Here is a 288,358-nt window from a genome sequence, read left to right as displayed (position 1 = left end):
TTTGGCTTATGAATAGTAAAACAAAGAAGTTAGGGATTTGATTCACAGACGCCTTCATTGCTTTAGTTTGCTCACAAGAATAGTTGCACCTATTCTTTCTCAGAGTAGAAAATCTTCAAAAGAACAGTTTCTTTTTGTTTTTGACTGATATGGATCATTCCCCGGAAGTTCCTTGCATGGTTACATAGATGATCTCACTGCTCTACCAGTCTTTCTTCTGATTGGCCCAGTTATTCTGTCAGCTCTGATTATTAATATGACAACATATTCACATTTTCTAATTTAGAGAATTAGTAACAATTTCTTATGATGCTCTTCTTCAGTAATTTACATTATTGGTGTCCATGGATGCTGAGGAAGGCTGGCTTGGAGTCACAGTTCCTGATATTTTAATATTTCCAAAATATGGGAAAACTCACACTCCTCTCCGGAGGAGGCAGAATGCACATAGAATTAAGAACGAGGCTTACCCTTTGCTCTGTTTAGCTGTGTAAAACCGAGGAGGCGATTTCATATATCTGTTCCTTTCTTTCTTTTACCCTCATTTCTCCTTTTCTTTATTTTCTGTGTTCTTTTCTTTTCTCCACTAAAATGCTCATTTCAGCCGTGCTTAGGTAAGGAAAACAGAAGCCACTTTAAATAGTCCAAGCGGGAAGGGTTTTAATGCAGGAAAATAGAAGCTTTCATAATTGTTGGGTAGGCTGGGGACACAAAAGTCAGGGAAACCACTACTTATGGTATCTACACTAAAGTAGAAGATTCTCAAGCAGGTTCTTCTTCAGCAGCTACCAGAATAATGGCTTCTTCTTTTTAGTTTGCCAGGATATGCAGATTCCTCTCCTGGAAGACACTAGCCTAGAATAATATGGGGACAGGAATTCTGGGAAGTGTAGTCTCTCCATAATGCCTCCTCCTTCCCTCCCCCCCACAAACAGGATAATATAGATGGGAATGACAATGACATCAGGTTTGCAACATTCTAACATATTTTCTGAGCCTCCGTCAGGCCAGATAGTGATGAATGTGATGATTTGTGACCTCAAGATGCTCACAGTCTGGTTAAGTTGACCACATATATGTTAGTTTTCTAAGGTGGTAAGTTTTGCTGAGCTATTACTCCAGGCCAAATCATTGCCATAGAGCCATGTTACAAAATAGATTATTAATGAGCAGGGTTGGTTCAATCGTAGCTCATATCAACTCTCCAGATCTTAACAGCTACTTACAGTGGAAGCTTGACACACAAACAATGACCAGAAATATAAACACTGTATTGCAATATAAGCAGTACAATGATACTAAATTTTCAAGGTGTTTTTAAAAATATTAATATGATTATTAAATCCCTTTCAGATACTGATTTGAAAATAAATTAATTTTGAATTACAATATCCCCTTTGATTGGGTCAAAACTCACATTGATAAATAGGGTGAAATATTCAATGAACATAACTTCATAAAACTTCAGAGCGGCTTTGTTCCTTTTAGCACCATATATCGTTGCATTACAAAAAAGCTTTCAAGTAGGATTTAGTGCCTAGAGATGACTTAGAATTCAGTGAAATTGCTAAGTGTCCGGTATTAGTCCTGTCAAGTATAGACCACCTTGCCATAGAAGCATAGGATAGGTTGAAAGATGGGCATCCCTTACAGTGGGACATTAGCTGTGTAAATTTAAATCACTCATTTCATAAAATTATATATTGTCTCTTTCAGACTTCCTTTTTTTTCAACAAGACCCTACTGAATCATACTGGGGAGAAAATTCAGTAGTGGGAAGTTATATTTAAATGTTGTGCTTGTGGCAGTAGTAAATGAGCACACTCATGCCCGGTAGCCCTCAATGGTCCCCACTGCTATGTGCAGAGTGACATCTTAGCCCCACATTATGGTCCCAAACCTGGCCTCTCTGACCTCAGGTCATATCAGCCTTCTTTTCCCAGTCCTTCTTTAAATTTGTCATCTTATAGCTAGGCGTTTTTGTAAATGTTTGCTCACATTGAAACTCTGTCATCCTCCCTTTTTCTTCTCCTTCATCTACCTCGGTACTCCAAATTTCTGTTCATTTTTAGTATTCTGAGCCCTGCCACATGTAGTTCCCATGACACTCAGTCCTCAGCTCTGTTTTGCCACTTAAATTTTTATTTTGCTGATTTAATTGCTTGGAAGTTTTCTGTACCAGACTAAAAGCTCCTCAAAGGCAGGGACTGTCCTTTTGCAACTTGGCACCCTTAAAGCTGGCCAGAACTCCCCCCACACAAGAAATGCTCATTGACTGATAAATGAATGAATGAACAAAGCTTGGGAGCAGGCAGCTTCTAACCACAATGATAAAATGAATAAAACAACTAGCCTTATCTTTATCCCTCATTTAATTACTCTATAATTTTAATAGTGTTATAACCTTTTAAAATCATAATTCTACAAAAAGGATAGGAGTTCTAGATCTTTCATAATGTTTTGCCCAGTGCCTCACATTCTACCGGGGTCCTCTGTACATATAAGCAATGCTTATAATCATGAACTAAGCTGGCCAACATATGTATTTTTTCCTTCCAATTAATTTACTCTCCTTAGTTTACCTTGCAAATCTAGCTGCTGGGAGAAGCTCTGATGGTTATGGGGTTAAAGAGGAAACAGTCATAATTTTTATTTAGTGTTTTTCATATAAATGCGCCTCATTATCTGCTGTACCTCATTATATATGATCTTTTTTATGATCATTTAGTTCTCCTTAGCAGTCCTGTTTTTATTCTGTTATGCTTGCTGTCTAAACTCTCAACTTTATGACTCCATTACCCCAGCTCACTGCTGCCTGCTGTCCCACTCCCACTGCTGAGGTAGATAATGTAGCTTTGCTGTTGCCAGGCCAGCATTTCTAATAAATTCGTCACATACAGATAGGCAGCGGCGTAGGGCACAGCGGCTCGGTGTAATGCTTTCATATCACATCACTAGGCTCTCATTAGATACTTGTGAGAGAAATTACCACTGAGGCTTCTTCAGGCACAATAGCATTAATAAAGTTAGGAAATGACTCCCACAGATGTTTGACACTCAATCAATCCTACTTAATTTAATTACACTCCTGAATGAAAGACAAAAGAGATGCTCTTGTAGTCCAACCCTTGCTTTTTATTTTCTCTTACACCTTTTTATTCCCCTTCTGACTTACTTAATCCTTGCTGAGAAATGTCAATGTAATTAACTTAAGTTATAATTATTTAAAAGTGGACTTTGTTATAATACTTTGTACATTTACCACTTCTCTCCCCCTACCAAACTGCAAGTACATGAGAGCTCTACTGTGTAAATAGAGTGGTGGAGTGGGAAGAAATTGGCTCTTATAACCTTGACAGTTCATCCACTTCTTATAACTCCATAATTAAGGATACTGATGACACTGGCGCTTACAACTTTGTCTCCAAATTTTGTTCAATAAGATATTTTCAAGGGCTTATTCTTCGGAGTTAAGTAGATTCTGAGAAAATTTCTTTTTAGCAGTCTTAAACTGGTTAAATAAACTTACAAATTTCCAAAGTTGACATAACTGCTACTATACTGTACTTTATTTGTTACAAAGTGCATTCACATATATGACCTTTAATCCTCACAGTGACTTGGTACAATGGGTATAATGTCACTTCAGAGATGAAGGCCTTCAGACAAAAGAGTGGTTAAGTGATTACCTTGTCCAAGCTTTTACAGGCAGTAAACAGTGTTCCTAAGACTTGGACTTTCATTCATTCATTTCTTCATTTAACTAATAAATAATGATTGTCACTAACTGTAGGTCAGGCACTGTTCCTGGCACTGAAGAAATTGCCAGAGAAGTAGCTGCTACAGAACCACGTGATACCACTTGGATAGAGCTGTGCAATGTAGACAAGAGGAACAATTGGAGGGAACTCACTAGAGCATGATGTTGGGGGGTAGTGGAAGGAGAGCCAAAGAATTCTAAGGAGTCTGGAATATATATTGAAGTAAGTGGGATCATTGGAGGATTTTTTGTTTCCTCATGAGTATGTGATCAATTTGAATTTTAGAAGGAATCAATCTCATTTAAATACAGGTCACATCAAGAATGCCTCACAGGGTGGCTGCTGCTGCCTTACACAAAGCAATAAACATAGGAAGAGAAACAAGAGTGGGAGGGGCAGTTAAAATTTTCACTTTGAATGTAGTTTTCTTGCCCATGGGACTTGCAGGTAGATATATCAATGTGTAGCTTAGTGGGACCACCTGAGCTGGAGGTCCTGGTTTGGTAGCTATCACTGTAGAAGCAGGGATTAATGAGCTCTCTCATTGACAATGTGTGGAGTGGGAAACAAAGAGGCCTAAAGTTAGGATCAAGCACTGGGGGCTACAACAGTGAATGGCCCTGATTCTTTGAGAGGAGATGTGTCACGCAGGTCACCTCTCCCCACACTGACCCTCTGCCCTTGGGGGAAGTAGCAGGATAAGGTGGAAAGGGCCCTGGTTTGGTTTCAGAACACTGAGATCTTGTTTTTGCTCAGCTAATAACTTTCCCATGGAACTTAGAGAAGGGACCCCATTCCTGTCTCTGGAGATGAAGGGCTATAGCAGGTTCCTTTCTGAATCTTCCCACCTCTGATATTCTGTGTGTCAAAGTCCCAGTGATTGAAGCATTAAGATGAAAGGTAAAGACTGAAATAGAGATGAGCATAGTGAGTCCTCTGCATTTAGATCAGAACCAACTCTTCTCTCGAGGAGGAAGGTTTATATGCACCAATTTACTCATAACCTAGAGCTTCAGGCATTTTCTAAGAATAATACATGTGAGAACTGCTCATTACCTTCCCCCTCTATCTCCTTTAATTCTCCTTCCTGGATTGATTCTCTTTTTCAGTTGGTCAGTGAAGTGGCAAAAAGAACCAACAATTAATGCTTATGAAATGATTAAGTATATGTAAGTCTTATACATATCTATCTATCATCTATCTATCTTTCTAATAATAATTAGACGTATATCCATATCTAGGTCTAGCTTTAGATAAATATAGAGCCATCACTTATTGAGCACTTACTATATATGCCAGTATACCTACAATATATCTACAGTAGCTAATTTTTTTCTCAGGATAACCACATGAGTTAGAAATTATTTCATCCAAGTTTAAAACCAAGTTTGAAGAAGTTCAGTAGCTTTGCAAATATGGCAATATGGAATAAGCAAGATAAAAATTGAGTCTGACTCCAAAATCTGTGCTCTTAACCATTATATTATATTGCCTTTAATATTGGTTATATTAATAGCAACTTGTGCTTTAGGGCAATAAATTCAAGGAAACCCTATTACTGAGTATCTGACTTTTATGGAAAATGGCAGTAATAGAAGCAACATACGTATAGCTTATCTGAAGATTTTTTGACTTTTTGCTAAAAAGTTTATATAGTCTTTTATTTGATGCCATATTTCTTCTTTTTATCTTTTACATTGCTAAGGAGGCTGTGATTTTGATCTGAAACTTTTCTCAGGGTTTGCCATATATTTATAATATTTGCTTGTAGTTTTTTAAAATAGTATAGCATGGCTGATCTAACCATTTCCCTCCCTAATCTGAAGCTACTGTCTGTTTCTTGTCCTATATTTTGTCTCCATGTTTGAAGGGAAAAAAGACTCAATGGGGGATTATTTTTGCTTCAAAGCTTCCATTCCAGAGCTGTGACTTGCTTTGTATAAGGCATAGATTCCCCTAAAAAAATTTACATGGAGACTAGGGTTGCCAGATAAGATATGGGATGCCTAGTTAAATTTGAATTTCACTTGCCCATGGGGCATGTAGAATTTAGGATTCCTTCTACACCATGTAGAAGGCAAGACAGGCTCAGGACATGAACTTAGGCTGCCCTTCAGCCTAACGAGAACTGTTGGCCATTTCTGTTCCGTCAGTGTCAGTCTCACTTCAGAGTTTTAGACAGGGAGGAGAGCAAGCCTCTGTTTTCAGCCTTCATATCAAATTCTCTGATTCTTTCCTTGATCCTCCCAACCTGGGTTTTGCTTTGGAGTGGGTAAGTGATTTCTCTTCCCACCTTTGTCTCTCTTTTCCCACTTATATTCATTTCCTCTTCTGCCCTGGAGAGAATTCACCTTTTTCCTTCCAGGATGTTCTTCTTCCTTTCCCCTTCCCTGTCATCTAATGGACAAATGGCTGCAGGAGGAGAGTAAAAGATACATGGACTCAATATTTTAAATCTAATTTCTATTATAAAGCTAAGCTGATTCAATTCATGTGACAAGTCCTATCCTGAAAGCTTTAGAGGCATCATCTAATTTCAGAGGTAAATTAAAAATGGAAAAATAGCTAAAGAATTCAGGCTTTGGAGCCAGACTACTTGGCCATTCCACCTACTAGTTATATGACTTTGGGCAAATCACTTAATTCACTGTACCTCAGTTTTCTCATCTGCAAAATGGGGCTAACAGTATTTCTCACACAGGGGTTTTACAAAATTTAAATAAGATAATATACCAAAAACTGTCTGGCACACTGCAAAACCTCTATGAAAGTTAATTATTATTGTAGTTTAAGTCTCAAAAATACTCTATGAGTTATTTATCATTATTTTTTCCAATTAGTAAGAGATGAGAAAGCTGAGGCTTAAAAAGTGCCCCTTATTCAAAGTTGTGTATCTAGTAAGTAGTAGAACAGAGCCTGTGTGCTGAATTACCAAGTTATCTTGTGAGGTTGTGGTGGAAGTCATGAGTTAATCACCTCTCTTCAAAACCTCACAACTTGGCCAAGATTGGTCTAGTTTGGGCAATCTCTTACCTAAGAGAGCTATAGAATTTCTCGTATTTTTAAGTCAGATTTTTAAAGTTCCCCTACCTCCCAGAGGATGAAAGTGTGGGTTATATGTTCATTATATTACTTTACTGCCTCATGGTATTTAATCATAGTCATTTGTTTGCATGCTTGTTTTCTCTACAACAGTGTGAGGTCTGGATAGTTCAGACTACTGTCTTCCTCAACTTGGTATTCCCAGCTTCTAGCAGATGCTTGTTCAATTATCTTCCAATTTGTTTCTCTGAAGTTACTTTTTAAATTCCCCAGTATTCCCTAACTTCAAATACTATTAGCTCCATGATATCTGGATACAGCCCTCTTGTTAATTCCTCCTTCCAGCTTCATCTGGGCAGTGTAAAGGAGACTAGAGCTGGAGGGTATTTGTATGGACTCACTGAACCTTGCAGATGCTGCCTGAGATCTGCAGATGGACAAAGTGCAAGATACAAACCTGGTTCAGTGATTTGCAAACTCTCTGGTCTTTGGCAAGTCTCTTAACTGACCTTAATTTCCTTTTCCATAACATAATGATGGCGGTATCTTTGTTACAGTGTTTTAAATTAATTAAACAAGTATTTATTAGATGCCAGTTATGTGTCAGGCACTGTAATGGCAGGTGGACTTGAGCATCTGTCTCTTACAATTTCCTGGGGAACTCCAAATGCCTTTTCTGCCAGTCGGTACCTATTGGGAAGATAGCATGAAAGGTAGCCTTTTCCTCTGAGGAGAGGTGGACATCTTGAGACAGTGAGCATTTGATTGATAGGGATCAGTGAAACCATTTATGTCACCATAAATTTCTTTAGTAAACTGCTTTCTTTCCCTATCACTACAGTTACATTGTGAAAAAAGCCAAAAGTTTAGATGGAAGATTTTGAATGGTATCCTATGAGTAATGGAAAGGCTTTGTAGAGTATTAAGCCTACATTTACCTTTGGCCCTACAGCCTGCAAAATGGTGAGTGGAAAAGATTTAGTGCAAGGTACTGTAGTTTCCTTGTGAAAGTTTATAGTGATTTGGACTAAGGTGATGGCAGTGGGATGGAGAGGAAAGGATGATCACGAAATATTTGGAAAATGTCATCAAATGTATTTGGGAGTAGCTTGGATATAGGTGGAAGTTAAGGAAAAAGGAGTCATTGAGAAATTTTACTCTTGAGCAATAGGAATGTAGGTAGACCTATTTATTGAAATAGACAACACGGAAGGAAGAGCAAGTTGACTGGAAGATCATGTTTTGTTTGAACACAATCAATTTTATGTGTCTGGGATGCATGGAAGTGGAGATACTAAAGAAGCAGGATTTAAGTGGATTAACTCTGTAATGTTCCAGGTTGCCATAGAGCTAGTAGTATTTTATGGACAGCTTTATGAACTGGATAAAGCTTAAGAAAAATCAGGTAAGTGCAGGAGGGCTGGAGTGCCGTAGGTTGCTGATCGCAGTCTTTCCATTGCTCTTGCTTGGGCAGATGGGCAGTGGTGTTACCAGGTGCATGCCTGATTGCTTACAGGGACCACTAGACTGGGAATGGGCTTAACTAGCTGGTTTTTTCCAACTTCGAAATTCAGGACAACAGATGACAATTTCAACTTGGATAATCCAGAATCCCAATAACAAAAGAACCTAAGTCTAGAAAGAAATAAGCCATTCTGTCTTAATTGTCTTAATAGAATTAATATTTAGGCACATTGAGTCACAGTCATGATTATATGGCATAACTGTGTCTTACAAATCATTCAAAAGGGATTTCATTTCCTGCCCTCTTTCATTGCTATGTGTTTTGTCAACCTCCTTTATTTAATAAAGGAACATTTTACATGAAACACTCTGCTCTTTCATTATGTGTTTGATTAGTATTATATATTCTGGCCATTCCTAATCTTCCCATTTGTAGGAAGTGACTGATTTGAGAAGGCAAAATGTGCAATCAAAGGTTTAAAAAAATGGTCGTAATTATATCTCTTGTGTAGGAGTAAAGCACTATCTATTCTGAAAATTGAGTGAAATTACACAGCAGTATCAGGAACCAATCTATCCTATTTATAAATTAAAAGTTGATCTTTAGCACCTGCATCAAATATTAATAAGTAAGGCCTAGTGTCTGAACACTGGGTCATTATTTTATTACCACATTTACTGGCACAAGCAGGCCTACTCTTAAAAGTACATATATTGAGACTCAGGGGATTGATAGAAAGATTGGAAATAATGACAATTAAAATGGGGCATGATGTAGATTACTGTGGACCCCCAGTTCTACCTCCCTCTTTGTAACCACACCCTTTGCTATGTGAATTTACAGTTTCTTCTCTTCCTTATGTGACTTTGCCCATACAATTTGCTTTGGTCAATGGCATGTTAGTAGGTGTGACGTAACTGAAGACTTGAAAAGTGTTTGTTCAATTGGGTTTGCTCTACTCCACATTCACCACGACAAGAACATGTCTTGATTAGTCTTGTACTCCTGGGAAGATGAGATATGGAGCAGAGCCAAATGACTCCTGACAGACACAGCTTAGAGCAGCCAACCTCTTTTGACCCTCAGTTCTATGAAAACAAATGATTGTTGCTTTCAGCCCCTGAGTTTTTGTATAGTTTATGATTCAGTGATTATGTGACATTAGTTAACTAATACAGGGAATTGCAGACTCAACAAAAGGACCCTAGCTAAAGTTAGTAACTAGCAACCAAGGGATAAAGGAGAGAGAGATTGAGAGAGAGATTGAGGGAGAAAGAGAGAGATTGAGAGAGAGATTGAGAGAGGGAGAGAGAAAGAGAGAGAGAGGAAGGTAGGAGCAGGGAGAGCTTGACATTGGATCAATACATAACTCAGTGCCTTGGTGCAAGAGAACACAACTGTTTTGAGGTTGAAGTGAAAACACTGAGGAAAGTCCAAGGTTTGGCAAATGAAGAATAGAAACATGAACACATCTAGAATAAAAGATTCAAGAGAATCTGAGGTCAAGGAAAATAACCAGTCACCAATTTGTGCATGGCTTGGGCAGCAGGAGCTGCTGAAGGAGGATTCTATCCCTCCTAAGTTGAATCTTCTTCGTTTTCTCTGTGCTCCCTTTCACTTCAGTCCCTGAGATATTTGTTCTCCTGGGGTAATTTGGCTCTCCATCTCTACCCATAGGAGACATCTGGCAACGACTGGAGACATTTTTGATTCTCATCACTTGGGAGATCAGTGCTACTAGCATCTAATGTGTAGAGGCCAGGGATGCTGCTGAACATCCTACAATGCACAAAAACAGCCTCCCACAATAAAGAATTATCCAGTTCAAAATGTCAGTAGTGCCAAGGTTGAGAAAACTGGCCATAAGATAAAACAGGCATGGCCTGGCCCTATGAAATCCCAAAAGTCTAACCAAGAAAGAACACTGAGCAGAAGTCAGATAGACCTTGTTTTTAAGGACTTTGCACGCACCAGACTCACCACTAGGCACTAGGGATACGAAGATGAGAAAATTACTATGGGAAAGGCAGTGGGAGAAAGAGAAATAAAAAGCTCTATAAAGAAACATACAATTACAAAATGCTATAAAGGAAAATATCTGGGGACTTATAAGAGGAATTTGACTTAGTCAGTGGGCTAGAGAAGATTTTAACAATAAGTAGTATTTCAACTGGTGCCTGAATGCTTCTCTATTCTCCGTCCTCCATTTCTTTAGGTAAAACATTTTCCCTATAGTTCTTAGGTCAGTTTATTTAAATGAACAGATACTAAGTACCTACTATGTACCCTAAAGGAACAATCTATGTCTAGGGTCTGTTTTACTAGCAGCAGGGCTTTGGTAAATTTATTTACTGATTCTCAGCTTCAGTTTCCTCATCTGTAATATGTATAATAATACTACTACCTCATAGGTTGTTGTGAGAATTAAATAAATTAATGCATGTAATAAAAACAGTGCCTGGTAAATATCCTTTTAATTGCTTGCTGAGCAGTAGAGATAGAAAGATGAATACAAATGATCCCCGCTGTCAGTGAATGTACAGCCTGGTAGAGGAAAGGAGAGTAAACATATAATTGGAATAATGGGGTCAATATCCGAGAAATAGATTCAGCTTGCTACAGAAATGTAGAAGAAATGCCTCTTCTATAGGGGTCCTTATCTCTAGCCCAGGTCATTCTGCTGAGCTCTCGACCTGTGTATCAGTCTGTTTAGTGGATATCACTCCTGAATGTTCCAGAGGAAACTCAGGCACCATTATTTATCCTGTTGCCTGAGGGAGAAACTTGCATGTCATTTTAATGCCTCAACCTCATTGTTGCCTGATCAATCACCAAGTCTGGCAGCTTTGACCTCCCTAACTCTCTCACAGCCAGCTGCTTCTCTCCATCCTCACTGTCATAAACTTTGTTGATAACAACTTCATCTTCCCTTAAGATTACTGCAGTTGCCTCCCAATTGGTTTTCCTTCCTCCAATATTGTTCCGTCTACCTTGCTGTCTACACAGCAGCCTGAGGGATCTTTCTAGAGCACAGAGCTGATAGTATTATTCCTGTAATGAAAACTCTTAAATGGCTCCCAATTGCTTTAGTATAAAGTCCAAGCTCCAGAGGCAGCGTCAGATGCTCTTTACACAGGCTTCTCAGTCTCACCTCATATCGTGGCAGCCCTATTGTCAACTGACACTTCCCACTCTGAACTGTTTGGCTGTCCATGAATATGGCTGTGCTCTACCTCTGTCACTTCTGGGCCTTTGCCAATGTGCCTTCGATCTTTTTCTTCCTGCTTTGATAGGGTCTTAGTAGTGACTTCCTTACTTAAGACCTGCAGACCTGGGGAAAAGGCAAAGTGCAGTAACTTACTGTAGTATTTTCATTTCCAAAGAACATCTATGAGAGACCATTTTCCTTCTCATGCTTTCCCCACCCTATACTCTTTTCCTTTTGGTGTGGCTGTGGGGATTCAGTTATCTTAGTAGTCACATTGAAGTTTGTAACTGATAATAAATTTTAAAGTAAATATGGAAGAGCTACAAAAATACAGAATTTTAGTTTATTAATTTTTAAAAAAGTATTTATTTGACAGCGAGAGAGAGAGAGAGAGAGAGAGAGAGAGGCAGGCAGACGGAGAGGGAGAAGCAGGACCTCTGCTGAGCTGGGAGCCCCATGTGGGGCTTGATCCCAGGACCCCAGGATCATGACCCAAGCTGAAGGCAGACGTTTAACCAACTGAGCCACCCAGGCACCCCTAGATTTTTTTAAGTTATAGGAAAAATATAAGACATGCTTTAGGTCTATATTTTTTATTTTGAAAATATTGTATTGATAAATCCTAAAGCCACTCTTAAGGGTTTCAGCAAAACTGCAATCACTACATTCGTTCTGCTGTATGGAAAGGCCAGTTATTCCTTATTAACCCACTCTTTGCTTATCTCATATACAGTACCCTTGGTTCCATTATCTAGGATAATTGATACATACTATATCATAGTTCTCCTTCACATTGGATTATTAACCATCTTTATGACATACATATATGACTTCAACTAATTTTTTTTTCTTATCTCTCAGAGATAGGATGATTATTGCTTATTTTGGTTTTCTAAATTTCAAAGTACCTACTTAGTATCTCAGCTTATATTCTTTATATCTGTAAATTTTTAGAGAACAGTAATGTCAAGGAGCTCGACCTTTATTTTTTGGACTTAAGTCAATGGTCTGATTAGATTTATTAAGTAAGAACTTTTGACAAAACAATATTAAATCACACTACTACTTAAAATTTTGATGCAGTGCTTAATTGAAAAAAAAATTAAAGGGCCTGAAAATAAATGTTGAAACTCCTCTATGGGTCAGAAATCTAGTTAATGAGTCCTTTCTTTAAAGGACAGTTATCCTTAAGTAGCTTAGCTAAGTAATGATCATGGGAATAATACCCTGGCCTATAAAAAAGGAGTTAATTGCATTTTCTCATCTTCACCTGAGCAGATACACATATAAAATCCACCACTGAGTTTTTTCCAGTGTTCAAGCTTCAAGTATCTCAGTTAAAACTTCGTGTGACTCATGTTTCAATGTCGTCATCAATGATTAGTGTGATCACTTTGCCATGCAGTTATTTGGAATAGCTTCCGCAAGTATTCTTTGTGCCGTAATTATACTTTGGGTGTGTTAAGAGAATAAAAGTATACACAATTTTAGTAGATCATAGAAGTTACGTTTTAAAAGTAATATAACCCAGGTGACTGAGGGAAGATATACTTACAGTGGCACGATCTAATGGCTCTGGGAGATGGAGTATCTGGGCCATAAGAGAAGGGAGCTGTCTGATCTGTAGATGGAAGTAGGTGTATGTGGAGGGAAGGAAAATGGTGGGCTTTGAAAATGGGTTTTATTTAGTTTCCTTCTGAAATAGGACACATATTATTAGAGGGGATATCCATTTTTTCCCCAAAGACTGTTCTCTCTCATCTGTATGAGTAATTTATCTGACCTAGACTGTTTTTTTATGAAACAATATTCCTGGCCTTAAGTTAATAGTGAATTTGTCCGTTCTTGCTATTACATTACCTAGTTCATAGACATTAGCTGACAACATGTGCTATAATGCCCAGATAACTTTTCTTTGCTTCAGATTTCTCTCAGCCTTTATAGAGGTATAGAGAAAATTTTTGTTTTCTCTGAAATGGTAAAAGAAATGAAGGAGAAAGGGGAGTTATTATTGGAAGTCTTCTTTCCTATGAAGCTTGTTTTCACCCTCTACTCTGCCCCTAGTCTTGTTAACCATTCTTTTGTTTGTGTTTACTATTATGGCTTCACTCTATTTCAGTTATAATTATGATCACACTATTTACTGTATTTTACCAATGTTTGGAAGTCCACTGCTCAACAAGAGCACTTGGGATATATTAGATACTCAATAAAATTTTTTATTGAACAAACAAGGGATATCTGACACTAGAAATATTGTTGGCACTCTATGAATAACAATGGTTAATATTTTTTCAGCACTTCCTATGTGACAGACACTGTACTAAACACTTTATATGGATTTTCTCACTTAAATCTCATTAATAGACCTCTGAGTTAAATACCAATGTTATTCCCCTATTGCAGGTAATGAAACTGCAGCATGGAGAGGTAAAGAAATTTCCCCTAGGTAGCATACAGGTTGTCATTGTTGAGAGTAGAGCTCTAGTGCCCATACTCCTAATTTCTATACCATATAAATGGAGATGGATATAAATAATTATAATACTATGATTAATTACAATGATAGATGTATGTACTTGGCCCAACTGTAGCACAGAGGATAAATGATCAGATTTACTTGAACAGTCAGGGAAGGTTTCCCAGAAAAGGTGAAAAATATTGGCTGGCTTGCACCATGGTGAGAACACTTGACCTAGTTCTCTTTTTGGTGTTGCCATGAAGTTTTAGTAAATTCACCTGACCTCCTGCAAAACATCACCAAACTCACTTGTTTCTGTTTTTTTTTTTTTAATCTATAAAAGAAAAGTTAGATTAGATGACATCTCATCTTAAATATTGTGATTTAACATGAATTCTGTCACTAGTGCGTGTGCTTTGCACACAATGTAGACTCAATAAGCATCTACTGAACTGAATTACTTAGAAATAGAGGGAATGCCCCCAGTGGATAATACTGCTGCAACTGAAACCATCATCTGTCTAGACAGTTGTTCTTACATTATCTTACATAGTTCTTGTACATTAGTGGAATTTACCTGTGTTGAAATAAATTTCTAGGGCCAAGATGTAGTCACTTCTGCCTGGGGTGCCCCATCAGCACACCAAAACTTAGATAACTTTTGTGTCCCTGTAAATGCTTTGCTTGACCAGAAATGTAGTATATCCAGTCCGCTAATCCCCAAATGGCTAGCCAGTGTTGGGCTTTATACTTCCTTCTTGTTCCTTCTCACCCCAGACAAAGTTGACTACATGGCTCCAGACAGTCCTGTTATTTTCTATTCTCCTCCTCCTTTTTCTTTATCGTTTATCTTACAAAAGTTGTCTTGCCTCCACACCATTTTGTAGTTCTCTGAGAGACTGTCTACTTTATGAATTATTAAATAAAGTTTGTTTTATCACCTAAATTGTTTTCTTTAATCAATTTTTAACAGTTTTTGGTGAAGAAGAATGGGATCCCAAGCTGACTGCTGATGGCGCATGGGACAAGCACGTGCACAGGCCAGCCGCCTGAATCTGCAGAAGCTGGTAAAGTGTGAGAATTCCAACCAGAGTCAGCTCTCCTGGATCTCTGCAGTGCCTGGTTGAGAAAGAAAGGTAAAATTCATGTTGTTGCTTCCTTCCCAAATCCAGACTCTCGTGAATTTGGTTTTGGGGTGCCCAGTGGTTTCTCTCTCAGGAACACCTAGATATTGCCTTCTTGTGTGTCTCAAATTTGTCCTGAGAACTTGGCTTGGCTTTCTGTCTACCTGGGGCACACAGGTTGTTGGTTCCTGTGTGTGTAGGCAGCTCCACCGCCAGGTTGGGGGCTCAAAGATATGGCTGGACAGAAATGTGCATTGTACTTCATTTGTGGAGAGTCTCACTGACTCTTGCCAGCTCTCAGGGAATCGTTCATGTCTTTTTCTTGGTTATCTTTGGGAGTGACTCTGGATATTGGGAGAATAGTATCTTTTGCACCCTGTTTGGGGATGCCTCCTCTGTCCGTGGGGTCATTCAGTATTGCTGGGAGTGTTTACTATTTATACGAATTGAAACCTGACAAGATATTGGAAAGGATTTTTTTAAAGTAACTCTGTGGTCAGAAGTTGGCCAGATTAGAAGCTGATATTCAGAGCCTGAGAGAAACTACTCTTCAGGCCTTCATCCGTAAGCTAAATGACACTGTGTACCCAGAGGGAAAGAAAACCTTTTTTGAGACAGATAGCTCTAAATCTAGAACATAGGAATCTTTTGATTTAATTGAAGATAATGTAGTAAGATGGATGGGTCACAACCTTGATATCATTCCGGTTACAACCCAATTCTTTGAGAAGTTAAAAACAACTGTTTTTTACACATTGAAGACAATTTCTACAGCTTGTCTTACAAACCGAGTTTTTACAAGAACAGAAAAAGCCCACCTGTTGTTTTTACCGATCACAAAACATCCCCTGTTCATCTCAAAAGGCTTGTAATATTGTAAAATTTATGGATTTAGGCAACAAAAGTCCTTCTTAGAAGAAATTGCATATTTTTTCTGTGCCTTTGGGATGTAAATATTCTACTCTGTTTTCTCCAGGAACTGAGGGCCATCTGTTTGAAACACAAACTTTAAGGAGGTAATTCTTATCAAAAGGAAAAAAGAGGGATGCCTGGGTGGCTCAGTCAGTTGAGCATCTGGCTCTTGATTTGGACTCAGGTCAGGATCTCAGGGTCATGGTCTCAAGCCCGGAGTCAGGCTCCACACTCAGTGGGGAGTCCACTTGAGGATTCTCTCTCTCCCTCTGCCCCTTCCTCTGCTCATGCACTCTCTCTAAAATAAACAAATAAATCTTAAAAAAAAAAAAACAAGGAAAGAAAAGGGAAAGGCTATTCGAGAACTAGGCAAATGAGAATTCTTGAAAGTCTTTTTTATAAATATTGGTAAAAACTTTAATCCACGTGAGCAAGTAACCTTGTTGCCTGGTGGACTAGGGAGACCTCTGGGCCCTGAGGCTTCTGCCTAACCCCTCCTGGGATGTTACCAGAGGGTGTTTGTCCCCTTGCAAGTAAAAAATTCAAGGATGGACCAGATAGTGGTTGAGTGGTACAAGTGAAGAGTTTATAGGAGAGAGTATACCCTCGAGATGTGAGAGCCTGCCAGCTCAAAGGAGAGCTATGCTCCAGTTTGGGTCTCTGTCTTTTACTGATAGTTGTTAACAAGGGCGTGGAATATTTATTATTTAGGGAGGGGATTTCTTTGGGAGCAAGTTTTGTGCCTTTTCTCCCTTAATTGGTCAGGATCTCTGGTGCTCTTTGTCTTGGTCATGTCTGGTTTAATCTGGCTTCTTGTGGCCTTGTTTGTGGAATGCTGTCACAATAGGTCACTAACTTTCCTGATAATGGGCCTTGACTCCCCCTTTGCTGGCCTCCAAGCATCCTGTTAAAACCTAACTAGCTGCTTACTCTTAACAACCTTAACTTACTAGATCTGTTAGAAATATGATTTGGACCCAGCTTTTTTTAAATGAGTGAGTTTTGCGTTATTGTACCTGTCTCACAGCTAAAATTTTAAAGCAAAAGCTGTAAGATCTCTATGTGCGTCTGTATGTTTATGTATGTCTATATACATGGTATAGTTGTGGGATTTTTTTTTCTATGTCTGATGGTCCTGACAATTAATTTGTAAAGAGCTCTATTTAATTGGCTTAAAGAAAATTGAACATCTATATAGATCAATATACTCTCAGAAATAGGGAAACTAACAGATGTTTTTCAAATTCACATTATCTATGATAACCTTTGGTAAATGAAAGCTAGTTTATTGGTTTAATTGAAGCAGACATGTTTTTATAGTTATCACTATTAAATATAATACTTTTATTATACTTTTATACTAAAAGTCAAATAAGGTTATGTTATTTCTGTTACAGAATTTAAGAGCAAGAAAAATAAAGATGATGGTTAGTTGCTAATGTCTTATGAAATTTTCATGAGTAATCTAAACGTAATTGTTAAGAACAAGTAAACTTAATAGATGTAAGTAAAGATAGAAGTTTATAAATGAACTTTTCAACAATAATTATATTTTATGGTATGTCTACTTAAAAATAGTTTCCAAAATCTTTTTGGTAACTTGGAACCTTACAGTGATACTGAGGTAAGTTAAATGCTAGATATTTATTGAATATCTAGGTCATTTCTGAATAAGATAAAATACTGAAACATTAATTACTGAACATAGGTTTACCATTTTGACTTCCTTTGACAGAGGAACTAAGGATACTTGGGTCTACCAGTAAGCATGTTAATGCCACATTGAAAATTTTACTGTGAAGAAGAATATACTTTTAGAAATTATGAAATGCATTTATAAGTTTGTCAATCTACAGACTGCTAGTGTGACAGTAAAAACTATTTCTTAGTTTTTACTAGAAATAAAGGATTCTAAGGGTTGAAAATCTAATTAATGTAACTAAAATTACTAGAGATAAAAAGGGAAACATCTCTGTACAAGGAAAGTAGGATGTGTTTTTAATAAGAAAAGGTATGAGGTGTGGAGAGGTGTTTTTGTGAAGAGAAAAAGAAAATAATTTTGTCTTAAAATAAAACAACTGATTGTTCCAGAAGGAGGAGGAAAAAAACATAGGACAAAATTTGAATGGATATAAAATAGTTGTAGCAGTTTGTGGAAAAGGAATCTTGGGAAAAGAATTTTTTGTGTTTTCAAGCTAAGATTAGAATGGATTTATTTAAGTTTTTTTTTTTTTTTAAGTTTTAATGTCAAAAGTACACTGGTACAAAATTAGAATTTGGTTTTCTCTGTGTTAAAAGGACAAAGCTTTTTTTGACTATTGGTTTGTTCTTGATAAGGGATTGTGAAAAGCTTTTTTACCTTTTGGGTAATCTACCTGGAAAGCAATGATTTTGTATCTTATCAAAATAGTTTACTGTGCTTCAGGTTGTCATTATCAGATGGTTGATTACTTAAGAAAACCCAGTCTTGTCAGTGTTAGAAGAGCTAAGTTTTGTTCACAACTATGAGACCTTCTGCATTTTCCTTTAAAACTTCTTTTGTCACATTAAATAGATAACTAAGTATTATTTCATAATGATCTGTGATCCTATTTAACATCTCTATATGTTTAGACATTTTGATGTTTTCCCCAAATCAAATTCTAAAGGGAGTTCGTTGTTGGTGTTGTTTTTAACCTCAAACTAACTTTAAGATTTCCCAGAGGGTCCCTTGTAAATCTCAAGGGATTTATCTTTCACTCAGGTGTTAAACTAATTATTTTTATTTAGTATGTTAAATTACATGGGAAGCATTATTAAATAAGAAGTGATGCTAAATCTTCTTAGGTTATATTTATATGGATGTGTGTAACTAATATCAGTGTTCTAGAAATTGTATGAAATTCCGGGACATCTGATATGTCTTGGTATAATGCTATCAGTCATATTTCCAGTTATTATCTTAAAATATTGAATGCCACAGAAATAGCCAAATTTCCTTCTCCATTCCATTATATTGAACTCTTATCAGTTCTTTAACCATGGGCGTTTTTAAATCTTTTGTCATTTATAGACAGTGTTTTTCTCTGATGCTTTTGAAAAAAATCTTTTGTCATTTATAGATGGTGTTTTCTTCTGATGCTTTTGCAAAAGTGAGATTAAATACTTTTGACCAGTGACCACTGTCAGATGACAAGGTGTCAAACCTTCGGTGGATATTTCACAACTGAAGAAGGCTCCACCAGACATCTGGTCTGTGGTCATGTGTTAATGCTGGAGACCTCAAAATCAAATTGACCAGGAAGAGTAGCCAACATCAGGGTAGACTGCTTCATCCCAAAACATTGGATCAAGAATGTTTCTTTCTATTTTTTCTTCCCTCTGCGACCATACTTTTCCTAATTCTTACACAGTGAAGGTCTTCATGATTCTTTTGCTTACCTTTATCCTTGCCCTGTCCTGAAAAGATAATGCCGTTGTTCACATTTCTCAGGCAATTGCAAAGGAGGGTAATCCAGCTTCCAACTGACTTTTGAATTGGCTATGATGCTGGTGATCCTGTAGTTCTTTCTGCCTGTTACACACTTCTCCCTGATTTCCAATGCCTTAGTTTTTCTGAAACAAACTCTTTGGATAAACACTTCTGCGGAAATGGAGACACAGTTACATGAGATAATAAATAGTCCAACTGGCTTAAAGAAGTATTCCAGTCTTCAGGATCATTTCTTGTCTTATTTGATTCTAGCTGGTTTGGGTCATGGGGTCCCTGGCTCTAGGGAGCTCTCCATGGGCATTGTTTTGCTGATAATAATTATTATTGTTTTCCCAGTATGCTGTGTTCTCTCAAAAGTTTTAAATGCATGTGAACAGCCATTGGTTGGCTGACAGATAGTCTCTCTTCAATTGGAACAACAAAAGGGAACAGAAGAATGTAATCAGGTCTAAGAACAGGAGCCTGACATTGTCTCTTGTAAATATTATGCTAAGACCTGGAGAGGCAATAGTGGCTGAGAGTCACACAAAGACTTATATTTGTGATCAAACCTCTTGAATGGTCAGGAGGGTGATCAAAATGTTGGGGGGACTATTGAAATAATTTACTAGTCCTAAGATGGAGCCACTCCTTTAGCCACATCAGCAAACCAAAACCTAGGTAATTTTTGTGTCCCTGTTAATGCTCTTCTTGACTAGAAATTCAGTCAACCAATCCCAAATACCAAGCCACCTCTGGACTCTATATTTACTTCCTTGTTCTTTCTCACTCAGCCTTGTTCCTTCTTACCCAACAAGGTTGACTATGTAGCCCTAGCCATCAAATATTTTTATTTTTCTCTTCCTTGTTCTTTATTCTTTATCCTGTAAAAGCTTCTTACCTTCTGCCACATTTTCCAGTTCTCTGAAAGAAGACTATGCAATCCATGAAGTGTTAAACTGTGTATCACCTAAATTGTCTTCTTTAATAATTTTTTTAACACCTCTAATATTTCCCTTTTGAAATGACCAAATACAGGGACATCATGGTTTATTGTTGCTGAATTCCATATTTGACTGTTTGAGATTTATTATTTTTCTGCCATTTCCAAGGTGTGCTTCTTATACAGGGAATTTGATTTGATCACAATCTATCACTTCATCACTAGAAGAGTTTCTGAGAAAGCTGACTAAAGTGCATATCATTGACATGTGTTAAATCATAGGAGAAAATAAACTATGAACCACTGATTCAATGTCAGGAACTGAATTTTCAAAGGGGCATAATCCATCCTTTTACCTATAGGAAATGAGGCCAGTCTTTCATCTATATTACCTTGGAGAGAGGAAACATTATCATTTTTTAAAAACTACTTTTAAGGAAAAGCCATGGCCTCCTTTGGATACCAGTAGTAATCATATCTGAGATATATTGTTGATGACACACATTTTTCAGAGGGAAGTAGGTTTTAGGGGAGGGGTGTAGAGATGTAGCAGATATTTGATGTTATTTGTTTTCTCTCTTTACTATTTTCAATTTTAGTGACTTTTGTTATTTTTTACTTTCTTCCTTTTCCATGCTTGGGTTTAATTTACTCTTATTTTTTCTATCTTCTTAAAGTAGAAGCCTAACTTATTGATTTAAAAACCTCACTTTCTAATGTAAGCATTTAATGTTATAAATTTCAGTCTAAGCCTCCTTGAGCTCTACATTTGGATATGTTATGTTTTAAGTTTTATTCACTTTCAGATATTTTCTGATTATTCTGTGATCCATGAGTTATTTAGAAGTATATTAATTTATAGATATTTAGATATTTTCCAAATATTTTTCTAATACTCATTACTAGCTTAATTATATTACAGAGAATATACTTTGTATTATTTCAATTTTTAAAATTGGTTGTGGATTGTTTTATGGCCCAGAATATGATCTGTGTAGTGAATGTTCCATTGTGAAATTGAATATAGATTTTGAGAACTGAGAAGGAATATTATGAACCAAAAGGACTCCTGTTATGTTTATAGCCTAAAACAGACTGAAATTAGGCCTCTATGTTTCCCTTTCTCTGCACTATTTGACATGGTAGCCACTAGCCAGAGGTGGCTATTTAATTTTTTAAAATTAGATAAAAAATATTTTTTAAAAATTAAATGCAATTTATGTTTTAATTAAATAATATTTAATAAGAGAGGGAACACAGGCAGGGGGAGTGGGAGAGGAAGAAGCAGGCTCCCAGCGGAGGAGCCTGATGTGGGGCTCGATCCCAGAACCCTGGGATCATGCCCTGAGCTGAAGGCAGATGCTTAACGACTGAGCCACCCAGGTGCCCCTAAAATTCAGTTCCTTAGCCACATTAGCCACATTTAAAATGCTTAATAGCCACATATGTCTGATGGCTACTGTACTGAGCATTTCCATCATACTATTCTAGATTCACATCTTGATCTTGGTCTTTAAGATCTCATCACTCTACTACCAAATGCAGCATAGAGAGACTCCAATCTGAGGAAAAGAGAGTCAGGGAGGTGAGCTTCCTCTACATGAAGCTGAAGACCAAAGATTTCTTTTGGAAAGGGTTTTTATCATAAAGGAAGAGGCAGCCATAGGCCTGTCTTGATGGGAAACATTCTAAAAAAATGCTCTATGGTCAAATAAATCATTACACTTGAAAGAAAAAAAATATTTTTATTTTCTTATCTTGTATCACCGACCATATAGTAGCTAAAATACTGTCTTAATTAGCTTCTGGAATTGTGGGTGGATGGTGTTTGAGTGGTATGGTCTTAGCTTCTTAGGACGCAACTTGGGAGAAGCTATAGCAGCTGAGAGTTTAGGTGGCAAAAGTTTAATAATTTTATTCTTGAGATATATTGCGTTCTTATTTAATGTCTGTCTCTCCCACTAGACTGAAAACTCCATTATGGTACAGAATGTGTCTGTTATTCTCACCATTTATCTTCAGGACCTAAGAAAAAGGCCTGGCATTCAGTAGGCACTTGAAATATTTGTGCATGAATGAATAAATCCTACTTTGGAAGAGGTTTATTACTATTATTTATCATTTTGATATAGTGTTAATCCATATGAAATTAAGAAAACTTGGTCCATTAAATAACATTAGCTCTTACAACTTTCATTACATTTTGCTCTCTAATTTTTTGCCTCCCAAATGTATGGATTCCAGAATTGTATGTTTTTACAGTGGCCTGGAGGTTCTTAACTAGGGCTACACTGAGTTCTAGTTAGTTCATGGTTGGGCTTCAGGGACCTATGTGTATGTGCATGAGTCTGTTTTTCTGGGGAATGGATTCTTAGATTTTATTAAATGTTCAAAGTCACTAAGCACCCCTCCTCCAAGTGTTAAGAACAATTAGTCAGTGCTGGCCATATTTGAAATGTTATTTTTCCGTATTGAAGCATGGTACAAAATAAAGAACTGCTTAATTAGGAACTAGGAAACGTAAGTTCTCCTGTCTTGTTAAAGTCTCTGGTCTGATTGGGTCCCAATAGTAATATAATTAAAATGAAAAAATTAAAGATGATAAAAGATGACCTCTATGGGCCCTTGTAACTTGAATGTTCTTATGTTCTACAGTCTGAGTCACTGGTCTCCCAGTAAGCTTTTAGAACCCTGTATTTGTTAATTAGAAGCAAGTCTCCACTGTTAAGTGAAGTTGGACTTTAGGTCCTTCATGAGCTGTAGATCATTACCTACCACACTTTAAGAAGTTATATCATTTGCCAACTTATATTCCTGCAGATAATTTTTAAATGTCTCCCATTTTCCTCCACCTGAAGAGATAGTTTGTTTCTAACTTCCTGGTTCTACCACAGGCAATTTGAATTCTCAATCTTATTTCCATAATGTTAGACTTTTTGTAGAGTAGTGGTTCTCATAATATGGTCCAGTGACCCTTGAGAGTCCCAAAGATTGCTATGGGAGTTTGTGAGGTCAAAACTATCTTCATAATAATACTAAGATCTTATTTGCCTTTTTTTATTCTCAATTTCTCATGAGTATCTGATAGAGTCTGATATTACAGCTGATGGAATGCAAATATAAGGATCCCGCTGTCTTTTAGCAAGCTAGAAGTTGAAGTTATTTGCAGAAATATAAACTAATGCTACTCATTTGACTAAATTTTTTAAGGCAAATACAGTTATTTTTCATAAAAATATGTAATTTATATTAATGAACAATGAATTTATTGTTTTAATACATTAATAAGTATTTAAATATAATCTCAGTTTTAATTATGAACACAGTAAATTGTCCAAAGATATAACCCACATAACCAAAAGTTCTTTGGGTTCTCAGTAGTTTGAGTGTAATGAGGTCCTGAACAAAAAGATGTTGTGGAGGAGCTACAGTCAAGTAAGAGCAACAGTTCCACTCTAAACCTTCATCTTACTCATGCTGTCATTTAGAGGGGAAATAACATGGCCCTTATTGCCCTATTTGAATCTTAAAGAGGTAGTGCACGTCACTGAGGTAACATGGAAGAGTTAGAAGAGGGGGGCAACAGGTAGAGAACTTGCTGGAAACTAACCTTGCAACTTTTGAGCGTGCAATTTCTTTCTCTGACCTCAGACTCTCTCTTGTCACAGACATAATGAATGGGTTTAGTTTCAAAACACTGTATGGAAGTGAGATAATCAAGTAACCAACCCATAGCATACAGAATGCTACCACAAATAAGTCTAAGGCACTAGACTAAAAAACTATTTTTAGGACAGTTACCTAACCCAAAAGGGTTTATACCATGAACGTCTATAGCAGACTACTTTATCTATCTATCTATCTATCTATCTATCTATCTATCTATCTATCTATCTATCTATCATCTATCTGTCTATCCTGAAATAGCAGCTTGTCTCCTGAGGTAGTTTCTTTGAGCAGGAAATATACCTGGTCTTTTCACAAATGTTTCATTGAGGAATATTTGAGCCATTTTTATGTAATCATCATTTAAGAATAAAAAAAAAAAAAGTCTTAGAGTTTTTCCTGCCAGGTAAGCCCCATCTATGAGCAATTACTTTCAGGTTCTAAGTACTAGCAATTCCCAAGGGCTTGTTGGAAACATTTCTATTATTGTTAATGATGAAAATGCTTGGCTAGGGAGTATATCCATTTTCCTCTTTGTCATTTATAATCGATTACTCACAGTATCTGTAAGTGGAGAGTATATTTTTATGACAGTTGTGCTTCACAAAGAGAGCAGAAATCCTGAGTTATTGGTTATTAAGTTTTGCCTATCTATAACTTGCCCATTTTCAAGGGAACCGTGAAAGTAGAAGGTATTTTTTAAAAAATCATTTAGTTTCTCTGTCAAATTATTTTTACTGTATTTTAAAATAAATGGAAGGAAAATCTGGCAAAAATGTGTTACAACTAGGTATTGGAAACTCAAAGCCGTAATATGCTAGATATATGTATATATACACATATATGTATACCTATGGAATATCAAGCTGTGACTTTGAAAATAAGCATCTTTTACTGACATTGTTTTCTTTTGGAGATCTGTTTAAGGAAAGTACAGGAACTTACAACTACCTTTTTTGGTATTTTCAAGAAAATAAAAAAGGGAGGATTTGAAAAATTAATGTCTCAGTTGCTTTATTGGCATGACATCTCAAGCTCTTGAACTCAAAGGATCAATTAGATAAAGAATGAGTAGGAACACGTGTGAATCTTCCAGAGCATAGGAAATAATTAAAATCTAAAAAGAACAAGAGAAAAAAAAAAAACAAATATAAGAGGTAACCTGGCAACAAAATACCTTGGGGTCAAAATGTTTTAAGTGACTTATTTGAATAAAAGATAAAGGAAATTTAGGCGTATAATGTAATTTTGGAGCATGTGATCATTAACATTGGTCACAGAATTTCCTGGAGTTTTTGGGCATGAAAGCTGATAACAAGAAAACCTTAAAGACTGAGTGTTGAATCAGTTTGGTGAAGGTTGACTTTAGTTGAAATGAGATTAAAATACGAGTGCAGACACCCCTGTTAATACCCCACTAGGGGTAGAACATCATTTCAAAATGGCTTATCTTAAAAAACAAAACAAAAACTTTGTTATGTAGAGAGAAAACCTGGGAGAAGAAATATTACAGCCATTTGAATGCTATCCTGATGAGTAACGTTGCTAGTTTTGGAAAATCAGTTTGATTTCCCTAAAGTCTTTGCTTTTAACCTTGTGTGTGTGTGGTGTGTCAATATAAGCAGCAAACTTGGAATCTGACAGTCGTTGACCAGTTATCAATAAAATCCAGTTATAGGCTTTTAGAACAAATGTAATCCTCTGTTAGAAACCATAACAAAATGGAATAGCAAGTAACAGAAATATTTGTATGCATAATGAAGTTGCTCTTGTTATCTTCTTACAGAAATAAGATTTGGAGAAAAGTTAACGATACGTTACCTAATTCAATGATGAATTGACAAGATTAAAAAATACCCCACAACTTTAAGAAAGCAGTTTCTGAAACCTTGGAGAAAATATTGAAGGTGTCTATGGGCAGATATAATAAATAGAAATGAAGCGTTCTAAGACAAGAGTTTTTGACTGTACAATCATAGTTGATCTCAGGAAGGAAGTTGAGGAAACATTGAAAGAGATCAATGTGTCTGTATAGAGAGCTCTTTGAGCTTAGACATAAAATGATCATGTACAAAAGAGGCACATGCCAAGGACAAACACAAAAGAGTGTCCCATATCTAAAGAACAGGGTCAGGAAGACTGAAGTCCAGCAAGACTTTGTGAGAAATGCTAATAACTACAAAAGTCCTGAAAGGGATGTTTGGACTAAGCTGAATAAAAAGAAAGAGACAGATTCAAACTCAGGGAGAATAGTATCATGTTGAGAGAGGGCAGAGAGAAAGCCAAACTTTCTAATTTCTTTTCTGGCTCTACGTTCTCTATTGAAGACTAAAATTTATTTATTTGTCATGAACTTAATGAGTATAGTCAGAATTATTTCAGGGACCAAGTGAAATAGTGCTCTAACCTGTAAAATTACTATGAAAATATTAATTGCTATGAATATTATTATATTCATGTAAAACTAAACTGGTTTGCCTAAGGATTTTCACATGTGCCAAAGCTTAGACTCATTTCACCCATTGAAGAGCAGTACGTGTTGTTCATTCCACATGAAATTCTTCCTTAAAGAGTGTCGTACACATCACACCATTCATCTGACAAATCAGCATGTCATTTAGCTTTCTCTTCAACGTATATCCATATTCTGACTACTTCACTACATTTTCATTATCACTTCTCACTGTGCCCATTGCTACCACCCTAGTCCCAACTACCATTATCTTTCCCCTGAACCATTCCCCTGGCTTCTTCACTTTTTTCACCTTTGCTCACCTCTGTAACTCCCCCCATCCCTTCTACTACCACTTCTCTCCACATAGCAGCCAGGATAACAGTTCTAAAACATTAATCACATCATGTCACTCCTCCATTTAAAACCTCCAGTGAGTCTTAGAGACTTATATGCAAGGAAAAAAAGGCTGCCGGTCATCATGTTCTTTCCTCTGCTAGTGCTCCCTTGGCTGGTCCCTCATTCTCTGCCTCTCAGAGGCCTCCTTTCACTTCTGTATCCTTTATTTCACCACTTCTTTACCAACATTAATATCAATGACTTGTCACAGGGTCAGGGGGCCCTGCTGAACTTTGATCTCCTGATTTCATCTTGCTACAAAGGTAGATGAATTTCAGTGTGGCCTTTTTTGTTCTCAAACTGCATGGACTAAACGAGAAGTACCATCATGATACATTAGAACCATGCCACAGTTCTGTAGTTTCAGGAAAGCTTATGGTTCATATTATCCTAGTAATGATGTATGTAACCAAGTTGATGAATAAGTCTTACTGCAATATGACCAAAGCATGACTATTTTTATTTCTCACTTCTGCTATAAATTTTATTTCTGAATGAAAACTTGGTGATGTTCCCTGGCTTTTCTTGTTTTTCTAGGCTAATCGACAGTTTTACCATTTCTCTAAGCTGCACTCACTTCAGAAATTAGAATGTCCTGCTCTTGATAATAATCAAAACCCTGAACTTATTTAAAATCAAATCTTTTATCCTCCTCCAGCCAGACCTGTCCTCCTGCTGGGGACAGGTCCTCTGCAATTGGAGAGGAGGGCAGCCCTTTTCTCTTTCTCTTTCCCCACCCCTACCCCAGCTGAGTAAATAAAGTTTCAGGCCCCTCTGGGATGGGTGCATGGAGAGAGAGGGAAGGAAGGGGTGTGGTAGTTTCAAAACATGGCCAGAAATTCTTTGCTGCTCTTCCCATTCAGAGGTAAGGTATAGAGGCAATACCTTCAAATCTTGGAAGGTTTGTGACTGTCTTGTTCAAGTGTAGTAGAAGTGATGTTTGAAGTACTCCCCAGTCATTTGAGTCTTCCCAGCTGAAGGTCCAGATAATATGGAGCAGAAATAATCTATCTCCACTCTGCCCTTTCTGACTTCATGACCTGTAGAATCCATGAGCTTAATAAAGTTGCTGTTGTGTTAGGTCAGAGTGACTTATTACATATAGAATAGAGGGCAAGAATTTTCTTGTGCTGAACTTGAACTCGTTACCTAAAATTTTTGTGGTCTCTGGGTATGGTCACTGTTTAGATTTGACTCTTTCCCTCAAGTCATTTTTAGAGTCTCCTTTTAGGTCCCTGGTAGTGGCAACTCGCGTGATGTAAGAAGAGGGTGGGACAACATGGTCATGTCTGAAGACTTCTCCCTCACAAAAGCCTCCTCCCCCACTTCCCTCTCTTGTACCATATCTTGGAATGGGTGAACGGTTCATGAGTGAAGGGTGTAAAAAGTCAGGAAATAGGCTCTGAACATTTCCTTCTAAATTCCACTTGGCAGAATTTACTCACACTCACTTTTCTAAGTACAGGCATTTCTGATCTGTTGAAATTGAGAGTCCCATGGTAATATCCTATTAAACAGAATATAATTTGTTAATTTTATTTTACTTACAGAATTCATTAGTAACCTTGTATTTATAGAACTGTTATTGATCTGCAGAAACCATTTATACGTGTTCAATTATATATGATGCAATTTAATTTTCACTATAGTTATATTTGACAATTGAGGATCTGTGAAGGACTCGGGTGGTATTTCTTACAAATCTCAAGGGCTTACTGTATGTGTTGGGCCAAGTACAGAAGCAATAGTGAAACCACTGCTCTCTCTTTTCTTTATGGCCTGGTCTGCCTAGCAGTGCCATTTAAGATGAAGAGTGTCAAGATGGGCAATTTATTAACATGCCAAGTATTTAGAGTCAGGAGCATTCCTGTTGTTGTCACGTCTATAATTTGCTTGAGTGGCTATAAGGAACAATGCCTGGCCCAGTGCCTGGAACATAATAGGCGCTCAACATATACTTGTTTAATCGTTATGAGTGAGGGTGTTAGAGCAGAGGTGGGCAAACTTTTTCTGTCAAGGGTCAGATGGTAAATATTTTAGGCTTTGTGGGCCTTTTGGTTTTTGTTGCAACTATTCAACTCTGCTGAGATAGTGTGAAGCAGACATAGACAACATGTAAATGAATGGGCATGGCTGTGCTCCTATAAAACTTTATTTACAAAAATAGGTGGTAGGCCAGATTTGGTCCATGGACAACCCCTGTGTTAGAGTCAGACAGATCTAGGTTTTCAAGTCCAGCTGTGCTGTATGCTAGCCATGGGATTTTAGCAGGTCATTTATTTATCTGTGCATAGGTTTCCTTATCAGTAGAATGGGGGGAATCATTCCTTTAATAAGAATTATATGAGATATGTACATGAGGCAGTTAACGTAGTATCCAGGATATTGTGAGCGTTCAGGAGAGTAGTTGTTACTATTATAATTTTCCTTGTGCTTTCTCAAAACCATGAAGTACTGGCCATTTCTGTAGAGGTAGATTCCCATCGTTCCTGCTTTGAGTGCAATATTAATCTTGCTCCACAGGGAATGAGGTGCTCAGCTACAGAGACTTCTGGTCTACCTGAATTACCTCTCAACCTGATTTTGAAGGATGCATCAACCTCTCTGAACACCACCAGATGCCATCACTCCTTTAGGAATGTCTCTCAAATTCTCTACTCTTCTGTCTTTACTGTATTGATCTAGTTTAGTTCCTCATCACAAGAGTTTCCTTGTTGTGCTTTCATACACTGAACTCTTAATTCCTCCATTTACCCTATACTTATCCACTTAAATTATCTTTTTAAAGCATACCATGACATCACTCCAGTAATTAAAAATATTTGATTATTCCTAGATGACTATGGAATAAAGTGAAAATCTCTTATCCTGGCATTCAAGATCCTATATCTGGTTCTGATCTGCTTTCCCAGGTTTATCTCACATTTTTACTCCTCATGTAATCTATATTCTTGCTTTACCAGATTACTCACATTTGTCTTTTCATCCTGAAAAAGTATCATGTTTCTCCCTTGTGTTTTTATATTTCTTTGCATCTATAAATATATTATGAATAGTTGTGCAGGAATCTCCAGCTAAACTGAGGATCTTGAAGGTAGGGGCATTTTCTTTATCTTCAAATTAATGGAAAAAACTATTTGGGACTGTCAAAAAGGTAAAATAGAAAGGTCAATTGCAATAACCTCCTTGGGAGTGTTCTTCATGAGTGCTACAACTCCTTATAATCTTCTCTTTTAGAATCTCATTTTCTGAAGTCAGAGTTGAATCTTAAGTGAGAGGATGAAAAACATATTTTTATATCCTAGGAAAAAACACTACACATACAGGTTCAGTTACTACATTCAAAAACCTCTTAACCATTCCTCCTAAAACTGGTAGAATTTTCATTCCTATTTCCTATGCTATGTACAAATCTAATATGACACTTAACAGACTTCATTGTAATTACTGTTCACGTATTTTTTTCTGTTATATTTGGAAATCCTTAAGGGTAGGAATCATGTTTTATTATCTTAGTATAATGCCATAGTAAGTGCTCAAAACAATTTGTTGGATGGATGAATGGATGAGTGAATGGTTAAGTCCCCAAGCAATATCCTTTTTAATTAAATTTATTAAAACCACACAGTTTAGTTAATATGTTCAAATTTCTTTCTACTTTTAAGTGTTAAACAAGTGAAAAAAGGAGCATTTAAGATGACAAACATCTTTAAATGTTGCTTTATACTGTGAATAACTTTAAAAAATCTGGGAAACTAAACAAAAAAGCTATTAAGGAAAGCAAATTGACATGAAAGGTTGAGTCTCTAAAGAAATAATGGGAGAATTATTTTATGTATGTAGATGTTTAATGCATAAATGTCAGTCATTGCCAATAGCTTTCCATTCTGCTCAACTTGAAGCACTTGTAATGTTAAGTATAAGATGTTGGGGATAGACAGATGAACTACTGATTTGTTATTTCAGAATGATGTTCTCAGATTAGCTAAATGTGTAACTTTAATTATGATTAGCCCTGCTCACTTCACATTTGACAGAAGTAACAAATGCTTCAGAAGTGTCAATTCAAAATCTGCTTGCCTTTTTTTTTCCTGTGAAATGCTGAATGTTAATATTCTTATGCAATTCAATCCATTAAGTATTATTTTTGGCCGTACATGTTATTAAAAGATAGAACTTATTTTGTTTTGAGTATATGCTGGCCTTTAGTTTATGTTTTTACTCTAAGAAGTCTGAAATTTTTTAAGTAATCATAGACACACTGTGAATAAAATGTCACCATCTATTAAAGAATTTTAAATGTTCATTGTATTTCTTTCTAGCATAGAAATATCAATAAATATGAATTTTTAAGATTTGTGTTAAAGATTTTAAACAACTTGAAAAAAAGTATTTTGCTACCCTTCCTTTGTTCATTGCTAGATATTGTTCTTCTTCAAGTTTAGAAAGTTAGACTTTCTAAATCAGATATTTTTAGCAGTTCTCGAATCTTTAGTTCTATACCATTTATTCTAGGCAGTATACATTTTTTTTCAAAAGAATTAAAAACGCATGTGGCATTTGGATATCAAATGATGCTCATTAGCAACAAAAACAAAAACAGAAAAACGACCCTCCCCTACAAAAAACCCCCACATCCAAGCCAAGATTGTTTGATGAGCATGCTGGAGAGGTTTCAGTAAAAAATTCTTTATAAGGACCAAGTGATATGATTATTAACATAGATAAACAAAGCAGAAACCCACAGACTGAATTTAAATGGAAGCTCATGCTGACTTAAGTGCTCCGCTGAATCTCTTGCCACTGCCGTGAGACCGAAGCTACCTCAGAAGCTTTGAAAACACTATCAATTCTCTTGAAAAACTGAGAGACCTCGTGCTGGTCTTTCAGGTAGATTCTTGGAGGTGGCTGTCATCATGAACAAGGAACTGAAATTCCTCGTCAGAGGTTGAGGTTGGCATAGTTAGAGTGAGGAGAGAAGAAAATGCTGTCGGAACTCTCGGCAGAGTTAATACACAGGGCTTTCTTTGTCAAAGCACCATAAAGCACTTCCTCTTTGATCCTTTCCCTCTCTTAACAAGTGATTATAATTTCTCTTTTTAAGAATTGTAAGGAACAAAAGTGTAGACACTAAGCTATTTTTTGAAACGTGAGGAGCCATTGTAAACAACAAAACTGTAGGCCAGCCTCCCCGAACTTTTGAGTATTAGCCTCAAGCACTTGTTCTTAAAAAAATCCCCATGAAAACAGCAAAAAAGACCTATTTTTTCAAATGACAGAAGTTTTTCTCACTTTGTCTCAAATTCATGTTTTTTTTAAAGATTTTATTATTTGAGAGAGAGAGAGCACAAGCGGGGTGGAGAGGCAGAGGGACTGGATCCCAGGACCCCAGGGTCAGGACCTGAGCCAAAGGCAGAGCTTAACTGACTGAGCCACCCAGGCGCTTCTCAAATTTTTTTAAAGAGAGGTTGTTGTAAAAATGTTTGGTATGAATGTATTGAAGAAATAATGATGTTTAGTTGTTCAGAAAGAACTCTATATGACTTATAGTTGAATTTGAAAAGCCATCATAAACTTGAAGGCTGTCTAAGGACAATGTTATGAGAAGTGTAATTTTCTCAGTGCCTTCCCATTGTCTCCCTCTATGTCCCTTCTATGCCCCCTTCTTTAGCAATCTTCTCCCTATGCTGGGTCCATATCTCTACTCTGGTGAATCCTGACCCTGTGTTACCCTCAAATAATTTCTGTGCTAAGCAGTGTTCAGCAGTGTTTAGGAGTTTGGATAATGGGGCAGACGGATCGAAGTCTTAAAACTGTCTGCCCCTTACACTGGGTGATCTTCAGTTTCCTTCTGGGAGCTCTCTAAGTCTCAGTTTCCTCATCTGTCAACTGGGGGTAATAATAATATTTACCTCAGATCATGCACGGAAAAGACTTAGTTCATATACTTGGAAAAATTTAGGTACAAAATAAGTTCCAGTTATTTTGTTGTGTCCTCTCTCTTTTCCTCTTTCTTTTTCTCTTTTTCTTTTTTCCTGGTGCTATTCTCAGATTCTCACAAGTTTCTCTGATAATTCTTCCCTAACTGTTAATGAAGATTTAATGGCAGGTGTCTAAAACTATCTTCAGTTAAAAAGAGAAGCTCCATAATTGTGGATGACTTAGCCCACTAGTTCTTGAGCCTCAAGTGTAGAGGTTTGATTTAATTATGATATTTAATTCATTACACATACGAGGACTTTTTCTGTTACTTATTTGTTTAGTCTTTTAACATTTCCATTTCCCATAGTCCAGTAGTACCCACTCTAGTGTACTAAATGTGTGTCCTTCCGTTTGCATTTTTGTAGATTATGTATTTTTTATTTGCATGTATTATACGTAAATGGCACACTATGTACTAATTTCATTTCACTTTCATTCCTTTTTCACTCACAGGATGTTTTTTAAGATCCAGCTAAGTTGTTATCTGTGTTCTAGCTCCTTATCTTTAACTGCTTATGTAGCACTCAGAGGTGGACATCAACCCAACCTTTTCACGGGTGTTTACCAAAAACTGCTAAAGGTTGAGGGAGTGAATTTACACTCTCACAGTGTCTCAAAGTGGAGTCCAAAGCTTTATGTTCAAGCCCCACATTTCTTTAAAAGAATTTGATTTATCATTTAAAAAGAAATCATATGACCTTTGCATTCTATTTCCTAATATATCCATGTTTGTTTACTATAAAAATAACATTTTGGATTGCAGTTAAATTGTTCTAGCTTTTACTTTCACTAAATCCATGCAATTGACATGCTGAGAAGAGGCACCATTGTATTTTTTTTCCGCACGTGACTTTCCATATTTTCTGTATACCGTTGTATATTCCAAATTTGAGAGTCATGGTCTTAATGTAAAATAAGCAGTTTCTTAACGGGGGATTTCAGGCAAAAATTTGCTTAAATGACAGAGGGTAATACTTAAATCCCTTCTTATTAGGAGAGACAGCCCTGATAAATACACTTAGCACTGAAAACTTGAAGTATGTCATTTCCCAGAGTAAACGGCTGAAGCTCTTGGCTTCTACTCTAACCCAACCATAACAACATAGGATAACTAATCGTGTTCCTAAAGGAATACTCTGAAAGAGCCAAACCTTGAGGAGATTTGCTGTGAGGTGGCTGTAGAGTTGCACCAAGAGATGTCTTACTGGGGGTTTGGCAAACCTCCTCTCCGTTTCCATTAACAGTTTCGCAAGCCTCCTGAAATAAGCATATAATCTAAGTAATGACTTCAGATACTACCCCTTCCAACCAGATGGCTTCCTGCAACAGTTTCCTTCCCAGACACTCAGAGCCACCACTGCATTTCTGCTTTTGTATCTTTGCTGATGTCTTAGACTTTCCCTTTCTCTTTTTACTGTTCACTCTTTGTGGTTCAGGACATTCTTTGTGGTTACCTGTTCTCTTGTGTTTTCCTGGGTTTTATTCATCATTCTGTTTCTCTGAGCTCCCTTGTCCCTTAACATCTCCTTAATTTAGCCCTTTTTATTTCTTACTGTTTCATGTGTATTTATCTTAATTGTAAGCTGTCTTACATTTTTCTGCATCTCCTTTGGCATCTAGCACAGAAGTGGGAATTTAGTAGATCTTCAATAAGTCCTTGTTGTTTGATTGAATTGCCTTACCTTAGAGCGTTTGGTTGAATTTTAATTGTATATACTTTAAGTCTTGGCACTCAAAGTACGGATCAGGTACCAAAAGCAGGGGCATCACTGGGGAGCTTGTAAGGAATGTGCAATCCGGGTCCTACCCCAGACTCACTGAGTCAGAATCTGCATTATAAGGAGATCTCCTGGGTGAATCATATGCACATTAAAGTTGAGACAGACCTGGTGTTCTTCTAGGCCCTAAGTGTCAGTAGGTTAAAAAATTCTACAGATACTCAAATGTCAGTATCATTAAATGTTATCAAAAGCTTAGAGAATTTGAAAGAAGATGAAAGTTCAGAATTTTTTTTTACACTTGATATCTAGGCTATACTCTTGGACCAAATCTGGCCAACACCCTGTTTTTGTACTGAGTTAAGAATGGTTTTCATCATATCAAAAGATTGAAAAAAATAAAAGAATATTACATGATACATGAATATTTTTTTTTCAAAGATTTTATTTATTTAGTTGACAGAGATAGAGACAGCCAGCGAGAGAGGGAACACAAGCAGGGGGAGTGGGAGAGGAAGAAGCAGGCTCATAGCAGAGGAGCCCAATGTGGGGCTCGATCCCATAACGCCAGGATCACGCCCTGAGCCGAAGGCAGACGCCTAACCGCTGTGCCACCCAGGCACCCCATGATACATGAATATTACATAAAATCAAGTTTTAGTGTTCATAAATAAAGTTTTATTGGAAGAAAGCTAAACCTATTTGTTTATATAATGTGTATGGCTGCTTTCATGCTCCAAGAGCAGAGTTGAGTAGTTGGACAGAGACATTATGCCCTCCACAGCTCAAACTATCTACTCTCTTGTCCTTTACAGAAAAAGTTTGCTGGCTCCTGATCTGGATTCATGATGCCTGTTTATATAGAATGAGCTCCAGATAGATTCTAGTTGAACTTGTGGAAAAGCAGCCGTATACTTTACATGTATTTGCAATGTAGAGGAAGGGACACAACTGTATTATAAAATTATATGCTATGAAAAAATTATTTTGAAACATTGCAGGATTATTATTTTGTGGGATAATGGGCTTTCTTTTCTAGATAGTCATAGGAAGTAAGGAAATAAAACTGCTTGAAAATACCCAGTATGTCATTGTCATTTGGAACTCAATAAGCTATTACAGTTTTGTCAGGTCCAGTCTCCAAGGAGTGAATGAAAATATATATCCTGGGCAATCTGACCCCTATCAACATCATGCATTGTGGTTACTCTGACGTCTGAAGAAGAGCAATTCTGCTCTGTCAACTTGGTGACTCAGAATTGCTGGTAAAGGTCACTCACTCCTTTATCTTTAGCTGCTAGTTATCAGATTAAAATTAAAGTGAGGAGGTATGGAGAAAGTGTCCTACATCTTCTGTCAAATTAGCCTAATCCTCATTAAGTTGTGCTGCTAATTCAGCATCTTCTAAGGGCTTTTGACACTATGAGAAATGTCACCCTATGACTTTAAAGGACTTAAAGGATGTGATGCTTCTTGGCTTGAGTCAATTCCTCCTTGATACATCCTAGGGCTTAGAGGGTGTGTGCGCCCTTCTTAGCTGCCTGCAGGATCACTGTACATCTTTGTATTTTAGGAATACAGAATGGCAGCCAAGTTGATTGACTGAATAAAACATAAGGCAGGAGAAATCCGAAAGCTGCCTGAAGTACTTGTGTTCTTATATCCTTTACATGCAAGATTTGTTAGAGCAAATGAGTGATACTGTAAAAATAAATGTAATGTAAAAGGTAATATATTACCAAAGTTTGCACATTCAAAGGTAATAAACAAAACCCTACCAGAAAGAACTAATTGCTGAATTTTAAGCTTCTGCTTAAAAATACTCATTTTGAAAAGCTGTATTGTTTAGTTGACAGCTTGCTGGATGATGATCAGAAAAGCGTGGGTTATGCTCTTCTCACTAGTAAAATACTTTGCAAGCCACTCTATTTTTCTTGGCAATTCAGATTCTTTGCTGATAAAAGAGACTGAGTACCTGACTTAAAAAAAAAAAAAAAGGCAAAAAACAAACATGATTCTGTGATGAGAAATAACAACCACAACAGTGTTTGGGTTACTTTAGATGAAGTGTTTGAAGTTTAATTAGTCATATCAACAAAAAATTAAAAATGGAAACCCTCAATTATTTCACTTTTCTTTTGCTCCCTTTTTTTTGGTGGGGGGAAGAATTAGAGTGAGTAACGAAAGGGAGAACTGACAGGAGATATATCAAGCTTGAAGCACATTGGAAATTATCATCCCAGTTTGCCCAGACTTTACCAACCTGATGGGGCCACAGTAACAATGATCAGGCAGAATGTATCATTTCTTGCTTTAGCCTTTATTACTGAGGCTCCAGGCAAAGGCAAAGTCTTCAGCCTGACACCATGACCCCTTGTGCAGCTCTGCTGCTTTTCTGCCAGACCCCAAGGTCTCAGGGGGGTGCTGCCACTGCTTGGTCAGGCCCTGTGACTGACGTACTCCAGGCCTTGCAGTGCCCAAATTGTGCAGGATCCCTGGTGAGTTGGGAGGGAATGTCTCTCTTCTCTTTGTTAGATTGTTTCAGAGTTTTTGGCAGGTTGCTCTTGTTCCTCAGAATGTTGCAATATGAAAAACCCTTGCAGTATTTGCTTACATATTTTTCTCTCTCTAAACTAGAACCCAAACATGTTCCTGGGTCTGGAACACAGATAGGGGTCATTGATAGCTACAGTGAATCAACTTGCCCATCCGTGGGTATGTTACCAAGTCAGTTCATTGTGCCTTCCTCTATGTCCCCCTGGAATAAATGACCAACCATCCATGAGGTTTTTCAGACCCCATGCAAGTTGACTTGACAAACCTCCTTTGCTAAGTCATGAATGACTGTTCATCTCCAGACTCACCATAGCCTCAGCAATGAGGCTTCTAACTCCCATACAAACATATTTTGGTTGGTCCACCTTTCTGCTCCACCAGACATGGCCAGACATACCTGACTCTCAGCAGTGGACACAACCTAAGCTCAAGCCAGGTGGTTTGTATGGGCCAGAGAATTTCCTACTGCCATGCGTTTTTACACCGTCTTTCAATGAAGAGTAGGATTAGTGTTTTTTCCCTCTCCTTATGAAACCTGGGAAGCTTCAAATAATATATTAAGTTGAGGCAGACAGAAGATATCTACTTGAAGTGGTGGCAGGGAGGGCTGTCTCAAAAAGTACTAGCTATGCCAACTATGTGTCAGGCACTGTGCTCTGTGTTACCTAGTTTAATTCTTGCAGCGATCTGCTTTTGTTTTTGCAGTTTATGTTAGGAAACCAACCAAAACCAAACCAAACCAAAGTAAGCAAACAAATTTTCTGAGACTGAGAGTTTCAATAACTAGCCAAAGTTTATATAATTAGAAAAATGGAAGGGGTTTCAAACCCAAATCAATGAGACTGCAGAACCCACTAATTTTTTTCATGTGAATATATTGAAAATATTTATATATCCTTCCTATTTATTTTGAAAATGTATTAGATTTCTCTCTATATTTGAATGTCCTTTACCCATTTTTCTCATTGCATTATTTTAAGTGACATACTCATCTTTATTTTTTTTTTTACCAGAAACTTTTCACAATTATCTTTTTTGGAAGACTTGCTGCAGTATATTAGCACAATAGAGAAGGAGCCACTATTAAAACAAACAAGTCTAAACAATACTATCATGCTCAACACCTTGTAGCTGACAAAAATTAGCTACTCATATTACTGGAAGGGTAGGTCTGGACATCTGCCATTTCCATTAGCAGGAGATGCTTTTGCCCAGTGATAAATGGTTCCAGTTGTCTTACAGCATTCAGGCATCTACCGTGCTCAGCCAGGAGACCATCAACCCCTTTATCAAACCGAGAAGTAAGAGCTAAGTTAATGCCAAAAGAGAACAACAGGGTGTGCAGTTTGGTTCATTGTACTCTAAGTCTGTGGACAAGTAGGCTCGTGTCATAAGTATGTTCCTGACAGCACTCTGCCTGGAACTTCAATTATAGAGACAATGGGTACATCTCCAGCCCAACTGCTTTGTGTACTCCTGTATTGTTCTAGACGTTGAAACAAAGAAAATGAGTAATTAGTGGCTTTTCATGCTAAGTGCTTTAGCTGCAATTTGGTTGATGTTTTTGAAATTTAATTGTTTCAGGGTTAATGATATATATATATATATATAGGTAAAGAATACTGTATCAAGTAGGGAACTCTTACTGATAGAATGGATGAATCTATTCCATGTTTTCTTTGTAATTGTATTTGAGTCCATGTGTGATCTGTTTTAAGACACTAATTTTTTTCATATAATTTATCAGGGTCAAATGCATGAAATCAGTTAATGTGAATGATAAGAAAATTAAACTGTATATTAAATATAAACAGATTTTAAAACTTCGGTACTGTACATTTTTATCTCTGAAAATTTTTATCGATATGCATAAATGTGAAATATATACTTTTTATGGAAAAATTTTCACTTGCTCTGCTTAAATCTAAATAGTTAAGAAGTAAGTAAGCAAGCCTTGAAATATTAGTGGTGCTTATACATGAATATGTAGATAAAGATGATAGGAGATTTTTGTTGTTCCTTTAATATACAGTGTGAAATACTTTTCATAGTTCTTTGATGTCATATATGGAAAATATTGGTAATTATTTGATGATCTCTTTTTTTTTTTGTTATGGGAATGCAACTTACATTTTTTTATTGGTAGAAATTCACAATAAATTATAATTTCCTAACAGTTCATTTCACCTAGAAGAAGTTTGTCATGTGCCTCCAAAATGAAAAAATAGTTAGAAGTTACCCATGGACATACTCCCAAAGTATACTGCACATAGACTATCTTAAACTATGTATTTGAAATTCTGCAATGTATTGTTTATACACAAAAATTGTTAATGAAGCAATGTACAGTTTCATGAGTAATAGATAAAACTCCATTTTGTAACAAGGCGATTCTGGATATACTTTTTGTTGAAGAAAAAAAATACTTTGTCTGGTACTAATACTGTTCAATTCATAAAGTAATTCAGTTGTTAGTGTTGGGTTTTTTTTTTTTTTTGATGCACTGCCAAGAAATATTAAATATTCTTCCTTTCTCAATAAGGATGCAGTTCAATTTCACGTTACTTTTCAAAAAATAAGAGTATTAGGGAAACTTAGCAAATAATCAGGGGTTGCAAACCCAGATGAATTCTGGGACCAGGCAGGTAAACTAATGGGGAAACCATTGAGTTTTGCAATAGCAGGGAGTGGTGAATTCGATAGAGAACTGAAGAATGCATGTCTCTTATAAAGGTGTTAAAACCAAAAATATTGCTTCACCAAACAAAATCTGACCATGGGATATTTACCCAAGGAGTCTAGTTTGCACCCCTGAAGAGGTTCAGTGAATTGCAGTACAGCTGATTAGAGACAGGGCAAAAGGATGCCCTGCTCATTCATTGATTCAATTTTCTTTTTAACACTTATTTATTATGTACCTACTCTAAATAAAACTTTGGGCCAGCCAAGGAGTATTCAACATTGAATCTAAAGAAATGGCCCTATTCCAAGGGACTCTCATCTCTTGACTCAGATGGTTCAAGATTAATGCTACTAATCCATGTTCTGAGAATTTTTGGAATTAATTCCTAAAGGTTTTGTATAACTCTATTCATGTTCTATAGATTAATAAACTGGATATCCTAGTAATTTATACCTACTTAAAGAAATAACTCAAATATATATGTGTTAACTCTACCTAAAATCAAGCAAGTGCAGTAATGACTATGTCTACATCTTTGTCGATGGGTTGACAAAACATCTGCTGGCAATGGAGAGGCAACAAAGAAAAATGTATGTTTTCAATTCACACACACACACACACACACACACACACACACACACAAAATAAAATAAAATGCTCCTAATAAAGTAACTTAAAAGACAACTCAATCTTTTCCTGTAGTACTTCTCTTTCAGTACTCAGATAATCAGACTTATGAAATAAATTTTTGGAGATCAGATCATGTGGATTAAGTTGGTTCTAAAGTTGAAAATGGAGAAAACAACATCAGAAGCAGAAAACTAAAATGCCTTTAGTAATAGGCCGTAAATAAAAATACAGGAGACATGGCTGAGTATAACATAATGGGGAATGTTGGGGTCCGTAGGGGCTTGGCAAACAATGGAGTCAAAGAATTGCTTAAAGACATCCATATTCCTTTTTCAATATGTAAGTTTTCTGCTGGCTAGAACAAAACACTCTGAACTGAAATGCTGGTTACATTGTTGAAACCTAATTCTCTCCACTGCCTTCCTAAAGCAATAGTCTCTAAAGAGTAGTTGTGACTTTAAAAAAATTACTAGTATTTTCTGATTTTGAGATGGAAACCATTAATTAAAGGGGCAATTTTACTTCAGAAATACAACATTTGACACCAAATCCATAACAAGCTTCACCAGAACAAGGTTTGTCTTCCTCCTGGGAATCACTTACTCAATTAAAACATACCTCCCACTTTCAATTACCTGGAAAAAAGAGAAGGGGAGATAATCTGTTACACCTAAAAAATTAAAATTGACACAAAGAAGAACAATCACAAGGTCTGAGCTTGACTTTTATATTTCTGGGAAAGCAGTGTTTTCTTACTCTTAAGGAAGTGAGGATTTTATGTCTGCACTTCAAGTGCCCACAGCCTTTTTAAAATCAGAGAAAACCATGCCTCCTCAACCTGGCATTAAGGATTTTGCTTTGGGAAGTGTGATATTTTAAAACCTTGTTGCTTATAGGAATCAGGAAATATATGATGGAAGAATCACTCATGTTACCAACCCTTTTAAGAAGTAATATCAAAATCTCTTCCTGAATCATTAAATGAATGCATTTATCCTAAAAAAAATTAGACCATCTCTTTGCTGTAAATTTTCATTTTCTCAGAAAATAGATCAAAGCATTTCATTTTGTAAAGCATGCATTAATGAACACTATGGTTATCAAAAAAGATTTTTAAACCACTGTGTCCTTGCCCTGGACAACTTACAAAGGACCACTTTTTATGATGTGGTTCTCCCAGGAATCTGGGATACAATCAGTAATTGACTTTGCTGAGAGATCTAATTGTTTGATAAAAGCGTTATTTCATCCTTTAGAATGGTAACCTTGGGAGAAGAGGTCTTGACCCTTCTTCTTTTATGGACCTGAAGGGACATGTCTCTAGATTGAATGGTACTGCTTGGTTGACTGTTTTGAATTAATTGATTGGTCAATTCAGCCAAGTAGACAATTTCTTCTTCTTCTCCTCCTCCTCCTCCTCCTCCTCCTCCTCCTCCTCCTCCTCCTCCTCCTCCTCCTTCTTCTTCTTCTTCTTCTTCTTTCTTCTTCTTCTTCTTCTTCTTCTTCTTCATCTTCATCTTCTTCTTCTTTTTTTTTTTTTCAGTTGAGTTGATTTTTGCCTGAGCAGACTAAAGAAGGAGGCTTCAAGTAGATCAGAAGAAGAATTTATATTTTGCTCAGGTGGAAGCAAATTGCTAAAAGCTTTATAAGCTCTTGATCAGAACTTTTTTCATAAAGTCATATTTTTAAGGGTATGAAAAATTCCTTAAAAACCATCCTTAATTTAGCATATCCTAGAGTGAACTTCTGTTCACTCTCAAATCTCAAATCAACTTCTTCCACAATCTTTTACCATCTATGCCTTCCTTGGTGGAACTGAGCTATGATTTCATTTCTCTTCTGTTCGGAAGTACTCCTTGGCTCCCCACTGCTTATGAGTCAAAGTAATTTAAGGATCCTTGAAATCTGGTGGTGATTTGTGTATCATCCACTAAGAAGAAAGAAGACAACATGTCTTCGACAGCAACCCATTTAGACTTCTTGTTTTTCTCCAAAATTACTCTACCTCTATGTCTTTGCTTACCTGGTCCAGCTGATGCAAATGCTGGTCTTCTATGAACCATCCTGACAGTTACCTCAGTACACACTCCTGTTTTACGTATTTGTAGAGCCTCTTCAGGCCACTCTTGGAGAACCTCTTTTCCTTTTTTTTTCTCTCTCCTTCTCTCCATTTCACCCCCAACCATCAGGCCATACCATAGCCCAGTTTCTCATGCAGAGACTCAGGGCTTCTGCCTGTGTTTTCAACTCTTTGTGTTCGCAAGGAAAAACTCAACTAACCTTGCACTCATGTCACTATTTCTTCCCTACAGGGCTAACTGTACTTTTTCTGCATTGTTCAGAACCCTGTGGGTATGTGTCAAGTGTTAAGTACTCACATTATTAGTAATGCCAAAGGACTGCAGAGATGGAAATTCTCTGCTGCAAATTACACAAGTTCTCAGGGATACTAGCCTTAAAATTAATTGAGATGCAATTATCATCACTGTTAAGATAATAAATCTACAGTGGTCGTTATCTTGGACATGAATGAACTAATTTCTCTGAATTGTTTATGCCTCTGGGACACAGTCTGGAGAACAGAGGAATATTGGACATCTGTAGGACTGGAAGCACGTACACCATTCAGAAAAAAAAAAAAGATTCTGTTTATTTCAGTGCATCATGTGGCCTGGATTCAATGTTACATTAACTTCAAATCCACAAATGTGCAGCAGTCTTTGTGTTCAACCACCTTTTTGTTGTTGTTGTTTCTCGGAGGGCAAAAATATTTGACTCTGCACAATGCACAATAATGTGATTTAGGCTCAATGCCTAACGTTACCTGTTGAGTATATACTTAAACATCTTTACCTGACAACTGGAAATACCTCTCTGTTACCTCAGTGATGTGCTATTAATCCTGTCTACTTCAAGTGACTTGACGAGGTGAAGATGGAATTCCCTGTAAGATTTAATATCTCAGACAAAATTGATCTCAGGATAATTAATAATCTGAATTGAACTCAGTTATTAATTAATATGAGACTGTATATGAGACAATGATGTTTTTAATTTCAAATAAAAAGTATTTAGCCTATTGCATTGAGGTTAACTTGGTGATCCAGAAAAATTAGCTACTACTGAAATAACTTGATCTAGGAAGAAATTTCTATTACTGTGGCTGCCATCACCTTTGAAGAGGTAGAAAATTGAGCCTCTGAGCATTTGCTTATTAGGCTTGCATGAAAAGGGTAAATGAATTGTACTGAGTTGATAGGATTTTTGTGTGACTTTTGAGAGGGTTTTTTTTTTTTCCAGTTATTCCTCACTTCCAGTACCAGTCTTAGAAGGTTTTGAGGATCCCATTAGGGGATTTGGATATTCTGGGTTTGGGTAAATTGGACTTTGCCTGGTGTGCTGGGTAACATTTCTATTTTTTTAGCTTGGTTTCTATTTATCCCATATGTGTATTGTAGCCAAAAACTGTCCAAGAAACTTAATCCTGCAGTCACAAGAAAATGAAAGGGAATATGACATTTAAAATTATTAGGTCATAAACAATTTTGAGGAGTCAAACTCTGAATTTTATAAACCCCAAATCAGGGGCACCTGGGTGGTTCAGTTGGTTGGGCATCTGCTTTCTGCTAGGGTTGTGATCCCATAGTCCTGGGATCAAGCCCCATGTCAGGCTCCTTGCTTAGTGGGGAGCCTGCTTCTTTCTCTCCCTCTGCCCCTCTCCCGGCTTGTGCTCGCTCTCTCTCTCTCTTTCTCTCTCTCTCTCACTCTTTCTCTCAAATAAATAAATAAAATTAAAAAAAATAAAAACCCAAACCCCAAATCAGTATTTTGGTTTATTTTACTTGTTACATAGAGATGGAAGTTTGTTACATGAGAAAATGTGAGCCTTCTCTGAATAAACTGCTTCTGGCAAACTCTAGCTCTCAGTAGCTGTTGTGTATTGAGGGGTCCTATCTTGTCAGTGGGTTGATGTCAGAGGAACAGCTCATGGTATTTAGGGCTATTAAGTTGCTTAGAAGGAAGGAGTTCTTGCTCACTTAGAAACAGCTTATGAAATTAGATATAAAAGAAAAATGCACTGAGAATTAAAACACATTATAGTAATATGAAATATGATTTCTTTTAATGACATTTGATGATTTTCCTACACATAGTGCTTTTTCCATAGTTCATATTGCCTTGGTAGAAACAATCTATATTTATGATGAACATAAGCCTGGGAAGTTCTTATTTGCATAAAACATGGTATAGAACTAGAATTCATGATTCCAAGTGTCAAAAACTGTAAATAAAAACAATCAGAGCTGTGACAAATTTCACTAATCATATTTCTACATACACGAAAATAATCTTCTGTGCATTAGAAGAGCTTACAGTTTGCTCAGAGGTATGACAGTAACATGCTGGCACCATATTCTCACCTTCCACTCACGCCTCCACGCTGAACAGTCTTGCTCATGGCCCTGCAGTTCTATTGAAATTGCTCTTGTTTTAGCTCCCAAAGATCTCTTCTTGTTCATGCCAGAGGATGTTTGACTTGTCTGAAGCATTTTTGCAGAGCCTTATCTCGAACCCTTTTCTTCCCGTGGCTTTATGACAATATACCCTCTCTGTATGTTTTTGGTCTACTTCCTGTCCCTTTGGTTATTCTTTTTCATTCTCTGTCAAGGCAACTTCTACTCTGCCCATTGTCATTAATGTTAGAGCTTAAAGGTTTGGCCTTAAAGAAGTTTGGCCTTCTATTCCCTCTGTTTATGTTTTCCTTAGATGATCTCTGTCTCCTCTCATGACATCATTACTGTCCATATGTTGATGGATCCCAAAGCTGGTGTCTTTCCTGATATCAGACTTAGATGTCTATAATAAACATCTAAGGGGGTTATCTGATGAGCACCCATTTTTTAAGAAATGGTCCTCCCTTTCTATCCATATGTTGAAGTTGTGTTACTTTGGGAACCTTCCCTGTAACACGTTTTGTCCAGGGGTGGGTGCTTGATCCAACTTGGCTGATAAATTTGTGCCCTGAGATTTCTGGGTTTGAGACTTGGGATGAGGACGATCTCTCTTTGAGATCCTGTATAGGTCACATGCATCAATGTCATGATAGGTCCCTTGAGTTCTGAATAACCTTTCCTTGCAGGGTACAAAGCCCAGGAGTTGCAGGTAGCCATGTGTACTCCTCTGTAGACCAAATAAGCAGAGAGAGCCAGTCTTTAAATCAAAGATGGTGAACTTTATTTTATGTGAATTATATCTCAATAATAATTCTTTCAAAAAATTTTTTTTAATGAGAGAGAGGGGCAAGTTGAGAAATGACAACAGTGTCCTGAAGGCATTAGGTCTCTGCATCTTCTGGTCACTGAGGTACAGTTACATCCCTGTCCCAGCACATTTGTAATAAAGCGTGTTCTTTGTTAAAACTAGCTTGATTGAAATCTGTCAGTTTTAACAAAAAAGATCCTAGTTAATGAAACACCCTGCTGCCTACTGAACATTTCTTCTTCTATTCATGTACATCTGGTTCTCTCTCACCCCTTACAGTACCCTCAGCTCCAAGCCTGCTTCTCCCTCCATAGCTCAGGAAATGGCATGACTTATTCAAACCACTGAGCCTGGTGATTTTCTTTGACTCCTCCTATAATATCATACCCTCCCATCTACCCAGGTAAAATCTGTTATTTATCTGTCCATTTATTTCCATTGCCATTCTACTACATTAGACCCTCCCACAATTTCTTTATCAGCTTGTCTTGTTTTAGTCCTGTCATCTTCCAGTGTGTTCTTACTCCAGAACAATGTCTTTCTTTGGCTTTATAATAAGGCCCAATATCTTTAGCTTCATCTTCAGAACACTTCATGATCGAGTTTGTGGCTGCCTCTCCAGCTTTATCTCCTATTACTCCCTTTGTTCATATGGTTCATTATGCATGCATCATACTGGAATGCATATCATTTCTCACCTTCCTTCCTCTGTCCCTATCAGAGCACCCTGAACTGTAATTGCCTTTCACTATGAGTCTGTAAGCTCCTTGAAGGCAGGGATAATTTTCTGCATTGCTTACTGTTGTATCTTAACACGTGGTCTGTCTGTCTCATGATAGGCATTCTGTAAATATTTACTGAACGTTTGTTAGAAGAGTCCTCTGCTCCTGCATAGAAGTACAGAAGCAGATATTTGCACTTGTAAGTCAAGGACAGCATTCCTTTACATGAACTGAATGTTGGGAGGAAAGCAAGACTGTAACTCTGGGTTCAGCGTTTCATGAATTATTAGTTGGTAATCTTAATAATCTTGAACACGGAGCTCTTCACGCACTAACTCATGTTCATTTCTCAGGACAGGCATTGATTCTTTGACATGTAGCTAGTCAGGTAGAATAGATTTTACTGTCTACAGCTGGTGGCATTTTTCTCTGTGCCTTCAGTTTTTAGTTCACTGACATTTTTTTTTTTTTTTAGATACTGCTGCTTTGATTTTTCCCGGACACTGCAGTGTGAGGAGTATTCGAATATTAACAACTATAGCTGTGCACATCCGAGAAAAATTAACTACTTAATTGCATTAATATGAGCCTCTTGAGGCTCAGTGCTGGGTTCATATTGGAGTGATTGGATGGCCTGGATGATGATATAAATGTGGTAGATCATTAGAGATTTACTGTTGTGCTTGATTTCAAACCACTTGGCTTAAAAATAGGAAGGTGCACAGAGATGTTTGAAAGCAGATGGTTAGAACTGTAGAAAATCTCAACTCTTGATAAGGCTCATAAGTCTTTGGTTATACCAGTTGCACAGAATGAGTAATAAATTTGTAACTGAGATGTGAACTGGGGTCACGTTGCCCCTTAGGATTTAGGTAAGACCAGCTCAACTCTCATTCTTTGTCATGTGGAAAGTCTATTGCTTTTTCTAAGATTCCTGTCAGGTCTCAAAGACTTCTGGTTGGATGGTCACCTGACTCCGATGTCCTGCCTCTACTGACTTCTTGACATTGGCACTGTCTTACAGTTGTTCCTTTATCTCTGACCTGACCTCAATAGACACACCACCTCTTATCTATCCCTCAACAAGGCAACCATGGATACTAGTCAGTTGTACATAGCAGAACCAAGTTATTGAAAGTGTATTATTGAGAGTTGGAATCTCATATTAGTTGTTCTTGCTCTTAATTCACTGTGGGGCTTTTTCACTGGTCACACTGCCTGCTGAGGGTCTCCCTTCCATCATTTTGTGATGCTTCTCTCACCCCCTTCTTCTGGACCGCCTCTGGGAATTTGTCACTAAATTGGTCAGCACAGTTCAGCTCTCTCCAGTCTCTCTTCCCCAAATCTACCTCCTTTGCATATCTGAAACCTACCTAGATAGCCATAAGAAGCAGACATAGACTCATTTAGAAACATAAAGGGTATCCTGCCATGTCATTTTCCTTTATCAGGATTCATCTGCATTAGCACCCTTGTGGTTTGAAATTACCCTTTCTTCTATTTTATGTAGCACATTTTTTCCAAAGTGGGCATAGAGAAGGGAGTTTCTAGGTTGTCAGCAGAGAAGTGGAAACTCTTTAAATATTAGACTTCCTCATAAGCAAGTGGCCTATCTCTGGGTGTGTGGGGGGGTGGCTAACAGTGAGATGCCACAGAATCCATCCATACTGATTGTTAAAGAGCAGAGAAAGCAATATGACTTCATTATAAATCCTTTTCACTCTGCAAATTTAGTCACGTGAGTGAGGACGATATTTTTTTGTAGTATTCACCTTCCTGGGCAAGGACAGATGACACACAAAAGCTTGTTTTATTTTATATTTTTAAAATTTTATTTATTTGAGAGAGAAAGCAGAAGTAGGCAGAGAGGCAGGCAGAGGGAGAGGGAGAAGCAGGCTCCCCACTGAGCAGAGAGCCTGACGCCAGGCTGGATCCCAGGGCTCCGGGATCATGACCTGAGCCGAAGGCAGCTGTTTAACTGACTGAGCCACCCAGGCACCTCATTTGTTTTATCTTTATGCCAGTTTCTTGGTGAGGACTTTACTGACAGGAAGTATTTAGGAAACGGCCAAGGAGAGTGAAAGCGTGTAACCGTTAAACACTCAAATACATTTGTATCTATGGAAACATTAGTAGTGCCTGTCTGGGCATATTTTATGTTGGCTTACTCCTTCTCTTCCCTAGAGTGATTATTCTCTCATCAGCACCTCATTTTAAGGGAAATTTGCTCATTTAGCTAAGGTTGAACTAGTAGTTTTAAAGCCTTTCCTAGGGATTACCAACCAAATGACTTACCCAGGACAGGAAGACAAGCCAAATAAAGAAAGGAGTTGGGTCTAAGTGGAGAACTGAGGTAAACAAGAGAGCTCATGGCCTATCTCGAAAAGGCAAGAACAGTTGGTAAGCAAATGCCACATATGAGTGTAGGACATAGGCCTGGGCTTCCGTGCCTTCCTTAGCATATTGAAACCCACCCCATTGCTCAGGCAAAACCAAGAGTCAGCTTTCAAAATGTATTACCAACTAATAAAGACAAACAAAATATGCTGAGATAAGCACTGTGAGCTTCAAGCAATGCAGAGCTAACATGGAATCTAACCTGAAGGTCAGGACTGTTTGATCTCCACTTTCTATTTGAACTTTGGAAACTGCTGTATGCACTCTGTTCTTTCCCTCCTTTTTATTTATGACTCCCTTCTCCAACGGCAAGAAACCTGGCTTCCGTTTCCTTTAATATATTTACTCATTTGTTCAAGTCTAGAAGGCGTAGAATATGGTTTTGGAATTACTAACCCAGAGCACCAGAGAAGCAAAACTGCATGCACACATGAACTCACTGTCAAGATACAGAACACTTTCATCACTCCAGAAAGTTCCACTGTGCTTATCCTCCATAAACATATTATTTCTTAGTGTATTTCAGCACATGTCCCTTCTCAATGTTCTCTGAATCTAGGTGATATATAAAAGTGCACTGACATACTTCACATTGAGTTAATGCGGATTTTAGATCAAAAGAACCTTCAAAATTGAGGGATATTCTACCAAATACCTGACCAGTACTCTTTAAAACTATCAGGACAGTGAACAGTAAGAAAAGTCTGAGAGACTGCCATAGCCCAGAGGAGACTAAGGAGACATGACAACTACATGCAATGTAGTGGGGCATTTGGCTGTCTCAGTTGGTTAGGTGTTTGCCTTCAGCTCAGGTCATGATCCCGGAGTCCCAGGATTGAGCCCTGCCTGGGGCTCCCTGCTCAGCGGGGAGTCTGTTTCTCCCTCTGACCCTCCCCCTGCTCTCTCTCTCACTCTCTCTCTCAAATAAATAAATAAAAAATCTAAACTCCATTCTTAAAATAAATAAATAAATAAATAAATAAATAAATAAATAAATAAATAAATAAATAAATGCAATATAATATCCTGGGTGGGATCCTCAAAGAGAAAAAAGACATTAATAGAAAAATTGGTGAAATCTGAATAAAGTCTAGAGTTTAGTTATTATTAACTAATAGTAATGTACCAATGTTGGTTCCTGAGATGTATCAAATATAAAATGAGAACATTTGGAAAAAACGGAACTGGGTAAGGAGTATATTGGAATTCTTTCTGCTACCTTTGCAACTGTTCTGTAAATCTAAAATTATTTTAAGTAAACGTTTTATTAAAATTATCCAAAACATTGGGCATGTAAAAAGCTCATTATGGTTTTGGAGGCTAAGAGCCCAGGATCTAAGTCAGCCACATCTGAGGTCAAATATCAGCTCTAAGACTTGCAAATGTAACTGGGGCTAATTTTGACTAAAGCCATAATCATGTTTTCAAATACCTCTCTGCACCCTTTTAAGTAGCAATAGCAATTTTAAATTAAACATAGCAGAACATGTACAAGCTGGGATTATCTTGAACATATTAACCATTGCTTTCACATCTGTGAAATACGATAATAATCCTTATTTCATAGGATCGATTGAGGGTTAAATGGAGAAAATCTACGTAGAGTGCTTGGTAGAGACTGGATACATAACAACTGTTCAGTAAATAGTAGCTAATATTATTAATATTGATAGGAAGGTGCTGCACGTGCCACATACACATTTCTATCCCAGAATTTATCACAGTTTATTATTTAATTGCCCATCTCCCTTAGTAACCTATGAGCTTCTTGGGGCCAGGCATGTTTTCTTGTTCACCATTGTATCTCTCTAAGTAGCATGACTGCATGTAGCAAATATATAACGAAAGTTTGTTGGTAAATAAACATTTTTCCTATGAAATGAAAACATCTTACTTTTCTGGAATCTGTTGTTGTTATGACAGTTCTTTTGATTGTGATATCTCTCTAGTATCATGGTATATGTGGGCCATTAAACTCTGCAGTATTTTGACCTCCTCTAGATATAAATCAGCTGTGCTGTGTTTTGGGTGATCTTTTCATAGACTCTGGAGGCAGCTTCCGGGACCCCACGTACAACATCACTTTGATACTTAGTTTCTTAAAGAAGGGTGATTCTTCTCTGCCTTCTTAATGACAAAGGTCATTCGGACCCTGCCACTGGGGACATTTTCAAGTTACTGTGTCTGTCTTTAAAGTTTAGGCTAGAAAACATTAAAACAGATGGTGGTACTTGGAGGGTAATTAATTTTCCTTTGGAGAAGTATTCACTTTACTTAAAAATAAATTAATGCCTCCATCTTTTTCTAAGAGGTAATGGTTTAGTAAATTGAGCAGTGAACTCAGCTGCCTTTGACCAGGATTTAGGGAGAAAGGAGAAATCTTTTGTGATCGTGCCTCTGTCTGGTTGTATGAATTTGGAAGCTTCGCTTCTTTGGGTTAATGGGAAGATTAAATAAAACAGAGCATTTTAGGCACTTAGCAGGTGCCTGATGTAGACTGAGGCTGTAGAACTGTTAGCTAATATAATTATTAGAGTTAGAAAAGGGACATTATTAATTGGTCTTGTTGACTTTGTAGGGACACTGAGAGTCTTATCAGGGTATAACATATAAAGTGCCCTAAGATTCTGGTATATAAGCTCTATTCACATAGGTAGTATTTTTTAAATTAATTATTGATTAATGACCAAATGATTCTCCTCATTTCATGTTATAGTAAATCAATTAGGAAATAGTTGAATTTCCCTCTTCTTTCTGGATGGCAGTATACAGCATGTCACTGGCTAACAGATGGCATTGAATGCAATCTTTCCAAAAGCCCATGTTTTAATATTCAGAGAATGCTCTTAATATATTTTTAAGAGTTTATTGAAATTAAACTTCCCAGGTGTTGATATTCCAAAATTTCCATATTCCTCAGTTTCAAACTTCCAGCAATTTTTTGATACCAGATACTCTGTGAAATAAGATCTTATCTGTTGTTTTGTTTGTATCCATGAGCATATATGTAGTTGTTTGCCATTTGAATTTTCACAGTTATTTAAAAAATGTAATCTAATGATACTGGGCAGAAAGTTATTATGTGAACATTCTCTTGAGCTTCTTCTGGGTTGAGCTTCTGCCAGGGGCATATTTGTAGGATAGAACTTATCATGGTCACCATATTTTAGCATAATGGAAGATATATTTTAATAGTTCATTCAAAACAAGAAGTGTTTTAAGCTCACTTTCTCTTAGTGTAGAAGAATACTACCCCCCCATAGAGAGAATTGCACTGCTAACGTGGCTACAGAGAAATGCACATACAGCCCAGCATGGATTGCTCAGGGCTACAGAAGTAGCAGCCCTAATTTGTATTTTTACAGAATATCAGAGGGAAAAAATGAATTCTTTTGAAATTATTTGACAAAGACTATTTAAAGATATGCGCAATCAAGTGTATAAGGGAAAGCAGGAAAGTAGAAGCAAGAAGCAGAGCTTCCATATAGGTCATCACTGGTCCTTCTACTACTGGATAGTGTCAGTCTGTGACACAGGGGAGGGGACACAGGATGAAGCCAAACTAGATCTCTCCATATAGCTTCCCCATGAGAATGAATTGGGGGTATATTGGTCTGTAGAGTAAACTGAATCTAATTCTCATTTTCCTTTTCCAAACTATGGGGAGTGATTCTCTGCGAAAACCAATAGCAAATCAATACCATTTATTATCTTAATAAAGTTCTGAATCAAGGAACTCTTTCAAATATTGTTCTATGAGTGTAACTAGTACCTTGACCAATGAAGACTTGTAGAAGGTAGTCGAAACTCAATTGCTTGTTTGTTTTGTTTTAATTTCTCCTGCTTCTTTAAAAATGTATTCAGTGGATAAAATCTAAGACACCGATCGGTTTGCGAATGTTGAACCACCCTTGCATCCCAGGGATGAATTCCACTTGGTCATGATGGATAATCCTTTTAACGTACTGTTGGATTCTATTAGCCAGGATCTTGTTGAGAATTTTGGCATCCATATTCAATAGGGAAATTGGTCTGTAATTCTCCTTTTTGATGGGGTCTTTGCCTGGTTTGGGGATCAAGGTAATATTGGCCTCATAGAATGAGTTTGGTAGCTTTCCTTCTGTATCTATTTTTTGAAATAGCTTTAGGAGAATAGGTATTATTTCTTCTTTGAATGTTTGGTAGAATTCCCCAGGAAAACCATCCGGGCCTGGAGTTTTGTTTTTTGGAAGGTTGTTTATCACTGTTTCAATCTCTTCATAATTAATTGGCCTGTTTAAAAAATCAATTTCTTCCTGTTTCAGTCTTGGTAGTTTATAGGTTTCCAGGAAGTCCTCCATCTCTTCCAGATTGCTTAATTTATTGGCATAAAGCTGTTGATAAAAGTTTCTAATAATTCTTCCAATTTCATTGGTGTTGGTTGTGACCTCTCCTTTTTCATTCATAATTTTATTAATTTGGGTCCTTTCTCTATTCTTTTGGATAAGTCTTGCCAGTGGTCTGTCAATTTTATTGATTCTCTCAAAGACCAGCTTCTAGTTCTGTTGATCTGCTCTACTGTACTCCTGGTTTCTAAATCATTGATTTCTGCTCTAATCTTAGTCAACTGCTTCCTTGTGCATGGATTAGGCCTGTCCCTCTGTTGCTGTTCCAGCTTCTTGAGGTGAGAATATAAAAACTGCATTTCAGATTTTTCTATTCTTTTGAGTGAGGCTTGGATGGCTATGTATTTCCCCCTTAGGACTGCCTTTGCATATCACATAGGTTTTGGACCATTGTGTTTTCATTCTCGTTGGTCTCCATAAATTGTTTATTTTTTATTATTATTTTTTTAAATTTTATTTATTTATTTGACAGAGATAGAGATAGCCAGTGAGAGAGGGAACACAAGCAGGGGGAGTAGGAGAGGAAGAAGCAGGCTCATAGCAGAGGAGCCTGATGTGGGGCTCGATCCCATAACACCGGGATCACGCCCTGAGCCGAAGGCAGACGTTTAACGACTGCGCCACCCAGGCACCCCTCCATAAATTGTTTAAATTGATTTTTGATTTCCTGGTTTATCAAATCATTCCTGAGCAGGATGGTTCTTAGTCTCCAAGTGTTTGAGTTTCTTCCAAATTTTTCCTTGTGGTTGAGTTCCAATTTCAAAGGGTTGTGGTCTGAGAATATGCAGGGAATAATTTCAGTCTTTTGGTATTGGTTGAGACCTGTTTTGTGACCCAGAACATGGTCTATTCTTGAGAATGTTCCATGGGCATTAGAATAGAATGAGTATTCTTTGGTTCTGGGGTGTAGTGTTCTATATATATCTATGAGGTCCAACTCATCGAGTATGGCATTCAAAGCTCTGGTTTCTTTGTTGATTTCTTGCTTAGGTGATCTGTGTATTGCTGATAGTGGAGTGTTGAGGTCCCCTACTATTAACGTATTTTTATCTATATGTCTCTTTATTGTGGTTAAGAGTTGGCTTGTGTATCTAGCTTCTCCCCTGTTGGGGGCATATATATTTACAATTGTCATATCCACTTGTTGGATACATCCTTTAAGAATAATATAGTGCCCTTCTGTGTCTCTAACTATAGTCTTTAGTTTAAAATCCAATCTGTCTGATGTGAGAATTGCTACCCCAGCTTTCTGTTGAGGTCCATTGGCATGAAAGAGGGTATTCCATCCCTTTGCTTTCAGTTTGAATGTATCTTTAGGTTCAAAATGAGTCTTTTGTAGACAGCAAATGGATGGGTCATGTCTTTTTATCCAATCTGCAACCCTGTGGCTTATGGGAGCATTTAGGCCATTTACATTGAGACTGATTATTGAGAGATATGATTTTAATGATACCATGTTGCCAGTAAAGTCTTTGTTTCTATAGATTGTGAATTTCTGTTCTGTATCATTCCTGGGGCCTTTTTACCTTTATAGAACCCCCCTTAATGTCTCCTGTAGGGCTGGTTTCGTGGTTACAAAATTGGTCAATGGCGATTCTGGAAGGTCTTTATTTCTCCATCAATTCTAAATGACAGCCTTGCTGGATAAAGGATCCTTGGCTGCATGTTTTTCTCTGAAAGAGCTTTAAGAATGCCTCCCCCCCCCCCAACCCTTTCTCTTATTCCAGGTCTGTGTAGACAGGTCTGACGTAATTCTGATACCTTTGCCTTGGTATGTGAGAAATTTCTTTGCCCTGGCCGCTTTCAATACTGTATCCTTGGATCTAACATTTGCGAATTGCATTATGACATGACGTGGCGTAGGTTTGTCGTGGTTGAGCTTGGGAGGGGTCCTCTCTGCCTCTTGGACACGAATGCTTGTTTCCTTTGCTAGATTAGGGAAGTTTTCAGCTACAATTTTTTCAAATATCTCTTTTAGACCTCTGTTTTTCTCCACCCCCTCGGGGATGCCAATGATTCTGACATTGGAACCTTTCATTGAGTCAGTAATCTCCCGTAACCTACATTCTTGAGAATGGATTTTTTTGAGCCCAGATTCTATTTTAGCTTTGTCTTCTACTAACCCATCCTCCAATTCGCTGATACGTTCTTCTGCCTCATTCACCCTGGCCGTCAGAGCCTCTAGTTTTGACTGCATTTGGCTCATAGAATTTTTAATTTCTTCCAGATTCACTCTCATTTCCGCCCTTAGAGATTCTATAGTGTCATTAACATTTTCGTTAATACTTTTTTCAAGTCTACACATCATCTTGACCATTGTTACTCTGAATTCCATTTCCGATAATTTGGTTATATCCATATCCATTAGTTCTGTGGCAGAGGCCACAGACTCATTGTCTTTTCTTTGCTGGGGGGGGATTTCTCCTTCTCGTCATTCTGATGAGGAGAGGTTGCGGTGTTGTCCAGAGCCCAAATTATTTACCGGGACCCAGGCAGTGCGCACTTGTTTTATAGGGATCTTAGGGATGTTGGCTTCTTGATTTTTCAGCCTGCCTTCTGGGGGAGGGATTCAGGCTACCCTGTTTGGGTAGAGTCTCCGTGTCCCCTGTGAGGGGGGATGGGGATGGGCACACTGTGATCCGGTATTTCCAGGCTTTTGTTCTCTGGTGGCTTTCCCTGGCGATTTGCTGTGCCTCTTCTGAGACTCAGAGCAGCAGTAGCCGAATCTCAGCCACTGTCTCAGAACAGAGGGATCACGGACTGTTCTCCACTGATGTTCTGGCCACTTTAACTCTGTTTCTGTTGGTGCTGCTCAACCCTGCAGCATCCTGGGATGTGCGCCCCACAGCCGGTGTCCCAGCCCTCACTTCCAGGGCCGGTGCGTCTCTGTCCTTTGTGTTTCTAACACCGCCAGCCGCCAGCCGCCCCCACGCGCTCAGGAGCTCCCGGTCTCAGTCTGGTTCCAGTGAGCACACCGGAGCTCCGTTTCAGTCTGGTCGCTCGCGTTCCGCAGCTCACTGTCTCAGTCGGCTCTCTCGAGGGTGCCGGTCTGCAAGTCCGCCCGCTCCCCGTTTAGGTGGCTACCGCTTCCCGGCGCCCAAACCAGGCAGCTCCCTTCCCCTTCCATTTATCTTCTGATATCTGTGCACGGTTTCACAGCTCCCTGCTTCGTACCTCAATACTCAGCGCTGGAGATGTTCATTTGTAGAGATCCAGATGTATCTTCCTGCATCTCATGGTGATTCCGTGGATGTTCAGGATGGTCTGGTACCTACCCAACTCGACTCAGGGGGCCGGCTGAAAATGGGGTCCCCTACTCCTCTGCCATCTTAACCCCGGGCATCCAAGATCTACAAAGAACTTCTCAAACTCAGTACACGAGAAACAAATAAATAAATCATAAAATGGGCAGAAGATATGAACAGATACTTTTCCAATGATGACATACAAATGGCTAACAGACACATGAAAAAATGTTCAAAATCATTAGCCATCAGGGAAATTCAAATCAAAACCACACTAAGATACCACCTATGCCAGTTAGAATGGCAAAAATTGACAAGGCAAGAAACAACAATTGCTGGAGAGGATGTGGAGAAAGGGGATCCCTCCTACATTGTTGGTGGGAATGCAAGTTGGTACAGCCACTCTGGAAAACAGTGTGGAGGTCCCTTAAAAAGTTAAAAATTGAGCTACCCTATGACCCAGCCATTGCACTACTGGGTATTTACCCCAAAGATACAGATGTAGTGAAGAGAAGGGCCATATGCACCTCAATGTTCATAGCAGCCTTGTCCACAATAGCTAAATCATGGAAGGAACCGAGATGCCCTTCAACAAATGACTGGATTAAGAAATTGTGGTTCATATATACAATGGAATATTACTCAACTATCAGAAAGAGCGAGTTCTCAACATTTTATGCAACATGGACGGCACTGGAGGAGATAATGCTAAGTGAAATAAGTCAAGCAGAGAAAGACAATTATCATATGATTTCTCTCATCTATGGAACATAAGAACTAGGAAGATCGGTAGGGGAAGAAAGGGATAAAGAAAGGGGGGGTAATCAGAAGGGGGAATGAAACATGAGAGACTATGGACTCTGAGAAACAAACTGAGGGCTTCAGAGGGGTGGGGGGTGGGAGAATGGGATAGGCTGGTGATGGGTAGTAAGGAGGGGACATATTGCATGGTGCACTGGGTGTTATACGCAACTAATGAATCATGGAACTTTACATCAGAAACCAGGGACGTACTGTATGGTGACTAACATAATATAATAAAAAAACATAAAAAAATGTATTCAGTAGAGAAAGGTCTTTCAAGCCTCTGGATGAGATTTTAGGCAATCCTAACATTTTTCTGAATCTTCTCAGATAGTATAATATCCTGTGTTCAGTTTAGCCATGGCTTAGACATTAGGATTTCTAACTCTATTTATTGATTTAGTCTTCAATATTTATTCAAAGGTAAGATTCCTGAATCCCTTTCCCAGGGGGAGGGAGCTGAGGATTATGCCTTTGCCTTTGGAGAAGGTGGTGTATGTGATCCTTTGTCTCGCTCCCAATTCTCTTCTCCCAATTTGTTAACTGAGGAGTTTGGTCTCTTCAGCCAGGTTCAGAGTAGGGGAAGGAGAGGGAGAAAGAGGATGCAGAAAAGTCTCATTGACTAGGATGTTAGTAAGCTGGTTTTGTGCTTATTCTTGCTGGACTAGCGTTAGGTTGACACTTTCTCTCTGGGCGATTCTATGAGATTTTTTGGAAGTTCTACATCTAAGCCAGCCACTGACCATTCCTGCAACACAGTCAGCATCTCCTGTCATGTTTCCTGCTTTTGATATTCCATCCACTCTTCTTTTCTGCCTACCTTTCTATAAAGACCCTCCATTGTTTCTTCACACTCTCGCTGAAGCTCTCTTGCAAAGATCCCTTTTAAAATCAACCTAGATTTTGCTTCTGCAGAGTTGTTTGTGGGCCAGTGTTGAATGGTGACCCTGAAAAACATATATCCATATCCTGACCCCTGGAACTTGTAAATGTGACCTTATTTGGAAAAGTTGTCTTTGCAGATGTAATTAAGGATCTTGAGAAGTGATCATTCTGGGTTATTCAAGTATGTCCTAATTTCAATGACAAATGTCCTTATCAGGAAAGATAGAGGGAGAAGAGGCACAGAGGAGAGGGCCATGTGAGGACTGAGGCAGAGATTGGAGTTAGGCAGCCACAAGCCAAGGAAGGCCTGGAGTCACTGGAGACTGGAAGAGGACAGGAAGGACTTTTGGAGGGAGCACAGTCCTGCTGACCCCTTGAGTTTGGACTTCTGGCTTCCAGAAATGTGAGAAAAAAATTCCTGTTGCTTAAAGCTCCCAAGTATGTGGTAGCTTCTTATGACAGCCCTAGGAAACTAATAGACACATTTGGTTGGACATTGTCAGGTCTTGTGCAGTTTCTGCTTAGACACAGCCTTCTACACTGCTTTAGCCAGCCTCTCCTCTGATGATTCCCCAGGCTTGTATCTGACACCATAATGCACACCCCAAATTCCAGGGAGCACATCTCAAACTCTCCAAGTAGTTTCCTTTGAGCATCCTCTCCCTAGACTTGAGGTGAAAGGAGAGACAGCCCTCCTTACCAAATCCATTTCCTGGGGACCTTGGAGTGGAGCTTTTGACACAGTTTCGTCCAAAGAAATCCTCTCCAAATCTTTTCTCCATTTTTCTTTTCATAACTTTTTATTTATTGATTATTTATTAATTTTTTTCTTTGAGATGCCATCTAGAATCATCAAATCTGTTTTGGTCACTGACTTTGAAAACCACTAGTTTAACAGTGTGGGTTACATACATGTAGATATCTGGAACTGTATGAATCCTACCTACCTATCAGAACCATGGTGCCAAAGCAGATAAAACCAGTAACAAGAGTTCTTACAGAATTCTATTTTCAACAGGCCTTTTCTTTGTGTTTTATATATAAAAGACTTCAAAGGAGCCGCTCTTTGGTGGGGATCTGGACATTACAGGGCAGCACAGGAGCTCTGACTATCGATGACCCAGTGTTCATGGCACTCTGAACTCTTGCCCTAAACCTTTTCCTTCAGAGAGCCTTTCTCCCAATTAAACTACAACTCTTGGCTCTTGCAGCAGAAGCACTTAGGCCTCCCTTCCCAGGTTCCACACACATCTCAGTCTGCCTCAAGGCTGGGTAATTCTAGTTTGTGTTGTGCAGGAAACTCAGCAGGTCCTTGCTGGCTCTGGAGCAGCTGGAGGAAGATAGTAAAAGCTGCCACTACCTGCCAAGCTTTCTTTCTTCTCTATTGGCAGGGGAAGCAAACAGCAGTTTCCTTTGAGGAGAGGCACCACAGGAGAAAGAGCTCATGGGAAGTAGAAGAATTGTAGATAGGGGGTGTCTTAAATAGTGTGACTTATTCCTAATCTCAGCATCAGGCCTAAAATACAAATATCCATAATGAAACAGCTTAGACTTCCTCTCTACTATTGACCTTAGCTGGCTTTTTCACCCTGTATATAAGCTCATGCTGCCATTTTAAAATATGTTAACACAGCGTCAACATTCTGAGGAATTTGTAGGACCTTGGAAATCTTACCATCTTTCATCTCTCTTGGGGGTTTCCTACCCAAAATCTAAATGTGTGAGAGATAATACCCAAGTCCAGACAAAGTTCTATCTTGGGTTGACCAACATGGCTTACTTAGTTAGGCTCAAGCTTTTCATTACTTTTCCCCAAATTTAAATAGCAAGCCATTCTCAGATAAGTTGATGACACGAAAGCAGGAGTGAAGAAGGGAAAGATAATCGGGATTCATATAATATTGCAAAGCAGAGTTAACCAGGTCACTTCTAAAACCTAATCCCATGAAAATTCTGTGTTTTGATCAATAATATTACAAACTCTCTTCACTGGGGTAGAATAAGGGAGGATTTAAGGGTAAAGGTATGAGAAGGAAAAGACTTGTCTCCTTTCACGATTATTAATGCTGCTCCCAAAAATCTGAGTGCTGAAGTCTCCTAGAATCACAGAGTTATCACTTGCTAGAGATTTCACCTATGAAGCAGAAAGATTAATTCTTACTATCAGAGATGTTGTCATCGTGTAATGTAGAGAATCAGTTTTGCGTTTAGCCAGGCCCTGATATGAATCCCTGTCATCCACTTTACTTGTGGGGTTTGGTGAAGTTTCTTAGGCTTCAAAAGTCTCAGGTTCCTCTGTAAAGTGAAGCAGGGATAATGTCTGGTAGAATTGAGTTGATAATTACATATGTGATAATGCATGTAAAATGCTTGGCACAGGGTAGTAACTCAATCCATGATAACATTATCACTTTAACATTATGATAGATGTTGGAATGTACGACCTTCATATTCTGAGTTGTCTTCCATGCTACCTTCAGGAAGCTCATTTCTTTCCTTCTTAACACCATTTTGCATATTTCCTCTTATGAGCTTTGGTTCTTATTAGTTCTCCTGTAAACTCCCTCCCCTTTGTATACAGACTTATTACTTTTCTCCTTTCTCTAATGCAGGGAGAGTCTGTAGAATAGCTGTAGACTAAGAACCCTGGGGAACCATAATGTTTAAGAGTAGAAGAGGAAAAATATCTCATGAGGGATGCAGAGAAGGACCAAGAAGAAAGAAGAATTCCAGAAAAACAAAACAAAACAACCCTATAGTTTCAAGGAGGAGGCTTAATGAAGAGGAGAATATGTGATGGGGATTAAGGAGGGCACTTGTGATTAGCACTGGGTGATGTATGGAAATGTTGAATCACTAAATTCTACACCTGAAACTAATATTACACTGTATGTTAACTAACCAGAATTTAAATAAAAACATAAAGAACAGAGGAAGATGTAGCCTAAAGGTCTAGAATGAGGACTAAAAGAAGACTGTTTACTCAGATCCATAGACGCTTTCCTGCCCAAGCCTTTTGAGATCAGTTGCACACATTTATGTGCCAGTTGGCTGATGCCAGAGGAATTTTATTCACAGCAGAGAATGCATTTAAATGGTCCTGTGAGATGAGGCCCCCTGTGAGCACAGTGAAACAACGGCTCAGCACTTACACACTGGCCACGAAATATTGGTATCCAGCAGTATTTAAGATTCAGGTATTTGTAGCACTTGTCGGGTGACATGGGCAATACTGATCTAGAGCCTTCTCTCTACAAGGGAAAGCAATTCAGTGCAAAGCGTTCTCTGGGCCCAGGATTTTAAAGGTGCTGGAGCTTATGGAGAACTACTGTGTAAGATAATCCCATAAGAGGGAAGTAGGTTACTTCTGGGCTTGTTCTATAAAGATCCTAGGTTCAAACCCATTTATCCTCTCTGTAGAAAATCATGTACTTCAGTGATCCTAAACCAGTGCCTCAAGTGAGATATCTATCTTTTATACAGGTTTATAAAATTGAATTTAGGCACATGGTCTGTCTTTTAGGCCATAGTCTCCACCACTCCCTACACAGTTTACATTACTCATTTATGGCTCCTGCCTGGTCCCTGTAAGCATTTAATCAATTCGCAAAGCTTGGCCTCATCAAATCATATGATACACATTTGCTTCTGCAAGCTGCCAGGCAAAGGTCTATCTTTATACCCTTTTACTTTTTAAGGCTGCTGCATATACTCACTTTAATCTGATTTCACCCAGATAAAATGTTGTAGGTTAAGAATTTTGCCCCTATAGATTGTGATTGGCCTCAGGTAGCTACATTTCCTCCCTTAAGGGAGTATTCACATAGAAGAGTTCTAGCACTTCCTTCTCTGAGGCAAAAACATGCCTGAATACCAAATCTTTCCCTATGATAACATGTTGGCACAAGAATCTCTTCTGGTTTAGGGGTGCATGGGTGGCTCAGTCGGTTAAGTATTTGCTTTTGTCCCAGGTCATAGTCCCGGGGTCCTGGGATGGAGCCACATATCAGGCTCCTCGCTCAGTGGGGAGTCAGCTTCTCCCTCTGCCTCTGAACTTCCTCCCCGCTCCCAATGCTCAGTTTCTCTGAAAGGAATAAATGCAAAATCTTAAAAAAAAGAAAAAGAATCTCTTCTGGTTTAACAAGAATTTTGTCTTACACTTTTTTGCTGTTTTCTTTCTGTTCCCTTTTCTCATAAATGCTATGGTAACGTGGGTCTGACTGTTTCCTTGCATTAAGTTATGAAATGGTTTTCTTGACCTACTGCTTTTTATTGGAGGCAGTGCTTACGACCCAATTTTGATTTACACAGACTCACAGGAGATTGGAGTCGAACTTCAGAGCCTATATTTGTTAAGCAGTGAACCATACCACACACAGTTTGCTAGGAGAGGCAGGGGCTAAGAAAGCCTCAGTAGAAACATCTCTGGGCCTTCCTTTTATGAAGTGCGATGAAGGAGGAAATAGGTCTTATTTCCCAAGAGACTAGCCTTTAAGTGATAGAGCTCTTTGCTAGAGGTGGGGTAGTGGTGACTTACATTTTACTTAAAGACTGGAGTTCCTTGTACAGGAAGATTGAACAATTCAGGGTGGGAACATGAGGCTCTTTTGCTATTTCTCTGAAAGACATCAGTGGCTACAATTTCATAAATTTCAGTGTTAGCACAGTGCCTGCCATATAAAAATATTTGTGAATAAAGACTTATTTCTGAGGTTTCTGCTGAGTAGATTCAATATGAGGGAGGGGTGAGATGTGACATCAAAAAGGATCTTTCTTTTACCAAAAGAAAACCAACTCTAAGTTACTGAGTAGTGAATCAGCAACTCTGAAAAGTGACATAGGACTCTTTATCAAAACACATAAGTGTTTTTGTAAATATTTTCCTTTAAGAATGGATGACAAATTAGATGACCAGGCTGGATTTAGTAAATACCTCACAGAAATATATTTAAATTTACAGTCAGTATCCTTCCTGTTATATTTATGGTTTTTTTATGTTATGTTAATAGAAACATGAAAATACATAGCTTGCCAAACTATACCTAAAATGTCCATGTCCTTTATTTATTTAATGTCAGCTACTAAAATTTTCAGATAATTTTGTCAGCCTATTACAATAACACAAATTACTTTCCTGGCTATTGACGTCTTTGTGTGTAGATTTGATATTGCAGTTATGATCTCGGACAGGTGGGCTGTGTAAGATACTAACTTGGAACCTGAATTGCTTTGTTCATGCTGTTAAATCAATCTTGCTGCTAGAAACTGGTCTCTTTCTAAGTAGCTTACTTTTCTCGTTTTCCTTCTTCTTCCTCTCTCTTCCATTTTCTGCTTTTCCTCCTCTTTTTCTTCCTCATTCTCCTCTCCCACATCTGGTTCTTTTTTTCTAAATTGTTGATGCTTGTTTTAAATTCTCTGGATCAGTGGGACCCTCATACATCTTAGAAATTATGCACCCCTGGTAAAGCATTGCTACTATGACAAAACTACTATGCTCTTAGGTAAGTGCTTCTATGAGCATTCTGTTTTCCTTGTGTAGACATTAATCGGGGAAACAATAATGTTGCTAACAAAAGATCGTTCTATGGCATTATAGATAAGAGAGAGAGAACATAACTTATTATAGAATAAACATTAGCAGAGGGGTGCCTGGGTGGCTCAGTCGTTAAGCATCTGCCTTCGGCCCAGGGGGTGATCCCGGAATCCTGGGATTGAGCCCCACATTGGGCTCCCTGCTCTGGTGGGAGCCTGCTTCTTCCTCTCCCACTCCCCCTGCTTGTGTTCCCTCTATCCCTGGCTGTTTCTCTTTCTGATAAATAAATAAATAAAATCTTAAAAAAATGAAAAGAAGCATTAGCAGAGTCACATGCATGTAGCGTTAGACAAAAGTGACAAAGGTTGGACAAAACCACACAAATGTATACAATGAAGTACGAGAAAGAACAGTTAAAACTTCTCTTTTCTACTTGAGAGAGAAATAGATGCCTCTTGTGTTTCCTGTATACCTTTTGAAAGAGTTCATTTTAGAGGTACATGTTTAGAGTTTCAAGAGTCAGAAGGCCCAAAATCAAAAGAAGGGACTCTTATTGAGTCTCTTATATGTTCAAGGAACACCGTAAGGCAGCTGCCGCCCTCCTCAAAGAAAACTTCATGATTTATTCTTATATCATCTAAGTTAGGTTTGCAAGGCGCTTTTTTTTTTTTTTTTTGACAAGGTGCTTCTTTAAATGACTTTGATTAGTCTCCAAGGTAAACCTTAGTCCAATGGGCTGATTTAGAGAATGTCTGTGTAATAATACATGCTGTGCATTTCAGTTGAACCAATTAGTTGTGATGGTGTGTGTCTGTATGATGGTGTGGCTTTCAGAGATTCAGATGAGATTCATTCTGACAGTGTTTTAAGAAACATTAATATCATATTTAGCTCAAATCTGACCTTAGTTCTACTAGGTTGTGATATATATAAATTCATATAGTTGTTCACCTACTGGAGTCTTCCTGGCAGAACTTTACCTCTTGTCATTTTTGAGGTACTGTTTTTATATGGATCATTGACTACAGCAGTGATTACATTGCTATGAAGTCTCAGAGAACTTAGGGCCTTGTCAGAGTGTGAAGATTTATCTTGGAAGGTACAGGCCAAATAATCTACCGAGAAATTACTTCAAAAAATATTTTCTAGGGGAGCCTGGGTGGCTCAGTTGGTTGAATGTTGAGCATCCGACTCTTGGTTTCGGCTCAGGTCAAGATCTCAGGGTCATGAGATCAAGCCCCATGTTGGGGGGGGGGTCTGCACTCAGTGGGGGGTCTGCTTGAGATTCTCTTCCTCCTCCTCTGCCTTTCCCCCACTCGTGTGTGTGCACGCACTCTCTCTGTCTCAAATAAATAAATCCTTAAAAAATATTTTCTGGGAGTGTTCATACGTGATTATTTTATAGATTGAGCCTCTTTTTGGCTTACAGATACTGATCAGATAATCAAAAAAGTTACAAGTGAGAGATAGTAGCATTCATTCATTCATCAAACTGTTTGGTAAGGTATTGTAATGATGGGGAACAAAGATGAAATATAGTTAATCTGTATTTTAAAAACTTAGAGTTTAATGGTGAATATTTTCTATACACAGATTAGTGCGCTAGAAGAAAGTCTGTCAAAAGTCAGTACCTTAGTAATGTTACATGAATGGTCAGATGATGAAAAGATGACATTTGCCTGGATATTCACAATAAAAGCTTTGTTGTGAAGGAGGCATATGGGTACTGAATGACGACTCAGGTCTCCATAGGGAATGATGGTGGTTATGGGAGGAATCACAGGGACACAGTTAAGGAATGGTATAAAGTCATCTTGGTAGGAACTTGTTCAAGTTGCTCTGGACAATGAGATGTTTTAGAGCTGTGTTATGAGGTTCATAGGCTAGCCTAAGATGAAATATCATATATCTGTTTCATTTCTAAAAAACGTCAGTGGGAAGGGCATGGGCTCTGGAGTCATAAAGCCCTAGGTTTAATTTTTTGTTTTTCATTTTCTGTCTATGGAGTCTTGGGCAATTACTGAGTCACAGCTCTTCTTATCTTTGAAATTGGGGTAAAAATGCCTTCCTTGCATCTTGCTATAAGGTTTAGAGATGATAGCAATTTAGAAAACACGATAAAAAATATGTTATGACATTTAGACATTACCTATCTGAGACTTCTTCCACACACAGATTCATTACCGTTCTTTATCTGGGAGGACAGAGCTGGTCCGATTTATTGATTTGAAAATGAATCATATGAGAGATTAGCACTTACTAGAGATCGCCTAATGGTGTCCTTTAGGAAACAAAATTAGTTTTGAGTTATTTCCCAATTCCAGCTAACATCTCCATATTTGCCCAGGATGTTTCTTTCTGTTGCTTAATACTGTTCTTATTATGCCTCAACTAATTTTACTTCTCACTGTTAATCCCAATGTGGTATTACTTCTAGTTTTGTTTTTCCTGCAAGTAGCTGTTTGAATGAATTGACTTTGGAGTTTGCCCAATTCCTTTATTTACCTCTTAATCCTTTCATGTCACTCTGGAAGTACTGCTTCAAGATGAGTCCCCGCAGAGATGGCATTTCAAACAGCCTATGAGGATTAGATTTTTTTTTTTTCAGCATGCAAACCCAATTTGGGGAATTATCACCTTAGGCATAAGGATGATAGTTCTGGAAATGTCAGTCAGAAAGGCATGTGAAATAGTACAGCTCCCTTTTACAAATAGTTTGGTGGGGAGCAAAATACCAACTCCATCAACTAGTCAGTGGGCGGACAGACCTTTGGAAATGTCTGCAAAACCCTCTGCTAGCTGCTAATCTTCTCTCTGTAATTTCACTGACATAAGCAATAAACCTTGTAATTATATCGCACTAATCAGGAACACTGACAATAACGGAATATCAATCACAGTGCTCATATGTAAACCCAGTCAGTTTCAGAGCCTAGTTTTGGCATCATTTGTAGTTTCAGTTGTAACCTAACTGAAAGGAGCCAATGGATGCAAGCTGGCCGAGTCACATATAGCTCAACTGTTTCTCTGACCTATCTTGAATATGCTTTTCAAAATGCATCATTCATTAAGTTAAATTTCTTGTGCCAATGTTTGAGCCTGTGCAGTTTCCTTCATTTAGAGTTTATAACAGCAATAACATCCTCAGCACAGGGCATTTCCTGAGGATTAATGGCCAGCTGGGGTTAATGGCTGAAGGTAGAGCCAAAGACCATCAATTCCTTCCCCCCAGTCATTAATTCTTAGGAGATGACCTGTCCTTTCATCATTATCGCTAGAGCCTGACCTTTATATGAAGTGATATGGCACCATACGAATTAATTCTGACGTGGGGGTTACAAAAGATGCACCTGCCAAGGTGGAAGCTTTTTTTCCCACCTAAACTTGTTCATAGGACAACTGCCATTTACCTATGTGCCAGATAACAAGTCATATTCTAAATCTGTGTATATCCAATAAGCAGTTTGTCTAGAATCATTTACTTTTTTTTCTAGCTCTTAATGAGTGGCCAGAACTGATATTTATGCGATTCCCCTATTGTTTGATTACTCCTTTTAAAAATGTTCATCTCGGTCAGGCAGCCCCTTTTTTTGAAGTGTCTTATGATATTACGTTTCCATCATTGTGTGAGAACTATTACATGTTCTCCTCAGAACCCTTAATTTAAATGTGCACAAAAACTCTTCCTCTTGGGTCTCTCTGTGTGTTTGTCTGTGCTGAGGAGGCGGAGGAAGTCGGTCCAAGGGGAGTAAAGGGATATGAAGCACGAAACCATGCATCTACCCAGAGCTCTGGGCAAATTCTCTTATGTACAGGGACAAGGAGGCTTCTTTCTAATCAGCTCTTCATTATTGTCTCCCTAATTATCATGTTCCCTGAAGATTTCATTCTTGTATTTTCCCTTGAAAGAATAATCATGATTAAATTATTTAATAATGTTGCTTTGTCTTTTATCTGGCCTCTCACCCAAGAATTTCCAGGTGCTTTGCAAAGATTAATTATGATTCACAAGGCTCAGAAAATGGATCTTATTTTAAAGCATTTTGGAAGTCGGGAGGCCTCAATAAATGAAAGAAATAGAAGTAGAAACCTGAAGTTGGGGTTCATTTGCTTGATTGTAGAAGAGAGAGATTTCCTTCTTGATAATCCTGTGATTTTTTTTTTCCTCTAGAATTAGGATAAAGGATGTAAAGCTAGATTCATGAAAGTGAATTAACTTCTTCCAAGCAATATGAATTAACTTTTCCTAAGCACTCTACCTGTGCTATTTATTACCAGGTGAACAATACTGCCTGTATAGAGCAGTGCATTAATCAGGACTCTTTAGGTCATAAGTGACTGAAACCCAACTACAAATGGCCTCAGTGAAAAGAAAAAAAAAATGACCAATGTAATTGACAATGTAGCCATTGTCTGCCCTCAGCTAGACTCAGTGACTCAAAATACATTCATGAAGATTCTACCTCTTGGTTCTGCCTTCCTGGATGGATTTCATTTTTAGGCTGGCCTTTTCCATCTATGCCCCCAGCAGCTTCAGGTTTATATTCTACAAGTTGAACAGCCCTTATTAAAAGAGCTTCTCTTTCCCAAGAGTTCCAGCAAAAAAACTGAAGAGTCATCCTGACTTTAATCATGTGCCCACCCCTGGGCCAATTTCTATGTCTAGTAGGATAAAATATGTCGATTGGCCAGGTTGGTTCATGGGACTGCTCTTGAAGCTGAGAATAGGATCAACTACACCCAAACTGGCTGGATTGATTTGGTGGGTAGGGATGATTCCCAAAAGGAAAATCAAGGAATTTTTTCAAGAAGGAGGAGGAATGGGAATTGCAAAGGCAGAAATAACTGATATTTATAGTAGGTAGCATGATTTCAGGATTTATATTTGTTTTCAGCAAAGATAATTGAAGACCTCAGAGATAAAACTCAAAATCTCTCCTTTATTAGTATAATTTTTATTAACATTATTTTCAAAAGCATGTATACTAGAAACCAGTCCCATGAGATATTTCTTTAAAAAAGTGTTCAACGATTACATAAATTTAAGAAGCACAGAAAATCATAACCATCTTTGGATGTATATTAGTATTAAATAAGCCAGTATGGCTTTATAGCAAATACAGATTTTACTGTATTAGCACAATCAACCAACTCTATTCATATATAGGGTGTGTGTGTGTATGTTTGCTCCCAAAATTTGTAATGTCTGAGATCAGAAGTGTGATGTTAGGTATGGTGGTCTCTTGAAACAGAATGGTACAGGAAGAGAGAAGAGAGGACCACTTGACATAGATAAGTTAAGTTTCTTGGGGAACTGGCCCACCTGCAGAAAACTAACATTGGAGGTTCAGTTGACTATGCTAGGAAGTGTTGATGGAAAGTCACACTTCCTAAAATGGTTAGCACCAGATTTCCCACTGGGGAGAGCACACAGCAGCTGGGAATGTGTGGGTCAGTCTGTGATTGCCAGGGGAGAGTCTGCTCATTGTGAGCTATGAAAAAAAATCTGAGAATACCTCAGATATTATTCAGGGTTCTAACTGCTGGGAATTGGATTAGCATGAGTGCAGAGCAACAGGGTCTTCAGCCAATAGTTAGAAGTTCAGGGCAGCTTCCAGATCTGGGACTAGACTTGGAGAACAGCAATAGCATATAAGGAAGAGTGAGGGAGGCAGAAGTTGTGAATTAAGGCTGAGGAAGAAGCCAAGAATAAAACTATTGGTAGTATATGTTCAGGGTGTGTGTATATAAGATACTTATAAGAATAGCCTTTCTGGGAATCTAGCCTGATACAAGGATGGAACTGAGAACATGTCGAGAATATTACCATGATGTAGTACATGAACTTTGGAACAAGAAACAGTTGAGTATTAATATTAAATCACAGAAATTATAAGTTGGGCAAGTTATTTAATTATTTGGAAACTTGGTTTCTTCTATAGTGAAAATAATACTATTTTCCTTGGACGTGTGTTGTAAATATAGTAGGTAAAGCGTCTCACCTTACAATACAGGGAAAGGAAAAAAATCTCTTGTTCTTTATTTCTTTATGACTGAATGTAAGTTATGAGTATGTCTTTCCTACTCATAAGTGAGAAAATCAATGTTATCAATTCACAACAACTCAGCAACTTGTACTTTAAAGCTGTCCATTTTGAGTAAATAGTCACATTGGCTAAAGATTTTTCTCCCCTTTCCTTCCCTCTTTTTCCCATTTCCCTGGGGGATCCTGTGTTTGAGAGAAGCTAATGTTATATGAGAACATGCTGTTGATAGGAAGGGAAGAGTCTGTTTGGTGGCCTTGCTGACATCTATTGAGGTGTAACTTGTCCTAACAAGATGTAGATATTGCCTTCTGGTCTTACTGCATCTGCCTCTAATATCTTCGGATATTCTGTAGCCTCCAGTTTTGGAGTCCACTTACTTTTTATGTTAACTATGAAGATCTTTCTAGACTACCATCTCTTTTTTTCCACTCCTGTGTCCTTCTCAGGGGTTTAGGAGCCCTCAATTTTTTGTTTTTTGTTTTTTTTTTCCTCTCTCAGGTTCTCATTGGGGCTTCCCTCTCTCCTTCTGCCCTCCTTCATCCATCCATCCCTCCCTCCCACCCTTCCTTCTTTCCTTCCTTCTTTCCTTCCTTCCTTCCTTCCTTCCTTCCTTCCTTCCTTCCTTCCTTCCTTCCTTCCTTCCTTCTTTCCTTCCTCCCTCCCTCCCTCCCTCCCTCCCTCCCTCCCTCCCTTCCAGCTTTATTGAGTTATAAGTGATATATAACATGATGAAAGTTTAAGGTTTACAGAATTTCCTTCCTTTTAAAGGCTGAATAGTGTTTCATTGTATAGATAGATAAAGAAAATGTGGTGTATATAATTACATATCTAATTTAGGAATACCTCATAGAAGTGAAATAATACAGTGTTAGTCTTTTTGTGACAGGTTCTTTCACTAGGCACAATGTTCTCAAGGTTCATCTATGTTGGAGCATGTGTCAGAGTTTCCTTCCATTTTAAGGCTGAATAATATCCCATTGTATGTATATGCCATATTTTATAAGGTGATTATCTTTTATATTTTGTGATCTCTCAAAACATACCTGATGATCTGTTGCAGTTTCTATCATTTCATCTTTTTCTCCACCTGAAATTAATTTCTAAGTGGTGGTGAAAGGGTCAAGGAATTAGATCTCCCACTTCATCTTAATCCTAGGCATATGACCCTAGTGAAATAAGCCTTTTATGTCATCCTATATTTCATTTTCCTTCAAATCACTCTGTGATTAGTGAGTAAATTCTCATTTGTAAACTCTCTTGGATTTAGCTCTTGATAAATAAAGCCAAATGATTAGAATTTAAAAAGGAGAGGGAGAGAGAGAAGGAAGGAAGGAAGGAGGGGGGAGAGAGGAGAGAAGAACAGAAGGAGAGTGAGGAAGAAAGAAAAGTTTTTTTCTCAAATACTCTAGTTGGCTTCTGTAAGTCCAAACTGTGGCTTTCGACATTCTATTTATCTATCTATCTATCTATCTATCTATCTATCTATCTATCTATCTATCTATCAATCATCTCTGTAGACGTACTTGAAAGCCATGAATTTGCCTTGTTTTTCTCTCTGTATTAAATGATAAGCTAAGGGCAGTATAAATAGACAGCCATTGCTGCTGTTTGAGTGGTAGGGGACAGATTATGGGTAAAAAGAATGAAAACAAAACAAAAAATCAGAACAATCAATAACTTATCAATATCAAAGTATTACCCTGCTGTACAATGGGACCAATGCATGTAAAACATCTGACAGTGATTAATATTCAAGAAATGGTGGCTATAATATAGTATATTAACCCCTTTGGGTGAGATTTTGAATGAATTTTGGCAGTAAGTTTTGACTTGGTTTGAGATTATACCCTCAAGTGCAGACATGGTAATTTGGAATTTTGAGCTGATGACTTAAGGACACTTTATATGCTTTGAATAACAGATATGATAATAGAAAAGCTAATGCTTTATTTTGAGAGTTGAGAGAACAGATACTGTAGTCTTACAAAAAGAAAGGAGTACCCAATACTCTTCTATCTGAAAATGGTAATTTATACTTACATGTAACATAGTTTGATTAGAAAAATTATTTTATGTAAAATATCCATGTATCCATATATATGATTAGTTATGGTTAGTTGTATGCCAGTAACGTAAATTCCTCTCATGTAAAGAGAATACAATTATGCTCATCTTATCCTCATATAAATGGAACCCTAGGCTGCACTTAAGAGGCGGTAAGTATACCAGTTGAAGGTATGGGCCCTGGGATTAGAGAGCTGTAGATTCAAAATCAGACTGTTGTGCACTAGTGTATCACCTAGGGAGCATTCTTTAACCTCTTGCTCAGTTTTCTTACCTGTAAATAGGGATAAAGTAGTATCTACCTTTTAGAGTTAGTATGAGGATTAAATGCATTTACAGCAGTATACGATAAAAGGTAGGAATCAAAGTTACTAGTTCTATCTTGCAATTCTAAGATATTTGCAAATGACATTACAGATAAAGGGCTGGTATTCAAGACCTGTAAAGAACTTCTCAAATTCAACACCCGGAAAACAAATAATCAAGTCAAAAAATGAACAGACACTTCTTCACAGAAGACATACAAATGGCTAACAGACACATGAAAAAGTGTGCAACATCATTAGCCATCAGGGAAATTCAAATCAAAACCACGTTGAGATACCACCTTACACCAGTTAGAATGGCAAAAATTAACAATGCAGGAAACATCAAAGGTTGGCAAGGATGTGGAGAAAGGGGATCCCTCTTACATTGTTGGTGGGAATGTAGGCTGGTATAGCTACTTTGGAAAACATGGAGGTTCCTCAAAAAGTTAAAAATAGAGCTACCTTGTGACCCAGCAACTGCACTACTGGGTATTTACCCCAAAGATACAGATGTAGTGAAAAGAAGGGCACATGTTCATAGCAGTGTTCATAGCAGCAATGTCCACAATAGCCAAACTATAGAAGGAGCCAAGATGCCCTTCCACAGATGAATGGATAAAGAAGACGTGGTTCGTATATACAATGGACTATTACTCAGCCATCAGATAGGATGAATACCCACCATTTGCATTAACATGGAAGAAACTAGAGGGGATTATGCTAAGTGAAATAAGTAAAGCAGAGAAAAACAATTATCATATGGTTTCACTCATATGTGGAACATAAAGAGTAGCACAGAGGACCACAGGGGAAGGAAGGGAAAACCGAAGGGGGAAATCAGAGGGGGAGATGAACTATGAGAGACTATGGACTCCAGGAAACAATCTGAGGGTTTCAGAGGGGAGAGGGGTGTGGAGATGGGGTAGCTGGGTGATGGTATTAGAAGGCACGTGTTGTAATGAGTACTGGATGTTATATGCAAATAATGAATCATTGAACACTATATCAAAAACTAATGTACTGTATGGTGACTAACATAATAAAAAAAATTAAAATAAATGCATGATATTTTTTGGCAATTTGCTATTGTTTTCTCTTTTTTTTAAGTTTTTATTTAAATTCCAGTTAGTTAACATACGGTGTTATATTAGTCTCAGGTATACAATACGGTAATTCAACACTTCCATACAACACCCGGTACTCATCACAAGTGCACTCCTTAATCCCCATCACCTATTTCACCCATCTCCCTCCACCTCCCCTCTGGTAACCATCAGTTTGTTCTCTGTAGCTAAGAGTCTGTTTTTTTGGGTTTGATCCTCTCTCTTCTTTTCCCCTTTGCTAATTTCTTTTTCTTAAATTCCACATATGAGTGAATTCATATGGTACTTGTCTTTCTTTCTGACAAAGCAGGAAAGAATATCCAATGGGAAAAAGATAGTTTCTTCAACAAATGGTATTGGGAAAACTGATTAGCAATATGCAAAAGAATGAAACTGGACCACTTTATTACACCAGTCACAAAAATAAGCTCAAAATGGCTTAAAGATCTAAATATGAGACCTGAAAGCATAAAAATCCTAGAGGAGAACAGAGGTAGTAATGTCTTTGACATCAGCCATAGCAACTTCTTTCTAAATATGGCTTCTGAGGCAAGGGAAATGAAAGTGAAAATAAACTGTTGGGACTACATCAAAATAAAAAGCTTCTGCTCAATGAAGGAAATAATCAGCAAAACTGAAAGGCAACCTACAGAATAGGAGAAGATATTTGCAAATGACATATCTGATAAAGGGTTGGTATCCAAAATATATGATGAACTTATAAAACTTAACACTAGAGAAACAAATAATCCAATTAAAAAATGGACAGAAGACACAAATAGACATTTTTCCAAAGAAGACAAACAGATGGCCAACAGACATCTGAAAAGATTGTCAACATCACTGATCATCAGGAAAATACAAATCAAAGTCACAATGAAATATCACCTCCCATGTGTCAGAATGGCTAAAATCAACAACACAAGAAACAACAGGTGTTGGTGAAGATTTAGAGAAAGGGGAACCCTTTTGCACTCTTGGTAGGAGTGCAAAGCAGTGCAGCTACTCTGGAAAACAGCATGGAAGTTTCTCAAAAAGTTAAAAATAGAATTACCCTATGATCCACCAATTGTACTACTAGGTATTCACCCAAAGAAATAAAAAAAATACTAATTGTACACGTAGCCCAATGTTTGTAGTAGCATTATGTACAATAGCCAAATTATGGAAGGAGCCCAAGTATCCATCAACTGATAAATGGATAAAGAAGATGTGGTGTATATATATACAATGGAATATTACTCAGCCATCAAAAGAAAGAAATCTTGCGATTTGCAATGACATGGATGAAGCTAGCAAGTATTATGATCCATGAAATCAGTCAGTCAGAGAAAGACAAATTTGCTATTATTTTCTGAGTCTTGTGGGAGTTCTTATTTCCTGTCAAGAGAGTTGTCCTCAGTTCTTCCTGTGTAGGTCGCTTTTATCCTAGTGGTTGAAGTTTCCTGCCCTTGTAAGATACTGTGATTAGGCCAACCCTCGGGGCCTATTGATACCCCTGTGGTGAGGAGCGAGGCCAAGGTGATGTTGGAGCACATGTACTGCTTGAATCAATTTGTTTCTAAAGCCATTCCTCATCCTGGATGGCTTCCCTGCCTGGTGTAGTTGTTTTGGTTGTGACCACTTAAGGGTATGACTTCTAGAAAGTACCTTCTCTCTGAAAAACTTCCCTGCTGGTGTATTTTTCTCAACCTAGAGGAAAATTGTGTGCTGGTCCTTTGCAGGATGGTCACTTGTTACTTGGTTAGTTTTTTTGGAACATGCATTTTAGATCTGGCTTTTTTTTTTTTTTTTTTAAGGAATCTGTCCCTTCCACCAAACATTTATAGATAATCAGACAAAACAAATAGACTGACAAAAGCAGTTAATATATAGTATTTCTACCAGGTTCTTGCCAGAAAAGGAAAGACTATTAAGGATCATAAACAATTTATTAATTCTGGTTTCTATTTTTGGGGAAACTATTTTTCTGACCTTTAAGCTAAATTAGGTCTGGTAGCAATTAATCAGCTGAAGAGCAAAAATAGCTTGGGAATTCAGGCTTTTAATAAGTATACATTATAGTTAATGGAATTATTTTCATTGTTCAAAAAGCATCCTTGAACATCCACTATTTATGTAGCATTGTGGCAGTTGCTGAGAATCATCCTAGATGAAAATAGAATTTGTTTCCAAAAACTGACAGCAATGAAAGAAAACCCCATAGTTGGCGAGGTAGAATATCATGCATGGGCAACAGGCCAGTATGTGGAGCTTTAGTTTTGCATTATATCTTTATTTGTAATACAGAGCAAGTAGAATCTTACTTGTCTTTGTTCCCTCCTCAGGCTGTGAGGGTACTAGTGGGTCAGCAAAACTTGGCTCTTTATTTTAGTATTTTTAAAAAAATTGTTTGGTCTGCAGTTGTTTCTCTGGAAGCCCAATATACTTTGCTTAGGGAGACAGCTGCTATTCATAACTGTACCAAATGAGTGAGGCAATTGGACTCTTAAGAGAGTACAGGTCAGCTTGGAATAACACATTTTGAAGGAAAATATTTGAGAAGAGAAATATGGAAAGGTCTGGAAATTTCTGAATAAGATATGACAAAGGAAGGAGACAGATCAAAAATTGACTATAAGGCATTGAGTTAAGGCAGACAAGTGTTTTAATCTTAATATCTTCTTTACATGTATAGGAAGCATTATAAAATGAAGTCACAGTGATAACCAGAGTGGTATTTTATAACACCAGCTTTACAGACTCTACTATTGTTATAAAATGAAAATTCTTCTTGGTTTGAGTTCAGTTTTTTGGAATTTGACGTTATATATTTCTGTGTATAATGATTGTCAGATATAATGATTCAAAAGCAGTTGCTCAGTTTGATGCATGTGAAAAATAGCCTGGTATTAATCAAAAAAGCAGTTTAGCCTAAAGGAATCCTTCTGTAGATGGAAAGCTAGTTTATTTCAAAATGACCTCTAGGTGAGGATTAGGTTTCCGAAGTATGGAAAGATATAGAGTAATCTCAGTTTAATTGGAACCTGGCATTTCTTCTCCATTTACCTTGTTTGAAGGGAGAACAATGACAAGGAAGAGAGGATAAAGAGTATAAGATCAAAACTCCAGACTTGAGTTCACAGTTTGTCTCACTGATTACTAGTTGGGTGATCTTGAAAAAACGACTAGATATCTGTGATAGTTTGCAAAATGTTTCCAGTTCTTTACTTTCCACTCTATCCATGTGACTTTGCAGCTCCTCCTATTCATTAAAAGGTGGTATCTAGGGGCGCCTGGGTGGCTCAGTCATTAAGTGTCTGCCTTCAGCTCTGGGCGTGATCCCAGGGTCCTGGGATCGAGCCCCACATCAGGCTCCTCTGTTGGGAGCCTGCTTCTTCCTCTCCCACTCCCCCTGCTTGTGTTCCCTCTCTCGCTGGCTGTCTCTCTCTCTGTCAAATAAATAAATAAAATCTTTTTTTTTTTTTTTAAAGGTGGTATATATTTCCTCAGCCTTTGACTTTGGATTTGGCCTTGTGCTTGCTTTGGCCAATTACAAGGTAGCCAACATAGTAAATGGCTGTGTGGCTCTTTGGAGCCCAGACCTCTCACCACACAAAAAGAGACCATGTGAAGGAGTCCCTTGCTGAAAACTGGCCACCCTCACAGATCAGAGCCTCTTAGCTGACCCACAGTGACAGCACATGCTTGAGGGAACTCAGCAAAGACCGGAGAATCTCTCAGCTGAACTCCATATCCATCATTGACTTGTAGAATCATGAAATGAATAGATGATTATTGTTTTAATCTAAGTTGATTTAGTGAATCTCAGGTTCACTTATCCCATCTGTAAAATGGAGATAATTTTACCTGCCCCAGAAGGTTGTTATGAGGACTGTATGATATGAGAAATATTATGAGCCCATCATCATGGCTGGCACATAGCAAGTGTTCAGCGTCAGTTCCTTTATACCCCTTTTATCAGCTCGACCCCCCACTTTCACCCCTTTCCTCCCTACAACTTTTTCTCTTGGGCCAAAAAAGCAAATAGTCAACCTTTTGAATAATTTGATTGCCACATAGATGGCTAAGGTGTTGTGAATATGTAATTAAAATGATGAATGCTCAGCTCACATTAAAATAACAGGGATGGTGAGTGCACCAGAACACATCTTGATTAAGCGGTTTGACCCACGTGCTTTTTCACTGGCTGCAGACCAAATACTGAGTGGAACTGTGTGGGGCTGAATGATAGGCTCTGCATGACTCAGAGGGATGATACCAGAGGGGCTGGTTTCACTAAATGCCACTCATTCTGTGTGGTATTTCTAGATCAGTTAATTATTGAAATTTGCTTTATAGTACAGCTCTTATTAATTTTCAAGTATTATACGTTTGAGCTAACTTGGATATATTTTGAAAGTGAATCAACATAATTGATTCAGTCAATAAATATGTACTGAGAACCTAAAATATACCATGGCCAGGGATACAACATGGACACATAACTTGTCCTTAAGGAGCTTAATGCTCTGTTCCTAAATAACTGTGCAAATCTGGGTCTCCTCATCCCCAGGGACTCTGGGATCAATCTTTTCCTTGGAAGGAGAGACCGAGGTTCATTGATTCAACATTGACTCACACTGTTTGCTAGATCCGTTATAAACATATAACCAAACTTGAATGTAACTAGGTCTAATCTTTTTGGGACTAAATTACAGAGAGATTGAATAATGACTTCAGGGACTGAATAATATGTGTTGTCCAATGACTCCATTATACTGATCTCTGCCGTTAGACAATTCATCTGCCTGCACTGCTGATTGCCTGGTGTTTGGAATTTTCTCAGATGCCATGAATCTTTGATTTATTTTCATTCATTTATTTATGTAATCAGTCATTTACTTATTCATCCACTTGTGAAACACATGTGCCTTTGATGTGCCAGACATGTGGGTCTTTCCCGTACAGGAAATTCTGGTCCAGTGAATTGAGGCAGACACATAAACAAGTAGCTAGAATAAATTGTTACATTGGCTGGAAGTTTTACAGGGGACCCGGGAGCAGAGACAAGGGTTTGAGGTGACTTTAACCTAGAAGTTTGATAGAAGGCGGATTCTCTCCTACCTGAGAAAATTTGTCATAGCCCCAGGGAGCTAACACTACAGCCACTTCTTTTGCCATTTCTGTATACCAGTCCTGGGCTTTTCTCTCACGTGGCACTGTGCCTGGGCTTCCTGACCATACCAACTCTGTCTCCATGAGCCTGTCACAACTTAAAAGGTAAGGAACACTTGGCCAGACTTATGAAGGAGACACATGCACAACTACAGAATGTGTTATTTTTATTTTATAAGAAATTATGTCAGTTATATTTTCATTTTGTTACAGGTGATATTTATGGAAAAGTGCTCTTTGTGAGTAATACCAGTATTTGTATTCATGGAGTGCTTATTGCCACAAATGTAAGAAGTTAGCAGCTATATTAGTTTGCTCTGGCTGGACATTACAAAGTACCAGAGATCAGGTGGCTTAAAGGACAGAATTTTATTTCCTCACGATTCCAGAGGTTAGAAGTTAGAGATCAAGGTGTAGCAGGTTTGGTTTCTTCTGAGGCCTCTCTCCCTGGTTTGTAGACTTCTCCCTCTGTCTTCACCTGGCCTTCCCTCGTGTGTATGTCCTAATTTCCGTCTTCTTATAAGGACGCCAATCATATTGGGTTAGGGCTTACCCTAACTACTTCACTTTAATTCAGTTACCTCTTTAAAGATCTTATCTCCAAATGTAGTCCCATTCGGAGGTATGAGGGATTAGGACTTAAAGGTATGAATTTTGGGGAAGTACAACTCAGCCCATAACAGCAGTTTTCACCAGAAGTATTCATTAAAATGTGAACACTCATATGCAACAAATAAATTACCATTTTATTTTTTAACATAGCTCATAAGTGATACATCCAACTATATTAAAGAAAAGGGACCTGCTGTTTTGTGGCACTTGATGTTTATATACAAGTGTGATTGGCATGAGTGTGAGAGAGAGAGCAATTTGAAGTTTTAGAGAATGCCAGAAACAGTGTGAAAGCCTTCAGTTTGCTCCAAGCTTCTGCACATTCATTTTCTTAGTCCAGTAATAAAAATTATGGCATACAATTTGAAAATAATGACCTGAAGAATTATTTTCTGAGTTGGCATTTAGCCAGCTGCTTCTTTGTATACTGTCAGGACCATTTTATCTTCTCTTTTCTTTATGAGCTCTCACTATGATTTCTGTTCTAGCAATGCATCCATTAACGAATGGTATATCTCTTTGCCTGTATCATGTGTGGGTGTGCTGTTTTTGTGAGGGGGAGAAAGGGAGAGGGAGGGAGGAAGGGACTGAGAGAGAGATAGAGAGAAAGGGAGAGAGAAAGAGAGAAAAAGAGAATAGTGCTAGAACAGGAGAAAGCAAGAAAGCACATTTGCTTTGGATTAACATAAGTCAGCTCTTGGTATCCATCTGGAAATTCAGAGAGAACATTATCTAAGAGAAGAAAAAGAGAATTATTTACTGAATTTATACATAGGATAAAGAATATTTGTGTCATGCTCTTTTAACATTAGGAATTATACTAACATTACTAACATTGGGAAGAAACCAGCAGAGCTTCAGTCAAAGGCAATGCTGATAACGCAGAAAATGATCTTGTGTTGAGTTGACTGTCTTTTTTACAATATTGTGGCATATTGATGAAACTATTATTTAGGTTTGGACATACGTAAACAGCTTACAGATGTGCATGCCCACTCTTGAAACTCACCTGTGATTATTATTACAAACTTTTTTTTTTATACGAAAGAGCTAGCACAGTGAGTCTTATTATCAGCTCAAATTGGATATTGAAAGGCATTTACTTTGTTTTGATGACTGGATTTTCAGTCTGTTAAGCTTCCTTTCTATTGTTCAACCCTCTACAGAGCCTTGGAGGTTGAAATCTTTTTCTCTTCACGCTAATTGTATTGGGTCATCTGGTGCTATGGAATCACAAAGTGGTCCTGACCTCTCTCTGGATCTTAGATGTTTTAGACAAGGTACTCTAATCTTACTTGAATTTCATTTAGCCATGGTGGTCCACATTGGATTGAAGAAGTTTTTCTAAAAGGCATCTGCAATGCGCATGTTTTGTGCCATCATTGCTACTGGATACCTTCAAGGGGTTTCCCTAAGAGAAGAAACAAAACCTCATCACTTTAAGTAGCCTCCTTTTTCAGGGCTTAGCAAAGAAATTCCATTTCTTAATCACTTTCATTCTGTTTGTATATATAACCTGTAATCAATATTTTATACGTTAAAATACCTTTTTAACCATAACTTACATTGTTAAAAATTATACTTTTAATTTAAGATCCATTTTTTGAATTCATATCACTTCTTACACTACAACTGTGGAAGCCTGGCTATTCCTCAGAACTTCAGCGAATTTAGTAGAGCTGCTTTGGGTCAGATTTACTGCCTTGTCTGGCTTTTTCCTTTCTCTTTTTACCTTAAGAATGCCACCTGTTGAGTTGCAGCAGGGCAGTAGGCTCAACGGTGGGTGAAACCAAAGCTGCTGGTGCCACTTCCTTTCCATCTGGAAAGAAGGATGAAGTTTGTGAAAGATGTTTTGAGAAGACTGGATTACTGCCACATCACGTAGGGGTAGAAGAATGATAAGATTCCATGGGGTAGATTATATTATTTAGGTATCTTAGACAATTACAGTGTACAGGACAATATCTTTGATTTGGTCACCAATAATTGGATTTATTTGATAAACCTTAGTATAGTTCACAGACTTTCATTAATTCAGTACCTTCAGTTTTTGCTTAGGAACGTGAGCCCTTGTAGCATAGGGTTAGCTGATGCAGAAGCTGTCTCCATTGAAGTTTCAGGCAGAACTGAAGGACAGATAAAATGCTCAATAGGAGTCTACTGATATGAAGGACTGAGTAATGGAATGGACAATTGAGGTTCACTATTTCTTCAAGGAAGTGCGTAAGTTATAGAATACATGTCTCAGTATCTTCGGTTTTTCTCCTTCCACTCTCTCTAGGCAAGGGCAGTAACCCCTTGGACTAATAATTTATTTACTATTTACAAAATTATTTTTGTTTTACTTCAGGCTATTCTCCTTCATTCTCACCACTGTAGCCAGGTTGATATTTCCAAAAGTTGAATAGTATCGCATCATTCTCTTGTTAGCTGCCATTTGCTACTCATTGAACATCTAGAGCAATTTTGTTTTTCCTCTGGTCTATGAGTCCCTGCATGATCTGCTCCCTGTTTATTTGTCTCACTTCACTGAATTAATTCATCCCAGAACTCATGGCTCCAAGTTCTTTGGCTTCCTTTCAGCTTCCAGGACAGGATAAATTCTTTTTTTTTTTTTTTAAGGTTTTATGTACTTATTTGAGAGAGAGAGAGTGAGCCAGAGAGAGAGCACAACCTGGGGGAAGGGGTGGGGAGGGGCAGAGGGAGAAGCAGACTCCCTGCTGAGCAGGGAGCCTGATGCAGGGCTCTACCCCAGGACCCTGGGATCATGATCTGAGCCAAAGGCAGACAGTTAACTGACTGAGACACCCAGGTGCCCCAGGCCAAATTCTTTAAAACAAAAAAAAAAAAAATTTTATTGAGGTATAGTTGACGTGTAACATTACATTAGTTTCTGGTGTAGAGCATGATTTGGTATTTGTATACACTATGAAATAGTCACTACAATAAATCTTACTGTGCACCCCCTTACATATTCACAAATTTTTTTTTCTTGTGATCACACCTTTTAAGATTTACTTTCTCAGCAAATTTCAAATATGCAGTACAGTATTTTAATTATAGAGCATGCTGTACATTATATACCTATAACTTATTTATTTTATAGCTTTGAATTTATTTATACCTTTTGGCCCCTTTATCCATTTTGTTCCTTTACCAATCCCCACCTCTACCCACTCCCAGGCAACCAACAATCTGTTCTTCTATGAGCTTCAGACTAAGTTCTTCTTAACCTCAAGGGATTTTGGACATATTGTTTCCTTTGCCTAGAAATATTTTCTCCTAGATCTTTTATTTTTTTTTTTCTGTCTCAGCTTTTGAAGTCAGCTGAAGTATCATATCCACAAGAAGCCAGTCTGCCTTTAGAGGCCTCTAAAGTAGGGATGAAGGTAGACCTCCCTCATCTTGTTCTATCCCAGCATTCTGTTGTTTTATAGCTTATCACATTTGTAGTTATTTCCTTTATATCTTTGTTTTTGGTCTGCTTTCAAGTTTTATGAGAGCAAAATCCTTGTCCATGTTTTTTTCCATTGCACCCCAGTGCTGAGAATGTCATTCAGTCTAGAGTATGACTGTTTTGTTTAAATTTATGTGAAGTATTGAAGGTATGACTTATCAATATCTGTGGCAGGGGAGTTAACACCACACCCTATGTACTGGCATGAGAAAATGCCAAAGACTTTGAACTTGACTTAATCAACATAATTTGTTAAGCTCTTAGCAGCCTAAATTTTGAGACATGAACAGGTATCAGTAGCACCCCTGTGGTGTTCTTGGTGGCAAAGTTGCTGATCTCAGCATTGGTAATGAGATAGTACTTCAGCAACCTGAAGCATGAAAGGAGAAAACAAGTAAGTTCTGTAGAATTGCAAAAAAGACTGATTTGCTGCAAGTCACTCTCTGGGGATCCCCAGAACTACTTGAAAGGAATTGAGGAAAAATGTGGCTATAGGGCGCAGACCTAGAGCTATTATTTCACATAATTATTTTTGACACTTCATTCGATCTAGACTAATGTATTCTAGAAACTGTATCATATCTATAGAAATGAGTACTGTCCAAGATTTACATAAATATTTAGGATCCCAGTATTTTCTCCAGTTGTTGCATTTACCTATCACCATATATACTATTTTTGTATGCAGCACAGTGAGAAGTAGAGATAAGGAAGAGGTAATGAAGATGGAGCTAAGGGCTATGGTGGGGACCAACAACAGTGTATTACAGGAACACAAAGGATAGGCATCTAGCCTGAAGAATAAACACAAGGTGACCTTTGGAAGTTTAATTCAGTGACTTAAAATAGCAAACATTTAATCCGCTCAGTGTTTTCTGGGTCAGGAGTTTGAGCGGGCCCTTTTGAACAGTTGTGCTTTATGGGGCATTAGATGAGGTGATGGGACGGCTGGAGGTCTAAAATGACTCACTCCCATGCTGACAATTGGTGCTCACTGTTATCTGGCAGCTCGTGGGGGCTCTCAGCCAGAAAGCTGTGTTTTCCAAGTGGACATCTCCCCATGTTTGCTTGTGCTTCCTCACAGCATGGTGTTGGATTTCCAAAGGCAGTATTCTAAGCAGTAAAGCTGGAAGCTTTTCTAAGGCCTAGCCTCAGAAGATAGAGAATAACACATTCCATAGGCCAACACATTTTATAGTTCAAAAAGATCATAGGACCCACTTATATTCAAGGAGAGAGGAAGTGGCCATATTGTAAAGAACACGTTGAATGGTAGATATTGCTGTGGCTGTCTTTGGAATCACAATCAAGTACACACTGGTCTAAAATCTCTTGGTATTTTGCTTGTTTTTTGGCCTTACATTTGAAGGCAGCTGACATTTTCCCTTGATAATGACCTTTCAAATTCTTGAAGAAAGTCAAGAAGAAAATTATCTTTATCTTCTTTTATCTTCTCTTTCAACTCTGTCCTTCCAGTAATATTTGATTAAATCTTGTATTAGAACTTAAACTTGTTCTTTTTTATTTTTGGAAGATGGCCAATTTCTTCATATCTTTTCAATCAGCATATTATATGAGATACTTGACTCTCAATAGAAATTGATAAATACTAAGCAAATACAAAGGATAGAGTCCCTCTCTAGTTTGTACTAGTACATACATCCCACTGTTAATGTGATGTCTTGAAATGAGCAATGTTGTAGTTGGGGACCTGATTCTAGTACTTGTCTCTGATCACTATCCTGTGTTACCATGAGCAACTCTTATGTCTTTGGGGCTCAGTTTCCTCTTGTGTAAGTGAGTGCTTTGAACTTGCTAATAGCAAAGACCCATTCTAACCTTAATATTATTTATGTTTTCAGAGAAATTTGGTGAATGTTAAAAATTTCTGATGACTACTTAAGAGAGTTTGCTTAGTAATTCAACTTGGAAAGAAGTTACCCACTTCTTGGGTCTGTTTTAGGTAAAATCACAAAAGTATTAAAAATATCCTTTTTTCCCATTAAGATTTGGCAGTCAATTATTTCTAGCTAATGTTTAATTAATTTGAGACTTTGTTCTTTTAAATTGTTACTACTATGTATGGAACACATTGATTTTTCAAACTATAAATCAGAACGGTTGCTTTCATTTGCAAATTGAGTTTAAGTTTAGACAAACATTCTAAAGGCTTGTGCAGGTGATAGAAACTCATAGGTAAAGCATATAGATCATTGCAATGCAAACACATTCATGTGAATATTGCACTGTTTGATTATTTCAGCCATTTGTGTCTGCCCTTATCTATGGATTTACCATGTGCTAGCATTTATTAGTCATCAAATGATTTATTTCTCACAGCAGCTCTATGAGGTAGGTGGCATTATTACCTCCATTTTATAGTAAGGAAACAGAAGTATACAGAGATAAACAAGTTTCCCAAAGGTCACAATCTTACACTTAGGAGAGCTGGGAATCAATTTTATTTCAGAGTTTCTCTTTTAACCCCTGCAGTATGCATTCCTTTCTAATCTTGGGATCACAGACAAAAATTTTTTTCCAGAAATTCTATCCATAAATTCAATAGGATGGTTCCAGGAATGAGGCTTTAAGACTAAGGCACTAACTCTCATGCATCTTGGAAGTACTGAACCATTTGTATAATGAATTCCACACTGAGTGATGAGACAGATATCACGAGTTTTGGGGGCTTAATGGGCTTCATCTCCAACATGTTTAAGAACTTTCCCTTGTACATCTGTCATCCTTTCATAGTCCTGTTGAAACATCGTTATTCTACTTCTACTCCTACCCACTGCCTGGCCAGAAGCTTCTCTTATATTTCAGTTTTTCATACTCAGTGTTGCTTCAAAGGAGTAGGATGATAAAATAACTCAAGTCATATAAAAAAAAAAAAAACAAACCATCCAGTAACAGACTATTAAAAATAGTGCAAATTGCATAGGACTGCAAACATGTTTTATCTTGAAAATTTATCTGGAACATTTGCTTAACTGGAACAATTTTGCATATTCACTTCCATCTGCTTATGAAATATTCCCTTGAATAAAACTACTTCTTGTTCTGAATATTCAATGTTAACTTTCTTCCTCAGCTCTTTAATAAATTCACATGATTATTACAAGCACAAATCAGGCAGTTTTAGGTATTGTAAATATTACATGTGTGCACGTGCATATTTGATTTTCTTTTGTTTAATACATTTCAGAGTTTAACCTGCCATTTGTTGACGTACATTGAAACTGCATATAATAATTCATCTAAAGGCAGTTCCAAAGCATTATAAACAATATACTTAACATTTTCTGGGCCTGTTTTGGTAGTTTACTATCTCTCATAATATGGAAACTAGTGTAATATACTTTTAGTGCTATTGATTGAAATTTTTTCTTGGATGGATTCAGAGAAGTCTAAGGTTTTAGTTTATTTGTCCCCTTTAGTTTATGTATGTGCAACATTAAGCCACATTTTGTTTAGTTTTAGTAGAAATGCAGTAGGGCTGAAATAAGATATTGCATGTGAAGTTACCATCACAACTGTCTGACTATTATTGTATCTTTAACAGCTTCCCCCACCCCGCCCCGGTCCTATTCTTGTTCAAGGTGCCTAAAGCTTGATTCCTAGTGAGGAAAAAGAGTTCCAGATTCTATTCCAATTTTCTCATATAATCCACTTGCTATACCCATGACTCTCTTTTTCCCTTTCTCCTGTCTGTGCCTGGCTTTCACCTGCTCCTGTGCCAAGATTCTTGAATTTAGCTGTCTACTGGATAACTCTGGACTGTCTGCTTAAGAATTCAGTTTTGGATTTTCTCTGATGTTCCCCTTTGGCTCTACATTTTTTTTAACCTTTGGTTCTTTATAGATTTGTTCCAAAGCACCCATACCCTGCTCAGAATCTTCTTAGAACCTGCCTCGCCATTTGAAATCCCAGGAGCTGCTTATCTAGGAGAGAAGTGGACAGGCACTGTGTCTGGTGATGGTGCCACAAAGAAGACTGTGACATAATCTCTGTCCCAAGGAACTTTTCACCTCTTGCAATGAGGGAAACAGAGATATATAGACTTTTTTGATCTGATAAATGTAGTACGAGTCCATGCATAAAATTTTGTGAGAACAAAGGAGAGGGCCACAAAATCAAGCATCAGAGTTAGGGAAAATGATTTGAAAGCCATGTCAATTGAAATGAGGCTTAATGATGTGAACGCAGTAGCTAGGTAGAGCGTGTATCTGAAAAGTACTGTTTTTATTTTAAAGCAAATCATGGGGTACAGAAACAACATAGCATTGATAAAGAAATACAAGTGATTGGATATTGCCAAAATGTAATACACAATGTAAAAAGGTAAAAAATGGTGCTGAGGAGAGCAGAGGTCAGATAATGAAAACTCTGTATGCTACAGTGAAAAACATGGGCTCATCTTGTACTTATTAAATTATGATAGAAAAGTATGCTTGTAATGCTTTGCTGTTTCATCTGTTTATATGGCAAGTGGCATCCATTTATTATTTTTCTAGAACTAGCACTGTAATTAAGTTTTGGAGTCCCCACCACTCCTTCATTTTCCCTTTGTGGGGTTGGATTGATGTTGGGTCTACTCCCAATTCAGGCATACTATGCAGACCACACTGGTAAAAACATTTCATGCACCTGATCACAGCTGGTCCTTTCTTTAGGTCTTCCCCCTAAATCTCCCAAGTCCTTACAGTGATAGCGATTAATATGGTGCATGTATGTAGTATGTGGAGCAGGGATGATTGAGCTGGAGAAGATGGAAGGAAACTACTATCTGCTCCTAATGGCTCAAAAAAAAAAAAAAAAGTCCTTCAGAATAAACAAAACTCTCTAATTCCTAGCTGGTGATGGTTCTAGATTCTAAGCAAGTAAGAATCTCCTTTTTTCCTACTTTCTTTCAGGATTGTGGGTTCTTTTTGTTTCAGGTGGCTAAATGTGGATAGACCATCAAACTGTGTTTTTTTCCCCACCATATTGCTATTCATGTTATAATTACTGCAGATTCTTCCAGTAGCCTGGCAATATTGGGAAGTTAGGAAGATCCAGCTGTCCAAAAAGATCCTCTCTGGAATATTTCTCGTGTAAGTCCAAGTCAGCAATCTAACATTTATAATAGCAATTTAGTGTTTTCAGGTTAGTTTTCCCACTCAATATATATTTCATTTGCACATCAACTCTGTGAACTAGGTATTATAAGAATTTTTATTTTAAAGACGAGAAAGAAATTGAGCTTCTCTGTAACTGAGTGGCCCTAGTTCATGCAGCAGGTTGAGCCATGAATAGAAGACTGAATTCACAGTCTGGAGTCTGTCTCTTTATCATGCTGCCTTTCTGTAACTCCAACAGTACATTTAGAGGATGAGTCTGGGGAAATATTCACCTCTTTCTTTGCTAATAAGGGAGCTGAAGCACAGGAGAAAACAAAAGAGTGGCTGGATTTGAAATGAAAGACAAATGCAGGTCTTTTAACCTCTCAGCTTGTGAGCTGTCAACTTTATCCATGACTTCTTTTTGCATAACTGTATGTCTAGTTTCCTGGCACACACATAACACTGGTTGGTTTTATTACTGCTTGGCTAGTCCTCTCTGATCTTTTGTCTAATGCTGGGACATAGTTAGGAATGCCATTTGCACTCTGTTGTCAGGCAAGATATGAACATGGCTTCCTTAACCACAGAAGAAAAATGGTAACTATTTATCAGACTCAGAATCTGTGTATCCAAATTTTATTTTACCTGCAAGGTGTTTATTATGAGCACCCAAAATACACATTATGGCATATGTAGCAATTTGACATATAATTCACATATAAGAAGCTTCTAAGATATACTTCAATTGAAATGGTTTTAGAACTATGATTATAAACAGGGGCCTCCCTGGCTTTCTGTTCACCTTGGGTCATAATTTTCTCTTTCAAATATTTTCTCAGAAGAGTATTACTGCTGAATGGGCTTTCTTACCTGAGCTTCCCTGTTGAACTCTGGTAAGTCTAGAGTGGTTCAGGAAAATGTTTTAACTCCATCCTATTTCTGCTTGGCTAGAAAAAGCTTTTAATATCTGGAAAGCTCACATTTTGTAAATGTGTGTAGTAAAAGTAGTTTCTTTAAGAAAAAGAATGTCACCACTTTCTAAATATGAAACAAATTATATGTCTTAGATACATTTGGCAATTTTATATCAACACGCCCATCTCCAAAAAGTGTTTATTATTGCATGAATATTGTGTCTTATCCCAGGTTCAATGTGCAGGTTCAATAAACAGATATCAGAGAGTGTGTACAATCATACCGAATGCTATCTTTTGAAAAAAGAACGAGTAGAAGTTCTAAATATGCGGGTATTCAAAATAATTAAAGTTTATGATGGTGGTGTTGGAGGGTGCAACTTAAAATGACAGCCAGATTAAACATGTTAGATCTTTGGAGAATACGTGCTTGATATGTTGCAAATGAAGAATAATTTTACCTTTCCTGTTTTTTGGTTAGATACTATGCAGTGCTAATCTCAATTTATTTTAAAAAGTATCTTTATATTATAGTTCCTAATTTAGAATGTTTAAGTTACTATTTTTTTTTCTTTATGCATAGGAACATTTCAAAAGGAAAGTGACACTAACAGCCTTTGAATTTGAATCCTTTGTTGGAATCATTAGGTTTTCCCATTGGACGATGGGTTTTTCTTCTACTGAACAAAAGGATTCTTTAATTATGCTAGCTCGGTTAATAAAGAGACACAGAATCCTAGAATGCTAGAACTGGTAGGGTTATTAGTAATTGTCTAATCACTGAGCTCAACTCACATAAAAAATACATTTTATTTTGCAACCAAATGTACTTAATACTAACTCCCTCACCTGTTCTACACACAAATGTAGACACAGATATAAATAAAACTGGAACAGGAGTTTTGTGAAAAATGCTTATGCTTTGAGTGATATACCTTGGCATTTTTTCTTTTCAACCACTTCATTCAGGAAAAACTGCTGATCTCAACCCATCAAACTGATCCCACCACCAGAACCAACTATATATTTTGCAGGGCTCAAAGCAAAATGAAACTATGGGGTCTCTTTGGTCAAAAAAATACTAAGAATTTCAAGATGGCAATAGCAAATTATTAATCCAAAGTGGGGACATTCTGAGTTTGGGGCCTGTGAGGATGCATAGCTTTTACACCAGTGAAACCATCTCTATTCACCACTTACGAATGGGTTGTGGCCAACAGTTAAAAAACACAGCTCTAGTGGGGTGTCTGGATGTCTCAGTTGGTTGGGCATCTACCTTTGGCTCGGGATAGGGTCCCAGGGTCCTGGGATTGTGCCCCACATCGAGCCCTGCATCAGGCTCCCTGCTCAGCAGGGAGTCTGCTTCTGCCTCTCTCAGGTCATGCTCTCTCTCTCTCTCTCTCAAATAAATAAATAAAATCTTAAAAATAAACAAACAACAACAACAACAACAAGAAAACACAGCTCTAGAACAACTTTCTCATTTTACAGATGTGAAGGCCCATTGAAGTTTAGTGATTCAAGATTAAAAAAAAAATGATTAAGTGCAATAGAATGGCAATTCTCTGACTTCTTATCCAGTGCTCTTAAAACTAATCTCAGAGAGATTACTCTGGTGATTGAATAATAGAGTTATGAATTTTCTGACTTTTTGTGAGTTATCCCCCTCCTCTGATCCCAACTCTTTTTTTTTTTAAGTTTAACTTTGATAAAGACATTGTTGAAATTGTTTCTAACATCACTTAGTCTATTTTAATGAGTTGGTAGGAGTGAATAATGAATAATGATCTTCCTTCCTTCCTTCCTTCCTTCCTTCCTTCCTTCCTTCCCTCTTCCTTTCTTCCTTCCTTCCTTTCTTCCCTCCTTCCTCTCTTCCTCCTCCTCCTTCTCTACCTTTGAGGCTTTTTGAACCACTAACTACTATTATATAGTATTGTCATTGTTCTAAGGTAATTAAGAGAAAGAAAGGACTAAACATAAGTTTCAGATTCTGGGTCAAGGAAGAAAATAATAAAAAAAAATTAGGGACTAGTACTGTCTAGTAAAGACTGAGAAAAGAGATGGGGAAGTAAAATAGAGGGGTTATATTTAGAGAGGAAGGGAAACATTTCTCTGAGCCTGAAGGGGAGGATGAGAGCATAACTGTATACATAGGACATTCTAAGTGTGTACAGAAGAAACATGTCCATGGTTTTTATTTCTACACAGAAATGACACCCAGGGTCATTATGCAGTAAGGATGTTGTGTAGGAAGGTAAGCAGAATAGGTTTAGAAAAGCTACCAGGGGAGGCTGAACAGCCTGAGGCATCATGGTTTTCTACAAGGGAGCGCAACATGAAGAAGTTAAATAATGTATTCAAAGTCATGTTATCTGTCTTCCCAAATAAATTTAATAAGATACATTATTGAATTATAACAATAAATGTAGTGTAAAAATTAATAATGAATTTAATTGATTATTACGCAGAATCCAGATTGTTTTAGAACAAAAGTAAATCTGAGCCAGTTAAAAGGGGCTATTTAAAATATAGTCCCCAATCTGAATTTACAATATCTTTGTGTGTTTGTCAGGGAAGTCGATCAAAAACTTTTGTGTTTAGGTCTAGTGTGTATGTCAGGGACTAAGTTGGCAATACAAATTAAGGTTTATTTCCTGGCTTATTTTTTATTGAGATATAATTAACATATAACATTGTATTAGTTTCAGGTGTGCAGTGTAATGACTCAATATTTGTATATATTGCAAAACAATTACCACAATAAGCCTAGTTAACTTCCACATAGTTACAGATTTATTTATTTATGATGAGAACTTTAAGATCCACTCTCTTAGCAACCTCTTCAAATCTACAATACAGTATTATTAACTATAGTCACCATGCTGTACATTACATCCCCAGGACTTACTTATTTTACAACTGAAAGTTTATACCTTTTGGCTTCCTTTGCCCATTTCACCCACTCCCCATCCTCTACCCCTGGCAACCACCAATCTGCTTTTTGTATCTGTGAGTTCAGTTTTGTTTTTGTTTGTTTAGATTCCACATGTAAGTGAAATCATAAGGTATCTGTCTTTCTCTGACTTACTTCATTTGGCATAATGGCCTCAAGGTCCATCCATGTTGTTGCAAATGGGAGGATTGCCTTCTTTTTTATGGCTTAATAGATTTCCATTGAATATTGAATGGAATTAAATATGTGAATTCCATAAAATTCACAAGTTCTTTTTTCATTCATCAATGGGCACTTAGATTGCTTCCATGTCTTGGCTATTAGAGAGAATGCTGCAGTGAATATGGAGATGCCTGTATCTTTTAGGGTTTCTTTAATCCATCTCTGTTCTTAACAGAAGTCAAGGGAGGTGCAAATTGAGAATAACTGGAGCAGAAAAGTGAATCAGATTTTTAAAAAATCAACCAAAATGTCATCCTTTGTTGTTGTTTATTACTGAAATCCACAGTGTTTGATCCTATACAATCAACTCATGAGGGAATAGCACTTCAAAAAATGTAAATGAATGTTAACTGTTCCGTATCAGACTTCCAGATATAATTCTATATTACAGTGGCATTCATTTATTAATTTAAAAACTTTGAAAAAGGCACAAACTTCTTCCAGATTTGAAAATTTCAGAGTACTTTTATCTCTATCCTAAGTTCCTTTCTCTCATTCCATACTTAGTTCTCTTACTCTTCTTCCCCCCCCCCCCCCCCCATTTAAGTGCTTGTGTCCCAATTTCAGGCAGGACCTAATTTAGAAAGTGTTGAAAACTTTAAGAAGTCCTTTCACCCAGCGTTGTGCTGTGGGGATTTCACAGTAACTGACACTATTTAATCAACACATATGGCTCTTCCCCCTCCCCCCCCCCATTTCATGTTACTGGCCCTAGAGAATTTGGGAATCTTTTATAAAAACATATCATTGTGAGTTCTTAGCACATATGTCTTAAGAACTATGCTTAGATCAACCTGAAAGAGAAACTATTCTGTTTTTCTCTCCCCCAGGTTTAAGAGAAGATCAAAAGTTATATGTCTTAGGTAGGCCTTTTATGCATTTTCATGCCCCTGTTCATGATCAACTTTTAATGGTGTGCAGTTGTGTGATGATTAAAGGCTCTTAGCATCTCTTTATGGGGCCTTTTAAATGTTGAACGCCCAGGCACACAGTAGGTATAAAATGTCTTCTGCAATGATCAGACCAAGTTTTCAAAATAAATTGAATGCTTCCCACTGACACTCCTACTGAGACTTTAAGATAGCTATTAAAAATAGTTTTCCTCAACAATTTGCATATTAATACCGTGAAATATTCACTATATTAACTTTTTAAATAAATTCCGATCACCTATGATAATTTGTTTCAATAATTTTAGGAATCGCAATCCCTTAAAAAGATCAATGGTGAACAGCATTTAAGATCTAAATTACTGCTTCAATCTCTTCAACTATTTCTCAGTAGTTTACTTAATCTAAAAAATAATTCAAGGGTTCTCAATGCCTTGATTAAAATTTAGATGAATCAAAATTTCTGGAATATTGTTTCTTTAGCATGGTATTTTTCATTTGTAATACTAAAAACTTTTGTTATTAAAAAACACCTCTGAGTGAAACATAATTTAACGTGTTTCTTTTCGATGAGCTTTTTAAGAGCCTTTAAAATGCTGGTATTCATTTGTGAATCTCTAAGGGAGGGGGATCCGAATGTGGCATTTCAACATTTATTTGACTAGTTTTGAGAAAAGGCACCTCAGGGGACAATTATATAGAACATGTTTTAGCAAAAGCTGGTATAGAGCATGTTTGAGTTTCTGTTTACGCATTTGAGGACACAGTCATGGAGTATAGAAAAAGTGTCAGATTTTTGTTAGGTTTTAAAAAAATGTGTTATCTTAGGGCGAGGCAATCTCATGTGAAGTGGATGGAATGTGAGATATTTCCAAATTTAAAACAAAAACAAAATCTAAGCTCTCAGTTTTCTGTTAGCTTGTGAGGTGATTAACAGATAATCTTTAAATAAAGTTCCTTTATAGGCACTTTACTTAGTATGGAGGATGAAAATGGAAATTCTGATCATTTTAGCTCTGAGAAAAATCTTTTTTCTTTTAAGATTTATTTATTCATTTTAGAGAGAGACAGTGAGGGGGAGGGCAGAGGGAGAGGGAGAGAATCCCAAGCAGGCTCCCCACTGAGCATGGAGCCTGAGGCAGAGGCGTGGCTCAATCCCATCACCCATAGATCATGACTTGAGCCAAAACCAAGAGTGGATGCAGTCAACCCACTGAGCCACCCAGGAGCCCAGCTCTGAGAAAATCTTAAGTGGCTTAGGATGATGAATGACCATGGGAAAGGGGATTTGTATTGTGTGCTAAGAGAAAAGCTGCACTTTTGGATTCTGTGTGTTGAGGTACATGGCCTCCGAATCTCTGGATTGCAGATGATCTTGCAAAGATGGGGATATCACAAGTCAGTTAAGCGTCTGCCTTCGGCTCAGGTCATGATCCCAGGGTGCTGGGATCCAGCCCCGTGTGGGGCTCCCTGCTCAGCGGGGAGCTGCTAAAATGCTTTATGTGGATCATTTCATAAAGAACCCCTATAAAATCAGTATAATTCCTATTCCCAATTTTAGATAAGGAAAATGAGGCCTGGAGAAGTTGCATGTTTTCCCCACTTCTCACAGCTAATATGTGAGTGAACCAAGGAACATAAAAGCAGGACATCTGACTTCCAAGACCACGTTTCTAAACATTAGAGGTTTGCCTTCTGTGATATGTTTTAGCATCAATAATACCATTTATAGTAACAAAGTATGTCATTGACAGGTCCCTTCTTTATTAAATGGAGGCATCTCTGTGGCTACAGATGTCCCAAGTTTTTTGAACACTTACTCTTTGCTAGTTACTGTTTGAATATAAAATTTCCTTCTATTTTCTTTTCTTCCCAGATATGATACTGTAATGTATTTGTATCTAAGGTTTTGGGAGGTGAGGAATAATCTTAGGTAAGGAGACAGGAAAGTTTATGTTTGTTAAGAAGAAAGTGAAGGATTTTTGGAATAAAATGGGGAGTGGTGGGCAAAATGTATTTTAATAATTTCAAGATTATGCAAAGGAGCACAATGGAATAAACGATGCAATATTGATATAGTGTGTGATTTTAAAATTAAGTCAAGGCTGCATGCGTGGTCCTGTGTAGTTGAATTCCTCCATGCAGATGGTGGCAGAAAAGCTTGCATTTGCTTCAGGGATGTCTCTCAGGACCAATCAGTTCTCAGGCTCTGGAAGACTCCATGTAATAGACCTAATGGAGGTGTCACTGCTGCTGTGAGCAGATCAGTTCCTGCGGGAGATTCCTAATGGCTTCAGAGCTCAGCGTTCTTCGCTAATTTCTCATTTTCATTCCCACTGTCATAGTTCAGACCCTTATTACCTCTTGTCTGGACGACCAGCTGGTCTGATTACCTTTGGTCTCACATCTCTCAAAGTCACCCTACAGAGTTTAAAGTTCTTGAAGCTCCCTTTTTTATCATGTCACTCTCATGATCACAAGTTTCCAGTAGGTTGCCATCACCTCCTGAATGAAGAGCAGACTTTGTAGCCTGGCATCTGTCTCTTGAACTGGATGTAACCCACCTGTCCTGCCTTATCCTCACTATTAACTTACATGTGTCCTTCATCCGTGCTTACCGACAGCTGCCTGTGGCCCGTTTCGATATGTTATCACCTTTACTTTTGCTTTTCTGTCAACTAAAATACCCTTCCCCTTTCTTTCTTCCATCAGCACTCTACATAGGCACTCTTTTTTTTTCTTAAACTACTTACTGAGGTATTTTTGGCATGTAAAAAGCTGTACATATTTAATGTATACAATTGTTAGCTATAAGCACTATGCTAGATAGCAGATCTCCAGATATTGTTTATCTCGTATGGAAGAAACTTTGTACCCTTTAACTATTACCTTCCCATTTCCCCTTCCCCTCAGGCCCTGGCAGCCATTCTATTCTCTACTTCTATGAGTCTGAGTAGTTTAGGTTCCATATATAACTGAGATCACACAGTATTTGCCTTTCTGTGTCTGGCTTATTTTACTTAACTCATTGTCCTCCAGATCCATTCATGTCACAAATGACAAGGTTTTCTTCTTTTTAAAGGCTGAATAATATTCCCTTTTGTATATATGCGACATTTTTTAATCCATTCATCTGCCAGTGGACATTCCTGTTGCTTCACACATATATAATGTCCATTACAAATGTCTCTTCCTTTGTAAAACTCTGACATTTTTATCATCGTGAGGAACTTTTCATCTTCCGAACTTTATGAGTAGAGTTTTTTAAAGTTTTTATTGAAATTTCAGTTAATCTACAGTGTAATATTAATTTCAGGTGTACAATTTAGTGATTCAACACCTCCATACGACACCCGGTGTTCATCACAAGTGCACAAGTGCTGAGCTTTGTGTCCGGACTTTTGATCTCTCTTCTATACAGCAAACAAATTTTTTCTTTAGATTATAGCTTTATTACTGGATTTTGAGGTTATTAAATTCAGAGACTACATCTTAGTCATCTGTGTACCCCATAGTGACTAGCCTAGAACCATATCATAGTAACTGGTCAAAAAATATTTGTTGTACTCATATGACCTGGCTCCCACCATTCCTGAGAATATTATCCACAAAATCCTAAATCATCAAAGTGGTCACAATTTTTCTTTAACCCTACTTGCTCTTCTAGAACCCCCTATTTTTCTCTTGAAAAATCATCCCTAGTGGAATTAAAATCTTAATTTGTGTAATTATTTATTGTTGGTCTTTGTAAGGTCAGAGAGTAAGTCTGCCTAGCTCATCAGTGTATCCTCAGAACTAGCTCAGTACCCAGAACTTGGAAGCTGCATAATAAATATTAATTGAATGAATGAATAAGTCTCCTAACATAATCTGTTTTCAGAACACTTGAATAAAAGTTATTCATGCAAAGATACTTAATGCACACTTGCTATATTGAGTACATTTCTGGGGCTTGGGAAACAAAAATTGAAAAGGAATTGATTCATGTCAAATGAGAAAAACTTTATTAAATCGAATCAATTGGCAAAAGGTGTTTAGCCATCTACTATGGTTTTAGTGATGCCAGATCAACCCCTGCACTAGTTGGTCTGGAAAGGAATCACAGAATGTCTCAAAGCCTGACCTACATTCCTAGTTAAAAAAAAAAAAATAGAGTCTGCCTTACTTATAAGGCCTATTTGACTCCTTTAATTTACACCATTTATCAGATACCTGCAACCATTTCTTCAGTGTGGTAGGTAATAACCCCATGTGAATACTGTCAGTAAACATGAATCCACAGTTCAAGACTCAGTGGACCATATAGAACATATCAACTTTAGATGCTTGACAGCGCCCCCATATTTAAATGCTCTGTCTCAGAGTCCTACCCAAAGTTCAGGTGAAGTTCTTAATATTCAAGTGGGTTACTCTAAGAGGCACATTATTCATAAATCTTCCTGATTCTTTAAAGCTTTAAACCTGTATCAGGTTAGGTCAGCATATACTGGGCTGTTACCATAGAACAACATTGTAAAAATCTGTTTTTGGCTTTTATTGGAGTCATATAAGAGATGGTCCTATGTAGAACATCTCTACATACTAAAATAAATCAGCAGCCAAGGTTATTATGCATAAATTTATTCAGTGTTTCTTATATGAGGATCCGTGTCCTCATGTATATATTTTTTCCAGAATTTAGGGTTAAGGTAAACTTTGCCCACCATTATGCTTCCTTTCAGTAATGAAAGATTTTTAAATCATTTAATTTATATGTGTATGTATGTATACACACATATGACACATATATGTGTCACATACACACATACATACACACATACATACACACATACATACACACATACATCTGTGATAGCCCAGAAGTTAAAAGCTAAGTCTTTTGCTTAGATTCCTTTATCTTGGGTTTTATTCTATAATCACTTTCCTTTCCCTCTCCCTTCCCACTTATTGCCTAATTTTTTTTTCCTGTGCTTTTGAAAACAGTTTTACTGTATTGATTACTTGCATTGTGGTTTGAATCAATTATTTTTGGATGTAGTTGGAGGCCTAAATAAGTAATGCCTAAATAAATAATAGACTTGTCTTTAGGCATCCATATCCTCTCTTATAAACGTTCATTGCAGGAGTTAACTGGAAATGGAGCTAAATATTACTTTGATTAATTAGTGTTTATTAAATTTCCTTGGTGTACTTTATAGAACCTGCGAAGTTTCTAGTGTCTGCTCTAACACAGCTTGAATGGTATTTTTGGGAGACAGAATTGAATTTTTCCTGTATTTTAATAAGCATTATATATACAGATTAATTTTTTTGTTCAGCATTCCATATTGTTCCTTCTGCTTTGAAATGAAAATTGCAAATGCTTAAATAAATTAATTGAAAAGTTGTTTACTATCACTGTAACTCATATACGTATTTTCATGTCCTCAGCTGAAATGCAATTTTCTAATGCTTGACACAGGTAATACTGTTTAATGAATCACAGCCGAGTTCACTTTTATCTCCTTTAAACTGGGAAAAAAGGAAAACACGGCTCTATTCCATTCTTCACTTATATGAGTATAAAACATGTGGAGATGTGCAAGCTGCTCACAATCTAAAAATCAATCTGAGACTTCTTGGCGCACCTGTTCTTCACATTACCATTAGTAGAGCATACAATTCTCTAGAAACAAAAACCAATCTCATTTTACAATGTCCTACTGATAGAAAGGACTATTTGAATATAAAGACATGGCTAGTCATGGACAAAAACTTGACCCTTGGATTCTGCCAGCACCTCTTTTGCTTTCTGGGCACTTGGCTCTCAAAAAAAAAAAATTACCATCCTCAAGATGTGTTTCCTAGACAGTGTTCAGCAAAACATTTCTGAAAGAAGCTCTGTAGGAATGGGGATTCTTGATCAAATACATATGGAAAGCATAATACATTACACCTCCATTTTTCTTGGAGAGTCGTTATTTCTGTTAATATGAAGGCTCTGAAAACTCCTGCAGGAAAGAAATATGTTACATTGTTAAATTCAGCATTTTCCTAAGAGAAAAAATTTTCTATTCATAACAAGAAAACACACAACACCCTGGGGAATTATTCTAGTTGCTATTGTTATTGTCTTCACATTTCATGGAGTACACTTTGTCTAGGGATGCTTTAGGAACTCTACCACCTGGGACTTACTCCTGTGGTCTCTGATTCTATAGAATCATGGAACACTTGAAGGGCCTCAGTAGATCATGTTGCCTGGTGGTTTTCAAGCTGTAGCATGCATGATAATCACCTATGGAAGGTTTGTTAAAATACAGATTGCTAGGCTCCACCCTTATAGTTTTTGGCTTAGTAGGTTTGAATAGGAAGCTGGAATTTTGCATTCTAACTAGTTCCTAGTTGATTCCAATGTTGCTGGTCTGGGATGATCCTGTAAAATTACTGATAGAGTGGTTTGATGTAGTCCACCATATCTTCCCCCAACTTCCAGTGCTTGAAACTTCCTTAGATATTTTTTACTCTCAGTTTCCTCAAGTATGCTTAATTGTCTAGAACACATCACTTATCCCCAAACAACTAGGCTTGAATATACCAGGTAGTCTCACTCATTAGCTGTGGGATTATTTCTGGAAAGAACAACAGCTTGCTGTCTCAGTGACCTCCAGTTACTGCCTCTGGGTGCCTTAGTTCTTTAATTGTTTATCAATCTGGACATTCATTCATTTACCTTTTGAATGAATGCTTGCTGGGTACATACTATAGAGCGGACACTCTCTGAGGTTCTGGGCTTACAGTGGAAAATGAAACAGATACCGGTGCCTACTCTCATGGAGCTTATGTTTGAGGTGGGGAAACAGAAAATAAACAAGTAATCACATAAAGAAACAGAATAATTTCAGACAGTGATAAGTGAAACAAACAAAAAGAAAACATGGTGATGCTAGAGAGAATGAGAATGTCTATGAGGGACTAACAGATACTGTGGTCAGAAAATGGCCCCTCTGGGGAGGCAGCATCTGAGGTGAATCCTCAGTGGCTTGTCTTTTTAAGATGATTCTCCTTTGGATTTGGCCATATAATGTCTGCATTGATGATTTCACTGTCAGCCTCACTGTTTCTTTAGACTTGGTGCCATTGGTTTACCTTCTCACAGCATTGCTGCTTTGCTTAGGGCTATGGATCAGAGACGCTTCTACCCCAGAGGACCTCCACTCCAAAGCTGTGTTACTCCTGGCCATTCTCCTCTCACCAATCCCCAGCTCTTCCTCCACCTCTTTGACCCTATTAGCAAGAGGGAATAAGATAAACTGTCTACTTCACCAACTGTTCTTGAACAATTCCTGAAAAAGAATTATATATATATATATATATATATATAATATGTTATATATATATATATATAATATGTTATATATATATATATATAATATGTTATATATATATATATATATATATATATATATATATATATATATATATATATAATATTTTGAGGCAGGTGTTTCCATCTCTGAAATGTTAAAAACAACTTTAAAAATATAATGAGCTGAATTTAGTTTTCCTATCAATTTTTTTTTTCCTAATTGTACCCATTGGGGAATGGACATCTCATCTAATCCTCTACCTAGGACAACTCTTCAGATATTTGATGACAGCCTCCATGTCCTTCATCTCTCCTGTGAGATTCTCCTTCCTTAGGCGAAACGTTCCTATTGCCTTTGAATCAGTCATTCCTTATTGGATATGGCTTTGACTCTCTGTCTCTCTTGCTTTCTTTCCTTCATTTGCCTTTACTTTGTCTTTAACCATTACTCCAGCTGTGGCTTGAATAATGGAGAACAAAGTAGTATTGTTACCTCTTCTTGATCTAATTACTATTCATCTGTGATACAGCCTACATGCACAGGGGCTTTTTGTTTCTTTAATTTTGAATATTTATCTCATTTTTAAAAAACTCAAATTGAGTTTAGCTAACCTCTTCTTCCCTAATTAGGTTTTCTTGTACATTTGCTGCAGTGAAATTGTGTCCCTTCTATCACTTCACTTACATAGCACTAACTTTATGTCAGGTACTTTTCTAAGTGCTTTAAATACATTAACTCACTGAATTCTTAAATAACCTTATGAAATTGGAACTATAATTAACCCCATTTTATAGATAAAGAAAGCAAGGCACAGTGAGGTCAAATGACTTGTCAGAAGTCATACAGCTCTTGAGAAGTGCCACAATCTGAACCCTGACAACTCCGGAGTTTGTGCTCTGAACCATGGTGCTCTGATAGTCATAAGTCTGTTGCAGTCAAATACAAGGCCTTTTATTATTCCTGTGAACTTCCTTGTCATAAGATTTACTCCGATTTTTCCAGTCTGCCAAGATTCTTTTTGTCCTGTGTCATCCAATACATTTAATATCCCTAAGAAGTTCATGTCTTCCATAAATATGAAAACAATTTATTAAAGTACTCTATCTATCTATCTATCTATCTATCTATCTATCTATCTATCAATCATCTATCTAGAAATGACATATCATTCATCATCTGTTCACCTGTTCTGAGAGCCATCAGCTGATGAAAATTTTACTCTCTCTCGGGTTAAATGCACAATGTCTGTGGCATCCCTTCCTACCCTTTATTTCATATTCTAGTAAAGACTTTTGGCCCATGATGACTGGAAGAAGGTTTCCTGGATCTCCTAGAAGGAAACAAAGGACACCGGATGTCAAAAGGCAAATTATTTGAACTTTAGATTTCCTTCTAGGCAATGATCATGGAAACAGAGAGTAAAGCTGTGGGACTTTAAGGTCGGTAGAAGTCCTTTGACAATAAAATGGACATCATAAACATCCCTACAGTTTAGAGGGATTTGGCCAACAATTGTGTAAAAGGAATAAGTGACAGCTAGAGTCATGCTCTGAATCCAGGGAGTTAGAAGAAAATGTAAATGCTCTATAAGTGAATAAGTAGGAATAAGTGACAGCTAGAGTCATGCTCTGAATCCAGGGAGTTAGAAGAAAATGTAAAAACTATTGCCAGGGTAGGATGCTGGGATTTTAACTTCACAAGGACTCTGCCATAATGACCTGAAAAGGTGCTGATCTTCTTAAAAAGAAATGTATATACTGCACTGAAGGAGGTATGAATGTGCCTCATAATATGTAACATTGCATAGCATTTGGCCAAAACAGGTAGTCAATAGTGATTAGTTTCTTTAATTTTCTATTAAGTCAAGTATTAATATGCCTACCAATTTTGGATATCCATAGGGTACAAGATCAAAGCTAGATAATCTTTTAAACTATTTTCTTGTAATGATACTGGGAGATAACAAATATAAAAAAATTATTTGTCCTATTTATTATATCCCTAGAGCAGGGCTTCTCAACAACAGCACTGTTGGAGCTGGATAATTCTTTATTGTGGGAGGCTGCTCTGTACATTCTACTATGTTTAGCAGAATATCAGCTTGGTTTCTCTACTCACTGGATTCCAGTAGTAACCTCTCAGTTGTGATAACCAGAAATTTGTCCAGACATTGTCATATGTTCTGTGGGGTACAAAATTGCCTTCATTGCGAACCACTAAGTTAGAATATCAGCATAGTGGAAACGCAAATATTTATTGAATGAATAAAAAAAGTTAAATGACTGAAATGTTTTCTGCTGTTTACATTCATATTAATTCTTCATTGTGTAACACATTTAGAGAGAGGGGCTAGAGATGGGTTAAGAGAGAGAGAGCATTTTTATCATATACTATTCCCAGTTTAGAGGAGCATGTATTTGGGTTCGAATCCTACACAGATCAGCAGAAACTCTTCTCCCATTTGGTGAACCCTTGGATTACACACCTACCAAACCTTCCCCCTGGATGATGACTGAACTTCTACCATTCACAATTTGCCCCTTTACTCCAAAGTTTCCCTTTTCCTGAAGAATTCCTTTAAAATAAAAATACCCCGGGAAAAATTGTTTAGTCTTTATTTTTAACAAGAATGAGATCATGCATTCAGTATTTTCTCCTACACAACAAGATGTGAGCCCTGGGGAGCCCTTGGGCCTTTGAAAGTTTCATAGGTCATTACTTTGGAGGGAAGAGGAAGTAAAGGCAAACTTCACCAACCACTGAATTTTCCAGGCAGTCTCACCAGTGTTGTTTGTTAAATTCATATGCACGGTCTCCAGGATGCTGCTTGCATGTTCCTTCTTCAAGGACATGCAGCAAACATTAAATACCCAAATATTTAAGATTGTGATACCTAGAAACTTAAGTTTCCTGCTCCAATTGCTAATCTCTTGGTCATCATTTAATATTTTTCTTAAATAGTAGTTAATTTGAAGATTACATTTTCCCATTTTGTATTTCCAAAGTTGTTGATATCTGTGAAGAACTAGTGCTAATGCCTTTCAGATTTAGTCACAAGATTTCTCAGCTAGGCCACAACCTTTGAACATAAGCTGCTAAGATTCTTTCTTCAGAATAGGCACTGGTATCTGTTATTTAAGTACTTGCTTGAGTTGATTTCTGCATATTAGTCATTAAAATACATTTGTTAAAATGTTTATGCATGCCCTAAAATCTACATCATAGACATTTCTTATGCTTTTTTGACTGATTAAAATGAGTTTGAGTCTCCCACTTAGAGCTTATCATTCTTGTTTTTAAGCACAGTTGCAATAGTCATACCAATAGGAGAGTGAAGGTATTTCCTCTTGACCAATACAAATTACCACATACAGTACAGATAGTCCTTGCAAAAAAAATATACATGGAGCAAATTGAGGTGCTTGCAGTAGTATATGGTTACCTTCAAGCTGTCCTTGAGACAGAGTATTCAGTTCAATTCAATGTCCATTTATTATATACCTATTGAAACTGAGGAGAGAAGAGCCAAATAAAGTTACTTGCTGGGCTAAGAAGATTTCCTTTTTGGACATTTAAGTATTATTGGCTCTTTCTTCATATGTTTATTCACTCATCGAGACCTTGACAAAATAAGAGGTAATTAATGACAATACTAGGAAAGATTTCGCAATCAGACCTATCTATATCTTTATAGCCTCTTTGGAATATGGATCGCATTGGCCTTTGCTATGATATTTCTAAAAGCCTTTCATTTATCTGTGTGGGAGATATTTCTTCTTTTTTTAAGTTTTATTTATTTAAGTGATCTCTACACTCAACATGGGGATCGAACTCATGACCCTGAGATCAAGATTTGGAAGCTCTACTGACTGAGCCAGCCAGGTGCCCCTGTGTGGGAGATATTTCTGATGAATGAGCCAATACTCAAAATAGCCATAACTTCAGTAAATATCCTTATCCATAGTAGTTGTTATAATCTGGGTTTATTTCATGGGGAAAAAAGGCAATTTATAACTTCTTTCTTATTCATTTCTGGGTTTGCATGACTGCCTATAGGTTTTTGTTCATTATTTATATTATAGAGCAGTGGTGTGGATTGTCTACAGGAGTCTGCTGGATCATGGTTATGTTTATCTTGGGAGTCTCAGGATCTGCTCTGGCAAGGAGGACATACTCTCCAGTTTTCTGAGGCGGGTAACAATTGCAAGTGGCCAAAATTCTGACATCTGTTGTGGTTTGCCATGCATACCTCTCTTCACTCACTTGAAATGTTCCATGTTCCTGTAGTCTTCCTGTTCTACAGAAAACAGACCTTGGCGATAAAGTCAGATAAAGAAGAACTTCTACAGCCCCATTTTCTTTTGTTGGATATTATTCTTTCATTGAAGGAAAAAGAAAGTATTTTGAAAATGTCGTATATGATATATGTTTTGAAAGGCATGGAGAATGACTCTGTCTTGAAGAGTCTTTAAATTTCTTCAAGATAAAGACTATTGTCTTTTTAATATTTTTATCTGAGGAGTGTAGATATTTTTAAAATAGTAGATATGAACTTACAGAAACAAAAGATCCTCCATAATGGATAACAGAAGTGGACCTCATGTTGCATCAACTGGATGTAGCTCCTAGGCTGTGGTTCCTAAAGGACAAGCTGCAAAATATACTACCTTAAAGTTCTGTGGATTTTCCTTGTATAACCAAGATACAAGTAAGAAAAAAAAAAGATGATCTATGTCTTTGGTCTTGTTCTTCTTTTTACACTTCCTTCTGTAACTGAACCAATATAAGTTCACTCCTTGGTGAGTTAGAAAGTACACCAGGTTTTGTTGTTGCACAAAGAAAGCTGATATTTGCAGCAGATAAGGAGATCATGGGGAATGGCTTCCAAAGCCATGATTCACCAGAGAGAGGGTGAATGGGTTCCTTTGGTTTAGGGTCAGGATGCATATTTAGGTAGGGAAGCCTTTTCATCCTATGTAGAGACTGGTAGAAGGTCACACATGTGTCTTAAGGAAACATGCCTGTATATACATGGTCTGTTATGTAAATAAGGCTAAGGCTTCTCCTGGGGCAGAGAATTTGGTGTTATAATGAGGTAAAGGTTTTTAGGTCATTCCAGTGGTCACTCCATGGTCCATCTGAGCAGGTTTAAGGCAGGCGGTTAGCTCAAAAGTTCTGGATGATCTGGGCATGTGGGAGGTCATGTCCTGGCAGTCATTATCATCTGAGGGGTGGTTTTGGGTTTCATTTGCCTGAGTTAAGGGGGAAGCTGGGAAGAAGAGTTTAAGGAAAAGTGTAAGACAGAGATTAGTGAATACAAGAAGGTGGGCAGTAGAGGTCAAGTCTTGGGGTCTACTGGGGGACACTTTCAGTTTCTTCCCAAGTGCATAATAAATGTTTTTGACTACTTCTTAAAATCAAGAATTCAAAAGAAGGTATTTGCACAAACAGTCATGGCGGAGGCATGTGCTGATCATTGGTTTCTGTTCACTGGAGCTGAGTTACAGCAATATGACCAATGTTTGTAGTAGGTATGCCTTCCTGCCGTTTGGGAAATGACTCACTGGCGGCATCCATTTATGTTTCTAAGAGCAGAAAAGAAAACCCAAACACTAGGCCTGCAGAAATTTTTATATTGGTGTTATCTTACAATCCTCATCTTCTCTTTTAGTAAAGTGGAAGAGTAGTTAACGCTTCAGTTTGGCCAGAATTGCTTTTGGAAACTCAGTTGTTTGAAGACAAAGTGTGTGTGCAACTGGGAATATCTGGTTAGTGGATTAAAAAAAAAAATTACATCTACAAAGCAGTTTGAATAAACTCTCCGGTGAATACGTTACATGAAACCCAAGAGAGAGCAGTTTTTCCCTGTGAGTTTTGTGACACGTGTCAATGTGAAGTCCATATGATAGGTGAGATTGTTTTCTCTATTTTCGGTAAATGAATGTCAAACCTGAAGTCTTGTTTTATTGCAAAAATAGGCTCCACAGTATTAAATAAATCATGCATAGATGATGATATTCATTCTACAGCCTAAGAGCTCATTTTGAAAAGGTGAGCTTGTGTTCTGTATGTGAACCTCGGCTTGCATGTTATACACACACACTTTGAGAAGCACAAGCCAAGGTAAACATCATTTCACTGTAACCTTTTAAAATTTTTCAGCGTAATGACTAGCTATGACATGAATAAGTATGCAAAAGGAAAAAAAAAACCTTCAACAAACCTATTCTCATGCTTCATTTACATTATTCCCAGAACACAAATAGTAAGATATTAAAACTGGGTAAGACTGTCAAATGAGATTCACTCACCTGACAGTTCTGTCACTTTAAATTGCTTTGTTGTTTATGCCACAGTTGCAATCTCAGCCCTGTTACTTGTTAATTGCTTAGTCAATGCAATTGTATCACAACAAATTTATCAGAATTTTAAGAGAAGAACTGTCTCTTGCTTGGATATGAAATTACTTTGATGGATCGAAGGTGATTATTATCATTAAATGTGACAAGCACAAAATAAAAATTCTAGTTTTAAATTCCGCTGCAGTGAAGGCACAATAAAATTCTATTTGGAGCTTTCTGATAAAGGAATGAAACGTCATGTGAGCAGATGACCATCAAATTGCAGCAAATGAAATTTTTATTAAGTAATTTAAGAAGTGTAGAGAACTTTAAATATTGGCTGTTAAAAACAACCACATTGTACTTATTTACATATAACTTGTGATATATTTGTGTGTGTGTGTGCGTGTGTGTGTGCGTGTGTATGTGTGTGGTCAGATTTGGTTGACTTGGGCACTGGTGCTGGATTCATGACACCGAGAGATTTTTTTTTTTTTTTTGGACCATGCAATGAAATTATCTGGCTCTTTATTTTGAATTCAGCTTTTGCCATATACAAACTCTTTTACCACTTTGTATCCATGTTCACATTGTCTTCATTCATTTAAAATAAAATCCTAAAGAAGTTATACCTTTTTGAGTAGCAGACCATAATAGAAAGAGCACCAGATTGTGTCCCAAACTGAAATTATAGTCTGGTCCCATCCCCATCTTCTCCTGCATTCTCTCCAAACCCCTTCCATTTCTTCAATATTATCGGTACTTGTAAAAGTTCCATCATTAGAATATTGATCCAGCCCCAAGTCTCATCACCTTTATTTTTCTCTCTCTCTTTTTAATCTCCTGTGCAACTCATCACCAAATCTGTTCTGTTCTGCTATGTGCATGTGATACTCTCTCCATACCCATTGACATTTTAGTTCAGGTCCTCCCATCATGTCTTCTTCTCTGGATTGGTTTCTTCATCTTCAAACTCATTCAGTCTTCTTGAAAATAATGTTCTTCTGTCACTGGTGGGAGAGTCTGCATTGTATGAATGGAGGTCTCAGTCTTGGATTCCCCATGAAAGATTTATGTGAGGATCCTTGCTCAAATGAAGACAGCCAGAAGGAAGGAAGCAAGCATGAAACAGTTTATTAAGGACAATACACTCTTGAGAAGGGAGAATGCCCAGGCCCAGAGGTGGCAACTGCATCAGGGTTTGGAGTGTCTTTTCTTTTTATATTTGTACAGGTTATATGCCATAGCTAAGGGGGGCCTCCAACTGAGGTTTTTTCCAATGCTTTAAGGGACTCCTCCTACCAGGAGGAGGAGTTTTTGGTTCAAGGTTCTTGCCAGAACAGGCTTGGCTATCTTCCTCCGTGGGGGGAGGAGTTGGAACCATAATGTAAATGTGCTATAACGAAGCTATAGGTTACCCTTGGGCAGAGGTTGAAGAGGAGAGGGCATGTTCTGCACCTGTGGCACTGGGTCTGTCAGCCCCAGGGTGTTGAAAGCCACGAAGTCAGGATGCTGTGTCCTCAGCCTTCTAACATGTCACCTTACTTATCACCACCTTTGCCTCTAGCTCATACCCAACTAACTGCCTACTCTATCACTTTCTCATACACAAAATTGAAATTATAACACCTACCAACCTATTGCAGAGCACTGATGTGAGAAATAAATGAGATAATGAAAGTAAAAGTGTTTGAAACCATCAATAGTCATACAAATGAAAGGGAATAACATATTTTTGTGAGTAACAGTTTAATGAGTTGGACAATATATAAAGGTCAACAACGTGCAAGACTCTGTTATTGGTGGCTCTTAGAGATATAAAATGAATACAATATATTTATTACCCTGCAGGTGCTTAGACTCAGGAATCATCACCTATAATTATAAGTGACTTTCTAATTACACAGTCTTTGCAGAGGCTGTAGATCGCCTTAGCCAAAGACATATTGAAAAATAATTTTATTCATTCATTAATTCATGCATTTTTTTCATTCATTTAACAAACATTCTTTGCATTCACCATGTGATAGGCACACTTCTGGGCCCTGAAAATACATTGGTGAGGAAGTTAGAGAAAGCCCCTGCTATGTGAAAGGGAAAGATAGCAAACATATAAACTCATACTATAGGAAAAAAATAAAGAAAAAAGATAGAGAGTGATGGGGTAGGTTGGGACTATTTTACTTAGGTACTCACTTCTTTGAGAAGATGTTTAATATTAAAATTCTTTGGTAATAATCACTAGACTATAATACAGTATTTTTTTGGCATGACCACTGATATAACAAGGTATAGTAGATACTTATATTTCTCTGGCAATATTCCCTTGAGTCCCTTTACCATTTCTGTGCATGCTGACTTGATCTGAAATAGCCATTATTTGTATCTTTGGGCTTCTGGAACATACTTTGCTAACTCACGCCACAGGCCAGAAACACCTGCCCATTCATGTCCCTCCAAGGCAACCCTTAATCAATAATATGTGTGTGGGAGTATAAATATTCCAGCTCTCTTGTCTCTTGGCTACGATAACTCTGAGGTATGCATTTAACACCATTTCCCATATGTAAAGCTTTAGTTTTCCACCACGGCAACTACCTTTAAAATGTACCTTTTACTTCCATCAAGAAGTCAAGCAGTCCCTACACAGCAGTGTGGTGGTAGCTGCTGGGTTGGCTTGCCACACATCCATAGATTCACCTGGTAAGGAGAAAAAAGTCCAAATGGGTTTAGAGAGGTTATTATTTACACAGAGAGTAAAACAAGATCAACATGGTATCAGCAACTCTCATCCCAGGTCTTCACAGGACAATGTAGAAGCAGAGGGGCCAGGTGAGAGACTACATGAGTAGTGAGTCACAATGTCATTGAGGAGGCAACTCTAAATTATAGCCAAGTAGTTGTATATCTGCAGCTGTACCCAAAGAGAGAGCAAGGTATAAAGTCTCATGCTTCACCAGAACAGGTGCTTCGTAGCAAACTTCCACAAAGCAGGGTCTCTCCTGTAAGATAGGGGCATGGATGAAAAGTAGTCTTGTGACTGCCTCTCATAAGACTGTTTATCTTATTCTGTTCCAGGGTGGATCATAGGATGTTCCACTATGACTTGGGTCTTGCCTGTGTGGCCTATGAGGAGATATCCGAAGTCACCATAGCACTATAGTGGAGCTATTCCTCTACTATTTGTTACTTCCCTCTGTGATGATGATTTTTGTGTCAACTCAACTGGGCTAAAAGGGATGCCAGGATAGCTGTTAAAACATTGTTTCTGGGTCTATATGTGAGGATGTTTCCAGAACATTTGTAGACTGAGTAAAGCGGATTGCCATCCCCAGTATGAATGGGCATCATCCAGTCTGTTGAGGGGCCTGAATAGAACCAAAAGGTGAAGAAAGAGTGAATTTGTTCTCTCTGAACTGAGACATCTCTCTTCTTCTGCCCTCATGAAGGGGACTTTTTGCTTTGCTCTTCTTTAGGATATAGCTATAGACTATGAAATTGCTTGTCTGTAATTTAGAGTTGTCCCCTCAATCACATTGTGACTCACTACTCATATGACATCAGTGCATCTGGTCTTGGGTTCTAGGGCCTCAGACTTGGATTGGGACTACACCAGTGGTTCCCCTGGTTCTCAGGTCTTCAGACTTGGAGTGAATTCCACCACTGGCTTTCTTGGTTCTCTACCTTGCAGATGGAAGATTGTGGGACTTTTTAACTTCTATAATTGTGTGAGCCAATTCCTGTAATAAATATTCTTTATATCTATATGTCGTTATCTGTCTCTGTTTTGCTGGAGAACCCTGACTAATATACTCCCCTCCCACAACTCCACATCACCTTCCTACTCCCCTTATTATATTTCTGCACCTCCCAAATAACCTTGCTGCACTTAGTCTTTGTCTCAGGGCAGGGGATCCATCTAAAACACAAAACATCCATATCCACATCCAAGAGAGCTAAGTATGCAGAACTGTCAGAAGGATTCTGCTATGGTACATTTCTGAGCCTGGGCACAGAGGTTGCAAGATTCACCTTGAGTTCAGCTATAGAATGCACATTTGTCTTGGAAAGAGTAAACAATAAGAACAGTAACTCCATTTCACAGGATATTTGTTTTGTGCAAGATACAATTTATTTTTCTTTTCTGAAGGAAGAACATGGCTTCTAAATGGAAACTTTTGCTATGAGATTTTAAATGTGAGTGGACAGAGGTGTTAGTGTCACTTTAAGAAGAAAAATAAATAAAGCAGATGTATGTGGGTACCAGTGTAGACATTTACACAAGGTTGTGTGTGCAAAGGTAGAGCAGAGCTCTTGAAAAATCTGATAGAAACAGATCTCTTTTTAAGCAGAGGATGTATATTTTTTCCTAGCATTGCCAACACCTACCATGCACAGGTGATTTTAGCAGTAGGGAGTTCTTGCATATACATACTATTATTTAGATTTGATTTTTTCCAGTTTTATTGAGAAATAATTGACATGTATCTCTATATAAGTTTAAGGTGTACAACCTGATGGTTTGATTGTAAATATATGTAATATATTGTGAAATGACTACCACCATAGGTTCAGCTAACATCCATCTACGCAGACAGATGCAATAAAAGAAAAAAAGAAAAGAAAAAGGAAAAAAAAAATCTCCTTGTAATGAGAACTCTTAAAAACTTTCCCGTATATATCAGTGTTAGCTATAGTCATCATGTTGTAAATTACATCCCTAGTACTTATTTATCTTATAATTGGAAATTTGTACCTTTTGTACCTCCAGTTTTCCCTCCTCCCATCCTCCAGTTCTGATAAACACAAGTCTGATCTCTTTTTCTATGAATTTCATTTTTTTTGTTTTGTTTTTAGATTCCACATATAAGTGAGATCATACAGTATTTGTCTTTCTCTGGCTGTCTTATTTCACTTAGCATAATGCCTTCAAGGTCCACTCATGTTGTAAATGGTAGGATTTCCTTTTTTTTTTTTTTTTAAGATTTTTATTTATTTACTTAGAGAGAGAGGGAGAGAGAATGAATGGGGAGGAGGGGGAGAGGGAGAAGCAGACTCCCCGCTGAGTAGGGAGCCCGACTCGGGACTTGATCTCAGGACCCCAGGATCATGACCTGAGTCGAAGGCAAAAACTTAACCGACCGAGCCACCCAGGCGCCCAGATTTCCTTTTTTTAAATGGATGGATAGTATTTCACTGTATATAAATACTCCTTTTTTTGTGTTCTTTTATGTAATTACTATAGGATTTTCCCTTGTAGTTACCTTGAGGCTTATATAAAATATTTTAGACTTGTAACACATTATTTTAAACTGATAACAACTTAGCTTTAATAGAATTTATAAACTTTCCACTTCTACTTCTTCCCCTCATGCTGTTACAATTTACATGTTTTTTATTGTGCAACTAGTAACAGATTATTGTTGTTATGGTTATTTTTGCTACTTGTTAAAACTTCTAAACTAGAGTTGTGAGTGAATTATGCACCACTATATTCATATTGCAGAATCTAACCAGGACTATAAATTTACATTACCAGTGAGATTTGCACTACCTTTTTATGTTTTTATGATGTTGACTAGTGTTCCTTTACTTCTACCCAAAGAACTCCCTTTAACATTTCTTGTAAGGCAGATCTGGTACTAATAAACTGTCTCAGATTTTGTTCATTTGGAAAAATCTGTTTCTCCTTTGTTTTTGAAGGACACCTTTGCTGAGTCTAGAGTTCTTAGTTGATAGCCATTTTCTTTTAGTCTTTTGAATATGCCATCTCATTCTCTCTTGGCCTGAGTAGTTTCTGTTGAGAAATCCTCTTGTAGTCTTATGGGAGTGTTCCCTTGTTTATAACTTCTTTCTTTTCTCTTGCTACTCTTAAAATTCTTTCTTTTTTTCTTTTTTTGGTCTTTAACTCTTGGTAATTTATTTAAAATGTGTCTCAGTGTAGCCTTTTTTTGTGTTTAACCTATTGGGATGCTTTGCACCTCATGGATCTGGATGTCCATTTCTCTCTCCAGGTTCAGGAAGTTTTCATCCATTACTGCTTTAAATATATTTTCTGTCCCTTTTTCTTTCTCTTCTCCTAAAATTCCCATAATGTGAATATTGCTTCTCTTTGTTATGTCTTGTAAATCCCATGGGCTTTCTTGATAGTTTTTCATTCATTTTTTTTTTTTATCTTTTTATTTCTTTGGGTAATTTCTAATATGCTGTCCTCCAGGTCACTTATTCTTCTGCATGGTCAAGTCTACCTTTGAAATGGTTAAATTCTTCATTACAGTTACAGTTAGGATTTCTTTTTCTTTTTTATTTCTTCTTTTTGGTGGTTGCTCTTTTCTTTGTTGAACTCCTCATGCTGTTCATGCATTGTTTTCCTAATTTCATTTAGTTGTCTCTGTTTTCTTGTAGTTGACTAAACTTCCTTAAGAGCATTATTCTGATTCTTTATCTGAGAGTTCACTGCTCTCCAATTTTTACAGGTCAGTTATTGGAGCTTTACTAGTTTCTTTTGGTTGGTGTCATATTTACCTATTTTGTGTGGCCCTTGATTCTTAGTATTGGTATCTATGCATTTGAGTAATCAGGTTCCCCTTCCAGACTTGACAGGTTTGCTTTGGCAGAGACCATTTTTCACCAGTCAGCTCAGTTTGGGTTTCTGGGTGTGTCTGCTGTAATGTCCTCGGGGAGGTGGGACCTATTATTATGGTCTATTTTGGGGTGAGGCAACTGTTCGAGATCTGAGGACAGGGATGTGGGGTGCGTGCCTCTGGCTGAGAACAGTTGGATACGATGGACTAGCTTTGTTGCCTACCCAAATGAGGCTGTGGGATGGGTTCCATGGTTGCTGGGGTTCTCTGGTCAGGCTTATAGGTAGTTGAGACTGGGTACTATATTCAGTATTAGATGGTACTATATTCCGTATTAGTTTCCCTGCTTTGGCAGAGCAGCATGATGTGACCCAGGGCCTGTACAGCTCATTGTTTGGGGATCCAAACCACGCCAGAATGTGCTCTAAATTCCCTGGTCAGGTGAGGCCACTGGCTTTACTCTGCAGATGGGGAAAGACACATTCTATGATCTCTGTGCAAATGCCACTGAATGTCTGGCTATGGAATGCGCTGTGTAGCTTCTTGTATGCTCTGGTTAGTTTCCCTGGTTGAATAGGCCAAAGGCTGTATTCTGTGATGAGTGGGGCTATGAATTAGATTCTCTGCCTGGGCACAGTGGGGGAAGCAGCCCTAAAGCTGGCAAAGTTGTTTGTGGTCTTAACTTAAGCTGACCTGCACCCCAAGTTCCCTGGTGAAGAGGGCTACTGGCTTTGCTTTGAAACTATCAGCTCTGCCTGCCCTTCTTTGAGCTCAAGTGCCGCTGGACTGCACAGCTTCCAGTTGTTACCAGCCCTTCTCCTCAGATGGGACTAGAAGATACATCTATAGAGGGTGGGGCTATATCTCAGACCCTTTTCCTGGGTGGATGGGGGAAGGGTCTATCCAGGCCATGCTCACTTTCCCAAGCAGGCTTGCAGGTCTGGGAGGTACCCTTAGTCTTGGCTGTGAATTAAACCTCCTGCCTCTGCATAGCATAAGAACCAGCCGCTATGCCTGGTACTGACTTTGCTCTGGGGTAATCAGCTCTTCTTTTCCTTCCTACCTCTCTGCTGTAGTGCTGGTGGGCTCACAGCTTCCAGGAGTTGTCACCAGCCTTTCTGGTCCACAGCGTACGGTGCTGTGACTCCCCTCCTTGCCTGGGCATGGGCCAACCAGACACCAGGCCTGACAAAACTCTTCGTTTGAGGATCCAAATAAGGCAAATTTGCACCCCACTGAGTTCCCTGGGCAGAGCGAGCCTCCAGCTTGGCTCTGCAGATGAGCAAAATGCTGGTTGGGATTAGGACGTGGGCACAGCAGGTATGACTCAGTCTGCCAAGATCCATGTGCTGGTTGTTGTAGGTCCCTCCCCTCTTCTGCATCACAGTCAAGATTCTCAGTGGTTGAATCCCACAGATTTCTCTGCAATCCCCATGGTGTGAAATCAGAATAGGGGCTCCCACAAAGTGAAATCAATGCTGTGGGGTATTGGTTGGGTTCTTTTTTCTCACAGGGGAGACTTCTCTGTGTGGTTGTCTGCTAGTCTGGGGAATTGGCAACATGGTAACATGTAGCCACTTCCTTTACCTTCCTAGGGTAGTTTGCCTTGGTCTGAGGTACAGGGGCTTGCTTCAGCCTCACCCGTGTATTTTAGGATTCTCTCAGTGGTGTCTTGTTTTTGAATAGTTGTTAGTGGTTCTTCTTGTGAGGGGGATGAAAGCCAGGAAGAACCTATTTTGCTATCTTGGTGATATCACCCAGATCTAAATTTAACCGTACAAATTTTACATCTTTTAAGGATTCCACTGTTTGAATCTATGTAGTTTTTACTTCAAGGCACCTACTTTTCTCATTTTACTATACTTTTTCCTAGTATCTATCTGCATCTGGAACAATGATGATAGAAATAGCTAACATCTATTGCACGTTCACTTTGTGCTAGCATAATTCCAAGAGCTTTGTGTGTATCAGCTGCTTTAATTCTCACACCAACCTATCACATAGGTTCTATTGTTATTCCCATTTCGTTTTGGAAACTGGAGCATAGAAGGACTACGTTACCTGCCCTAGATCAAAGATCTAATAAATGGTGAAGACAGTATTTAAATCCACACAATTTGACACAGCCTTTGATCTTAAACACTATCCTTCTATTTCACCAGCTTTTTGAAAATGATACATTAAAAGTACAGTTTAAAAACTAAATTTTGTTAGTTGTAGAAAGTCTTTCTACAAGGGTGCATGTAAAAAAAGAAGCTTTAAATTTAAAAGTTGTATGTAAAACTCAAAAGGCAAAATCATTTAAAACAGCTTTACTTAATATGTTAATGTCTATATTCAGGAATCTTATTGTTTGAGAATGACCTCAAATGTAGGACCTGACTTAATGCTGACCCAAAAAAAAAAAAATGTGATGATTATAAACAATGAAAACTATTATAAAAATACACCTTTTCTCTTGAGACCAAAAAAGAATTAATAAAAACACAACTGTTTCTAAATTCTAAATGTGTTTATTATTTCCCCATTTGGTAACTCAGCATTAAAAAAAACAAAACAGTTCTTACTCTCTATTTGAGAACTCCAAGTTATTAATATAAAATTATTAGTTAAAATCAATTTTTGTCTGGATTTGCTCAGATTTTGAGTACTAATTTATATGAGCAAACCCTCTTATATTAGAGCAGGTTTGTATACTTAAATGCCAATAACATCAAAGTTAAGTAACGGCTGTGATGCAGGTCTGGGGTGGGAAGAGGAAAGCCAGCTACAGTTATTAGCTGTTGGTAATATAGATAATAATAAAGAGCAAAGGTTAGCTAGATGTCAGTTTGCCTGAACCTGATAACCTGAACTCAGAAACATTCTCCTTGTGAATGCAGAATGGGGATTGTAGCTGATCGTCATGGTGCCAGTGTACAGGATTTAGGGCAACATTAACTTAACCAATTTTCTTAGATCCACTTTAACACCTGTGATCCTTAGGAGCCATATTCCCCTGTAAGCAACATATCAGTGGGTTTGGACTTATTGAACCAACTATATTTGTATCACTTAATTCATCATAAAAATAGAGTAATGTTACAAGGGAGAAGCAGATGGGCTGAATCTAACTCACGATAAAAGGAAGAGAAATTCAGCAGAAATAGTCTTGGGAAAGTATCTCAGAGATTCTAACTGCTAACTACTAGTGCTAATTACCAGAGTTAATATTACTTAATAGGTATAGACATTCCATAAATGATCAGATTGACATTCCTCTTCTAATTCAATAATAATTGTTCCCTGTTACTGCCTGTTAGCAAAAAGCCTCCTATTGATCCTATTGTAAAAGAGAGCAGTTTTGTATCAACAGTTTTTCAGTAGCAAGCAATAGAAACAAACTCCAGCTAATTGTATCAGGATGGAAATTTAGTACAGGGATATTAGGAAGCTCTCAGCATAGTTAGGAGACTGGAGAACCAGGCTAAGAACTTGGAAATAGGACTTACACCCAAGTCACACTTTAGCATTGGCCTGATGATGAAACTGTTGCTGTCTTCATTGACTACCAGCTGCCGCAGTTTGCACTCTGCCAACTTTTCAACCTTATAGCAACTGCTAATGCTACCAACTAGAGAGTCTAGGTGTGAGTTAAAGTCTGATTTAGATGCACGTGACCAGCGGAGTCCAGGTTCATCTTTACACCCTAGCTTCAGGGGATCCTGTGAAATGAATGTCTTATATTTTTTCACTTCAGGATGATAATCTATTTCTCCTGCTATAGAGACTTATAAAGTGTGGAATTACCCCACATAGGAAGGAGGCTGAGATGCTAAGTGGCTAAAAAGAATGATGGCTGTCTAGTCTATGACATCTTTATGTAAGGCCCTTTTGCAGAGCTCTGGCCTCTGGCCTTGTCAAGTAACCAAGTTAAGTAGTCTCTAAATTTGCTCCAAGGATTCTGACTGATAGTATAACTCTTTTGTTCAAATAATGGATTTCTCAGACATACTGACATGATCTTGAATGAAATTTTCCTACCCTTATTCATATAGAGGTGACTATCCATAACTATCAGTATAGAGAGAAATATCTGAAGCTGATAATAGCATGTTTGACACTAGTACCTGATGCCAGTGTGAACATGAACAATGACCAAATGCTAAGGCTAATTTTTTGTAAAGAAAACAGGTGATCTTTTTTCCTTGTGTATTTTATTCACAGTCCTGAATTATCTAGCTTTTTTAAGCTTGTATTTCTGAAATGTTCTCAAAGCAATAAGAATAAAAGAATATATTATGTTGACCAGTGCATTTAATTTTCTTTATAGATGGAGTATACCTGATTTGACAGAAAATTTCTGTTATGAACTTCAGTGGTTACAATGTTTAAAATTATACAGTCTCATAATTTGTTCTCCGTATGGAAGCAATAATTATTTCTTTAGGTGATATGTTTCCATAACGTTGACATAGGGAAATTGCCCATTCAAAAAGTCTATACAAAATGGTAGTTGGGTTAGTGTTGGCAATGTTTCTGTAATTTCTTTTGTATGCTTTTAATTGAAAAACAAAACAAAAACGAAAACAAGCAAATATTCACATATAACAAGCCTGTGAAGACAGGGCCTCAGTGAGGAAAGAATATATAATTTAGAATCAGATAGATTTATATTCCAACCCTTTATCTTCTACTTAGCAGCTTCCTTACCTAATTTATTTAACCTCTCTGAGTCTGTTTTGTTGCCTGTAAAAGTGAGAGTGATAATTTTATGGACTGAATGTATATGCCATCCCAAAATTTACATGTTGAAATCCTAACCCCCAATGTGATAGTATTAGGAGGTGAGGCCTTTGGTAGGTGATGGGGTCATGAAGGCAGACAGCCCTCATGAGTATGATTAGTATCCTTATAAAAGAGAACCCAGAGATCTCTCTCATCTCTTCCCAATGTGAGGACACATGGTGTCTGTCTGTGAACTGGGAAGTGGGCTCTCACCAGACATTGAATTTGCCAGTGCCTTGATCTGGACTTTCTAGCCTCTGGAACTATAAGAAGTAAATTTCTGTTATTTATAAGCCACTTGGTCTATGGTATTCTATTATAGAAGTCCAAAAGAAATAGACAATTATATCTTTCTTGAAGGATTGCAGGGGGTATTAAGTGAGAAAATTAATGCACAAGCATGTTGCATAGTCACAGGCACCTTGTGGTCTCAGTAATATTGGTGGTTATTTCCATTTCAGATGAGGGTGTTTTCATGCAAACAAGGGATAAGAAGTATTATGAAAATACTTTTAGGATGCTTATTACCCAGACTTTCTGCTCCCTAAAAGAAATGAAGAAGCATTGCTTGGAGACTCCAAATTCTGTAATCTATGAGATAGTTTAGGCATTTTCTTTAAGATGACACATCAGGGTCTCCATTAAGAAATGGGGCTAAGATTGAATAAGATAGGCTGAAGCAGGTAACCATGGGGCAGAATTAGTCAGTTATAAACAGTATAATTATCACAATCAATGAATAATTATCTGAAATTCAAGTAGCCAATATAAGGAAACTGCTTTTTGACTTTGCATGGCACAGATCTGACACACACAGTGTCTTAATTCTCATATCAGAAATTTGATAAACAACAATTCACCAGGCACTTTAGAAAATGACACCACTTAATAACTTCAGCACAAGAGACAGCAGGTGTTAAGATGAAAAGGACTTGGAAACTTTGTGTGTGTGTGTGTGTGGCCTGAGAGAGAGAGATAGAGAAAGAGAGAGAGAAGGAGGGAGAGAGGTAGGGAGAGAAGAGGAGGAGGATAAGGGAGAAAAGAGAGAGGTAACAGAGTTAAAAATACATTGAATTTCAGATGTGCGGAAGAAGGAACCCTTGTGCACTGCTGGTGGAAATGTAAATTGGTGCAGCTACTATGGAGAACAGAATGGAGGTTTCTCGAAAAATTAAAAATAGGAATACCATATGATCCGGCGATTCCATGACTGGGTATTTACCCAAAGAAAACAAAAAAACACTAATTGAAAAGATATATGCACCCTTATGTTTATTGCAGCATGATTTATAATAGTCAAGATATGGAAGCAACCTAAGTGTCCATTGATAGATGAATGGATAAAGAAGATGTGAGATGTATATATCATACACAGTGGAATATTACTTGGCCACAGAAAGGATGAGCTCTTGCCACTTGCAACAACATGGATGGATGTAGAGGGTATTATGATAAGTGAAATAAGTCAGACTGAGAAAGACATATGCCACATGATTTCACTTATATGCGGAACCTAAAAAACAAAGCAAATGAATAATAAACAAACAAAAAGCAGAAACAGATCTATAAATGCAGGGAACAAACTGATGTTTGCCAGAGGGGAGGGAGTAGTGGTGGGGATGGGCAAATGGGTGATGGGGAACAGGACATGTGGGCTTCCAGCTATGGGATAAATAAGTCACAGGGACAAAAGATATAGCATAGGGCATATAGTCAATGATACTGTAATAGCATTCTGCGGTGACAGATAGTAGCTGTAATTGTGTGAACATAGCGTAATGTATAGCGATGTTGCATCACTGTCTTGTATACCTGAAAGTAATGTAACATTGTGTGTCAACTATAGTTCAATTAAAAAAAAGACATTGAATTTCACATTAAGGAGCATGGCTTGAAAATTTCTTTCCTAGTTACTAACTGGGTATGGTATTTTACCCTTTTCACTATTATGATTATTAAACCAAAAGTAAAATAACACTTTTTTAGGAAGATTGCAATGATGCTTAATTGTATTTAGGAACATAAGACCACTTAGAACAGTCTAGGTAAATATCAGATGCTCAATAAATATTGAATCTTGAAGTACTATATTATTATATATAGCTATTATTATATATCTGTTCTGATTGTTCAGTGCCTATGATGGACAGATAGCTAAAAAAGTTTGTCTATCGCCAGATTATTGAAATAAATTTTAACATTTTGCTGGTTTTTATTTCTAAGGGTTAAAGCATTCCAAAAGATGTTCAGAGTCAGTGCTGAAAGTCAAATTTTTCTAGAAACGAAACAAATGTTTCTCTCCCAACAGCTATGTTCCTCTTTCCCCCTCACCTCACAGTTCATTGGTCCTAAAACTTAAGACATTCTTATTATGTTTGAGCTCTTTCTGGAAGCCCAGCAGCTATTTCCACAACGTCTCCCTTTGTGTGCACCGTTTCTCCTCCCGAACTCCTCTGTGAAATGCAGTTGCATTGTTTATGCGTGCCGTGCTTCACAAACTGGAGAGCAAGAGGGACCGCTAACATTCAATCCCCAACTGGTAGAAGGTAGCCCAAATAAATTACTTAGTAGAATGAAAATCGATGACATCTTTTATCAAATGACATTAGCTCAGGCCTCCAAGTGTCAGGAAGAAAACATCTAAAACATGTGGCCCAATCAAGTGAAGGACAAAAAAATGTTCTTTCCAGGGACACCAAGGTCTGGGAATTTCTAGTTAAATAAAATCAGGCATCAGATGCCAACTGGAGTTGAAGTTCCGCAATTCCTTTGATTATCTGTGTGGATGAGCCCAATAAGATCTCAACTCCTAATGACAGAGCCTGCTAGTCAGGCTGTTTGTTTTTGGAGGTGATAGATACAGAGCTTATGGAGTCCAAGACATTAAGAACAGTGCTAAAGTGATTTTGTCCATCTGTGGTGGCGTTTTGAGGGAGAATACAAAATCTGGGATAATGGCTTCTTTGTTTCCTTTTTCCACTGTAGGTATTTGTTTGCTTACTATGGAATAGAAACCTGTATACTTTTGTTGTTGTTTTTTAAAGAACAGAAGATTCTCTCTAATGCAAAGACTCACAGTCAATCACAGTCAATGCCCCAAGCGAACAGAAGGGGAAAGTTTTTAGTTCCTATTTGTTTCCTGTGAGATTCTGGAATACAACTTCAAAGTATTAATTACAGTCAAGTTTGATGAAACCAAAGGGCAAAAAAAAAAAAAAAAAAAAGAAAAAGAAAATGTGTTGATTCAGTTTCATAAGGGACTAAGGTTTCAGTGGGAATTTAATTAATTTTCTTTCTTCTGCAGGTTAAGTTCCTAGAAAGTGGATTCAGGTAACATGGACCTTTATTTATTTTTTTTCCCTAGAATGAGTTTTGCAAAGTTGCCTCAGAGAATTTCCAAATTGAAAAGGAGAGGTGTGGATTGGTAGTTTTTCTAAACAGAGTGCTCCTAAATACAGAAATTGTGGATGGATCAACAGAAGTCTCTTGCCACCCATGGGAAATAATTCAAAAGTGTATGCTCAACCAATAGTGGGTCAGGAGCATTATCTTCACAAAAAGATAGCACATTATGCTGTGCTGTTTCCCATTTTCACTATTAATTCTTTGTTACCTCAGGGAAGTCATATGGGAGAGGAATTTAATAATAAGAAGAGGTATGTGTCCTTCCTTTCCTAAGCTGGCTAAAGGTGCATTTCACTGCTTGAGTTACGCCATCCACTAGAAAAACAATTACAACTCTGTGCTCCTGCCCAATTTACTTTGTGCTGGAATCGGAGTTTAAAAGAGTCTATTTTCTGTGCTCACTTTAATTTTTGCTGGACATTTTGAGGCCTAAATTTATGCAATTATAATTTTAAGCCTATAAGTTTATTTAATCAAATTGATATCTTAAAATATATTCCATCACATAACAGTCTGTGTAGTACAATGTTGTATGTTGGGGTCTATGTATTTTTTTTAATCCTAAATAGTGTTCGCTTTTATTCTCTTTGCATGTTTTAGAATTCTAATTCCTAAAATTATTTAGGAAGTATTTGCTGTGCATTTTTACGGAGAAAAGATCCAAACTTTCTTTGGCTTCTCAAAACAGGGTATAACCTCACCCCCACATACCTAAGGACGACTGCTATTTTTATACTCCCTCTCCAGACAATTTTATCCTTTTCGGAGTCTAAGTTACCAGCCAATGCCTGTGACTCTTAAATGTATATTTCAAGCTCTTTCTTCTGAGCTTCAGACCTTTATATAAAAGACATTTATACCTGAAAGCTCAGAACTGTGATTGTATTAATCTACCTTCCTCATCTCTCCATTCCCAAACTCCATATACTTGCTCCTCAGCCTGCTGCCCTGTGTTAATTTTTTTTAAAGATTTTATTTATTTGACAGAGACACAGTGAGAGAGGGAACACAAGCAGGAGGAATGGGAGAGGGAGAAGCAGGCTTCCCATTGAGCAGGGAGCCTGATGCGGGGATCGATCCCAGGACCCTGGGATCATGACCTGAGATGAAGGCAGATGCTTAACGACTGAGGCACTCGGGCGCCCCTGCCCTGTGTTAATTGATGAAAATGTCGTCAAACTTGCAACCCAAACACAAATATCAACTTCTCCTTGTTCTCCCTCCCCTATGTCCAGTTAGCACCCTTCTAGGAGTCTGCTTTCTAGATCATTTTTATCACCCTTCTCTTTTCTCCTTCCCTGCTGTCTTTCATTTTCCCCATTGTATTTCCTTTGTACAGGGCAAGAAGTGCATTAGTATTCTAGTTACTTCCCCATTCCGTGACTTGATGCTACCTGTTGTTCTCTCTTTGTGGGGCAGCACCTTCTCTTCTGCACCTCGTAAACTCCTGTTCTTTCTGACCCTGACTTCCTCCTAAAGCCCTCCCTGACTCCATGCAAGTTAGTCATGTCCTTTCTTGTGTACATGAGAGAATTTACCCACAGTGCTTTATACGTGTGAATTGGATTCCATTTTAGGAGTCTCTTCAAGATTTTCTCTCTTCCACTAGCCTATGTCTCTTCAGATTCTGTTATTCATCCTTATATTCTCCAACACTCCTTGTTCAGCAGTTGCCATGCAAGGCAATAACTAAGTTATCTTTTAACACATATATTAATTCAGTGGAAAAATAAAAGTTACAGTATTAGAATGTTATTAGAAATTTCGTATTATTTTGCTATATCAGCTAAACATTGGAAGATATCAGACTGGATATTAAGATTACTGAAATAATCCAGTGTTGCCATAATTAAAACAATAAATTTTTTCCAGTGTATTAATTTGAGTAAGGCCTAATTTTTCCATTTCAGGTGTGACTTTAGAAGAACATGCTTTTTACCTCTTGATGAGTGAATCTTTTCACAGGGACACCTACCTATATAGGATAAAATATTTTGATAGTTTCATTTTATTTTACCGTGGAAAGAACATACCACATGAGATCTACCCTCTTAATAAATTTGTAAGTGTATAATGCATTATTGTGGACTATAGACACAATGTCATACTGCAAATCTCTAGAGCCTTTTCATCTTACTTAAGTGAAACTTTATGCACCTGATTAGTAAATTCCCATTCCCTTGCACCCCCAGACCCTGGCAACTTGCATTTCACTCTTTGGTTCAATGATTTGACTGTTTTAGAAATTTCATGTAAATGGAATCTTGTGATGTTTGTCTTTCTGTGACTGGCTTATTTTACTTAGCATAGTGTCATCAAGTTCATCCATGTTGCTACATATTGCAGAATTTTCTTCTTTTTTAAAGATGAATAGTATTCTATGTGTATATATACCATATTTTCTTTATCCATTTATCTCTTGATGGACATTTAGGTTGTTTCCACATTTTGGCTATAGTAAATAGTGCTGCAGTTAATATGGCATTGCTAATATCTCTTTGAGATTCTGATTTCAGTTCTTTTGGATAAATACCCAGAAGTGGAATTGCGGGATAATATGGTAGTTTTGTTTTTAATTTCTTGAGATACTTCCATGCTGTTTTCCACAGAAGCTACACCATTTTGCATTCCTTTTAATAGTATGCAAATGTTCTGATTTCTCTATATCCTCACCAGCACTTATTGTCCTTTGTTTTTATCTCCAAAATATATAAGGGATTTCTGCAACTCAATAGTAAAAACAAAAACAGCAAGCAATAACCCGATTGAAAAATGGGCTAAGGATTTGAATAGACATTTCTCCAAAGAAGATAGGCAAATGACTAACACATATGTGAAAAAGGTTTAGTGTTACTAATCATCAGGGAAATGCAAATCAAAACCACAGTGAAATATCACCTCACTCCTGTCAGGATAGTTATAATTAAAAAAAAAATATGTATGGTAGTTAAGCAGACAGTGATACTATTCCTATTGTAGGAATTCACCCATACTCAGTGGGTGAATTGAGAGATTCTCACTTTTCTGAGTACACTGAACTGATGGTAAAGAAGCAGCTACTATAAAGACTCTTAACAGCCATGAGTTCTCAGAATATTCAGTCTTTTCCCCTCCAGTCAAGTAGATGATCCTCATTGATGATCCCAACAAATGGGGAACTGATATATGTTCTGTTCCCTTGAGATGTCCTAGGCACTAAGTATTTATGGGGCAAGGTCAGTCACCAGCATATCCAAGCAGATCAAGGATGGCCAAGCAGTCATAAAATGCATCATTTATTTGAAAACATAGGAATAAAAGTAATTTACCCACTTAACATTTCAATGTTAGCGGCAATATTCAAACTACTCTCAACAGATTGCATCAGCAAGCTTCACATCTGTAGTCTACAGCTTAAGTATTATGGAGAATGGTCTGATAGAGAAGGTCTCATCACAGTATTATTTGCTTGGAATGCGCTAGGTCCCAGATAAAGCAGAGAATAAAGAAAGAATAATCAAGAAAATTATCAAGAAACAGTAATTTTGGTTTGTCTCTCAGAGCAAAATTTTTGTTGAAAAGTGAGAGAGGGAGGTATTTGTATTTTAAATGTCTTACATCCATATTGTATTTTCATGACTTAACTAACTCTTACTGTCCTTTTTTTCACAATCTGTACATCACTATACTTTACATATTCTTTACCTTTTCTGATAGTTAGGGAAGGCATTTTATTATGGAAAGTTCATGTTTTTGGTAATAAAGATATTATAGTATTTCAAGTCCTATGTTCTTTTAGGTTCACTAAGATTTTTTTCTCTTTAATATGCTTTACTTTTCATAATAAAGGATTTAAGTGCGTTTTTTTGCTAAAGTTGCAGCTAAAAGCCATTTTTACTTAGAGGCATTTCCTGAACTCTAAGGCAGAGGTAATTACTCCAACTACGATCTCCCAGAACTTTATAAATATATCTATTAGGACATTCACTACATTCATTACAGTTATTTTTTATGTTTGATATCACAACCCTAATGCAATCTCCACGTAGGTAGGTAATGTATTTTATTCATTTCTGTTATTTTTCTCAGTGCCTGATACTCAGTACATGTTCAAGACATATTTATTGAATAAATAAATAGATAATTAAATACATAAGTAAGTGCATTAAAATGTGATTTCTGTATTTTCCAGAGCATCATATAGACAGTATCATGAGCACTATAAGCACTCAATAAATATATAAGAAATTATTGAAATATTTCATGGGTATCCCTTTACTTTTATTGATTAAAACCTTACCTATAATGATTGTTCCTTGAGCCTTCTATTTATAGGCAAAGGGAAGCAATAGAAAAAGCACTGAAGTAAGAATTGATTTTTAGCTCTGGTCCTGGATTTTTTTTTCTTTTGTGCGATTTTAGGCAATTTGCTTTTATCTTTACAACCCTTAGTATCCTCATGTGTAAAATGAAAATAAGACCTGCCCTGCACTCTTTCCTGGGTTTTGCTGAGAATGAAATGGGATGCCCTATTTTGTAAATAAAGGATTCCTGTACAAATGTATAGTGATAAATTGGCTATCAAGTCTGCAGTTTTGTTTCCCAAAGATTAATTTTCTTCATGCAAAAAATGATTTGGAAGATTGTGTGTGTGTGTATGTGTGTGAGTGGGTGGGTGGGTGTGGGTGTGTGGTGGTCAAACCAGTTAGAAATGTAGATAAAACCTTTAAGATCTGAAAGTACATGTTGTTTAATATTAACTTAAAATATTTTATGAACATGTGAAAATATTTGATAAATTTAAGTAAAAATTTAAAAAGAATATATTTGCTGAAAAGGTACTAATTCATCATAAATTATTCTAGGACAGTGTCATAAACATTAGATTTTCTAAATATTTCTTCTCCAGCAAGAAGTGATAATCTGGGGTCCTCACATATCATATATATATATATATATATATATATATATATATATATATATATATATATATATATATATATATTTTAAGATTTTATTTATTTATTTGATAGAGATAGAGACAGCCAGCGAGAGAGGGAACACAAGCAGGGGGAGTGGGAGAGGAAGAAGCAGGCTCATAGCGGAAGAGCCTGATGTGGGGCTCGATCCCATAACGCCGGGATCATGCCCTGAGCCGAAGGCAGACGCTTAATCGCTGTGCCACCCAGGCGCCCCTCTTATATTATTTTTTATTGGAAGAAAAGTCACATTCCTAAATTTCAGATTCATAGCTATGGTAGAGGTAATTAGGTTTTTTGCAAAACATTAATACCAAACTCCAGGTCCAGCACTTGGCAGTGTCAGAATTTTTCAGTTTCTTTGGCAACTTTTATTCTTTATGGGTATTTTGAATGTTCATATTCAAAGTTGTCTTCAAGTCATGAAAGCAGCTCTCCTTAGAACTCAGTAAATTATATGTATCAATTATCCCAATGTTAAAATTTAATTAAAAATTAAATAAAATTAACACAAATTTGAAGCAGACATCTAAGTGTGTGTTTCCCTGGGAGTTTCTGAAAGGCCAGACATGAGAGCAACACTAATTGAAGACTTATCATCAACCTGTTTAAGTTGAGTGTCTGAAATAGTCCTTTAATTTAGGGTAGAATTTAACACAATTACTCTTGAACTGGCTGTTAAGTGAGTATCCATCATTATTAAAAATAATATTGGAAAATTAGCATTTAGGGATTTTGTGAAAACATTTTCTGTATTTAAGTAGTTATTTCCCCCCAAATATGTTTAAATACATATTTAGTAAAGGCTCCCATCTTCTTATAAAAAGGTTGTGTTTTATACTAGTGTGTTTAGTAAATTAAGGAAATTTGTTGATAGAATAGAAAGTATTAGAATAGCAATTATAAAGTATACTTTTGAAAAAAGTTAGTATTTAAATATTTAAGATAGCTTTTAAGTATTCAGTGATATTTTAGTTTCAGGGATATCTCACAACTCTAATAAATGCCAATTTGAGCATTCAATTAGTATTTATTGGGCACCTGTTGGATGCTACTATGTTAAAATGGGCATACTGAAAGTTGGAGATTCAAGAATGTAAAATATATTTCATTTGCTTTCAAAATGCTTGCACTAAATTAGGAGGGATACAAGGTAGAAAGTAATAAGAACCAGAATAGCTCAGGTAAAATACACACAAAGCTTGTTTAAAAAATGCAAAATTACATCTGACTAGAGTGACTGAAGGAGATTCTATAAAAGAGCATTTTAACTAGTCCTTGAAGGATTAAATATCAGAACATGTGAAAATTGGGGATGAAAAAGTGAACTAGATGTAGAGTAGTTTGAACAAATTCAATTCAATATATATATAAATATGAATTTATGAAGATAATTAATGGAGGAATAATTAATTAAAAGCAGAAGGAATCTTCCTCTTGGCAAACAATTTATTATAGGTTTCTTTAAAAAGCATCCAGGTAGACTTAAAAATTTTATTCATTTATAAGGCAGGGGTACTTCAAGGATATATTTTTTGGAAAATGAGGACAATTATACAATTAAAATTAAAGGAAATCTACCATCTATTCTTTCCATTTAATTTGGGTTTATGAAAATATAATCGGGGCGCCTGGGTGGCACAGCGGTTAAGCGTCTGCCTTCGGCTCAGGGCGTGATCCTGGCGTTAGGGGATCGAGCCCCGTATCGGGCTTCTCTGCTGTGAGCCTGCTTCTTCCTCTCCCACTCCCCCTGCTTGTGTTCCCTCTCTCGCTGGCTGTCTCTCTCTCTGTCAAATAAATAAATAAAATCTTAAGAAAAAAAAAAGAAAATATAATCTTTATGTCAATACCCTTGTACTGACTGGCCTCATAGAGTGTTATCTTTCACAAAACCTAGAATCTGGATCATAGTAGTCAAGAGAAAAGATAAACTTTGAAAAAAAAATTTACCAAAAATGGGAGGAAGATTGCAACAACAAGAGGAACAGCCATGATAATAATACCAACCATATGCTTTATAGCTTCAAAGAGATTTGTGTAGTGGAAGGAGCATGGCTTTGAAGTCAGACCATAGTTTTCCACCATTTCTACAGTTATCTTTGTGACCTTATGCAATTTACTTAAATTTTCTAAGCTTCAATTTCCTCAGCTGTAAAACATAAATCTCAATGTCTCTTTTATATGATTGAATTCATTAACATAAAAATAAAATGATTAACATATAATAGAGGCAAAACAATGTTAACTTCCCTTGTCTATCTCATAATGACTGACGTAAGTAGGTACTACTCATTCGGCTACTATGTATTTTGAGCTCCTTCTCAGGTGGGCTTTGTACTGATCTGGGAGGTTCTACCTTAAAGAATAGAACAAACAAAAATATTTGCATTCTTCAAGATTTCAATAATAGAGGGTTGAGGGAAAGACAACCAATAAATCGATAAAGAAAGAGAAGGCATAGTATTGTTTATTTTCTTTGAATTTTAATGCACCTAGATATTTCTCAATTTAGATTGGTTGGCTTTACTCTTCTTTTGAAATATGTAATTGCTTTTTGATTTGAAGATTTATTTCATCTTTTGTGTTAGGAAAAATTTATTCCGTGATTATATTTTCTCTTCCATTTGTTGTCTTTCCTGAAAATTTATGATACTTAAAGTTTAATAGGTTCACACAAATTTGCATTTATAAAGTTATAAAATCACATAGACTAAAAAGTTGGTGCACTAGTAAAAATGATGTAGAAATATTTTCAAAGGCACTTCAAAACTAGAATGGGAGAGGAAAATATATGATTTATTTAAACACCTACTACCTTTTAAAATCTGTATCTCGGTGGGGGGGTACCTGGGTGGCTCAGTAGGTTAAGCTCTGACACTTGATTTCTGCTCAGGTCATGATCTCAGGGTTATGAGATCAATTAAGCTCTGATTCTTGGTTTCTCTTCAGATCATGATCTCAGAGTTGTGAGATCAAGCTCCACACTGGACTCTGTGCTGGGCATGGAGCCCGCTTAAGAGTCTCTCTCTCCTTCTGCTTCCCCCACCGCCCAGTATGCAAGTTCCCTTTCTTTCTCTCTCTCTCTCTCTCTCTCTCTCAAATAAATAAATAAATAAATAAATAAATAAATAAAATCTATATCTAGGTGCAGTTTTCACAAATGCACCTACTTTACAAATTTGTACCTATTAAACTTTGGACAGCAGAAATTTCTGGGAAACAAAACAAATGGACAAGAAAATGTATTTAATCACTGAATGGACTTTTCTTAACATAAAGGATAAAACAAATCTGAAGATCAAAGGGTATTCCCTTTGCTATAAAATAAAAGTGAAACCAATGAAATAAAACCTAATTTGTGTTATATTCTGAATGAGTTATTGAACTTCAAGGAAAAGAAAAAAAAATCCTGAGTTGTCCAGGTAGGAAATAAAAATATCCAGTTAGTTACAAAGAGGAAATAAAGCAATGAGCCCGTTTCTTAATAGCAATATTCACTGCCAGGAGACAATGGCACAAGACTTATTCATTCTACAGTTAAGAGAGTATGCCCATATTTTCATTCAAAAAAATCAAGGAAAATGGGCAGGCTTTCTCAAACTTGAAAAAATTGAATACTAAAATATGGGTAATTATTGTTGAACACATATACACATCTAGTCAACCAGGCAATGGTTGGCAGAACTGTAGTAAAAGGAGAATGCAACATCTGATGCCAAATGACAGTGGGAACATGTTAATAAAATTTTGAAGAAAACAAACTTTGTTCTAAGAATTTTGTACCCTGCTAAGATGGATATTGAAAACAGGTATTTATTTTCAACTATATAAATACTGAGGAAATAGAGTACTATAGATAGCAAATAATATAAGCTTCCTTTTTTTTTTTTTTAAAGATTTTATTTATTTATTCGACAGAGAGAGACAGCCAGCGAGAGAGGGAACACAAGCAGGGGGAGTGGGAGAGGAAGAAGCAGGCTCATAGCGGAAGAGCCTGATGTGGGACTGGATCCCGTAAAGCCGGGATCACGCCCTGAGCCGAAGGCAGACGATTAACCGATTAACCGCTGTGCCACCCAGGCGCCCCTAAGCTTCCTTTTAAGAAAGAAAAATAGGAAATAGAGAATATAAGCTCCTATTTAAGACGGGAACTTGCTTTCATTAAAGGAAAATTTTAAAGCAAATCAGTTCTCTATCTTATATGGTATTTTCTCTCGAGTTTCTTAAAAGTATTCTTTTTTTTTCTTTGTAATTCACACACTACTTTGTTTACAGGGAATAGTTTGTGGTCAGTGATTAACTTTTCTTTTTAAAAATTTCGTATATATATGAATACACACACGCACACACACACACACACACACACAGTGAAATGATTACCACAATAGAGTTAGTTAACACATCTGTCTCTTAAAATAGTTACTTTTTGGGGTAAGAACTTTTAAGATCTACTTTCTCAGCAATTTTCAAATATATAATACAGTATTGTTAACTATAGTCAACATGCTGTACCTTATATCTCCAGAAAAAATTTATCTTACAACTATAAGTTTGTAACCTTTAACCACACTCCTTCAACCATTTCCTCAACCCCCATCCAGCCCAGTCCTGGTAATTACCAATCTGCCCTCCTCTCTGAGTTTCCTTAAAAAAAAAAAAAAAAAAAATTAACTTTTTACATTTATTTATTTTATTTTATTTTTTAAATTTTATCTTTATCTTCTTGAGAATGAGTGAGAGCACATGTGCAATCATAGGAGCCAGGGGTGGGGGAGGGTAGGGAGAGGGAGAGAGAGAATCTTAAGGAGACCCCACGCCCAGCACAGAGCCCTATGCTATGACTTGAACCCAAATCAAGAGTCCAATGCTTAACTGACTGAGCCACCCAGGGCCCCTCCCCCCACTTTTTTTTTAGGTTAAAAATATTCTTAAGAGATGAGTACTTTTGTGATTGAATTGTTTTTTAAGGGCAATCACAAACTGTATGTGTCTTTAATTACTTCAGATATGTAACCTCTCCTTCTAGAAATGTCTGTTACAGGTGTTGTCTACCTGCTATAGCTGCTTATGATAAGGTTAAATTAGACAAAATGTTCCCAATAGTTTCTAAATCTGAGACATAACATGAATTATTGTTTTGATAGCAACTAGAGGCCCTTTTTATTTTATTTATTTATTTAATTTATTTTAATAATTTTTATTTTGATACATTAGTCACCATACAGTACATCCCCAGTTTTTGATGCAACGTTCCATGATTCATTATTTGCATATAACACCCAGTGAACCATGCAATATGTGCCCTCCTTAATACCCATCATCGGCCTATCCCAATCCCCCACCCCCCCACCCCTCTGAAGCCCTCAGTTTGTTTCCCAGAGTCCACAGTCTCTCATGATTCATTCCCCCTTCTGTTTACCCCCCCTTCATTCTTCCCTTCCTTCTCCTACCGATCTTCCTATTTCTTATGTTCCATAAATGAGTGAAACCATATGATGATTGTCTTTCTCTGCTTGACTTATTTCACTTAGCATGATCTCCTCCAGTCCCGTCCATGTTGCTGCAAATGTTGTGTAATTGTTCTTTCTGATGGCTGAGTAATATTCCATTCTCTATATGGACCACATCTTCTTAATCCAGTCATTTGTTGAAGGGCATCTCGGCTCCTGCCACGATTTAGCTATTGTGGACAATGCTGCTATGAACATTGGGGTGCATATGGCCCTTCTCTTCACTATGTCTGTATCTTTGGGGTAAATACCTAGTAGTGCAATGGCTGGATCATAGGGTAGCTCAATTTTTAACTTTTTAAGGGACCTCCACACTGTTTTCCAGAGTGGCTGTACCAACTTGCATTCCCACCAACAGTGTAAGAGGGATCCCCTTTCTCCACATCCTCTCCAACATTTGTTGTTTCCTGCCTTGTCAATTTTTGCCATTCTAACCGGCGTAAGGTGGTATCTCAAGGTGGTTTTGATTTGAATTTCCCTGATGGCTAACGATTTTGAACATTTTTTCATGTGTCTGTTAGCCATTTGTATGTCTTCATTGGAAAAGTGTTCATATCTTCTGCCCATTTTTTGATTTGATTACTTGTTTCACGTGTATTGAGTTTGAGAAGTTCTTTGTAGATATTGGATACTAGTCTTTTATCTGTAGTGTCATTTGCAAATATCTTCTCCCATTCCATGGGCTGTAGAGGCCCTTTTTTTTTTTTAAGATTTTATTTATTTATTTGACAGAGACAGCCAACGAGAGAGGGAACACAAGCAGGGGGAGTGGGAGAAGAAGAAGCAGGCTCCTAGTGGAGGAGCCTGATGTGGGGCTTGGATCGATCCCAGAGCACTGGGATTATGCCCTGAGCCGAAGGCAGACGCTTAAGCACTGCGCCACCCAGGCGCCCCTGTAGAGGCCCTTTTTAAACAAACATTTGTCCCTTCCACATTACTTGGTTTATTGACAATGCTAGAAGAGAACAAAAAACCACTGTCAAAAGAAAAATGAAAATAAACTTTGTGAAAATGGGAGGTGGAAGAGGAATGCTAACTTTCTAACTTTTCCAAGTGTAATGGAGAGTCACTTTACCCCTCCAATATCGTAACACTGAAGGCAAACACAAAACAAAACAAAATATCCACAAAAAAAAAAAAAAACCTCAGCAAGAACTCCTTTAAAATTTTTCTTTTTTTTTTTTAACATTAGAGGAGTCATTTAGAACTTATTAACTCTTAAAAATATTTTATCCGAAATTCATCTATTTTCACTTCTGATTTTTTAATTTCTAAACTTGAAGAAGATAAATTTGGTGCTTTTTATTTAATAGTACTGTGGTACTATGTTTTAATTAATGAAATTACTTCTCTTTTCCTTTTGTATATATCCATGAACAAATGTATATTGTATTGTTCTCTAATTTTAGTGATGATTTCTTTTGTTTTCTTCTTTGTGTTTTTCCTGGTTTATAGAATAAGCATTATATTTTAAAGAAAAAACAGTGTATTAATCTAATGAAAAAGAAATTGAAGATGAGAGACGTTAAATAACTTTGTCAAGGTAACATAAAATTTAGTCGGAGTACTTTTTTGGTGAAGCTTTAAAATAATTGATGTAATATTTCAATTTCTTTTAAAATAACAGTGGTTCTCTGAATTACCAATATTTGGCATGTATTTTAAGTTACAATTTTTCCTATTTTTTTATTTTTAAAAATGGTGGATAAAATGTAAATGGATTACTTTTTCTTTCTGTAGTTTCAAAATGACCAAATAAATGTAATTGGCAGTTTTAGGCCATTTTACTTTAGATTTGATCCAAAGATAGAAAATTACAGCCTCAACATTCTTATACGCACACACACACATACACACACACACACAGAGGATAGGGAGTGGGGAGGGGGAGAGGAAGTGGGGAAGGAAAGGGGGAGGGGAAGGAGGATCAGAAATAAAACTGAGGGTAAATTAAGGGCTTTGTCACTTACCTGTACCATCTGTTCCTTCGAACTTCATGGTTCTTGATTTGAATTCTCTCTGCAGATACATATGTATGTGTGTGTCTGTATACATATATATGCATATAATTTACATTTTAAGTCTGAATTTATCCCACATAAATGTTCATAGTCTTTTTCTATAAAAGGTTATAGAAACTGGAAGACAAGCCATATATTTTAGACTAATCTGTTTTAGAGTACCTTTAAATTGTATTCAATATAGCAGCTTTATTAAATTTCTTGATTTAAAGTATTGCTGAATTATCCTGTAATCTACAATTCTCAGGTGAAGAGACAAAAATCCCATCAAGCTGAGGAGACAGGAATCTAATTTCACAGAACAAAATGTGCTTTTAATAAACTGTGACAAGACAGACAAGAGAAAGAAAAAGGTTTAGGAGGCAAAAGATCTGAGTCTCAGACTAATGAAAGCATTCAATCCACGTGTCACAACCAAATAAGAGAGAAAAAAGAATATGGCGAGTGGGCACTGACCTTGCAGAATACATCTTCTCTTTACCATAAAAAACTCACCTAGAGGAGCAATGAATTCCTGGTAAACATTTATCTTACAAAGAAATGCAGTAAAATGGTTAAAAGAATAAATTTTGAATGCAACAGCACAATGAAACCAACTTAGCTGGAGAATATACTTTATAAAATACAGATATAACACGTGCTGAATTATAGGTCACATCTGTGCAAGTATAGGCCCATATACACAGCATATGGATGGCTTGGTTGTGGGCTGCTCTCATCTTTCAAACTCTGAAGCTATTTGAAACTTAAATTACATACCAAAAATTCTGGTTATGAGAAATGTATATACCCATTATAGAAAACTAAAATTGCCAAAAATAGAATTAAGAAAAAAGATTCACATACTGTTAACTTTTTTGTGCATTCACTTTATATTATTATTTTGCTAGAATTTTATGCATAATTGAGAGAATATTCTTATCTAATTTTATCTCCTTTTTATTTAATTGAACATAGAAATTTCTGATCACATTAAAAAATATAATTTTAAGTGAATGCTTGTTATTCTAATAGGTCCGTATACCTCAATACCTAAATATACCTTATTTATGGACATTTGAAACATGTTCTTTTGCTTCTAAATAATGCTGCAGTAAATATATTTGTCTATACAACATTTTCTGTATTTTGCTGTATTTCCTTTGTATAACTTCTATGAATATAATTTTTGAGAATAAGGGCAGGAACATCTTGAAGTATCTTTGACTTACATTATCCATTTCCAAAAGTTTACATCAATTTATACTGCATTGTGTGGGGATACCCCTAAGCTTACCTTGTAATTAAGTTAACATTGATTAGATAATAAATTTTAATTTTTTATAATTTGTTAGATTTTTTAAGGTTTTTCTTTATTCAATTTTTGTTTATTCTCATATTTATATATTTATATTGACAATTTTATATGTATTTTATTTTTATAATGTATTTTTGCATTTTGTCAACTTTCTTTTGATATTTTACTTATTTTATCTGTTGTGCTTTTTAAATAGGAAGGCTCATGACTGCTATAATTTTTTTTTTTTTTACTTTCCTATTTCTTTATTACTATTTCTTCCTCTGATGGCAATTATATTATTCTAACCATCCAAATATTTATTTGTTGCCTAGATTCTTTTCAGCTATTAAAAATTGAGAGTGCAGCAGTCAAGTTACCGTCCACGGTTGTGTTTCTATTTCGCCTAGTATTAATAATAATGCTGCTGCTGATGGCTAGCATGTATGTAGTGCTTTCTGTGTGCTTGGCACTGTTTGTAGTGCTTGCTGTATTATATAATTTGATACTCACAAAAACTCAGTGAGGAAGGTCCTATTATTAAGTCCACTTTTCAGATGAAGAAATGGAGGCACAGAAAATTTAAATAACTTGCTCAGTGTTACTCATTAGAATTCCATCCTAGCCATTTGGCCCCAGAGTCCATGTTTTTGCCCCTGACATTTTGATACTATTACATTCAGTGCCTAAAGGTTCATGATTAGCCCATTTTCATTGTGTATGGGATCTTTAATCAGTGTAATCCTACTATCTCTATATTATCTTTGAAACCAGTTTAGGGCGATTGAACCGGCTAAACTCCTTGAAGTATAAATAAGGATGGTTTCATTTTCTCCATTCATTGACTTTAGCCATGCTCTATTGACTCTCCCTTTTCCTTTTCCTGATGATGCTTAATGATATTATTATCTCAAGCAGATCCCATAGCCGTCTCATGGGTAGTAAAAAGCCTACCCATTGCTCAGGTTACTCAAATGGGAGAACAGTTGTAGTTCAAACTGGTCTAAATCTCCCTCCTGTCAGTACATGCCATTGTATCTTGCTGTTGAGCACTTTAGCCCAGCAGGTGGCCCCTCTTAGAAGTATTTGCAAGACAGCTCAAGTCTCTGTTAATTTCTGTGGGATCCATTGGACTTGCTTGAAACTCACACATTCTCTCATCTGACACAAGTGGATGTGCAGCCTGCTCTATTGAATTTCTCTGCTCTTTTTCTCCAATTTTCTTTCAATCAATAGGCTTTGGGGTAGTGATGGGGCTCTGACAGCTCAAAGCACATTTCTAACTGGAGAATGAGATGTCTGTTTCACTATACATTCCAGATTTCTAGGAGTGATTCTCTTAGGATCTCTTATTTGATTTCAAGAGATGAGAGTTTTCTCTCCCTCATTCTGTCTCTGTCTCTGTCTTTGTCTCTTCCTTCTCACTCTCCTTCCCTCACTTCCTCTCTGGCTTTTGTTTATACAGACTGACAGAAGTGGGGAGTAGATTGGTTGGGATGATAGTAGAAGGCGCAAATCAGTCTCATAATAAGTCCTAGAAACAATGTCTTTCTGCTGTCATTTACTTTGGTCTTTTTGGAATGTAGTGTGTCTTTTGTCTTTTTGCTTTAGCTTTGGGTTCTAATTGTCAGTTTTGGGTTAAGAGAGTTGTATTGCATATATACTCATTTTTGCCTGAAGTCTCTCCTGGCTTTGTTTTTGCCAGCACTGATGACTTTTGGTGAGTGTGCTTCACTGGCATATGCCTAGATTTTACTTTGGTTTTTGAAGGTATGTTTCTTATAAGTTCTTTCTTAAAGTTGTATTTTGTAAATCAGCTGAAACACTTTGCATTTTTATGGCTCAACAAAGTAAATGACATGCTTAAGGTCACACCATTAGTGAGAAGGGATGTTGGAATTCTACTTCAGGTCTGTCTGTTTACAAAGACCATGCCATTAATCACTACATTTCTTAATTTTCTCCAGTAATATGGATCTCAGTTTTACTGATTATTGTGATGTTTTTCAAATATTCACACATGAAGCTTTAATTGTCTAATTCAAGGATAATACCATAAGTTTTGATCAGATGTGAAAGCTAAGGCATTTCATCCCATCATTTCTGCCCACATAATTCCCAATCTTTCTTGATCTTTGCTTTTCTAATTGGTTTAGTGATGAAACTCATGAGTCTTGGAGTCAAAGAGGCCTGGGTTTAAATCTCAGATCTGATACAGTTTCATCTATAAAATGAGGATTAAACTGCTAAGACACCAAAGCGGAAACTATTGATGGAATGTAAACACATTTGGCCATTCCTGGAAAACTGGTGATACAAGCCTGGTGAAAGTCTATTTGTATTTTAGAGTGGAAATGTTTCTGGGAGAGAACTTGATTTGCACTGCTGACATTTTGCCTTACCTGGATATTTATAGTTAATATATTTATAGTTACATATTTATAATTAGTGATTAAATATAGTAAACTTTATTTACATGAGTGGGATACATTGTTTAGCTATTTAGGGAATAGCTGAATTCGACCCCAAATAAGGCCTGGTGATCATGATTTTGAGTGTAGCTTGGGGTTTTTACTCAAATCTGTGTTCAGTATAGTCTTTTGAGAACACGTGATTCTAGAGAAAGAAGTGAGAGTAAGTAAAATCTGAGGAGCTGTCTTGGGAAATGAATTTTGGAGCACTATGTTGGAGCTCTTTAAAAATATATGTATGATGCTGCAAAAGGAAGAGAAGAGCTTTTCTTCTTCCCACTCTGTCCCATTTTGCTACATACACCACTGCACGGTAGAGCTGTAGCTGAATCACAGCTTTGCTGGCTTGGAGCCCCTGTGCCCAGGTGAGCAGTGATGACTCCTGGGTGCTCGTGCATTAGCCAGGGCCACAGTGGGGAGTGAGGAAGGGATGGTGGACCTGAAAAAGCAGGAGTCTAGCAGAGTAGCTGCAGGTGCTCCTCCTGGCTGCCACATGCCAGTTTGCTAATGGCAGCAATCATGGCACCCACCATGGTGCCCCATGGAGTCACGGTGAAACAGCAGTACACAGGTATATGAGCTCCTGATTTTCCCCCTTGGATATACCCCAGATGCCATATTCTACACACCTCGGTAAATGGCAATGCCTCCCTCCCAGATATCTGAGCCAAACATTTCTGGGTCATCCTTGACTTGGCCCTTTTTTCTTATCCCACATTCAGTCCATCAGGAAATCCCATTGACTCAACTTCTGAAATATAACCAGAATCCAAACATTCTCACCTCTCCCTCCATTGCTGCCACCCTGCTGCCCACCCGCATCATCTCTCACCTGAATTACCACTGCAGCCACTTCCCTGATCTCCTTGCATTTGCCCTGTGGATTGTTTGTAGGTCCTTTTGAATTTGTGATTCACATTTATTTATATTACAACACTTTATCTATCACATCTGATTCCCAGACTTGGTATTAAAAATTGCATTTCACAAAAGCATGGCCATTTCTTTCATAGGACAACATTCTCGTGAGTGAAAAATACTCAGTTCAAGAGCTGTGTCCAAACTAATAAGAATACGATTTACATACTTTTTTTGGCCAAGACTTTTTTCTTTCTTCACTGCTAGGAATTAGAACAAAACAGTGCTAGCAAATGGAACCAAAATGATCAGCTCAAAGGAAGCAACAAAGGGAGCAAGTCTGTTTAGAAAGTTTAGTCCACTTTGACTGTTCCACCGTATTATACAGGCATTTGATGGTAATCTGGGATTGTAGGCCCCTTTTCCTCTTCTATTTTAAATTTACTAAATACTATATTAAATTTATTGTATTTCTCTTCTATTTTAAATTTAAATTTACTATATTACATGGCTATCACTGGTAATAATCCTGTTTGTTAAGGTTAAATGTTAGTTAAGTTACCTAAATGACTGTTTTTCAAGGGGTGAATGCTTGCATTTTTTCACTCAGGGCATCTCAGATGAGCACTGGTTTTAAACATGAGACACCTTTGCTGGCCACTGGTGATTGCTGATGTGCAGAGGCACAGTGATGCAGCACAGATGACAAGAAGGAGAAAAAGGACAGGTTGATGATATTCTATTCCAGGGTTCCTCCATGCCAATAGAAGTAGCAAGAGCCTAAGATTTCAAAAGATTGGAATATTATTATACGTTAATTTATTTGCTTAAGTTTAGACAATGCTTTCTTTCCATCCTGCCTGAGTGACAGAGAAGAATTTGTACCTCCAGAAACTTAAATGGTACAGAGAAGGTTTTGCCCAAGATTTGTCTCATGTCTTACGCTCTGAACAGGCATGGGAGAGTTAACAATTTTAAATTATTAGACATGTTTTCCAGCAAGAACTATTTGACAGATATAACATATGTAAGTCCAAAGTAGAAGATTTTTGGTGTTTCTTTTTATTAAGAATATATTCATTTGTGTAAAACTAAATTTCTTCTTCAGATGTTTATGTTCTACAAGCATTTACCGTAAGACATTAAATACCATTTTTCTTGATTATCTTCTCCACCCAATTTTGAGACATCTCACAATCTCTCACCTGTACCTCTAACTTTTCTTTCCATGGTCAAACTCTTAAAGAATGGTGTATTTATCATATATCATCATTTAGTATCAATTATTTCTCAGACCTTCTGTGTTTTGGTCTCTATCTCTTCCAATACCCAAATTCTTCATTTGCTGTGGTTTTTAATGTATTCCTAACTGCCAAAAGGGTAAAAAATCTCTAGCCTCAAATCTTGAAGGTTAAAAATTTATACCATCTCCCATTAGAGGAACCGAGTAGACAAATGATCTCTGGAAAATTCTAGCTTTTTGATTTTATGGTTTTAGATAATAACTTCCTTGAAGTTTCTTGACGTATGTACCCATTTGACTCTAGTGATTAAAATCAGTTTATATTTATCACTTGGGAATTGATGTGACATTGGAAAGCAGGCAATGGTGAGCAACAAATCCGCTGCTACATCAATTTCATATTGAAACGGTGTGACAGCTACTTTCCCAGGGACTTTGAGTACTTGTGGGGGTGGAGTATGCCTGAAGTATGTGACAGATTGGTCTTGGAAAGGGCTTTGCAAATTTAAATGTAAAATTGTAGCCAGACTAATTTGTAAATGTCATTGTGTAGAAGCAGGGAGGTTTCTGAAATTTGCAGGTAGATCTCTTCCAGGGGTTAATGTTATAAGGCTGTGCGATACACCTTTTCTCTACTTATCATCATTCTTAGGGCAGATTTTCTTCCTGTTACCATAATGCTTGTAAAAGTAGTCCTTGAAATTTTTGTTAAAGTTAAAATAGATAAATTTATAAATATAATATTATGTGATATTAGGAACCCAGAATTTTGAACAACTGATTTAATTCTGTGACTGTTGCTCACCGTGCTTGAGGGAAGAAAACAGGCTCAGCCATACATTTTATTATTGTTAATCTTCAGACTCCATCTTAGGTGAGGCCATTGGGAGGGCTCAATTCAACTTCCATGTAGAAAGATTTTCTCTATTCCTTTCTCCCTAATTTCAAGTCCAGGCCTGAGATTTAAGATTCTAGTGGTGATGTAAAATAAGTTTGAACTATGACAGCTAGCGAGAAAAGGAGTTCTAAGGCATTATAACTAGATGAAGACAGAGATGGTGGACCTTACTGGTTGAAGACCAGGCCCTAAAGCCAGTCTTCTTTCTCCAGCCCTAATGGAGGAAAGAATATCCGAAGACAACAACTGCCACGTAGAATATCCGAAGACAACACCCATGTAGAGTCTGACTTTCCCTTGGTACCATCAAAATCTCCCACAGTCCCTTGGAATTGTACTGCAATAAAATATCAGTAAATTTAACCCATTTCCCACATCTCTCCCCTCCTCTGTGAGCAAATTGGCGGTGGAAGTTAGCAGAGAGAGCTGGAAGCTTTCTTTACCCAACTCACCTTTCATGGGACTGAGAAAATTTAAGAAATTGGAAGGATGAGTTGGAGGACAGTGTGCTTTGCTTCTACCAAGAATCTGTTTTGATGGTCTTTCCAGAGACATAACTGCTTTTCTTCTATCAACACAGGAAAGATAGGTTAAATTTGTGTAATGCCAGTCCCATTGAATAACACTGACTTTGGGAATAATAAAAAGGAATCAACATAAAGGCAAACAAACAGAAAAAGAGAAAGTGAATAAAAAAAAGATCTTGTTTAAGCTAATAAGGTATATCTAATAAGGAAGCATAGAATTTGTTTTATTTCTATTTTGGGTAGAACTTAACAAATTTAACTCTTAAATCCTACCTTAGGAATCTCAGGATTTGATCTTTAGACTAAGGATCAGGGCAGATTTAGAGAGATAATTACCAACGATAGGATTTCATTAAGAGGATTGGAGGAAGCTTGGTTTCCCATTAATATTGAGAAGACTTTTTTCCCTCAGGTTTATAATCCTAAGCAAGTGATTGCTTCTAACCTTATAGACGCTATCTTCATTTTAGGCTGGGATGAGTAACTCTTCTTTTTCTAATTCATCTGAAAGAATAAAGCTGAATTTATTAATAATGAATTAGCTTAAGACCATTGCCCACTCTTCTGACTGGTGGTTGCTAATCATAGTAAACTGGTTTACTTAATACTTCAGGTATGATCTTTTTTTTGGAATGGACAAATTCCAAAGCACTCTATTTTTATAAAGGTCAATTGTCTGTTGCATCAAAATTGCAGTCCTATTTGTTTTGTGCTTATTCTTCAACTATAATACAGGTTTTCTTCTGAAAGTTTCAAGTCTGTATGATGTTGGTAGAAAATTCAGTGAAGGACGTGCAATCTATCTACTCCTCTTGGGATTCTGAATTCTGTTGTCTGGCTGGAGCACTGGGAGATGCAACCATGTGCTGTGTAATGTTAGCTCATCATAGAATAGTATTTACCAAATTGCATTTTATCGTTATACCTCTGACCTTTAGGAAGCTTTGCAAGCATTACAGTGTGTGCATTCACCAGACTCTACTTCCTTTTCCTCCTGGAACTCAGTGGGACTATCTTTTAGTTAGGTGGGTCATCTGACTGGCTTCTGGCCAATAGGATGTGGGCAGAAATAACATGTACCTGAGCATGGTTCAATTTTCAGGCCCTTTCTTTCCTCTTATCTGCCAGCCAAATGTAGAGGATTCCAGGGAAACTCTAGGGATGCCAGAAGAGGTAGACAGAAGCAGTTGAGGCCCTGAATGATGGTGGGGACAGTTTCCCCCACTGCCACAACCCTTTTTACACAGTAATATAAATGAGAAATAACGTGGGAGGAGGGAAAACAAGAGAAAGTCATGAGTAAGAGCAGTTCACAAAAGAAAAGCCAAGGGTCCTGTAATGTGAGATTGAGAGGTGAGTAAAAGAAACAGGACCTGAAGTAGCTTACCACTTAAAAACACATGCAAATCAGGCATGAAAAAGAAAACAAGAAAAATTCAATGAGATAATGTTTCAAATCATTTGTTTTGAGGGGAGAGACCGGGAGAGGGATCATGGAATAAAGGTGCTATTTCTGTAGCTTTGGTTTGAAATCAGTTGTAGTCTATTAGGGAGGAAGGTACCATGGAGCAAATGGGCTAGATCAGAATGATTGGCTAGGTTTTGTTTTGTAAAGGTCAGCATGTAGTCATCTTGGGTGGTGGAGTTAAGGCCCAAATAATTTATTATTCCAACTGGTAACTTTTGAGATTAAAGATCACGCTGCCTAATTATGCTGCGAAAATAAGCATAAAACTGTCCCTGGCAAACAAAACTGGTGTATTAGTGAGGGTTCTTCTAAGAAACAGTACCAATAGGAGATAGCTGTATCTGTATCTATATCTATGGGGGGGGGGGGAGTCAAAAAGTCAGAAATAGCAAAATTAAAACCACTGATTTAATAAATAGTATTTAGTAAGTTTATTGTGCATCTAAGAATAGTTCACAAACTGGGATTTTTCAAATTCAAAACTGATACAAAGCTAAGGGGCATGTCATTACAGGGTGGCTTATAAAGTAATAATGAGGAAGTTATTTAACCTTTGCAATGATTAGTTATTACAATGGGGGTTTCCGGATGGCAGAGAATTAGTTAAAATTGCTTATCTTATCCCATTTCTTAGGAAGAGACTTTGTTTCTTTTGTGATCATCAGAGGCGTGTACAAGAAATAGCCTAAGTTAAATTTCACTTGTCTTGCAGAATAAGCTAAATTAAGTTTCACTTATGTGGCTTAAATAGTTTTTTTCTGCTCAGGGAATTTTCAGGTCCAGTCTCCATTTTGTATTTAATTTTAACAATATATATCCATATACATATGGAAATAGAATGAGAGGGGGAAAGAGACAGAGAGAGAGAAGTTTATTTAATGGATTATGGCTATCATGACTGTGGAGGCTGCAAGTCCGTCGCCACTGGCTGCAGGGTGGCCCAGAAGGCTGGAGACCCAAGAAAGGATGAATGTTCCAGTTCAAGTCCAAAGGCGGTTTGCTGGCATTCATTTTCTATTTAGACCTTCAGCTTGCTGGATGAGGCCCACTCACATTATGGAGCATAATCTGCTTTACTCAAAGTCTACAGATTTAAATGTTAATTTCATCTAAAAAATAACCTTCACAGCATCATCCAGATGTCTGTCACCAAATATATGGGTACTGTGGCCTAGCCACGTTGACACATAAAATTAACATTTACACCTGGATATATGGTCAATCAATATAGAAAGGATGCGCCTAACTGGCGGCCCTTTGAATTTGCCCTGCAAGCATGATGTGTTTGGCTCCGGGTTTCAAGTGTTCAGTCAGCATTTTAAATTGGAAAATTCCACAGACAGACAAAATGTGTTCACAGTTCTAAGTTCTCTTAAACACTGGTATAGCTCCCCACCCCCAACCACACACACTGTGGGTCCTCATTGCCTCATAGCAACAAATGGCTGTACGTCAATAGCATCTGCCTCCTTAGGATGGGGTATGCCCTCAGTCCTTCCCCATAGTCCCTACTTCATCATACTGATTTGGTTTTTATACCCCACCATCATCACCCACTTGTATGTGCTACTTGGATCTTGTATGCATTTCGGTTTTAAATCCTGACCCTATAACCTGTGTGTAGTGAAGGTGGATTGAGAAAGCCCCCTAGCTTTGCCCTATAGTTAAATCAAAGGTAATAATATTAATGAAATAAACTCAAGCAAGTTCACCTGCTCCAGAGAATACACAGCTATCTTAGTTGGGGGCCAATATTCTTTTTTTAATGTTTTTTTAAATTATATTATGGATTATGGGTTTTTTAAATGTTTTTTTTTAATTATATTATGTTAGTCACCATACAGTACATCCCCGGTTTCCAATGTAAAGTTCGATGATTCATTAGTTGTGAATAACACCCAGTGCACCATGCAATTCGTGCCCTCCTTACTACCCATCACCGGTCTATCCCATTCCCCCGCCCCCCTCCCCTCTGAGGCCCTCTGTTTGTTTCTCATAGTCCATAGTCTGTCATGCTTCATTGGGGGCCCATATTCTTAACACAGATACTTGGAATATAGAACTTACTATGGTGAACACTTAATTTATCTGGGAGTCTTTGACAATAAAAGCAATAAAAGGGAAATATTTTCTCTCTTTGTGGTATTCATTATCCAAGGAAAACCAACTTAAATGTTTATCTGGCCTGTCACTATAACTTATATAGCAATTTTAATGGAATATATAAAGTAGAAGCTCTAAGATAACTCATATGGAAAATTATAGTGTTGACTAGTTCTCTTTAGAATTGTCATTCAATATTTTTTTTTATTCTAATGGAGACCTTTGTAAGAAAGGTGAATGGAAAAATGCATCTGTGTGTTATAGGGAAAATATGGCTTTTAAGGTTTTGACAGCCTAAAATTTCTTAATAATGAGATTCACAATTGATCTGTGATGTATTTCCTTAGCCATATATGTGAGCAAATATGAACTTATTTCTCTGGGTCACTGCTTTCTGTGACCCTGTTCTAAAACCCTTTTAAGAAGGTTCTTTTGGGTTGGCAGAAAATATGAAGTACCTTAAAAATACGTATGAGAGAATCTGTTCAGGTATTAGCAATTCAGTTGAACTAAATGTACTATTTTCTACCTGTCAAAAGCTTTCAGAGAAGAATGCCTTATATGGGAGATATTCTTAAGGTCTGGAGCAACTGGGCTTCTCCCTTTTCCTATTCCTTATTTTCTGGTTTCTTGCGATTTAGTAAAGAATCCAGTTTTTCTTAATAGTTTTGGTTGATTAACTCCCACCAGTAGTAGGGAGTGCAACAGTAGTAGGGAAAGGTAGTGGAGCCTTCAGAGAAGCCTCATACCCCTTAGGTGTCAGTGGAAGATCCACAGTTAATGAGTTGTGTGAGTAGAGCTGTATGATGAACTTTTGTGTGCTTACCTTAAGGATGAAGGACGAGAAATGAGGTAGTGTGTGGCATGTCTGGTGAGAGGGTAGGGCAGTACAGTATCTGGTCTTTAACTTGGCCTCAGGCTTAGGTCTGATTGCTGCAAAAAGGGAAGCGTCATTCTCATGTTATGCCTGGAATGCAGGCTGGCTTTTAGTACAGCAATGTAAATTTTGGCCTTGGGAGTGATTTGCTGCTTTGGGATATACCAGACGAAAATACCTGTCAAGGGTCAATGAGAGTGGACTTGAGGTCTTATGGTCAATGATGTGCAGGGCAATTGGTCACAGCAGATGCTAAATAGAGGCCTGTTGGGAGAGGTCCCCTTGAGATGTGTAGGTGTGTGTCAGGGTATCTAGGAGGGCAAATGGGGAGCACTTTGTAAGGAGCCGAATTTCTGGAATTGGGTAAAATGTAGGGCAGGATCAGAATAATTTATGTTCTATAAGACTACTCTTATATTGGCAAAACTAATTAATCTGGCCATTAAAAAAAATCGAATTTGCCCATGATGTGTTTCTTTACTGCACTCTAATCAACTATGAATCAAAGGAGTCCTCATAATCACACAGTGCATAGAACTTTGGACTTCTGTCCCCAAATGAAAATGTCCTTATGTATTCCACGTGCCCTTTGGACATTTAATTTTTAGCTTTTATACAGTAAAATTTTCTCTTTTTTAAGACAGTTTCATGAATTTTAATAAATATATATAATAGTATGATAATCAACAATCAAAACAGTCCCATCACCCCAAATACAAAGAGGTGTTTCCTCTTTGTAGCCAACCCATTCCTTACTCCTAATCCTTTGGATTACAAACAAAACAATTCTTCAGATTTTCAGTTGAGAGAAATAATACAGTATACAGGCCTCTGGCTGATCACCTCTGATTCTTTGCTCCTAAGGCTTCCTCAGTTCATAAGTGAGAGTCTTTTGCATTTTTAACCCAAGCTGGCCAGAGTTATATGAGTAATTTCACCTTTAAAAACCTCAATCGCTGGTCTTCAGGGAGTGGGTAACTCCTGAAAGTTTAATTAAAATGTAAATGAAGGTTTCATAGAGCTTTGTGGTCTCTGATCAAACAACCATAAGTATCTCTTGTTAAATTAGTAAGACTTCCCATGGGTAGGTGTTCAGATGTTCTGCTTCTGGGACTGTTAAGCCATTTAGGAGTTACCAGAACATGCCCTGCCTCCTTTTCTGTGCCTCAGGCTATTCTGTTGTAAAAACCTTCAGAGCAGTCCAGAAAAAAAAAACCTGACTCCTCTGTGAGGGGAATCCTTGGTGTTATCCTTACTGGCTTAACAGGAATAGAAGCGTCCTTTTTTTCATATTTATGAACAGTTAGCATATTTATTCATTTCTGAGACTATTTTTTCTTCTTTTTTTAAAAAATTATTTATTTATCTATTTTCTCAGACAACTTTCCTATTGCCAATGAAATGATATCATGCCCTCTGGATATAACAACTAAAATGCAAAATACAGAGGTACAAAATGAGAAAAAAAAGGTGCAGATTGGGATTATCAAATAGGTAATACTATCAGTAGGATATCAAATAGATGAAAGGTTCAGGCAGATTATTCATTCCCTTTCTTTTTTCTGGACTTGGCTCTTAAAAGCTTGCTATAGAACTTACTGTCTAGGGCTGCCTTGTGTTAAAGTATCAGAGTATGGGCAGCCGACCTTTGCTTTTCTAGGAAGTTGTGCAGATACATAATAAATAGTATATGTTCATTAACAACTTCATAGTTGTAACTTAAGGCAAGAAATGATAGAAATTCACTCTATTTTTAGAGACTATTTACAATTTTTTTTGGTCTATATCTAATTTAAAATTTTAAGATTAACATTTCCTCAAAGAGGAGAAAAAATTTTAAAATAGCTCTTTATCCTTAGAGATGTTCCCGAACTATCCTATACTTTAGCAGTTTGGAGATGGGGCAGTTATGTCAGTGTATTGCACTTATAGATAATAGCATTTTACATGTTGTCACAGTATTTTGTTACACATTAAATCCCTCAAATATCACACTTTAAATTAAGGCCTTAAATACAAGCACAGACTTTTCAAGTTCTCCTAATTCAGAAATTTGGACTCTGTTGACTATCAATTGCTGTAGAGTCTGCTTATCTGTTCACACTTAACACAGATAAAACAATTTCACTGACAATGAAAGTTACAAATGTACATTTTACTTTTCATGGAGACAATTCTATGGCAAGGAAAGATAAATCAGAAAGATAATCAGAAGAAATGAGAACCAATAAGAATTTTCTGTCAAGAGATTAAATAAGAAACCTGATTATGATTGGAAAATGTTAAATTTATCTCGATAATATTTATATTCAGACATCTATCTTGGAAAGAGCAAATAGGGAGAACTTTGTATTCTGCATTTTTTGTGAATTATACCTATTCTAGAAGGGACTTGTACCAGCCACAGGTAGTAATAATAAAACTGTAATAATAATGATTTCAATTTTCCAAAGTAGAAATTGAGTTCATATAACCCCATAAAGAAAAGTCCTTCACAGGTATTGTATAGAAGGAGAGATTAATAAACACATTTTATGGGTACAAGCAGCATTTAATGCAATTGCTCTGTTCCTGATGGGACTAGTCACAAGATGGAGCCCCAGGGAGTTTTCTTCGTAGCTGATCTAAATCTTCACTTTATATTTCTGTACTTTGTCCAAAACTTAATCCATCTTCTCCTCTTCCTTTTTGGATCCATGTCTCAGCAAATGACCCTACTGTCTGTCCATCTGTTTCCTCCCTTTGTATCAAACCTCTCCTTCGTCTTTCTACCAATAACTTAGCTCAGAACTTCCTCATTTTCTGCCCAAATTGTTTTCCTCTGTTATTGATTTTCTTAATACAACCCTCACTGCAACTTGGGTAACTTATAAATATGATGATGACATACCTTCCATTTACTTCTTGGTTTATTCGTTCATCCAGCATTTATTGTGCACCTATTGTGTACTATTCTGTGTACTGGGAACATAATCGTGAATAAAAGTTAAGTTTTATGTTCTCAATCTTTCTATGAGGGGATACAGACACTAAACACACATCAAGTAAATAAATGTAATTTATCAGGTACTGATAAATGCTTTATAAAGAAACTGGAATAGGGTCATATGACAGAGTTGCAATGGTAAAATAGGCTGTATTAGATTGAAGAAGAAAGGCCTCTCTGAAGAAATGACGTTGGCATCCATGTGAATAAACCATGCATGTGAAGGTCAGGGGCAGAGCATAATAGTTGTAGGAAACAGTAAGTGCAAGGGTCCTAAAGCAGGAATGAGAAATATATTTGCAAAATAAGAGAAGTTGTTCTAGATGGAGCATAGTGAGAACAAGGGAGAAGATGGAAGGGGATAAAGTGAAGATCAGAGAAAAGGCAGGGGCTAGGACGTTTGGGAGCCTAACAGCCAAGGTAGTAGTTTCACCTTTACTCATCTGTCATTGTTGCCCCCTTGACCTCTTTTACTCCTTGACCAAGGAGATCTCATTGCATTGCTTTGAACTTGCTTTTGCCCACTCTGAGTGATTCCCACTTTTCAGTCTCTGGGACTCAACTTTGGTATTGGTTCATTTCCACCAAGAATCTGTTGCTCATTCCTGAAGGCCCCCCATTATGCACTCTTGTGATACCTTGTATGCATTATCTCACAGCATCATAGCACTGAATTGCCATGTTATTCACTTATTCATTCCTTTATTTTTAAATGTATTTTTGGATTTATCATAGAAATTAGGTTGTAAATTTATCATAGAAATTAGGTTGTAAACTTCTTACAGGCAGAAATCATATCTTAGTCATAGTGGATTCCCTAGCATCTAGCACAGCATCTGACATATAGTAAGCATTCAACAGATGTTTGTTGAAATATAAGTAAGTAAAAGATTAAAAATTACAGTACAAATGGCAATAACTAAATTGAATTTTACACTGGTGAACATAATTGGTTTGAGCCTGCACTTGCCGTTAGTGGGACCAGGAATAAAATATCTCTGCCTTCCTTATTGCTATCAGTACAAATCCAGACCCCCTTTGTGTTGATTCTAAGCTCATCAAAATCTGGTCCCAACTATAGTCCCATCTCACAGGCCATTTTCCCTAACTCTCAAAGCTTCTATCATCAGGAACTGATTTCTGTCCTTTCACACTATGCCTTATCATGCCATGTGGTTGTCATGCTTATAGTTCAGTCTCTTTATAACTTATTTTTTACATTGGCCTTTTGGGCATCTCCAATTTATCTTCAGTGACTTAAATCCAATGTCACCACTGTGAAGATGCCCATGAGTTAATGAAGAGACTCTCATGGAGAGTTAATTTTTCTTTCCATCGTGTTCAATAGCTGTCTGTCTGTACAAATTATAAGTGTATGCTATATCACTCTGTTCATATCACTATTGTAGTGCATTTTAATTATTTGTAAGTATTTCTTTCCAGTTGCAGTCTCTGAAGTCAGTAATAGTGGTTTACTGTTTTAGCTTCAGTGCTTAGCCTACCATCTGTATAAATTTGATGCTTAAGAAATATTGGTTGAATAAAACAAATTTTAATAAAAATAAGTAAGCAATTCTATAATAAGCTTTAAAAAATTTCTGACTCTAACATCAGTACTTTTACTGGTAGACCAAGGTGCCCCAAGGGATTTCATTTTTTAAAAAATTAGCATTTATCTTTAATCATATCCAGATATGTGCCTTTCTCCTTTGGTCACCTTAGCATCTCATCACAGGGATGATGTGTTTTTCCTAAAAGATATTTTTAAGCCTAAACTGGCTTCAAAAATGAGTTTGCTTTATCATTTTAAGTATTGGGGAAATGGTATAAATGTTTCAGTGCCAAGTTAACTTACAAATAATTGTATTCAACCATATAATATGTAATAATAATACATAAAGCATAGTATTAATTACATAAAAGCTGATATTTTTTCTCCTTTGATAATCTGTTTGCTACAAAGTGTATATTTTTGAATGCCCTGATTTTGCAACTACTGCTACTTTTCTTCACTTTTATGGGGCTAGGTGGAACATAGGTGCTCTGAATCTGAATTAATCTGTGTAACAATATAATAGTAAGAGTTTTAGATCACAGTTCCAGATATGTCAAGATGTCAATAACTCATTAGATATGGTTTGTTCAATATTCTTAAGTAATTGAGAACTATTTAATTTCATGCGGTTATTTGGGACAAAATTCTCCATGGGTCTTGTGTTTCTGTATACCTTGCATGTAAGGCAGTGACTACTGTTTATTCTGAACCATCTTTTCAAAGATGTTTGTATAACATTCCACAGTGAAAGATGGGGGTTGTGTTTCTTTCTGGAGCAAAGATCAAGGATGATTACTGCCTATTATAAAGGATTTGGGTTCTGTAAGCTCATGCTTCGTCTTCTGTAACACAGTCTAATGCAGGCATCCTCTGATCCTCTCCACGTGGGGGTCTGGCACTCTGGGAACTGGCAAAAAAAAAAAAAAAAAAAAAAAAAGAAAAAGAAAAAGAAAGAAAGAAATTGCTGATACTCTGGCTACTGCTATTGCTGTGTGCAATAAATTATCCTTTGTCTCTGATCCAGGAGTTTCATGTCTTTTACCAGCATCTATGAAACTGTGTCAGGCTGACTCAGTTTGCAAGTTGGTTAAAATTTCAATCTCAGACCCTTCACAGTTCTTGACAGGTGGCTTTTGGGCCTTCCTGGTCATATAGCTATCCTGTGTTTCACAGCTTCCTTTTTAGTTTTGTGCAGCGATGTGACTGAGTTCTGGCTGATGAGTTGTAGGCATCTGCACCTACCTCCAGGACTGGCCCATAACCTATCTGTGTGCTCAGTTCCTTTGTCTGCTGTCCAGATAGAGAGGATCTAGTGAGGGGCTCCAAGGACCTGGAAGATTACAAAGTCACTAGATGGAGGCGATTGGATCCCTAAATGACTAATCAGAGCTCCTGCAGTGACCCTTATTGGATTGTGATGAAAGTGTAGGAAAAAGAAATCTTCATTAGACTTTTCCAGATTTTAGGGTGGTTTGTTACAGTAGTGAGCCTTTCTTGATTAATACACACACTATGGTCAACTTCATATTTAAAGTCTTTTTAAACTATTAAGATAGATGAAATAGTTATTTAGAAACATATTATACTAGTGTGATTTTATTTTGACCCATCTTTCACAGGGAATTGGTAATATTTCCCTATCCAATTAAGACTAACTAGTTCCATGTCTCAGTCATGCTGTTCTAATAGCTTCCTCTCTTAGTTTTTCCTCTTCTTTTCCCTCATGTCCTCTTTTCTCCATTTCTTTCATCACTTTTCATGTTACTTCAGGGGATTATGCATCCCTCTAAATCACTCTGTATCCAATTAATATATAACTAAGGCTTCCCAGCCAGCCTGCAGAGCCCTAAAAGTGTATTCTCCTTCTGTCCACACTTTTTTTTTTTTTTTTGCAGTTTTTCCCTCATACTCCACTTCATTGGAGTTGTACACTTTGTTTACACAAAATAAATGTTTTTTTTAATTGTTTGATGAAATTGCTGTTTCATACTAAATCGTCCTCTGTATTCACTATATTCAGCAACCCCCCTCCCAGGACATACTGTAGCTTTCATTTAACTGATTTTACTTCTATTAAACTTTCTCTTCATCATCTTTCTAGTTAGGTGGCATGATATATAGCCTAATATACTCACCATTTATTCAGTAGATATTTATAAAGTGCCTACATAATTCTAGACACTGGAATACAAAGTACATAAAACCAACCAAAAACTCTGAAGTTTGGAGCTTACATTCTAGTGAAGGAAGATACAAAAAACAAATACAATGTATAGATATTCAAAGGATGATACTTTCTTCATAGGAAAACGAACCAGAAAAGTGTTGAGGGAATATGGTGTTGGTAGGCGGGAGGGATAGGGCTGCAATTATCAATAAGGTGTTTAGGAAAAGTCTCACTGAAAAAGGTGGCATTTGAGTGAAGACAAGCAGGAGGTGAGATAATGAGCCATTTCAGAATCTAGGAGAAGTGTGTTGGATGCACAGAGAAGAACAGATGCAAAGACTCTGAAGCATGATTATCTTGATTTATTCATGGAGCAAGAGAGAGACCAGTGTGGCTAAAACGGGGGATAATGATAAGAGATAAGATCCAAGAGGTAGTGGGAGGACAGACTGATTAGGCCTTCTTAGGCTGTACTATGATTCTGCCTTTTAAACAGACAGGTGGGAAGGCATTGAAATCTTTTGAGCTTAGTAACATCTTCCTTATGACTTAACAGAACCAGTTTGGCTATTTTGATAATAACCCATAGTAGGCAAATGTGGAAGTAGGATGAAAGTTTGGAAGGCTTTTGTAAATAATCCAAGTATAGCTTGGAAGAGGGCATTAGGAGTGAAGGTGGTAAGAAGTGGTCAGATTTGGGGTATACCTTGAAGGTATAGTTTGCAGAATCTGCTGATGGATTGGGTGTGAAGTGTGAGAAAAAGAGAAGAGGCAAGGATGACATTAAATGTTATGTCAAGAGCAATGGGCAGGATGGTGTTGCCATGAACTGAGATTTAGAAGATGGCAAGATGGGAGAGATACAAGAAGTTCAGTTCTGGAAATGTAAAATTTGAGATATTCAAGAGATAGGTGGACATGTCAAGTAACCAGGTGGACAGGCATCTGAAGTCTAGGGAAGTGATTTGTGCTGAGTAAATATAAGTTTGAGAGTTGTCAGAGATAATACTCAAAGTATGAAGCTAGATGAACTTGCCAGGGGAAGAGGTGTAGATAGAGAAGGGGGCCATCTGAGTCCTGGCACACTCCCACATTAAGAGATAGGAGAAATGAGAAGAGATTAGTGAAGGTGTGTATACATACACATACACACACACACCTAACCTATACATGTACATACATATGAGACATCTACACACACACACACACACACACACACGCACTCATATATAACCTTGTGATTGTGGAGGATGAGAAATCCAATGATTTGCTGTCTACAAGCTAGGGACCCAGAAAAACCAGTGGTGTAGTTTGAAGAGCTGAGAGCCAGAGCTAATGGCATAGATTCCAATTTGTGTCTCAAGTCCTGAGAACCAGAGCACCGAGGGCAGGAGATGAGTGTTCCAGATGAAGCAGTTCAAGGTGAGTGAGTTCAATCCTTGCCTTTTTGTTCTGTTCAGGCCTTCAAGAGATTAGATGATACTCACCCATTTAGGGAGGGCCATCTGCTTTGCTCAATCCACTAATTCAAATGCTAATTTCTTCCAGAAACACCCTCACAGACATACCCAGAAAAAATGTTTAACCAGCTATCTGGGCATTCGTTGGCCCAGTCAAGTTGGCATATAAAATTAACCACCATAATGACTTAGAATAGAAGCCAATGTGATAGGGGAAGCTGCTTATTTCCTAGAAGCCAAACGAAGAAAGTATTTGACAGGGAAGAAAGGGATCAACTGTGTCAAATGCTACTGATAAAACAAAGAAGATGAGGGCTGAGAACTGACCTGTGGTTTAGCAATACGGAGTCCAAGGTGACGTTGACAAGACCAATTTCAGTGGAATTGGCAAGAATTTATAATGAACGGGAAATGAAGAAATCAAGACAATGAGTGTATATAATTCAAGAAGTTTCATTGCAAAAAGGATAGGAAAATAGGGCAATAGCTAGAGGAGTATACGAGATTATAAGTTTTTTTTAAAAGCAGAGGTATCTTACAAAATATTTGTATGCTCATAAGAATAATTCACTAAGGAGGGAAAACCAGATAATGGAAGAGAGGGGAGAGAGAATTGCCTGAGCAATGTATTTGAGTAGATCGGAGGAGTGGAGTCAAATACAAGATAAATAATGACACATTTTGAATGTGTAATAATAGTAATACATGCCAAATATAGAGGTAGCACCAAGGAGGAGTGACAAAGTAGCAGGGGACTCAGGGAAGGTGTCTTAAGGGAAGATAGTTGAACTGAACTTTGAATAATAAAGAAGAATTTGCTGGGAAGCCATTCTGCATGCTGCTTTATGGAGAGGTGAGAGAGCACAGCATATTGAGAACTGAAAGGGCAAAAGGTTGAGAAGGTAGATGGAAGCCAGATGTTGATAAACCTTATGTGCTGTGTTAAAGAGTTGGAATTTCATCCTTACATCGTGAAGGGTCTTTAAAGGATTTTAAGCAGAAGGGTGATATCCCTTATTTGATTTTGGAAGTAGCACTCTAGTCATAGTGTGGAAGGTGAATTGGAAGAGCGAGTTCAGGTGAGAGGTGATGAACAAAGAACCAGGAGTGTAGCGGAGTAGATGAAGAGGAGGGCTTTGATTTCATTATAACATAGGAAATGAATGTGCTTAAATATAACCAAAGAGCCAGTTAAGTGACTAATTAAATATGGAAGGTGATGGAGAGATCTCAATCTAGGGTAATTTCTAGATATCTGGTGTATGTGGCATAAAGATACAGAGAGTATAGGTGGAGGAGAGGTTTAGGAGGGGATATACCTGGTTTAGTTTTGTATACAGTGTAAGAGGAACCTGTGGGATATCAAAGTGGGGATGGCTATCAGACCATCAGAAACGTGGGTCTGGAACTCAGGCGTGAGATCTGGCCTGAATGCAGATTTGGATATCACTGGTATATTTCTGATGAATGAGATGTGGGAACAAATGAGATAACACAGTGAGAGTAGAAAAAGAGAAGGGGATAAAGCTCTAGTTGCTAGGTATATGCCAGTCGAATAAAATTTGATTATCTAGAAGCCAGTTATTAGCACTGCAATAACTAGAATCCTTTTTTGTGTATGTGAGAGATAAAAGTAGTAGATTTTAAGGGGAATAACACTAACAATCAGCACCCATTGGTGGTAAGTTCAAATCTAAGTTGTTTTTTCTATGCTTATGAGAGCACAATGAAAAAATATTCCTAATGACAAATCTAAAGCATTTTAGAGTTCCAGTTATCAAAGAATAATGAAATTCATCCAATGTATTCTATTTACAAAAGCAGGATGCCAAGTAGAAAATTTTAGAAGGATTATTCCTAAATGTAATAAAAATATTTTTTCAGGGGCGCCTGGGTGGCTCAGTCAGTTAAGCGTCTATTTTCGGCTCAAGTCACGATCCCGGGGTCCTGGGATCAAGCCCCACATCAGGCTCCCTGCTCAGCAGGAAGTCTTCTTTTCCCTCTCCCTCTGCCTGCTGCTCCCCCTGCTTATACTCTCTGTCTCAAATAAATAAATAAATAAAATATGTTAAAAATATTTTTTCAGTTAATTATGTCAGTTATTTAATCAATAAAGCAATCAATTCCTTCTCAATCTCTAAGGACTGTAGTCTAAATTTTAGGGTGTGTATATGTGTGTATGTGTGTGTTATGTGCATGTGTGAGTGTGTGTGTACACACATATATACATACAAACAGCTTTTACAGCACATCTGGCATAATTACATTTTTTAAAAAAGAATATGGGATTAATGAGAGCACTGTGTAATTATTTTTTTCTGAGAAAATAGCCATAGAGCACATTAATTTTGCACCTGTCTGATTGATAGGCACACTGTGATGGCAGCACCTCTCAGCACTTCACTAGTATGCCAAAGGTTAAACAGACTTTAAGAAATAACATTCATTTTGCACTGTACAACTTTCTACTCTATCACACTTCTTACCAATTTAATGGCATATCCCTAGATTCTTCAAAATGAAAGAAATGACATATTTCACAGGCAACAAGAAAGCAGAGATTCTGGGAAACCTCTCTCCTGCTTGCTTTTCAGTTCATTCCATGGTGACAGGTGCTCCCATGACTCACTCAGCAGTCAGGATTTGGGCTGCAGCAGAAATGTAAGGAGCCTCAAGATTAGTCCTGATGCTTAGAGCATGAGAATACCTTGCCAATTCCCCCTCCTTTTTCCCCAGAAAATTCACTTTTTTGGAATGACCCTAGTCTTCGCCCACTCTGTACAAATAGGATTTTGCTAGACTTCTAGCAACTGATCTTAGGAAAATTGTAGCTTCCTGTGATGTTAATACAATAGAGACTTTCGGCATTTATTCCTGTAAGTGACAAAGAAACAAATACAGGACTTAATCCTTCCTCACACTTCCTGCTTTGGTTTGGATCTTCTCCCTTTTTTGCAGTCTTGCTGCAGCATTGGCAAGCTGTGATTTTCTTCTGTGGTCTCTCAGGAGACTGCAAATCTATGTATAGAGGCTTTTCTGCAGGATAACTTCTAATTTAGAGTGTAGAGCAATGCTTCTTACCTTTAGAGAGAAAGTCACCCCTTCACCTTTCTATTTTTCATCCTCCTTGCCTTCCTTCTCCCTGTAAATCATTTCTCGTGTTCTCCAGAAGTGTGCTTCTTTGGACATATATGTGCTCCAATGTGTAAAATAGGATCAAAGCCTTTTACAGTTGGCAGGAAAGTCAAGAGAGCATGAAGTAGAGATGCCTCATTTTACAGATGAAGGAACTGAGACTGAGAAAGCAGGGGATGTGGCTCAAGTCATGCCCTGTTTAGTTGCAGAGTTTAGATTAGAATTCACATTATCTCATTTTCAGTGCAGTATTCCATATACTACCCCACCTAGGCAAAGCCAGACTTTACATGTTGTCTATTCATGGGTAGAGGGTTGTTTTTAGATGATTCTTAGTGACCATTCTTTTTTTTTTTTTTTAAGATTTTATTTATTTATTTGACAGAGAGAGAGACAGCCAGTGAGAGAGGGAACACAAGCATGGGGAGTGGGAGAGGAAAAAGCAGGCTCCCAGCAGAGCAGGGAGACCGATGTGGGGCTCGATCCCAGGACCCCAGGATCACGCCCTGAGCCGAAGGCAGACGCTTAACGACTGAGCCACCCATGCACCCCCTTAGGTGCGTTCTTCTCTCTCTTCTTCACCTTCCACCTTTCTGGCAAGGGTGCATGACATTTTGCCTCTTTGCACCCAGGTCTTTCAGAGGGTGTTAGCTTGGCTTACGTTCATGTCCTCTCTAGGCTCCAGGCACAGAAGTGGGAGGGAAGGATGTCCAGAGGCAGTTGGAAGATACTTCTGTCAGGCCAGATTTAATATCTCCTCTATCAAGAGATGCCAAATGGGACTTTTGGTAGAAGAGCTTTGACAAGTAAATAAACAACAACAAAAAGACCTGTTACATAAATACTCCTGTCACCATGGAAAGCACACAGGTACCTCTATACCATCAGGCACAGATTACTTTTCAGAACTAATAGAAGGCAGACAAAGCTGAAATGGTTGCCTGAAGATTTGGTTATCAATTCATTTGTTATTTGGACGTAAATTTATGCATTCAGAAATATAATCTAAGAAGCATTTTTTAAATTAAATCTAAGAAGGTGACATTTAGCCATCACATGGAGGACTAGGGATGTTAACAGTCAAAAATGTTAAGTCCAGGTCCTAGTTCTGCTTCAGAATATGTGAACTTGCACAGGTTAGACATACCTCACAACTTATTCTCATCTAAAAAAATGCCACTAATACTGTGTGGTGTGTGTTTCAGCTCTCTGGAGAGAAAATTGGAATAATACATGTAAAGACTTTGAACCTCCGGAAAGAAAATGCATAATATCATTACTAGTACAAAAGAATGAGTTGCATTCAAAATCATTCCACATAAATTAAAATATTCCCAAGTAGAGAATTTATTTTCCTATACATCCAAGGGTCCACTTCCCTGCCTTTCTTTCCCTAAGACCCAAACTGATGTTCTGGCAGCAAGGGCCAATCCAGGTTTTATAGAGGTGAAACATACACAATTTGGGAAGCCCTCCTTAAGGAAAAGAATGCAATACTTGGCACAAGAGTGAATATTCATTTCTAATGAGAAATCACAACAAATTTAAACAATTTTTTTAAAGCTAACACGTACCAGAAACATTATACAATTAAAAAAGTAACATGTTTTCAATAATTTATTACCTGAGACAACCCTATAATTATATTTATTAGCTACACTTTTTGGCTACATGCTTTTTGATCACCTCTTCATATGACAACAATTTTATAAAATCAATTTCTATAAAGATAGCCTCTATTTAAAGGCTTTTCTCTGCATGGTCAATGGCAATTTCTTTTTTTACTATTGAGAGTTGGGTTGCAGAAGACACATGACTTCATAAACAGATGTTCTTGCTGTTTGCAGGACTGCGATGGCTTAGTGCCCTAAAATATAGGGAAGCTAATGCATTCTAGTCCTTGTGACAGTGCCAGGTGTATATGTAATCATATACACTGCATTATTGTGTATGTTCTTGACAAAAGAGTAACTTCATTTTGACTCAATTCAATGAGAAATGAGTTTATGATTTTACATATGTAATAACTGTAAGAATTATTTTCAGAATAGCTGCTTTTTTTTTTTTTCTTTTTAAGAAAGAGAGAGAGGAGGGGCGCCTGGGTGGCACAGCGGTTAAGCGCCTGTCTTCGGCTCAGGGCATGATCCCGGCATTGTGGGATCGAGACCCACATCAGGCTCCTCCGCTATGAGCCTGCTTCTCCCTCTCCCACTCCCCCTGCTTGTGTTCCCTCTCTCGCTGGCTGTCTCTATCTCTGTCAAATAAATAAAATCTTAAAAAAAAAAAAAAAAAAAGAAAGAGAGGAGGGGCAGAGGGAGAAGGTGAAAATTAAGCAAGCTCCATACCCAGTGCAGAGCCTGATGCAGGGCTCAGTCTCACGACACTGAGATCATGACCTGAGCCAAAATCAAGAGTTGGACGCTTAACCCACTGAGCCACCCAGGTACCCCTTTCAGACTAGCTTCTGGTGTTTTACACTTCAAGGTTTCTTTTTTCTCCTCTACCAATGGAGTTCTAATGTCAGAGGTCTCAGGACATGACCCTATTATGATAGTACTCCTGGTACTGTATTTTGGGGTTAACTCAGCAGGTCGGTTTGTCAGTAGAGGGTGTTCTTGGAAAGCATTCCTACAGGAGAACAGTTAACATAGCTTCAACTTGTAAATAAGCAAAAACATATAAATATAACTCAATAAACCCAAATAAAATGTATCCTTATCTCAGCGTCTCTTTGGTTGGCTCCCTAGATCATCTGGGGGCCTCTAATCCATCAAAACAAGGGGAAATGAATGTGTAAGAGAAGTTAGGGTAGAAAGAGAAAGAAACTTACATAAATTGTAGAAAAACATCTGATTATATTAAGACATTACAGGTACCTGCTCCCCGGAAGTGAGGGTCCTGAAACTTCTCACTGACTTTGCACCTCTCTGGCAGAATTCCTTTCTATAGAGTATGTGCTTGCCCTTCAGATGCTGCATCTTCATTACAAACTGCCTATATTAGTTTCCTAGGGCTGCCATAGCACATTTCACAAACCTGGCAGCTTAAAGCAATAAATATTTATTCTTTCACCGTTATGAGGCCAGAAGTCTAAAATCAAGGTGTTGGGAGGGCTTTACTGTCTCTGAAGGTTGTAGGGGAGAATTTTTCTTTGCCTTTTCCAGCTTCCAGTGGTTCCAAACATTCCTTGGCTTGTGGCTGCAAAACTCCAGTCTTTCCCTCTGTTTTTACAGGGCCTCCTTTCTGTGCCTGTCCTTCACTTCCATCCCTTATAAGGACGCTTATTATTGGATTTAGAACACAGGATGATATCATCTCAAGGTCCTTAATTTAACTACATATGGAAAGACCCTTTTTCCAAATAAGGTTATATTCATGGGGTTTAGGGGTTAGAGCAGGACATTTGGGAACTGTTAGGGGGTCCTAACTTATGTGAGACAAAACTTGTGTTGTTTGTGCATTATTATATTGTCCTCTAGTTTCCTGAAATTTCAAATTCATCCTTTTTTTTTTTTTAGATTTTAAGGCAGGGAGCCTTCCAAAAACAATTACCAGATATTGTTGAACCCAGTTCTCCTAAATCACTCAAAGTATAAGCCAACTTTATTTTTATGCCTCAATATGTCAGGATCTATGAATCAAGAGGATGCAAGGACAATTTAAAACCTTTTGTGTATTAGGAATGGCTAATCCAGTTTCAAAGCAATAGGCACATGGCCAGTCAGTGGCTTTGTAATGTTGAATGTTTTCACGGGACAGAATGTAGTTCCCCTGGGAAACATTTATTAGTAGGAGATGTAAGTGCAGATGTGTTCTCTAATGGATGTTATGGGGTAGTCCTATCCGTCTGGTTCCACAGAATCTGTGACTTAAGGCTACACTAAAACAAGTTTATGAGACCTGCGGGCGAGCTCAGTGGCAAGATTACAGGCAAATCTAGGGATGTATTACCAGGACGTGGGCACCAGTGAAAAATAGCAATTGCAGGCTAGTGTTAGAATGTGTGCTGAAACATTCCCTTCTGACATCCTCTGAGCAATTCATCTGTAGCGTGTTGTTATCAGACCAATCTTCACAGCCATGTAGAAAGGTAGACGGAGGATTACATGTGGGCAGGTGCAATAAAGAAGCAATGTGCCCCTTAAAGCTTGCCTTTCGTTGACACTGTACTGACTGGCAACAGTAGATATCTCATTTTGATAAAGCAATTGTTCATAAAAGTCTCACAGGGTTTTTAGATATATTTTTAAAAGATGCTGTGTTTATCTTTGGCAGACTATTTTCTCCATAATAGCCAAGCTTTAGAATGTAAGCATGCTGTGTAATCTTCTGTAGGTTCTGTGCACAGTGAACATAATTTGGCTAAAAATACAGGAATCTTAGAACAGGTGGAATTGTAAAGTCAATTCTTTAGTTTTTGTTTTGTTTTTGTCAGGTTTTGCACCTGTACTTTATTATTTGAAAAGATCACCAGGAATACATCAATTTTATTTTGCAATAAGATCATATCCTTACTCCTACTCTTAAGGTTGTGTAGTGCTTGAGAACACACACAATACTTGGGGAGTTTATATTTTATTTATTTCTTCATTTCTTACACAGATATCTGCAGAGCTCCTAATACATGTTAGGAATGCAGAATTTCATTTGGGGAAAAAAAATAAATTTACATACCTTGAGTAATGAACCTTTCTGAAGTAGAGAAAGAGAAAATAACACTATTCATTTGCCTTTATTCATTAAATATTTATTAAGTGCCTCCTGTAGGCATTGTACTCAGGCTACAACCCCAAATAAAATGAAATACCTACTCTTACTCAGCTTACTCTCTGCTTGGGGAAAGAGCATGACAATTAACCTTTAAGGTATGGCATGGTAAGTCCTATGACAGAAGTGTGTACAAGTTGGTATGAGAACACAGAAAAGGGTGTCAGAATCAACCAATGAATCAAAAAATGTCTTCTTGGAGGAGGTAGCACTTAAGCTGAATTTGGAAGAATGAGTTTGAGTTAAATCCATGAAAGAGTGGAGACAGGACTTAGGCTATGGAAGTCACTCAAGTGAAGATGTAGTGGTTTGATACCTTATTACCGGGTTGAAAACACTCACTGTAGGGAATTTCATAAATATTTTCTGTAGCACTTTCCAATATAAATCTCACAAACTTGGCTTGGTAAAGTTCAGGCATAAGATTTGCTGCCAATAGAAATAATTAAGAGCTTTGAAGATAGAGTAATAAATAGGAACAACTAGCTAGTTGATGTAATAGGAGTATGGGTGAGAATTAGCTCTGATAGCTGTATACCTTAGACACCTCACAATTTCTCCTTATGGTCTGTAGCCTGACAGCAATGTTGGAGTCACCGTACGATGAACTTTCAAAAAGATCCACACATCAATATACATAGCTCAATAAAATTGTCTGCTAAATGGGCAATGCTGGCCAAAAAACAAATAGAATGAACTTTCTTAATGGTGTTTTTGTAGGGAAGCAAGTTTTTCTTAGCATCATTTCTGGAAATACATTTGGTAGAGGAGAAAGGAGGATCAAATTTTGTTGTGGACCTGAGATTGGAATGTATAAAAAATAATCCTAGCATGGTATGTGAGATGCACAAATAGGAGCAAATATAATTGTAGGAAGACTGTAAAAACATTTTGCTGTAATACATGGCACAACATAAAGGAAGAAAAGAAAGAAATGACAAAACAAAATCCAGACAAATGTAATTATCAGTATACATTTATATCTGAGTGCTCAATTGGCCACTGTCTGAGAAGGTTGTATAATGGCTGCAGTATGGAAGCTTGGCGCACAAGCTCTGCAACTGTCATTTATGACCACTTACTTCACAAGGCTATTGGGAGGAGCAATAAATATAAGAGAAATTCCACCCTGCTATATAGCCCGGCAAAATTAGGTGCTTTAATAGGTTAAGTGAGTCAGTGCTAAATCAATACAAAAAATAGATGATTTGGGTTCATAGGCTGGTCAGCCAAGTTTATTTCCTAGTCATAGATCTCCCTAAAAAGAAAGCAATTAATATGCTCACCAAATCAAGATGGTGCTTTTACAGGCAAGAGGGGGCACTGAAAATAAGTTTCTTGTAGATTTCTAAAGATTTCATCTGATAGGTACTGTTATCTGCACATAAGACCAAATACAATCTATACTATGTTTTTTTCAATACCAAGTAATGATGAGTTTCTCATACTGAATTGTAGGAATCATACAGGGTTCTTTTAAGGTCGTTGTTAAAACTTCCAGAGTCATAAAGGGATGCTGGCCCAAATTTTTCAGCCAATAACAGAATTATCTTGGGCTATTAGGACATATCCAATTTTGTAGGTGACAGGTTTTAAAGGATCCTGCCCTGCACTAATTCAACTGTAGTTTACAATCCTCTTCAGACCAATCAAATTGGACCTAGCCTAAAAGCTTTGGTACACACAAAAATGAATGTCTTGTACTTGGAAAATCATGATTAAATAGCACAGGATCATATCCTATCTGTGTCTGTAAGTAACAGAGAAAGTGATGTAGAACTGGTGGCCTTCTGGTGGTCTTCAGGAGCAAAAGAGGGGAGGGCATTCTAGGAAGCAGGAATAGCATGTGCAAAGACCCTGAGTGTGGATGGACTGTAGGGTATGTATGGGATGGAGATGGAGGTGAGGTTGGAAAAATGTCCAGGAGCCAGATGATGATTTGGTTGCATGCCATATTTGAGTTCAGTTTTTATCCTGCAGATAATGGGATCCTTGCAGGACTTTTTGTAAGAGAATGGTTATGGGAATTATTTTGATCCGTAAGAGCATGCTGCCTCTAGAAAAAGTCTGAATTAACTCCTGCAAAACATGGCTAACCATTTACAACAGTGGTTGCGTGAATATCCTAATTCAAATTTCACAAACTTGTGTTGAGCTAGTTACTGATAAACACACTCACATAAATTATTTTATTTATTCCTCTCAATATTCCTAAAGGGAGCAACTATATTGTGACTCTCTTTTTACTTATGGGAAAATTGAGAATCAAGGTGGTTAATTTTCTTGTGTAAGGTCACAGAGTCAGAGACACATTGCATAGATTGGAATTCCGATCCAGTGGGGCCAGATTAAGGGTATGGTTTACTAACAATAGGTTTGTCCTGGTTTTCTAGAAAAGTTCACCAACCCCTCTAACCAGACACTCCAGGATGTTGAAGGCTCATCTGTGACCTTATAAACTATTCCTTATTTTCAGTGGAGGAAAATAGAGTTGTATAAATATTTTATTTATATTTTAATTTGTACGGTATCAGTGGAGAAAGTAAGCATTATTTTAGCTGATCAGGCTTTGATAATGGTCCATAGTAAATTCTTTCTATATAATTCTAAGAGTTTATTCCCTAAAGAATTTATATATAAATGCGTATATAGAAAAGCACATAGCCAAGGGGAGCCTAGACCATTTTAAAGAAGAATGAGGTTATGTTCCCAGAAAACTTTAAGCATTTATATAAAAATATTTGGAAATAATAAATGTCAAATTCCAAACCTTTGTACTACCACCTCCTTCTGAGTTCACTTCCCCCCTGGGTATCTGAATAACCCTCTCCTCCATCTTCTTCAGATATCCCTTCAGATGGAAAATTTCTCTTTGTAAAATGGTAGCTTTTCTACCCCTGGTATTTCCTGTCTTCCTGTCAAGTTTTATTTTTTTCCACAGCATGTATCGATTACTGGCTTACTAAATAACTAGTACTGTCTGTGATTTGTTGTTGCCTATCTATCTTACCTACTGCAATGGAAGCTTGATGAGGGCAGGGAGATTTGCTTCTTTGGTTTTCTGATAAATTCCCAACCCCTAGGAAATTTCCTGTCACATAGCGTGTGTGAAATTATATGAATTATTTAAAATAGATACCAGGGGGGCCAGAAAGTAGGACTTACTGTATAGCAGTAGAAATCAAGATAGGTAAACTGGTCATATGATAAATACCAGGTCAGAGAAGCAGAAGAGAGAGCTGAGAAACAGACTCACACTTATTTGGAAACTACACAAAACAGGGTGCCATTGCACATCATTAAAGAAGAAAGTCGGCTGTTCTATTATATAGTGCTGTGAGAATTGATTGTATAAATAGAAAAAAAGAAGTCTGTGTATCACACAAGTCCCCAGTGAGTTCCAGGTGGATGAGATAGATACACGTGAAATAAAAACCTTAACTTTTAACCAAAATTATATTTATGACCCAGGACTAGGGAAGACTTTTTTAGGCACAACACAAAAAAACCAAAAAAGTCAGAAGAAAAGAAAAATGATAAATTTGACAAAATTTAAAACTGTAGTTATCCAAAGATACCAGAAATGAAAGTGAAATGATGAGCTACAAACTCTGTAAAGGTATTTGTAACACATAAAGCTGACAAAGAATTAGTATCTAGAATATATATTAAAAAAAAACAAAAACAAAAACAAACCACATGTCCAAAGAGAGAACAACAACTCAGTAGAAAAATGTGCCAATAGCAACAACACTTCATAGAAGAGGAAATCTGTGAAACGGCAGCTGTCCTCATCATCAGCCATGGAGAGGCAAATTCACACTGCAGTACGATGCTGTCTCACGCCCGCCAGTTTGACAAAAATGAAAAATTCTGACAAATTCAAGTGTTGACAATGATGTGGAGCATCACTGCTACTCTAAACTACACTGTTGATGTAAATTAGTACAACATTTTGGAGAAACTTTTGGAATTATTAGTAATATCGTGCATTAATATTAACTGATGTTAATGTTAAATAAAATATTGAGTATAATGAAAGATGCTCATCTGGTTCTTCTATCCAGCCCATGGGGGATTAAATTCTCCTGGTGCCTGAATAACTGTAAGTGTCATATAGGCCAATGAAATTTGAGTGGAAGTGATATATTTTGTTTGCACATGTTACACATGTTACACAACATGTCATGCACTCTCTTCTTCTGCTCCAGGGCCATGTGAGCATATGGTGACATGAAGTAACTATTAACTCAAAGCATCCTGAATGCTGAGCCTATAGCTGAAGGAGAGCTCACTTGCAGCATCATCTGGACAGCAAATATGTGTGAACAAGTGCTTAACTGTTGGATGTTAAACTGCTGAGATTGAGGAATTATTAGTTGCTGCAGCATAACTAGTTTATCTTGACTGATAGCCCCTACAATCGGGAAGTTTTAGGTCTAAATGAGGTACTCAGTGAAAACTCTTGTACAGGTACATAAGGAGACATACATAGTGAAGTTTTAAATAGCATATATGTTTAATAGCAAAAATTGAGAGACAATCTAAAAGTCCACCAATGGAAGAGAAAAATTGTGGTATAGGTATATAGTGGAATGTAGAAGTGAAAATGAATAAATTGAACTCATGTACCAACAAGGATGAAATTCAAAAATATAGTTAACCAATGTAAGCAGGTTGGGAAGAATACATACAGTAATTTCCATTCTATGTATACATACATTTAGATGATGTAAACACATGCAAAACAATACTGCATTTACTTAGGAATGGATATTTGCATTAAAATGACAAAGAAATACATTGAGGTGTTAAACACCAAATTCAAGAGAATGTCTCTCTCTGGAAAGGACCAAAGGAAATGTGATTGAGGAGGGGTTCACCATAGGCTTCAGTTACAGTGAGGATATTTATTTCTGAAGATGAGTGGGGGGATGGGGGGTTGTATTATTTTCTGTAACTTTTGCATATCTTAATATTCTTACTAATAAAAATAGTAACCATTTATAAAAATGTGCAAGGAATAATGGACTGTCTCACAGAATTAGCTCTGTACTATGGACTGATTTTTTTAAAAAAATGAAGAAACTTTAGGAGATAAATATACCCAAAACAAGAAAGGCCAAAGTATAGTTAAAGATATTCATTGGAAATTTCATATGAAAAGCACTCCCAAATTCTGTGAATTGACAGTATATGGAAATGGAAGTATAAATTAGGAAAGTTTGTGAGGCTTTTAGAAGAGTAAGAGGCATTGATCTATATTTAAATATGAGAATGCAGTTTAATCAGGGTTAATCAGGGTAGGCTAGCTGATAGAAAAAGTAAACCCCAACATTTCAGTGGCTCAACTCAGAATGTATTCTGAAAATGTATTTCTTGCTGACACAGCATTCCATCTGGGCATATGGCAAATAGATTTCTACGAAATAATTCAGAGACCATGCTTCTTCCATCTTGTGGCTCCAGCCTTTTCTATGAGGAATTCTTTCCTCTCTGCCAGGGGAATGGAGAAGCATGAAGAGCCACATAGGGAGGTTTTAGAGATCAGCCCTGGAGGTGGCATAAATTTTCATCACATTCCAGTGATCCACTATTAGAAATATAGTCACATCTGACTTTAAAGGTGGCTTAAAATGTAGTGTAGGGGAGAGTGAGGTGAGTTTGGCACATGCTTAGCCTGTCGTAGCCATACCATATTTATTATAAATGTGACAGTGCCTCCTACACGAAGGGCGGGATTCTGATCATCACTGATAGATCATCCAGCAGGCAGAATTAGTCTGAGCTACAAGACTAGTCAATCAGAACTGATAAAGATTTCTTCTAAAGAATTAGATGCTGATATTGCAAATAAACCATCAAATACAATCAGGGAAAAAATAACGCTGGATTTCTTTATATATATTTTATGTATTAGGATAGTCATTTTTAATACCTTGAGGATGGACCATCAATTATCTTTTTAGTGCTTAGGTTCTTTGAAGAAATGTGCCCTTATCTTAAACCTTTCCGGGCTGGATATTTATGAGGAGAAAATGCTAACCAGCTGTGGGATGGAGGGCTGCACCAGGGCATCCAGCATGTTAAGCAGAGAGAGGCACCGGAACGGGCAGAATGATAGCAGGGAATATTGAACATGGAGTTAATGATGTTTAGGCCAGGTCTTAGTGTTGACTTCACTAATCATGGAATTGTGAGCCACTTTACCTATCTATATGAAATTTACTCCGTGATACAATGAGAGGACAGGAGTAAATATTTTCTGAGACCCTTTTAAGTGCTAAAGATAGTCTAAGTTAGGTGCTCTAACCATAATTCTTTCCACATTACAAACAATAATTCAATAAAATATGACTCTTTCTGAGCAAAGCCAGTAGACAGACAGTGGATCCAATAGGTAGATAGCATTTGAAAGGCTTCGTGCATAGTTGACTCAATTACTTTTTTTAGGGCATGCAGTGAAGAAGGAACAATTTTTCAGTTGCATCTGCACATACCTAAGTAGCACATTTCAAAATTTCTGGCATCTTTTTCCATTTCACACTCCCTAAACACTTATTTTGTGATTTCCTTTTCTCCAACAACAAAATAGCATCAACGTATTTATTTCGCTCATTTTCTGATTCTTCCCACTATAGTGCAAGCTCAAAGAAGGCAGACATTTCTGTCTGTTTTCTTAATGTTGTGTTCCCAGTGCCTAGAACAGTACCTGGCACATAATAAGGTACTCACTAAATATTTATTGAATGAGTAAATAAATTATGAACTTGGGGAGGCGTGAGAATCATCAGGAGGGTTTCTAAGGAGGCAGAGATTAACATTTTTTTTGCAGTTTGGATCTATGAAGATCTGTCTGATAGCAGTAAGCTGAGATTTGTATTGTTTTTCTAACTCATGGGAAATCAGGTCTGGAGAAGGACATACCCTTTTGGGGCAATTTTTTGTAAGTTTGAAACTTTTAAAATTTCATCTGGCATTTCTTAAAATTGTAAAAGGTGATGACATCACATGAAATTATTTCAATAGGGCCTATTCTAACAATATTTAAATAGGAAGTTAACAGAGTTTTGTTTGTAAATTTCAGGCAGAATTTTCATGAGGATTCTAATAGAATTCAAAAGTAGCAAACATGAACAATTCTTAATCTGCTCAGTAGTAAGTAAGGTAATAGTACCCCACAAGGTTCCACATCCCTTACTTCAAATCAACATCTAATTATCAATGTTTACATATTATTCCAAGTTCTCATTCATCTACCTCCAGACCACTATTTAATCATGATGGATTGTGGTAACAGCATCGTTTGTGGTGCAGGCCATGATCTACTATGATTCCTCTGCAAAATTATTATGATGAATCGCACTTGTCAATGATTTTTGAATGAGACAAATCCAAAACTAATTTGCTATCTGCAATCCAGATGTAATTGGCTATGTATCATAAATCTTCCATGAAAATATTCTTCAGTTTCATTTCTGTCAACAAGCAAAAGTGTTCTTCATAGTTCACTCCCCAAGAAAAACAATAGAGAATAATTAGAAGGGAGGGGAGAAAGTGCAGAGTTGATTTGAATACAGAAAACAGAAAATGCCTGGATCAAATTGGCTGCACAAATGAATCTCTGTTATCAAAATCGTTATAAATTGCATCTCTCCATTTTTGGTCCAAGGACTCAATACCTAAGATACCCATAAAATATTTATCTTCAAGCTAAATTATAGAAATTAAACAATGCTTACAGAGTGCTCCAGAATTTGAAAATGACTTACACTTATTTATTTTGAAATAGATGGAGGTTGATTTACAAAATATTTAGGGGGGCAAAGGTGGAATTCACTATTGCAGTCCAGAAGACATAGGATTTTAAATATTTTTGTTTTATTCACTGGAAGGAGTCTTAGTGATTAATTAACTCTGATACAAATAAAACGTAGACTATGGTATCAAACCTCAGCATCCAGAAAGTTTTTATACTAGGGCATACCCGACTACAGTGCTGACTCTGGGGAGTGTGCGTGTGTGTGTGTGTGTATTTGTGATCTATATAATGGACATCCTTGTTTGAATTGAGAAGTAATTGAGAAATTCCGCATGAGTAGAAATGTATCATTCTTATTTTTTAGCAAATGATTTAAAATGCCTGTTTCTCAGTGGTGGGTCAGTAACCTCTTCCTGCTGTGTATGAAGCAGAGTACTCTCCCTCATGCAAATTTCCAGCATCAGTATAATACGTCCTTTCTGAATACATGAAAGAAGGCATTTTGACCAATTTTGATCAATCAAAGCTCAGAAAGTGTAAAGAGACCCCTTCTCAGAAGGAATCCTCTCTGAGCTGAAATGTGTCTAATCACAAATCTTGTTTCTTTTCCCCATAGTACATTCCTTTGTGCTATTCTTCGTCTAATCCATGCTGCCAAACTAACTTCACATAAAAACATCATTAATAATACTTAGTACTTATATAGTGCATACTATCTTCAAAATACTGAACATACATTAAAGAATTAATGCACATTGAAATAGGTCAGCAAAAGTATGGAACTTCTGAATTCTTATGAGTAAAAAAATATTTCATTATTAATTTTTGGATGGTGTGATTTGTTTAATCTGTTTTTAAAAGATGTTTTTTTCCCTTGTCACATAAGAGGAATAATGGTCACGGAGTGGAAGTATATGAGCCTATAACTGGCTTTTACAGATGATTAAATGCTGGGGTTGGAGCCGAGGTTTTTGATAACTGCTAGAGCCATTTATGACCTCATATACTACTCCACTGTGGGACATTAGGCTTTAAATAACATCAACCATGTGCTTTTATTGAAAAGAAGAGAAAGAAAAATAAAATTCCCTTTCAGATGAGGAAAGAAATACATGTAGAGAACCCTATAGAAAAGTCATAAATATACATGAGTAAAATTTTATTTGGTGAAGATTCTGTAATAGATTTGGGAACCAGGGTATCACTTGACACCTGTCTGGGTAGCCTTTGGATAGAAAACTTATGAAGGGATATTTCTTTTATCTATGGGCATAAATGGTACACTGGGGTTATAATAGGCCCTGGCATTAGTCACTGCTATACAGAGGACTCTGACCTCTACACAAAGTGACTTGATGCTTACGGTGCTCATCTGCTTACATCGGACATGGTCTCTCTAAGTGGGCAGTTTGCCAAAATCACATCTAAAATTACCAGTGGATGAACAATGTCATGCCAAACGTCTGTGTAGTGGGAGGCATCCATGGTGCAAGTGTGGCTAAAGAGGTGCCAGGGAAAAAGAGAAAATCATGTATATTTCTCTGAAATGTTGCTAGCAGAATACAAAGATTATTGCTCCTCGAGTTGCCAACTAAAATGTGTTCATTGGATTTTTAATCCTTGCTCTATTTTTCCTGACCTTTAAGCATCTACTACTGAATGACATTTCTCTGATAAAAAAAAAAAAAAAAAAAAAGAAGCCTAGGAGGATGATCTACATGAGAATGTGAATAGAGAATCCATAAGAAGTAACAAACACCTCTGAAATAAATGCATATTTATCATAATCATGGGAATAATAATTAATAGTCCTGAATTCTCTACACACATTATCTCTTTTACTCATCATGACAATCCTATCAGGAAAATTCCATTATTATTCTTATTTTACAGATGAGAAAGTGAAAAGAAACTGAGCTAAGAAACTGGATTTAAAGACTTCAGTTAGCTCCCAGGTGGAAGAGCTGAGATCTAAACCCAGGAGGTCTGATTCTAGAGCTCAGACTTTTACCACCATGACAGGCCTCAACAGTCAGCATTTCAAAGCTCATATAAACCACTCATTGGCACACACTTTCCGTGTATCGGTCATTATCAAAGTCTTACATATTAACCCTGAAAAAGATGGGAGTCCTACACAGCAAGGAGTTAAACTAGAATCTATATTCATATTTGGTGCTAAAACTTGTACTGTTCTAAATACACGCAAGTAGTTTCATAGTTTTAGATTTGGAAGAGACCTTTGCAGTCTCTAGTACAGACCTCTCAGTAAAAGATAAGGGATCTGCCCAAGTTTTACAGTAAGGTACTGTCAGGGCTCAGATGAGAATTCCTTTATTTTTGTAGTGAGAGTACCTTTTTTCCCATAGTTGGTAATGTTATTCCACAATACCCAAAATAGAAGAAGGGTTGCTAGAGATGAAGCAGTAACCATTTGGGAAGGTAATAGTCCCTGTTTTCTTTGCATTGAGACATATGACAAAAGTGATACCATTGAATTGAACGTGAGGGAATTCATGATTAAAATCTAATACTACTAATCCCATAGTTACACATAATGATCCTAATATATAATCAAAGATCGTCAGGCAACTGAGCTGTATGATTACATTTAGATATACTAATTGTTCACATTTTTTGAACGCTTAGCATGTGTGAGGCATTGTATTAACTAGCTCCTCATAGCAATCAGATGATGTAGGCACAATTATTACTCACATTTTACAGGTGGGGAAACTGAGGTACAGTGGGGTTAAGTAACTTGCTCAATGTTATCTAGTGGTTAATGTTGGAGGCACTAACCCTGGTTGTCTGAATCCAGAGCCTGTTCTCTCATTCATTTGTCTGAAACTGCCACTTGAATCTATTTCTATGGTTTTCAGCAGCAATCAGAAATTTAATGGCAGTGGATTTCTCCTGGTCCCAAAGGGATATGCAAAGATTTTAAACAGATCTACATGGGCTTAGATACACACCTAAGACAATGCTTTAAATGGTCTGAGAATGTTATCACTTAGGTTACTACTTAGCACCTAATTTAATGGATGTTGTTTGAAATAGATGAATTTTCAAACTAGGTTAATCTGTCTGCCTAGAGTAACACTGAATTATTCTAGTATCTCTCTGAATAGGAGAATTAACACCCAGAAAGTTAGATTTCCTTTCTCTTCATTCACATTTTCTTGGTATTATAAAACCATTTCTTTAGCTTCTGTGATATATCTAAATTATGATGAACAGTGGTGTACACTATTATTAACATTTGCATAGTTATTTTTTATAGACTTTGAGCCAAAGGTGCATCTACGGTTCATGGTCATTGTGATTTGTAAAGTAGTTCTCATTTCTCTATGTAGGCCCTTTCATTGCAAAGTGCTTTCTTGGTCTCTTATTTTAAAATAGGAAATTTCCTACAGTAGAATGTTAAGGATGTAAATTTGATTTCACAGGCAGATGTGCAAAAACCATTGATATTCTAATTAACGTTAACTCCAATCTATAGATAATTTGTTGGGTGGCTGTGCTCTTCGGTGCAAATGGCCGTCTCACCCAGATGCTTCTCTGTAGCTCAACAGGATGTGAGTGTGATGTGTGTACCTATCAGCATTTCACCCTGAATAGTAAGTTTCTGCTTCTCAAGCATGTGCCCGATAAATATAGTACATGGGAAAAACTTGAAGGTTAATTAGCCCTGATGTGCCTTCCTGATGTAACGATGGAATACAGTATAACCTGAGAGTTCCGTTCATTTTGATTTTTTAATGGATGTTACTTGGTATCTGATATATGGATATCAGTTAATTTTTTTTGCCACAAAAGTCTCCTAACAAATAATACAGGACCTCATTGGTCTATAACAATAAACCTTTACTAAATTCATGCTTCTAAGTGGTCAGCAGGTGGCTCTGCTAATTTTGGTGGGCCTCAATTCCCTTTCTGGGTGATAGCGGGCTAGATCATCTGGAATGACTGGGTCAACCTGGCTCTGCTCCACATCTCTCATCTTCTTATAGGCAGGCCTAGTCATGTCCTCACACTGATGGCTGACAGCAGTCGCAAGGACAAGTACTGTTGTACTGGACCATTCCAAGCTTCTCTTTGCACCATGCTTGCTAACAACTCACTGGCCAGAACAGTAGACATGGCCAAGCACGAGGGAGGGGAATTTTATCAATACCTCCTATACCTACCCTTGGAAAGCTTTGAAAAGTTATATAGCAGAGTGTTGAGGGCACAAGGAAAGAGAAATAATTGGGTCTATTAGCATAAGTTTGTATAGTCTTCATTCATAGCTTCAATTATTTGCTCAACTCTGTCCCCCTACCCTCAATATCATCCAGTTATAGCATTAATCTCACAAGGGCCAAAATCTTATAATCTTAAATAAGTTTAGATGTGGGCTCTGGTTCAGAGGACTACAGAATAAAAAGACAAATTATCTGCCCCCAAACACTCAAACACTCAAACAGATTATATCTCTAAAATGGTCTCAGTAATACTTCTGGTGGAACCCAACCACTGTGGTGTGAGTAAGCCAAGTCCACCTCAGAAGACCATGTGAAGACATACCCGATAGATACAGCTAATGTCCCCACCAGCATCTGTTACCAGGCATCTTAGTGAATAAGCTTTCTGGTAATTGTAGTCCCTAGCCTTCAAGTCCTCTAGCTGAGGTGCCAAGGATTATTGAGTAGAGAGAAGCTATCTCCACTATTTCAAGGTGAAATTCCTGAACCACACAATCCATGAATATCATAAAAGTTTGTTTTGTGCCACTCAGTCAGGGAGAGAATAATTAAAAAAAACAAAAACAAAAAAAAAACACTTTCATTGGAATAAAGAAAACTAAGGGGCACTGTAGCAGTCATTAGTCCATATCAATTCTGAAAGCCTTCCAGGCAAGATGTGGCCAGGTTCCCCTACCCTGGAGTGGAGTATGTTTCTTGTTTTAGCCTTGATTTTGTAATCTGGGAATGACTAAGCCCCTTTAAAACAAGCTAGTAGTGCTTTTGCAGGTAAAACGAACTTGAAAACTGTGTGGGTGTTCTATGTATCGGATTTGAGGTCACTACGTACACTACAAGCTGCATCCTGTTCCTCTCTCTCTGGATTTAATTACTGCTGTTTTGACATGTCAAGGTGCTGTGCAATGACACCATTAAGATTCCTATGAGTCGGGGCCCCTGGGTGGCTCAAGTCAGTTAAGCATCTGACTTGGGCTCAGGTCATGATCTCAGCATCCTGGGATCAAGCCCTGAGTCAGGGTCTGTATGCTCAGTGGGAAGTCTGCTTTTCCCTTTGCCCGTCCCCCTGTTCATTTGCACACGGTCTCTCTCTCAAATAAATAAATTAAAAAAAAAAAAAAGATTCCTACAAGTTTATTTGCCTAGCTGAGAAGGTCTTCAAGACACCAATTTAATTCTTTGGAAGTTTCAACAAAAGGTCTCAAAGATCCTTGATCCCGAGGCAAAGTATTAATATGATAATCTTTTACTGGGGATTTGAATGGTTTTATTTTTCAAACTAACAGTTTCCAAAATTTCTGAAATCTCCTCATTCCCCCTAAATATTGCTTAGAAACTAGTCAGTTTTTTAGTGTTCATTTTTGTTGTAGAACCTTACCATGAACAGCTAGAAGCAATGGGCAGATGTTTTCGGTGCTTTCCTTGGGTTTCTCAAGTCAAATCCCAAAGTTCATTAGGTACATTTTTTAACTTCTGGGTTACATGTGACAGTTTTACTAAATGTGACACAATGTTATAACACAGGTAACCATATTCACTTTTTCTGTTGTAGATTTCTTCCAGTTTTCCCAGCTCCTCTAATGGTTTCCTAACTACCTGTCCCCTGGTCTCCAAATCAATAGATCCTATTTTTGTAGCCCTCCACTTTCAGTTCAGTTTTTTTCATCAGCTATCCACAGCCTTAATAATGGTGTAGAACAAGCAACCATTGAACTTCTGTGACAAACAACCATAGGAATCTATTACTTACGTTAATAGAATAGTTCTTGAAGCAACTGTGCTGATCATGTGTGGTGGTTATCTGCTTATCAAATGATTTAGCATGGCCTTTTCTGGGACAATTGGGAAACCTCAGCTCAGCTCCCTATGTCTCCCATCCTTCATCAGGCTAGCCCAGGAGTGTTCTTTCGTGGAGGTATCAGAGGACAAAGTGTGAGAATGCACCCAGTTGTATAAACCCATTTTAATCTTTTCTTTGCGTCATATATGTGAACATATTGGCCAGAGCCATTCATGGCTGAACCCAGGGGTGGAAATTGTGTCTACTGTGCTGATGGGAGGGGTTTGCAAAAAGCATACTATGGCAAAGCATGTGGATACAGGAGGGGCAAAAAATGGAGCCATCTCCGCAATCTACCAATTCTAGATCTTCTGAATCCAGACTTCCAATTCTTATGCACAAAACCAAATAGCCCAAGTCAGTTACTTTACTTTCTATTTCAGTGGAGTTGTGTGTGTATTTTCCTTTAGATTTTACAGTGCTTATAACTTATTTTTGTAGATTTAAAAATACTAATTAAAGCCCCAAATTTCCTTTAGTGGAAAGTACCTTTTATTATTATAGTTAACAGATGAGGAAACCTCAGAAGAGGGTTTAAGACACTTGCTAAAATTTCTTTCCATTCAGGGACAAAGAGTTAATAGTATTCAGATTGGTCCCACTTGTCAATTAGAACATGTGTTTCTGCAATTAAACTGTACTAAATAGCAGGAAAGTTTATTTCAGTTGACAGGACTTTCCCCCTCTGTTTTTTACAGATATATTTTATTTTTTCATACATTGAGTGTTTAAATGAGATTCTCCTAATGAGGACTGACTCAGTTTTTCCAACACCATAAACTGGATTAAATGTATTTTCATATGCACAATATATGATTGTGTATGCTTTGATCAGTCAGAATTTTCCTGCAGAATAAACTGAATTGTGTCATGGGTAACCATTAGCGGAAATAAGGATGACCAGAATGATAATCACTTGTTGTTGCGAAAGCTGTCATATGAGAAACTATACCCCTGACATAAAAGTCCACTTTATTTTCTTTAAACATATGGTAGTTGAATTTTATGGGAACCTTTTAGCCTTCTGTGGTTTTTTATTTACCAAAGTGGTCACTAAAGGAAAGTTAACTAATATTCAAGGACAGGAATATAATATTTCTGTGACTTTCAACCCTAAAAGCAAAACCCATTAGTAGCTATAGATTTTTCTCTGCAGCAATGAAGTAGTGTATAATCAATTTATATTAGTCTAACACTGTATATGAAGATGGTATGTCTTGCTGGGTCTGTGCTTCTGTTTCCTATGAGAGCTTATACCAGACTATACATTAAGTCTAAGAGATGAGACACAAACAGGAGTCTCAATGGTTATAAAACAATCCTTGGTGTCTGATCCCGGTCACCTTCTTAACAATCCCAAGCAATAAACATTTATTAAATCAGTAGCTTCCATTGGGGCAAAACAACTTAATCATTAAAACTTATCATATTTTAAACAAATTAGTGCCACTAATAAGCAATATATTTGCCTGATGTTTTCAGTTATCTTTCTCCTTTCCTTTTCTTTCCCCTTCCTTCCTTCCTTCCTTCCTTCCTTCCTTCCTTCCTTCCTTCCTTCCTTCCTTCCTTTCTCTCCCCATCCCCTTTCTGTGGCTCTGTCTTATTTATTTATTTATTTATTTATTTATTTATTTTTATTTATTTTTTTTCATGTGTTGCATTGTCAAGAACTAGTCTTCTTTGGAGTGTGGAGACTTTCAGGTATTGAAAAATGTTTCATGTGATCATAATTTGAAGAAATTAGGCTCTAGAGTATTTAAATAATATGAAAATATAATGCACAAACCTATAATTTTAAACCTGAATTTTTCACTGTATTCACTGGTCAAAATGTTTTTCTCTTTCTTTCAAAAATATTTATACTGTGTAGTTTTATTTTTTATGGTTACTAATCCACAAAGTTTTTGGCATCATACAAGAGAATATACTGTGTTGGGAAATTTCTGTTACCGTGGAGCCAGAAGTTCTGACTCTCTAACCTTGCAGAATCATTGAAGCCTCAGTTTCTTTATTTCTCAAATTTGAATAATGAAAATAATTTCCCTGTTCTCTACCTCTACAATGGTTCATGAGGATAAAATTAATCACTAATATGTGAATGACTTCTGTGTACTATGAGTCTTTGCAGAAATACAGACATGTGAGATATGGAAAAGAGAGAAAATTTTCTTCTTAAAATTTCCTAGGAAAATACCATAGCAGGATTTAAAACACTGTCCCCCAACTCTCTGTTGGGTTATGTTATACATCCCTACCTTCCTTTCAGAGGTCATGGACCACACTGAACTAGGAGTAAAAAATGTTTTATTTAGTCCTGATAAAGTGGCAGGAAATCTTTGAGTAATAGGTTCCAGGATTTTACTAAATGGTGAGAAAAATAACTAGAAAAAAATGCTTGTCTGTTTTGTAAATACATTGAGTCACCTCAAGGCTAGAGTGAGGCAAACCTCCAACCCCACCCAGTTCTTATCTTGTCTCTAACTCTCATGATGGAAGGAAAAACTCAATCTATTGAAATGCTTTTTATCTGGGTCTTGGACTTAGAAGAGACTGCATGGGATTCTACAAGAAAGTAGATGAGATAAAAGATAAGAAAACCAGGATGAGGGGAGAAGAAAAAGAAAAACAGGACACGCTTCTTATGATTAACGTTCTGACTCAGTATGAACTAATTGGCCACTGAAGGGGAAACTAAAGAACACTTTTGTCTTATATTCTATACTCATAATCTGTGTTTAATAATAACAAAAATGCAAATTTTCAGAAATGGATTCTTCCTTCCTCACTGTATATATAAGGCATGGTCAGGAGATCACAATATTTGCACTAAAATCATAAACATACAAGTACCCAATCCTTTCCTCATTTTCAGCAGCACATCCAAAGAGGGATATATGAGGTCTTCTAATCAGTCAATTTATTAATATATAGTAAAGCAAATGCTATCCTTACGTTAATGAAGATGTTGCTTACTATCTGATTATAATATATTTATTGAGAAATCATTTATTCATGCTTATTAAATGTCAATCAAGGTACCAAGCAATAAACTGGGCAATTAAATTACAATTGATATTATACAGGGACTTTGGTTAAAGAAACAGTAGAATACAATTCATGTACACCAATTGCTAACAACAGATCAATATATGCTATTATAAGGAGCATTTCTACTCTCTTATCACAACTATACCACACACACACACACACACACACACACACACACACAACATTTTTATATTTTGAAATCTCAGGTTTGAAATATTTGCTGTATATCCTAACTGGTTCACTGACACACTCTTTTTGTTTAGAGAGAAATTAGTATATATTAAAATGCAGTGTTTATATGGAATGTAAAAGGAGTAGATGGCTAAAACATTTTGTCATAAAAGAATAAAGGGGGAGGAATCTGATATCAAGATTTATTATATAACTACAGTAATCAAGACTGTGTGTTACTGATGGAGGGAGTATCACATAGATCAATGGAACAACATAGAGAACCAAGAAATTCCCCCATACAAGTGCAGGCAACTGATTTTTAACAAAGATACAAAAGAAATCCAGTGGAGGAAAGATAATATTTTCAACAGATAGTGCTAGAACAATTAGATAGAAACATGAACTTCGACCTAAATCTCATATCTTACATAAAAAATAACTTAAAATGGAACATGGTCTTAAATATAAAATGTAAAGCTATATAACTTTTAGGAAGAAAATGGGGGAGAAAATCTTTAGAACCTAAGATTTGTTGAAGAGTTATTAGACATGACACTAAGAGCATGATTCATAAAAGATGACAAATTTCAACAAAATTAAAAACATTTGCTCTGTAAAAAAAACGCAAAAAACACAAAACAGACAAAACAAAACAAAAACCCTATTAAAGAATAAAAAGTCAGGCTACAGCCTGGAAGAAAATATTTGCAAATCACGTATCTGATTGATACTCTTATCTTGAATATGTGAGAACTTCTCAAAACTCAACAGTAAAAAACAAACAGTCCAATTAGAAAACAGGTAAAGACATGAAGAAACGTTTCATAGAAGAGAGTATACAAATGATAAATAAGCACACAAAAAGAAGCCAATATCAGTGCAAATCAAAATTACAATGAGATTCCACAACATTAACCACTAAGACAACTGTAATAAAAAAACAGACAATAATAAGTGTTGGTGTAGATGTGGGGAAATTGGGTCACTCATACACTGGAATGTAAAACTTCCAGCACTTCCAGAGTGCTGCCACTTTGGAAGACGATTTGGAGCTTTCTTACAAAACTACATGTACTCTTATTCTGTGATCAGCAATCACACTCCTTGGTATTTACTAAAATGAGTTGAAAACTGCCATACAAAAACCTGCACACATATTCTCATAGCAGCTTTACTCATAATTGCAAAACTTGGAATCAAACAAATGTCCTTTAGTAGGTCTGTTAGTTTGCTAAGGCTGCCATAACAAAGTATCACAGGCTGGGTAGCTTGAAACAGAAATGTATTTCCTCATAATTCTGGAAGGCAAAAGTCCAAGATCACGGTGTTGGCAGGGTTGGTTTCTTCTGATGGCCTCTCTCCTTTGCTTATAGATTACCATCTTCTCCATGTGTCTTCACATGGTCTTCCTTTTGTGCATGTCTGTGTCCTAATATTTTCTTACAAGGACATCTGCCATATTGGATTAGGTCCCAGGTTAATGACCTCATTTTAACTTAATCGCCTCTTTAAAGGCCCCATCTCCTAGTATAGTCACATTTTGAGGTAGTAGGGGTTAGGACTTCAACATGTGAATATGAGGGGGAGGACACAATTTAACCCATATTAGTAGGTGCATAGATAAGTAAACTGTGGTATATCATCCATCCAATGGACTATTATTCAGTGCTAAGGAAAAAAAAAAAAGAGCTATCAAATGATGGAAACACATGGAGGAAACTTAAGTGCATATTATTAAGTGTAATTTACAATCCGAAAAGGCTACATATTGTATAAGTTAACATTCTGGCAAAGGCAAACTATGGAGGCAGTGAAAAGATCAGTGATTGCTAGGGGTCAGGAGAGGGAGGGATGAACAGGTGGAGCCCAGAAGATTTTAATGACAGTGAAACTGTTCTCTATGATACTATAATAGTGGGTACATGTTATTATACATGTTTTAAAATCCATAAAATGTGCAATACCAAGAGGGAACCCTAATGCAAACTATGGACTTTGAGTGATAATGATGTGTCGATGTAGATTCATTGATTATTACAAATGTACCACTTTGGTGTTGGATGTTGATCGTGGGGAGGCTGTTAGTGCAAGGGTAGGCTGTATGTATGTGGAATCAGGGGATTTATAGGAATTTTGTACTTTCTGATCAGTTTTTCCTGTAAACCTTAAACTGCTCTAGAAATAAAGCCTATTAAAATATAGTCTCAATGCCAAATGCTGACAGGTATGCAGAGAAATGGGATCTCTCATACGTTATTGGTAGGAATTTAAAGTGATAAGGTCATTCTGGGAAATAGCTTGGCAGTTTCTTTTTTTTTTTTTTTTAATGATTTTTTTATTATATTATGTTAGTCACCATACAGTACATCCCCGGTTTCCGATGTAAGGCTCGATGATTCATTAGTTGTGTATAACACCCAGTGCACCATGCAATACGTGCCCTCCTTACTACCCATCACCGGTCTATCCCATTCCCCCACCCCCCTCCCCTCTGAAGTCCTCAGTTTGTTTCTCATAGTCCATAGTCTCTCATGTTTCATTCCCCCTTCTGATTACCCCCCCCTTTCTTTATCCCTCTCTTCCCCTACCGATCATCCTAGTTCTTATGTTCCATAGATGAGAGAAATCATATGATAGTTGTCTTTCTCTGCTTGACTTATTTCACTTAGCATTATCTCCTCCAGTGCTGTCCATGTTGTAGCAAATGTTGAGAACTCGTTCTTTCTGATAGCTGAGTAATATTCCATCGTATATATGGACCACAACTTCTTAATCCAGTCATCTGTTGAAGGGCATCTCGGCTCCTTCCACAATTTAGCTATTGTGGACATTGCTGCTATGAACATTGGGGTGCATATGGCCCTTCTCTTCACTACGTCTGTATCTTTGGGGTAAATACCCAGTAGTGCAATGGCTGGGTCATAGGGTAGCTCAATTTTTAACTTTTTAAGGGACCTCCACACTGTTTTCCAGAGTGGCTGTACCAACTTGCATTCCCACCAACAATGTAGGAGGGATCCCCTTTCTCCACATCCTCTCCAACAATTGTTGTTTCCTGCCTTGTCTATTTTTGCCATTCTAACTGGCGTAAGGTGGTATCTCAGTGTGGTTTTGATTTGAATTTCCTTGATGGCTAATGATTTTGAACATTTTTTCATGTGTCTGTTAGCCATTTGTATGTCTTCATTGGAAAAGTGTCTGTTCATATCTTCTGCCCATTTTTTGATTTGTTTATTTGTTTCTCGTGTATTGAGTTTGAGAAGTTCTTTGTAGATCTTGGATACCAGTCCTTTATCTGTAGTGTCATTTGCAAATATATTCTCCCATTCCGTGGGCTGCCTCTTAGTTTTTCTGACTGTTTCCTTGGATGTGCAGAAACTTTTAATCTTGATGAAGTCCCATAAGTTCATTTTATCTTTTGTTTCTCTTGCCTTTGGGGATGTGTCATGAAAAAGGTTGCTTTGGCCGATGTCGTAGAGGTTGTTGCCTATGTTCTCCTCTAGGATTTTGATGGATTCCTGTCTCACATCGAGGTCTTTCATCCATTTGGAGTTTATTTTTGTGTATGGTGTGAGAGAGTGGTCAAGTTTCATTCTCTTGCATGTAGCTGTCCAATTTTTCCAGCACCATTTATTGAAGAGACTGTCTTTTTCCCACCGGATGTTTTTTCCTGCTTTATCAAATATTAGTTGCCCAAAGAGCCGAGGGTCCATTTCTGGGCTCTCTATTCTGTTCCATTGGTCTATGTGTCTGTTTTTGTGCCAGTACCATGCTGTCTTTGTGATCACAGCTTTGTAGTACAGCTCGAAATCCGGCATTGTGATGCCCCCAGCTTTGTTTTTCCTTTTCAACAGTTCCTTGGAGATTCGGGGCCTTTTCTGTTTCCATACAAATTTAAGGACTGTTTGTTCCAGTTCTTTGAAAAATGTCCTCGGTATTTTGATCGGGATAGCATTGAAAGTGTAGATTGCTCTGGGTAGCATGGACATTTTAACTATGTTAATTCTTCCGATCCATGAGCATGGAATATCTTTCCATCTTTTTATGTCTTCCTCAATGTCTTTCAAGAGTGATTTATAGTTTCTAGAATATAGGTCCTTTACGTCTCTGGTTAAGTTAATTCCAAGGTAACGTATGGTTTTTGGTGCTATTGTAAATGGGATGGATTCCCTAATTTCTCTTTCTTCGGTCTCGTTATTCGTGTATAGAAATGCAACTGATTTCTGAGCATTGATTTTGTATCCTGCCACGTTACTGAATTGCTCTATAACTTCTAATAGTTTGGGAGTGGCTTCTTTTGGGTTTTCCATATAGAGTATCATGTCATCTGCAAAGAGAGACATTTTGACTTCTTCTTTGCCAATTTGAATACCTTTGATCCCTTTTGTCGTCTGATTGCTGTTGCAAGGACTTCTAGTACTATGTTGAATAATAGTGGCAAGAGTGGGCATCCTTGTCGAGTTCCTGATCTTAAGGGAAAGGCTTCCAGCTTTTCCCCATTGAGAATAATATTTGCAGTAGGCTTTTCATAGATGGCTTTTATGAGATTGAGAAATGTACCTTCTATTCCTACACTCTGAAGGGTTTTAATCAGGAAAGGGTGCTGTATTTTGTCAAATGCTTTTTCGGCATCGATTGAGAGGATCATATGGTTCCTGAGTCTTTTCTTGTTGATATGATGTATCACGCTGATTGATTTGCGAATATTGAACCACGCTTGCATCCCAGGTATGAATCCCACTTGATCGTGATGGATAATCCTTTTAATGTACTGTTGGATTCTATTAGCAAGTATCTTGTTGAGGATTTTGGCGTCCATATTCATTAGGGAAATCGGTCTGTAATTCTCCTTTTTGAGGGGGTCTTTGCCTGGTTTGGGGATCAAGGTAATATTGGCCTCATAGAATGAGTTTGGTAGCTTTCCTTCTGTTTCTATTTTTTGAAATAGCTTTAGGAGAATAGGTATTATTTCTTCTTTGAATGTTTGGTAGAATTCCCCAGGAAAACCGTCCGGGCCTGGAGTTTTGTTATTTGGAAGGTTGTTTATCACTGACTCAATCTCTTCATAATTAATTGGCCTGTTTAAGGAATCAATTTCTTCCGGTTTCAATCTTGGTAGTTTATAGGTTTCCAGGAAGGATTCCATCTCTTCCAGATTGCTTAGTTTATTGGCATATAGCTGTTGGTAAAAATTTCTAATAATCCTTCCAATTTCAATGGTGCTCGTCGTGACCTCTCCTTTTTCATTCATAATTTTAATAATCTGGGTCCTTCCTCTTTTCTTTTGGATAAGTCTTGCCAGTGGTCTGTCAATTTTATTGATTCTCTCAAAGAACCAGCTTCTAGTCCTGTTGATCTGCTCTACTGTACTTCTGGTTTCTGCTTGATTGATTTCAGCTCTAATTTTGGTCAACTGCTTCCTCGTGCGTGGATTAGGCCTGTCCCTCTGTTGCTGTTCCAGCTTCTTGAGGTGAGAATATGAAAACTGCATTTTAGATTTTTCTATTCTTTTGAGTGAGGCTTGGATGGCTATGTATTTCCCCCTTAGGACTGCCTTTGCAGTATCCCATAGGTTTTGGACTGTTGTATTTTCATTCTCATTGGTCTCCATAAATTGTTTGATTTGATTTTTGATTTCCTGGTTTATCGAGTCATTCCTGAGCAGGATGGTTCTTAGTCTCCAAGTGTTTGAGTTTCTTCCAAATTTTTCCTTGTGGTTGAGTTCCAATTTCAGAGCGTTGTGGTCTGAGAATATGCAGGGGATAATTTCAATCTTTTGGTATCGGTTGAGACCTGTTTTGTGTCCCAGAACATGGTCTATTCTTGAGAATGTTCCATGGGCATTAGAATAGAATGAGTATTCTTTGGTTCTGGGGTGTAGTGTTCTATATATATCTATGAGGTCCAACTCGTTGAGTATGGCATTCAAAGCCTTTGATTCTTTGCTTAGTTTTTGCCAGGGTGTTCTGTCTATTTCTGATAGTGGAGTGTTGAGGTCCCCTACTATTAATGTATTTTTATTTATATGTTTCTTTATTCTGGTTAAGAGTTGGCTTGTGTATCTTGCTGCTCCCCTGTTGGGGGCATATATATATTTATAATTGTCATATCCACTTGTTGAATACTTCCCTTAAGAATAATATAGTGCCCTTCTGCGTCTCTAACTATAGTCTGTAGTTTAAAATCCAATTTATCTGATATGAGAATTGCTACCCCAGCTTTCTTTTGAGGTCCATTTGCGTGAAAGATGGTACTCCATCCCCTTACTCTCAGTCTGAATGCATCTTTGGGTTTGAAATGAGTCTCTTGTAGACAGCAAATGGATGGGTCATTTCTTTTTATCCAATCTGCAACCCTGTGGCGTTTTATGGGATGGTTCAAACCATTTACATTAAGACTGATTACTGAGAGATATGATTTTAATGTTGCCATGTTGCCACTAAAGTCTTTTTTGTATTGGCTGTGACTTTCTGTTCTATATCACTCTTGGGGCCTTTTTACTTTTATAGAACCCCCCGTAATATCTCCTGTAGGGCTGGTTTCGTGGTTACAAAATTGGTTAGTGACTGGCGATTCTGAAATGTCTTTATTTCTCCATCAATTCTGAATGACAGCCTTGCTGGATAAAGGATCCTTGGCTGCATGTTTTTCTCTGAAAGAGCTTTAAATATGCTCCCCCAACCCTTTCTCTCATTCCAGGTCTGTGTAGACAGGTCTGACGTAATTCTGATGCTTTTGCCTTGGTACGTGAGAAATTTCTTTGCCCTGGCCGCTTTCAATACTGTATCCTTGCATCTAATATTTGCGAATTGCACTATGACGTGACGTGGCATAGGTTTGTCATGGTTGAGCTTGGGAGGGGTCCTCTCTGCCTCTTGGACACGAATGTTTGTTTCCCTTGCTAGATTAGGGAAGTTTTCAGCTACAATTTGTTCAAATATCTCTTCTAGACCTCTGTTTTTCTCCACCCCCTCGGGGATGCCGATGATTCTAACATTGGATCGTTTCATTGAGTCAGTAATCTCCCGTAACCTACATTCGTGGGCGTGGATTTTTTTAAGACCATCTTCTATTTTCATTTTTTCCTCTATTAACCCATCCTCCAATTTACTAACCCGTTCCTCTGCTTCTGCGACCCTGGCCGTCAGAGCCTCTAGTTTTGCCTGCATTTGGCTCATAGAATTTTTAATTTCTGTCAGATTTGCTCTCATTTCTGTCCTTAGGGATTCTATATTCTCAGTAACCTTTTCGTTAATAGTTTTTTCAATTCTACTCATCATTTTGACCATCGTTACTCTGAATTCCATTTCTGATAATTTGGTTACATCCATATCAATTATTTCTGTGGCAGAGGCCACAGACTCACTGTCTTTTCTTTGCTGGGGGGGGCTTCTCCTTCTTGTCATTCTGATGAGGAGAAGTTGCGGGGTTGTCCAGAGCAGCTTGGCAGTTTCTTAAAAAAAAATACTGAATGTACACTAACCATATAACCTAACAATCACACTCTTGGGCATTTATCCCAGAGGGGGAAAAAATCTATCTGCACAAAACCTATACAGGAATGTTCATAGCAGCTTTATTTGTAATTGCTCTGAACTGGAGAGAACCAAAATGTCCTACAATAAGTGAATGAATAAACAAACTGTGGTACACACATATAATGGAATAATACTCAGCAATAGAAAAATTAACATCTTCGATGGATCTGAAGAATCTTATGCTGAGTGCAAAAGGCCAATCTCAAAGGCCACATGATTTGCAATTGTTATATACTATTCTTGATATAACTATAGACCTATAATAGAAATATAGATATATAAAATCAACTAGTGGTTGCCAAGGGTTAAGGATGAAAGAAGGGATGAGTGGGTAACATGAGGGAGATCTTTGTGGTTCTAGATCTTGATTGAGTTAGTGGTTATAGAAATCTACACATGATAAAATGGGATAGAACTACTTATACATTGTAATAATGTGATTTTCCTAGTTTTGATATTGTTCTATAGTCATGTAAAAATGTAATCCTCAGGGGAAACTGGATGAAGGGACCTCTCTGTACTTGCTTTTTGGTGACTATAATTTTTCAAAATAAAAGTTAAAGAATGTACTATTACAGACATATTAGTATTCAGTTGCGACTTTCTAAAATAATTAGAATAATGAGAATCTTTGAATAATCACTAGAAAGTGTTGAGAAAAATCTTCCATAATATTCCATGTAGGGAAACAAATGATACTGATTTGTTTATATAAAATGCTTTCTACTTTCTAGACTCTATCCTATGTAGATGAGGTTGCAATTATGTAAATTATTCAGTTTTTTTTTTTAATAAAAAGTCACTGCTGGAATGATAGGTTGGTGCCAAACAAAATGTTAAAATAGAATAAAACCACAAAAGGAAATTCGTATTTACAAAGTTTTGATTATTTATCAAAATTAACCTGCTTGCTCCTTAATGAGTTAAAAAAAAACATTATTTTTATCCTTTTGTCCTTTCTGAAGGGACATCCCTATCCCTTTTTAAAAATACCATGTTGGACCAATGATTCATATAAAAATAGGAAATGTCTTTATTCATAGTATGTTTCCATACCAGAGTTCTTCCTATTTTAAATTCTCAACAATTCTGATGTTCTCAGCAATATGACATTTATATATTAGATCTGTGATGATCATTATGACAGCCATTGCATGAACCACTTTCTTGAATTTCCTAGCAGTAAAAAAAGCTCAAATCTTTCCATGAAAGTCTTTGTTCCTATGAAATTTCCTACCACTGAAATTTTTTGAATCTTTTCCATCAAGCGTGTGATTTTGAAGCACTCTTGTATTTTATTATATTGCTTTGACTAAGTTTCCCCTGTTGATGTATTTCTTAAATGTTTTTTTTAAAACTACAAGTATACACACACACACACACACACACACACACACACACACACACACACACAAATTACATAAAATACTGTCAAGCATCTCTTGAGTGGTAAAGGAGAATGGAGGAAGGAGGGTGCTAGTTCTCCATCTTTTCTAGTCTTCATTCCATCTTCTCATAGTAGATACAATATAAAAACAAAAGCTTGCTCTGGTGTAGTGTGGAGAATTATGACATCCTTTCTTTATTAGTGCTGCATGAGCATTGGAAAATGATAAATATGCCTTTGCTTAGTACCATGACAACCATCAGACCTTTAAAGATTCATATTATTCATTTTAATTACTTGTTCAAGCCTTGCTAATGGACATAGGAAAATCTGGAATTCACCTTTCCATGGTCTTCTGTGCGAAAAGCCTTATTTCTTTTATACATTTGCTGAATAGTTTATACGTTTTCAAAAGGTAGATGCTTCAAAATGTTTGAATTTTAAATGATAATAATAAAGGGTCATTACTTTTAATTTTTCTGGAATCTGAGATCATCACTGAATGTTTGGCTTTGTTCAGTGGTTCTTACATTCCTGGGAAGAAGGACTTTGTATTAGTCAGGGTTTTCTAGAGAAATTGAACTGCTATTTATTATATGAAATTGGTTCACACAATTATAGAGGCTGAGAAGTCCAGACCCAAGAGAGCCAATGGTACAGTTCTATCCAAGTCTGAAGGTCTGAGAATCAGGATTGCTGGTGGTGTAAGTTCCAGGCCGAGTTCAAGTCCAAAGGCAGAAGACCAATGTCCCAGCTGAAAGTCAGTCAGGCAGAGAGAAAAAAATTCTTATTCGTCGTTTTATTCTATCCAGGCCTGGATTGAATGAGGCCCATCCATATTGATCAGAGAAATCTGCTTTCCTCAGTCTACAGACTCAAATGTTAATCTCATTCAGAAGCAGCCTCACAGACATGCTCAGAAATAATGTTTAACCAAATACCATGGCCCAGTGAGGTTGACCCATAAAATTAACCATTACAGACTTATTCTGCAATGTCACTGGATGTAATTTTTGCTACAAATGGAATATAGAAACGTTAGAGATGAGGGAGAATCAAAACTACAATAGTTTCTTTTTATTGAAGGATTCCAGACAGCTTTTTTTTTTAACCAGTTTTTTTTTCACCTGTTTTATGTGCACCAAAGGACAGGAAGAACTGTACTTTCTTATGAAAGTGACTCAGAGAAAAATGAGTGTGCTATCTACAGTGTAGTATTTGCTGCTTTTTACCCATTTTCATTTTTCTGACACCACTGAATCAGATTTCCATTTCTCCACTTAGCCTCCATATATAGGCAGGTCACCATGGTACCCAGTAACTTCAGACAATCCATAGATAACTATAGACACATCAGAAAGTAATAGAAACTGCTTTTATATTATTAAATTAGAGTCATGGTGGTTAATTTCCTTGCTAACCTATTAATGTAAAAATAGTATTAGAGAAGAGATAGCAGGACTTTCTCTTCTAATAAGCAACAATATGAAACTGCTTTTCCAAATAATAAATTGTATTCATTTAATATTTACTTGTGTCATTTATTCAACACTTTAATGAAACACTGGCTAAATTGAAGATACTATAGAGTACTACAGTAAATACAATGTATGTAAACGTAAAGATGAATAAATTATTTTGTTTTAGAATTTAGCAGGATAGAAATGTCAGAAAACAACTAGCATTAAGGTTGAAAACTTTAATATCAGGGCATCCTATCCAGTGTGAAGAACGAGATGATGGGCAGCAGTTTTGAGTAATTCTTGGAAGTCTAGGCAAGCAGCTCTAAAAAGATCTGAAAATGGCAATAGGGGTTTGGTCACTTACTTGAACCAGGAAAAAATGTCCAGTCTCCAACTGGGACTAAAGAAAGCAAAGAGAACAATAAAGAAATAGACCAATTACCAGAAGTAGAGTTTCTGAACAGAACTCAATTTAGAAGAATTGAAGCACATGATATGAGAAATCAGACATTTGGAGTAAGGTCAGAACCCATTCAACAGAAATACAGCACTTTGTTGGGGTCCCATTAATAACAAGGGCAACCTGGTGCTTGGTAAAAAATGCTGTTAGTATGAAGGTCCTTAGAGATTACCCACTTTAGTGTTGGCATCTGAGTGCTCTGAGCCTTCTGGTGGAAATTTAGTTTCAGCTATGCAAAAGAGGAAAAATGCAAAGTGATATTTGAGCGTAGGACTTACAGAAGTTGGGATCCCCAGATGCCACAAGCTAAACTGTATACTCCTCTCATAGATTGGCTTCAGTGGTAAAGGAGACAGAGCTTAGGCTTTATAGTCAGATGAGCTAGGATTAGCACTTTTGGTTACTAAATGAGTGCTGTTGTATGAGTCATTTAAGATTTTCATCATTAGTTTTCTTATATTTAATGTGTATATGGGGGATCAGTTGCATTGGTGGTTTTAGTTTTTTACTCTTCCCATTGTGGGTAGGACATTCTGCCCCACTTCTTGATTCTGGGAATAGCTACATACTTGATTTGACCAATGGTATATTGTTATCAAACATGATGCAGGTAGAGTGTCTCAGTTATCCATTGCTGTTTAAGAAACCATCCCAAAACACAGTGACTTTTTAAAAAAGTTCTTTTTTTGAGAGAGAGAGAGAGGGAGAGAGAGAGAGAGAGAACAAGCGGGGAGGAGGGTCAGAGGGAGAGGGAGAAGCAGACTCTCTGCTGAGCAGGGAGCCTGATGAGGGGCTCGATCCCAGGACCCTGAGATCATGACCTGAGCCGAAGGCAGACGCTTAACTGACTGAGCCACCCACGCACCCCACCAAAACATAGTGACTTAAAATGAAAATCATTTTGTTTTAGTTCTATGGGTCAGCAATTTGGGCTTAGTTCTGCTGGGTGGTTTTCTACTGGTCTTTCCTGGTGTGACTTGATTTAGGGGGCTGGTTTGCCTTGGAGTTCTCAGCTGGTGATTGGTCTCTGCTCTGTGTAGTTTTATCATCCTCAAGCAGGCTGTACAGTTTTCTCCCATGGTAACATGACTTTCCAAGAAAGTGAAAGAATCTGGAAGCCTCCAGAAGCCTAGAGTCAGAAGTTGAACAATGTCGCATTGACACATTCTATCAGCCAAAACAAGTCAAAAGACCACCCCAGATTCAAGAGGTGGGTAAACAGAGGCAAAAACAAAGGAGGCTTGTGTAAAAGGAGGGGAGGAATCATTGTGGCCTTCCTTGTAAGCAATTGGACATAAAAAAGCATAAAGACCACTTGCATATTGAGGCTTGCTTACCTGCTATCAAATCCCCTCGCTATCTTGCTGGAAGATGAGATACATGAAATTGAGCTATACCACCCATCATCCTTCCTATGCCAGACTAATCTTCATCAGACTTGAGTGAGCCCAGTCAAGACCAACAACAGGCATACCTTGCTTTATTGTGCTTTGCCTTATTGTGCTTCACAGATGTTGCATTTTTTACAAATTTGTGACAAACCTGCACAATTTTTCCAACAGCATTTACTCACTTTGTCTCTGTTGCATTTTTGTGATTTCTAAAAATATTTCAAACTTTTTCAGGATTACTGTATTTGTTATAGTGATCTGTGATGATTGATCTTTGGCATTTCTATTGTAATTGTTTTGGGGCACCTCAAACTGCAACCACATAAGATGGCAAACTTAATTGAGAAATGTTGTGTGTGTTCTGACTGCTCTGCCTACCAGCCATTCCCCCATCTCTCTCCTTCTCCTCAAGCCCCCTATTTTCTGAGACACAACAATATTGAAATTAGGGCTGTTAATAGCCTTACAATGGCCTCTAAGTGTTCAAGTGAAAGGAAGAGTCACACGTCTTTGACTTTAAATCAAAAGCTAGAAATGATTGAGCTTCACGAGGAAGTCATGTGGAAAGCCAAGACAGGCCTAAAGCTACCCTCTTGTGCCCAACAGCCAAGTTGTGAATGCAAAAGAAAAGTTCTTGAAGGAAATGAAAAGTGTTACTCCAGTGAGCACACAAGTGATAAGAACGTGAATCAGCCTTATTGCTGATGTGGGCAAAGCATGAGTGGTCTGAATGGTGAGTGGTGGCAGAACTAAGCCACAACATTCCCTTAAGCCAAAACCTAATCCAGAGCAAGGTCCTAACTCTCTTTAATTTTGTGAAGGCTTAGAGAGGTGAGGAAGCTGCAAAAGAAAAGTTTGAAGCCAGCTGAAGCCGGGTTCATAAGACTTAAGGGAAAAGCCATCTCCATCACATAAAAGTGCAAGGTGAGCAGGTACTGATATAGAAGCTGCAGCAAGTTACTGCTGAGGAACATCTTCAAAAAGACATGACCGTCCATTGGCCTGTGAGTGGGGCTCCAGCACTTGGAGGCTTGTCTTCCCTTCCCCTCCCCTTGGAATATGAGTTCTGCTTGCCTTTTTTGCTCCCAGAGGCTGCTCCAAGGACATAACTTTTAGACAATGATGAGGTGTTGACAACACCTGCACAGAATACATGACTGAACCCAGTTAAGACCTCTTTATAAACTTCTAAGATTTGGCAGGCAGGTGCAGGGATCCGTTCATCTTGCTGCTGCCCAAGATAAGCCTCATATGTAAGTTCCCTTTTCTTATTAAAACTGCCCCCCACCACCCAATCTGGAGTGGCCTGCCTCTTTCTTTAGTCTCTCCTTGCTTTCTGAGTATGGGAAGCTCCTGAGAGAGCTTGGGAAACTCCTGAGAGAGCTGTAAACCAACAGTAATCCAGAAGATCAAATGAAGGTGATTATGCTAAACAACAGATTTTCCATGTGGATGTAACAGCCTTCTGTTGGAAGAGGATGTCATCTGGGACTTCCATAGCTAGAGAAGAGAAGTCAATACCTGATTTCAAAGTTTCAAAGGACAGGCCGACTCTTGTTAGGAGCTAATGCAGCTGATGACTTTAAGTTGAAGCCAGTGCTCATTGGCCATTCTGAAAATTCTAGGGCCCTTAAGAATTATGCTAAATCTGTAAAAACAAAGCCTGGATGATAGCATATGTTTACAACATGGCTTGCCAAATATTTTAAGCCAAATATTTTGAGACCCACATTCAGAAAAAAAGATTCCTTTCAAAATAAGACTACTCATTGAAAATGCACCTGCCTACCCAAGAGCTCTGATTGAGAGGTACAATGAGATTAATGTTGTTTTTATGCTAGCTAATGCATCATCCATATTGCAGCCCATGGATCAAGGAGTCATTTCGACTTTCAAGTTATGTTATTTAAGAAATACATTTCATAAAGCTATAGCTGCCAAAGATAGTGCTTTCCCTGAGGAATCTGTTCAAAGTAAAATGAAAACTTTCTGGAAAGGATTCACTATTCTAGATGCCATTAAGAACAGGTCAAATATCAACATGAATAGGAGTTTGGAAGAAGTTAATTCCAACCCTCGTGGAGGACTTTGAGGGGTTCAAGACTTCAGTGGAAGAAGTAACTGCAGATGGGGTGGAAATAACAAAAGAACTGGAATGAGAAGCAGGGTGTGAAGATGTAACGTGAATGGCCGCCATCTCATGGTTAAACTGGAGCAGATGAGGAGTTGCTTTTTCTGGATGAGCAAATCAAGGTGGAAACTAGTCCTGGTGAAGATGCTATGAGGATTATTGAAATGACAACACAGGTTTTAGAATATTCCATAACTTAGTTGATAAAGCAGCAGCAAGGTGTGAGAGAATTGACTCCAGTTTTGAAAGAAGTTCTACTTTGGGTAAAACACTATCAACAGTATCACATGCCACAGAGAAATCGTTCATGAAAGGAAAAGTCAATTGATACATCAAACTTCATTGTTGTCTTATTTTGAGAAATTATCACAGCCATCTCAACCTTCAGCAACCACCACCCTGATCAGTCAGCAGCCACCAACATCGAGGCAAGACCCTCCACAATGACCCTTAAAACAATGACTACTCACTGAAAGCTCAGATGATGCTTAGCATTTTTTAGCAACAGAGTATCTTTTAATTAAGGCAGATGCATTTTTTTAAAGATAATGCTATTGCATACTTAATAGACTACAATATAATGTAAACATAACTTTTATGTGCACTGGGAAGCTAAAAAGTTCATTTTACTCATTTTATTGAAATATTTGTTTTATTGCAGTGGTATGGACCTAAACCTGTAATATCTCCGAGATATGCTTATAGTTGACACACAGTGACTGCAAATGCATGAGTCAACTCAGGGACTATCTCAGAATTACCCAATTAATGCAAAGATTCATGGGCAATAAGAAATAGTTGTTTTAAGCCACTGAATTTTGTTATTGTTATTCACCATTATAGCCCCTATAAATAACTTATTCAGGGTATGATAAAATATGTTCTCAGAGGAGTTTTCATTTATGTGTAGAGATTGTGTGTGTACATGTGTATGTGTGTAATCGATGGGATAAGGGATCAGTATAGTGCCTGGCACACAAGATAATAAATCAATATTCACTGAATCGATGACCTAATGAATATTAGTAGGGAGGTCTCAAAACTTTATTGAAGAATCTATGACAGGAGAATGTCATATAAACCTTGACTCTGGAAAATTGTAGAGAACATTTTTTTTCTCAAAAATGAGTTTTCTTTTGTGAATTAACTTTTGTATTTGCACTAAGACCAGTTACTCTTATCTTTGAACATGTCAGTGGTTTTCTCTGGGGAAGGCAGAAAAGTAGTGCCCTTTAAGAAGCTGTTCCGATCTAGAGCAAATCTATTCAATGTCATGAAAGCTTTATTTTAAATGATCAGAAAAAAATAGACTGAAAAGTGATCTGCTTATTTTGATCACGTTTCTGACCACAGCTTACTGTTGAACCGTGTGGGTCCACTTACATCCAGATGTTTTCTGATAAATACAATACTGTACTGCAGTTGTATTTTCTTTTCCTTAATGGTTTTCTTAATAACATTTTCTTTTCTCTAGTTTACTTTAGTGTAAGAATACAGTGTATGATACATATACAAGATTTGTGTTAATTGACTGTTTTATGTTATTGGTAAGGCTTCCAGTTAACTGTAGGGTATTAGTAGTTAAGGTTTTGGGGAGTCAAAAGTTATACATGGATTTTTGACTGTGCAGGATGTTGGCAACTCTGATCCCTGCATTGTTCAAGGGTCAACTGTACTGCATAAATCTCTGGTTGATCTGCAGCAGTTACTACTACATTTTAGAGCAAGGTATTTTTCCTCTGCAATCTTTATGTGAAAGCAGCTAGGATTTTACAATATAAGTAGAATATATCAAACACCGTCTTTAGTGAGAGGCTGCTCCCAAATGGTACATAAACGAGCAGAATTTACTTTTGTTGGGTTGAATTCTAACTGATGTGTTTGCACAAAGAATTTGTCTAGAAGGCATTCTTTAAGCCTAAGTGAGCACAATTTTATCATGTTTTAAAGCATTATGTTTAGGTATTGTTTTTCAAATCTTTTATGTTTTCAACACTTAGTTTGTAGGAAAAAAAGAAAAAAAGAAAGAAAAAAAATTTATAACCTGAACAAAAATTCTAAATGCAAAATAATTGAAAGGTCTCATTTTGAAGTCTTGTGGTTGTTCTGATCCTGTTATTATAATGCTTGGTGTTTGCTTACAATGCTGTAGTTTTTGTGAAGAGAGAGAGTGGAAGGAAGGAAGGAAGGAAGGAAGGAAGGAAGGAAGGAAGGAAGGAAGGAAGGAAAGGAACGAGGGGAAAAGGAGAAAGAGAAAGAGAAAACACCTTTTCCTTTATCCAGCAAGGTATTTAATCGCCTCTGAATGGTTTTTTGAAGTGTTTCTTCTTTTTCAGAACAGGATGCAGCTATTAGCCTTATGTTAAGTTGCAGAGGTATAGCTTTGGGCAGAAGAGTAGATTACTGGCCTGGGCAGTAAAGAGTGAATGGACCTTAGTGACTAAAATCTAGGTATTCTTCATGCCCAAATCAGATGACAGGGACTTAATCTTGTTAGTAAGGGTAACAAAAGGTACGGTGGGTCAGCAGTTACTGAGGGTGCGCGCATACATCCAGATTCTCAGAATAGCAGGAGAGTTATTTCTCGCAAGTCCCACATAATAAATAGACAGTGTTGTGATTATCGTTATGACCAATAAGTGACATAAATAGAAAAACATTCTTTAAAATAGTCAAATGAAAACTGAATGGCATTCTCATTAGTAAAATATCAGCATCACAGGTTTGTCCTTCCTGATTGATGAAGGAAAACTGAAGCAAGAAATAGGGAGGTACTGACTTTTAACCCATTCACATCACTAACTAGTCAGTAATTGACCTTGGGGAAATGTCCCAACCTCTGAATTTTAGATTTTCCAATCTAACGAACTTGTCCTAACTATACTATAAAAAGCAACAAACAAGATAATATTTGTATTTAAAAAAAAAGCTCTATGGAAAATAGTATACAAGATAAGGTTCAATTTTTATAACTACTTTTGTAATAATAATTGGACTTTCGAAAGGAGTAAACTGCATACCTTATGATATCCTATATAAAAGTATATATTTTAGTTGCAGTTCATTGGATTATTTAAATTGTTTTTGATATAATTGATAATATTAATTTCATCATTCATCATAGTTCCTTATATTGCATTCTCAACATTAGAAGCTTTGTTTCAAAGCTTAGAGTCATTCCTGAGTATCAATAGAACAGAAACTGAGTATCTGCTTTGTGGACTAGACGATTCTTAAAAGTTTCCCACGTTCTAATTATTGACTTTATTATTGTCTATTGAGAATAAACTGCTAATTAACACTATACAGGAAACTTTTCAGATATAGTATTGGTATTTTTTACAATAATTATACAAGGCTACAATGTAGATATTATTATCATTTTATGATAAAAACAACATTGTATATAGAGAATTTAAGTCACTTGTTGGATCTCATAAAAGAACTAGACATCTCTTCCTATTATGTCAGACTATGTCCAATATATAGCCCATGCCTACAAGGAGCATAGGATCTAGCGAGAGAGAAAAATGTAGATGTAGCTATTACATGAAGAAAGATAGCGATAAACACTATAAAAGCAAAATAGAAGAGATATTGGCCATAATTGAGATTACCTCTACTTACAGGGATCATGAAAGAGCTAATATTTGAGAAAGATTCTTTTTTTTTAAGGTTTTATTCATTTATTTGTCAGAGAGAGAGAGAGCATAAGCAGGGGGAGCGGCAGGCAGAGGGAGAAACAGGCTCCCCACTGAGCAAGGAGCCTGGTGCAGGACTCCATCACAGGACCCTGGGATCATGACCTGAGCCAAAGGCAGATGCTTCACTGACTGAGCCACCCAGGTGTCCCTGAGAAAGATTCTGAAAGGAGTTCAAAATATAAAAATGCAGAAATAGAGGGGAATCCATTTTAACTAGCAGAACATCAATGATGCATAGCCCAGTGGGCTACCCTGGGTTCTTGAATGCCATACACCAAATAAGATGGGCCAAAGTTCTTACAGGTAAGTTTTCAGAGGTAATATCAAGGGGGTGGGGAAGCAGCTCTTATAAATTTTGCTTACCAGAGATCCATATCCATATGAATCATAGTGAGATCTCAGAGGGCTTGAAAGTACTAGGAAGGTCTGGGATGAGGTTTAATCAGCCAGATTGTGTAACTAAACTATCTACCAGCAGGTCAGTGTCAGATTCTGAGCCATGTCAGTATTGGATGCCAGCAAGTGGATGAGAGCCATGATCCTAGAGATGAAGGGAACCATCCTGAATCAATCCTTTAACATGAAGTTTCTTAAGCCACATCTCTCCCTCCACATATTTAGAAACTACCATGAAAAGGACCTGAGAAGGAGATAGAAGTGTGAATTTAATCCTGAAGAAATCTTTAATAATTATAATTATTTTCCACATTACACTACGTAGGTTTAGGTTTAGGAGAATGATTAGATTATTGGTAGACAAAAATAAAGAAGTTGCATTTTCTCTTTGAATCTGAGTTGTGTTGTGTTCAGTTTATAATCCTGCTAAAGTAAAAATAAAATAACACTGTCTATAAAAAGGGCTGTTTTGGGTTTTCACCATAGCTTCTTCATCTATGTGTTTTTCACCTTTGGTTCACCCTCAGCTTACTCATTTAAAATTTTGAATGGCAATACTGAGAAATACATTTTCAGTGTATCTTCTCAAGCTAAATGAAGGCACCAATTGATAAGGTATAATAATTTTAATAGCTATTTCATACAAACAGATACAGAGTTGCAAGGTTTTCGGAAATGAGTTGGGGTTATTTGCATATGGTGGAAGTTTTTGATTTGAAGGGAAGTAAGAAAAAAGGGAAACCTTACAGCTGGGAAAGTGCAAAAAAGGGAAACAGAACATCCCAGAAGATTTGGGCCCTGTTAGAGAAATACAGGGCCCAGTATGACATTGGTGATGGCTAACATTTTTAATAAGTTTAGTTAAAGACAGTCTATTGGGCCTTTTTTTTTTTTCTTTCTTAGCATATCTATAATTTCATAGTAGAAGACAAGGAAGGAAAAATATCACAAACATTTGACATTTATTAGGACTACATCAACAAATTCTTAATTACTGTTATTGTGAGACTATTATACATGTAGCATAAATTATTTGGGACCCAAAACAGTGCCTGGAAAATGGAAGACTTACAATGCATATTTATTTAATGGCTACTTCATTAAGAGCTATTGCATTTGAAAGGATGGGTAGAGATTGGCAGTGTAACATTAAGAATTATATATTGAGTCAGACTAAATCCCTACCCAAGTGACTGGAGATTTATATTCATGTTTAGTAAATTTACAAATTACCACGTCAGAGGCCTTAAGAACCTCTCAAGTACACTTAGAACTATGAAGATTGGGCTGTTCATAAACACATCATTACGACGTAGTTTAAAAAGTTGTATGGATAAGGTAGAATGGTTATTTATTTATTTATTTATTTAAAGACTATGGATCTTGGAATCCCAGAAATCTGGACTTGAATGCTAGCTCCACTAATCTGTTGTGTGACTTAGCTATATTATTTAACCTTGTTAAATATCCAATTCTTCATCTCTAGAGGAAAAATATTATATCCTTCAAAAACTGGTTGTGAGAATTAAATGAAATTGCATACACAGTCAGAACTCAGTACATGTCAATTCTGATGTATCATCTGCTAATCAAAATCTATATTATAAAGCTGTGAATATTTGCATTTCTATACATGTAAACACCCAGGTAAACCATCACTCATATCAAAGTAAGTATTTCTAACACCAAGTATGCTACCTCAAGCTTCCTGTCTATTGGTATACACTCAAGGATAACTGCTATTTTAATCTCTATCATCATAGATTGGTTTTGCCTACTTTGAACTTTATATTAATTACATATGGTATATATGCTTGTTTCTGGCTTCTTTAGCTAAATCTTAGGTGTGTGAGATATATCCATGTTTTTGTCTAAAGGAATAATATTTTTCCATTGCTGTTGATGATTTTCATTTGTTCTTTCTTCATTTGTTGGGCATTTGGGTTTTTTCCAGCTTTTGGTTATTGTAAATAACACTGCCACGAACATTCATAACAATCTTGTACATGTCTTTTTATGGTCAAAAGTAGTCATTTCTTCTTGAAACACTGAAATTTGCAGTTATAGGATGTGTGTGCGCATGTGTGATTATAACCATTTTCCAAACTGTATGTACCAGTTTACAATCCCATCAGAAATGTGTGAGAGTTCCATTGCTCCATATCCTCACCAACACTTGATAACAGTAGATGTTGGTTTTGTAAATAATATAAAAAAATGTATGTCATGTATAATTTTAGTCATTCCTGTGGGATGCAATGTCTCCTTGTGATTTCAATTTGCATTTCTGTGATGACTAATGATGCTGAATATCTTTTCATATGCTTATTATTCATTTGCATATCATTTTTGGTGATGTTCCCTTTCAAGTTTTGTTCATTTTAAAAATTAGATTGTTAATCTTTTATTGACTTACAGGATTCTGAGTTCAAGTCCTTTGCTGTACCTAAATATTGGGACTGTCTTCTCCCAGTCTATAGCTTGACATTTTTTTCTCTCATATTTTTGATGGTAGAGGCGTGTGTTTGTGTTAGAAAATCACTTTAGTCTGAGTGAAGGTATCTAATATGTATGGTCTTCACATCCTGGATCCCAATCCTTATATACATAGACCACCAGATTGTTTGGTATCCAAATGAAGTAGCTGGAAGATGATCAAATTTCTGCAGATGGTGTCTCTAGCCTGGGGTGGGCCTTAGAGCTCTCTGTCAATGCTTTCACTTCTCTCTGTTCAGTGATTCTGCCATCCCTATTTTCTAGTATTTTTAATCCTCACTACGTCCTTAATCCCCCTTCTAAATCCCATTCCTAAGGATCTTCAAAGGTAACAGTGCCTCAAACTTTAGGAAGCCATTATGCATTTTCTCCATCAATTTCCTATTGATTCTGGCCACCTAAAGATATAGACATCCAAACCTTCATGTACTTGTATTGTTTGAGCATTACTGGATGATTTTTCTTTCTTCTAATCAAGATTAAATTTGCCACATGGAGTTTTTCTCCTCCTCCCCACCTTGCTTTTTTAGTTTCTTTTCTTTTTTTGAAACAAAAACTTTACCTTGTTTCTCCGTCTTGTTCTATCCATTAATCCCTCTTTCCGGTGTCTTCAACCTCTTTTACTTGATTGGATGTAACTCTGGTCTATAAAGAAATCCTGTTGTCCTGTTCCCTCCCCTCAAAATGTCCTCATCTGGCCATGCTTTCTTTTCTGCCTTTTCTCTCCACTCATCTTCAGCTCTCCTGAATAACTTCCACTCCAATTTGTTGAAATGGTAGTCAACATTTGATGCCTTGACTTACTCATCTCTGATCTTTTTCCCATTACACTTTTAAAGGATTGTGGAAAAAAATCATCATTCACTTCCAAATTCTCAAACTTGGTCGCTACTTTTTAATCCTCCTCTTTTTTTTTTCTTCCAAGATCTTATTTAAATTCAAGTTACTTAACATTAGCGTAGTATTGGTTTCAGGAGTAGAATTTAGTGATTCACACTTAAGTATAACACCCAGTGTTCATCACGAGTGCCCTCCTTAATGCCCATCACCTATTTAGCCTATCCCCCATCCCCTTCCCTTCCAGCAACCCTCAGTTTGTTCTCTGTAATTAAGAGTCTCTTAAGGTTTGCCTCCCTCACTGTTTTTATCCTGTTTTATTTTTCCTTCCCTTCCCCTATGTTCATCTGTTTTGTTTTTTAAATTCCACGTGTGAGTGAAATCATATGAAATCATTTGTCTTTCTCTGACTGACTTATTTTGCTTAGAAGTATATACTTAATTCCATCCCCATCATTGCAAATGACAAGATTTCATTCTTTTTGATGGCTAATCTTTATCCATTCAACAGTCGATGGTCATTTGGTCTCTTTCCATAATTTGGCTATTGTGGACATTGCTGCTATACAAATTGTGGTGCATGTGCCCCTTCAAATCAGCATTTTTGTATCCTTTGGGTAAATACCTACTAGTGCAAGCTGGGTTGTAGGGTAGCTCTATTTTTAACTTTTTGAGGAACCTCCATACTGTTTTCCAGAATGGCTGCACCAGTTTACATTCCCAGCAACAGTGCAAGAGGGTTCCCCTTTCTCCGCATCCTCGTCAACATCTGTTGTTTCCTGAGGTGTTAATTTTAGCTATTCTGATAGGAGGAGGTGGTATCTCATTGTGGTTTTGATTTGTGTTTCCCTGATGATGAGTGATGTTGAGCATTTTTTCATGTGTCTGTTAGCCATTTGTATGTCTTTTTTGGGGAAATGCCTATTCATGTCTTCTGATGGCAGAGCTTTTTAATTCGACATTTTTTTAAATAGTACTCTTATGTCTTGTTAAAGAAGTTTTAGCTATCTAAGGTCAAAAAGATACTGTCTTCTGTTTTCTTCTGGAAGCCTCTTGTTTGCTTTTCACATTTAGGATTATTATGTATTTCAAATTACTTTTGTAAATATTGTGAGGTAGAGGTCAATTTCATTTTTTGCCTTTAGAGATATCTTAATGGATCAACACAATTTATTGAAAAGACTTCCCTTTCAATTTGAAGTGCAGTGGTACTTTGTTATAAATCAGGCTACTGGGGTGCCTGGGTGGCTCAGTAAGTGTCTGCCTTCAGCTCACGTCGTGGTCCCAGGGTCCTGGGATTGAGTCCTGCATTGGGCTCCTTGCTCAACAGGGAGTCTGCTTGTCCCTCTCCCTCTGCCTGCTGCTCCCTCTGCTTGTGCTCTCTCTCTCTCTATCAAATAAATTCTTAAAAAGATAAGTCAGGCTACCATATATTTTTGGGTCTATTTCTGGATTATATTTTTGTTCTATTAGTTTCTTTATATATACATTTTTATTATTTTTATTATAATTTTGTCCATATTTGGTATCAATTGCAGTATTTGTAATTTTGTGCTCTTCAATAAAATAAGACAAAACCTTAAATTTTGGAATCATTGGGTGGTAAAATTATTCTTTCTCTGAGATGCACATGAGTTTTTTTGTCAAATCTTTAATTTTCTATATGTAATTACAAATTTAGAATCAAAAAGGACTTTTCTGTATTGGTTTCAAGTATTGATTTATCAACATTCATCTTTATAAGGTTCAAATTCAAGTTCAGTCTGTAGTATATTATTTGTTTATTCATTCATTAATTCGTTCACTGTTTGGGGACATGCTACTTTGTTCTCAACATTAGTGCCAGTATTTCTCACAATATCAATTCAGATACTGGCACATGGCATGTATCCTCATATGCTATTGATTTGGTCCAAAATGAACCAGTATCTAAGGGATGTAGTCCATACAGGTAGAGGTAGTAATCGGTTAGACTGAGGAATGGGGAATGGATTTAGGGGGTATGGTCTGTGGCCCACAATAGAAACTAAAATTTGCATTATGAGTCTTTCTTGGCCATTAGAAATGCTTGAAAATAATAGCTATAAATTTTTTTATTTTTGAGAATTTTTCTTTTTTCTTTTTTTCTTTTTTTTAGGAAAGACCCCTTGATACAGATAGACTAATGCTCCCATGTTATTCCATTTAAATTCAATTATTAACTACCTATTATTTAGAGGGAAAATTGTCCTTTCAGAGCATGTCTGAATCTAAGATAGTCCCACAGGGGAAAAAAAGAGTAAAGCTACTCAAAATACTATTAAAAATGTATTGCAAGAAAGAGCTCTGTTTTTCTTTACCTTTTTTTTTTAAAAAAAAAGGAAATATAGGTTATTTGATTATGGATTCAGTTTGCTTTGAGTAGTTTTTTATCACAGGTTTCAAAGGGAGATTTCTTTGAAGCACATCTCTACTGAGACATAAAAACACAAGTTGGCTAAAGCTGACAAGTTTGCTACAATGACTTAGTCTGGAGTGTAGGAAGAAATAGGCTTTCTCAATTGCAATGAACAGCTATGAAAGCCTGCCTCTTCTTTTTTACTATAGTGTGTTGAGCATTACACTTTTTTCTCCTGAGATAGCATTAAAATCGATCATTTTCTTATTAAATTCAAAGAGTATGTTTCAACAATATTGCATTTAGCCCCTAAAGAGCAAAACTGGGAGGTTAAATGTGAATCATAAAACTCTGTTTATCAATAAAAGGATTGGGTAGGTGGCAAAGGCAATGACCAATAAGAATTGGTATGTGGTGGTCATTGATTCTATGTAATATTCTAAAGGTGTCTTTTTCACATTTTCTGTTCCAAAAAAGAAAAAAAAAATAGACAGGATTTTAGTTAGTGTTTTGAATAAGTTGTGTGGGTTCTTAAGGAACAACACTCAAGAGAATAGTTGAGTCTTTATAAAATGGACCATTATCATTATTCTAAAGTAGCATAGTAACAAAAAACCAAAACAAATATATATATATATATATCTGATATATATATATATTATATATATATATATATATATATAATATATATAATATATATATCAGTTGGCCAAGTAACTGATAGCTATTATGCTGGTCTAAAAAGTCTAATAGCTTTTAAAGATATAAGTGAGAAGATTCCTTGTTACTCATTCTAGTATACTGGATTTTGTCACCTTTATAATTATGTTATTTTCAACAATTCTTCCTACTTTAGCATATTGCAGATAGAGTTTTAATCCAATTAGTTGGTATAAATATAGCAACTTTCCAAATATTTAGTATCTTGGTTGTAGAACACAATACCAAGAACATCACTATGCTTAAAGGATCTGGTCTCAAGAAATGCATCTTCCCCTTCAGAATCTTTTTAGCTGTTCAGTCAACATTGCTGTTAAGACATGTTTCACAATAGTGTCTGGTGGAATCTTGATTTTTTTTTTAAAGATTTATTTATTTTAGACAGAGAAAGAGAGAGTGTGTGTGAGTCAGGGAAGGGGCAGAGGGAGAGAATCTCCGGCAGACTCCATACTAAGTGCAGAGCCTGACGAGGGGCTCCATCCCCTGACCCATGAAATCATGACCTGAGCCAAAACCGAGTTGGTCGCCTAACCAACTGAGCTACCCAGGCACCCTGAAACTTGATTTTTTTTAAAAGATAATTTCTATATTTGGGCAAGTAAGTTTTGATCTGTACTAGGGAATTACAAAAGACATTTATCAATTGTAAGTTTAGTCAGCGTGCTAGCAGAAAACAGAAAGCACACTCAGAGGGTTAACTGATGAGTTTTTAAAAAAGTGAGTAATTATGGAGATGTAGGCAGAATTAAGAGAATTGAAAAGGGCTGGTGAAACATTCAGGGGCCCACCACAGGGAAAAGCCATTACTACTCCAAAGCCTGATGGGGAATGGTAGAGCATAGTAGTATCAGAACTCAGTGATGTCTGTAGCTGTGAGAGATAGCTTGCCCAGTAGTAGTGGACACACAGATAGGAACATGGCCACTGTTAAAATCATGGGTTGCTACAGGAAAAAAAAAAAGAAAAAGAAAAAAGAAAAAAAAATCATGGGTTGGGAGGGAGGGAGCTGAGGTGTGGTAGAAATCCGTACCTGATAACTTTGTCCTCTTACTCCCTTTCTCCTAGTAATGCCTCCTATTGATTGAAACCAACAAAATGTCAGAGGGCAAGAGATATTAAGTGATCTAGTTCTGCAGCAAAGATCAGGGCAAAGAACGGATCTAGAAAGCGGACGGTAAATGCAGAATAATCAGCACAGTCCATCCCTTTTTTCCAGTCAGCATCCATTCCTGTTCTTCACTGAGAGAGACAATGCTGAAACACAAAGGAAAAAAGGACAAAATCCCCAACAAAGAGGAAACAAAAAGTCTTATTAACGATGATGTCACATTGGGGAGCTGTCAATGTAGCTACAGTCTCACCAGGAACTTTAATTGTAATGTTATTGAGCATCAGTGCCCTTCATATAAAGTGTCAATATCCAATCTCCAGAGTGGATGGAAAGGAGAACATAGCTGATCATAGTGTCCACTTCTATAGTCAATTATAAGGCTTTGGTTACAAGGTTTGTTGAAGTTATAGTTTCATTCTTTGATCACCAGTTTCACGTTCCCTTTATTCTCTGCCAACATTAGTTGATGAGTTTTTTTCTGATGGGGTGACTCAAATCTTCACTTGTACAGAACCCGAATCTCTGGTGGTCCTATCTTGGTATGTTGCCCCAATTTCCCACTGGCAGCTGATAGAAGAATAGCTGTATTAATCGGTTCTAAAACAAATTGCCTTGATTTCAAAATTCTTTTTGCCCCCACTAGTTGGAAGCAATTTCTCCTTGGTAATTAATTTATTTATTCAAACCAGTACATTAACCTCTGTCTTTACCTGTTGGTTCATCAAAATGAGGAAGCCAGGATAGCCTGAGGTCAGTCTCAGTTTCTATTTCAATAGAATCCTGACTGTGTTTTTTGGTGGAAGCATCAGCTTTTGAAATATGCTGAGGTCCCCTCTAATGTACTATTAGGTGCAACAGTGAGAAGGGTTTTCCCACATCCACACCTTGTTTCCCAGGCTCACGTAGTCTATCTACAGAGGAGACGGCACTATTACTGTTTACTGGCCTAAAGCATATTCTGCATCCTGTAAAAGAGCACTACAAACTCACAGGATGTCTTCACTTACATAGTGTCATTTCTGAGCCTTTGGTGGCTAATTTATCACTTTGTCAACCAGCTGCTCTTTTGGGGAATATGATAAAACCAGAGAATACCTTGAGAAGAACACACTGCTTGCTATATTTCTTTCATTGTAAAATGTGTCCTCTCAGCAAAAGTGATTTTTTTAGGATGCTAAGTTATCTTAAAAATGAATAAGGCATTTTGTTAGTCCCTGTATAGCAATATTGATAGAGTTTTGCAAACACAAAAGGAAATCTGTTTCTGGGATATGAGTATATTCCCATGAGAACAGCCTTTGTGATAAAAGGGCTTCAAAGTGATCAACTTTCACCTGGTGAATGCCTAGCTCCCCAGGAAATGGTCCTATCAGGGGCCTAGTATTCACTTCTTCTATTGGTATGTTAGATACTCAGCAGTAGTTGTGAGCAGATCAATCCTAGTGGAGGGAAGTCTGTGTTATCTATGTTATTGAGCCTAATGCATAGCCTCCATCCCAGCCATATGGTCACTTTGTAAATGGGCCCATTAAATAAGCAATTTAGCGGCCAAGGATAGAAGCTGACTTATATCCACACAATAGGTAATTTTTTTCACTTGATTGGTGAGTGCCTTCACCTCACTGCAGAGAATTTATGTGACTCATGAATATTTTCATACTCTGAAATGTTTATTCTCTATCCTCTCTTCTAGATTCACACTTGTCACTTATTTTCCAATCTGTTCTTTCCAATACCATGACCAACAACTAACCTGTTATCTATGGACTATGAATTAATGTAGATTTTTACACTGAGTCATCTATCTCTCCTTCCAGCTGTTCACAGGAAGTGGACAAGCAGATATACTGACCAAAAATCCCTATCCCAATTTTCAAGGTTCTGCTTCTTTCTAACTAGTGGCCTTAAAGTTAGCATAAGAAATCTGAGGAAATCGTACATTCAACTGGCATTGCATCTCTATAGCACTTACAGTCAGGCTTTGTATCTGATCCGTGTCATGTGAGAAAAAGCTTCATAGAGGCTTTCTGCACTTTGAAAAGGAATTCCAGGTTTTGAGTTAATTTGTGTGTGTATGTTCAGTTAGAAACAACAAACATATTCCAGATTTTTACATTAACAATGTCAACATAATAACTAAATGCCATAACAAATTGATCTCTCAAAGCCTTTTTCCACTCACCCCGTCTCATGCCACGTGTGATAATGAGTAACTTTGGGAGCACTGCAATCATGAAGGTACTACCAGTTTCTTCTGTTTGCCCCTTAGCAAAGAGATCATCTGTGTGCTCATTAAATATGTGAGACATTAATCCTGAAACCCAAATTTTAGAGTCTATTTCCTGGGAATATTCCAGGAAAAATTATTGAATCAGCCATGGTATTGGCAAGAAATTATTGATACTCAAAGAGGTCATTAAACAGAGTATGAAAATGGGATTATTTCTGAGTGAGGGCAGAGTTAAAGTTAACAAGAAATGATAAAGCCCCCAGGAATTAGCAACAATTATTATGAAACAGTTACCATGGACCAGTTTTAAGAGGGGAAGAAGGGAGATTACTGGAACTCACTGAGAAGAGGCACCTGCCTGATGATTGAGTGGAGAGGATTCTAGCAATTGTCAACGTTGCAGGTCCATAGTGAGAAGCTAATGGGCTCTCTCCTGATCCCTGCTCTCCTTCTAGCGCCTCCCATCGGTTGAATGTACCTGGGAAACAGAAGGGAAGAGGTCCTGACTGATGCAGTCCATAAGGTTGAGAAACCAAAGCACAGAGAAGGGTGAAGCATAGATCTGGAAGAATATGTAGAGAAAATCCAACATGAAGCACAGATTATGTTTTTGACTCATAAATAGATTCTTTTGGAGGGACATATTTTCATTTCTTTCTTCTAGATGCAAATCTATAATTTTGTTGATTAGAAGGAAACCCTACAACTTCTTTTGAGGTCGAGATACAGAAAAATATGCCGATTTATTGCCAGCAACTAGAATGTAGGCACTGTGAGGATGGGAGATTCCCTACTCCAATCCTGTATTACTTTGCTAGGGCTGCCATAACAATGTAGCACAAACTGGGTGACTTAAATAACAGAAATTTATTGTCTCACAGTTTGGAGGCCACAAGTCTAAGATTAAGGTGTTGGCAGGGTCAGTTCCTTCTAAGAGCTGTGAGGGAGAATCTGTTCCATGCTTTTCCCCTAGCTTCTGGTGGTTTGCTGGAACTCTGGTGTTCTTTGGCTTGTTCTTCACTAAGTCCTCTGTGTGTGTGTGTCCAGATTTCTCCTTTTTATAAGGATACCAGTTATATTGGATTGGACCCACCCTACTGTAGTGTGATTTCATCTTAACTGATTATGAGGTTAGGACTTGAACATAGGAATTTGGGGGTATGCAATTCAAGCCATAATAGATCGTAATGCCTAATACAATGTATGACTCAGAGTAGATGCCCAACAAATATCTTTGAATGCATTTATGAGTAGTAGAATAAATGAGAACTGATTTACCTGTTTTTAAAATTTGGGGAGTATTGAATCTTATACCCTATTCATTAATTCTACATCTGATTCTCTTCAAAACTATTAATTTACGAAACTTGAGTTAGTATCAGACAAGGTCTTCTATTTGCCCCTAATGATTAATTAGTAATAATAATATCTGTGTGCTATATTAGGTAATAAATCCTTTTACTCAACTTCTATCTCTGGTGGTGCCCTCTCAGCTAGTTTCAGAGACAGATAGAAATCTCTTAATCCCATAAATGTTATCCTGATCTCTGAATGATCAGTTTATTTCCTAAATCATGAGGTTTGATTAAAAAATTTTTGCTTGAACTGGTTAGGTGCAAGTACTTTTGAAGCTCATAAAAAATCCAGTCACTTTCAAATCGAATTTTATATTTATTCCAGTGATAACCTGTGCATAAGAACAATTAAGATAATTTTTGCCAACACCCTCTGAGTCATTTATCGAAGTTAATTTCGTTTGCCATCCTGCTTCCTGTCCCACTACTTCTTACACTTTAATCCATCTCTAAAATTCACAAGCAGCTTTTTCTTTCCCAACATCTAAAATTTACAGGAAACTTTTTCTTTTTCAATAAACACTGTCCAACAGTTTTGAACATGGAAGCAAACATTATGATATTTTCAGTTTCCCCCTCTAATTTTCTCCTCTACCAAATCTTGAATAGCAATAATGGTTACAAAGCCCTTCTGCAGGAGCCCATCCTTGGTACCTTACAGTGCAGTGCTGTGTAAAGAGCCTTGGAGTTAGAACTCAGTCCTTGAGTTAGGAATTGTGTTAGGAATTTAAGTATTAAATAAGATAAGAGTATATATATATATATATATATATATATATATATATATATATATATGTGTGTGTGTGTGTGTGTGTGTGTGTGTGTGTGTGTGTGTGTATCTCACTATGTATAAGCAAGTATTAATGTTGTTTTCTGTAATTGCTTAGCTGTTATTTGATCCTTTCAGCTTCACTACAACCCTATTATAAACTTCATTTAACAGATGAACAACTTTTTAGAGATTGGTCAATGTGCTCAAAGACATGACTCAGTAGTGGTAAGCAGATTAGATTTAGAACTATAGCTGTCTTACTTCAGAGCCCACCATCATTTCTACCAGCACCTAATATTTAAGATAAATTCAACAAAGTAGTAGGCTGGACCCTCTTCTGACCACGTCTGATTTTTCTGCCTTGAACTCTCTTTGAGTTTATCCAGATAACGAGATAACTCCTACTCATCCTTTGGAATTCTGCTCTGACATCAGTTATACAGTGATACCTTCCCTGTTCATACTTGTCATTTCTCCTTGGTGGAATTTATTTCATTCATAATTTCTCAATGTTTAATGTCTGTCTTCCTCAGAAGGTGGTAAACTCTCTTAGGGTAGGGATTGTCTCTGATTTCTTTACCACCATATCTTCAGCACAACGTTCTCTTCTTGAGTAGGCACCATATGGATTCCCCTGTACACAGATGAATAAGAACACATATATCATCATGTTTGTCTTGCACAGGGCCCAGACGGTAAAGATACAGTCCCGCAAGTTTTATGCTCAATAAGTCTCAAAAACAATTCAGAAAAAACAGTTAGGGTTTGTAAAGGAAATGCTTCTTTCTTCTCAAATATTCTGAAAATTTATACAGGAGATAATAGCACAATGCCTACTTTAGAGGCCATTTAGACTCTATGAAATGCTATTAAAACACATACACATATATAACACATAATACCCTTTTCTACTAAGCTATAAAAAATTGATGCATTTGATTAAAATAAGAATTAGTGCTCCAAAAGACACTAGCTTGGGGTAATATTTTCAATTTTAATTGGAATTTTTATTGTTCACAGCATATGTTCTTACAAACATTGAACCTATGCTTTGCATCTTCCATTTTAGAGATCATAGTTTATTTACTAGATTAGATCTATTTAAAATTCACTTTAATAAGGTTTTAATGCAAGCATGAGTCAGAAATAAAAAATAAAATGGTTTTCATTTAAGCTTATCAAATTATTTGTTCATAGTAGAATGCTTAAACAGAAGATAATATATTAACACTTGATACCTATTACTTTGGAAAACCCACAGGTATTAGCTCTTCAGTTTTTTTTGCAATAACTTGTAGTTAAGTGGTTCTCAAACCTTCTGAATATTAGAGTCATTTGGGGAAGCATCGTAGGATAACACAAATGATAGCACCCCATTTCTGGAGATTCCTAATATGTCTGTGTTGGAGCCCTGAAGTCTGCATTTTGAGGAATTCTCCAGTGATTTAGATTTTCATAGGGATTTGGACACAACCAAAATCTTTAGTAACAACAAAGCAAATATGACTTCGCTTCAAGGATAAGCCACATTCTTAATGATACATTAGTAACTTGGGGAGATGAATTATTTCAGACAGCAGTCCCTCAAACTTTTACCATTCTTTTTCCAACCAAAATATAGGGGCTGGAAACCTTCATTCATCCTTAATTTAAATAAAATAGGACATAAGGGTACACAGTAATTTTGGGGGTGAAATTAAAATAATGGCACTCGAGTGCCATTATTTTATGCACTGATACTATATTTTAAAGTGTAGTAGGAGGCCACATAAAGCTCAATTTGCCTCTTATACATATCTCTCCTCAACATGTGGTTTTCTTTTAAAAGCAGAATAAAGATTCATGACCAAAAAACTCAGCTAAAAATGGGTATGATGAGTATGTAATTTTCAAATCTTAATTTTGCTATTTCTTAACCTAAATCCCAAATTACTTTCAAAAGCCTCCATTACTCCTGTATTATATAATGCTTCATTTAAGAAGCCAAGAAACTGTAGGAGAACTTTTCTTAGAGCCGTTACGCATGAATACCAGGACTACCTTAGCCAAACTTCACAGAATTGATGCACAAAGAGATGGAGGTGGTATGGGAAAGAGCTTTTATTTCTTATGAATGCCTTTTTTTTTTTTTTTTGAAATGCTATATTTAACTGTGAAACCATTTTCCAGGTCCCAGCAGTATTTATGTGAGCTAGAAGCTCAATAAATGTTTTTCCACAGCAATCTTCAAAGTATCTGATACAAGTGTTAACAATGACAGAAAAGGCAGTTTAGAGTGGTGTTTACCACAATGGAGTGACATTACAGGCATAGCCAGTCTAGATGGAACTACATGCAGATCACATATTATAGTTGGCTTGAGGACAAATGGTTCTTTTCTGTTGAATAAAAATCAGAAAATCTGATGGCTCATCTTTGTCTGCCAAATTGGGTTAATTTCTAAGTATCTTCATGTCTCAATTTTCTCTCCTAAAAATCTAGAATTGGTAAGTTTGATTTGCTATGGAAGTTGGGGGAGGTGAATTTGCATATTCATTTCTTAAAGCTTTTCAAGTTTTATACTGTATAATTTTAGGAAATGATTCATGATAGTCTTGAGAACCAGGAAAGAGGATAAAATCTGAGAGATCTTCTTTTTCCCTAATAGTTACCGATTCTCATTTTAATTGGAAAAACAGTTTTTTTAGTTCTTAAGCATTGTTCCAGCAGTTTGGTTTGTCACATAATTATAGCACAAAGCACATACATTGGGAAGATTTGAGTCACTATTTCAAATAGTCCTTTGACATTTGTGGATTTAAAATTGGAGGTTTCAGCAATTTTCCAGTGACCATAAAAAGTTGTGTCATGCAAAAATTTATTATTTGGACTAAGCACAAATTTGAACTCCTCATGTGTTGAGACCGGTGCCTCTCACTGATACAGACACTTAGCCAACTGGGTCTCAGGTTATCTTTGCACTTCTATTCATTGTCACTCCTAAAATAAGTGACTTGAGGTACCAAACACTTTATACTTCATGAAAAAGTGGTTAAAAAACAATTTTGTATGTGTGAAGAGATAATTGGATTGAAATCTACATGTAGGAAAAATATACTTTTTCTTGGAAATGAGGTTTGAAAAAAAAACTGGGAGCCTGTAGTCACATTTCCACATTTGTGAAGATACCAAGATTTATCATCTTCTGAATGTCAAGATTTATCTCTTGAATGTCATATGTTTCAGGTAGGAAGTCTCTGTACTTTGATAGGATGAAATTTATTATTTCTTCTCATGAAAGCTGTCCTTGAACTTTGTAGCACTTTTAATTCAAACTCAAAGGTGAGGACTAATTTAACCCTTATTACCTTCTCTTTTCCTGCATTTTCCACCACTTGGGAATGGTAAATTTTAATAATATGCTCCATAGGGTTGAATTCTTCAGGCAACTCTTTCTCTCACTCTCAATGATTAAAAATCTAGTCACAAAGAGGTATTATGAAGCTATGGCTATTAAACATGCGTGTGTGTTGGGGCGCCTGGGTGGTACAGTCAAACATCGCAATCTCAGGGTCATGGATTGAGCCCCACATGGCGCTCAGCACTCAGTGTGGAGTCTACTTAAAATCCCCTCTCCCTCTGGCCCTTATCTTACTTGTGCACTCTTTTTTTCTCTCTAAAATAAATGAATCTTTAAAAGAAAAACATGTGGGTGCACATGTGTGCATGCACACACACACACACACAGATTTAAAAACTTTATTTTTTAAAAGATTTTATTTATTTATTTGACAGAGAGAGACAGCCAGTGAGAGGGGGAATGCAAGCAGGGGAAGTGGGAGAGGAAGAAGCAGGCTCCCAGCGGAGAAGCCTGATGTGGGGCTCCATCCCAGGATCACGCCCTGAGCCGAAGGCAGACGCTAAACAACTGCGCCACCCAGGCGCCCCTAGATTTAAAAACTTTAAAGAATTTGTGGGGTTTGTGTGGGTAACTTTGAAGAATGAGAAAGTATTATTGAAATACCCATGTATGGTGTTCTAGCAAGAAGGAATAGAAGAATTTATGTCCATGCCAAAATCACAAAAAGGAAAAAAAGTAAAGAAATTGATATGAAAAGGAACAATTTATAGGAGAAAGTTACAGTGGTGCAGAGAAGAGAGCTAAGTTTTGAAGCCACATTCTAGATTAAAAGTGGAGGAGTTGCATTTATAGGAATGAGTGACAAGCAAGTATCATTAGTCTTAATAGAGGGATCTGACTAGGAAGCATGTGAATTTGGAAGTAATCTTGAAACAAAAAGTACATATATGAGTTAGAAATGATTAATTCAGGTGTAAATCTTATAGAGTTATAGCAAAATTTATGCAAATTACCTTCTCAAACTTTTGGAAATGTCGTTCCCTTCCTCCAGCCTTCTGTGCTACTTAAGATCCCTATTTGGCATATCTTTAAAATTAAAGTTAATTAATATAAAGTTTTATTATCCTCGACATAATTAGGCTTTCAAAACACCAAGAGGAGCATTTTGGTAAATTATTGGCAGATAGAAAGAAAGGGAATTGAGAGAGGAATATTAGAAATTCTTTTGAAAAGAGAGATAAAGAACTATAACATCAACAACATTAATAATGGAGAAAATCAGTCAAAGGATACAATTAAGGCAGAACTAAATGACAGAAATGTAATAAATGTGCATGATTGTGTGAGTAGATTTTTATGCAACTTACAGGGGATATTAAGTAATTAAGGAAATTTGCCACATAGTTTCAATTACTGAGCAGAGAAGCTAAATGATGAACTTGGGGAATGAACAGAGAATAAATGAAATGATTTAGAATGGGCTGAAGGAGACAGAGATGGTAAAATAATGTAAAGCCATTGGCTAAATCTAGTGGTAGGTATTAAAGAAGAGGACATTAGAGAATGGCAAATACTTCATCAACTATGATTGAACACAGTTACACTTCCCCTAGCTATATATCAGGATATTTATAGATTCAAAGCAAGTCCAAACAAAGACGAGACACAGAAAAGCCTATGGAAATATGAACAGGAGATGCAAGTAGGTGATAGGAGTTTCTGCAATGGAAGCTAATAAATAGCAGTGATGAAACAAGGACAAAAGTAACCTAACACATTTCAGACATGAAACACAGAGGATGCCCCTGAATTTGGAACGCCGCTGACCAGTGAGGCAACTTAAGAAGGGCAACGTTAGGTGAATGTCTCATCCTTTCAGACTTTACCAACAATGTTCTGTGGAATCAATTTCCAGTCATTTTATAGGACTCATTAAACTGTTCAATACTGTACAAATTCTTCTGGACTTTTTGTTCCGCTATGGCCTGAATACTTAATTCAGAAGAGTTTTATGTAGGAATGAAAAACAGCAGAGCCTCAGAGTTACTTGCTTCCTACCATTCTTTTCATCCATGATTCACCTCCTGATTTCTCTAGGGTTCTGCTAATGTAGTGCCAGCTCTTCAGGGTAAATGGTGTTGCCAGAGGCAGGCAGTCGGGTTCTAATAGGATGCCTGGAGGTCGACAAAGAGGAAGTCCTGACCAGCTATTGGGAGTCAGAGGCCTATCCTGGCAGCACTCCAAAACAAAGCCATAAGAACCTGGATCAAGTCAGATGGGCCCAAGATGGTGGGTGTCATGATAGGAAGCCTGCGACCAAATAAGGGAAACAAACAAGCCCCAAAACCCTGCTTTTAAAAAATCCCTGTCTCCAGTAATAAAAATTCCTTCCTCTTGTTAACAACTGTCCACAAAAGATAGAAACCCAAATCCCAGGGCACACAGCTCTTTCTCTTTCTTGAGTTCACCTGCTTTCACGTCTCTAGAGCATGCTTTTGCTTTAATAAACTTTCCCGCTGTGTCACTCATCCGCTGTGTTGTGTCTGTTCTTGAATTCTTTCACATGAAGAGAACAAGAACCTTCAGTGACATCTTTGGCATGGGCTGGGCAGAGGCCTCAGGGCCTGGTGTCTCCCCAGTCCACTTGGCAACAGTGTCTTTCTCATCTTCATTTTGGAAGGATTACAGACACACAGAAAACATAATGGTACATATCCAAGCTTTAACAAATACATCATTTTTAGGCCTTTGAGCAAATATCCTATGTCATTCTTTTTTTAAAAAAGTATTTATTTATTTTGGGGAGGGGAGTGCATGAGCAGGGGGAGGGGCAGAGGGAGAGGAACAAGCAAACTCCCCGCCGAGTAGGAGTCCCACCATTCAAGGACCCTGAGATCATGACCTGAGCCAAAGTCAGACACTTAACCAACTGAGCCACACAGACACCCCTATCCTACCTAATTCTTGTAACATTCCTTGGATAGTTAGCCTGCATGAATCAGATTCTCCCTTTCCTAACCTCTTTCATACCTACATTATAACATTACAACCCTTGAAGATATCAGTGATATGAAAAAGTAAGAAGCTGCGTAACTATAATCCAGGAGAAATAACTAATTTAAATTAATTTCATCCCTGTTCTTATGCATAAGCACATGCAATTTTAAAATTTTTATCATTGTTTTTTATTGAAGTATAGTTGACATACAGTGTTACATTAATTTTGGGTGTGCAACATAGTGCTTTGACAATTCTATGTGTTGCACAGTGTCACCACAATAAATGTAGTTAACATCTGTCACCGTACAAAGTTATTACATATTTTTGAATAATACCTGTGCTGTACTTTTAATTTCCATGGCTTACTTATTTTATAACTGGAAGGTGGTACCTCTTGATCTCCTTTACCCATTTTGCCCATTCCCCCACCCCTTTCCCCTCTGGCAACAAGCAGTTCTCCGCATTTATGAGTCTATTCCTGTTTTGTTTTTGTTGTTTGTTCATTTGTTTTGTTTTTTAGATTTCTTAGGTAAGTGAAATCATGTGTATTTGTCTTTCTCTATTTAACTTATTTCTTATAGCATAATACTCTCTAGGCCCATCCATACTGTGACAAATGGAAACTTGTGCAAATTTGAGTATAATCACAGTGTAGACCACAAACTTACCCTGCATCTTTTAACATGGTTTGTAATAATCATGATACAATGCTGTATAATATCTTAAAAATTGCTTTTTAGTGGTCACTCAATATTTCATTTAATATTATGAAATGCTCAAGATAATTAATCTTTGGGGAAATGAAATTAAAAGTACACTGAAATACCACTATGTAACCACAAGAATAGCTAAAATGAAAAAGATTGGCAATATTAAGCTTTAGTGAGATTGAGGAACAGCTGTAACTTTTATATATTGCTAGGGGGAATGTAAAATGCCACAGGCAAGTTAAAAAATCACTTAGAAATATATGATAGAATTTATAGTGCACTTAATTATATGACCTAGAGATATCTCTTCTAGATATTTACTCACAAGCAATAATCATATATGTTTACGCAAAGAGTTTTACGTTTGTAAAAGTAAAACCCCAAACTGGAAACATCCCATATGTCCATCCACTGATAACTGAATGAACAGATTTTGTTTTGGGTGCATAACAGAGAGTTATTCAGCAGAAAAGGGAAACATATTACTGATAAATTCAACATACGTGGAGTGCTAAAACATGGCAAGCAAAAGAAGCCAAATATAAAACTACCCAATATCACTCCATTTATATGAAATTTATAAATGATATTTTCTTGAATTCAAATTCCAATTTTTAGATGCTAAGAATTAGAAATGCAGTCAATTTTAGTGTATCGACCTTATGTTCTATAGTCTTGTTACACACATTTATAATTTTTTGTAGTTGACTTGTATATTCCTTAGGATGTCTTATACAGACATAATTATATCATCTGAGAACTAAGTAAGTTTTATTTTGTTTCCTATTTGGATGAGCTTGGAATTTTCTTTTTGGAAAGTTTTAAAATTACAAATTCAATTTCTTATATATATATAGACCCTTGTATCATATATAGACCTTTTTAATGCATCTAATAATTAATCTTTAAAAATTATTATCTTTGAAAGAATTTGTCCATTTTATCTGAATTCTCAAATTTATTGACATAAAATTGTTTGTAATATTCTTTTATTAATTTATTTATTTTCTATGGCTGTAGTATCTGCAGTAATGTCCCTTCTTTCAGGCTGGATATTGGTGACTTCTTTCTTTTAAAATCTTGATCAGAGATAAATGGTTATCTATTATTATATATAGTTTTAAAGAACCATTGTTTAGCATTGTTGATTTTCTCTGCTGCTTATCAATTTTTCTATATCATTAGTTTCTACTTTTATCCTTACATTTTTCTTTCTGCCTACTTTAGGCTTAATAGTCATTTGTTGTTTTTTAGAGTAGAGGTAAGATTTTTAGTTTGAGAACTTTCTTCCTTTTTAATATTTATGTTAAGTGCTATAAATTTTCCTTTAAGCAGTGCCTTAGCTGCATCTCCAAATTTTAAAATATTGTGTTTCATTTTCCTTCATTTCAAAATATTTCTATTTTCTCTTGTGATTTTTTATTTTACTTATATGTTATTTATATGTGTGTTTCTCATTTTCAAATATTTGGAGATTTTCCAGATATCTTTTCATTGTTGTTTAATTGTCTCATAGTTAGAAAACAAGCTTTGCATGTTTTCATTCAAATGTACAGAGAGTTTTAAAGATAAAATTAGGGAATGTTTTATGAAAGGTTGAAAAAAATTATACTCAGCTATTGTTGAGTGGAATACCAATTAAGTAAAATTCCTTCATGTTATTAAAATCCATGTTCTTTTTGATTTATTTTGATGGGGTACTACTTGTACTTTTGACTGAAGGGAGAGGAATATTGAGGTTCTCAGATCAAATTATATCTTTGTTCAATTTTTCAACATCCATCAGTATTTGTTTCATGTATTTTGATATTTTGTTCCTGGATGCATAGACACTTAGGATTATTATGACTTCTTACAGAATTGTATCCTTTTCACCCTTTTATTTCTAATAATACTCTTTGTTCTGAAATCTGCTTATCTGATATTAATATGGCTGTTCTAGCTTTCTATTGATTAGTGTTTGTGTGCCATTTTTTTTATATCTTTTCACTTGTAAACATTTTGAGTCTCTATATTCCATGTGGATTTCTTATAATAGGATATGGTTGCATCTTGCTATTTTATTTATTCTGACACACTCTTCTCTTTTAATTAACATATTTAGATCACTTAAAGGTCATGCAGTTTGGTATAGATCTAAAATCTCAGTATTTGTTTTCTATTTTTCCATCTTCTGTTTGTTCTTTTTCTTCTTCTTTCCCGTCTTTTTTCAGATTAATCAAGAATTTTTTTGGTTCTATTTTGTCTCTACTCTTGGCTTATTGGAGATATATATAGTTATAGATATATATATCTATATATATAGATAGATAGATAGATATGTGTGTGTATATATATGTATATAATATGTATACATATAAATGTATATATATATAATTTAGTGGTCTCTGAGGTTTACAATATATCTTTAACTTATCAGTCTATAGTCAAAAGACTATGTCACACATAGTGAAAGAATCTTCCATTTATTCCCTCTTGCTTTTGTGATAATGTTATGTACTTCTACTCATGTTATAATCATGCCAAACATTATTTTTGTTATGCATCATTAATTATCATCTTAAAAGATTAGACATTCAGAAAAATGGCTTTAGTATTTACCCACATAGTTAAAATTTCTTGCACTCATTATTTTTTTGTGTAGATCCAAATTTCTCCCTGGTATCATTTGTCTTTTGTTGGAAGGACTTCTTTTAAGATTTCCATCAGTGCAGTTTCTGCTACTGACAAATTTTGTCAGATCATTTAGTGTATAGAAGTAATTATTTTTTGCCTTTAAAACATATTTTCTCTGGGCATAAAATTATTATTGATAGGGTTTTTTTTCTTTTAATAGTTTATAGATGTAAATTAATTTTCTTATGTCTTACCTAGACTATGACAAGAAGCCAGCTCTCATTCTTAGCTTTTCTTTTTTAATATAATGAGTCTTTCCTCATTAAAGTAGCCACTTTAATTTTTATTAATTTTTATTTTGTTATTAGTAACCATACAGTAAATCATTAGTTTTTGATGTAGTGTTCCATGATTCATTGTTTGCGTACAACACCCAGTGCTCCATGCAATACGTGCCCTCCTTAATACCCATCACCAGCCTAGCCCAATCCCCCATTCCCCTCCCCTCTGAAACCCTCAGTTTGTTTCCCAGAGTCCATAGTCTCTTGTGGTTCATTCCCCCTTCTATAAGCCCCCTTCATTCTTCCCTTCCTTCTCCTACCGATCTTCCTACTTCTTCTGTTCCATAGACGAGTGAAACCATATGATAATTGTCTTTCTCTGCTTGACTTATTTCGCTTAGCATTATCTCCTCCAGTCCCGTCCATGTTGCAGCAAATGTTGAGAAATCGTTCTTTATGATGGCTGAGTAATATTCCATTGTATATATGGACCACATCTTCTTTATCCAGTCATCTATTGAAGGGCATCTCGGCTCCTTCCAGAGTTTAGCTATTGTGAACAATGCTGCTATGAACATTGGGGTGCATATGGCCCTTCTCTTCACTACATCTGTATCTTTGGGGTAAATACCCAGTAGTGCAATGGCTGGATTATAGGGTAGCTCTTTTTTTAACTTTTTAAGGGACCTCCACACTGTTTTCCGAAGTGGCTGTACCAACTTGCATTCCCACCAACAGTGTAAGAGGGTTCCCCTTTCTCCACATCCTCTCCAGCAATTGTTGTTTCTTGCATTGTCCATTTTTGCCATTCTAACTGGTGTCAGGTGGTATCTCAATGTGGTTTTGATTTGAATTTCTCTGATGGCTAATGATTTTGAACATTTTTTCATGTGTCTGTTAGCCATTTGTATGTCTTCATTGGAAAAGTGTCTGTTCATATCTTCTGCCCATTTTATGATTTGTTTATTTGTTTCTCACGTATTGAGTTTGAGAAGTTCTTTGTATATCTTGGATACCAGTCTTTTATCTGTAGCATCAATTGCAAATATCTTCTCCCATTCTGTGGGTTGCCTCTTTGTTTTGATGACTGTTTCCTTGGCTGTGCAGAAACTTTTTATCTTGATGAAGTCCCAAAAGATCATTTTTTCTTTTGTTTCCCTTGCCTTTGGAGACGTGTCATGAAAGAAGTTGTGTGGCCGATGTCGAAGAGGTTACAGCCTATGTTCTCCTCTAGGATTTTGATGGATTCCTGTCTCACATCGAGGTATTTCATCCATTTGGATTTTATCTTTGTGTATGGTGTGAGAGAGTGGTCAAGTTTCATTCTTTTGTATATAGCTGTCTAATTTTCCCAGCAACATTTATTGAAGAGACTGTCTTTTTTCCACTGGATGTTTTTTCATGCTTTGTCAAAGATTAGTTGGTCATAAAGTTGAGGGTCCATTTCTGGAGTCCCTATTCTGCATTAGTCTATGTGTCTGTTTTTGTGCTAGTAACACGCTGTCTTGGTGATCACAGCTTTGTAGTATAGCTTGAAAACAGGCAACGAGATGCCCCCAGCTTTGTTTTTCTTTTTCAATATTTCCTTGGCGATTCGGGGCCTTTTCTGGTTCCACGCAAAGTTAAGGGCTGTTTGTTCTAGTTCTTTGAAAAATGTCATTGGTATTTTTATCAGGATGGCATTGAAAGTGTAGATTGCTCTGGGGAGCATAGACATTTTAACTATGTTTATTCTTCCTATCCATGAGCATGGAATGTTTTTCTATCCGTTTGTGTCTTCTTCAAGGTCTTTCATCTGTGTTCTGTAGTTTCTAGAGTATAGATCCTTTATCTCTCTGGTTAAGTGTATTCCGAGATATCTTACGGTTTTTGGTGCTATTGTAAATGGAATCAATTCCCTAATTTTTCTTTCTTCAGTCTCATTGCTCGTGTATAGAAATGCAACTGGTTTTCAGCACTGATTTTGTATCCAGCCACATTACTGAATTGTTGTATGAGTTCTAGTAATTTGGGGGTGGAGTCTTTTGGGTTTTCCTTATTAAGGTATCATATCATCTGCAAAGAGAGAGAGTTTGACTTCTTCTTTGCCAATTTGAATACCTTTTATTGTTTTTTTGTTGTCTGATTGCTGTTGCTAAGACTTCTAGTACTATGTTGAACAATAATGGCAAGAGTGGGCATCCTTGTTGTGTTCCTGATCTTAAGGGAAAGGCTCTCATCCCCTGTAGCCACTTTAAAATTTTTCTCTATGTCACTGATGTTTTAGTAATTTCATTATGATGTTTTATTGCATTTATTCTGCTTAGAGTTTGCTAAGCTTCTTCAATCTTTAGGATTAGAGTTTTTATTGACTTTGATATTATGATATTTATTTCTTCAATTTTTTCCTTACTTACACCCTTATTTTTTCTGAGATTCTGGTTACACATGTTTTTAGCAGCTTAATATTTTTTCACTGGACACAGATTACTGGTGTGCCATTCAATTTTTCAGACTTTTTTCTCTATGGGCTTTATTTTGAGTAATTTTATTGCTATGCCTTCAAATTTACTGATCGTTTCTTAAGTGTCTAATCTGATGTTAATCTCATAATTATTCAAAAATATTGTATTTTTTATTTGTGTAAGTTCCTTTTGACTCTTTTTTATAGCTTCTTTTTCTTTTCTCATCATGTTCATGTTTCTTTTACATCCTTGAGCATGTTTGTGATGTTTATATTTTTTAAAGCCTTTAATCCCTGTCATTTCTTGTTTTGTTTTTATTAATTTATTGTTCTTCTGGTTATAGGCCATATTTTTCTGCTTCTTTGCATTCCTGGTAATTTTTATTGAATGGTGACTATTGTAAATTTTGCATTGTTGGGTATGTATGGATACTAAACAGCCTTTAGTTAGGTCTAATTTAGATGCCCATCTGAGGTGATATCCTTCAGAAGGCTTGAAATTGCCTCGTAAATTTAATATCATACTACTTCAGATGGTAGGTAAATGAACCATTCTAATCCTTATGTGAACTCCAGCTATTATTTGACCTTCTAAATGCTTTCCAGTATTTTATTCCTTGGTCCCATGGACTTTCAACCCATGCTTATCCAGATCAGTAGTCAACAAAGACTATAGATTCTGAGATTCTTTCTCTAAGTAGCTCCTTTATTCCGTTATTCTGCTCTACAAATTCTAGCTGCTTTGACCTTGCTGAACTCCTTTCACTGTCTCTTCTCTCTTCAATTCTGTGAAGCCTCTGGGCTACATTTGTGTTCTCCTTTGTAATCTGCAGCTTGGAAACTGCCTCCATGTAGTAAACTTAGGCAATCTTAGAATGTACCTTATTGGTTACCCTTAGTGATCACAGTACTTTGCTGCCTGCTTTCCAATGCCTGCAAATAAGGGTCATGTATTTTGTCTGGTTTTCTAGGTTTTTTGTTTGTTTGTTTTTTGGTGGAGGGGAAATATCTATGGCAGTTAATTTTTCATGTGTGGAAATAGAAATTCTTTCCAGAAATTTCATAAATACATAATTCTTACTGTTCTGGTTACTATTGCTGAGTAAAAATTATCCCTGAATATAACAACCTAAAACAACCATTTTATTTTGTCCACAGTTTTATATGTCATAAATTTAAGGAGGTCTGGCTACAAAATTTTTGCTTGGGGGTCTCTTTTATGGTGCTATTAGATGTCTTGAAAGTACAAATAGTCTGAATTCCAGTAAGACTCATTCACATGGCCTTTAGTTGATTCTGACTATCAGCTTGCTAGTGTCCTGCATAGTACTGTGGGTATGGATAGTTATTTTACATGGCATCTGGCTTCCCTTATAGTAACTATCCTAAATGAACTGGGCATAAGTTTTATGGATTCTTATGATCTAGATTTGGAAGTTATATGGGGGTCACTTGTAATTTACCATATCATTGAGGAACATACAATCCAAGTTCAAGGAGAGAAGACACCGATCCTCTCTCTCAACGGGAGGAGTGTCAATGAAGTTGTGGTCATTTTTTAAAACTGTCACAAGTCTATTAAGTTTCTTCTCACTTGAAATATCTAGAATGATTTGCTTTTCTGAGTAAACCCTGACTAAATTCAGAAATTGGTGCCATAATTTGGGTGCTGCCATAACAACAGAACTAAAATAGGTGGAGTTGATTTAGCAGATAGGTGGCAAGCAGCATTGAAGATGCTACAGAGCTAGAAGACTGTGGAGCCTTCATGCTATGGCAAGATATTTGGTGAAATTATCACTTTGATAACTTGGCAGAAGGCAGAATCCTTCTGTGGGAAAAGTTTAAAAGGGAGTAACAGTTGCGCGCCTGTTATTATTGGTGACATTTAACCAAGAGATTAGCTCAAGCAAGAATTGACTGACTTTTGAAGCAGAGATTAAAGGTAATAGAGAGAGTTTAGAGTACAAGTGCTTACAAGATTGGAAAAGTTGACTGTTTCACAAAACCAAATATTAAATGTAAGTTTGTAGAAAACCTTAAGTAACCAGGAGCTAATAAGACTCTATTAAAGAAAGTGAATAATTTGTGTGGTAATTATCAGATTAAGAATTTTTCCCTAACCTAAGCCTATTGTTTCAGGAAGCCTCAATAACATCACCAGTACTGTGAGAAAGAGAGAGGTGGGGTGAAGAAACAATGAAATAGGCAAGCTTTAAGACATAATCTAGAAAACAACTTTGCATATCATTACTGGGGGGGCAAAGATTTGATGAGAAGCAAACAGAAAAGAACCACCAGTTTAAAAGAACAGAATTTGTTAATATTTGGTGATTTTCTTTTTCAAAGATTTTATTTATGTGACGGAGACAGCCAGCAAGAGAGGGAACACAAGCAGGGGGAGTGGGAGAGGAAGAAGCAGGCTCCCAGCAGAGCAGCCTGATGTGGGGCTCGACCCCAGAACGCCGGGATCATGCCCTGAGCCGAAGGCAGACACTTAACAACTGCACCACCCAGGCGCCCCAGTATTTGGTGATCTTAAAAAAAGAAAAAAAAAAAAAAAAAAAGCCCTGGGATCAAAAGTGACTACAAAATTTGTTCAGCTCCCAAGGAAGGCAGACATTTTTCATACTTAGCTAGATAATGTATATTCAACAAGAAAATACTTCAAAGAGGGCAAAAACAGGGTTCTCAAAGAACTATTATTTCCAGAAAGAAGATTTACATCATAATTAGAACATTTCCCTGTTCCCAAGTATGGGGACTTTATAATGCCTGCCCAGCAGGATTTCATCCTTTCTACAGATTAGTGACTGCTTTCTGTCATCCATTCCCCTCTCTTCCAAAGGGGAGATTTTACTGGGGTCTTCTTTTCTTACTCCCCTACTGGGTGTTTTAGAGGTGGGGAGAAGATAACATGTTAGTTTGGTTCCTAGGTTGCTGCATCATAGAAGGATGCAACTGAACCTGATTATAAGAAATGTGCCTCACTTGCAGTTTCTGGACATTGAATGAATGGATGAGACTTTTGGAATGAGTATGAGGTGTGAAAATAAGAGTGATATTTGTAAAAGAACATTTATTTGATATTTTAATGAGAATAAGAGGATAGAGAGTAGTAGCAAGTTTGTGGGTTTATCAAAACAAGTTCTTCTTGAACACACAGCTAGATTGAGTTCAGTCTGCCTTGAGTTAGATGTGACCATGTGACTAAATTCTGTCCATAGAATAGGGCCCAAGTGATGTAAGCTATTGCCTGGCTTGACCAGTGGAAATGTGCATAAATCTAATGTTTTCTTTTATTATTAATTATTATTAATATTATTAGAGAATTTCAAGGAATAAATAAGTGAAGGACCTGACTCAACTGAATGACTGCATGGAAGGCTATGTAACTATAAACTTTTATAGGACTGGGATGTGAAAAAAATTTTTTATTACATTAAGCCACTGAGAATTTGGGGTATTTCTATTATAGCAAGTAGAGTTACATTAAGAAATATATAATCATTATAAGTGGGGATGGATGGTGGGTTTAACTGTACCACAGAACCTATAGAAACAAAATAAAAGTTTAAGATTTTAGATTCTCAACTGAAGCCACAGTTAGAGAACCAGAAAGACTTTGTGAATAACCTAAAAGAATTTCTTACCTTTTATAATCATAATAGGGCCAATGGGGCTATAATCTGTCTCAAATTTATCCTGTGGGAAGCAGAATTACAACATAGTTAATTTACTTGGCTACCCAGGTCTCATGTTAAGGAAGTGGCTGAGAAAGGGTGGGACTCTTAGTAATTAGAACAGGAATGTATGTATATATTCAGATAACCTTGACCACCCAAATTTCACTGAGCCTCTCTTGACACCAGAAGTACCCTGTAAAAAACTCACCTAAGGCAAGCGACTTTCAAGAGGATCTTAATACCCCTGAAGACATTCCACCAATTCTCTTGGCTTTCAAATCTATAACAAAGGGTCCCAAAACACTTAAGGGGAGGTAGTGTAATCTGAAGGAAGATAATTCTCAAATCTAAATGATTGTGAAATTTTATTTATTTATATCAACAGAATCACAGAGAGTATATATGGGGGATCAAATGTAAAAGCATTTAACCAAAGGGAAAAGAGCCTAACATTGGACTGGGCTGAACTGACTTATATGGGTTCACTTTTCATAGACTTAATAGATTTCATGTTTTAGGTGAAGGAACTAGTAGTGAATTATATTGCCTTCTTGGTTGGTTGACTGAAACCTGGAATAAATTATGAACTACATTAAATTAAGTTGAGATTTCAGAATTTCCTGGGTAAAATATAAAGAAAGGAATCCAAAAACTTAGTGATAAAGGAAAGTTGGACTGGATTTATCATATACAGCCTGATCACTCCCTACTTCATTATATCCTACAGGTGATCTGAAGATACTTCCTGTATCATAACACTGAGAAATATATTTGTGAGGGAATGTCAGCATCCTTTAAAGTCTCTGTAGTTGCTTATTCAGCAAGCTGGGGATGACCAGTATTATATTCCACCACTGAAATTGGTTAACAGGGCTTGATGGGATCTTGGAGTGGCAATACTCAACCATGTAAAAAATGGGTGTGAATACCAAATGGGTAGCAAGGCTAGAGAAACAAGCAGAATGGTCTAACTAATTAATCATGGTATTTCTCTAGTACTAAAATAGGTGGGACATCTAAAATTACTTGACTCACATAACTGAGAAAAGATAAAGAAATTTAGTTTGGGTGAACAGGGAGGGATATGACTTAAAACCACTATACTGATGTATTTTCCACATAGCCCATAAGATTGCTGATTTTGAATGGAACTCAGAGTAAGAAAAGTTTCTTCAACTGAGCATTGACAGATACAATGGTACCTAAAGGTTATCTGTGGAAGATACAGATGCTCTATGAACTTATGGCAAGCTCAAGTAGAAGAATCTCAGCATAGAACCCTAGAGTTTTCAAGCAACACCATGCACTATGAAGATGTAATGAACGTTATTAATCAGTTGACTTTGAAATAGGGAAATTATTCACCAATATCCCAGTGGGCCTATTCTAATCAATTGAGCCACTGAAATACAGGGAGTTTTTTTTCCCAGTTAGCAAAGAAGAGAAAGTCAGAGATTTGAAGCATGAAAGGGATTATGATACACGATTGTTGACTTGAAGTTAAAGAGGGCCACATGTCAAAGAAATAGTGACCTCAGTTTTATAACCTTAAGAAACTAAATTTTGCCAGCAGTCTGAATGCTCATTTAAGCCTTATGAGACACTGAGAGAGAATCCATTTATGCAGTGCCAGACTTCTGAACTCCAGAACTGTGAGCTTATCAATGGGTGTCATTTTTAGTCACTAAATTTGTGATAATTTGTACATAGCAGTAGAAAACTAATACATTATCTGATCCACTAAGTTCTAATGTCAGATGTATACAGTGGTACTCCATCAACATGGAAATGTGTCCTGTTGGCATAAGTAAGTGTGAGTAAGTCACTGTAATTTCCAAGGCACTTGCTTCAGCTACAGTGCAACCTGGCTCTTCCAGTTCCACCTACGGCCTCATGGAGGTTTTATCTATGATTATCTCACTAAAAATAGTACATCAGTACCTTATTTATAGAAGGTTTCATATGTTATGTTGGCACCAACCTGCAATATAGGCATTATAGTCCTACTCAGGGATGGCCAGGAAAGACTGGGCGATAGAAGAATGGAAATACTCCTAATGAGCTGAACACCTATATATTCAGTTTTTGTTGAAGGAACAATGGCCAGAGGTGTGGAATTATATCTGTTTATGGGCAAGGGCTAATTTGGCTAAGTGACCAGTGTCACGGAAAAACAAGATTAGAGAATTGTTACCAAAACGAATAGGAAGAAGAGATACATGGATGGCATTCTGAGTGTAAAGATGTTCCTGTGCATACAAATACCCACCAGAGGAGGGATGCCTGGGTGGCTCAGTCAATTAAGCATCCAACTATTGATTTCTGCTCAGGTCATGATCTCAGGGGTGTGCAATTGAGCTCCTCTTTGGACCCTGCGCTGGGTGTGGAGCTTGCTTAAGATTCTCTCTCTCCCTCTCTCTCCCCATCCTGCCCGCTCTAAAAAACAAACAAACAAAACCCCCACCATCAACAAAAATCACAGTAGAGGATATCTACTCGATAGAGGCTCACGGTATTCAAGTAAACAAGATGACCCATTCGTGGATGTCAAGCATCCTCTTTCCTCAGCCATCCTTTTGCTTGTTCAATGGGCTCATTAATAAAATGTTCACGATGATGGGAAGAGGGGTTGGCTATAGATAAATAAAGTGCACATCCATTCACCGAGTCAGCTAAGGTTATTACCACTGATTAATGCCCAACTTACCAATGGTAGAGGCCAGTGCTGAGCTCCTGATATGACACTGTTTCCTGGGAGGTCAGCCAGTCTCCAGATGGCAGTTGATTACATTTGACCTCTTCCGTTTTGAAGAAAGCAATCATATGTTCTCTTTGGAATTGCACTAAGTCTGAGTAGAGATTTGCCTTTCCTATCCACAGCGCTTCTGCCAGCACCACCATGTGTTGGCTTTCTAAATGCTGTGTTTACTGCCATGTCTGACAAAGTAATATTTTTATAGGAAAAGTAGTGATAAATGAGCTTTAACCCAGAGGATATACAGGTTTTATCATGTACCAAATCAACCATTGTAATGGAAGAATGGTTTAATGGAAGAATGGAATAACCTATTAAAGACACAGTAACAGTCTCAGTTGGATGATAGCAAATTGCAATATTGTGGTATAGTCCAAGATGCCCTATATGTTTAGAGCCAGTGATTGTGTGATATGGGCGTGGAGGCATCTCCTGTCACTAATAGCCTGTTTATAAGCATTTTGTGTTCTATTCCTGTAGCTTTGGACTCTGATGCCTTAAATATGAAGAGGAATATTTTACGAGAAGACATAATGATATTCCCATTGTGATGCAGGCTGGCTGGGTCTGAGGACCCAGAATGGGTCCAGCAGGACCAGCCAAGACGGTCCTGGGCTTCACACTGGATGGAAATCCACATGAACTGAGGAGAAGTGAGAACAGGGTTTATTAAAGATATACAGAGAATATAGATATGGACAGGGAGTCCAGGAGACTCAGAAAGGAAAGAAGAATAAGTCTCATCTTTGATTGGGGCATGGGGTTTTTATTCAGGATAGTAGTCTGGTGCACATGTCTTCTCAGGTATCCAGGAACAAAGAGGAGTGTTTAGGTGTCTTCCATAAGTCACTTATACCCTAGAGGCAGGGGTCTTGATGAGTCAGTGGCCTTGGAAAACATTCATGATGACCCTGTCCAGTCACTCCATAGATGTTATCTATTGTGTTAGAAAACTCCAAAGAAGTCATTAAATCCTTGCCCTTTACGAGAAGGACATGTTATCTGTTTTATAAGGTATATGTAAGATAGGGGTGTAGGCCATAACAAGAATAGAAGCAGGAAAAGGAACAAAAAACCCCCCCAAAACAACAGCAATAGCAACAACAAAAAAACAAAACAGCAGTTTTTCATGGGGTCCCTTTAGTTTCCCTGTCTCAATTGGACAGGAAGTTGTGGCTGCCATGTGGCTACTTCTGTTTTCTCACATCACTGAACAGTCAAACAAGAGAGTTAAAGTACTTTGTAGAGTGATTAAACCTGATTTTAAAGGTAAAATTGGTTAGTGGGGATAGGATTTCTAGATAAAATACAGATTGTACAGTTAAATGTGAATTTCAGAGAAATGAAAATGCAATATTTGGGACATATTTACATTCAATAATGATTTGTTTATCTGAAATTCACATTTAACTGGGTTTCCCATTTTTATTTTCTAAATGTGGCAACTTTCACTGGGTTTAAGGTAATATTTTTCTGGAAACCAGGGGATTCTCAGGTACTCTTGAACATCCTTGTTTTCCCCTTCTAATCATTAGTTCACATCCTCACTACCATACAACTATTGCTATAACCATGACAAACCTGGTTGGCTTTGGTTTTTCCTGTACAATCCTGTATACCAAGAATAGAAAAGTCAACCTAAAGTAGCCAACGTACCATATCATTCCTTTGCTTAAAAAGCATCAAGGACTCTTCTTTGCTACAGAGATAAAGTTCAAACTCCTAAGCGTCAAATTCAAAACCTTTCATGCTTCATGCTCTTTTCCCACAACATCCTTAAGTGAACTTCTTAATCCAACTAGGGATGTTTTCTTCACTGATGCATGTTTTCTCACATGAACTTATCTAAATCTGAGATTTAAAGTTCCCCATTTTTAAAGTTTCTTTTACCATTCAAATGATTTAAAAAATAACTCCCTGTGAAATAATATAAGATAATGTAGATTTGTACTTATTTGTCTACATATTTTTCCCAAAATTAACAGTAATCTCTTTCCTTGGGATCACATTAAACTTCTGAAATATTTTAGATTATGTAAGCTCTAAGTATTGACAAGTATTATGTACTAGGGTTGGTGCTAAACTCTTGAGATATATAGAACATTTTAACTCAGTTAATCATCAAATATCCAAAATGATGTATAAGTAGTGGTAGTTTTATCTTTCTTTTACAAGTAAAATAAGCAAAGGAACAACAAAGTTAAGAAACTTGCCCAAGGTCACACATATGTTAATGGCAGAGTTGGAATTTAAAAGGAGACATTTTGCACTTCTAACTATTCTGTTATACTGTGTCTATGAGGAATGCATTTTCCTGATTTAAAAATTGAAACAATAAGATGAATTTTCCCTTGATTTACCAATTTTTGAAGTTCAGTTAGTCACCCAGAAGTAACTATTATAACAGTTTTTTAGTATTTTTTCATGCCTTTTTCTATATATCTCTGAGTGTGTACCCAGAGATTGCATGTACTACTGTTTTAATATGTATATACAATATGTATAAATATGTGTACTATATATAAATAATAACACTATACTGAACATCTGTGTACAAGCCTCTTTGGGAATATATTCTGTAGGGTAGATTCAGAGCAAGTGAATTTTTATTAAAATCCTTATATCTAAAAAGCTTCTGCACAGTGAAGGAAACAATCAATGAAGCTAAAAGACAACCTACAGAATGGGAGAAGATATTTGCAAATGGCATATCTGTTAAAGGGTTAGTATTCAAAATCTATAAAGAACTTATTGAACTCAACACACAAAAACGACATAATTCAGGTAAGAAATGGGCAGAAGACATGAATAGACATTTTTCCAAAGAAGACATCCAGATGGCTAACAGACACATGAAAAGATGCTCAATATAACTCATCATCAGGGAAATACAAATCAAAACCACAATGAAATACCACCCTACACCTGTCAGAATGGCTAAAATTAACAAGACAGGAAACAGCGATGTTGGTGAGGATGCAGAGAAAAAGGAAGCCTCTTACACTGTTGGTGGGAATGCAAATTGGTGCAACCACTCTGGAGAACAGTGTGGAGGTTCCTCAGAAAGTTAAAAACTTTCTATGTTAAAAACATAGAACTACCTATAATCCAGCAACTGCACTACTAGGTATTTATCCAGAGGATACAAAACACTGATAAAGAGCCCAAATGTCCATGGACTGATGAATATTACTCAACCATCAAAAAGAATGGAATCTTGCCATTTGCAAAGACATGAATGGAGCTAGAGTATATTGTGCTAAGTGGAACTAGTCAGTCAAAGAAAGACAAATACCATATGATTTCACTCATATGTGGAATTTAAAAAACAAAACAGATGAACAAAGGGGAAGGGGAACAAAAAAGAAAGGGAGGCAAAACCATAAGAAACTCTTAACTACTGAAAACAAACAGGGTTGGTGAAAGGGAGGTGGGTGGTGGGGATGGACTAAATGGGTGATGGGTATTGAGGGGGACGCTGGTTATGATGAGCATTAGGTGTTATATGTAACTGATGAATCACTAAATTCCACTTTTGAAACCAATATTACATTATATGTTAACTAACTAGAATTTAGATAAAAACCTGAAATTAAAAAAAATAAAATAAAATGCTTATATCTAGCCACATTCCCAATACTAGTATATGATAGTATCTATTTCATTTCACTCTCATTAATATTTAATTTTATAACACTTTTTATTTTATTTGATGGATGGAAATTTCAAACTCATTGCTTGTATTTTTCCAAATCCTAGTAGAATTGAACTTGTTTTCACACATAATTGACCAAATTCATATTTCATCTGTGAATTGCCAATTCATATTTTTTTACTTATTTCTGTTAGAATATTCATCTTTTTTTGACTTTTATGTATATTAGCATACTATGTCTACTATAGGTGCTATAAATATTTTCCTCCACTCTTCTGTTTGAATTTTAACTTTGTTAAAATCTTCTTTTGGTTCTTTATAGTTTCTTTTGTTTTACAAGGGTTTTTTTGTATTTAAATTTTTATATACCCTATCCCTTGCAATCCATTCTAAACCTAGCACCTGGGTAATCTTTTAAAAATAGAAATTAGATCATGTCTCTTTCCTTCTTGAAACACTTGGGTGTCTTCCATTGCAAACACCTTACTCTGGCTTTCATTGGCCACATGTTCTACCCTGGGCAATCTCACATGCTCTTCTCAATCTCTCTTCTCTTGAAGTCACATGAGAGCATGTTTGCTGGCCTTTAAGCAATGCTTTCTTTTCAAAATTTGGTGCTTTAAATTGCTGTTTCCCTGCATGGAATGCTTTCTTCTTCGTCTCTGCTTCTCTGATATTATGGGTTGAATAATGTCCTCCCAAAAGGATATGTTGAAATCATAACCCCCCAGTTAGTGGTGTGTGGTAGATGGAAATCAGTATTCAGATCAAAAGACTAGCTAATACTGACACTTGAAGCACACCAGTAAGAAGGTCCCAGAGGCACAGTCAACTAGTACAATTATGTTGTAACCAAGAGTTAACAGATTATCAGAACTTTTTAAGGCAGATGACTAAAGTAGAGGATTTCTTTTCAAGATGAATTGGGGAAGGGAGATATTTACGAGAGAGGAAAAATATTTATGAAAGACTGGGTTTTATTTTCTTCTTAGTGGAGCACCTATTAATTTGGCTAAGGAATTTATAGACAAGAATTGCAAAAACAGAAAAAAAAGTTAGATTATCTAATTATAGGAAGCTAATATATTTTGCCTTTATTTTGCATATATTTATAGTGCAAAAAAGCTGTTGCTGTCATATCAGGGATATTAATGGTGCATTAATTTTAAAAACATAATTTTAGGTGGAAATTAGAAGTTGTACCTGGTTGCATTCTTATTTGCTGAGGCAGTATATCAAGGAGGATTCAGTTACAGAGTCAGAAAAACTACTAAGAGTAAAATGAAAAAAAAAGTTTATTATATTTATTAAGATTTTTGCAATTGTGAGTACTGGTAAAAAATCTCTGGAAGGCTGTTGTCTCTGTTCCTGGAGGTGGGCCTGAAATTACATGTAGGTCAGCAGGGCTGAATGTAAAGTGGGGAGAAGGAGGGCAGACTAGAGTCGATGAGAACAAGCTAGAACCCACATTTGGCCCTCACTGCTTCTAACCTTGAGTGACCTGCAGGAGAAGCTGGAGCTTTTCACCACAGTACTGCTTACCTGACTGAACCAGGATTGAGCTGGAGGAGGAGGTCCCACAGAAGTGGAAAGAAGGTCAAATAAAAAACATCCAGATTTAGTAAGGAGAGACTTTATTTGAAAGTGACCAAGTTGCCCTTAACGTTCTCCTCAACTGGACTAAATTTGAAACAGTTTTCTTCCTGATGATAAGTCCCTGACCTCCTTTTTCTTAAACCCTTTACTTTAGAAAACTTGGAATTGTAAACTCTTTCTCTACTCCTTAGAAATATATGTAAATCTTCTCCCAATCTCATACCAGTTTTAACACCCTGGAAATGACTTTCTCAAAAATGGGGGGCCATCTCTTTGATCTGTAAACATTGAAGGAGATAGCACTTCTATGTCCCAGTCTTTGTGGAAAGATAGGGGCCTGACTTCATGGACACCAACTAGTGAACACTAATGGCCTAGTCACAGGAAAAAAAAAAAAAATTGCAAACTCAAGAATAACTCAGTGTGCTGGACACATCCCATCGACCAACCTCCTGTCAATAGCCTGCAATACGTTTCTGCCAGCTCACCCCAGCACCTAAAAACTCTCCCGCCTTTTGTTTCAACAGAGTGTAGGTCAGGTTCTTTCCCCTATCACAGTATCTTGAATAAATTCTTCCTTGCCTGTTGAACTTCGTCTGGTGTAATTTTTATTTGACAAAAGAATTACTGCAAAGAGAAGGTGAGGGTGAGGGAAGGGACAGTTGGAATAGAGAGAAAGCTGTGACCGTAAGACTTCAAGCATCTCAAAGTGTAGGCAGAAGTGTTTTTCTTTTATAGAGAAGAGTAAACAAGACTAGAAAGAAGAGGATATGGGGAGGTGGAATGAAAGTGTGGCAGATAGTAGATCACAGACTGTTTTACTCGGAGTCCAGCTTATTCTCAGAAGTGGCTGTTAAAGCAAATTTGTATGTTGGCCACAGTTGAGGGACCTGGGGAAAGAGAGTAGTTTAATCAAAGTTTGGTTAACAAGCATTTTGTTCCCAATGATCAGTGGGAATAAGCAGTTCAGCTAATCATTTCTGACACAAGGTTCTGTGTCTGCCCTTGTCATAGGTAGACAAGGGGAACATCTGTAAATCTTATCTCAGTCATAGGGTAATAGGATGGTTCTTTGCAGTAAGCTTTTTTCTCTGGAATACAAAAGGCTGTGGGGGTGGGGGGGAGATTTCATAACCATCCCTGTTTTTCAGGAATAGAGGGCTCAGGTAAGAGCCAACATTATTAGGATTCAGTTGTGGGCCTGGCTGTTGCCCCATACCCACAAATTGAGGCAGCTGATCAGCAACAAGTTGTGGGAGCTACAGTGACCCCTGATATTCTACACTGCCCTTTCTGAGGATAATGCCTGTTGTTTCCTTTCTACCTGAAAGGAAATTTCTCTTGTGGCCAACCATACAGTGAAAGAAATTCTGGGAAATATGGTTTCAGCTTGGTAAGTAGATACAATACAAAATGAGCCTAGTGAATAACAATGAAAATAAAGAAACTCAACAAACAAACAAACAAACAAAAAACCAGTGTGATTCTGAACAACTTGAACCATGAGAATAAATATATCCTGGTAAGGAGGTCCCAATTATATATGGATTAGAAAATCATAGTAGATAGGGTGATATGTGGATACAAATTGCCATTTATTTCAGAAGCATTGTTGGCCTAATTAAATGCAATGTCTTTGATGTGCCTATGGTACTTACACCTAATCTTGTTAATAGTTATCACCTTCTATTGTAATTACATTTTGGTGGTATGGGCCTTCCAAACTAGACTTGGATTCCCAAAGTCAGAAAATTTTTGCATTGTTTTTTCCCTTGCAAATAAGATTATGCCCTACCCATACAAGGAGCTCATCATAAGCTTACTGAAAGAATGGTTAAATGAGGTGGTGACTTCTTCTGGAGGGTGGAAATTGAATTTAGGACTTGAACAAAAATATCATGACAAAGGAAATAAGCAGGTTACATTAAAAAAATTAATATTACCTTACTTTTTGGTGTGACTCAGCATTCTGACCAAAAATAAGCATGTACTGGCATTTTGAGTGTTTCAGGGAGAGGTCCCCAGAGCCATAGTCAACTAGCACAATTGTTTTGTTACCAGTGGTTACAGATTATCAGAACTCTTTTAAGTCAGATCACTGAAGTAGATTTCTTTTCAGGATGGAATTCTTTTCAACATTTATTCTTTTGGTGCTTTTTATTTCATTTTGTTAATAAGTACTATACCCAGAGAAAAGTAGTTCATACACATAGCCCCTGTTTTTTGGAACACTGTGATAATGCAGTACATCTGTAGTGTGTATATACCATATTAGAATCACTGCTTTTTTCCTCATCCTGAGCCTGACACTCTGCCTATTCAAAATGCCATCCAGTAGCCTCCCGTTCTGGACCTGATGGAATCCAGACAAACTTCATTCTCCCTTTCACCTTTTCCTAAAAACCTTATCATACTTATCTGAGTTGTTACCTATTTCCATCCCTATCACCCTTCTACCCACTGCTCCCCTCAATCATGCAGACCTCTCAGAAGCTTCCTGGTTTCTTACCACTTTTTCTAAGAGAATCAGCTATCCTTCACTCTTAAATGCATTGATAGTAACCAAAAAGATCATAAAGGCTCTGTTTGTATGTAAATAGTGTTTTCTTCCCAAGTTCCTAATGTTGTTCTGTCCCAAATCTTTATTCAACCCCCCATTTAGCCCATTCCACTTAATTCAGTATCGCTGTCTCTATGCTAGTATACTATTTCTATAATATATTTTTTAAAGATTTTATTTATTTATTTGACAGAAAGAGAGACAGCCAGCGAGAGAGGGAACACAAGCAGGGGGAGTAGGAGAGGAAGAAGCAGTCTCCCAGCGGGGAGGAGGAGCCCAATGCGGGGCTCGATCCCAGAACGCCAGGACCACGCCCTGAGCCGAGGGCAAACACACAATGACTGAGCCACCCAGGTGCCCCAATTTCCATAATATTTCTGATAATAAATTACAATTAACCATGTAATTTATTTAGCAAATGGCAATAGTGATCCCAATGCTGGAGGCACTTTTAAAAGTAATTTTCAAGGATGAATCATGGAAAGCTCACAAAAACTGTATGAGGATGTTATGATTATCCTCATTTTATAGATAAAAAAACTAAAACCCAGAAATTTTACATAACTTATCCATTATAGCTCATTAGTGTCAAACTTAGTACTCAAATCTGAGAAGTCTGGTTCCAGAAACCAAACTCTCACCCTCTATACTATGCTGTCCTCCGTGATAATGGAATGAAAAAGAGAAAATAAAAGAAAAAAAGTCAGCTATAGAAAATGACAAAAACTGAAAGACAGATTAAGAAAAAGACCCACAAAGATGAACAATGACACAGAATGATGGTAATCAGAAAAGAAAAAGAGAAGGAAAGAATGGAGAATGATAGAAATACATATACTCAGAGAGGCAGAAACAGAAAAAAAACATTGTCACAAAGACAGCAGCATAGAGGTAGACATTCAAGTTTGAAAAAAAGTAAACAGCTTAAACAACTGTTAGACATATTAAACACCTAAACATAAAGAAGTTTACATTTAGACAAAGGTAATCTATGAATAAGAATGATGAGTAAATAATTTAAAACAAAATGTGGAGAAAGAATCTTAAAATGAGTAGCTTATCAACAGTAGACCAGTGACACATTTAAGAAATAGTGGCAATATTCCTTGTTTGTAGGGAGACTCCAAAATTTTTCTTTTTTGAAGTTACTTGGTGGCACGTATGCTAACTAAACTTGGAAAGAGACATGATTTAGAACTGAGTGAGCTGTAGTCTCTAAATTGCCTGTGCAAGAGTTATTCCAGTGACACCCTCAATGTGCTAATTTTAGACAAGAAAAATATGCAGGCTTCCTTCAGGTCACAGTGGTTGTTAGAAACTTAGGAATGAGTAGACCTGTAAAAAGTCTCCACAGGAGAAGTGTTCTGGTTCCCTCTTCAGAGCAGGGGGAACACATGAATAAACTGTGTTGGAAGGTGGTCTGATACTATATCCATTTTTTCCCACGTGTTCTGTTACTGAAGTGTGGATGGGACTATGGTAAAGTGTCAGTGTCACCAGGCTGGCAAGCCTGTGCTACTACCTGTTGTCAGGTGTGGTCTTTGTTCTGCAGACGGCACAGAAGGAATGGACAGAGATTGCTGCATTTTCCCTAGAGTCTCAGATGAGCCACTGTATACCTCTATCATTGAAGGCTTTGTTCTGTAAGTTACTTAAGCTCCTTCATTCATTCATTTGAACACGAACCAACAATTTTCTTCACAATTTTACTGGAGTCTAATTCAAGTACAGCAAAACTACATACAGTTGATCCTTATTTGCAATCCCATATTTGCAAATTCACCTACTTGCTAAAATTTGTTTGATTCCTCCCAAATCAACACTCATGGCACTTTTGAAGTCATTCTCAGGGAGAGAACAGAAAAAAATTTGAAAAATTTTCCGTTTCTTTTTTTCGCCTCTCCTATAAACCCTTTTGGCAGGTCTGTTCAGTAACACTTTGTTCACATTTTTGTGCTTTTTGTTAGTGATTTTGCTGTTTAAAATGGTCTCCCAAGCCAAATGCTGAAGTGCTCTCTAGTGGTCCTAAGCATTAAGAAGGCTGTGATGTGCCTAACCAAGAAAATATGTAGTTTAGGTAGGATTTGTTGAGGCACGAGTTCTAGAGTTTCTGGCTCTGAGCTCAGTATTCATGAATCAACAACTTAGTACATTACAAAAAGGAAGAGTGAGATTTGTCAATCTGTATGAGGCTGCTCCAGAAAGTTCTAAAGTAACATCCATAGATGAAGCTATGGAAAATATGGAAAAGTAGCTACCTTTGTAGACTCATGAGATGATGACTGATTGGAAAAGGCATAGTAGACTGTAGTATGGTGAGGCTGAAAGCCAAGGAAATTTATGTCAGGAAAATGTTAAACCCGCCATGACTAGTCCTGGCTGGCTTCTGTGTTTCAAAAGGCCATATCATGTATTAAAATGTTTAAAGAAGACAATTTAGGTGACACAAACAAACATTATTTAACACTTCATGAAGCGACCTTTCTACTCCCAGGAGTTCAGAGAACTCCAAAGTAAGAGAAAAGGCTTTCAAGCTTTTATAAAAGAGTCCAACAGGAAACAAGGAAGTACTAGGCTTAAGTTGATTGGCTGGGGTTGCATATCTGATCTGATTTACAGAGATCAAGAAACAAGGAAGTTGAGTGTAGAGCCCAGAGTTGGCTTGATGTTTGGGGACTGGCTGACTGGCTTCTGTTTTAATGGACGAGTGTTTACTGAAGTTTCAGGTTGCTGACTGCTGATGTAGTATCCTAAGGAAGGAGTAGCTCCGTCTTGAGGCTAGAAATTTATTTCAACGTGTGAAAAATGTTAAACTTGTGTATGAGAAGTTCTGCAGATTATGAGGCTGTGGAAGAATTTTAAGAATACCTACTAAGTGGTAATGTGGAAGAACAGATTTTCAATGCTGAAATGACAGGCTTATTTTACAAGAATGTTGGCAAATAAACCTATATAATGCAAATGGCATCTTGTTTGACAAAAGCGTTGTGACCAGAGGCTCACATAGTCTCTAACTCAGTGTTTGCGAAAACTGTATATAACATAACTACTGTGAAGAACAAGGTTTGACTGTATTTAAAATATAAAAATTGGTCAATTCTTATACATACATACACATAGGTGTACATATGTGTGTATATGTATATATACACACATATGTGTATATATGTATATATGTATTTATATCTAAGAAGTAATCACAAGATAATGAGCATTTTCATTACAACCAAAAGTTTACTTGTGTCTTTGTTTTTAGATTTTATATATTTGAGAGAGAATGAGTGAGGGGAGAAGCAGAGGGACAAGCAGACTCCCCACTGAGCGCAGAGCCCAACACAGGGCTCCATACCAGGACCCAGAGATCATGACCTGAGCCAAAGTCAGATGCTTACCTGAGCCATCCAGACACCCCTCTTGGGACCTTTTGTAATTCATCCCTCCTTTCACAATCCTCCCATCTCCAATCACTTAATTGTTTTCTGAATCTACAATTTAGTTTGTTCTAGAATTTTATATAAATGTAATAGACTTAAAAAAATCTGGCTGCTTTTACGCAGCATTATGGTTTTGAGATTTTTTCTATGCTGTTGTGTGCCTCAGTAGTTCATTCCTTTTTATTGCTGAGCAGTGTTCTAGAGAATGGGCATACCAATTTCTTTGTTCTTATGTATAAATGGACATTTATATTTATTTCAGTTTTTGGCTATTACAACCAAAGCTGCGAAAAACAGTTTTGTATAAATGTTTTGTGGACATAATGTGTTTGTATCTTTTGGTTAAATAGCTGGGAGTTTTATGGCTGGGTCAGGTAGGTTTGGTTTTTAAGAATTAATTTTAGCCATTGGTATCTCATTGTGGTTTTAATATTCATTTCCCTGATAACTAATATTGTTGAACATTTTTTCATGTACTTTTTGGTCATATATAGTCTTTTCTAAGGTGACTGTTCAAATGTTTGTTTTTTAATTGGATTATTGTCTTTTTATTATTAAAGTTTAGGAGTTCTTTATATATTCCAGTTACATTTCCTTTGTCTGATGCCTGTGTTGTGAATGTTTTCTCAGTATGTGGCTTGCCATTTTGGTTTCCAAACGGTGTCTTTCAGTGAGCAAAAGTTTTAAATTTTGATGGAGTCCAATTTATCTAACTTTTTTTAATGTTTTGATTTCTTAACTTTCCTGTTAGAAATCTTACCTACACCTATTCTTCTAGATGGCCATCTTCTCCCTGTATCTTCATGTAGTCTTCCCTCTGTGTATGCCTATGTCCAAATTTCCTCTTCTTGTAAGGACACCAGTCATGTTGGATTAGACCCCACCTTAGTGATCTTTTTTACTTTAATTACCTGTTTATTTTTTTTTAAAGATTTATTTATTAGAGATGGGGAAAGAAAGCAGGGAAGGGGGAAAGGGAGAGGGGGAGGGAATCCTCAAGCAGACTCCCCATGGAGCGTGGATCCCAATGTAGAACTCAGTTCCAGGATCCTGAGATCATGACCTGAGCCAAAATCAAGAGTCAGCTGCTTAATGGACTGAGCTACCTGGTGCCCCTTTAATTACCTATTTAAAGACCTTATGTATAAATAGTTACATTCTGAGGTCCTGTGGGTTAGGACTTCAATATATGGATTTTAGGGGGACACAATTCAGCCTATAACAAAATGTATCATTTTTCAGTTTTTTTAATTTTTTTATTTATGTTTTAATGCAGCAATTTGATGATAATGTGCCTGTGTTTGTTGTTTGTTTTGTTTTGTTTTGTTTTGTTAGTTTAATTCTGTTTAGTAGCCACTTAGTTTTATGTCTTTCATCACACTGGAGAAAATTTTTGGTGATTATTTCTTCAAATACTTTTTGTGCCTAATCTCTTTTTCCTCTCCTAATACTTTAATTTTCTTAGGTTAGGACTTTTGATATTTTTTCAAAGTTCTTTAGCCTCTATTAATTTTTATTTCCAATATTTTTTCTCTGTTCTTCAGATTGGATGACTTCTACTGACTATCTTCAAGTTAATTTCTTTTCCATCCTATCTAGCCCATCTAGAATGGTGTTTTTATTTGTTTGCTTTACTTTAGATATTTTATTTTCCACTTCTTACCACTACCATTTGGGGTTTTGTTATAAGATATTTATCTGCTCAGAATTCTTATCTTTTCATTCAGTTCAATGCCTTTTGTTTACCTCAGGAGCATAGTAACAATAACCGCTTTAAAATCTGTGTCAGGTAATTTGTTCTATCTGTGTAATTATTCTCAAGACTGGTATTCTTTGATGATCTTTTCCCTTGATAATTTTTCAGATTTTCCTGATTTCCTTATATGCTGAGTAATTTTGACTTTTGTCCGAACATTGTGAATATTGAAGCCTGTAGACGCTGAGTCGTGCTATAATCCTCTAGATAATATTGATGTGTTTGTTTTAGCAGGCAATCAATCCAGTTAGGTTCGAGACCTTAAGTTCCGTTGTCCTCCATGGGTAATAGTTCAAATTTCTAAGCCACTGCTGTGCTACGTGTATCTTTCCCGCACATACATGTAGTTCAGGGGTCAGTCTGAGACCTGTGTGGTGGTTCAAATCTCAGTCCGTTTCTCCAAGCCTTTGCCACTGGTTTGGATTGTTCCCACACTGATTTAGCTCAGAAGTGAGTCTGAGGCTTGTGAGGATTCATGCACATAGTGAGTGGGTTCTCTTTTCCAGCTCCCTTTTCTCCATGTTTCCCCCATTCCTCCAACCTACAGAGTCTGCTTTGATTGGCCTAAATTTATATGGGAGGAACTAGAGATGATTTTTACAGCTCTTATAAACTTTACCCTAACCCAAAAGTGTAAAACAGGAAAAAAGAAAAGTTGTTTTACATTGGATTTATGTTAACTAAGTCTGTTGTCCCTTGTGTTGAACAGTCATAACTTTTAGCCATAGCTTAGATAATTTGAGTATTTTTTTTACTTCAGATTTAAATATTTTTGTGATTTACTATTATTTAGTGGTAGATTTTTGATTAATAATTTTATTTAAAATAGTTATTTTCATAGGGTGCCTGGGTAGCTCAGTCAGTTAAGCGTCTGCCTTCGGCTCAGGTCATGATCCCAGGCAAGCCCCACATGGAGCCCCACATCTGGCTCCCTGTTCGCGGGGAGCCTGCTTCTCCCCCCGCCCCCCCTCTCATGCTCTCTCTCATTCTCTCTCTCTCTCTCAAATGAATGAGTAAAATCTTAATAAATAAATAAATAAGTAAATAAATAGATGGATAGATAAATAAAATAGTTATTTTCAGCATATTTGGACCTCAAACCCCACAAATCTTGATACCTTAAGAGTGGCAATATAGATAGTAGAGTTAAATGAATGTATGATTTTTGTATGAAGCTTTCTCTTATATGGAGAATAAACATTTTTACAAAGTGTTAGGGATACGTACTTTCTAATGTGCCTGACTGACTCCCAAGGCCTAGAACACTGACAACAGTGCCAGAATGCAATGGGATGCTCTGTACAATCACCCCATGATGGTGTTTGGTAGTGGTGGGGGCTCCCTCTACAGAATCTTGTAAGCCTCTCTGGCCATCCCGTAAGAGCAACTAAGTGCATTGTATGGAAATTATGTTTCATATATTTCTTTTCCACACTAAGCTCCTTAAGGGAGCTTTTGTTATTCATTTCTGTACACTCAAAAGTTAACACAATGTTTGGCATATTGCAGACATACTTTAAGTATTTGTTAAACTGAAGTAAAATGTTTGAGATATAACAAGAGCACTTCCTATATTTTGGGATTTATTCACATATTTTACTGTCCAAATACCACTTTTGCAAATCACTATTAGTGATTATATTGAATAAGTGGGAACTTAATTGAGTGAAATCATAAAGTAAGATTCCTTTTCTCTGTAATTGTTCCTGCACAGTGACTAGGCTTTTTTTCTCCTGGCTCTGGAACAGATCTTAATCAGTCCTTATAGATTTTTCCAGTTATTCCTAGACAGTAAAAAGTTCCTGGTAACTGCCAGCATAAAAATGCTACTTCAGTAAAGAACATATCAAATCAGCTCTGTGAATTTAAATACTTGGGACATAATTTGAATACACTTGCTTCAGTCTGGGAAGCCTGCAGTGAGTTAAGGGAGTGAGCACAGTCAATTTGGAAAGCTCTCTGTTTCTCCCTATTACTTGCCTTGTGACCATTCTTGGATTGGAACAGGAGAAGGGAGAAGAGGAAGGGGCATAATGATCTACTTTAACATATATAATTTTGACTGACATTTTTGTGCTCAAGTTCAACACTAAATCTTTCTATTTGGAGATAGTCTGGTGATTTTCTTTGAGATTTCAAAGACTGCAGCCTGCCTTGTATTGGGCAATGCCTCTTTGTCTTTGGGAGCTATCACCCTCAGCCTCCCCATCCAACAATACATCTCCAGTGTCTCTTTGCTGAGAAGGGTCTCTTTGATAGAGTCTCTTTGAAAAGTGACCCTAAAGGCAGCTACCACTTGCATGATCTCATCTAGACTATGGAAAACACTCCTCTACTCTACCAGGAATGGCAATAAAGGTTGTTTCCAATATGGTCATCTTTTGACAGTTTTAGCTGTATTAGAGTTCTCCAGAGAAAACCAATAGGAGATATATATATTCCTTATAATAAATATATATATTTATTGTATTCCTTATAATAAATCTTTTATATATCTATATCTATATTATCTAAATCTAGATGTATATAACATCTTACTTTATATATCTCCATATAAGCTGCAGACCCAGGAGAGCTCGTGATTTCATTCCAGCCCAGTTCAAATGCCTGAGAACCAGGAGAGCTAATGGTGTAAATTCTAGTCCAAAAAGCTTGAGATCTAAGAAGAACCAAATTTCAGTTTGAATCTAAAGACATAAAAAGACTGATGTTCAGAGGCACCTCAGTGGCTTAGCCAGTTAAGTGTCTGCCTTTGGCTCAGGTCATGATCTCCTGGGATCGAACTCCGCCTCAGGCTCCCTGCATAGCAGAGAGTCTGCTTCTCCCTCTCTCTGGTCATGTTCTCCCTCTTTGTCTCTTTCAAACAAAAAAAGTTAAAAAAATTAAAAATAAATAAAAGACTGATGTTCAAACTCAAATGGTTGGGCAGGAGTTCTTTCTTACTTATGGGAATGTCAGCCATTTTATTCTATTCAGGTCTTCAGCTGATTAGATGAAGGCCACCCATATTAGGGAGGGCAATTGGCTTTACTCATTCTACCCATTCAAATGGTAAACTCATCCAAAAAACCTCTCACAGATACACCCAGAAAAATGTTTGGCTAAAATATGTTTGGCTAAAAAAACAGTGCCTTCTAGCTCTGTCAAACTGACAACTTTTTTATAAAATTAAATTTCATGTTAGCTATGTTTGTCATTAAATTTCTCAGGCATAGATTAAAAACTAGTGTTTTATCTTTGTCTTACCTTCATGATATGTCAAACTGGAAAAAAAAAAGTTATTTTAAAGCTTTTCTCATTGACATGGAGTGAAGATGATGTATTTACCTTTCCTCCCTTGTGAGTTGGATAGGGAAAATACCATAGAACCCCAATTTCTCTAAAAAAAGGTTTTCTTTGGGATTCTCACACTCAATTCTTTTATACCTTTGAGGTTCTGTTGAGTTGCAGGATGCAGGGGTTTGATTATCTCTTGTTATGGGCTGAATTGTGTTCCTCCTAAATTCACGTGTTGAAATCCCAACCCCCTAACCTCAGAATGTGGCTGTATTTGGAGGTAATAGGACCTTTAATGAGGTGAAAAGAAATTATTAGGGTGGGCCTGAATTCAACATGACTGGTATCCTTATAAGAAGAGGAAATTTGGTCACAGACATGTATAGAGAGAAATCCATGTGTAGACACAAGGAGAAGACAGCCGACCATAAGCCAAGGACAGTGACCTCAGAAAAAATCAACCCTGACAACACCTTGATGTCAGAGTCTAGCTTCCAGAACTGTGAGACAATAAAGTTCTGTTGTTTAAGCTATCTAGTATGTAGTACTTTGTTATGGCAGCCCAAGAAAACTAATATATCTCCTTTTTAAGTCTTCCTTAGATGGTTTAGCAACTTTAGTTCAGAAAGCCTTCTATTATTTTGTTCCTGACCTTTGGGGGATTTATAGTAGAAACTTTAAAGAGAAAAAAATCTTATTATAAAATTGTTATTATATGTTTCATATTCTTTAGAATTTATGTTTATACCCTACCTCTAAAAATTTCTGAGCTTGTTTTAATTAACCCCATTTTGTAAAATTTCAGACTTATGAACATACATTCTAAGAAGGCCAAACCATTGGAGAGCAACATTACATTGAATGTTGCTCTCTATTTAGGAAACATTAAATTTTGATAGAATGTCAATGGAGGGAAGATTTTAAAAATGGCATCTGAAAGCATGAATATGATCCTATTTCATTTCTCAAAAAAGGAAAAAAATGAATGAATATGCTTTTGATTATTGTCATTAAAAATCGAACCTATATTTTCTTCCATATCCTAGTGGAACTTGCTTGGATGAATGAATTTGATGATGATAAAGTAGACATAGCACAATTCAGAAGGCATTTCTGTTACATCTTACATATAAAGGGTAACACTTAGAGATATCCAGTGTCTCTGTAAATGTAGATGTCTGGGAGTTAAGAGTTTAAACAAAACAAGCAAAGAATAATAGTGAATAAAATATTATTTTTGTGGTGCAACAGTAAATCAACACTCTGTCAGAACTTTGTTAGCACATAATTGATTTATCCTCAGTTGTAAAGATATCTATGCTTCTAAAAATATATAGCTGTGTGATACCTCCAGTTTGGTCTCACGATGCCATTAAGATATGATCAGTGTATAGTTACAACATGGGGATTTAAGTGCGCCTTTCCTCACTAAGATAAATAAACACACTGATGATACATACTTTGGTTGACAGCTTATACATTTTCTTAAGGAAAACCAGTAAGTTGGAAACATAAGCAACACCTGAAAATTAACATTTGCACCCAGAATAACTCCTCATCAGGATTCCTAAATTTGTGTACCTTGTTATAGTCTAGCTTTATCCAGGAAGCTTCATGAACTCCTGCGTGTAGAACACATTCGGAGGGTCTGCAGTTTGTCAGATACTCTCACATTCTTCGTCTCACCGTGCACAGACTTCTCTAAACATGCAGTCTCCATAGATTCTTTTTTGTTAAGAGCTTATTGGAAACAGAAGTCTGTTCTGTCTGCGAAATGTGAGGAACTGAGATTCAGGTTCTGGCCCAGTTAAGCTGTCAACAAAATGCAATGATTGGGCTGATGTCCAATTTTCTAATATTGACCTGGTTCTTAGGAATCCTAATAAAGTACAAATGACAACTACAGCAGAAGGCATGCTTTGGACACCTTCATGTTTTATGGAGACCCATATCAGTTTTCTATGGCAACATATAATATCTGCTTTATTACCTGTGATGTGTTAGCACAGGCTCCTGACGACTAACAGACTCCCAACCCCCAGGCATTACACAGCCATAGGAATCAGGCACTAAGGCTCTAGTATTCAGAACTCACATGAACCACTTCTACAAAGAGTACAAATACATGTGGGATCTGTGAAGATATTTCAAATGATATTCTTAATAAAACCTTTCTGATACAAATTGGAAACAGTTGAATTTTCTCTTACCCTGGGGTAGGAAATGGTAGCAAGTTTTTTTGTTGTTGTTGTTGTTTATTTGTTTGTTTTTTTTAGTTAACTCTCTCCCTTCAGGGAAGACTGACTTTAAAGAAAGTGTAGAAGTTTCCAACTGTCTCTCCATGTTTCTTTAAACTTTACAGTCCCTATGTGTAAGAGGTAATTGTTCAGGTTTTTGTTGTTGTTGCTGGTTTTTTTTTTTTTTAAACTGAATGTCAGCTGAATTTGCTCAGTTGGTTGAACTTGAAGTACAAATCAGGAATGCCCATCCCAGGTACAATGCAGACTCTAGAAATAATTTCTGCAGATTTCTAAGGGATCATAGCCTTATCGTCCCTTCTGGCTCTGACTTCCTACATATACTGAACTCTTACTATTGAGTAAGGGACAGGTGGGGCTAGGTAAGGAGAGATAGGTAAGGGCCTCAGTGATCGGTCTCATAGAAATTCCCAAAATGTGGAGGTGTAAGAAAACCAGAGATAAGGGAACAAACCAGACCATCCAGTCTTAAGTGTCAGAGGTGGGGTCTTTTTATAACAGGTACTTGTGACCAACAAAGAATTATCACACCGTAAAAATGAAGTAAGCCATTGATGGTGTTATCACTAGTCCTTACTAAAGAGATGTTAAAAGGATTTAAATTCCCGGTTAGCCTTCAATAACAGACTAACGCTAAAGGCCCTCAGTGGCAACCTTGTGGGGACCCTTCTCACTCTGGAGAGCTTTTTCTGTATCCTCACTTAATAAAACTCTATCGCTTTACTCACTCTCCTTTGTCCGTGAGATTCATTCTTCAACTCTGTGAGACAAGAACCTCACTCTCCCACTTCATTATCATTTCTAGTCCCTTCTGTCCACATCACTCTGAACTAGACTGATAATCTCTTTTCCTTAATTTCCCACAAATGACCCAGACAAGTCGTTTATAGGTATAATAGACTTTAAATGAGATTTTTAGGGCAATGGAAGGATTACTGTGTTTCATCTCTGCAAATTGTCTTATCCTAAAAAATCCATCGTTCACTTTGCTACTTGAAATTTTTCACTGGCCATGATTTACTGTTAAACCACGATAAAGCACCTCTTTCCCACGCCGCTTCCCCCATTGTTACCCCTTTCATTGTTCCGTCTAGCTTCTGGTATGTATCTTTTGCAAGATTGCTGAAAACCAGGTTTCACCCGTTCAGTTTAGTTTTCCTCATTCTTAACTTTTCTCTGGGACTCTACTTTGATATCCAAAGGCTCATTAATGTTTGCGGTAAAACCAGCTGTCACCACGCTTTGTCTTGTCCTTGAACAGACTCAAATGTTGGATAATCTTTTCTTTCTCATTCCCCTTCAGTCATTTTAAGTTAGAAGAAATATAGAAAATTATTTTTCCTCCTCTGGAAATTAAGCATACACCTTCAAGGATGGATATGGCTGTATTTTGTCAGCTTTGGGTTTAAATGATCAAAGATCATGGTATATTTGAAGCTTAGCTTGGATTTTCTATTTTCTTCTAGTAAAAACTAAATACCTGTTACCACCTTTTTGGATTGGATTTTACCAATGTCAGCATTTGAACTTTGCACCAGCAGGACGTCTGGATAAGGGAGGATTAGAAAACATTCTTGAAAACTTTTCTTTCTTTTTCTTTTCTTTTTTTTTTAAGATTTTATTTATTTATTTTCAGCATGCGCGGGCACTCATGAGAGAGAGAAAGAGAGAGAGAGAGTATGAGCAGGGAGAGGGGCAGAGAGAGAGGGAGAGAAAGAATCTTAAGCAGACTCTGTGCTGAGCACAATCCTGATGCAGGGCCTCCCTGAGATCATGAGCTGAGCTGAAATCAAGAGTGGGAGGCTTAAGTGACTGAGCGACCCGGGAACCCCCTCCTAAAACTTTTATTAATGATTCTATATTAAATATATTAGTCTTTTAGGTTTAATTGAGAACATGTTTAAACACTACTGAATTATTTTCCAATTGCTGGGTCAAAGAATTGCCTTCCCATGCAAGAATAATTCCTGTGAATATTTCAAAACAAGCTAAAACATGTGCTATTAGGCATTTTCTGCGATGTTCTGAAAACTGTCTTTTTAATCACTGATTTCCAAGCCAAAGATTGAAGTACACTAACACATATGAAAGTATTGCAGATTCACGGGCACCTGGTGACTCAGTCGGTTGGGCATCTGCCTTCAGCTCAGGTCATGATCTCAGGGTCCTGGCATAATGTCCGTATGGGGCTCCTGCTCAGCAGGGAGTCTGCTTCTCCCTCTGCTCTACCCCCCTCCCTGTGCTTGCACTCTCTCTCTCTTGCTCACTCTCAAATAAATAAATAAAATCTTAAAAAAAAAATATTGCAGAGTCAGACCTCCAGGTGCTCAATAAATGTTAATGAATAAGAAAGACATGGAGTTTCTCTACTTTGCTTCATGATTGGTTATGCCAGTTAATGATATTTTTGCTTGTTTATTCATTTATTATTTCATTTCTTGTTCCTAAGGTATTATTTTGCAAGGTAACATAAATTAAAAATGAGAAAGAAGGGGCAGAGAACAAACAAAAAATAAGGGGCATAGAACAAAGAAGTTAGGGGCAAGACCCAAAAGAATATAGGGACAAGGAACAAAAGAACACTATACATTGGAACTAGGGATAAGACTTGAACAAAATAACAAAATATCCTACTACAAAGTCATTTTAGATATGTATACCAAGAAGTTGGTAAGAAAGGGTAATTTGAGATAGCTCATTTGGCTTTGTTCACATAGGATTAGAGCCATAACTTGCAGACTTAATCCCAGCAGGATGCCCGCAATTTGTTCTGATTGTTATATCAAGGACACCCTGACATTAATTTAGAGAGGCTCTTTTGATAATGGCATATGCTGAAACTTAAAGAGAAGAATGGAAAGAAAGCCTCCAAATATTTTCTTTTTCTGGAATATCTTCATGGTGCTCATATTTATCACTAAAGAATACTAGCAACACTTTCTTTAGGAAAGCACAAGATATCACATGATAGAACTTTCAGTGATAGAAAGTTTTTGCAAACTCTCTAAAATTCAGTGACTTCTGGGTAGAAATATACTTTGAATTGTATGAAAAGAGAAGTTATTTTGCTCTCTGAAGTCTGTTAGTAGCTTTGAAGTGATTTTGTGGTTTTTTTTTTTCTCTCTAAACCCCACTTAAATCGGCTTCCTAGAGTTTTGGAGCCAAAGAGAAGCTGTTGCTCAAATCAAGGGGTAAAAGATTTGAGAGAAAAAGAACTTAAATATTTTTCACATATGCACTTGACTGATTGCTATAATAGGCAAAAAGAAAATGCATTATATTAACTATTAATAGTTTAAAATTCATTGGTAATACAAAATGAAAAAATATAGTTTATATGTGTGTATGTGTTAGTCTATATTTGATGAATTAAATGCTGGCTCTAGTTACATACTATAGGATGGATGTGTATATGATAAGCTATCATGTTAATTATTATTAAAGTGATCATTTTCATAGGGAGCTACCCCAGAAGAATTTAGTATAAATTAAAATTTAATGTGCATATTTTCAAATATAACTGGGCTTTGACTTTTATAATAAGTGTGTCAGATAATACAAAATGCAATCAAGTCTTATAGAAATACTTTGTAGTTAAAATACTGCTTCTTACAGGGATAATAATAATTAAGGGTATGGGGAGTTTGGGCAATTTCATGAATTGATGTAGAAAATAGCTTCCTTTATCTTTTTAAAGGACAGGACTGAGAATGGTGTAAATCTTTAATGTTTTCTTTTCTATTAACTTCAGGAAATTACCAAAATCCATTTCTGATTTCTCTTTTTAAGAAATTTTGCATCTTTGGGTCAAAGCCTGGCTCTTGCAATTGCTAATATTTTAAAGTTGGCCAATTTCTATGACCTTTATGTGTATTTTCTCAACTGTACAATAGGGATGAAAATAGTATCTACCTGATGAGGCTACTACAGTGGGGGTTAAATAATATGGGAATGCCAGAGAGAGTAGCAGGTGCATAAATGTTAGTGATTATTACTTAAATGAAAGATTATTTCATGTAATGGTTTAGGTACTTTCTTGGGAAACAGACATGAGAAAATCTGGATCTTCCTAGGGTTCATCATGCTTTCCTTGCCCAGAGAAAGGGTATAACCCAGCTGCAGAAGGAACCCCCTTTGGTTCCTACCTGGTATACCTTGTGAAACTGTAGAATGAAGTTTATTTTTTGAACCAAGACATTTTGATTCTAAAACTTGATTACTTACCTTTTCTAAATATGTCCTCTTCGTGTGAATATAACCAAACCTACTCCAAGGAGAATAACTTTGCTTTATATATATCACATGGTAATGAAAAGCTATTGACCCTGTTCATCATTCCTAAAATCTTTGCTCTGCTCTGCTCTCCTTTATCTTGAATACAAGTGGTGCATTTCATGTAGTAAATTCTTTGGTTTCTTATTTTATGACCTGATGCTTACAAGGGGATTTGTGGTTTCGTTTTGTTTTTTAATGTGAAATTCACTGGAGCTCAATTAAACATTTAAAGCAAACAATTAAAATCCCCAAAGTTGTATAAACTGGTATGCCTTACACTCTGTTTTAGGGATTGGGTCACAGGCAGAGATAAAGAAAAATTCCACTGGGATTCTGTTTTACCTAATAGCACAGCACTCTCTGTGGTAGGAAGAACAGTGAAGGGGGGAAAAAAAACCACCATGATATCCAATTCCAACTTTTGTAAGCTTCAGTTTAAGTCAGCTAATGTGAGAATTTGCAATGAAGTTGCTTTGAATCCTTATTTGTTTATTTATTTTTACATAAGTAACAAAAAGCCTGTATTTAGTATTTACTATTAAAATATTGACTCAAACTAGGAGCTAATGAAAATCTTAATATCCTCCATAAATTATTTAACAGAATAGAATTTAGAGCCAATAATAAATGGATCATTTTTCTGAAATAAATAAATCCTCTTTAATACCACATTGCATTTAGAAAGATAGCATTTTTTGCCAATCACAAAGCATACAATAATTAAGATTTTTAAAACTAAATATATCCATTTTCACATATATGAGAAATACAATTACTTTTTAAATACTAATTACATGAAATATATTGGACAGATTTTCCTTTTTTTTTGTTTAAAGATTTATTTATTTATTTATGTGACAGAGAGACAGCCAGCGAGAGAGGGAACACAGCAGGGGAGTGGGAGAGGAAGAAACAGGTTCCCAGCGGAGGAGCCCGATGTGGGACTCGATCCCGGAACGCTGGGATCATGCCCTGAGCCGAAGGCAGACGCTTAAGGACTGCGCTACCTAGGCGCCCCCAGATTTTGCTTTTTAATTACAAAAGAAAATATATATTTTTTTTTTAAAGAAAATATATTTCTAAATAGTTTTCTAGATTTTAGCCCAACATCATTTTCTATTCAGTTCTTTTCTAGAAGGACAAATAATCTCATGAGTAGGTCCTTTAGAAATTTTTTTCAATAATATAAATATAAATTGTTTTATAATAATTATAAAAATACTGAAAGCTTCCTTAAGACAGCTTTTTAAAAGGTACTATCATAAAACACAAGACCTTTATTTGCATACTCATATAAAATTCCAAGATGCAAGTGTGATATTGAGAAACACATTGATGGGGCAGTGTTAAAAATAACAGTGAAGGAAGTTTAATGAATGATAGAGGGAATCAATACATCCCATTTACACTGTTCCTGATATACAAGGGGGAGAAAAACTGCGTAATATGCAAATACTATCTAAGAGTAATAGATAGCAGTGGATAATTGTGTGATTGCTGCAGATGAAACAATGAAGCTTTCTCTTTTTTGGTTTAACAAATGTACACACACACACACACACACACACACACACACACACACACACGTCAAAGTATTTTTCCATTGCTTCTGTTGTTCAGTGCTGCAGTGTTTTTCACCTTGGTTCTAACTCCTTATCTCCCTTTGACCTGTTTTTGACCTCAGCTCTGAATTCGCTGAAGTCCCTCACTGGAGTAAAATTCTTTTTCTATTCTATTTCAGTTCTGCACACATCCTGCATTTCAGCAGCTTGACTTTGGTTCTCAGTGACTGATGTCTATGTAGAATTGTGTCTTAATAGTCCTATGACAGTAAGGGTGTAAGGTAGAATGTTTTCATGACAAAGATAATTTCAAAGAGTATAAAGCAGCTCTTTTTTGACTTCTCCTTTGCCTTTTATATAAATATTTTGAAGTCATTTTGGCTCAACTGCATAATCTGCATATGTGGGCTGTGATCTAGAAAGCAGAATTTTAAAATTGTGAACCAGGCATAACTTAATTGAAGAATTTATTATTCTGCCTAGGTGTTATCAGAAATTATAATTACCCATAAAAAACTTGAGTAATTATTTAGGGTAAATATCACATGAAATTTGATTATAGCATATCCCTTACTACCATGAAGTATTTTAATTTGTTATTATGCAAAGATTCACTTTGAAAATAGTTTTTCTTGTCAAAGCCATTAATGTGTGTGTGCGGGAAATACCAACTGTTTCATTTCAGCCTTAAACAGAAAATGTAGCAGAAACAAAAACAGGCCTCAGTCACAACTGAAAAAACTTCTAGAAGGGGACTCTGTTAACACAGGTGTTTTCAGAAGCTAAAACTAGGGGACTATTTCATTTTGTTAAGTAGATAAATATTTTTACATATTTGTGGTTACAAAATGGAAGTTAAATCTTTATTCTACTTCTTAGTATAAAGTTGAGTCTAAAACTGTATGTTAAAAAGGACAAAGAATTTTCCTCTTTAATTGAACATTTCATATAATGGTTTCAAGAAAAATTGCTTTGCAAATTTGAAATCAAATTTTTTTTATTCAATTTTCAGTTTTTGCTATAAATAACCACATTTGTTAAAATATTTGATGACTCTGTTTGTTCTCCCAAACTTGTAAACTACAGTTACAATTGGAGATTGAATTTGATTATTAATCTGGTGATAATTACTTATATATTACTAATGGTTCTAAGTAATCCAACACGTATAAAAGGACTAAGTAGATTTTCTTAAATGTAGGATTGTTATTAAAAGGCACATTTTCTTCTTTTAAATTGCCATATAAAATTATTTAAAAGCCAAATAAAGTAACAAATTCATTAACTTTAAAACACAGTGCAGGGCGCCTGAGTGGCTCAGTCAGTTAAGTGCCTGCCTTATGCTTCAGCTCAGGTCATGATCCCAGGGGCCTAGGATTCAGTCCTATGTCAGGCTCCTTGCTCCTCAGGAAGCCTACTTCTCTCTTTGCCTCTGCCCCTCCCCTGCGCTTGGGCTTTCACATGCTCTCTCTCTCTTTCCGCTGTCTCTCAAATAAATAAATAAAATATTTAAAAAAAAAGTGCAAAATCTTAATTTCTAATGATAGGAGAAACTACTTTGTTTAATGCTAGTCAGGGAGTTAACATTGCAACAATTAAATTTGAGAATAATATTTTAAAATTCCTTATTCTAAATTTGAAAATATTATATATGTATTTTAGGATAAAGAAAATAATTATGGGGATATAATTTAGAAATCTTGCTAAATTCTTTACTATTTCTAATAATATCTGTAGTTACTTTTAGATTAGTAAATATACAATGTTATATTAGTTTCAGGTATACAATATAGTGATTCAACAATTACATCACCCTGTGCTCATCACAAGTACCCTCTTTAATCCCCATCACATATTTTACCCATCTCCCCAACCCCGCCGCTTGGTAACCACCAGTTTGTTCTCTATACTTAAGAGTCTGCTTCTTCATGAGAGACTATGGACTATGAGAAACAAACTGAGGGCTTCAGAGGGGAGGGGGGTGAGGGAATGGGATAGACTGGTGATAGGTAGTAAGGAGGGGACCTATTGCATGGTGCACTGGGTGTTATACGCAACTAATGAATCATCGAACTTTACATCAGAAACCAGGGATGTACTGTATGGTGACTAACATAATATAATAAAAAAACATTAAAATAAAAAAAAAGAGTCTGCTTCTTGATTTCTCTCTCTAGCTCTTTTCTTTCTCCCTTTGTTCATTTGTTTTGTTTCTTCAGGTTTCACATGAGTGAAATCAAATGGTATTTGTCTTTCTCTGACTTATTTCACTTAGCATAATACCCTCTAATTCATCCGTGTCATTGCAAATGGCAAGATTTCACTCTTTTTAAACATTCCACTGTATATATATGCACCACATCTTTATCCATTCATCAATCAGTGGACACGGGCTACTTCCATATGTTGGCTATTGTAGATAATGCTGCTATAAACATTGGGGTGCATGTATCCCTTTGAATTAGTGTTTTCGTATTCTTTGGGTAAATACACAATAGTGTGATTACTGGATAGTAGGGTAGTTCTATTTTTAACTTTTTGAGTGTGGGAATTTATAATGCCTGGCTAGCTAAGATATGATAAACACAATTCTCCTTGGGAGAGGCTAGTTGAAAATCAAAGAAGAAGTGACCAGAAAACTGGGCTTCCTTTGAAGTTTCTGGGCTGAAAATAGCCAGATCCTAATTGTAGCTCAATGCTATCTCCTAGGGTACAGATGCTTAACTTCATGTAGACATAAATCCTTAATAGTCACCTACCCCCTGCCTGCAAGTCACAAACACAGGAAGTTCTAATCACACAATGCCCTTAAATGTCACTGCCCTAGTTATTGAAACCTTACATTCCTTTCTAATCTTGATTCTTTGATAGCATGCATAATAAAAACGAAGGTAGAGTTTGGCTGAGGCCTTTCCCTACTGCAGAGTCTGGTCTCCAGGCCTTGTCCTTTCTCCGACTTGGGTGTCTGGAGTAATCTTTTCATTTGCCATCTCAGGGTTTGCTGGCCAAACCTGACATTGAGGAACCTCCATACTGTTTTCCACAGTGGCTGTACCACCATCAGGACACAAATGTTGCTTTGTCTCTGCGTCCTTCCCAATGCCTGTTATTGCTTATGTTACTGATTTTACACATTCTGACAGGTGTGAGGTAGTTTTGATTTGCTTTTCCCTGACGATGAATGATGATGATCATCTTTTCATGTGTCTGTTGTCCTTCTGTATGTCTTCTTTGGAGAAACGTCTGTTCATGTCTCCTGCATATTTTTAATTGGATTATTTGGTTTTTGGTGTTGAGTTTTATAAATTCTTTATATATTTTGAATTTATTTTTGTGTGTGGTATAAGAAAGTGGTTCAGTTTCTTTCTTTTTCATGTTGCTATCCAGTTTTCCAAACACCATTTGTTCAAGAGACTGTCTTTTTCCCTTTGGATATTCTTTCCTGCTTTGGTAAAGATTAATTCACCATATAATTGTGAGTTCATTTCTGGGTTTTCTATTCTGTTCTATTGATCTATGTGTATATTTTTGTGCTAGTGGCATATTCTTTTGATTACTACAGCTTTGTAACATAACTTGAAGTCTAGAATTATGATTCTTCCAGCTTTGCTTTTCTTTTTCAAGATTGCTCTGGCTATTCAGGGTCTTTGTGGTTCCATACAAGTTTTAGAATTGTTTGCTCTAGCTCTGTGAAAATGCTGTTGGTATTTTGATAGGGATTGCATTAAATGTGTAGATTGCTTTGGGTAGTATAGACATATTAACAATATTTGTTCTTCCAATCCACGAGCATGGAATTCCTTTCCATTTCTTTCTGTCACCTTCAATTTCTTTCATTAGCACTTTATATTTTCAGAGTACAGGGTTTTTACTTCTTTGGTAAGGTTTATTCCTAGGTATCTTACTACTTGTGGTACAATTATAAATGGGACTGTGTCTTAATTTCTTTTTCTGCTGCTTCATTATTGTTGTGTAGAAATGCAACAGATTTCTGTACATTAAATTTGAATCCCGTAACTTCCTATGACTTTACTGAATTCATTTATCAGTTCTAGTGGTTTTTAGGTGGAGTCTTTTGGGTTTTTCTCTATATAGTATCGTGTCATCTGTAAATAGTGAAAGTTTTACTTCTTCCTTGCCAATTTGAATGTCTTTGATTTCTTTTTGTTGTCGGATTGTTTAGGACTTTCAGTACCATGTTAAATAACAGTGGTGAGAGTAAACATTCCTGTCTTATTCAAAAAAGACATGTGATGTGACTTTGATCTTCCTGAATTTGTTGAGGCTTATTTTGTGGGCTAATATGTGATCTGTTCTGGAGAGTGTTCCACATACACTTGAAAAGAATGTGTATTCTGCTGTTTTGGAATGGAATGTTTTGAATGTATCTGTTAAATCCATATTTCCAGTGTGTCATTCAAAGCCTTCGTTTCCTTATTGATTTTCTATTTGGATGATCTGTCTACTGATGTAAGTGGGGTGTTAAAAGTCCCCTACTATTATTGTATTATTATCAATTAGTCCCTTTATGTTTGTTATTAACTGTTTTATGTATTTGGGTGCTCCTATGTTCGGTGTATAAATATTTACATTTGTTATATCATCTTGTTGGATTATCCCCTTTACGATTTTATAGTGCTCTTTTTTGGCTCTTGTTACAGTCTTTGTTTTATTTTATTTTAATTAATTAATTAATTAATTAATTATGAGAGAGCGAGCGAGAGCACAAGTGTGGGGAAGAGCAGAGGGGGAGAGAGGGAGAAGCAGTCTCCCCAGTTGAGCAGGGAGCCCAACATGGGGCTTTATCCCAGGACCCCAAGAGGATGACCTGAGCCAAAGGCAGGTGCCCCTGTCTCTTGTTACAGTCTTTGTTTTAAAGTTTATTTTGTCTGATGTAAGTTTTCCTACTTTAGCTTTCTTTTTGACATCTGTTTGCATGATAGATGGTTTCTATCTTCTCACTTTTTATCTTCTGTCATTAGGTCTAAAATGACTCTCTTGGTAACATATACATGGGTTTTGTTTTTTTATCCATTTTGTCACCCTCTGTCTTTTCATTGGAGTGTTCAGTTCATATATATTCAGAGTAATTATTGGTAGATATGTATTTATTGCCATTTTATTAATTGTTTTGTGGTTGTTTCTGAAGATTTTCTCTGATCCTTTCTTATTGTTCTCTCTTTTGTGGTTTGCTGGTTTCTTTAGTGTTATATTTGGAATTCATTCACTTTATTCTTTGCATATTTATTAGTTAGTGGTTTTTGAAATATTGTTACATTATGTTTGTATATAACATCTTTTGCATATAGCAGTCTATATTAAGTTGATTGTCTTTTAAGCTTGAACTCATTCTTTACTCCTCTACTTCCCCACGTTTTAGGTATACATTCTTGTATTTTACATCCTTTTATTTTGTGAATTCCTTCACTGATTTTTTTACTAAAATATTCATTTTTAGTGCTTTTGTTTCCTGCCTTCATAATGTCACTTTTGGGCTCTCCTTTCCACTCACTACCTCTTAATATTTCTTACAGGGCTGGTTTCGTGGTCACGAATGCCTTTATTTTTTATTTGTCTGGGAAACTATTTCTCCTTCTAGTCTGAAAAATGACCTTGCTGAATATAGAGTATTCTTGACTGCAGATTTTTCCCATTTAGTACTTTAAATATATCATGCCACTCTTTCTGGCTTGCAAAGTTTCTGTTGAAAAATTCCCTGCTAGCCTTATGGATTTTCCCTTGTAAATTACTGTCTTTATTTATTTGTTTTTTCTTTATCACTATATTTTTCCAGTTTAATTACAATATACCTTGGTGTGGATCTGCTTTTGTTGATTTTTATGGGAGTTCTCTGTGCCTCTTGGATCTGAATATCTGTTTTCTTCCCCAGATTATGGAAATTTTTTGCTATTGTTTTTCAGATAATTTTTCTGCTCCATTTTCTCTCTCTTCTTCTGGGACTCCTATAATATGAATGTTATTACATTTGAGGGAGTCACTCAGTTCCCTAAATCTATTCTAATTTTGCATAATTCTTTTTTTTTCTCTTTTGTTCAGCTTGATTATTTTCCATTACTTTGTCTTCTACGTCCTTCATTTGTTCCTCTGCTTCTTCTATCCCGCTGTTCATTTCATCAAGCATGTGTCTCATTTCACTTATTGAACCCTTTTATCTCTGCTATGTTATTCCTTATCTCTGTGTTAGGGGTCTCACTCATGTCTTCCACTCTTTTTTCAAGTCCGGTGAGTATTGTTATGATCATTGCTTTAAATTCTCTATCAGGCATTTTACTTATATCTGTTTCACTTAGATCTCTGGGCATGGTCTTGTCCTCTTCTTTTATTTGGGATAAATTTCTCTGTCTTCTCATTTTGTCTGTCTCTCTGTGTCTGTTTTTCTGTGTTAAGAAAGTCAGCTATGTCTTCTGCTCTTCAAAGTCTTGACTTTATGAAGAGGTTCTAGGGTGCCCTGGAGTGCCATGTCCCCTGTTCTCCAAAACCTGGCACTTTAGGAGAGTATCCAAGGTGTGCTCCTTATCCCCTGCTGTTGTGTCTGAGTTACTTTTCCTTTCAGCATTGTCTTCTGTACTGACTTTGTGCCTTTTGTGGGCTGTGCTTATTTTCTGTAGTGCTAGTGGGACAGCTTTGGGGAGTTGTGCTTACCAGGGAACTTGGGAGTGGGGCAGTGGTGTTAGCAAAATTTGCACTGGGCCCCTCGTCCTATGCCAGATCCCCTGAAGTGCTGCAACAGCTAGGGCCTGTGTGCCAGGGCAGCTGGGGGTACAAGGTTAGGTTCAGCATGCCGTGATAGCTGGGCTCAGCTGGGCCTGGCAACCAAAGGTGACTGGGGTCATGTGGCTGGGGGCAGCACTTCAGCAACTGGTCACCCAGTGGTTGGGTGTGGTGCTCTCAACGTTAACAAAATTTGCCCTTAACCCATTGCTGAAGCTAGCATGCTTGCAGTGGGTAAGTCTTCAGGAGAACTTGTGGGTGTAGCACACTGCTGGTGGGTTAGGTAGCAAGTGTTTGTGTAGCCCTGCCTCCCACCAATGGCCCTATGTTTATGCTAGGGGGTGGGGGAGCTAACATCTGCCAGGTCCCTCATTTTTAGAGAAGTCCCCAACATGCCCTGAAATCAGTATGAAGATTTCATCCAGTTTGCCCTTAGTGTTGTGTAAACTGATGTTTTTATGTTGCCTCTCCATGAAGGCTGCTGTCTCCTTAAGAGTGGCAACTCAGCTATCATTTGCCCTCCCGGCTAGCCCTGTGCTGAGTCAGCTGACTTTTAAAACTCCAAGCTCCAAGTCCCACTGGTCATACAAACAGAGAATTCAGCCCCTCTGGTTTGCAAAGCCTAGTCTTATGGGGATTAGTCTTTCCTGTGTGAGTTCCCTGGTGTGAGGTACCCTTTCTCTGCCCTCTCTGTGTGCAGCTCCCTCCCTCCTGTGGACAGCCTCCCTCTGCCTTTCCGACCTTCCTAACCTTTCACATGCTTTCTGTATTTAATTGTGAATTTGCTCTGCCAGTCTTTGTTTTGCTCTCCAGTTTATTTACTTGGGTGTGGATGATACCTAGTTATAAACATGGGACAGGCGAGCTCAGGGTCCTCCTACTCTGCCATCTTCCCCTGGGGTTAATTTCTTTTAATAGGTTTTTAAAATATTAAAATAACTTTGCATTCTTGGATAAAACCAAGGTGGACATTACATATATATATATATATTTATAATATTTTAAATTTCTTGGTAGGATTTGTCATTGCTTTCTTTAGGGTTTTGCCCTGTTATTGCCTTGTAATTTCTTTAATATATTCTTTTTGTTGGTTTATTTATGTTATACCAGCGTTTTATAAGTGAGTTGGGATATATTTTCTCCTTTTTCATTCCTTAGAAGAGTTTGTATTGGGTAGAAATAATCTTTCTTTCTTTCTTTTTTTTAAAAGATTTTTTATTTATTTATTTGACAGAGAGAGACAGCCACCGAGAGAGGAAACACAAGCAGGGGGAGTGGGAGAGGAAGAAGCAGGCTCCCAGCGGAGGAGGAGCCCGATGTGGGACTAGATCCCAGAACGCCATGCAGGGATCACGCCCTGAGCCAAAGGCAGATGCCTAAGGACTGCGCTACCCAGGCGCCCCAGAAATAATCTTTCTTTCAGGCTATAAAACAGCTACTCTCTGGTGGTTGATGTGGTGGTAGAAGACTTTAGCTAGAGCTTCAGTTACTTTTAATCATATGCCATGCTTCAATTGCTCCAGGCCCCACTAAGAATCCGTTTTTAGGGGCATCTGGGTGGCTCAGTCCTTAAAGTGTCTGCCTTTGGCTCAGGGCGTGATCCCCGGATTCTGGGGTTGGTCGAGCCCCACATCGGGCTCCCTGCTCCCGTGGGAGCCTGCTTCTTCCTCTCCCACTCCCCCTGCTTGTGTTTCCTCTCTCACTGGCTGTCTCTCTCTCTGTCAAATAAATGGATAAAATCTTAAGAAAGAAAGAAAAAAAGAAAGAAAGAAAGAAAGAAAGAAAGAAAGAAAGAAAGAAAGAAAGAATCAGTTTTTAGCTACTTTTACCTGTTATACTGTTTTGCTATTTCATTTATTCTGCTGTTTATTTGTTGCCAATTATTTTCTTTGAATTTTCTTTGGATTTCTCTTGTTCTGTTTTCTTTATAACTAAATTTAGATGACAGGCTTCTAATTATCTGACTTTCTTCTTTTCTACTACAAGAACACTTGAACATTTCTTTGATTTCTTCTTTGACCTGTGAATTATTTAGAAGTGTAATTTTAAATTTCCTATTTTATTCATTGGTTAATTTAGTCAAATAATATGGTACTGATTCTTTGAAAAATTTTCAAATATGCTTTATGGCCTAATATACCATTTTTTTTTTTTTGGTTTGATGTTCAGTTTTTAAAATATTCTCTATGTGCTTAAGAAGGATGGCTGTTATCTATTTGTGAGGTGCAATGATCAATATATGCTCATTAGATCAAGGTGTTAATTATGTTGTTCCAATATTCTATGTGCATAGTAATTTTGTTAGCTTTTTTTTTGTTTTTTGCCTGCTTGGCTTATCATTTACTGAGAAAATTGCATTAAGGTTTTCTAGTGATGGTGAATTTATAAATTTTCATTTATTTGTGTGTTTGTAGTTTTTAAGAATATCTTATTAGGTACATAGGTTTAGAAACTTTAAAATTACATTGTAAAGGGAATCTTGATCATGAATTAAAAACCATCTATAGCTTTGATAATGCTTTTTGTTTTGTTGTCTAATATTAAATTATATTAACATACTATCCAATTATCTTTTGGCCATTTTTTGCTTGGTTTGCCTTTTTCTAGTCTTTTACCTTCAAACTTTCTAGCTGCTTATGTTTCAGTTGTCTCCTGAAAGCCAAATCTAGATATAAATATGTAGACACGTGTATATTTTATCTGGAAATTATATTTGGAAATCTTTGTGTGTTTTTGACTAATGTATTTTGCCCATTTATTTTTCATATACATATGGATTCATTTTTACCATATTATTTCATGTTTTCTATATATCTGTATATCTCATTCATTCATATCTTTTCTTCTCTCTTTCTTACTCTTTTTAGAATAGGCTTTTTTTTTTTAATATTCTGATATATTTCCCTTAACTGGATTAGAATTTATGTACTCTCTTATAATTTTTTTATCATTACTTTTGATATTTTACCATAAATAATTTCAAAGTCTAAAGTTAATCAGTATTTTTCTCATCATAGAGTAAGAACCCTAGCCTAGTATTATTTTAAACCCTAAGAAATCCTCATTAAGCTCTACAAGTTATGATTTCCAGTGTTTTATTTTTATTGTTTATTTTAGCCTCACACTTTAAGCTTGTTTTTAATATTTGAATTGAACTAATTGTCTCTCCTGCTTATTTTTCACTTTCTGAATCAAAGGATTTATTAAATCTTTTATCAGGCACATTAGGGCTATGAGTTAAAAAGGATGAGATCTATGTCATTAAGAAGGTTCACATGCAGCTAAAAGGGGTCTCATAGAATCCTCACTATGGGTCTTCATTAAGAGTGATGTGAGTGCAGAGGATAATGTGACTAATTAACCAGAAATTACATATTTCATTTGATGGCTGTTGATTTTATAAGCAATGATTTTTAGACGTACTTCCATTTTTACACATATATTTTTACTCACAATTCTTTCTTACATCTTAGACATTTTTTCTATGTGGATAACTAAATTGTGAAAAGACACAATTTTGTTTTCTTTTCTTTTTTCATTTTGTATGTTCTTAAAATCTTATTGTCTTGTTGTACTGATTACAACTTCCAGAATTTGTTGAATAGGAGTGAGTGAGCTTCATAGATTTATTCCTGAATGTAAGGAGGAAACCTTCATATTCTTACTATGTATAATGTTACCATAGGATCTTTTTGTAGATTTCTTTTTTTTTTAATGTTTTTTTATTATATTATGTTAGTCACCTTACAGTACATCCCTGGTTTCTGATGCAAAGTTCGATGATTCATTAGTTGCGTATAACACCCAGTGCACCATGCAATATGTGCCGTCCTTACTACCCATCACCAGTCTATCCCATTCCCCCACCCCCCTCCCCCCTGAAGCCCTCAGTTTGTTTCTCAGAGTCCATAGTCTCTCATGCTTCATTCCCCCTTCTGATTACCCCCCTTCTTTATCTCTTTCTTCCCCTACCGATCTTCCTAGTTCTTATGTTCCATAGATGAGAGAAATCATATGATAATTGTCTTTCTCTGCTTGACTTATTTCACTTAGCATTATCTCCTCCAGTCCCGTCCATGTTGCAGCAAATGTTGATTTCTTGTGATAGTTTAAGAAATTATTTTCTAATCCTGATTTGCTGAGCATTATTTTCCTGCTTTTAAGTTGAATTTGGCCTAAGTTTTTCCTCTATATTAATTTGTATGATCACATGATTTTCTTCTTTAGTCTGTTGATATGAAAAAAATATACTGACTTATTTTTGGAGGTTATAACAGCCTTGCATTCTCAAATCAATCAACATATGATACATCACGTCAACAAGAGAAAGGATAAAAACCATATGATCATTTCAATAGATGCAGAAAAAAACATTTGGCAAAATACAACATTCATTCATGATAAAAGCCCTCAATAGAGTAGTTTTAGAGTGAACATTCCTCAATATAATAAAGACCATATATGAAACACCCACAGCTAACCTCATCCTCAATGGGGAAAAACTAAAAGCTTTCCTCCTAACATCAGAAACAAGACAAGGATATCCACTCTCACCATTTTATTCAATATAGTACTGGAAGTCCTAGCCACAACAACCAGACAGGAAAGCAAATAAAAGGCATCCAAATCAGTAAGGAAGATGTTTCACTACTTGCAGATGACATGATACTGTATAGAGAAAACCCAAAATACTCCACCAAAAAAACACTAGAAAAACTGATAAATGAATTCAGTGAAGTCACAACTGATAAATGAATTCAGTGAAGTCACAGGTAACAGAATCAACGCACAGAAATCTGTTGCATTTCTATACACCAATAATGCAGCAGCAGAAAGAAGAATTAAGGAATCAGTCCCATTTACAATTGATCCTGATAAATAAAATAATAAGAATAAACTTAACCAAGGAGGTGAAAGACCTGTATTCTGAAAACTATAAAACGCTGATGAAAGAAATTGAAGATGACACAAAGAAATGGAAAGACATTACATGCTCATGGATTTGAAGAGCAAATATTGTTAAAATATTTATACTACTCAAAGCAATCTACACATTTAATGCAATCCCTATCAAAACATCAAGAGCGTATTTCACAAAACTAGAACAAACAATTCTAAAATTTGTATGAAACCACAGAAGACCCTGTATAGCCAAAGCAATCTTGAAAAAGAAAAAAACTGAAAGTATCATAATTCCAGATTTCAAGATATACTACAAAGCTGTAGTACTCAAAACAGTATGCTACTCGCACAAATACAGAAACATAGATCAACAGATCAGTATTAGCTACAGCTAGCTTTTTAATGTCTGTACATTTTATAGTGATGACCCTTCTTTAACTTTTGATACTGATAATTTATGTCTTTTGTCTTTATATTTCTTGGTCAGTCTGTCTAGAGATTTATGAATTTACTCATGGTTTTTTTTAAACATTTCTTTTGGTTTTATTGATTTTCTGTATTATTTTCTTTTTTTCAATTCCATTCATTTGTATTTTATGCTTATCATTTCTTCCCTCCAGTTTGCTTTGAATTCAGTTTGCTCTTCTGTATTCATTTCACAACTGTTTTTTTCAAATATAAGTTTTGGATTCCATAAACTTTCATCTAAGCACTGCTTTAGCTATATCCTCAAAATTGGCATGCTGTGCTTTGCATTTTCATTCAATTCAAAATATATTTTAAAATCCCTTGTGATTTTCTCTTTAGCTCATTAGTAACTTAGAAATATGTTGATTATTTCCAATATTTGAGGATTTCCCAGATATCTTTTGGTTAGTGATTTCTAATCTGATCCCTTTATGGTCAAGGTGCATATTCTGTATAATTTCAAATTCTTATATTTTATATAGTTTGTTTATGGCCCAGCTTATGGTCTATCTCAATGAATATTCCATGTGCACTTGAAAAAAATGTATTCTATTATTATGTGGACCTTTCTACAAATGTCAGTGAACATCAATTAGGAACATGGGTTGATAATATTGACCTGGTCTTCTGTATCTTCACTGATTTTTCATTTGTTTCATATCTTAGTGAGAAAGAAATGTTAAAGCTCCAACTTTAATTGTAGATTCTTCCGTTTCTCTTTTTAGTTCCATCAGTTTTTGTTTCATGTATTTTGCATGTCTTTTGTTATATGCATATACTTTTAGGATTGTTATGGTTTTTTGGTGAATTGAAATGTTTACTGTTATAGAATGTCTCCCTTTATTTATAATAATATTCTTTTCCTGAACTTTACTTTGTCTGATGTTAATATAGTCATTCAGGCTTTCCTTTGATTATTGTTTTCATCCTGTATCTTTTTAAAAATCATTTTAATGTATTTATTGCTTTATATTTTAAACAGGATTCTTATAAGTGACATATACTTGAGTCTTGCTTTTCATCCAGTCTACCTGTCTTTAATTGGCATGTTTAGATAATTTACATTTAATGTGAATACTGATATAGTTGGACTAAAGTCTACATTCTTAAGTAATTGCATTCTGTTTGTTCTGTTTATTGTCTATCCCCCTCACCTTTAAAACTTTTTTATGCTTGCTTTTGGATTAATGATTTCTTATGGTTGCATTCTAAATCTACTATTGGTTTTTTAATTTATACCTCTTTTAAAATTTTGTTGTTTTAGTGTTTGCTCTAAGGTTTACAGTAGAAATCTTTAATTAATTGCAATCTAACTTTATCTGATATTATACTGCTTCATGTATATTTTAAGCATCTTATAACCATATACTCTCTATTCCTTCTCATTTTTTGTGCTGTTTTTGTCATATATTTTACTTGTGTATATACTTAAAATCCTCAATAGAGTCTCACTATTTTTGCATATATAGTCCATTACATTTTAGAGTTATTAAAAATAAGAAATATGTATTTATATTTACCTCCATTTTAACTATTAACCTTACAGACTCACTCAACTGTATTGGGGCCTTAAAGATTTCCAAGATCACACTTTGAAACCTGCTGATAATATCTATTAGAATTTGTATAAACTGTGTTATTTTCTTTCTTTATACTTTCCACTTTTTATTCAAACTTTAAGACCTGTCTTTCTAACTCAATATTCTACTTTTGGCAGCCGATATAAAAGATATTCTATTAAAAAACATCATCATTTGCCTTTGTAAGACTAACAAAAAAATGTGTTAATAAAGGAGATAGACATCTATATATTCCTGAGAAATATTTTTGAGAACTATGATTGTTTTATTTGGCACCTTGAATGCTTTATCATGAACACACAGTGTTATTGTATATACTTTAATCTTTCAAGTCATAAGAGATAGCACCAGAGGGTCTAGCCCAGTTATTGGACCGTTTAATTTTCTTTGTATGACTCAGTTTATCACTTGAATTAGTTGAACCATTTCATTGCATTATGAGATGTCATATAACAATTGGATGCACTCTCAAGAAGCAATGACAGATCCTTTGAGCCATCTAGAGGCTTAAGATGATCAGCTTTGTTTAGGTCAGTCTACTCAATTTCTCCCAAACCTGATAATTCCAAATGGAAATAAATAACATGTGATATGTATCCAGTTTTGTGCAGATATAGGGAGCAGATTTATCAATAACATTTCCTACATATGGCAATGGGAATATACTTAGAAATATTTGAAAGGTGTAAAACAGTAAAGACATTATTTTGTCTAAAAATATTCTAAGAAGATATTTTGATTCTCACTTTTTTGCTTCCAATAGCCGTGTCATCTGCGATCTATATCCTTTTAGGTGTCTTTTATTCTCAGTTCTTCATCATTGGAAAAAAGTTATAGAATATTTCTATGCCTCATCTTTATTTGATGGGAACATCTTTCTTGCTTTCTGGAAATTGCCACTTTTAATATGGTTATGTAAAATTGAATTGATTATAGTTTTCAGGTCTCCAGAAATGTTATAGTTTTTTTTTTTGTACAAAAATATTGTAGTGTGATTTTTAAATCATATGTTAAATACTATAATTACAAGCTACCAAATCAATCTCTTTATCTATAAATGTAAAGTTCCAGCACTGGGTAATGGATGTGAACTTAAAAGTGGGATATTTGTCTAAGAATCATTACTTTTTAACCTCTAAAATACAAGCTATTAGAAACTGCTTAAATATTTATTTGACATAGTTTTCATATATATATATATGAAAGGTGGCTGCATGATGCTAACTATATGTTTGCAAAGTCTCACAGAATACTATATCATAACAATAAAATAGTAAGTTCAAAAGATTTATAAATTAAAGTTAAAACAATATTTTTAAAAAATCTGAAGGCATATCTGTTTGCTTTTCAGAGATGTCATTGAACTTCAAGTAATTTTATCAAGTCTGATTAAAGATGTAAGAGATGTCATTTAATGCTATAAGGATATAACTTCTTATATTGTTACAAATCCTTTATGAAGTATTCTATAGTAGGTATTAACTTATTAATTAAAGATGAAATTTTTATGGGTAGTTGTTTTCTAATTTAACCTGAATTTATTGTAAATTTCAGGGAAGTTGGAAAATGTATCTCATTTGTATTGTAGACAGTTTGATTTAATTTAACATGCATCTGAAATCAAACTTTAAATCTTGGGCCAAATGACAATTTCTTGCAAATAGATTTTTTTCCTTTAGATTGGCTGCTGTATAACAAGTCACACAAAATTTAGAGGCTTAAAACAATAATATTATTTCACAGTTTCTGTGTGTTGGGAGTCTGGGAACAGCTTAGCTAGGTGCTCTGGTTCAGAGTACCTCATAAGGCTGCAATCCAGGTGTTGACCAGGGCTGCGCTCTCATCTGAAGACTTGACTGAGGGACAATCTATATTTAAACTTATTCACATGGTTGTTGGTAGGTTTTAGTTATTCATATGTCTTTGTTTGACTGAGGGCCTTTATCCCATGCTTGTGGGATTCCAAAGTCTCTTGCTGCATGGGCCTTTTTCTTTAGGTAAGCCTATAATAGGTAACTAATTTCCATCAAAACAAATCAGCAAGAAAGCAAAAGAAGGCATGCAAGATGGAAGCCATCATCATTCTGTAACCTCTCCTTAGAAGTGACATTCTATCACTTTGCTACATCCTATTCATTAGAAGATAGTCACTAAATTCAGCCTATATCCAAAGGGAGGGGAATACATAAAAGTGTGAATAGAAGATGGGAATCATTAAAGTCCATATTAGAAGCTTTCTATGACATTTGCTTAAAACTCTCTTTTGAATTTTTGACACATAGAAAGAACTTAAAATGAACTCACATTTGTTAAAACCAGTAAATGATGTTAAAATAGATGCAGTAAAAGGACACTGTTTTCTTTCTTTTAAAAATTATGTTTTATTTGATCAAAACACTCAAATTTTCTCTGTCTAAATCTGTTATCCATTTTTATTTTATCCTTTTCTTGCTAGGGACATGGATTCTTAGAGGGCAAAATTTGTGTTTTAATGCTTGTGCCATTTCCTACAAATGCAGTGCTTGATCTGCTTAAATTCAATTGAACAACATTTATTTATAGGTCAGAGAGCCCTAGGGAAGTGTTCCACTTCAATATGAATACACCTTTGAGATCATAACTCAACATGAATATACCTTTGGGATAATGACTTTGAGGTTCTCAATGAACTATTGACAGTCCCTTAGCTTTCTCAGAAGCAGAAGGCTATATTAAGTAATCTATGTCTTAGGGTCAAGAGAGAAACATCTCTGGGTGTACTTAGTTTAAATTTTCTTGGATAAAGGCTAGAAAAATCATTAGCTTTCCTATATTTGCTCCTTTAATAACTCTTAATCTTCTGGATGAACATTTAATTTTCACAGAAGGCAAGACTATAAAGCTAGAGACCAACTGATTTTATTTTTAAAAGTGATGTGTAAATTCTCTTTAGCTTGACATTAGTTTCCCCATGCTCCAATTTCTCTTCAACAATCAACTAAAATTTTCTCTTGCAGAGTGATAATATTTTCCTTTGTCCTGTCATTTATTTTAGCTGTTATTAAGGTGGCCCAGTTACTATGGCAAGGAATCCCAACACTGAAGCAGTCAACTATAAAATATAAGACTATCCAAACTAGAGCTTTGTTAGATTTAGAGCTGTTTCCTTGTACAGCTTTATAATTTGAATACAAAGGTTCTCAGGCATTACATACTGTGACTTGATACCACTGAATGCCCATAAGTATACCTTAATCTGTTTAAAATGTTTGTAATGAGCCTAGATTTGTATCCCTAGGAATTAGCACTTGGGAAGGCCAATGACTTCTTTCATTATTTATTACTTCTTGCTTCCTGTTAGCCCAATTAACAGCTGTTCTACCCCAAAAAATGAGGGTAGTTTCAAATTATTCAACAATGTCGATAGAAGAAATGAGTTATTAGTTTTGTTTGACATAGATTCAAGGAATTGTCATTTTTCATGTCTATTACATTTTTTTTAAAGATTTTATTTATTTATTTGACAGAGAGAGACAGCCAGCGAGAGAGGGAACACAAGTGGGGGGAGTGGGAGAGGAAGAAGCAGGCTCCTAGCGGAGAAGCCTGATGTGGGGCTTGATCCCAGAACGCTGGGATCATGCCCTGAGCCGAAGGCAGATGCTTAATGACTGCACCACCCAGGTGCCCCGTGTGTATTACATTTTGTATGATAACTTAAAATATAGATATAAGTGACCATAATTGTGAAAATTAAGCTTTTGCTGATCAGAACAGATTATAGGTAGAATAATGTTAGTAGCCAAACTGCCTCTGTATCATAGTATGAAACTGAAATTGAGGTAAACTCTACATATATTATTAACTTTGTTCATTTTATTTTTTCTTCATATAATTGTAATCATATCTTCCGTGTGTTTTTCCTTCAGATCTTCCACGATTGTGTTTGTAAGTAATTTCCTTTTTTGTAATGAAAGGTATATGATCAGACTTTCTCAGATGTTGTTCAAATGCTTTCAACAGTGTCAGTTAGGGATTGCTATTCCCAAGAATGCAATTAAGAATCATGTATTTGTGATGTTCTCCCTCCTTCTTTCCTCTTTTGTCATTTAAGAACTTTATCACTCTTTCAACTCCTAACATTAAAAATTCATGCCTGTTCACCAAGCATGGTTTAGAGAGTCTGAGAAGGTTAATTAATTTTTGTGTGTGTAGGGTCAGATTAATATAGCGAATGAATAGGGAAGAAATTATTGGAGAATATTGGAGATATTGAGTCCTTGGAACTGAGATTTCAGAAATGGTGCAGTTTTTTATGATGGCAAGGGCTACTTTACCAAAGAAAGTAAGTACTTGAGATGATAGCAAGGATATCCAGATATTGAGAAATCAGGGATCTATCTATATTGATGTTGAAGACAGTAAGAAGGCTAATATGAGTAAAAGAAGAAGAGAAAATAGTGAAACAAGTGTCAAAGGCATCAGCAAATTAAGGAGTTATGATGTAATTAGGAGATGAGAGTAATAAATAGAGGAAGAAATTGGCAAAAACTGACAGACAATGACTGTACCTAGAGAACATTGTTTTTCCTACCATTCCTATCAGGGCAGAAATTATTAACTGTGTTATTTCCTGTGTTGTCCTTATTGTGTTACAGACCCCTATTTTGTTTTATGATTATTTTAGGCATATTTAAGTATGTGGTAACACCAGAAATTTATAGAATGAAAAGAGGAGAAAAAAAGAAATCATTTATAACAAAAGGTTCCACTAGGCTTCATTATTTTAGTAACAAATGAAATCATTTTGATAATTGTGATTTTTATAACTAATTAGCCTTTGGATTCACAAATCTTTGCATCTTTCATTATCTGTTTTTTGAAATGCCCCAGATTCACCAATCCAATTCAGCTCCTCTGTGAATATTAACCATGTAAGATTAATTACCTTAAAACCCTCAAATGAAGTAAACTCAATGACATTTACTGTACCATTCAGCCATTTAACCCTTTTCATCAATCTCTTAATGCTTCTTGAATCACAATTAAAACCTGTAGTAAATAAAGATGCTGAAAGTTTCAAGCAGCATTTCTTAATGATTTAACATTTAGGTTTTTGTCACTTTCCAAAAAACTAGCTGGGAAATAATTTCTTGGAGAATGAAAGAAGCAAGGTAGAAGTCTTCATATTTCTGATGTCTCTAATTCTCTTATAATGGGTATGAACTCTAGAGACATGCACAAAGATCAGCAATCTTTATGAACAAAACTAGTCTTAATTTCAATTAGGATAATATCAACAGGAGAGTTTATTAATCAGGAAAAAAGTGGAATGGTCTCTGATGTTGTTTTAGTATTTAGAGTTGTTAATGATGTGTTACTGATGACATTTAGTACCTTATTATTCTCTTAAAAGAGTTTAACATCAGTGGGAAACTTGAAGAAAGAAAATTTAAGTAGACTAATTTAACACAATCATGCTATATAATTTTTATGTTGTTTCTCTCTCATCCTTATCCTCTATATCTTATTATTATTTTTTAAATTGAATCCTAGCTGTCCAGCAAAAATTTATCAATAACCCTAATGCTAACATACCTATCTGAAAATACTTTCCCCATAGAACCTTGATGTCTAGACTTGTGTTTAATTTCAAATTCTACTTTTCTTTTGAAAATGAAATGTAACAACATACTGATCTCCAGATTCATGCACAAAATAGGAACTATCAAGAAACTCATTTTATAGTATTCATGTGCTTTTCATTTAAAATAGATGGTATTATGTATGGAAAATTTTGACTTGATATGAACCTCAAAAATGATACAGAAAAGTAAAAAAGGAGTCAATGTAGGAATGGCAATAAATCCTCTGATGGTCTGTTTCTTGTAATCACTACTTAATGAATTCATGGAAGCAATAATTAAAGATTGTGGAAACTGTTACTTGTTCCATGAACTAGTGTCTGTGTAGCAGTAAAAACAAAACTTATTTTACATTAGATAAGCAGAACTGTATGAGAGTCTAATATTCAAAGAAGTTACAGCATATTGCTACTTTTCCCAATTCTTTAGGAATATTTGCCTTGTTATGAAGTGATATAAGGTATCTGATTTATATCTTGCCAGGGTAGAAATGACAAGCAGTAAACAAAACTGAATATATATGGTTTTATAGATTTCTAGAGGGGGATTTGGGCACATAGAACTGGGGTCATGGATTCTTTTTTTGTTTGTTTGTTTGTTTGTTTGTTTAAAGATTTTATTTATCCATGAGAGAGAGGGGGGTGGAGAGGGAGAGGGAGAAGCAGTCTCTTCAAGGAGCCTGATGTGGAACTCCATCCCAGGACCCCAGGATCATGACCTGAGCTGAAGGCAGATGCTTAACTGACTGAGCCCCGCAGGCATTCTTATTTCAGTGACATCGGATACATTATTTTTATATTCTGGCCTTTAGACGTAAGGTCCATAAATAGACAATTAAACTATGTGTGACAGGATAAAGTGTCTGTCTTCTAGTGTCCCACATTCATTTCCCTCTTATCTAGGTAAGGAAAATGTCTTTTTAATAAAATGAAGTAAAAAAATAATTACTAATTTAATAGTAATTTAACAAGTTCTGCTGTTTAGAGGTATGCAATATTAGCCCAAGAAGCCTTTGGTTATTTTTAAGGCCCTTCATGCCAAAGAGAGTAGAAATCTGAGAAACATAAAAGTCCTTGTCACCATAAATAAGTGTCACCATAAATAAAAATCTGTATAACCTTGACCTCAGGGAAGAAGTCAGAATGGGTGGGAACGGGATAGTTGGATAGAAAACAAAAAAACAAAAAAAAAAAAACCTAAAAAATCCAAAAACCAGAAATAACTTCAAACCTGAGAAATGGAGAAGACAAGAATTTGAGAGGAGATAGGAAAAAGGGGACATTTACCTGAAGCCTAAGACAACTTGATGAATCAAGTTAAGAAATGTTTTGCCCGGCCTTCTGTACTCTGTATATTAATACTAAGGACTGAATTGTGTCCCAAAATTCATTTCTTGAAGCTCTAACTCACAAAGTGAGGGTATTTGGTGATGGGGTGTTTGGGAGACAACTGGATTTAGGTGAGTCATGAGGGTGGGGACATCATAATGAGATTAGGGTCCTTATAAGAAGAGAGTTTGCCGTCTCTCTTTCCCTCACCATTGTCAGGGCATAGCAAGAAGATGGCCATCTATAAGCCAGGAAGGGAGCTTTCACCAGAAATTATGCTGGTGCCTTGATCTTGGACTTCTAATGTCTAGAACTGTAAGAAAATAAATTCCTGTTTTTTAAGTAACCCAGTCTATGGCATTTTATTATGGCAGCCTGAGCTGACCAAGACAGGTCATGGCACATTAATTAAATTTTTTTTTTCTGTTGATGTATTACAGTCATTGTGGGGACATAAATAAAAGAACTCACAGAGGTTGACTGATAACTTTGATACTCCAGTGTTTGAAAGTTAGCAGGCTCTATCCTTGTGACTTCTGTGATTATTACTTTACATTAGACTTTAAGGAAAGTTCAGCTTGAGTCCTCTAGGGTAAAGGCGGATTCAGAAAAAAGAATCCATGGAACTACTTCCATTTATTTAATAGTGTATGAATATTTATTCATTTAATATTAATATTTATTGAGTGTATACAATGTGCTAGACACTATTGTGGACACTGGAGATCCAGCAGGGAACATGAACAATTCAAATCCCTGCCCATGGAGAGTTTACAATATAGGAGGTGGATGCACACAGTAAACTGAGTAATGAGATCTATATAGTATAGTAGATGTTGACAAGTTCTATGGAGAAAGATAAATCAGGAACAGGGATAGCTGAAGATGGGCTTTAATTTTAAAGAGGGTGGTCAGAGAAGTCATCAGTGAAAAGGTGCCATTTGAACAAAGGCCTGAAGGAGCTTGGGGACAAGCCATGCACATCTGGAAGAAGAAGGTCCCAGACATAGGGGACAGCAAGAGCAAAAGGTCATCAATGGCAATGTGCCTATATATTTGAAAACAGGCAAAGAGCCCAGTGTGTCTGGAGCAGAATGAGGAGAGGAGAGAAAGGTTTATTGGAATGTGTGTGGTGGGAGAGAGCAAAAGATAGGAAAATTGGCTGTGTTAATGCTTTTGTGTTGAATTTTTGAAGGCTAATGAACCAAATTCAGGTTATAATTACGAATAGTCACAATCACCAGAAAACTGTTAATTTCTAGAAACTTTGTAAGTGAAAGAGGAGATTTTAACATTTTTGTGTTGACAGTTTCTTAACAGATCGTTATTTGGTTAACCTGAAGCTTAGATTCCAGATGCTGTATTTTATTTTATTTTATTTATTTATTTTAAAGATTTTTTATTTATTTATTCGACAGAGAGAGAGAGACAGCCAGCGAGAGAGGGAACACAAGCAGGGCGAGTGGGAGAGGAAGAAGCAGGCTCATAGCGGAGGAGCCTGATGTGGGGCTCGATCCCAGAACGCCGGGATCACACCCTGAGCCGAAGGCAAACGCTTAACCTCTGTGCCACCCAGGTGCCCCTCAGATGCTGTATTTTAAATAGACAAAAAGTCTACAATTGAGCAAAACCTATAAGCTCCAAGTTTTTTGAGGAGGCAAGGTAAGCCAGAGTTTACATTCAAGGCCAAATCTGTTCTATTTGAGGCTGAGGACAGCATTCTCAATCTGTGCGATTTTCTGGAAGTGGTTGATATAAAATGAAGCAAGAACGCACTTTACACAGCATAGTCAACACTCAGAATAAAATCCGTGCTTCACAGTTACTATTAGATAAAGATTTATTTTCAGCCCTTGGGTATTGATTTTGGACTTTTAGTACATATTCAGGGTATTTCATTGCTAAAATGGTTACCTCTAATTAATATAATTGTTTCAAAATCAAGGTTAGCATTTTAAACAAGTATTTGGCTTATTTATAGTTAGAAGACTTCGAGCATTGAAACACCATTGAATGAAAAAAGAAGCTGGAAGGATATCTTAGTTATAAAACCTCAGAAAGATTGGTTATACAGTGAATACACTTTTGGGAGATCTATGTACTTTGTTGTTTTAACATCTGTCCCTACATTAAAAAAAAAAAAAGCTTTTATATGGGTCTACATCAAACTAAAATATTTCTGCACAGCAAAGGAAACCATCAACAAAATGAAAAAGTAATCTTCAGAATGGGAGAAAATAATTGCAAATCATATATCTGATAAGAGGCTAGTATCCAAAACATATAAAGAACTTATACAACTCAATAGCAAAAAACAAACAAACAAACAAACAAAAAAAAGCAAAGCAAAACCAAACAAAACAAAGCAAAAACAAAAACAAAAACAAGAAAACAATCCAATTAAAAAATGAGCCGAAGATCTGAATATTTTTCCAAAGAAGACATCTAGATGGCCAACAAATACATAAAAAGATGTTCATAAAAAAATGAAAATCAAAACTAGAATGCAATATCACCTCACATTTTTTAGAATGGCTATTATCAAAAAGACAAGAAACATGTGTTGGTGAGAATATGGAGAAAAGGGAACCCTTGTCACTGTTGATGGGTATATAAATTGATGCAACTGCTATGGAAAACAGTATGGAAATCCCTCAAAACATTAAAAATAGAACTACTATATGATCCAGTAATTCCACTGAATATTTATCCAAAGAAAATACACTAAAGGTATATGTTCCTCTATGTTCATTGTGGCATTATTTACAATAACGAAGATATGGAAACAACCTAAGTGTTTATCACTTGGATGGATGAACGGAGAAAGAAATACACACACACACACACACACACACGCACGCACACACACACACATGCACGCGCGCACGTGCTAGAATATTATTGAGTCATAAAAAAGAATAAAGAATAAAATTATGCCATTTGTGACAACATGGATAGACTTTGAAGGCATTATGCCAAGTGAAATATGTCAGAGATAGACAAATACCATATGATCTCTCTCATATGTGGAATCTAAAAAAAAAAAAAAAAAAAAGAATGAAAGAAAAGAAAAGAAAAAGCCAAGATCATTGGTATAGAGAACAGATTGGTGGCTGTCAGCAGCAGGGGATGGTAAGAGATATGGGTGGACTACTTTGTTGTGGCCATTTTTAATTTAAATACATTGAATAAAAATGTAAAAAAAAAAGATTGACAACAGAAAGACTCAGAATCATGAAAGATAAAGGTACTATAAAAAAGAAAAAAATCAGGCAGATTTGATAAAGAACCAAGTGGAAATTCTAGAACAGAAAAAGATAGAATTGGATATTAAAATTTTTATGAATTAACAGCAGATTTGATAGACTCAAAAAGAGAATTAGCACACTTGAAAAATCTAGCCACTATCCGAATGACACTATCCAGAATGGAAAATATAAGAAAGATTAAAAGACAAAGGGGATAGAATGAAAAAATCCTAAACGTGTAGTAAGAGTTCCCAGAAAAGACAGTAGACTGAAAGGGAGAAAGGCAGTATTTAGAGAACATATGTATGTCTTCAAACCAAGGCAAAATAAGTACCAATGGAGAAAGTGAGATGGTTATTGAGTATCAGTCTCTTAACTTTCTTTTCTATGTGATTAAATAGTAATTTTAAACACATTTTTAAATTATGCTATGCTTTATAAAGATTTCCTGAAGTATTAGGGGGGAATATCTTACAAAAAATTTTATTCTAGATAGTCTTGAGTATTATGGAATATGTTCAGTATATAACTGGAAAAAGAAGTGAGATCACACAGTAACTTGGCCATAGTAATATTCTCCATTGGTTTTAGAGAAAAGCAATGGAGATGTGCACAGTATAGGATAAGGAAGAGGATGGCTAAGCCACTCTGTGAAGTGTATCTCAGACTCTCTCTTCAGTATTAATGGATACTGTTAAGCCCTCATTATTTTTCACCAAGGCCATTTTGCTAACATTCTATCTGAACTCTTTGGCTTTCGGTTCTTCTGTTCTTTTAGTCCCTCCTTCACATCACCATAGAATTCTAATTACATAATTTATCTTTAAAAATCTGCAAAGACGTGTGAGTGGTTCTAGAATAAATCCTGGACTCTAAGCACTAAAACCCAGACCCTTGTGATCTGGCACAACCTTTCTTTGCAAACTAGTTTCTCACTAAGAGGACCCCTACCACAGCCCCTATCTTGCAGTAGTACTGACTAGTTTTGTGGCCCAGCGACTTTAATCTTGCCATATTCACAGGAGGGGTTGCTCTTCCACACTCTGGACCAGACCATTTGTGGGACCTAGTGCAAAATTAAAATGCAAGTCCCATTTTTCAAAAATTATTGATATTTCAAGATGGTGACAGTGGAATTTCAAACCAAATGTAGGACTCTTCTGAAGTAGGGCCCTGTGTCATTGCACAGGTCACATGTCCATGAAGCTGCCCCATTTTGCACTCCCACTGAACAGAATTTAGTGTTTTGTGGGATAAATCATGTGTCTCTTTGTATGGGGAATCTTTTCAAGTCCTTTAAGTTGGTGTGAACCCTGCCTTCCAATTCAATAGACACAACCTATGTACGTATTTTAGTCTGCCTCATATTCATGTATATGTCAACAATCTAAAGAAAGGGATTGAATCTTACTCATTCTTGATCTCTCCTCCTTCCTTTCTAACATAGTATTTATGCATGATTGATAAGATAGAAATTATGATCCTGTATTTCACATGAGATTGAAAAGAAAGTTAATGTGTGTTCATCAGAGGCCCTCAGAAAACCAAGGAATTGGTTGTATCAAAACCCATTTATTTTCCATAGCCTTAGGACTCTGCCCTTTGACAAACATAACGCACCTCCATCAGTAGGTGATGCAGTAAGGAGCTCGATCATTTTCTGGCTTCCATGGGACAGTTTGGCACTGCCTTCTTTTTGGCGAGATGATTTTTATCATTAGAATGGTGAAAGGAGAGGCACCGGAGTGGCTCAGATGGTTAAGTGGCTGCCTTTGGCTCAGGTCATGATCCTGGAGTCCTGGGATTGAGCCCTGTGTCAGGCTCCCTGCTCAGTGGGGAGTCTGCTTCTCCCTCTGCCCCTCCCCCCGCTCGTGCTCATGCTCTCACTTGCTCGCTCTCTCTCTCAAATACATAAATAAAATCTTTAGAAAGAAAAGAAGAGTGGAAGGAGAAAATAAACTTTAAACCCTGTGATAAAGAAAATAATAAATATACAAAACACACAAAGAATGAGTCTTGAGGGATGGGTAAGTCAGCAAGTTAGCAGAAATATTCTTATTGAGAATATTTATTTCAAAAGCTATTTATTTGCTATAAAATATATTGAATAGCATTATGTATACTGCAAGGGACAGTTTGCAAAAATCTCAGATTTTATGTCTATAATATGGACATACTTGCCCGTAATTCAAATGCCCGAAAGTTTTGTTGAACAGAGCAAAGCACAACCTTTTTGGGGCGTTGGAGAAGGAAGTAAGAAGGAAAATAAGCAAACACATATGTGGCCAAAATATGGAGGAGGCAGTAGTTGGGAACCTGCTTCCTCCCTAAGATTAATTTTAAAAGATAAAGGGGTTCTTTGATTTCAGCAGCTAAAATTAAAATTAAGTAGACACTTATCAGAACTACTAGACCTATTAATTCCAGTTACTGAGTTACCTTTTAGCCAGAGAATGTAGACTGATTTTGAACAAAATTGTGAAGTTCATAATATTTGCCTTTTACAACCCAGATTAATTACTCTTTATCCCTTCCACATACCCTTTGGATACAGTTCATTTGCTTCCACTCACTGGCACATTCCTTGGTCATTTCTCTTGTATTCAGTGTAAGTTACCGAGAAGATGTTAAGATGTTAATAAAGGTAACTACACATCCTAGGCTCCTGGAGAGCCTGGGCTTGGGCCTTCTGTTATTGCTCTCACATATTAATTAATAGTATCCTCTTCACATGCATTTCACACAGCTTCATTCTTTCACACAGCTTAGATAATAAACTATTTATCTAACCCAGAAGGATATTTATTTTAACAGATACCAGAATCCTAAAGGGATCAAGATATAATTGTAAAATTTTAGATACTAAGCAAGTGGTTGGAGAGAATTATTAGTTGGGGGGAGTCTGGAATGATTAAGAGGGAAGCTACAGTTTGGTAGCCCTGAAATCTTATTGCTCAGTCTTATTTACTTAATACTAATAAGAAGTCCTCTTGGAAAATCACTTCGATGTTACATTGCCATAGCAGACTCAAAATATCCAAATATCCATTCCTAGATATTTTATTGAAGGTGAAGGTTAGGTATTGCAGCATGGATCCAGAGCTTCATGGGCCAAAAACAGAATTTCTTAAGTAAGCTAAAGTTTTCACACATATCCTTAAAAAAGATGAATGCACTGGAGAACAGATACTCTAGAGTCTTACCACTTAGAACAATACTAATTTAAATTTTCTGGTGTTTTTTGTCATAATGGTACATCTTGTTATAGAATGCAGAGTGTCTGACTATTGGCTTCCTACAAAAATGATCCCAGATATGTCTTACGGTTTTATGTTTTTTATAGGAATCTGAATTATGGATAACTAGCTAACAGGAAAAAGAGACACTGTGGGGAAGGAAGAGTGGAATAAGTTATAGTGAGAGACAATGTGCACTGAAAAGACATGTCTGGAAGTAACTTGCCTGGAAAGACAGGATATCAGAAGGCAACATTTCCCTTCTGTTCTGCTGATACTCTGTTGGGCTTACACTTTGTACACACAACGTAGAAATCCTTTGTTGTTTGTTTGTTTGTTTGTTTTCACTAGCAGCTCTTACATTAAGAACAGCCCAAGGGAAAACATTTTATAAATGTTTATGTAAAATTTTAGACACAGAGTTGGAGTAGCAGACTCTTTATTAGGAACTTGGGTCCTGGATTCATTTTACAGACCCAAAGGAAAATTATCCATGATTCTCCATCCTTGAGGATGAAAAGGAGAATGTGACAACTCTCTATTTTCTTCAAAACATTATTTTATGGATTAGTGAGGCAAAGTTATGAGAGTGTTTTGAACATCCAATATGGGTTATATAAATGTAGATTATAATGAGGGTAGGCAGAAAAAATTAGTTAGTGTATGGCATGGTGAGAAAGTTAATGAATTCAGCAGAAGCAACCCATGATGCAGAGACATCTAGGAGGAGTCAAAAGAAACTATTTGCTCTTATTTGCAAAATGACCTTGAAAATTCATTATCTGACCTCCCTGTATGCATCAATACATTCTGCTGTATTTGTAAAGAGCCTGAGGGAAATGAGGCATTACCAGAGTGCTGGCAATGTTTACAAGGTCTGCAACAGTAGGACAAATGTTTTCATTGTGTAGAGGGTCTGTGTTGTGCCACAGTATAATTAGGTTTAGTCTGATTTCATTTTCAATTAAAGCGATCAGCTTAATTCACTTTTCTTCCAGTTACTAACAAGGTAAATTTGATAATATTTCAGCCTTATTAAGAGTGTGTCCTTGCTTCTTGTAACTATTTAGGATACAGTTTTATTTCTCTGGGTTACTAAATGTGAATATACTTCTTGCCTTATTGTAGATAAGCAGCAGCCGAACTCCAGTTGGTCAGTCTTTACTGAGAGCCTACTGTGTGTTGGAAAAAAGAGAGAAAGCAAATAGAGATACCTAAAAGAACATGCTGGTTTTGGAGTAGGAAGTTTAGAGTGGCAAAATCATACTCTGCTTCAGAGAAGCAGAAGTTGAGGCTATATAGGGTGGTTAGTGACAGATTGTAGAACGCCATGGATGTTACATCCTAGAGTTTTTCCATTTTATCTTTAGGTGATAGAAAAACAAATGAGTATAAAAAAAATTTAAGTGATTCTATTGGTAAAATACAAGAGAAATTGTGCTTATCCCCAAGTTTCTTAAAATTTAGAAATGAACACTTAAAAAACATGCCTATAATCTGTTAACTCACTTTTGCAAGTGGGCCATAGGGGGTGGGCAGGGCACTTCTGGGGTGGAGAGTGGGAGAAGGCAAGTGACTGGGTCTGATGTCCTTACAAACTAATGACAGACTGCCAAACAAACCAAATAACTTTTGAGAGCAGGAGTGTCACCTATCTATGGAACGCTTTTAATGAGATATACCCAATTGCGTAGGGTTGCTTAGAGTAAACATACATGGAACCTATGGATTAATAGGGCATGGCTCCTTGGAAATGTCACATAAGGTATGAAATTATTTGGTTATATAAAACAGATGTTTTGGGGCACCTGGGTGGCTCAGTCGTTTAAGTGCCTGCCTTCTGCTCAGGTCACGTCCCTGAGGTCCTGGGATAAAGCCCCCGCCTTGGTCTCCCTGCTCAGTGGGGAACCTGCTTCTGCCTCTCCCTCTGCCCCTCTGCCCTTCCATCCTTCCATGCTCGCTGTGTCTCACATTTTCTCTGCCTCTCTCTCTCTCACTCTCAAATAAATAAGTAAAATCTTAAAAAAAAAAAAAAAAAAAAAAAAAAAAAAAAACCCAGAGATGCTTTACAACCCAAATGTCATCTCTGGTTATTTAGGAACCTCATCTGTTAAACTGGGCCATGCCATGCTGCAGTGCTTGGTGTGCTGGGAGAAAGGGCCTGGTAGCCATGGTCGAGGCCCCAGAACTCTTGCTGCTTTACCCGTATCTCATGTTGATTTGTATTCTTGAAACTAATAGTAAGAGTTAATCTTAGGTAAGATCCCAATTCTTGTGAGTCTGATTGTATAATATGAACCTTTGTGTTACCTCAGGTAATACAGAATACTCATGAATATTCAAAATAGTAAGAAGATTTTCAACAGAATTGGAATTTTAGAAACAGAGAAAGGCTTTAACTGATTAAATCAATCTGTCCTGACCACTCTCCAACCTTATCCTTTAATTCCTTTCTTTTTATAGCTATGTCAGGATAGCAGCATCTCTAGGTAGGGGCGAGGATAATAACAAGTCCATTTTGAGCTGTGTGGCCATCTTAGAGAATATGCTGTATCTGGCAATGGGAGGGGGTGAGACAGAGATGGAGAGATCTCTATCAGCATTTGAAAGTGGGGAGATACTGTCTTTCAGGTGTTATATCTAGTCAAAGAAAAATACCACCTAATTCAGGAGTATTTAGAGAATTTGGTTGTTGGAACTGGAGGTCTCCCATACAAGACTAGCAGAGCCACTTATATAAATATCTATAGGAAATAAATTGAGCCCCTCTAGGTCTGGAGCTGGGAGGTCAGTATGTTATCCCACAAGCCAAGTATCAGACTATATACTCCACACAGATTGTCAGAGAGAAAAGACCAAGTTTGGATAGATTACTCCTTGTTTGAGAATGAAGCAAAGAAAAGAAATAAAAGGAAAGGAAAGGGGGGGAGAAAAAAACAAAATCCAAAAGGCTAAAAGAACGGGGAAGAAATTCCATAACCTAAATGAAACTAAGAATTTTTAAGAAATAATTTTTACCTCTAAAAATTATTTAGTATAGTAATAGTTATTTATTGTTATAAATAAAATCCAAGAAAACATGTCCTATTTAAAACTAACAAAGTAAGGGATAAACACAGAATACATAAGGATCATATGTATGGAACATACAGAAACAAAATATGTAATGTAAATATAGTAGAATCTTGTGGAAACAACAAAAACGTTTGAAGGAAATCCATTTAATTGATGTGTTAAAGGCACTGAAAAAGCGTAATTGGTATTTGCAGAAAATCAAATTATTGCTCTAGAAGACAACTTTGCAAAAGCTTCTTAAATGTATGACAATGAAAGTATTGAAGACATAGTGAACAGTAGGGAAGACAAAAGTATATAATAGCATATGGAATTAATAGACATTCCCAAAGAAGAATCCGGAACAAGTTATATAATCACCAAGTCAGAATCAACAGAAATTAAACTCATAGTAACCTTATTTATCTCCCTAATATTTAACACTAACAGGCAAGGATATATAGAATGTATAAGAAAGTAAGTTGCCCTTCACCTAAATTGGGGAGCATTTGTGAAAGTAATAGAAAGTTATCCTTATTGTACCCTTTTTGAAAAATATTGATCACAGATCTGTACTAGTTGAACAAGAGTACAAGAAAAATTAACAAAATCTTTTTAATGTTAGTGGGGATGTCAGCACTGATTTTTCTCTTAACTTTGATATTTTAAAAGTATCTAGATTCCTTCCCATTTAATGGTCAAAGAGTTTCATACCAATAGAATTTAATACTCAATAGGAAAATAATAAAAATAAATATGATTCATAAGATGAAAGAAATAATTGAGGAGCCAAAAAACAAAAAAATATATATAATAAGCAAAATAATACTAGGTATTTGTTAGGCCAATGAAACTGTGTTTAACACTAAATTAAAGGGTAGATATTATCAGACTGAGTTAGAAGACAAAATTCAAAAGCATTCTGCTTGTATAAGAAATAATTTAAAGTAAGAAGGTGCACCTGGGTGGCTCAGTTGGTTAAGCCTCTGCCTTTGGTTTAAATCACGATTCTGGGGTCCTGGGATTGAGCCTGCTCTGTGGGGTACCTACTTCTCCCTACCCCACTCCCCCTGCTTGTGCACTCACTCTCTCTGTGTCAAATAAATAAAATCTTTTAAAAAAATAACTTAAAGTAAGGATATATAGTATCATAAAGATCGTCATTAATCTGTATGAATCATGAATCTATGTAAGAAGCAAAAAATATAAGAAGACATACATTAATATAAATAACAAAGTTGCATAAAGAAATATAACTCTAAGAGGATACCATTTATCTCTGATTACCATATATGGTGAGCATATTTATAAATGTATATATATATATATATGTTTATATGTATGTGTGTGTGTATAATTTTTACCATAGAATAATTGTTTTAAGTCCCCTTAGAAAATTTGCAAACTATGATCATGAACTAGACTGCATATAGAGTTGAAAAAAACAGACATCACTCAGGGAAGTACTTAGATAATAATGAAACAAAAAAGTAAGACGTATACTAACCCTCTGGAGAGTAAATAAAATCTCCCTTAAACTACTATTGTTGTATAGAGGAAATAAAATTATATTTGCAGACAATACTTTTGATGAAAAATATATCATATATCACACTAAATTTGCTATAACAAAATCTGTATCTGGAGATAAACAAATAGTTTTAAATACTTTATACATTAAAAGATAAGGAAAAATAAGTGGACTAAACATTTAACCTCGGAAATTAGGATTCAGTGTGTGTGGCGTGTGTATGTGTGTGTGTGTGTGTACACATGAACAGGCCATGGGTGCATAGAAAACAAAAGAATGATACAATAAATATAAAAGTAGAACCTGTTGTTACCTAGCCAACCAATCAACCAATCAACAAGTTTGAAAAACAAACATGGAATTGATAATGAAATCTGAGATATTAAGTAATTATTGAGAAAATTATTGAAAAAAATGAATCAATGTCAGCACAATTTTTGTTAAAATACAAGTAGGGTGCGTTGTGTTTTGAATATTTTGAATTTAACTTTTCAACAACATTGCAGAGAGAGTTCAATATTGGAAACCTTTACCAACCAGTTTCATCTTTTTTTTTTTAAATCCTTTTAACAAAGAGAAAACCAAATTTTAGTTTTGTACCAGCTTGCTTTTGCTATTAAAATACATTCATTTAAGTACTATATAGTGGCTAACTGAACATAATTTAAAATAATGCCTTCATTTAAAAAAAAAAAACACTTAATCCAATTTATTCTAATCTTAACCAGCTTGATCACACACAATATTCCTTTCCAAGGACTCCTTTTTTTTTTTTTAATAATAATTTTTTTTATTATGCTAGTCACCATACAGTACATCCCTGGTTTTTGATGTAAAGTTCCATGATTCATTAGTTACGTATAACACCCAGTGCATCATGCAATACGTGCCCTCCTTACTACCCATCACCAGCCTATTCCATTCCCCCACCCTCTCCCCTCTGAAGCCCTCAGTTTGTTCTCAGAGTCCATAGTCTCTCATGCTTCATTCCCCCTTCTGATTACCCCCCCCTTTCTTTATCCCTTTCTTCTCCTACCGATCTTCCTAGTTCTTATGTTCCATAGATGAGAGAAATCATATGATAGTTGTCTTTCTCTGCTTGACTTATTTCACTTAGCATTATCTCCTCCAGTCCCGTCCATGTTGCAGCAAATGTTGAGAAATCGTTCTTTTTGATAGCTGAGTAATATTCCGTTGTATATATGGACCACATCTTCTTAATCCAGTCATCTGTTGAAGGGCATCTCGGCTCCTTCCACAATTTAGCTATTGTGGACAATGCTGCTGCTATGAACATTGGGGTGCATATGGCCCTTCTCTTCACTATGTCTGTATCTTTGGGGTAAATACTGAGTAGTGCAATGGCTGGATCATAGGGTACCTCAATTTTTAACTTTTTAAGGGACCTCCACACTATTTTCCAGAGTGGCTGTACCAACTTGCATTCCCACCAACAATGTAGGAGGGATCCCCTTTCTCCACATCCTCTCCAACAATTGTTGTTTCTTGCCTTGTCAATTTTTGCCATTCTAACTGGTGTAAGGTGGTATCTCAGTGTGGTTTTGATTTGAATTTCCCTGATGGCTAATGATTTTGAACATTTTTTCATGTGTCTGTTAGCCATTTGTATGTCTTCATTGGAAAAGTATCTGTTCTTCTGCCCATTTTATGATTTATTTGTTTCTTGTGTATTGAGTTTGAGAAGTTCTTTGTAGATCTTGGATACCAGTCTTTTATCTGTAGTGTCATTTGCAAATATATTCTCCCATTCTGTGGGCTGCCTCTTAGTTTTTTGACTGTTTCCTTGGTTGTGCAGAAGCTTTTTATCTTGATGAAGTCCCACAAGTTCATTTTTTCTTTTGTTTCTCTTGCCTTTGAAGATGTGTCATGAAAAAGGTTGCTTTGGCCGATGTCCTAGAGGTTGCTGCCTATGCTCTCCTCTAGGATTTTGATGGATTCCTGTCTCACATCAAGGTCTTTCATCCATTTGGAGTTTATCTTTGTGTATGGTGTGAGAGAGTGGTCAAGTTTCATTCTTTTGCATGTAGCTGTCCAATTTTCTCAGCACCATTTATTGAAGAGACTGTCTTTTTTCCACTGGATGTTTTTTCCCTGCTTTATCAAAGATTAGTTGCCCAAGGAGCCGAGGGTCCATTTCTGGGCTCTCTATTCTGTTCCATGCTGTCTTTGTGATCACAGTTTTGTAGTACAGCTTGAAATCCGGCATTGTGATGCCCCCAGCTTTGTTTTTCCTTTTCAACAATTCCTTGGCGATTCAGGGCCTTTTCTGGTTCCACACAAATTTAAGGACTGTTTGTTCCAGTTCTTTGAAAAATGTCATTGGTATTTTGATCGGGATGGCATTGAAAGTGTAGATTGCTCTGGGGAGCATAGACATTTTAACTATGTTAATTCTTCCGATCTATGAGCATGGAATATTTTTCCATCTTTTTGTGTCTTCTTCAATGTCTTTCAAGAGTGATTTGTAGTTTCTAGAATATAGGTCCTTTACGTCTCTGGTTAAATTATTCCAAGATACTGTATGATTTTTGGTGCTATTGTATATGGAATGGATTCCCTAATTTCTCTTTCTTCAGTCTCATTGTTCATGTATAGAAATGCAACTGATTTCTGAGCATTGATTTTTGTATCCCACCACATTACTGAATTGCTCTGTAAATTCTAGTAGTTTGTGGGTGGATTCTTTTGGGTTTTCCATATAGAGTATCATGTCATCTGGGAAGAGAGACAGTTTGACTTCTTCTTTGCTGATTTGAATACCTTTTATCCCTTTTTGTTGTCTGGTTGCTGTTGCAAGGACTTCTAGTACTATGTTGAATAATAATGGCGAGAGTGGGCATCCTTGTCGTGTTCCTGATCTTAAGGGAAAGGCTTCCAGCTTTTCCCCATTGAGAATGATATTTGCTGTGGGCTTTTCATAGATGGTTTTTATGAAATTGAGGAATGTACCCTCTATCCCTACACTCTGAAGGGTTTTAATCAGGGAACGTTGCTGTATTCTGTCAAATGCTTTTTCTGCATCAATTGAGAGGATCATATGATACTTGGCTTTTTTCTTGTTGATATAATCTATAACACTGATCGATTTCTGAATGTTGAACCACCCTTGCATCCCAGGGATGAATCCCACTTGGTCATGATGGATAATCCTTTTAATGTCCTGTTGGATCCTATTAGCTAGGATCTTGTTGAGAATTTTGGTGTCCATATTCATCAGGGAAATCGGTCTGTAATTCTCCTTTCTGATGGGGTCTTTGCCTGGTTTGGGGATCAAGGTAATATTGCCCTCATAGAATGAGTTTGGTAGTTTTCCTTCTGTTTCTATTTTTTGAAATAGCTTTAGGAGAATAGGTATTATTTCTTCTTTGAATGTTTGGTAGAATTCCCTGGGGAATCCATCAGGCCTTGGAGTTTTGTTTTTTGAAAGGTTTTTAATCACTGTTTCAATCTCTTCATAATTAATTGGTCTGTTTAAAAAATCAGTTTCTTCCTGTTTCAGTCTTGGTAATTTATAGGTTTCCAGGAAGGCCTCCATCTCTCCCAGGTTGCTTAATTTATTGGCATAAAGCTATTGATAAAAGTTTCTGATAATCCTTCCTATTTCATTGGTGTTGCTTGTGACCTCTCCCTTTTCATTCATAATTTTATTAATTTCGGTCCTTTCTCTATTCTTTTGGATAAGTCTTGCCAGTGGCTTATATATTTTATTTATTCTTTCAAAGAACCAGCTTCTAGTTCTGTTGATCTGCTCTACTGTGCTCCTTGTTTCTAATTCATTGTTCTCTGATCTAATCTTGATCAACTGCTTTCTCGTGCATGGATTAGGCCTGTTCTTCTTCTGCTGTTCCAGCTTCTTGAGGTAAGAATATAAAAACTGCATTTTAGATTTTTCTGTTCTTTTGAGTGAGGCTTGGATGGCTATGTATTTTCTCCTTAGGACTGCCTTTGCAGTGTCCCATAGTTTTTGGACCATTGTGTTTTCATTCTCGTTGGTCTCCATAAATTCTTTAAATTGATTTTTGATATCCTGGTTTATCAAATCATTCTTGAGCAGGATGGTTCTTAGTCTCCAAGTTTCTTCCAAATTTTTCCTTGTGATTGAGTTCCAATTTCAAAGCATTGTGGTCTAAGATTATGCAGGGAATAATCTCAGTCTTTTGGTATCAGTTGAGACCTGTTTTGTGACCCAGAGCATGATCTATTCTGGAGAATGTTCCATGGGCATTAGAATAGAATGAGTATTCTTTGGTTCTGGGGTGTAGTGTTCTATATATATCTATGAGGTCCAACTCATCTAGTATGGCATTCAAAGCTCTTGTTTCTTTGTTGATTTTCTGCTTAGGTGATCTATCTATTGCTGATAGTGGAGTGCTGAGGTCCCCTACTATAAACGTATTTGTATCTATATGTCTCTTTATTCTGGTTAAGAGTTGGCTTGTGTATCTTGCTGCTCCCCTGTTGGGGGCATAGATATTTATAATTGTCATATCTACTTGTTGGATACATTCTTTAAGGATAATATAGTGCCCTTCTGTATCTCTAAATATAGTCTTTAGTTTAAAATCCAATCTGTCTGACATGAGAATTGCTAACACAGCTTTCTTTTGAGGTCCATTGGCATGAAAGATGGTATTCCATCCCTTTACTTTCAGTCTGAATGTATCTTTAGGTTCAAAATGAGTCTCTTGTAGATAGCAAATGGATGTCCATTTTATCCAGTCTGCAACCCTGTGGCATTTATGGGAGCATTTAGG

Source organism: Ursus americanus, chromosome 8 (assembly GCF_024610735.1).
Source record: "Ursus americanus isolate L20-20 chromosome 8, mUrsAme1.1.p, whole genome shotgun sequence".
Taxonomy (NCBI): domain Eukaryota; kingdom Metazoa; phylum Chordata; class Mammalia; order Carnivora; family Ursidae; genus Ursus; species Ursus americanus.
This window is presented reverse-complemented; position numbering follows the sequence as displayed.